This window comes from Oryctolagus cuniculus, chromosome 18, assembly GCF_964237555.1.
Source record: "Oryctolagus cuniculus chromosome 18, mOryCun1.1, whole genome shotgun sequence".
NCBI classification, from domain to species: Eukaryota; Metazoa; Chordata; class Mammalia; order Lagomorpha; family Leporidae; genus Oryctolagus; species Oryctolagus cuniculus.
In genome coordinates, this window is record NC_091449.1 from 11,075,394 (window position 1) to 11,325,529 (window position 250,136).

Below are 250,136 nucleotides of genomic sequence, written 5' to 3' on the forward strand. Positions count from 1 at the left end.
CACCGGGGGGGTCCTGGCCGGGGGTCGCGAAGCTGCGGGAAGGTTCTCTTCGTGAAGACAGGTGGCGATTTAGCATCCCGCGGTGCGTTCCAAGCCTGCAGCAAGCTCGCCACAGCGCCGCGACGTAAGGCAGTGTCAAGGGGACCCCCTCCGGTTGGCTCTCCTGGGGGTCGCACAGCTCTCAGCGACCCCCGTGCTCCGAGCCAGCTCCGACCCGGCTGCTGGAGTTGGCGGGAGCAGGAATACGAGCTCACGCACGCACGCCTGGGAGACGCACTTGAAGCCTGCGGGGGCTCCCGGGTCCCGCATCAGAGAGCCTGGGTTCCGGCCTGGCTCCGCGGCAGGGGCGGCTCTGGAAAGCGGGGGAGGACCGCGGGGCTGGGTCCCTGCCACCCACGTGGGTGCCGGCTTCTTGGGCTTTTGGGGAGTGAACCACTGGATAGGACCCTTATGCCCCCCCCCCCCCGCGCGCGCGCCCCGGAGATTCTTAAAGGAAAAAAAAATTCGCCTAGCATATTAAACGACAAATTATGTGTTTCAAAGGCCTGACAGATACCGCAACCATTGCAAAATCCCCAAATCCCAGGTTAACGTTTTTGCTAGCGGAGCGCTGGTCGCACCTCCGTGTCTCCCCTGCGGGCCCGAGTACACGTTCCAGAAAATCCCCGGGCACAGAGAGAACAGTCATCCCCCTCTGGCATGGCCGAGGGAGCTTCTTAAAATTCATCGTCATTTAGAAAATGGTTCGGCTGCACGACGTGGGTGATGTCATCGGATGCTTTGGATTTTTCGTATCGTTCCGTTCACTTCCCCAGGCCAGCTTCTGGCTCGGTGCCTTTGGCTCTCGACCGTCTGCCCTCCCACAGGAGTGGACGCCGAGGGCCACTGAGGGGGACACGGGTGCCACCACGGACCTGGCCTTGCCCCTAATGAGCGAGCACCTGGGACAGACAGCAGGAGCTTTCTCCGGAGCCACTCCCACACCAGGACAGCTAATTAGGGGGCTCCTGCCTGCAGGTGTCCACAACCCACCTGGAAACATCCCTCTAACCCAACCTGGGGGCCGGCGCTGTAGGACGTTAGGCTAAGCCTCGGCCTGCGATGCCAGCATCCCATATAGGCGTCTCCTGACCACTCCACTTCCCAACCAGCTCCCCGCCAATGCACCTAGGAAAGCAGTAGATGGTGGCCCACATGGTTGGGCCCCTGCACCCCCATGGGAAACCCAGAGGAAGCTCCTGGCTTCACCCTGGTCCAGCCCTGGCTGTGAACCAGCAGATGAAATCCCCTCCCCCCCGCCATGTGTGGGTGTTTGTGTGTGTGGGTGGGTGTCTTTCTCTGTAGCAGACTTTCAAATTAATTTTTAAAATCTTTAAAAATAAATAAATCTTTTTTTTTTTTTTAAAAAAAAAGGTCCTGCAGTGATCACAACCCCAGGTGTGGTTTTTTTTTGTTTTGTTTTGTTTTTTTTTTTTTTTACAGGCAGAGTGGACAGTGAGAGAGAGAGAGACAGAGAGAAAGGTCTTCCTTTTGCCATTGGTTCACTCTCCAATGGCCGCCGCTGCGGCCGGCGCACCGCGCTGATCTGATAACAGGAGCCAGGTGCTTCTCCTGGTCTCCCATGGGGTGCAGGGCCCAAGCACTTGGGCCATCCTCCACTGCACTCCCTGGCCACAGCAGAGAGCTGGCCTGGAAGAGGGGCAACCGGGACAGAATCTGGCGCCCCGACCAGGACTAGAACCCGGGGTGCCGGCGCCGCAAGGCAGAGGATTAGCCTAGTGAGCCGCAGCGCCGGCCGGTGGTGGAGATTTTTTCGAGGCCGGTAGCTGTGGAGCGGGTGGGAGGGGTTGGGATCTGTCCCTCGAAGGTGGAGCTGATAGAATTTCCCAGGGACTGGGAGCCGGGAGCCCAGAGGGGTTCCAAAGTCTCCGCTCTGAGAAACTGGCGAGATGAAGTTTCCATTGATTGAGGTGAAGGTGAGTTGCAGATGCCAACAGGAGGTGGGACCAGGAGCTTGGCTGGCACCCACCGAGGTGCCTAACAGACATCCCTCCAGGTGGCAATGCTGAGAGGATGGGTGCGTGTGGGAGCCCAGATCCAGGGCTGAGGTCAACCGAGGTGCTTAGAAGTCTACCGCAAAGCTTTGTGGGCAGGTGGGCGTTTAGCCTAGGGGTTAGGACGCCCGCATCCCATGTAGGAGTGCCTGGGTTCAAGTCCAGTTAGCTTCCTGCTAACACACACGCTGGGAGGCAGCAGATGGTGGCTCAAGTGCTTAGGTTCCTCCACCCACATGGAGGACCTGGATTGAGTTCCCGGTGCGGACGTTTGGGCGCCACCATCAGGAGGCGGCAGGTGCACGTGTCCGCCGCTGGGCCCCTGTATGGGATGGAGCCCTGGAGGGCAGCGGGAACCTGGTCAAGAGCGGACTTGGCCCCGTGAGGAGCCGAAGCCTGTGGGAGTGGGAGGCATCGGGGCAGCCAGGGGCTTGGCGCTAAATCAGAATGGAACCTTGGAGCTGCAGCCAGACCGGAGTTAAAGAGGTGTGTTCATAGCAGAGCATTGTTTTTTATTTAAGATTTATCCATTTATTCTGGAGGAGTTACTGAAAGAGAGGGAAACAGAGAGAGAGCTTCCATCCGCTGGTCCACTCCCCCAGATGGCCACAACAGCCAGCGCTGGGCCAGGCTGAAGCCAGGAGCCAGGAGCTTTGTCTGCATCTCCTGCTTGGTTGGCAGGGGCCCAAACACCTGGGCCAAATTCCACTGCTTTTCCCAGGCGCATTAGCAGGAAGCTGGATCGGAAGTAGAGCAGCCAGGACTCGAACCAGCACCCCACAGGGACGCCAGTGTTGCAGGTGGCAGCTTTACCCGCTGTGCCACAGCACTGGCCCACAGAGCATGCTTTTATATGAGGTCCCAGAGTGAGCGAGAAGTGACGGCTCAATAGGCTAATCCTCCGCCTAGCAGCGCCGGCACACCGGGTTCTAGTCCCGGTCGGGGCGCCGGATTCTGTCCCGGTTGCCCCTCTTCCAGGCCAGCTCTCTGCTGTGGCCCAGGAGTGCAGTGGAGGATGGCCCAAGTGCTTGGGCCTGCACCCCATGGGAGACCAGGAGAAGCACCCAGCTCCTGGCTTTGGATCAGCGCGGTGCGCCGGCTGCAGTGCGCTGACCGCGGCGGCCATTGGAGGGTGAACCAACAGCAAAGGAAGACCTTTCTCTCTGTCTCTCTCTCTCTCTCTCTCTCTCTCACTGTCCACTCTGCCTGCCAAAAAAAAATTTTTAAAAAGTATAATGTGGCGCAGGCATTTGGCCAAGCAGCTACAATACCTCCATCCCCATGAGAGTCTGGGTTCAACCCCTACCCTGGCTCCTGACTTCGGCGATTGGGTTCCTGCTGCCGACCTGGGAGACCTGCACTGAGTTTCCAGCTCAGCTTCAGCCTGGCCCAGTCCCGGCAGCTGTGGGCATAGCTTTCTCTCTGCCTCTGTGTGTCTGTCTCTTGAATAAATATATATCTTAAGCAATTTATAAAACATGTGGTTCCATTATTATTATGCTTGTAAAATGTCCCCAGCTCAACCCATCATGGAATGATTTATGTATTTGAAAGACACACAGATTTCTTCCACCTACCGGCTCATTCCCCAAACGTCCTCCAACAGCCACATCTGAGATGTGCCAAAACCAGGAGTCCAGACTCAATCCAGGTCTCTCACTGGGTTGGTAGCTGGGACTCAAGTCCTAGAGCTATTACCTACTGCTTCCCAGGGGGCACATTAGCAGGCAGCTGGAATTGGAAGCAGATGGGTGCCCCAGCAATGTTTTTTATTATGATTTATTTATTTATTTGAAACTCAGAATTATACAGAGAGAGAGAGAGAGAGAGAGAGAGAGGTCTTCCATTTTCTGGTTCACTCTCCTATGCTCACAATGGCTGGAGCTGTGCTGATCCGAAGCCAGGAGCCAGGAGTTTCTTCCGGGTCTCCCACGGGTGCAGGGGCCCAAGGACCTGGCCCATCTTCCACTGCTTTCCCAGGCCACAGCAGAGAGCTGGATCGGAAGTGGAGCAGCCAGGACTTGAACCGGCGCCCATATGGGATGCCGGCACAGGCCCTTGGTGGAGCGCCAGGTGCTTTGCCCGCCTGCCCACACCTGGATCCCAGCCCTGCCTCCTACAGTCAACGCTTCAGTGCGCCAGCTTTCCCATCAGCAAAATGGGGGTGATAGCAGCAGGTGGTGCCTCACAGGGCTCTTGGGAAGAACAAATTAGTCCAGCCAGGGGACACTCCCAGCCTGCCGCCGGCCAGGCAGAGAGCCTGGGACACAGGGGCTTGTAGCAGCTTGTGGAGTTCCTCATTATGATCCCCTGTCGATGCGGCAGGGATTAAAATATTAAAGTGTCCATCTTCAAAGCCGCACACACACACACACACACCTGTTAGTCCTCGGTGATCGCCGTGGAGATGGAGACTGGAGCATGGGGCTAACCTGACTGGCATGAGGACACATGAAGCAATGCTTCCTCACCCCGTACGACAGCAACAGTTAGAGATCACAGTGCACCAATGACAGACAGTGAAACAGGTGCCTCCCTCCTGGGAATAACCAGCAGTGACTGAGGAGTGCTCCTAAAGATTTATTTATTTGGCCATCGCCACGGCTCACTAGGCTAATCCTCTGCCTAGCGGCGCCGGCACACCGGGTTCTAGTCCCAGTCGGGGCGCCGGATTCTGTCCCGGTTGCCCCTCTTCCAGGCCAGCTCTCTGCTGTGGCCAGGGAGTGCAGTGGAGGATGGCCCAGGTCCTTGGGCCCTGCACCCCACGGGAGACCAGGAAAAGCACCTGGACCCTGGCTTTGGATCAGCTCGGTGCGCCAGCTGTGGCAGCCATTGGAGGGTGAACCAACGGAAAAGGAAGACCTTTCTCTCTGTCTCTCTCTCTCACTGTCCACTCTGCCTGTCAAAAAAAAAAAAAAAAGATTTATATATTTATTTTAAAGGTAGTTAGAGGCAGAGAGAGAGAGAGAGAGAGAGAGAGCAAGCTCTTTCATCCACTGGTTCCCTCCCCAAATGGCCACAACAGGAGCAGCACCGATCTGAAGCCAGGAGCCAGGAGCTTCTTCCAGGTCTCCCATGCGGGTGCAGGGACCCAAGGACTTGGGTCATCTTCCATTGCTTTCTCAGGCCATAGCAGAGAGCTGGATCAGAAGTGGAGCAGCCGGGACTAGAACTGGCACCCAAATGGAATGCCAGCACTGCAGGCAGTAGCTTTATCTGCTATGCCACAGCGCCAGCCTTGATTTAAGAAATTAAATTCTAAGGCCAGCATGTGATGTAGAGGGTTAAGCTACCACCTGCAACACCAGGACCCCGTGTGAGTGCTGGTTTGTGTCCTGGCTGCTCCACTTCTGATCCAGTTCCCTGCTAATGAGCCTGGGAAAGCAGCTGAGGATGGCCCAAGTGCTTGGACCCCTGCACTCATGTGGAAGTCCTAGAAGAAGTTTCTGGCTTCTGGCTTTGGCCTGGCCCCACCCAAGCCATTTGGAGAGTGAACCAGCAGATGGAAGATCTCTCTTCCTTACTCTGTAACTCTAATTTAAAATAAATAAATATTTCTTAAAAAGTAAATTCAGCTCAAGGATGCCTGCCGATGCAGTTACCCCCGTCTCCCAGAGGCCCATAAATGAGGGGCATAGGCGGACAGCCAGTGGAGTGCAGTCGGTGTGGAGAGGAGTTGGAAGGAAGCAGAACTCAGGCTCAGGAAGTGGAATGTGGAGCGCACGCTCACCCGCGTAGAAGAGGAGAAGCAGAGTGGGTGTCTAGCCTCGTGGTGACGACGCCCAGGTCCCACATCAGAGTGCCTGGGGTGGATTCCCCGCTCCGGCTCCTGGCTCCGGCTTCCTGCTCATTCAGATCCTGGGTGGCCACAGGGAGGGCCGAGGTGGTTGGGCCCCTGCCACCCACATGGGAGACCCGAGCTGAGCTCCCTGCTCCTCGTCCTGGCCCAGCCCTGGTTGTTGCAGGCATTGGGGGAAAGAACCGGTGGATGGGAGCTCTTTCTCTGTGAGTCTGTCTCTGTCCCTCAATACCTATAACAGAATTGTTTTTAAGGTCTTATTTAGCCGGCGCCGTGGCTCACTAGGCTAATCCTCCGCCTTGCGGCGCTGGCACACCGGGTTCTAGTCCCGGTCGGGGCGTCGGATTCTGTCCCGGTTGCTCCTCTTCCAGGCCAGCTCTCTGCTGTGGCCAGGGAGTGCAGTGGAGGATGGCCCAAGTGCTTGGGCCCTGCACCCCATGGAGACCAGGAGAAGCACCTGGCTCCTGCCATCGGATCAGCGTGGTGCACCAGCCGCAGTGCACCGGCCGTGGCGGCCATTGGAGGGTGAACCAATGGCAAAGGAAGACCTTTCTCTCTGTCTCTCTCTCTCTCACTGTCCACTCTGCCTGTCAAAAAAAAAAAAAAAAAAAGATCTTATTTAGGGGCTGCCGCTGTGGCTTAGCGGGCAAAGCCACCACCTGCAGTGCGGCATCCCATATGGGCACTGGTTCAAGTCCCAGCTGCTCCACTTCTGATTCAATTCTCTGCTATGGCCTGGGAAAGCAGTGGAAGATGGACCAAGTCCTTGGACCCCTGCACCCACGTGGGAGACAGGGATGAGGCTCCAGTCTCCCAGCTTTGGTACGGCACAGCCCTGACCATTGTGGCCATCTGGGGAGTGAACCAGTGGGTGGAAGACTTCTCTCTCTCTCCCTCTCTCTCTCTCTCTCTCTCTCTCTCTATCTCTATCTCTATCTCTATCTCTATCTCTCTGTCTCTCCCTTTCTCTATAATCTGCCTTTCAAATAAATGAAATAAATCTTCTATTTATTTATTTATTTATTTATTTCAGAAGTAAACAGAGACCTGGATTGCAGCCAGGACATGAACCAGCGCCCATATGGGATGCTGGCATTGCAAATGGAGGCTTAGCCTACTATGCCACAGTGCTGGCCACAAATAAATTATTTTTTAAAAAGAGGGAAAAGGGCTGGCATTGTGGCATAGTGGGTTAAGGCATTGCCTGCAGTGCCAGCATCCCATATGGTGCCGGTTCGAGTCCTGGCTGCTCCACTTCCAATCCAGTTCTCTGCTATGGCCTGGGAAAGCAGCAGAAGATGGCCCCTGCACACATGTGGGAGACCCGGAGGAAGCTCCTGGCTCCTGGCTCCTGGCTCTTGGCTTTGGATTGGCTCAGCTCCAGCCACTGCAGCCACCTGGGGAGTGAGCCAACGGGTGGCAGATTTTCTCTGTCTCTTCCTCTCTCTCTCTGTAACTCTGCCTTCTAGATAGATAGATGGATGGATGAGGGAGAAGCCGGAGCCAGAGCAGCACTTCATAAATGCCGATGCTAAATAAACCAGCTTGCAGTGATCCGGGAGAAAGGCGGCCTTCTTTAACGGGTTCCAACTTCACAAATGGAGAAACTGAAGCCCGAGAGGCGCAGTCGCCCCGCCAGGGTCAGCAGGCAGAGGGCTGGGACCTGAGCTCAGGCAGCGTCTCCAGAGCCTGTAGAACTCGCTCAGCTTGCGCTGGACATCAGTGTGGCCAGAGACAGCTCTCAGAAGGGCACCAAGAGGGACCAGCACTGTGGCGCAGCAGGTTAACCCCCTGGCCTGCAGCGCCGGCATCCCATATGGGTGCCGGTTTGAGACCCGGCCGCTCCACTTCCAATCCAGCTCTCTGCTATGGCCTGGGAAAGCAGTGGAAGATGGGCCAGGTCCTTGGGCCCCTGCACCAGCGTGGAAGACCTGGAAGAAGCTCCTGGCTCCTGGCTTCAGATCAGCGCAGCTCCAGCGATTGCAGCCATTTGGGGAGTGAGCCAGCAGATGGAAGACCTCTCTCTCTCTCTCTCTCTCTCTCCCTCTCCTCTCTCTGTGCAACTCCGACTTTCAAATAAATAATAATAAAAGGCATCAAGAAAGAGAATGAGGGGGGCCAGCACTGTGACCTAGCAGGTAAAGCTGCCGCCCGCAGTGGAGGCATCCCACATGGACGCCGGTTCGAGTCCCAGCTGCTCTGTTTCCTATCCAGCTCCCTGCTGATGCACCTGGGAAAGCAGCTGAAAATGGCCCAAGTATTTGGACCCCTGTACCCACATGGGAGACCCAGATGAAGCTCCTGGCTTCGGCCATTGCAGCCATTTGGGGACTGAATCAATGGATAGAAGATCTCTCTCTCTCCCTCTCTCTCTTTCTCTGTGTGTGTGTGTGTGTGTGTGTGTGTAAGTCAAATAAATAAATCAATCTTTGCCCCCCAAAAAAATGAGAAAAGAAAGCCTGGAGTTGCTGGCTGGAAAGGGTGGAGCCGGGTGGGAGCCGGGTGGGAGGCCCGTGTGAGGATGGCGTGGGAGCCTGCGGCGACGGCCGTGGGGAGACACGGTCACACTTGAAACCTCAGGGTGCTGCGTAAGGGGCTGATGGATCGGACGCAGCTATGAAGACAACAGAGGTGTCAAGGGCAGCCACAAGGTTTTGGCCCGAGCTAGCGGGAGGCTTTGGAATCCATCCCAGAGGCAGGAGGGAGTCGCAGGAAGACTGGAGCCCGGGGCTGGGGGTGGGGCGGGCCCCTGCTCCACGCCAGAATCGCCAGGGTGGCGGCCAGGACAGGGCTCCTGGCCCTGGCTCAGCCCCCAGCTCACCGGGGGGCTACTGGGCAAGGCCCAGCCCTGCCCTGGACTTCAGCGTTTCCCATCTGACAAAGGGCTGCTAGGAAGAAGGCTCCCTCGCCTCCCCCAGGGACTCTCTCTAAATCACGCCTCTCCCGCTCCCCAGCCCCTACCTGCAGGCTCATGCCCAGAGGTCCTCCTGCCTGGAGCGTGTCCCGGTTCCCACATCACTGCTTCGCTGAAAATTCCCCACTGACCCCAGGACTCCGCCCGGTGACGCCCACGCCAGTCGGCCACAGCTGGTCAGCAGGCAGCATGTCCCAGCAGGCTCCATCAGAGTCTGGGCACAAAGAGGGGTTGGGGTGCCATGCAGTGAGGTGCAGGGGAAGTGTGGCTGCGTGGGACCTTGTATCTGTGTCCTGGGCACTGCATCACAATGTTAGCCGACGTCTTACCGCCAGTCAAAAAGTTTACAGAAGGGCCGGCACTGGGGTGTAGCGGGTAAAGCCACCGCCTACGACACTGGCATCCCATATGGACACTGGTTTGGGAACCTGCTACTCCACTTCAGATCCAGCTTCCTGCTGATGTGCCTGGGAGAGCAATGGATGATGACCCAAGTGCTTGGGCCCCTGCACCCATGTGGGAGACCCAGAAGAAGCTCCTGGCTCCTGGCTTCGGATCGGCTCATCTCTGGCCATTGTGGCCATTTGGGAAGTGAACCAGTGGATGGAAGACCTCTCTCTCTGTCTATAACTCTGCCTCTCAAACAAATAAATAAAATCTTTAAAAAAAAAAATCTACACTCCACAGCCCTGTCTCTCCCAGATCCCATGGACCGGGCATGTGGATGGGTGCTGGTTCTAGTCCCAGCTGTTCCTCTTCCAATCCAGCTCTCTGCTGTGGCCTGGGAAGGCAGTAGAGGATGGATCAAGTCCTTGGGCCCCTGCACCCGCATGGGAGACCAGGAAGTACCTGGCTCCTGGCTTCGGATCGGCGCAGCTCCGGCCGCTGCAGCCATTTGGGAAGTGAATCAGCAGAAGGAAGACCTCTCTCTCTGTCTCTCCCTCTCACTGTCTGTAACTCTACCTCTCAAATAAATAGTAAAATCTTAAAAAAAAAAAATAGCAACACTGAGACCCATGCACACCAAGCAGCGTCACTGCTCCGACCCAGGGACTCCTCCCCGCACTCAGCCCTGCTACGATTCCCGCTGCACAGATGGCGGCACTGAGGCTCACATGGGAGGAGGCCTGTGCCTGAGGTCTGCGGGCTGGGAAGGAGGGGAGTGGGGCTGGAGCCCCCGCCTTCCTCCCGCCTGAGCCCTGCCATGTGACACCTGCCCCTTGGCCTGCAGCCCCGCCCCCCTGCCCTGCTCCCTCCTGCACAGCACAGTCAGGGGCACCTGGCCGTCTTCAGGGCCCCACAACAGCAAACTGCCTCACGGGTCCCCAACACCGCACACAGTGCTACCAATTCACCCCATTTTGTAGGCCAGAAAACTGAGGCCTTGCCTCCCGGAACACAAAAGCTGGAAAGCAGTTCCAAGAACCCACCATTCCAGCCATTCCATCACCCACCCCTCTCTCCCTCTCGTTCTCTCCCCCCCCCCGCCTTCTCTCTCTTCCCCTCTCTTTTGAAGATTTATTTGTTTATTTGAAAGGCAGAGTTACAGAGAGGCAGAGGCAGAGGGAGAGATCTTCCATCCACTGGTTCACTCCTCAAATGGCCACAATGGCCAGAGCTGGGTTGATCCAAAGCCAGGAGCCAGGGGCTTCCTCCAGGTCTCCCATGCAGGTGCAGGGGCCCAAGCACTCGGGCCACCTTCTGCTGCTTTCCCAGGCCATAGCAGAGAGCTGGAGTGGAAATCGAGCAGCCGGGACTCAAACTGGTGCCCATATGGGATGCCGGCACCGCAGACAACGGCTTTACCCACTATGCCACAGCGCTGGCCCCCATTTCTCTCTCTCTCTCTCTTTTTTGATTAATTAATTAATTTATTTATTTACAGGCAGAGTGGACAGTGAGAGAGTGAGAGACAGAGAGAAAGGTCTTCCTTTTGCCATTGGTTCACCCTCCAATGGCCGCAGCCGGCGCACTGCGCTGATCCGATGGCAGGAGCCAGGTGCTTCTCCTGGTCTCCCATGGGGTGCAGGGCCCAAGCACTTGGGCCATCCTCCACTGCACTCCCGGGCCACAGCAGAGAGCTGGCCTGGAAGAGGGGCAACCGGGACAGAATCCGGTGCCCCGACTGGGACTAGAAGCCGGTGTGCAGGCACCGCAGGCGGAGGATTAGCCTAGTGAGCTGCGGCACCAGCCTTCTCTCTCTCTTTTTTAAAAATACTTAGTTATCTGAGAGGCAGAGTTACAGAGAGGGAGAGAGAGAGATCTATCATGCATCTGCTGGTTGATTCCCCAAATGGCCACAACAGCCGGGAACTCCATCTGGGTCTCCCATGTGGGTGCAGGGGCCCAGGAACTTGGACCATCCTCCACTGCTTTCCCAGACACATTAGCAGGGAGCTGGATCAGAAGTGGAGCAGCCGGGACTCGACTTGGAGCCTAGATAGGGTGCCAGCGTCTCAGGCAGTGGCTTAACCTATCACGCCACAACGCCGGCCCCCACCCATCTCTCTCGGAGAGGCAGCAGAGAGAAATGGCCAAGGACATGACTTTGCCTGCCTGGGTTCTAATCCTCTCCTTCATAGCTTCCTAGCCGTGTGATCTCGAGCAAGCCCTGTGGGCCTCAGTTTCCTTTTCTGCCAAGTGGAGGCAATGACACTGACTCCCCCTGAGGCCATGCTTAAGAGTGAAGAGAGTTCATGGGCCGGCGCCGCGGCTCACTAGGCTAATCCTCCGCCTAGCGGCGCCGGCACACCGGGTTCTAGTCCCGGTCGGGGCGCCGGATTCTGTCCCGGTTGCCCCTCTTCCAGGCCAGCTCTCTGCTGTGGCCCGGGAGTGCAGTGGAGGATGGCCCAGGTGCTTGGGCCCTGCACCCCATGGGAGACCAGGAAAAGCACCTGGCTCCTGGCTCCTGCCATCGGATCAGCGCAGTGCGCCGGCTGCGGCGGCCATTGGAGGGTGAACCAACGGCAAAGGAAGACCTTTCTCTCTGTCTCTCTCTCTCACTGTCCACTCTGCCTGTCAAAAAAAAAAAAAAAAAGAGTGAAGAGAGTTCAAAAAGAGTGAGGAGAGTTCAAATACAGGCGAAGCGCTCAGATCCGTGGCCACGCCCCTTGCTGGGGGCATCTTCCTGACAGCTCTGTGCTGGACTCTGGTATTTCTCGGTCAGCCCTGTCCCTGAGAGGGGCAGCCTTGCCTGGGCTCACAGAGCCAGAAAGTGGGAAGTCAGAATGTGGGGGTGGGTGTCCCTGGACTCCTAACCACCAAGTTGCTGTCAGCAGCCTGGTGCAAATTAAGGAGCCTGAGACCCAGAGAGGGTGAGGACACGCACAGGTCACACAGCAGGTGCATGGCAGGGCCTGGATCCAGACCCAGACTGTGTGTGTCCAGGTGCAGGATGACTGCACTCCTAGGAGCACTTCCATACAGCCCCAGGGGGCAGGTGAGGGAGGCCCCTGCCCCAGCTACGTCTGGGTCTCTGGGGTGGGGTCCGTGGCTCTGGCCCCTGCCCAGCCTAGGGCGGCTGTCCCCCTGGAATCTCTGGGGTGGGGACACTGGGTGGCATGGGTGACAGGGGAAGGTGCAGCCCCCTCCACCAGCCTCTGATTGGGCCCCTGCAATCCCCCAGGATTTGGTGCTTGGAAAGCTGACGTTGGGTTGCTATGGCGATGGGTTTGGGGTGGTTGCCATGGTAGCAGAACTAGCCTAGGTTTAAAAATATCCAGGAGGAGGTTTGTGTTTGTGTGTGAGTGTGAGTGCGTGACCGATCGTGCTGTGGTGCGCGGCCAAACGGGAGGGCTCGGGAGGGGTGGGTGGAGCCGGGGCTGCAGGCGCGACTTGGGGGCGGGGCTGAGCAGCACACAGCTTTCCGTGTGTATTGTGTGTGTGTGTGTGTCACTGGGTGGCCCCTGGACACCGTGTGTGTGTGTGTGTGTTACACTCTGTGGGCCGTGTATCTGAATGTGTGTAATCACCTGATCCGTGTGCAAGGCGTGATGGAGTCTGTCCATCAATCTGCATGCCCCGTGCCGCTGACAAGTGTGTCTTACGTGACATAGGCCGTGCGTGTCTTGTGGCTCTGATCATGTACGTGGAATTTCTCAGGGTATGCGGGGCCAGATATGGAGTTGGTGTGGCCCTGAGTCTGTGCACCTGGGGGACACACAGATTCTCGACGTGACTTTCTTGGTTTTAGGCGTGTCTGCTTGTGTGAGAGAGCCTGTGCTGTGTCTGGGTTCACATGACTGAACCTGCCTTACAGGTGAGTGTGTGTGTGTGTGTGTGTGTGTGAGCGCACATGTGCACACCTGCCTAACCCGCACAGCAGAGTGTGCCTGTGTGGAAACGTGCTGACCCATGCACCTGCATACCCATGGCACGACCCGTATGACTGCGTCACGTGTGTGATGCCAAACCGCCCGCCCAGCATCATGGATGTTGTGATATGTACACCTGTGTGATGTGAGTCTGTGTGACTCAAAGGGCCTAAGGGGGTGGATCTCAGCCTGACCCTAGCATCTCCCTGCACCCCTCTCGCCTCTTCCCTGTCTCCATGACAACCAGCTCCTCAGCTCCCCCCCCCCCAAAGATGGAGAGGGAGCATCCAGATGCAGACCACAGCCCCTCCCATCCCCTTGGGCTCTGGGGACAATGGGGGAGGGGACAGATGGGCGGCCACCTTGTCCACCCCAGGCCATCTGCTACCCCCCATCCTTGAGACCTGGGAGGGGCACCGCCATCCAGACTCCCTCTGGGCCCGGCTTGCCTCCAGCTGACCTAGGCAGCAAAGAATCCCCGGAGGCGGGGCATCCAGGAAGAAGCTCAGGGCCCAGAGAACACGGGACAGCAGCAACGATCAGTCCAGGAAGGGCGCCCTGCTCCCGCGACTCTGGGCTCTGCCATCGGCGGGTCCTGCGTTTAAGTCCCAGTTTCCCTCTGTCCAGCTGTGTGCCCTTGGACGAGCCGCAGTCCACACCCGCGGGCCTCCTCCACCTGTCCTGTGCGACTCAGGCTTTCCTGGCGCCGCGGACAAGCTCCCTGGACAGGGGCCCCGATGTGTCCCGGGTCTGGGGCCCTAAGCCCACCTCCGCGCCACGCTCAGGGTCACACGCTCGCCCCACCTCAGATTATCACTTAATTTAAGCCTCTGGACCCCGCAGCGCCCCACGGTCGATTCTCCGGGGGATGAATTCCCAGCCGTCGATGTTGGCAGACACTGCCAGCGGCTTTTCTCGTTTTAACCAAGCGGTTCCAGGCTCAGTTTCCTCATCTGCAAAATGGGTGTAGCAGACATTCCTCACAGAGCTGCTTGCTGAGGGGATTCTACACGACTGGGTGCCAGACCTGGCACCCAGACGGCTGGAGGTGAGCGGTGGCGCTGGCCTGGTAGCGCTCCGGGTCCCTATCACGGACCGGGGCAGTCGGGTCCCTCTGGCTACAGCCGAGAGGGGGCGTGGCCGACCCTTCCAGGGAGGACCAATGGGGGCGCCGAGGGGCGTGGCAGTGGCCGGCCTGGGCGTGGCCTCGCGCGGGTGGGAGGGGCCGGGCCGCGGTGGGAGCCTCCGGGAAGAAGATGCTCGGGCCAGCAGCCACCGCCAGCCCCGTCTCCGTCGCCGCCCGCGCCCGCGGCCCCCCGGGTCCCCACTAGCGGCCGCCCGCGCCTGCCGCCTCCGGCCGCGCTCCTCCGGCCCCCCGCCCCGAGCAGGGTCTGGGGGGCTCGGCCCTCCGTCCCGGGGAGCAAAGAAGGAGGGTCTCGTGCCCACCTCCCGGTGGCGCGGCCAGTCCCCGGCTTCCGAGATACCCGAGAGAGACCCCACCCCTCAGTTCTCCCCGAGCTCTGTCAGAGACCCCCTGCCCCCTCCCACCCTGTTCACATCCGTTCTCCGGGCTCCGTCGGCCGCCCCCCCACCCCCAGAGCCCGCTCCCGCCCTCCTCCCCTCGCCGGGGCTCCCCCTCCCCCACCCTCGCCGCCCCCTCCCCCGCCCACGTCCCCTTCCCGCCCCCGCCCCCGCCCCCCCACCATGAGGATGATGGCCGCCGGCGCGGTGCACGGCCTCTTCACGGCCTCCGCGGCCCCGCAGCCGCCGCCGCCCCCGCCGCCGCCGCCGCCGCAGCCCCAGCCTCCCCAGCAGCCGTCGCCGCCGCCACAGCAGCCGCCGCCGCCGCCGCCGCAGCCGCCGCAGCAGCAGCAGCCGCCGCCCCAGGCCCCCCCCATGGAGCCCGAGGCCCCGGATTCCCGCAAGAGGCCCCTCGAAACGCCCCCCGAGGTGGTCTGCACCAAGCGCAGCAACACGGGAGGTGAGAAGGGGCTGCGACTCGGTGCGGGGGCGCGGGCGGGGGGCCTCGCCTCTCTCCATCCTCCCCCCCACCACCGTGGCAGGTGCAAGACTCTGGGGAGGGGAGGGGCGCGCCTCCCCGAGGCGGGGGGTACCGCGAGGAGAGTCCGGGAAGGGGCTCGACCCCCTCCTTCTCTCGCCGCGGCCCCGGGGCCGGGAGCTTTGTCTGCGACGAGAGGGGCTGGGGGGAGGGGTGGCAAGTGTCCTTGGGGGGGGCGCGGAGGATGGGGGGGCGTGGGTCCCCCTGGGCAGGCGTCTGCGTGTCCTTGAGGGGTGTGTGATGTGACCCTTGCGGGGCAGGGGTGTTCCCCGGCTTGCGTGTGCCGGCGGGGGGGAGGGGAGGGAGTGGAGGAGGCCTGTGGACCCGCAGCTGCCCAGCCTCCTCTTGGGGATGTCCTGACGGAGGGCTGTCCCACAGGGAGGTTTGCAAGAGGCCCTAGGTGGTGTTGTGCTGGGTGCCAGGCGTAGGGGGGCGAAGCCAAGGGCCCGGTGGGCGTGTAAAGCTAGGTGGGAAGATGTGAGGCTGGGACAGGTGTGTGTGTGTGTGTGTGTGTTGGCACGGGCCCTAGGCAGCCTGGCCCAGTGACACCAGGGATGGTGGCTTCGACACAGAGATGTGTGTGTGTGTCAGAGCTGGGGCCCAATGAGAGGGCTGCGCTCCCTGTTAGAGCCCCTCGGGGGGCACCTGCACGCCAGGGGAAAGTGTGTGCTTGTCACCCCCGAGGGGGCTGAGGCCGAGTGTGACACATGAGTGAGAGGGTGTGTGTGACAAGCCAGGGGGTGTGTGGAGGAGGCGGAACGGGCTGGCCCTGGTGCCTGGCGCCCAGGCAGGGTGTGTGTTTCAGGAGAGGGGCTCGGCGCGGGTGACACGGGCGTGTGTGGGGAGGGGATGTGACAGGGAGAGGGTGTGGGTGTGACTCCTGAGATGCTGTGGTTGGGTGTGACACATGAGGTGTGCAACAGTGACGTCAGAGGGGGTGTGTGCAGCGGGGGAAGGTGGGTGTATGCTCACGGAGGGGCTGAGGCTTGTGGGGGAAGCATTGGCTCCAGGGTGTGTAACAAGGAGAGGTCCCTGCGTGGCACCCCAGGGAGGCAGACGTGTGACACCCAGAGGGGTGTGCGTGTGTGTGTGTGTGTGTGTGTGCGGAACGGCCGAGTGTGCGACACCAGAGATGGGATGGTAATTCTGTGTGTAGTGAGGGCGCTGAATGGGTGACACCCCGGGAGGGAGGTGCGTGTGAGAGCCGGGAACGGGGCGGGGGGGGGGATCTCCTGGTGTGTGTGTGACCTGAGGGGCTTGCACACAGTAGGGAAGGGAATTCCGGTGCCTGTCCGCGGTGGGTGATCCGGGGAGGGGTCCTCACAGCCCAGCCCAGCCCTGCAGCTCCCTGCACGGAGGTAGACCCCAGAGCAGACAGGTCGGTCCCTCCCCACGGTCACCTTGGCCAAAATCTCAGCTTCCTCTGGCCTTTTCCTCCGGATGGCAGAGCCATGGCCTCGGCCAGCGCGCGCACCCTTCCCTCTCTGCCGGCCGTGGTGTGGGTGGGGTGGGGGCCTCCCGCCGCCTCCCCTCGGAGGAGCCCAAGCCCAGCCTCCTCCTCCCGTCCCATCCGCGGGGGACAGGAACCAGGGACCCCCTGGATGCCTGAGAGGGTGGCCAGCAGAAATGGGAGGAAAGGGAAGTTGGGGGAGGGGCGGGAGAGGGTTTCCTGCCCTTCTTCCTGCTCCGCCAGCCCCAGCACACACATGAGTGTGTCCCCGCCAACTTCCTTCCCTCGTTCCTGCCCCACTGCTATTCCTAGTCCTGGAGGGGCATGGGGGACCCAGGAGGTCCCGGAGCCCTGCTGGCTTGTCCAACCCTTCCCGTCCTGGGGGCAGGGGTCCCACCCTGTCTTAAAGGGGCTGGGCATCAGGAAACCTCGAGGCTCGACAGCTCCATAGAATGAGACCGCCGCCAGCGACTGTCGCATCCACCTACTCAGCCCCTAGCAAGAGTCAGGCTCTGAGTTTGGGGCGAATGTCTCAAAACAGCCCTGGGTGTGTGCTGGGGAGGAGGGGGGTGAGCTGCTGTGTACACAGGAGGACAGCTGAGGCCCCCGGAGATGAAACCACGTGGCCAAGGTCACACAGCTCCTCCATGGCTGGGCCGCCTGGTCCCTGAGCCTGGGCACCTGCCCACTGTGCTCTCCTGCCTCCCTCAGCCGAGGGGAGACTGGGACACATGGCCTCGGGGACCATTTCCTCCTGCCTCTCCCCGCCCCCCTCCCATGTTCCCAGGGGGAAACTGAGGCCCGGAGGTGCACAGGGATTGCCCCCTGTTGGCAGGAGCACCCAGGGGCGGGGCTACCCAAGCTTCCAGGAGTTTGATCTCAAAGCCAAGGGTCCCTTTCCCTATTAGACCTGGTGGGTGCACAAATGCTGCCCCTGTCCCTCTCCCACGTGGGGCCTCGGCGTCCCCTCCCCGCCCCCCGCCCCATAGTGGCGGTCCTGGAACCACCCTGCCAGCAGTAGTAACAGTTACTGTCGGTATTGTTACTAAATGCCTTACCCAGCATTTCCTGTAGTTTCCCTGACACACTAGGGTGTAGGAATGATGGCGCGTGTTGATGGGGCAACACACGGTGTGCCAGGAACATGGAGCGTGCCATCCTCCATACAGTTCTATCGAGTGACCTGTTTTATTAGAGAGGGGGGCTGACCTGCCCAAGGTCGGGCTGAGCTAATCAGAGGCAGAGACGTGTCCTGAGCCTGGGAGGCTGGCTCCGTGGTGTGGGCAGATGCGGCCGCGAACCCCATTTGCAGGTGGGGAAGCTGAGGCTCACCTGGGTGCAGGACTTTTTCCCAGTGTCCCAGCAAGCAGCAACGAGCTAGACAGACCCTGTGCCTCTGTCCTCGGCACCAGCCTGCCCCGCCTGCCTGCTCCTGGGGACAGATGGGAGAAAGAGTGGGGATGGCGGCTGCCAGGCTGGCACCTGGGCACCTTGGCTGGCGGGCAGATGCTGTGGGGAGGAAGCAGGGCCCTCAGGCAGACGGACTTGGGAGAAGGTGTTGGATGGGAACCCTAGTCAGGGGCTCAGTGGAAAAAATGCCTACCCTCTGCCGGACGTGGTCGCCCCAGGGTGGGCACCCTGACCCCACAGCTGTCACGGCCTCCATTCCCAAGACACTGCAAGGAAAAAACGTCCACAGACATCCACACAGCCCTTACCCCAGCCCAGCCTCCACCGGCCAGCGTCCCTCCCTCCTTAACGTAGGTCCGGAGTGAGGATTCGCAGGGTTCCCGTCTGGCCATGGTGGTCATGTCAGAGCCTGGGCCTCAGTCTCCTTGTCTGGGAAATGGGGGCAGTGAGACCGCCCTGTCTGGGTTGCCGTGAGACGGTGTGCGTACAGCACACAGCGTGAGGCCTGGCGCCAGCGGGCACAGCCATCGTCAGTGTCCCTCCCAGAGGAACGTCCCGTTCTCGGTTCTCGCCCGTTGGTCCAGTGGTGATTCACCCCAGGGGACCTTCCCTCACCCCGGCCCCAGCCCTCCAGAGTGCGCAGGCCGGCTCTCACCCCAACAGGCAACGCCATGGTTGGCAGGAGGATGGACGTCACCCACCCGACGCCTTGCTCCTCCTCTGCCGTCCCACGCCCCAGCCTCGCCAGCGGCAGCCCCCCTGCCCGGTGACAGCACCAGCACCCAGCATCGCCTCCCAGCCCTCCCTCTTCTGTAGAACTCGTGCAGATGGCCCCAGCTCCCCCCAGACTCACCTCCGCAAACACACAGACAGCACACACACCTTCAGCTCTGCCCTCATCCTAAAGGGTCACCTAGGTCCAGCCCGCCAGCCAGGGATGACTCCATTCTTACTACAAAGCTCCTGCACGAGCAGATGTTATTTATTGGGGGCCGGGAGGGGGCTGGCTGAGTTTCAGAAGCTTCCAGAAGCTCGCTGAGGGCAGGGGGCACTAACGCACGGGGGAGGCCAGAGCGTCAGGGACTGGTAGGGGAAGAGCCGCTTGCCAAAGTAGAAGAACTTGAGGTGCTGGCAAGAGGGAGGCAGGTGCATCGGGAGGGCTCAGTGTTCATCTTTAGTTTGTCGGTCACTGCCTGGACCCCGGGGGCAGAGCTAAGGGGGCCAGGAGCAGGTGGACGCGGACCCTGGCTCAGTAGAAGGAAGACCTTCCTCTCAGCCAGAGCCTGGGTGGCTCAGGCAGGGTGGGGGTGCACCACCTGTGGGGGCTCCGGGTTCAGCTGAGGTCACATTGCAAGGAAGCCTGGGAACTAGGGGCCTGGCTTCTTCCTGGGGAGGAGGGACTCGCAGGGTGGGAACAGGAAGGATGTATGGAAGATTCCAGAAGGGGTCAGAGTTGGGAGGTTCTGGAGGTGGGAGGTCCCACTTCCTAGGAGAAGCACAGGAAAGGGGGGTGGTCCGCTGAGCACCCACGGGGACGTAGAAGGTGGTGCTGAGACCACAGGCGTCCTTTTCCTCTGACTGCCGCCTGCCTATGTCACGGACATGAGAGCCTTGAGTTTGAAAATGTCTGCTTTCAATGGAGGCACCCAGGTTTTCAAGGGAGCGTCCGGGAAACGGGGCCCTGTCGGTAGGGCTCCCCGCTGTGCCCTCACGTCTCACACCAGGGCTCATGGGGGATCTGCTGGAGGAACAGGGGCAGAGGGGATGGATGGTGGCCACGTTCAAGAAGGAAGCAGAGGGGCCGGCGCCGCGGCTCACTAGGCTAATCCTCCACCTGCGGCACTAGTACCCCGGGTTCTAGTCCCAGTTGGGGGCGTCAGGTTCTAGACCCGGTTGCTCCTCTTCCAGTCCAGCTCTCTGCTGTGGCCCGGGAAGGCATTGGAGGATGGCCCAGGTGCTTGGGCCCTGCACCTGCATGGGAGACCAGGAGAAGTACATGGCTCCTGGCTTCGGATCAGCGCGGCACGCCAGCCGTAGCAGCCATTTGGGGGGTGAACCAACGGAAGGAAGACCTTTCTCTCCATCTCTCTCTCTCACTGTCTAACTCTGCCTGTCAAAAAAAAAAAAAAAAAAAAGGAGGAGGAGGAGGAGGAGGCAGAGGCAGAGCAGAGGGAGACAGAGGCTGGGGAGGGCGCACTGAGCTCACATGTGTCAACCAGCGGCTCTTCCTCTGGGAGAAGCCAGGCAGCCCCTAGGGGATGGCTGATGAGGGACATGGGGTCTCTCCTGCCTCCCAGCAGAAACCCCCAACCTTAGGGGTTTCCTCCCCAGTTTATGGGGCGCTCTGGCATGCTAGGCTCCGTGACAGCCGTTTGGCCTGCGTTCCTGATGTAGGTGATGATGTGTGTGTGACGTGGCTGCCTGGATCCATCTCAAGTTGTTTACGTCGTGCCCCTAGTCACAGTCGCCCTGTCTGTCTCCCATTGTACAGATAAGCAAACTGAGGCCTGCAGCTCGTATGGAAATTCTTAGACAAAGCCTGGGGAGGTGCAAGAGAGAGGCTGCAGGAAATGGGGAGGGGCTGTGTCCCGTTTTCTTCTGAGACCCCTGACTGCTTTTTGCTCTTGCTAGGTGGTGGAACTGAGCGAGGAGAGAGAGAGGGCGTGCTAAGGACCAGGGTGAATCCCTCCACATCTCCCTGAGCCCCCCAGGGATAAAGAACCCCGTCTCTGAGCCGGGGTTAGGGGTCAGGATGGGGCGGGGAGACCCCTCGGGGAGCTCAGGGAGGAAGGTGAATTCAGGAGAGGTCAGGATGATGGATGGGGGGCCCGCTGGGGGGTTAATGACTTAATAGGCTTAATGGGCTGATTAGGCAAGTTTAAGAGGATTGCTTTGAGCTCAGAGAAGCCCCTTAAGTCTGGACCCCGTCCCCAGACCTGCAAGGCCACATCCAGCCCCTGTCTCAGAGAACCCAGTACCTCCCATCTGAGATGGGCGGGACGCCCCGCCCCCACCCTGCCCCCACTGTCTCTGGCACAGTCTTCTCTCTGACCTGCTCTGAGTGTCGGGGTGACGGCCAGCGCAGGCTTCCTGCTGGGGAGAAAGAGCTGACCCCTCGGAGGCAGCACAGCCCGACCCCTGCCCTCCCTTGTCCAGGTATCCGCCCAGGGCTCAGGGCCCCGGGACACACGGCGAGCTCTGTGGGCCCCTCTGTGGTAAGCGGCTCTGAAGGCTTGCAACGGGGGTTCTGTCCCACCCCTGCCAAGAAGCAGCAGTGTTGGGTGGGGACCCAAAGGGCAGGAGGAACTCCCTGGGGAAAAGAGAACACGTGCAAAGGCCCTGAGCTGGGAGACGCTTTGGGCAACGTGAGCCTGATCCCCGTGAAGCGGAAGGTGGGCGGGGCCCCTCGTGAAGGGTCTGAGAAGCCCGCAGAACGCAACCCTGGGAGCGCGCCGGGGCAGTCGCTTGGTTAGCGCTAGGTAAGGGGACGCACCTCGAGGCTGCACCTGCAAGGTGCTTTAGGCCCGGCCAAGACACTGGGTCTGTAGCAAGGAAAAGGCCAGAGCTCCCCAAAGCACCGCAGCCACCGCCTCTGGGCCGCGGCTGCCCCTGGACCTGGTGGTCTCTCGGGGGAGAGACCGAATCTCAGCCCAGCAAAGGTCTTGGTGCCCTTCGCCTGGTGCCTTGCCTGGGACTCCATCTCTTCTTGGGTGAGAGTAGAGCTCACTCCAGCTGCGGGCCATGGGTGAGATCAGACTCACAAAGCACTCTGCGCTGCCGCCGACCAGGCAGAACCGGCGTGCGGGACGCCACCGGCGGCCAGCCCGCCTGCACCTGCCCGCCCGCCTGGCTTCTGCTGGTCCAGACTGCAAGCTGTCTCCCGTGGGCTATGGCTGGGCACCCAGCTCCACCACCGCTGCTTCTCTGAGGCAGAACACGGCCCTTCAGGGCTCCCATCTCACCTGGAGCAGATGTCAGACTCCCGTCTCCCAGCAGCCTCCTCTGTCTCCCCTCCCAGCCCTGAGCACAGGCCCCTCCCTCTTCCCCCCAGCAGCCCAGGGACGGTCCCACCCCAGGGGATTGTGGACCTGCTCATGGCTCCCCATCTCCACCTGGTTCTGAGCCCCCTGCCATAGCCCAGTGGTCATCGTGGCTCAGGGCTCTGGAGCAAGGATGGGTTTGATGGCAGCTGTGTGTCGCCCCCCACCTCCCCGGCTGCTGGCCAGGCACACGGGCGTGGCGACATCTTCACCTCTGTTCCCTCATCAGCAAAGATGGGTCTGTCAGAGCCCCTCCCCCAGAGGACCAGCGTGGAACCCTTGCACGAGGACCGGTGTTGGTGGCGTCCCTGGCACAGCCCAGTGCGCGCCGGGCGCTGTAGAGCGAGTGATGCCCCGGGAACGCCTTGTTCCCAGGAAGGGCTTCCCTGCCTGCTGCCTGACGCTGGCCCTTACGTTCCCCCGTCCTCTTTCTTGCCTCTTTCTATTCTCTTAGGACTTCCACCATCTGACATAAGCTGCATTGTCTGTCTCTCCCCTCCGCAGAACAGAGCTGTGTGAACCCTGGGCTGAATCACTATGATTCTTTTGGCCTTATTTGCCTCACTTGCCCATGAAATCAGAGAGCTTGGAGTGTTTTCTTCTTGGCTGTGTCTGCAGCCGGGTCAGGCACGTAGCAGGTGCTGGGACGCAGGAACTATTTGCAGAGGGAGGGAGGGAGGGTGCCAGGCTCGTTCTCTGTGCCGTCCTCCTCGCCGCTGTTTGCGTGGGCATGACCGCTCCGTACTGCTGCGGCCCCCGTGGTCTCCTCCGTCTGCCCGGGCTGGGTGTGTTCCAAAGGTGCAGACCCCCCCCCCACGCACAGACACACACACCCTGACTCTTCCGCCTTGTGTGCCCCTACAGAGGAAGGGGAATACTTCCTGAAGGTGCTGATCCCGAGCTACGCTGCGGGCTCCATCATTGGCAAGGGCGGGCAGACCATCGTCCAGCTGCAGAAGGAGACGGGAGCCACCATCAAGCTCTCCAAGTCCAAAGATTTCTATCCCGGTGAGCCCCGACCCAGGTCTCTGCCCTGGCCCTCTCCTCCCTGGGTCTCTCCCACCTGGGCCCTGGATGAAGAGGAAGGGCTGCCCTGTAGGGGGAGTGATAATGGTGGGGGGAGGACTCCCTTCCCCCTTAGGGGGGCTAAGCTGCCCCCAGCTGGAGGGGCCTGGCTGAGCAGATGGGGGTGGGGGCAGGGCAAGACAATGGGCCTGCTGCATATTCATGAGCTCATTTGCATGGTGTACTGGCAGATGTGTCCCTTCCCACACACCTGCCCCCTCGGGTCAGTTGGAGCAGCCCAGGTTGGTGGAGGGAGGCAGGTGCCAGGGGGTCCCCGTGGCATGAGGGCCGAGTGTCCGTGTTAAGGTGCCCCCAGCTCTCTCCCCCTGGATGCCCAGTCCCACTGGTTTTCTGTCTGTCCATCTGTCTGTCATTCTGCATGTGTCTCCTCCTCATTTGGTCTCTCACTGCCCCCGCTGGCCTCCCGTCCCGTCCGCCTGCCCCCCCACCTGCTTTCTCTCTCCCTCTGCTCCTCCTGTTCCTCCCATCGCTCAGAACCTCACCCTTCCCGCCCTCTGCCCACCGCTGGCCGCGCCCCGAGCGGGGTCTTGCTCTGCCGCACTGCCCCTCGCCTCCCTCTGCCTCTGCCCGCCCCCTCACCCTCACAGGTCTCAGCCTCCCTCCAAACCCTGCTCCACCTCCGCCTCCATCTCTCCCCCCCACTCACTCAGTCTCTCACGCTCCCAAGGCCATGCCTGAGTATCCACATCTAAGATATTCCAGCTCTGGGCCAGTGCTGGTTGGTTCTAGGTCCTCCTTAATCCCCTCGGATTTTTTTAGGTCAAACACCAGAGCTGGAGCGCAGGGTCAGGACAGTTCCTCTCTCTCTCTCTTTTTCTCTCTCCCCCCCCCACTCCCGCCCCTCCCTCTCTCTCCTCTCCGCACCCCCCGCCCCCACCTCCCGTCTCACTAAGCAGCTTTGGCAAGGGGTTTAGAGAAAATTCTAGTGACCCAGGCATATGCCCTCCTTTTCTCCTCCACCCTGGCCCAGTTTGCCCCGCACCGCTCTAGCCCACAAGTCACCTCCGCGGAAGACGCGGAGGACACTTGGTCCATCTGAGGACACTTGGTCCCTTGCCCTCGGATCACAGTCTGTGCCGTGACACCTGTCATCCCCTCCCCAGCCCAGAGACCCACCCCACAGGGCAGGCAGCCGAGAAACCAGAAGATGGGGCAGTCATCCGTCCTCCTAGGCCGGGCGCCAATCCGCCAAGCATGAAAGCCAGGGTCTCCCCAGCCCCGCGCCTCCCTCCTCGCCTGGAAGTGGTCCAGGCTGCCAGGCTGTGCCCAGTCCTGCCTCAGGTGCAGCTCACAGCCTCCTCCATCCTGGCCCTGTTCCCTAGTGCTGCCCAGGACCCCCCAGAAGCACAGGAAGTGGAGACGCTGCCGCACGAGGCAAAGCACAGATCCCCCTGCTCTCCTAGCTGACGCCTTGCGTCTACTCCTTCACTGGACACCTGCCCTGTGCCAGCCCTGTGCTGGACAGAGACGGGGACATAGCAGCCACTGAGCCGTCTCACAGCCTAGGAGGGCAGACAGAACCCATGCCAGTGATAACGCAGAGCAGTCAGGATTGGGACGGGCGTCCAGACACAACCCGGCCCAAGGGCAGTCACAAAGAGCTTCCTGGAGGAAGAGCCCAGAAGGCTAGTCCTGAGCTAGGCCAAGGGCAGGAAAGGGCCCCCAAGAAGACAAGCTCGTGCCTTCCAAGGCTGAGGCATAGCTGTTTGATGTGGGTGTTGCAAAGCAAGCAGGGAGATGCAAAAACTGAAGGGTCACCCACAGACACAGACAGATGCTGCCGTGTGCGCCATGAACACAAGCCCAGCCGGCCCCTCCCCCAGAACACAAGAGGGGGTCCCCGTCTTGGTGACGGACCCCCCCCAAGGCCCCAGATTCAGCCCTTTCAGGTCAGACTTGGAGAAGCCATGAAGCAAAAAGAGGCAGGGGCCTGCTCCAGGCCTCACAGACAGGTGCACAGCAGCCCAGGACCCCAGGGAGTATGAAGCACTGGGTTTTGAGCATCTGCCTAATGCTCCAGCCCACCCCACCCCCCCCAGACAAGAGAGAAGCACACACACACACACACACACACACACAAAAGCCAGCGCCACGGCTCAATAGGCTAATCCTCCGCCTGTGGTGCCAGCACACCGGGTTCTAGTCCCGGCTGGGGTGCCAGATTCTGTCCCGGTTGCCCTTCTTCCAGGCCAGCTCTCTGCTGTGGCCAGGGAGTGCAGTGGAGGATGGCCCAAGTCCCTGGGCCCTGCACCCGCATGGGAGACCAGAAGCACCTGGCTCCTGGCTTTGGATCAGCTCGGTGTGCCGGCCACAGCAGCCATTGAGGGGTGAACCAACGGCAAAGGAAGACCTTTCTCTCTATCTCTCTCTCTCATTGTCCATTCTGCCTGTCAAAAAAAAAAAAAAAAGAGAGAGAGAGAGAGAGAAGCACAGACTCACGTGGCTATTGGTTTTCTTAAATTTTTAAAGACTTATTTGATTTATTTGAAAGAGTTATAGAGAGAGGTAGAGACAGAGAGAGAAAGAGGTCTTCCATCCACGGGTTCATTCCCCAGATGGCCGCAATGGCTGGAGCTGGGCCAATCAGGAGCCAGGAGCTTCCCCTGGATCTCTCAGGTAGCTGCAGGGGCCCAAGAACTTGGCCCATCTTCCCCTGCTTTCCCTGACACATTAGCAGGGAGCTGGATCGGAAGTGGAGCAGCCGGGACTCAAAGCAGCGCCCACGTGGATGCTGGCGCTGCGGGCTGGGGCTTTAACCTGCTACGCCACAGCGTCAGGCCCATGTTTTCTTAATTTTTATGGATTCATAACATCTGCTCCAACGTGCAGACTAAGAAGGGATTACTTGATAAATTCATGCATATTCTTCCTTAATACGAAGAAAAAAAAAGGGGTAGTTCTTAGTTGGTCCCCAGCACACATCCAGTCACTTCATGCACCCCAGATTCAGCAGAGGGGGTCATGGTGGCTAAGAACACAGGCGGTGGCATTGGCTACCTGGGTCCAAAACCCTGATGGCTCCATGCTGGCTGAGTGCACTTGGGCAAGTCCGACCTCGACCCTCTCGGTGCCAGAAGTCAGGGGAGGCATCTTCCAACACGTAACTAAGTGAACAACAACAAAAAAAATACATGAAGAGCTTAGAACGTGCCTGTGCTCAGCATTGCCTAAGCGCCAGCTGTTATCCTTGGATACTTTGTCAGGGTTTAGGCAAGCCCCACCCACCCCCGCAGAGCTCCCCTGTGGACACCCATGAAGAACCGCAAGGTGTGTGTGGCAAGAGGGGGAGAGGGGCGTGGAGAGGGGTCCAAGACTGGGGACCAGGCCACTCCAGCCAGGCTGTCTCTGGGGCGTGCCCTCCCCCAACTGTCCCCCAGTTCCCAGCCCAACCCACACCCTTTCCTATTTACAGCCAGATGAAGGCAGCCTGCACGCTGACTCACCCTTGGCCCAGACCAAACCATTGTTCAGGGGGGAGGGGAGGGGACTGAGAGCGAGGATCGCAGACCAAAGGGGGTGGGGGCTGTCACTACCCACCGACAGTGACAGTCGGACATGTGGCGGGGCTGGGAGATCACCGACCGCCAAGGGTCAGGGTGGCTGTACCGAAGCACCCAACGCTGACACTCGCCCCCACCCTGTGTGTCCCAGACAGGCAGGCACGGGGAGCCCGGCCCCTCACAAGACCTTGTACAACCCCAGGAGCTGCCTGGGTCCTGCAGAGTCCCAGCCAGGGAGAGGGACAGACAGGGTCACACTCGCACCTCAGACGTCCCCGGCTGTCACCCAGCACTCAGGTCCTCGCCCTGGCCAGTCGCGGCAGAGTCGTCTTTGTCTTGCTGTAATGCACACATACACACAGTCGGTCATCCGGTCTAGTCTGCCTGTCTGTCTCCCGGCGTGTGTACACACGTCAGCTAAAGGGTCTTGTCTGTTGCACACACACACACACACACACCCCACACCAGCCATCACAGTCTTAGGAACACCCAGAACTGAGTCTGACTGTCCCGTTCACTCACCCTGTGTGCGCACACACACACACACACACACACAATACCACCCTGCAGCCTCCAAGCCCTGTCCCTTCAGCCCACAGCCACGCCGTGGATTCTTTGTTTCCTTCTCCCAAACTCTCAGCCACACTCAGCTCGGCCTCACAAATACTACGCACAGCCTTGATCCTTGCCGTAGCGCCCAAATCTTTCCCACACGCAAGGCTGCGCCCAGACTCGCTGCATCACACAGTCTGCTGCTGTTGCAGTCTCTCCCGCTCTTTCTCCTCTGTACACAAACACAGATCAGGGACTCAGACAGTCCTGCTCAAGCACGCGCACACACACACACACACACACACACCACTCACGCAAACAGCCTCACAGATTCACACTCTGGTCACCGTGTCACCCAGACACCTCCCAACACCACCCAGCCTCTGTCTTCCCCAGCACCCCCACCCCCGACACACACATACAGATGTAGGAAGGATGCCCAGGGTGCAACCGTGGCCAGTGTCTGGAGATGGCCAGGCCAAGGGACCCACGCCACCCATCTCTCCCAACCCCACAGTGCCCACTCCGCGAGTGAGTTGCCTTTGACCCAGCCTGCTGGCTCCTGCCTGCTCCCCTGCCCTCCCCCGCCCCTCAGCCCTCCATCTGGTGGGTCCTCAGGCCTCTCTTCTGCCTCCCCCATCCCCCAGCCCTTCCCCATCCTCTCCAAAAGCCCAGAGGCCTTCGCTGCAGGCTTTCAGGGGTTGCCATAGCAACGGGGCCTCGTCCCTCGTCCCCCTGGGGGTGGGCTGAGGACCCGGCCAGCCAGACCGATAAGGGGGTTCCAGTTACTGTGGCAACCATTGCAGGCCTGAGCTCTCCCTTCTAGAAGGAGGGGGGAGGCGGTGTGTGAGTGAATGGTTGCCAGAGCAACCAGGGAGCCACAAGAACCGAGAAGCGGCAGCTGAGCCCGGTCTCCCGTGCCCAGGGCCGCTGGTGGACAGCGCAAAGCAGGCATCACTCTCCCGTCTCCTGGTGGGGCTTGAGGGGAGGAATAGGAAGTGCAGATGGTAAACTGGGGATTCCACGCATGCTGCCAGTTGCCCACCATGACCTCTGCCTGCTCACGCCTGCCTGCCCGCCCAGGCTCGGCGCGTGGCCTAGGGTCAGTCCGGTCCACTGCACCTCAGCCTCTCCCTGCCGTCTCAGGAACGTCCTGATGAGTGTGCCCCCTCTCTCCCTTGTTCAACAGGAACCACAGAGCGGGTATGCCTAGTACAGGGCACGGCAGAGGCCTTGAATGCCGTGCACAGCTTTATTGCCGAGAAGGTCCGAGAAATCCCACAAGCGATGACCAAGCCTGAGGTGGTCAACATCCTTCAACCCCAAACCACGATGAACCCTGACAGAGCCAAGCAGGTCAGCGGGGGCAGGGCGTGGGCTGTTGAGGTTCAGAGACAACGCCTTTCGCACCCCTGCATGTGGGTGAACGGGACAATCCATTAAAAAATAATTTTTGTAATTTATTTTATTTGAGAGGACAGAGAAAGACCACTCCCATCCGCTGGTTCACTCCCCAGATGCCAGCGACAGGCAGGGAGGCCAGGCTGGACTGAAGGAAGGAACTCAACCCAGGTCTCCCCAGGGAGAGGGAGAGACTCAGCGGCTTGAGCTGTCACCCCTGCCTCCCTGGGAGCACACGAGCAGGAAGCCGGAAACAGGAGCCGGCCCCACGCGTGGCCCACGCTCCTGGGTGGCCCTGTTTGATGCACTAATGGGTGGTAGCTGCATTAGGGAGCCAGCCTTCACAGTACAAGAAAGGACTCCAGGTCACTTGGAGGGGGCCTGGTTCCGAAAAGGGGGGGACGGTCTGGGGGAGTGCGACCCAGACCCCCCACGCCCCCATCCTCAGATGCGCCCGGCCCTCCTCTCCCTACCACCTCATCCCATTGTGTCTCTGAGCAACCTGCCTCCCACTTCCTGCCCCCACCGGAAGTGACCTCAGCGGCTGCGCGGCCACCTCCGAGAGTTTAGAAATGGACTCTGCCCCTCCTCCCCGCGCCCGTGGTGGGCCGTGCTGGTGTTTCCGTCAGCGCGCGAGAGGGCGGGTCCGCTCTCCGCCGCAGCCCCTCTCGGGGACGCCGCGGAAGAGAAAGGGCAGCATCTTTCCGTCGACTGCGTTCACGGGGAAGCGGCGGCGGCGTCGGGGGCGGGGCGGGGCGGGGAGCTGGCCAATCGGCTTCCGGGCCTCTGCGGTTGCCATGACGACGGCGCGCACCGGGCAGGTGGACGGGCGGCGGGTACCCACGGCTGCGCGGCTCGTGGGACTGGGATGTAGGCCTGGTGCCCCCCCCCCAAAAAAAAAAACACGCACACTCGGCGCGAAAGGGGCGAGAGTGCAGCCCCGGACCCGCGAGGCTGTGTTAATGTCTACCTGGAGACAAAGGCGGGAGGGAGGGCCTCGGTCAGGAGAATCCGGAATCCTTGGGTCCTGTCGTTGCCCTGAGGGGTGGGAGACCACGGGCCTCAGTGCCCCACCAAGTTCGTGGGGACCCCTTGGCTCTGGATCTTTCCCCCCCGCCCAAACACGGCGGGCCTGGGGCGCGGAGCGCGGCTGCTGTCCTTGGTGCTGAAGCAGCTCCTTGCCCCACCGGCGGGGCTCCCACACGGTTGACGGGAAGGCGAGCGCATCGCCTCTTCCTGCGCCTCGGCCGTGGCCACAGGGGACTCAGGGCTCATCAAGGGCCTGTGGATGTGATGTTGCAGGGGAAACAGGATCAGCATCATCTGTGCCTGAGCCTTCCACCGCCTCCCCCTAATCCACGGGACCTCTGAGACAGTACCGTGGACGGGATATAGAACCAGGATTTGTCCTCTGCCTTATTACTGCAGGGCTCCAAAGATTGCGAGGTAATGGAGTCGGATGTGGAGTTGAATCCTGCTCTGGACCGTATTCCCTGTGTGGCTTTGTGCCCAGGACTTGATTTCTCCGGGCCTTCTTAGGCTCGTTTGTAAGAGGAGATTCCTTGTGGTGCCTCTGTGTGGATGGTGGTTAATGTCCACTGATGTTTGAAGAGCATTCAGTGTGCATGCCTGCTGCATAGGAAGTTCTCAATGATTTTTAGCTATTGTTACCGGTTTGTTGCTTTTATTTTGGGTTTTTGTTGTTGTTTTCTTTTGAGATTTATTTATTTGTTTGAAAGGCAGAGTTTGCAGAGAGGGAAGGAAGGAGAGATCTTCCATCCACTGGTTTACTCCCTAAATGGCTTCAGTGGCCAGACTGGGCCCAGTTAGGAGCCAGGAGCCAGGAGCTTCTTCCGGGTCTTCCACATAGGTGCAGGGGCCTAAGGACCTGGGCCATTTTCCACTGCTTCCCAGACGCATTAGCAGGGAGCTGGATCAGAAGTGGAAGAGCTGGGACTCAAAGCCACGCCCACGTGGGATGCCAGCATCACAGGCAGCGGCTCTACCTGCTCTGCCACAGCACCGGCCCTTATTGTTGCCGCCGTTGTTTGGAACTCTTGTGTTAGGAGATGGGCGTGTCCTTCTTTGCCTTGGACTTGCTTTGCTGCTTAGGGACCCCTTTCTGTCGGCTTCAGCTCCTCTTTCTTTACAACCAGGCCAAAAAAGAGATTATAAATTGAAATGCCTCTGAGTTTCAGAAAGGCAGCAGGAAGGGCCGGCGCCACGGCTCACTAGGCTAATCCTCCACCTTGTGGTGCCGGCACACCAGGTTCTAGTCCTGGTTGGGGCGCTGGATTCTGTCCCGGTTGCCCCTCTTCCAGGCCAGCTCTCTGCTGTGGCCCGGGAGTGCAGTGGAGGATGGCCCAGGTGCTTGGGCCCTGCACCCCATGGGAGACCAGGAGAAGCACCTGGCTCCTGCCATCGGATCAGCGTGGTGCGCCGGCTACAGCGCGCCAGCCGCGGCGGCCATTGGAGGGTGAACCAACGGCAAAAGGAAGACCTTTCTTTCTGTCTCTCTCTCTCACTGTCCACTCTGCCTGTCAAAAAAATAGTTAAAAAAAAGAAAGGCAGCAGGAAAGATTGAGCCCTCTGGAGAGGATCTGCCATAAGCAGGGCAGCTACTCAGCTCCACCCAGTTCTTGCTGTTTGGAAACTTTGATATAGTGTTGTCACACCTTCCCACTTTTTTCTAAAGATTTATTTATGTGAAAGTTAGTGTTACAGACAGAGAGGGAAAGATCTCCCATCTGCAGGTTCAATTCCCAAATACCTGCAATGGCCAGGGTTGGACCAGGCCAAAGCCAGGAGCTCCTTCCACGTCTCCCATGTGGGTCCAGGGTCCCAGGCACTTGGGCCATCTTCTGCTGCTTTCCCAGGACACAGCAGGGAGCTGGATGGGAAGTGGAGAAGAAGCTGGGACATGAACCAGTACCCATATGTCCCAGGCAGAAGTTGACCCGCTACACCACAACGCCAGCTCCAGTCTTCCCACGTCTTAGAAAGAGTCCATAAATCCTTGAAAACAGCTGATTTTAAAAGGTTGGCTCAGGCTTTGTTTTTAAAATTTATTTATTTATTTGTTTTGAGAGGCAGAGTTATAGAGAGAGGGGGAGACAGAGAGATCTTACATCTGCTGGTTCACTCCCTAAATGACCAGGGCTCGGCCAGGCCAAAGCCAACAGCCTGGAGTTCCATCCAGGTCTCCCACATGGGTGACAGGGGCTGACGTACTTGGGCCACCTTCTGTTGTTTTTCCAGGCATGTTAGCAGGGAGCTGGATTAGAAGGGGAGCCACTGGGACTTGAACCTGCACTCACATGGGACACCAGTGTTGCAGGCCGGGGCTTTAACCCGCTGCAGCCCAACACCAGCCCCAGCTCAGTTCTTCAAACTCTGCAGAGTTCAGAGTAGGTTGTCTGTGGCCTGGGGTTCACCAGTTTGCACCTTTGGGCTACATCAGCTGTTTCTCAGCCCTAGCTTAAAATCCAGATCCCTGGGTCCCATCCCAGAACTGAATCGGAATTTCAGGAAGACCCGGGAGTCTGAGCATGGACAGGTCCTGACTGTACTACTCCCTACCTGTGTGACTTCGCTCAAACTACTTAACCTCTGTGTGCCTCCATTTCCCAGCCTAGAAAGTGGGGTACTAGTAGTGGCTTCCCTCTGGGGTTGTGGTGAAAACTGAATTTCTGTGTGAAACTGTTCAGGACAGGGCCTGGCACATGGTGCATGCCGTGTTAGCCTCTGCGGGTTGTTGTTTTAATGTTTGATAATTTCCAAATCTGGTCATCTCAGGTCTTTCTAGTTCTAAAAGTTCTACAGTTCTGTGGCTCTGTGTTTAATTCTAAGAGTTTGCTGTTGTGACATCATGGGACAGTGGGATTCTGGGGTGTGAGGGGACACAGCTCTGGGTCTATCATGGAAGCACTGTCGTTTGCTTGGGGCTTTCTGTTGCCAGGCAACGGAAAGATTCACTTCCGCTGAATCTTCCTAATCGTCATCCAGGTGAGCTGTGCTTATGCACGGAGCGGTTGAGAACATTTGCCTAACGCCACACAGTTGCCGAATAGCAAACTAGGATTTGGACCTCGCTCCGTTGAGAAAACAGCAGTCCCCAGACCAGAGCCACCATTGAGTGGCTGCTTCCCACAGTGCAGGCCCCTGGTTTCTCCCAGAGTGCTTTGCCACACTGTGTGCATCAGGATTGACATGCCCACTTCACAAGGGTGGGAAAAGAGGCCTTGAGAAGTGAAGGGACTTCCCTGGGCTGTGTGCGAAACGTACTGCACCCCTAAGATTTGTGACAGGCTGAGGTGGCACCCCATACACATAATTCGCCCACTTAGTGTGCAGCTCAGTGGCTTTTACTGTGTTCAGAGTTGTGCATCCCTCACCACATCGGATGGAACAATTTCATCACATCCCCAGGAAATCAATCAGCTTAGCCATCACCACTCAACCACTCCCACGAACTAACCCCCGCCCTGGCCCTGCGTCACCGTTCGTCTGCTATCTATAGATTTGCCTATTCTGGACATCCGCGTAAATGGAATTAGAGTATGTGGATAACCGTCGCTATGATGGAATTCCACAAGATCTCCATCATCCCCCAAAGAAACCCCACACCTGTAGGATAACCCCCAGTCCTTCCTCCCACCTCCTAGCAACCACTGGTTCACTCTTTGTCTCTGTGGATCTCTGCACGTTCATGGACGTGGAATTGTATGTGGCCTTCTGTGGCCCCAGCTGCGTGTTATCCAGGCTCATTCGTGTTGATGCATGTGTGATGTCAGGGCTTTGTTCGTTTCAGGGTGTTGCCAAAAGATGCTCCTTTGTTATGGATATGCCACACTTTTATTTATTCCATGAAACTTTTCTTTAAATAATGGAGACACAAAAAAGAAAGCGATTGCTTATAAAATAAGATGGTTTTTTGCGTTTGTTTTTATTTGAGAGGCAAACAGGGATAGAGAGCACGCACCCATCTGCTAGTTCACTCTTCCAAATGCCCACGATGGCCAGAGGCCAGAGCTGGGAGCCAGGGACTTAATCCAGGTCTCCCTCGCGGGGGGCAGGGACCCAACCTCTCAAGCCATCACCTGATGGCTACCAGGGTGTGCGTTAGCAGGAAGCTGGAACTGGAAGCACATGCCCTAAATAAGATGAACATTCGTATGTAAGAGTAGAAGAAGTGGCTGGCGCTACGGCTCACTAGGCTAATCCTCCGCCTTGTGGTGCCGGCACACCGGGTTCTAGTCCCGGTCGGGGCACCAGATTCTGTCCCGGTTGCCCCTCTTCCAGGCCAGCTCTCTGCTGTGGCCAGGGAGTGCAGTGGAGGATGGCCCAAGTGCTTGGGCCCTGCACCCCATGGGAGACCAGGATAAGTACCTGGCTCCTGGCTTTGGATCAGCGCGGTGCGCCGGCCGCAGCGTGCCAGCTGCGGTGGCCATTGGAGGGTGAACCAACGGCAAAGGAAGACCTTTCTCTCTGTCTCTCTCTCTCACTGTCCACTCTGCCTGTCAAAAAAAAAAAAAAAAGAGTAGAAGAAGCAAATAACCACTTCAGAGCCCCGAGGTCAGCTCCACACAGCTGAACATGGCGAGGTGAGATAGCCACAGTGCACAGTGGCAGAGACTTAACGTTACTGCTGATGTCACGGTTTTCCAAATGATGACAGCTCTTGGTAAGATTCAGAACTTAAAAAAGAAAAGTGCAGTCTTGCCTTGATTTACTGGTAGTTGCATTCCCAGAAATTACAGTAGATTTTAACATCATGCAGAAAAATACTTGGCTCAGTCCCGAGACCTTCTGCAACACCAGTGTCTAGCAGGACATTCGCAAGGGGACCTGAGACAGCGCCTCCCTCTGAGGGCTGACGCTCGGGCGTGGGCTGCGGTCACTCACGGCCCTGCCTGCTGAATGTGCACATCTCCCACCAGTCCTCGCAACAACCTAAACGGAACCCATAAATTTCCCCGGCACACCCAGGGTCTGACCGGGGGATGGAGAGGACAGGCAGAGGTGCAGGATGCCGGTCTACAGGGGGCGTGGCAAGGACTGAGCAAGAGCCGTTTGTCTGTAAATGCTCCCGGAGGTGTGAAAGGAGGATAAGGAGGATGGATTTCGAGATATCCCCACCGGAATCCAGAATGACCACACTCGGGGGCAGGCATTGAGCCTGGCAGTTAAGATGCCGAGTGCCTGGCTCCGACGCCGGGCCCCAGCTCCTGACTTCAGCTCCCTGCTGGTGCAGACTCCAGGAGACAGCAGTGATGGTGTAAGGAATTGGGTTCCTAACCCCCTACCCCGCCATGGGAGGTCTGAATTGAGTTTCTGACTCCTTACTTCAGCCCTGACTATTGTGGGCATTTGGGGAATGAACCTCAAACAGGATTTTTAATTTTTTCCCATCTCTCCCCGTGCATTGCTGTCTCTCAAATAAATATTATATATTAAAAAAAAAAAAAAGTTGACCAGACATGCAGCTGCTGGGACAGACAGGCGGTTGAGGGATGAGAGCATTCTGCAGTGGAGAAGGGGACGCCACAGTTTCTAAGAGCCCCTCTCCTCACCCCAGAGACATCCAACGCCTGCCTTCCCAGACGGAAGGCTTCACCCTGTCTCATTTCTCAGAGAAGACAGCCGAGTGTGTTTTCTGGGGCCGCCACAGCTTGGCTGGTAAACAACAGACATTTATTTTTCTCTCCATTCTGGAGGCCAGAAGTCCAAGGTGTCAGAAGGAGTGCTTTCCCTAGAGGCCTTTCTCCTTGGCGCACACCTGCTGTCTTCTCCCCGTGTCCCGATGCAGTCTTCCCTCTGCATGTGCGTCTCGTCCTAATCTCTATCTCCTAAGGTCACCACGCGTGGTGGACGAGAGCCCAGCCACGTGACCTTCAGTCGTCCACTGAAGCACTGGGGGTTGGGACTGCCACGCTGGAACTGGAATGGGACGCAGTCCAGCCCATAACAAAAACGCTGGGAGACCAGCGTCACACAGTGGGGAGCCCAAAAGATCGCGAATCCAAGAGGCTGGATTTGGGCTCCTTCACTGTCCGGGTGCCCTTGGGGCAAGTCCCTTCTGCACTTCTTGGGCCTCAAGATGAGAGTCACAAAGACTTTGTGGGCATTGTGGGTCAGGACTGAAGGGGCACCAGCACAAGCTGGGAGCTCGATCCTGGTAGACCCCACAGCTGGGTCAGCAGAGGAGGTACTGGGGGTTTCGGGGACTTGGGACCAAGTGGCTAAGGGGCTACTACAGTGACCTGGGGTGCTGGCTGTTCATCTGCCATCCACTGTGAAAACGCTTCACTTATTTTAATTTGTTCCTTCTTAAAATGTGCTTATTTATTTCAAAGGCAGAGTTACAGAGAGAGAGGGAGAGACAGAGAGATCTTCCATCTGCTGGTTCATGCCCCCAAATGGCTGCAATGGCCATGGCTGGAACTCCAATCCGGTCTCCCACATGGGTGGCAGGGACTTAAGTACTTGAGCCCTCCTCTGCTGCCTCCCAGGGTGCGCCTTAGCAGGGAGCTGGATCAGAAGCACAGCCAGGCTGTCCGAAATGGGCATCGCGAGGGGTGTCTCAGCCGCTCTGCCAAATGCCCACCCCACTGTCATATTTTTAACAACCGGTGGGACCCCGCTTGGTGGTGCACACCAGGAGGCGCGCTGGGCCTGGCTTTGGACACCAGACTGGAGGGGCGCAGCCTTGGATTACCGCCACAAAGACCCTCTCTCTTGCTCCCCACGCAGGCCAAGCTGATTGTCCCCAACAGCACCGCAGGCTTGATCATCGGCAAAGGGGGCGCGACCGTGAAAGCCGTGATGGAACAGTCGGGCGCGTGGGTGCAGCTGTCCCAGAAGCCGGAGGGCATCAACCTGCAGGAGCGCGTGGTGACGGTCAGCGGCGAGCCGGAGCAGGTGCACAAGGCGGTGAGCGCCATCGTGCAGAAGGTACAGGAAGACCCCCAAAGCAGCAGCTGCCTCAACATCAGCTACGCCAACGTGGCCGGCCCCGTGGCCAACTCCAACCCCACCGGCTCCCCGTACGCCAGCCCCGCCGACGTGCTGCCGGCCGCAGCCGCCGCGTCGGCTGCCGCCGCCTCTGGCCTGCTGGGCCCCGCCGGCTTGGCGGGCGTGGGAGCCTTTCCCGCCGCCCTGCCTGCCTTCTCAGGCACCGACCTGCTGGCCATCAGCACGGCGCTCAACACGCTGGCCAGCTACGGCTACAACACCAACTCCCTGGGGCTGGGCCTCAACTCGGCCGCGGCCTCTGGCGTCTTGGCCGCGGTGGCTGCTGGTGCCAACCCCGCCGCCGCCGCTGCCGCCAACCTCCTGGCATCCTACGCGGGCGAGGCAGGGGCCGGGCCCGCCGGAGGGGCTGCCCCGCCTCCACCCCCGCCCCCCGGAGCCCTGGGGTCCTTCGCCCTGGCCGCCGCCGCCAACGGCTACCTCGGAGCAGGGGCCGGCGGCGGGGCGGGCGGCGGGGGCGGCCCGCTGGTGGCCGCCGCGGCCGCGGCAGGAGCAGCCGGAGGCTTCCTGACGGCGGAGAAGCTGGCGGCCGAGAGCGCCAAGGAGCTGGTGGAGATTGCGGTGCCTGAGAACCTGGTGGGAGCCATCCTGGGCAAGGGGGGCAAGACGTTGGTGGAATACCAGGAGCTGACAGGCGCCCGCATCCAGATCTCCAAGAAGGGCGAGTTCCTGCCAGGCACGCGGAACCGGCGGGTCACCATCACGGGCAGCCCCGCGGCCACGCAAGCCGCTCAATACCTCATCAGCCAGCGGGTCAGCTACGAGCAGGGGGTGAGGGCCTCAAACCCCCAGAAGGTGGGGTGAGGCCCGCGGCGCGTGCTCCCACCCTCCCTCCTCCTCCTCCTCCCTCTCCCCCTCCCCCCAGCTCCTGACCTCGGCTTCGTGTCTCCTGCTCCTCCGGGGACGGGGTAGGCTGACCGCACTCTTCCTTTCTGGTAGTCATAGGCAGGATTGAGCGCTGGCTGGGGGCGGGGCTCAGGAGCCCCCTCCCCAGCCCTGAACTGACCCCTCCTCCCTCCCTCCCCGTGCTTAGCTGGGCCTGACCCTCCTCTCCCAGGGCCCAGGTCTGTGTGATATCTGTATATATTGCATTTTGTTGATTTTAATAGAAAACAAAGCGTTATTTTCTCTTTCTTTCCCTCCATTTTTTTTCTTTCTTTCTTTCTGTTTTTTTTTCTTTCTTTCTTTCTTTCTATTTTTTTTTTTTGGTAAGGATTCCTCCCCCCCCCCCATCCCCACCTCGTACGTTTTTGTTTCCATTCGGGAGGAGGGGAGGGAGCCTCTGGATGTCCTGGAGTGAGGGGCTCCCCAAAACACAGCGCCCCCCCCACTCTGCTTTCAGACCAGATCGCAGGGCAGCCGTGGGAGCGGAGGGAGAGAGGGGTCGGAGCGGACACGGGGCATTTGGGGCAGGGGCCCCAGACCTCCCAGGTTCTCTTAGCTACTCTGCCGCCACCGGAGCCGCCCCTCCCCCCTCCTCGGTGGGAGTTTTCGCTCCTGGGGGAGGGACAGGGACGGTGCTGCTGGGAGCGAGGCCAGCGCTGGGCCTGGGCCAGTCCTGTGAGGCAGAGGCTTGCCGGAGGGCTGTGGCATCCTCCCGTGAGTTTTCCAAGAGAAACAGGAGTGAGGGCGCCTGTAGTGGTGCCCCGGGGTCCAGTACCTTCTGACGTGCTTCCGGGCAGTCCTCGTGACGTCAGAAGTTCCCCAGAGGTCACTTCCGGTGACAATGAGAGACAGGTGCCTCTGCGATTCTGCCCCAGTGGGCTCTGCCTTGGAGGCTACTTCGTTGACAGCCCGGGGGGCTCATGCTTCCGTGGAGCCCCCAGGCCACGTTCTGTGACGTCACTGGGGATGCACGGGATGGGAGCCAGTGCCGCGCCCCTCTTCTCCACCCACACCCCCTTTGCTGGGTGTTGGCCTGGGGGTGGACTAAGGAAAAGAATAAGGGGCAGGACTGGAATCTAATCTGGAGGACTCTAAGGAAAAAAAAAAACAGTACGGTCCAGGTCACCTCCACCTCCACGCAGCCACACCGAGTCCGCGGACCCGTCCGGGCTGGGGAGGCAGGGCGGGGGGCGGGGGGGGGGTGGAGCCGCGCTGCCTTCCGTGTGCATGCCTGTGTCTGTGTGGCTTTGTGTCGCTGACTCTGGTGAGCCAGACTGCCGTGACTGTGTCAGAGGTCGGCGAGCCAGGGTTAGGGCCCCTGGGCTGCTCGGCTTCCCGCGGCCCGAGGGATGGGGCGGCGTTGATTTGGTGGTGTTGACGGAGCAGGACGTTCTGGTGGGCTCCCCTTGGGCACTGCCAAGTCGGTTTGGAAGTGGCTCACCGAGCACCGTGGCCGTCCATGGTCAGCGCTAAGGGCCCTGTCAGTGGACCGAGAGCACCGCAGGGCCTGACAACCCCCATAGACGAGGATAGCTGAGACCTCCCCCCCAGCCCTCCCCCTCCCCCTCGGAGACCACCCCCACTTTCTCCAGCCCAAAGCAGGGCCCGCGGCGCCCTGGTTCCGTCATCAGCATCTCTGGGGGGAGGGCACCCCGTGCCCACCCCTCTCTCCCACTTGCCCCCACCCCCATCCTAGGTCTTCCAGACCCTTTTTTCTCCTCCATGGCTCCTGGGGGCCCCACCCCTTTGTCCCTCTCTTACAAAAGGAGGGACAAAAAGCCTTGAGAGGATTCTCACCCCTAAAGCCTGGGAGACCCCCTGCGCCTCGCTAGAGAGCCACCCCCCAAATCAAAATGTGAACGCCCCCTAGAAAGCAATAGCCCTCGAGGTGCCCGCGCGCTGGATTTTCGCCCCAGCCCTCCCACCCCGACGGGAGGCTGCAGCTTGGGCTCCGGGGTGACTTTGTCCACACCCTCGTCATCTCTGGGGTGGAGGGGGCCAGGCCCCACTTCACCCTCCCCCCCACCTCCACTCCCATCGCTGCTGCCCCCACCCTGCATCTCCAGATGAACCCAGATGGAGATCCGAGTGCCAAAACAGATGTAACTTTGTACATATCTTCTAGAGCTGGGGGCTCTTGGGCTTGGAGGTGGGGGGGGGCTCGGTGGGCCACTGCCCCCCTCCGCCTTTCCAAAGACCTGCCAGTGTTTCCCAGTATCTCCCCATGCACGTAGAGTATTACAGCGCCCGGCTGGAGCAGCCTCTCCGACCTCCCAGGCCCGCCGGGAGGCGGGGCAGGAGCCAGGGAGAGGCGGAGCGAGGTCTGGGGGAGGGGAGATGGGCTAGAAAGGGTCATTTGCATATCATTTGCATCCCCCCTTGGGGTCTGGGTCCCAATCAGCCGGGGCCAGTCCTCCCCTCCCACAGACACGGCTCTGGAGGCTGGGCCTCCTGAGAAGTGTCCCCTTGGGGTGTCTGTGTGACAGCCCCCTCCCCCTCCTCATTTCTCGGGGAACCCCCCACCCTGCCGGGGCTATAGGAATGGAGGGTGAGCTGGTTCACTCACACCTCATCGGTGAGTGGGGAACCACACCCCCCACCCCCACCCTTCCCCATCCCTCGCTGGTCCCTTTTGCAATCTGACCTCAATCTTTTGTGCTGCAGTTTGTCCAGAGGGGACACAGATATGGGGCCAGGGGTGGGGATTATTACAAACCCCATCACCTCGGATTTTTTTTTCCCCTCTCCCTGTTGGCCAATCAGATCTCAGAGACTCTGAGTGGCTGCCTTGCACCCTGCTGTTGGCACCTGGTAGGTGCTTAATAAGTGTGTGCTGCATTGGTTTCTGTCCCTCACCCTGGCCATCTGCCCCCAAGCCTCCAGTAGCTTCTCCCCACAGCACCTCCCTCTCTTCCTCTCCGGCTGTGGCTCCTGTTGTCACCAGTCCTGTCTGGATCTCTGCCTGTCTCTTCCTCCTTTCAACTCTCTCTCTCTCTCTCTGTCTCTCCTTTCCCCCACTTAAAAAAAAAGAAAAAGTGCCAAACTTCCCTGGAACTGAGCCGCTCTCGGGGGAGAGGACCTTGGGTGGAGGGGAGGGGAGGGACGGGCCGGCCGCCTGGGAGGCCGCCCGAGGAGGTGTGGAGAAAGTCTGTGGATTCTGAGCCGAGTTGGGTCCCCCTTCCTCATCCCTCCCCGCCCTGAGTTTTTCTTAGAATCTTTGTAAGAAAAAAAGAAAAAAAAACAAGAAAAAAAAACCTTCTCTCCGTTTCAGCTAGCCCTACCCCTCCCCTTTTGGGTCCCCCCACCCTCAAATTCCACCAGCCGGGGAGAACCCTGTTTGCCTGCCTCTGGGCAAATCTGTAAAACTGGGGAGGGGGAGACAAGTCCCACCCCTCCCCGGCTGGCCCACGGGGCAGTACCATCTGAACGTGGGAGGAGGACCCCAAAGCACGAGAAGAAGGGGTTCACTGTGCCAAATTCACCCCCTCCGTCCCCTGTCACAGGGCTCTGAGCCAGCCTGCCCAGCCACCACCTTCTGCCCTGTCCCAGCCATTCCACATGGGCAAGGAGGCTTTGCTGCAATAATTCCTAGGGCAGGGATCAGAAGGCAATGGTTTGCCATCTTTAGCCACCCTAACCTTTGCCCTGGACTTGTAGGCGGGAAGTATGGATGTCCCAAAGGGAGCTTGCCAAGAGTCGACTTAGAAACAGTTGGGGACCTGCACTGGAACAATCCAGAACCAGTGTTTGCGTGCTGTTCCTTCTCCCCTGTCGACCCCCGAATCCCTGAACAGCACCTGTGTGTTTCTCTGCCTACTCCGCCACCCCACCCCTCCCTCCCCGCTTTGTTTCCGATCGGGTCTCCAACCGTCTGGAGATGGAGAGGTGTTCCCCAGTGCCCGCTGTGCTAGACTGAGCCTTAGCAAAAGTGCCGCGTCCAGGCTGCTGGCTGCGTGCACGCCTGTCGCCACAGCCAGGCTGGCCTTTGGCTGTGCGACGATGCCACGTGCCCGGCTTAGTCTGGAACCGCCGCGGCCCTTGCGCCAGGCTGAGCTGGAGGCCGCCACGGAGAGAACCGGATCGCCATACCCAAGTACGGGTGCGGTCGGTGCGGCGGGCCAGGGACGTCGGTCTGCTCTTGCTACACCCGGCCCCGCGGTCTCCACCGCACTGGGCGGGCGGCCGTGTCAGTGTGTGGTCTGCCTCGTGGTGGGGGTGGGGGGCAGGGTCGTTGGGATGGAGCCGGGGGCATCTCCGTCGGAGATGGTGCTGCTCAAGGCTGCTGGTTTCTGACCCCCTTCTCAGCTAGTCCTGGACACTCTTGTCTCCCAGAGATAATTGGGGGGACCGCTTAACCCCCCTCCCCCACCCCCTTTCCCTCCCCCCACCTCACCCCTTAAAACCACCAACCTCTCATCTTCTAAGTGACTCCATCACCACCGGCCACCACCGGAACCTGCGGCCTCATTGCTCCAGCCCGCCCCACTCGACCGTCAGACTCGCTCATCGAACTCTTTTTGATTAACCCTTTCTGTGTTCATCCCACGGAAAACTGTGTGTCCGGCGTGGGGGAGGGGGGAGGCTAGGGGCAGTTGCTACCTTTCCTCCATCTCCCACCGCCCATGCCTCCCCACCCGCACCCCATGCCATGCCCCAACCCCATCCTTCACCCCTGGGGTGCCACCTACCCCGGGGTGGGAGGGAATAGAGATCCTCTATAAATAGCTATGCTGTTTGGCTGTCCCTTTAAAAGGTGGGCCCAGGGGCGTGGTCTCCCGCACGTGGAGCGCCCACTCTGGCCCCACCCTTGCCCCGTGCCCCACACGCTCCCCACGCCTTCATTGTAAATAGTCACTTTTGTACTGGGTTTGAGCCAGGGGTCGTGGGGAGTCATTTTTTTTTTCCTTTGTGTTGGCATCTCAGGCCGCTGGAGGCATGGCCCACTTCCCAGTCCCTCAGCCGGCCCCAGGGCGGGAGAGGCGTGGCAGGCCGTTCTCCCCAAATGGGTCCATCCTCCCGGTCCCGAGGGCGGAGGCGGAGGGGTTAAAACCCCTCTTCCCACTGGGTCAGAGACCGGGCAGGAGGGGAGCCGGGGGCGGGCGGCAGCACCGACTGCTCCGCCCTTCGTGGGACCCGAAGCCTCCCCCTTGGCTCACGCGGTCGTTTGGAACCTGCACCCCCCTCCCCGCGCCCCGCTAGGACCTCTGCGACCCCCCCTCCCAGGTTCGCCCCCTGCCTGCCGCCCGCCCTCCTGCATCCCGTCCCTGGGAATGCGGCCATGCCTCCAGTGCCTCCATTCAACCCCTCTAACTGAACCCTCCATCCTCTGCGCCCAGCGACGCCGCCCACCCCCACCCCTGCCCCCACCCCCACCCCCCACCACCTCCGGAAGCTCCTGGCTGGGGCGCACCGCCCTCTCCTCCCTCTCCCCCCACCCCCGCCATCACCATGCCCGGGCCACGCCCACCCCCCACCACCACCCCAGTGTCCGTCGTGTGACCTAGTGCACCATGTATTAGCTTCCATGGCCCCCACCCCGGCCCCACCACACCCCCCCCTCGGCGACTTCACCTTTTTTTGCCGCGATAAACGCCATCTCAGCATCTGTGTCTAATGTTGTCTTTTTTGCTTGACATCACACACTCCTCCTTAACCCATCCCCTGCCCGCTCCCTCCTCCCTGCCCCTCCACCCTCATCCTGAATTCTTTCCCCCCTCCCCCACCCCAGGGTAATGGGCACGTAGGGGAGGAGGGGGGACCCCTGAGGAGGGTCCCGGATGGGGGCGGCAGGGGCGGGGCAGGGAGGGTCCCAAGGTGGCTGAGGAAGCAGGGGCCCGCCCGACGCTACCTTCCAGGGCCTCACAGGCCACCAGCACACCACACGCATACACACGGAGCAGCAAAGGCCCCCACGCACGCATCTGGACGCCGTGCCCACACACACTGCAAGGCACACAGGGTTAACGTGTCTGAGACAGGTAAGATCCAGTCGGCACCCCAGTGCTGCCGCCACCCTGAAACTGCCTCTTCGAGCCTCCACCTCTCCATTTGCAAAATGGGGACCTTTTTAAAAAAAATGTATTTCTACACCACATTGTTGATGCTTGGATTCAATACACCACTTCTTTTATATATATATAAAAAAAAAAAGATTCTTGAGGCACCTGCTACGCGTAAGGCACAGTTCTGGGTGCTGGGGATAAAACAGGACAAAGCAGCCCCAAATTACCTCTGTCAGCTCAGCTCGGAGCACACATCCTGTGGCACCTTGGCAACGGGACACCCAGGGGCAGGCCCGGGACGCACATGGCCCGGTTTGCCCCAAGCAGCATTCTGTGCTGTTCTCCCTGAACAGGTGGGTTTCCAGACCCCTCTTGAGAAATCCTTTGTGTTTCTTTGGTGAGCTGGTGGGGAGGGGACACATCCTGCCCGACCTGCCCTGCCTGTTTGGGTCACACACCCAGAACAGCCACTAGTAGTCATCAGTTCAGAGTGGGCAGCGGGCAGGTGGAGATGGGGAGAGCGAGCTGAGATGGAGACATGAGAGACTGATGGTGGAGGCTGTGTGTGTGGCGGGGCCAGAAGCTCCGATTCTGAGACACCCAGGGCACTTCACATCCCCCCTCTGAATCTCACACTGCACCCCTGGAAAACACCCTTCAAAGCTGTACTTACCTTCTGGAATATTCCAGGAGTCCACGTGCGAATCTCCCCATCAGTCCCTGACGGAGGAAATGTCTGTGCTCGGGGAGGTCACCACAGACCCCCACACACTGAAAAACCACCACTACAGATGTCTAAGGACAGAAACTAATGGGGGGCAGCAGGGAAAGGGGTAAAGGGAGACAGGCCCAGATGCCTCCGAGGTGGGCATCCCCAACAGCCTGTAGACAGTCCATTTCTTCCCCCGTTTCTCCAGTCGATGGGCATTTATTGAGCACCTACTATGTTCTGAGGGCTGGGAACACGGCGATGACCACGACACATCCCCGTGCTCATGTTCACAGCCCTGGAGCCGTACACTCCAGCTCTCAGGACACGGCAGGTGCTCCTAAGTCTACAGGCTCCTCTGGTCCTGGCCTGTGACCCTCGAGTTTCCCACTGTGTCCAGAAACACCTCCCAGTTTCAGGAAGAGTGGAGGAATTTTCCACCAGGAAGCCGAGAGCTTGGAAGGGACTTGGGAGGAAAGGGCGGGGTTCATTTCTGTCCTGCAGTGCGATTTTGGGAAATTCTTGTGACCTCTCTGACCCAGGATGGAAAGGAAAGGACGAAGGTGAGTAACTGGAGGATCCCTTAGCTGCCTCAAAGCCACGCCCCTTCTCCCCTGGGGGGTGGGGCCTGGTGTGGGAGAAAGGCAGGGGTAGGGGAGCTGGATGAGAAGAGATAGAGAAAAAAGACAGACGTGCCCTGGAGGACAGAGATGACCCCAGAGCCCAGGCTGGGGTTGTGGGAGGGGGCAAGGAGGTACCCTCACAGGGGTCCTGCGGGCTCAGAAGTGTCATTAAGAACAGGAGCACAGAGGAGGGGCACATGGGCTGGGAGGGAGCGAGAGACTAGCATGAACAGGAAACAGCACATGGGCTGGGAGGGAGCGAGAGACTAGCATGAACAGGAAACAGCCAAGGCAGCAACAGGAACATGATGGAGGGAAAACTTGCCACTTCTAGAGACGGTGTGTCCTGGGGAATTTGAATTTTAGGTTAAAAAAGTGCTTTGGGGAAAAAAATTATGTTTGCCCCCATGCAACACTCACATGAGAAGAGCAGTGGCTGATGTAAAATCCCAGTGAAACCGGGCCTCCTTTGCTTGAGTTGGCAGCCCTAGGTGGGGGAAGAGCAAAGAGAAATAGGGGGGGGGGGGGGACAACGAATCCAGAACTGGTCAGAAGAGCCGGGGCATCGGGGTCTGCCATCTGGAATCCTAACACTGCCCCAGTCTCCCCTTTCCTATGCCTAGGTCCCCCCTCTATTCTCTCTCCCTCTGTGCCCCTCCCAGGTCTCCTCCTGTCCACACCCCTAGCTTCTCTGTCCCTCTCTCTGCCTCCCACTGTCCCTGAGTCTCTGCGACCCCACCCTCCTCATTTCTCTCCATCCCATCCCCCAGGGAATCTGCCTCAGACATCAACAGGGGTGGCATCATCGGCCGCCCCCTCCCCAAGTCATCAAGAGAGGGGCCGTGAGGGACAACGGGAAGTACAGCAGGGGCAGGGGGCACTGTCCCCTTGTCAGTCAGGGCTGATGACGCTTGCGGACAAGGCACTAGGCAGCGATGTCCACCAGTGTTGACTGGCACGTGACAGACGTCTCCGTAAGCCCTCTCCACCTCCCACCCCTTCACCACCACCCCCCCGGCCATTCTGCCTCCAAGGCCTTTGACTTCCGGAGAAAGGGGGGGGTCTCTACCCCACCTCCGCTCCAACATTCCAGCGAGGTCTCGGTGCCACTCCTCCCGGCCTCTGCCTCATTTTACCTTCTGTATTTCTCTGGCTGGCTTTCTCACCAGGCCTGCCTCCTCCCATTGCTCCTCCCCCATAAATCTGCATCCCCGGTTAACTCTGCGGGGTCTTGTCTTGCGGAGAAGAGGGGTCTCCGCATGCCTCTCCTACTCACTTTCCCGGTCTCTGCCTGTGTCTGCATTGCTTTCCCTCCCGGTCCGCCTCCAGAGAGTCCCCAAACCACCCCAGAAAGGGCCGCCCAGGAACCACTGCTCCCCATGCGCAAGGAGGGAGCCAGCCCGGGCTCCACAGCCACACAGCCCAGCCGCGATCCGCAGTAGTGGAGCGGCTGCCAGGGCTGCCTCTGTCCCCGCTCACCCAGGGTAGCGATTCAAGCTTCCCGCGGAGGCATCTGATTGGTGGAACCTAAGCTTGCGTCAGGAAACGCCTCCCGCGTGTGCGCGAGCCACACGGCATTCTGGGAAATGTAGTTTTTAGTCCCGGGCCTCTGGCGTCCCGAGAGAGGGTTCCCCTACTCTGTCCCTGTCCGTCCCCGTTTCTCACTCTCTGTCTGTTTGTCTGTCTCTGGGTTTTTTGGTGGCTTTCTGCCTCTTTTTCACTGTGCAGTTTGACTTCAGTCTTTCCTTCTACTTCCTCTTTCTGGGCCACCAGTGGTATGGCCAGTGCCAGTCCCCACAGCCCCCTGCCTCACCTCCATCCCCATCCCTCTTGACCCTCAACCCATTCTCAGCAGACCCGAAGACTCGGGATCCTAAGTGACAAGATGGGAGGTTGCGGGGAAGACATGGGTGGCCCTGGTTCTGGAGCTGGAGTGGTCACAGGCGGGCACTATGGCTTGGGTGCCAGGTGGAGCAGGACTGCCTGCCCTCTAGGTAGAAGCGACCACTCAGCCTCTCTCCTGGAAGCTGCGGCCCCCTCGTCTTCCCTCCTCTCCTCACCGTTCTTTCCTTTCTGATCTTAGAACATGGGGATATGCACCAGCCCCCCACTCCGGAGGTACACGGTGGTCCAAACAACATTCACTCAGTGCCTCCATATGTGCCCGGCACTGTCCTAGACATTGAGCCGGGCCCCAGGGAACAAGAGAGCACAGATTCGCCTCTCCTGGGGAGCCCAGACTCCAGTGGGGGCAGTAAACAAGGAACAAAGTAAATAAGTGAATTGCACGGCCACTAGATAACAGCAGAAGCCAGGAAGGAAAACAAGGCTGAGAGAGGAGACAGGGGTGCTGTGAGCATTGCAGCTGTCGGTCCTGCCTGTGCACCCGGGCCTCTGCAGACCCAGCCTTCCAGGGAGAGGAAGCATCAAGTGCAAAGGGCCAGGGCGGATGTGCCTGGACTCTGTGTGGGCTGAGGAGGAGGCAAGGGTGGCTGGAGCAGAGTGAACAAGGGGGCGGTAGAAGTCAGGTCCCAGAGGGAACACAAGGGGCCCACGTAGCACCTTGAGGTTTCCCCGTGGGATGGGAGCCGGGAGAGGGTCCAGGGCAGAGGGACGTGAGCTGACTCCAGCCTTCACACGATCCCTCCGGCCACTGTGTGGTGGACGCTCCACGGGGGACAGGACTTCGGGGCCCGGTGAGAAGGGGACTGAAGATTCCCAGCAGCAGGTGGGCCCCAGGGGGTGGGTGGGGGTGAAGAGGAAGAGGCCAGGAGCTAAGGAGCTTGGAGGTGGCACTGGCAGCCTTTGCTGGCCACCCGCAGGTGAGGAGTCCAAAATGACCCCAAGTCACACGGGCTGCCTAGGGCGGACTGTGCTCCCAGTGAGGATTAGGGAGCAAGGACCGGGCTAAGGGGGCCGCCGTCGTGGCACAGCGGGTTAAGCTGAAGTTTGTGACGCCGGCATCCCATATGGGAATGCACCCTGAGTCCCGGCAGCTCCGCTTCTGATCCAGCTCCCTGCTAATGCTCCTGGGAAGGCAGTGGATGAGGACCTGAGTGCGAGAGTGCCTGTCACTCACCTGGGAGACCCGGATGGAGTCCCTGGCTCCTGGCTTCAGCCTGGCCCAGCCCTGGCTGTTGTGGGCATTTGGCGAGTGAACCAGCAGGTGGGAGAGATCTCTCTCCTTCCCTCCCTCCCTCCCTATCAAATAAGTAAAGCTTTCAAAAAAGAATCAGGCTAAGATTAAAATTAAAACTCAACAGTAATGAGTAATAGTTTGGTAATTAGTATGGGTAATTAGTAATTAGGATTGGTTTGAGATTTAAAATAGAGCTGATTTAGGCAAAGATGACAACCAGGCTTGGTGTTTGTGTTGTGCCCTGGTTAACGGTAAGGTTTAGTATGGGATCAGGGCCAAGATCAGGTAGAGAGTTACAGATCAAATTATGGCTGGAATCAAAGTGAAGGCAGAACCATGGCTAAGGCCAGTGCCAAGTTCAGCCTGGAACTGACTGGACTGTAGCTGGTCAGGGCCAGGCTGAAGGACTGGGCCTGGGGCCCGACTGGAATGACCGTCAGAGACAGAATCAGGCCAACAGCAATCATGGCGGAGAACAAGCCGTCAGTTTAGGGCTGGGGACAGAGCTGCGGTTAAGAACAACATTGGAGTTAGACTATGACAGAGATAGGGTGGGGGAACACTGCTCAGGGCCCAACAAGAGTGAAGAGAAGGACGGGGAAGTGAAGTGAAGGGTGGGGGGCTGGCGTTGTGGTGCACTGGGAGAAGCTGCCGCTCGGGAGGCCGGCATCCCACATCGGAGTGTGCGCTCTGCGCCTGGGAAGGCAGCAGAGGACGGCCCGAGTGCTTGGGCCCCTGTGCCCATGTGGGAGACTCGGACGGAGTTCCTGGCTCCTGGCTTCACCCTGGTCCAGCCCTAGCTGTTGCAGCCATTTGGGGAGTGAATCAGCAAATGGAAGATCTCTCTCTCAAATAAATAAATCTTTTAAAAATAAAAAGACTAGGGTTGGGGTCGAGCCCTCTTTGGGCGGGGCATGGGTTAAGGTCGCAGAGGCAGCAGAGGCTGGAGACGATGTGCTGCTGAAGGTTCCAGAACCTCAGTGTCAGGGTCCCGTCAGGATCAGGCAAGGTCACATCAGCTGCAGAAATAAACCCTGAGCAGGAAGTTCCCGCGGGAGCCACAGCAGGGGACAACTGCAGCCGGCTTTCCCCTGCGCACACCCCTCACCTGGCCCTTCCAGGACGCGCTCTGGGAAGGGCGAGAGGGGCTGGGATGGATGGGGAGTGGTCAGGCTGACTGCCGTCACCCTGGGGCCCAGATCCAGAGAGATGGCAGAGAAAGGGCAGAGACCGCGGGAACGGGGGAGGGGCTCAGGGAGGGACAGAGACCTGGAGAAGGGAGACAGAGAGCGAGAGAGAGGGGTGAGGGGGAGAGAGAGAGAGAGAGAGCGAGCCAGCAGGGGGACAGAGACTAAAAGAGGGGGGCGCAGACCAGACCAGACCAGCCGGAAAAGCACAGAAAACCAGAGAGAGGTGCAGACACCCAGAGGGCCTGGGAGCAGAGACCCAGGGAGAGAAAAAGAAACCGCAAAACAGAAATCCAGGGAGTGATGGAGCCCCTGAGCCCCGCCCCCCCCAGGAGCCCATCTCCCGCCTGCTTCCCCCCGGGGGGAGGGGGGGGCCTGAATGCCTCCCTGGCTGTGAGACCCGAGTCCATCTCTTGTCCATTCTAAAAGCCAAAGTGTCATCCTCTTTCTTTTCCTCCTCTCTTTTTTGCTTTGTAGACACAGAGGGAGCCTGCCCAGTTCTGACCTACCCCTCAACACGCACACACACATACACACACATATATACATGCACATTACACGCATACATATGCTCACATACATACATGTATGAACACATATGTACACCTACATACGTGCACATATATACACAGCTATATACATCTATACACATATATGCATATACATACATGCATGCATATATACACATATACACCGCTATATCATACCATACACATCTATACACACATGCACATACACACACATATGCTCACGCATATATACACATGTGAACACATATGTGCACCTACATACATGCACATATATACACAGCTGTATACACAGCTATACATATATACACACATACACACATATACACACCTATACACATATACACACAATTAGGCACATATATACACATGCACATACATGCACACATATGCTCATATGTACATCCATGTGCGAACATATATGTATACCTACATGCATGCACATATATACACACATACACAACTATATACATGCACACATACACACTTATACACATATATACATGCACACATACACCCACACTTACACATATATACACGCGCACATATGCTCACGCATACATGCATGTAGGCACACATATGTACACGTGCACACACATGCATACACACGTACACATATACACACACATAAACACGCGCGCACACACACCCTAACGCTTTCCTCTCGGACCTGCACCCTAGCCTGGGTAGAATCGAGGACGAAGGTCGCAGGCAGCGGCCTTGGCTGAGGGGGATCCCCACTTAGCCCGACTCGCGGCTCCCTGGGTCACGTGACCTCTGGGCCCGCTTCAGGAAAGAGGGACGGGGCCGGCCAAGGTCCCTGGGTCACATGGTCCTCACAGCTTCCGCCCGCCTGGCTCCAGGCCCGGAGCCTCAATGCCGCTCGGAGGCTGGAGTATCTCGCCAGCCCTCCAAAGTCTAGTGGCTGCTGGAGACCCGGGGCCCTGAGGGGCCGGGCAGGGCGGGGAGCCAGAGCTGGGAGTCAGCGGGGCAGGAGCGGCCCGCGCAGCCTCCGCGGACGGATTGGGCGGGGCCAGACCTGGGACTGACAGGGAGGCGTGGCTTCGCGTCCTTACGCTTGGGGATTGGACGCCTGGGAGGGGCGTGGTCGTGGGTGTGGGCGTGGTCACGGACCGCGTGCCTGGCAGAGTGGGCGGTCGCTAGCGCGCTCTTCAGCTCTGGGATTGGAGATCTGGGCAGAGGGCGTGGCTCGGGGATCTGGCCCGGGGTGCGAGCCGAGGGGTGATCTAGAAGATCCAGAAAGTGTCCAGCTGGCTGCTCCCAGCGCTCAGCGTGGACCAACAGCGAGTGAGACAGCAGCAGGCGGTGCAAGCCATGCGCGCGCCTCTCCAAGCTTATGCTCTGGGCTCATTATGACCCAAACACTCCCGCGGACGGGGGGGGGGGGTAGACACCAGGCAGTGAGTAGCAAACACACCGTGCACACAGGAAGACACAGGCCGGGACTGGACCGTCCTCCCTCACGCCCAGCTGTGGGACCCCGGCCCAGACACTGCCCCCACAACCGAGCTCCTGCCGTCTCGCCTTGGCCCACCAAGTCCTGGCAGAGCTGGGGTAACTGAGCTTAAAACCCCTGGGAAGACCCAAGATGGGGTTCAGGGGGTCCTCGATCCCTTAGACTCAGTCACTTTAGGGGCGCCGAGGTTTTCCACCCTGCCTTTGCCACGGGCCTGGGAAAGCAGTGGAAGGTGGCCCAAATGCTTAGGCCCCTGCACCCGCGTGGGAGACCACGAGGAAGCTCCTGGCTCCTGGCTTCAGATGGGCTCAGCTCCGGCCACTGCGGCCATTTGGAGTGTGAACCAGTGGATGGAAGACCTTTCTGTCTGTCTCTCCCTCTGCAACTTTGCCTGTCAAGTGCATAAATAAAATCTTAAAAAAAAAAAAAAAAGGCAATAGTGGGGGGAGGCATTTGGCACAACAGTTACATTGCCACTTGGAATGCCCGCATTTCATGTCAGCGTGCCTGGTTCAAGTCCCAGCTCCTCTGCTTCTGACCCAGCTCCCCGTGAAGGCACCCTGGGAGGCAGCAGGGGACGGCTCCAGTACTTGAATCGCTCTCCACCACGGAGACACAGATGGACTTCCAGCCTCCTACTTTTGGCTTCGCCCAGCCCTGGCTGTTGCAGGCATCTGAGGAGTGAAACAGGGATGGAAAACTCTCTCTTTCTCTCTCTCTCTCTCTCTCTCTCTCTCCTGCTCAAATAAAATGAAAATTAATTTAAAAACTTTTCAAAGTCAGTTCCTTTGTGTTATATGGGGTTTCATTGTACTGTGTTGCCATCTTTCTGTAGATATGAACATTTTCTGACTCAAAAGCTGAAAGAGGGGCCGGCGCCGTGGCTCACTTGGTTAATCCTCCTCCTGTGGCGCCAGCATCCCATATGGGCACCGGGTTCTAGTCCCAGTTGCTCCTCTTCCGGTCCAGCTCTTTGCTGTGGCCTGGGAAGGCGGTGGAAGATGGCCCAAGTGCTTGGGCCCCTGCACCTGCATGGGAGACCAGGAAGAAGCACCTGGCTCCTGGCTTCATATTGGTGCAGCGCCAGCCGGCCATGGTGGCCATTTGGGGGAGTGAACCAGCAGAGGAGGACCTTTCTCTCTGTCTCTCTCTCACTGCCCACAACTCTACCTGTCAAATAAATTTTTTTAAAAAAGCTGAAAGAGGCTGGCGCCGTGGCTCACTAGGCTAATCCTCCGCCTAGCGGCGCCGGCACACCGGGTTCTAGTCCCGGTCAGGGCGCCGGATTCTGTCCCAGTTGCCTCTCTTCCAGGCCAGCTCTCTGCTGTGGCCAGGGAGTGCAGTGGAGGATGGCCCAGGTGCTTGGGCCCTGCATCCCATGGGAGACCAGGAGAAGCACCTGGCTCCTGCCTTCGGATCAGTGTGGTGCACCGGCCACAGCGGCCATTGGAGGGTGAATCAACAGTAAAGACCTTTCTCTCTGTCTCTCTCTCTCTCTCTCACTGTCCATTCTGCCTGAAAAAAAAAAAAAAGCTGAAAGAGAGAGGACATGTGTCAACGGTGCCTACGCTTTGGAGATGGCCTACAGTCGGGCTCCCGGGATCTACCTACAAAACTGTGCATGATCGGGGGAGGGTGCATCTCCAGGAAGGTGGCCATAGATTTCATCGGCAAATAAATTCTTGGACAAGCTCAGGGCCCAAGGAGACTGGACAGAGACCAGAGACCCCGGGGAGACAGCGTCTCGCTGGACAGGCAGGGGCTTGTGACAAGGCAGTCTGGCTCCCCTGAGGTCCCCACACCCATCTGGGATGTCTGCTATGGTTTGAATGCTTGTGTTGCCTCCAATGTCCATGTAGAAATCTAATGCTCAGGGCGGCCACACTGATAGGCGGGGACTGCTGGAGCCGGCGCTGGGGTGGAGTGGGTAAAGCCGCAGCCTCAGATGCTGGCATCCCATCCCGAGTCCCGGCTGCTCCACTTCCCATCGGCTCCTTGCTAATGGCCTGGGAAAGCAGCAGAAGATGGCCTAAGGGCTTGGGCCCCTGCACCCACGTGGGAGACCCGGATGGAGTTCCTGGCTCTTGGCTTTGGCCTGGCCCAGCCCCAGCCCTTGTGGCCACTTAGGGAGTGACCAGCAGATGGAAGACCTCTCTCTCTCTCTCTCTCTCTCTCTCCTTCTCTCTCTGTATCTCTGCCATTAAAATAAATAAATATTTTTAATATTTATTTTATTTACTTGAAAGGCAGAGTTACAGAGAGAGGTAGAGCCAGAAAGAGAGAGAGAGAAGTCCTCCATCCGCTGGTTCACTCCCCAAATGACCGCAATGGCCAGAGCTGAGCTGATCCGAAGCCAGGAGCCAGGAGCTTCCTCCAGGTCTCCCACGTGGGTGCGGGGGCCCAAACACTTGGGCCGTCTTCTGCTGCTTTCCCAGGCCACAGCAGAGAGCTGGATTGGAAGTAGAGCAGCCAGGACTCAAACTGGCACCCATATGGGATGCCAGCGCTGCAAGTCGGGGCTTTAACCCACTATGCCACAGCACCGGCCCCATAAATAAATATTTTTTTTTAAATCTGAACAAGAGCACCAGACCGTGTCCCTGGCTACCTTGTGCTGAGTTGTGGAAGACGTCACCGCCAAGGGAGTGTAGATGCTGTGGAGATGTCACCCCGCACGTGGCTCTCTAGCCAGTGGAGGGAAAAGCAGGCACTGGTGAGATGGGGAAAGAAGCAGCTGTGAGATTCGAAGGCCACACAGGGACTGGGAGGGGACACGGGGGAGCAGCAGCGCCAGCCACTCCAGTCTCCTGGCCTCCGGGGTCAAGGTTGGGGGCCTGGCCAAGACAGGAAGTGGAAAGAAAGACCCTCCGCACACTTCGCTGGGACCCCAAACGGCTCTCCTCTCTGAGTGAGGGCAAACCAGGCCTCAACCAGGCCCTGCTGTCCCCACACCGAGGGCAACCGAGTTCAAAGGCAGGGAAAGCCCCTGAGCCCAGGGGCAGACCTCCAGCTGAGCCAGTGGCCGGCAAGCCGGGACTGGAACCGTCACCCCGGAGGACCCCTGGCCAAGCCAGCACAGCGTCTGGAGCCGGCGCGACCACATGAGGCCCAGGGAAACCCCGCAGGTGGACGTAATGACCAAGAGAATCTGGTGGCCAGGAATCCGGGCAGCACCAAGTGCCGGGGTCAGGGGCGACCTGGCACTGGCTCTAACGCAGCTCTGCTTCCCGAGCCAGTAAAGAGAAGGGCCAGGCTTGGGGCGGGTGTCGCGGTGCCGCATATAAAGCCTGCAATCCCACGTGGGCGCCGGTTCCAGTCCCGGCTGCTCCACTTCCAATCCAGCTCCTTGCTAATGCGCCTGCGCAAAGCTGTGGATGCCGGTACAAATGTGTGGGGCTCTGCTACCCACCTGGGAGACCTGGAAGAATCTCGTGGCTCCTGGCCCAGCCCCGGCTATTGCAGCCATCTGGGGAATGAACCAGTAGATGGAACGCTCTGTGTCTCTGTAACTCTTTCAAATACATAAACAAATCCTTTCTTTCTTTCTTTTTTTTTTTTTTTTTAATGGGACAGACTTGAAACATTCTGCCGGGGACCAAATGCTTTAAGAGTGACACTGGGGGTTTTCATCCACCATCCATCACGCCTGCATCTCACATGGCAGTGCTAGTTCAAGGCCCAGCTCCTCTAGCTCCCACCTAGCTTCCAGCACCTCAGATGCTAGAAGGCAGAAGAGGGTGGCCCCAGTGCCTGGACCCCTGCCACCCACATGGGAGACCCGGATGGAGGTACAGGCTCCTGGCTTCTGCCTGGCCGGCCAAGTCCCGGTCATTGACGGCATTTAGGCTATGAAAAGGTGGACGGGAGTTTTCTTTGCTTCTCAAATAAAGAGAAAAAAGAAACACGCGTGGTGGCAGCTCAGAGAACTCAGCATGGAACAGCCCAGCTGAACCACACAGCGGAGAGCCTCGGGACAAGAGGGGACGTGTCACCGTGTCACCAGCTGAACTCCCCAGCGTGCTGGAAACAGGACTTCAGAGACAGGAATGGTCACTGCTGTAATTGGCCTGTTCCGCTGTCACTCATTCTTGCCTCTCTCCTGCTGCACCCAGTTCAGAAAGCAGACTCCATCGTCTGTATGCGCAGGAAATTAACACAGGACTGTGTGCCAGGCAACAGTAACTTTTACAAAAAAGATTCATTTATTTATTTGAAAGAGTTACAGAGAGGCAGAGGCAGAGAAAGAAAGAGGTCCTCCATCCACCAGCCCACTCCCCAGATGGCCGCAATGGCCGGAGCTGCGCTGATCCGAAACCAGGAGCCAGGAGCTTCTTCCGGGTCTCCCACATGGGTGCAGGGGCCCAAGGACTTGGGCCATCTTCTACTGCCTTCCCAGGTCACAGCAGAGAGCTGGATCAGAAGTGGAGCAGGGGGGACTCAAACCGGCGCCCATATGGGATGCCGGCACTGCAGGCGATGGCCTCACCCACTACACCACAGCACCGGCCCCTAGAAACTTTTTTTTTTAAAGATTTATTTATTTATTTATTTGAAAGTCAGGTTTACACAGAGAGAGAGAAGGAGAGGCAGAGAGAGAGAGAGGTCTTCCATCTGCTGGTCCACTCCCCATTCAGTCGCAACAGCTGGACATGGGCTGATCCGAAGCCAGGAGCCAGGAGCTTTTTCCAGGTCTGCCACATGGGTGCAGGGACCCAAGGACTTGGGCAAATCTTCCACTGCTTTCCCAGGCCACAGCAGAGAGCTGGATCAAAAGTAGAGCAGCTGGGACTCAAACCAGCACCCATATGGGATGCTGGCACTGCAAGTGGTGGCTTTACCCGCCACGCCACAGGGCCGGCCCCTGGCCCCCTAGTAACTTTTAAGAATATAGGTTAGGGGCCTGCGCTGCGGCTCACTAGGCTAATCCTCCACCTTGCGGCGCCGGCACACCAGGTTCTAGTCCCGGTTGGGGTGCCGGATTCTGTCCCGGTTGCCCCTCTTCCAGGCCAGCTCTCTGCTGTGGCCAGGGAGTGCAGTGGAGGATGGCCCAAGTACTTGGGTCCTGCACCCCATGGGAGACCAGGAGAAGCACCTGGCTCCTGGCTTCGGATCAGCGTGGTGCGCCGGCCGCGGCGGCCATTGGAGGGTGAACCAACGGCAAAGGAAGACCTTTCTCTCTCTCTCTCTCTCTCTCTCTCTCTCTCCACTCTGCCTGTCAAAAAAATAATAAAAAAAAAGAATATAGATATAGGTTAGGGAGGCTGGATCTCCCAAGTGGGTGGCAGGGCCCAAGCACTTGGGTCATCTTCTGCTGCCTTCCCAGGGGCATTAGCAAGGAGCTGGATGGGAAGTGGAGCAGCCACACCTGACACTCTCATGGGACACCAATGTCACAGGCAGTGGCTTCATCCCCTGCCCCACAGCGCCAGCCCCAGCTGGCGTGTTTCCCAGAGGTCAGACGTGCCTGTGGCCCTCTCTCACTAACCAACCTTCCTTGGCTCCCAGCCCTTCTTAGCACGGAGTCCCAGTCTCTAGCTTGCTCACTCATTTTCTGCTCTGTCCAGCAGTCACCGGCTCTGCGCTCTCGGGCGGCTGAGGCCCTGAATCGGGCAGTGCTGGGGACAGCAGCAGCGACTGAGACAACCACCCCTGCCTCTTGGCATCAGAGCTAGACACGGGACCACTCGCGTTTTGTTGCTACACCTCAGACACCCGAGAGAGAGAATGAGAGAGAGAGAGAGAGAGAGAGAGAGAGAGACTACTTAGGAATGGCGGCTTCTTTCAGCTCATGGTAGGAAAGGGTCACCAGCCAAGAGTCAGGCTCCGATGCAGGCGGTGGGCGGGGCAGCAGGTGCAGAGGGAGGAGCCTGTGGGGAGCCAAGGAGCAGAGAGCCGGCAGTGCGTCCTGGCGTCCTCACCTGTACCCGTGTGGTCTCTGCTCAGTGAGCCATCAGGATTCCGTCCTGAAGGCTCCACCCAGCACCCCAGGGCAATCTCAACACTGCTCGGGCCCCACCTTCAGACACTGTCATTGGATTAAGTTCCGTCCTGATTCTGTTAATGCTAAGACTCAGGGGGATCAAGCCTGTAGCGGATGAGGCTGGGGGGGGGGGGCAGAAAGTCATCTGGGCTATAAGGTGTGAGAGGGGGTCAAATTCTACAATCCAGCCAGATCTGCAGGGATCCAGGAGCGCGTGGGTCTCAGGGGTTTGGGCGCACACAAACCAGGTGATCCAGGCACAGTGACAGGTCCAGCTGTATTTTTTTTAAAGACTTGCTTATTTTCCGGAAAGCCACCGTTCCGGGGTGAAGGAGACACTTTCCATCTGAGCTTCACTCCCCAGGTGCCCCCGACAGATGGGCCGAGCCAGGCTGCAGCCAGTGGCAGGAGCCCTAGTACTTTAACCACAACCTGCTGGCTCCCAGGGTGCACGGCAGCAGGAAGCTAGAATTGAGAGGCGGGACTCAAACCCAGGCCCTCTGATATGGGATCTGAGCATCCCAAACTGCACCTTAACTGCTTGACCAAACGCCCGCCCCAGCATTCGGCTAACAGCTGGTAAAAAAAAAAAAAAAAAAAAAAAAAAAACGGTTTTCCCTTTGCTCTGTGCAGAGCTCCTCAGTGTGGAAATGCAATGGGAAGCAACGGCCGGTGCTCACTGGGCACCTGTTCAAAGAACCCTGCCCCATCTGCCAGCTGTTGCCCTCAAGCCAGCCCTCAGCTGCTGTGCCCTCCCTTTGCGCGAGGTGACATCGCCTGCTCAAAGTCACACAGCTGCGAGGGACAGAGCCAGCCCCCCCCCCCGCCGCGGCTGCAGCCCCCACTGTAGAGAAATAAGGCTGCCAGAGACCAAGGAAGCAGCCGTGCGTGGTTACCTCGCCTGGGGAGGGAAGATGCCCTAAGCCCTGCTCCCGTAACTCCGGTCATAAATCTGCCCTGAACATCTGCCCCAGGTATCCCTCTTACACACACACTGACCGCTGGAAGTGTGGTCCTGTGTACGCAGGCTGCAATTTAAACCCTCCAGTGCTGTTGAGGGCTAAGGCATGACGCTGATGACCTAGAAATCGCCTAAGAAACTTGGGTTTGATGCCGGGTCTCAGGAAAAGATTCCCTCCGAGACCCCTGGCGTTAACGCCCTGCTCTGAGCCCCCGCTGTCTCTGGTGCCTGTCTGATGGAAGGGACTTTTCCCACTACCCCTCCAATCACCTTGTTCCTGCTCCCTCTCCTCTCCTGTAGCTTCCGGCTGCCTGGCACGCCTGTCTCTCCTGGCACGCCTCGGGAGAGTCCAGGCGAGGTGGCTGACACTGCCCAGCCAGCGCCTCTTGGAGCCTGTTCCCTGCTCTGCAAGCGGGAGTAGGAGACACTGGCAGCGGTGCCCAGGGGATTTAATGAGGTTACACAGGTGAACAGCACGGGGCAGAGACCCCCAGGACCCCAGGACAGCAGCAGTAAGGGTGACCAGACTGGTTTCTGCCTCCCCTATATCCAACACACACACACCCCGGTGGTGGGTGGGGGGCGTCCTTGCTGCCCACCCCCCGTCCCCCCACCCTCGCCCTCCACCTGCCAGGCACTGTTTCCTGGCGGGCGACTGGCAGGTAGGGAAACTCACAAACACACCGGCACCGAGTCTGGGCGGCCGAGGGGGCGTCCTCTGGGCAGGGGTGGCGGTGGTGGGCGGTGAGCCCCCGCTGATGAATTTCTTGTCAATATCGGCCTCTGCTCTTCCTCCATACAGGAGCTACCAGGCCGCAGAGTCGGGGCTCCTCTCCAGAGTCCCTTAATTGACTCATCAAACAAAGAAGCGGGAGGGGGAGGAAGGGTAGCTGTGGCCCCAATTACAGTCCTAGAAGAAAACAAGTCGGGGGAGGGGGAGGAAGAACGAACTAAAAACAGATGCACCCACTACGCTCTGGGGTGCTCCAAAGGGGTGTCCGTTGTTAAAAAGACGGGCAGGGATACCGTGTACTCATCCCCCAGCACCCAGCAGTGCCAGAGCTGCAGCGGGAACCCCTGGGTGGCCCCGGGCAGGCGCGGGACTCACACTTGCCAAGCGGGAAGTCCCAGCCAGGGCACTAGAGAAAGCTCTTGGCACGGGGACCCCCTTCCCCACTGTGGACGCCCCCTCCAAGAGCCCTGTTCTTCGCCGCTGGGAACAGGGTCTCTTCTGCCTTCCAGATGTCCCTGTGTGGCTCAGACAGGCCCACCCCACCCCTGTCTGTCCCCACACCTGGCAAGTCCTTGTGAGCCCAGCTCGCAGAGGGCAAGGAGGATGTCCCTGCAGCCCTGGCTCTGAGCTCCGGTCCACTCCCTGTCCATGCCTCTCTGCAGGCTGTGAGCCTCTCTTTGGGACTGTTAACGGAACCCGCGTGGCAGGATCCGCGGAGGGGCGGTGTTGCGTCCCTTTAGGACTGCCACCTTGAGCGTCCTTGCCCCCGTGGTAGACACTTCCTGGCACCTCCCGCGGGCCAGGTGGTGCTCTGGGGCAGAGGAGGGTGGGGGCGGTGACGCAGGCAGGCCGCAGCCACCCGAGCAGGTGGAGGAGGCGCGTTGGCACCCAGGGCTCCTGCCGCGGGCTCTGCGGGGCACTGAGCGCTCAGCTCCCTGCCCACGCCCTCTCCCTCTCCGCCTCTTCTGAGGTCAGCCCCCCGGTGTCTCTGGGCTCAGGTGCGGCCGGAATCCCAACTCCGCCAGTCCCCGGCCTCTGAGCTTTGTGTCCTGTTCTGTAAGCTGCACGCGGTGCTCCCCCGCCTCCTTGAGGGGTATAAGGGTCAGAGAGGTCTTGAGCTGACACGGGACGCCGAGCACCACAGCATTCCCCAGGAGACCCGAGTTTAGGGCGCGATGGTGGAGAGGGTTCTCATCTCTGAGGGAAATGGCAGGATGCCCGCACAGCTTCTCAGAGTGCTTGGTTCAAGTCCCAGCTCCTCCACTTCCGATCTCGGCTTCCCGCTAACGCACACCCAGGTGATGGTTCAGGTTCTGGGTCCCTGCCCCCGAAGTGGGAGATCCCTACGGAGCTCCTGGCTCCTGGCTTCAGCCTGGCCCAGCCCTGGCTGTTGCAGGCATTTGGGGGAGTAAACCAGAAGATAGGAGCTGTCTCTCAAATTAAAAATTAAAAATAAGTTAAACTAAAAAAAAAAAAAAGATTTATTTGAGAGCCAGAGCTGCAGAGAGAGAGGGAGAGACCATCTGCTGGTTCACCCCCACAAATAGTCACAACAGCCGGAGCTGGAGTGATCCAAAGCCAGGAGCCAGGAGCCTCCCCCGGTCTCCCATGCGGGTGCAAGGGCCATCTTCCGCAGCTCTCCCAGGCACATTAGCAGAGAGCTGGATCGGAAGGAGAGCAGCTGGGACAGGACTTGGGATGCCAGTGCTGCAGGCAGAGGCTTAGCCTGCTACGTACGCCATAGCACCAGCCCCTAAGTTAAAACTTAAAAAAAAAAAAAAGAGGTAGCAAGAGCACTCGGTTTGGAGTCCCATCCAGGCTGTGTGACTCTGGGCTGAGGTTCCCCCTCTGAACTTCCATTACTCATCTATAAATGGGTCTCGATTGCTCCCAACATGGGGTTGCCATGAGGACTCAATGGCACCCCACGGGCGCCCGTGCAGCATGGCGTCCAGCCGCTGTAGGGGCTCCTGTAAGTAGTGGGCACTTATATTATATACACTGGGCTCTGGAGATCAGGGAGGGGGTAGCTCCTCCAGGATGTGGGGAGGGGCCGGCGGGGGAGGCATTTGCAGGCCTGGGTCGTGGTCAGGGAACAAAGAGGCAAACAGAGCCCCCAGGAGTGGCCGTGTTCTGGGCAGAGGACGCAGAGCCCCTGAGAGGCAGCGCAGGGACCCGCAAGCAGGCAGGCAACTTCCTCCCAGATCTTGGTGGGAGATCAGTCAGTTGGGGGTCATGGGCAGGGAGTGGGCCCTTTAAATCCTAAGCTCCACCTATGCTGAGAAGGGTCTCTGAGGAGAATAAATAGGGGGCGCAGCTCCTCTCTGCTCCACCAAAGCCAGCTGCTCCTCCCTGCCTGCCCCCAGCCCCAGCCCCTCTCCAGCTGCACCCCCACCCCACCCCGCGCACCTCCAGCCCGACCCAGCCCCAGGCTGGGCAGCATGCAGCCGCCACCTTTTGACATGTGGAAGGACTACTTCAACCTGAACCAGGTGCTGTGGGCGCTGATCAGGAGTCGGGGGCCGAGGCTGGAGGCCCAGGGGGTGCAGGAGCCCAGCCCCGGGGCCCCGCTGGGGCCAGGAGATGACGGGCTGGTGGGGCTGGGGCCCGGCGGGGGCCTGGGTTCCCTGTGTAACTTCTGCAAACACAACGGGGAGTCCCGCCACGTGTACTCCTCCCACCAGCTCAAGACGCCCGAGGGTGTCGTCGTGTGTCCCATCCTGAGGCACTACGTGTGTCCCCTGTGCGGGGCCACGGGTGGCCAGGCCCACACGCTCAAGTACTGCCCGCTCAACGGCAGCCAGCAGTCCCTGTACCGCCGCAGTGGCCGGAACTCGGCCGGCCGCAAGGTGAAGCGCTGAGCACTGGGAGGTGCCCCCGCCCCGCCCCGCCCCGCATCGCCCTCGGGACCTGGCTCGCTCCCCACCAAGCCCTTGACCCCTCCACTCCATCCACCCAGCTCTTGGCAACGCCACCCCTGCTGGATCCCAAAGCAGTGGGTGGGGGGCTGCTGGCAAGCCCCCCGCCGTGGAACTTTGTCCTGGTGCAGGGGAGCCCTGCCCAGGGGACTGCACAGCTTCGCGATGCTTCTTGGGCAACTCCTGCTTCCAGGGCCTGCTGGCGACTTCCCAGCCCCAGGCCCCCGTTCCTCGAAGAATTCTGGGATCCGAAGCCCTCTCGGACCTGGCCGTGCCCTCTGGGGACTTGCACACAGCGAGCAAAGCTGGCCCGGATGTGCCAGCCAGTTTCCACTTTCTTCAGCCACCTGCAGACCCACACCTCCGGCATGGACCACCTGGACTGGGGGCGGTGGGGGCCGCGCTGCCCTCCCAGGCTCATCGCTGGAGAGCCTCAGGGTGAGCTGGACGCCCTCGGCCCTCCATGATTCTCGCTCTTTCACGCTGCTCCTGCTCCGAATCCCGAGTCCCCCGTGGGTCCTCTCCCCTGGCGACAGGTGCGTCTCCCCGCCAGTCCCACCCTCCCCTCCATCACCATCCTCCCAGCGTTAGACCCGTGGAGCTCCCACCAGCAAGGGGTCTGAGTGTTCAGATGGGAATGGCGACCGCCTAGGTTTTATTTTGGGGGCACAGACGAAAGCCCGTGAGATGTTCAGTTGTTCAGTTTGCGCTCAGGGTCGGGGACCTGGGTGTCAGGCGCTAGTGAATAAAGAATATTTCAAGTTGTCTTTGACATCTGTCCGTTTCCACCTCCTCACCTGCTGGCTGGCCGACAGAGGTGGAGAGCAGTTTTAGCCCCGGCTCTTGGAAAGTGGGGAGGAGGGGCGGGGACAGCTCGGGGCCGTGGGTTCCTCTCCTGACCCCCGTGACTGGGTCCCAGGTTCCTCCTCCGCCTCTACCTGGACCCCAGATCCTGTGCCCTGTCTGTGGGCTGCCCTCCCACCCCTGTGAGGCCACGGGACTTCCGAGACCAACTTCCTGGGAGTTGTTTAAGCTTGGGTGCCCAGACCCCACTGGAGAGATGTTGAAAAGCGTGGGTTCTGCCCCCAGCACACGTAACACAAAGTGCATAGCCTGTTATTCCAGCAGGCTGCATTTATTTTTAACAACAGTTGTTTGTTTAAACATTGAATTGTCAATTTGTTTTTATTTCTGTGAAAGGGAGGGAGGGTGGGAGGGGGAAAAAGAGAGAGAAAGAGAGAATATCTCAGCTCAGTAGACTAATCCTCCGCCTATAGCACCGGCACACCGGGTTCTAGTCCCGGTCGGGGCGCCGGATTCTGTCCCGGTTGCCCCTCTTCCAGGCCAGCTCTCTGCTGTGGCCCAGGAGTACAGTAGAGGATGGCCGAAGTGCTTGGGCCCTGCACCCCACGGGAGACCAGGAGAAGTACCTGGCTCCTGCCTTCGGATCAGCGCGGTGCGCCGGCCGCAGCGCGCCAGCCGTGGCGGCCATTGGAGGGTGAACCAACGGCAAAAGGAAGACCTTTCTCTCTGTCTCTCTCTGTCCACTCTGCCTGTAAAAGAGAGAGAGAGAGAGAGAATATCTCGGTTGGTTCACTGCCCAAATGCCCACAGGGGCTGGGTCAAGCCGAAGCCAGGAGTCCAGAATTCAATGCGGGTCTCCCAAGTGGTTGGCAGGGACTCAAGTATCTAAGCCACCCCCTGCTGCCTCCGGGATGTGCGTTGACAGGAAGCTGGGGTCCGGAGTGGAGCCCTGGCTCCGTCCGAGCCGCTCTGAGCTGCGGAGGTCACTGCAGCAGACCCCTGCTTTGTGCTGGGCTCCGTGGCGCTGGGGTCCTTGGCCTTGGCGCTGTCACTCTAGTGGGGGAGGGGCGCTAACAGCCAATAAAGATGAATGTGTCGTGTGGATGACAGGCAGCATGCAGGAAACCCAGGCCGAGGGGAAGGAGGGTGGTCAGGCGGAGGGCGCACTTGAGCAGAGGCCAAGGGAAAGGAGGAAGCAGACAAGGCAGAGGGGACAGCAGGTTCAGGGCTCTGAGGTGGGACTGAAAATCAGCCTCATTGACAGAGCCGGCAGGAAGCTGGGCAAGGAAAAGGTGGGTCTCGGTCTGCAAGGCGGGCGAACACTGAGCAGCTGAGGTCAAACCAGGGCAGACGCCAGAGACCCAAGTTCATGGCGAAGTTCATACTCCCAGCTCGGCATCCCGGCCAAGCCCTCTCCCTGGGGCGATAGTAACTGTGCAGGAATCCACTTCCCACCAGTAACCAAAGACAATGAATCGAGAAGCTGCATTGGGACCCACATTGGAACGCAGTGGCTTGAGCCCTTGCCTGCAGTGCCAGCATCCCATATGGGCATTGGTTCCAATCCCGGCTGCTCCACTTCCGATCCAGCCCCTGCTAATGTGCTGGGAAAGCAGCAGAAGATGGCCCAAGAGCTTGGGACGTCACACCTGTGTGGGAGACCCAGACGCAGCTCCAGGGTCCTGGCTTTGGCCTGGCTTAGCCCATAAATAAATAAATCTTTAGGGGCCACCACCAGCAGTGCCTGCATTCCATATATGTGCTGGTTCGAGTCCCGGCTGCTCCACTTCTGATCCAGCTCTCTGCTGTGGCCTGGGAAAGCAGTGGAAGATGGCCCAGGTGCTTGGGCCATCCTCTGCTGCTTTTCCAGACACATTAGCAGGGAGCTGGATCAAAGTGGAGTAGCCGGGACTCAAACCAGCACTCATACAGAATGCCGGCATCACAGACAGCAGCTCAACCCGCTGTGCCACGACGGCAGCCACGCGAACTTGACCTTGCTTGTGCTTTTTCAAGACTCTGAAATCCAGCTACGGGCTCCCATCACCCACACATGCGTTAGAGAGAACCAGAGAGCCCAGGCATGGCTCTGGCTCATCAGCTCCGCCCACCACGGAGAGTGGCAAGTTAGAGGCAACGACAGGAAGGCAGCAGCCGGAAACCCTGCACGAGGGCACAGGGCAAGAGGGGGTCCTGGGCTGCTGCACCCACCTGGAGGAAGGGGCGCCCCTTTCAGAGCCCCACCAGGTGGCTGCATGACGCAGGGGCAGGGGCAGACGTGAATGAAGGGACCAGTTCCTGACAACGTGTGGTCAGCAGGTGCAGAAGCCACAGTACCTGATCCTTGCGGACTTGGTCTTGAGGAGTCGGGTCACTAAGTACTCAGGATAAGTACTCAGTACTCCGCCTGACTCACTACCCTGGAGAAGACTCAGGGCCGAGGTCAGTCAGGGACGTGGAGGACACGAAATGCCCGGGACAGGCAGGAGGCTGCCGGACGGCTGGGGCTGGGCTCAGAGGAGACAGGCAAATCCTGGTGTCCAGTTTGGTTTTTTGTTCTTTAAAAAAATAAAAGTTGTATTTCATTTACTTGAAAGAGTGACAGAGAAAAGGGGGAAGGGGGGGGAGAGAGAGAGAGAATCTTCTAAGTGACCTCAATGGCCAGCGCGGGTCCAGGCTGAAGTTTGGAGCCTGCACCTCCTTCCAGGTCTCCCACATGGGTGCAGGGGCCCAAGCATCTGCTACTCTCTCAGCAGTATTTAGCAGGGAGCCAGATGGGAAGTGGAGCAGCCGGGATTCCAACCAGCGCTCTGATGTGGGACGCTGGTGTTTCAAACGGAAGGTTAACCCTCTGTGCAACAATGCCGGCGCATGTTTCTTGTTTCTCAATGACTTCAGTCTGTTATTCGACAGAAAGTTTCGTGGCAGGATAGCTGATTGAGCCCAGGGTGCTGAAAGAACCAAGAGATGAGCGCTGTGGCATAGCAGGTAAAGCCACTGCCTGCAGTGCCGGCATCCCATATGGGCGCTGGTTCAAATCCCAGCTGCTCCACTTCCGATCCAGCTCTCTGCTATGGCCTGGGAAAGCAGTAGAAGATGACCCAAGTGCTTGGGCCCCTGCACCCTTGTGGGAGACCCGGAAAAGCTCCTGGCTACTGGCTTTGGATTGGCGCAGCTCCGGCCATTTCTACCAACTGGGGAGTGAACCAGTGGATGGAAGACCTCTCTCTCTCTCTCTCTCTCTCTGCCTCTCCTTCTCTGTGTAGCTCTGAGTTTCAAATAAATAAATAAATCTTTTAAAAATAAATAAATCTTTAAAAAAAAAAAAAAGAAAGAACCGAGGGGGCTGACTCCCTCAGCCCTGTCCCCTCCAGCACACTACAGACACCTCCCAGTGTCTCCCACCCTCCCCTGGACTCCAGCGCCCTGTCAGCCCAGCCCCCTGTGGAGCCAGCAGCACCCTGGGTGCCCAGGAGCAAGGAGACATGGATGACGCCCAGGGCCGTGGTCCCAGTCCTGGCGTGGGGTAGGGCACCGGTGCGGGGACTCAGAGCGTCAGCTGCTCCGTGGGTGTCGCCGGCTGGATCTAGTCGATAGAGGCTGCGCTCCCCGCTCCCAGCATGCCTCGGGGGGACCCTATGTGCAGCTAGGATCACTGGCGATGGGATGGGCTCAGATGAGGTCACACAGGAACGGGGTGGGCCCTTCATCAGTGTGCCCGGAGTTCTCACAAGAGGAGAGACACAGCATGGGAAGCAGCCCTGCGCAGATGGAGGTGAGATGGGAGAGAGGTGGCCACGAGCCAACAACTGCCCAAGGCTCCCGGACACTGGGAGAGGCCAGGAAGCCCCCCCCACACGCACCCGGGAAGGACCCCCACCCTCACCCCCACCCCGCCCAGAGCCTTCAGAGCTGGGGAGGCCCAGCCCATACCTTGATTTCCGACTCCCAGCTCCAGAACCATGAAACCGATTTCTCTTGCTGTAAGTCACTGGGCTGGGGGCACATCGTGGTGACAGCTCCAGGAGTCTCACACACTGGGCATCTGGGGGAGGCAGCCAGGGTGGGGCCGGCTCCGGGGCAGTCTGAGCTGAGGGGAGTGTGGATAGGGCATGTGGGCTGGAGCGGGGAAGGAGGCTGGAGATGGCTCCCGGGACGGAGGTGTGTGGAGCTCCAGGTGTGGGAAGCCTGGGGCCAGGGCAGGAGGTCACAGGACGAGGGCCCTGGTGTGGGGGCAGGGCAGGGAGGTTTTCTCTGCCATCTGTCCCAAACTGCCTGTCCTGTTTGTTTTAAGGGATTTTATTTATTTGAAAGGCAGAGTTAGAGAGGGAGAATGAGAGGTCTTCCATCCGCTGGTTCACTCCCCAAATGCCCGCAAGAGCCAGGGCTGGACCAAGCTGAAGCCAGGAGCCTGGAACTCCATCCGGGTCTCCCACGTGGGTGCAGGGACCCAAGCACTGGGTTCATCCTTCTCTGCTTTCCCGGGCGCATTAGCAGGGAGCTGGATCGGAAGTGGAGCAGCCGGGACTTGAACTGGGATGCCGGTGCCGCAGGCAGCAGCTTAGCTTACTCCGCCACAGCATCGGCCCCAAAGCGCAGGTCTTGACGCATTCATTAGTGGACGCCGAAAATACTCAGTGGGTCGCAGCCAGCACCAAACAAACAAAATGGAACAGAACAGGAGAGTGTCCGAGCGTACTGTACGCAGTAAGGCCAGCACTGCTCTGAGTGCGTTTGCTTCGGGTGTGTATCTTCAGAGGTGACAGAGCCACATTCCAGGAGAGCGGAGTTCAAATTCTCCCCCTGACCTTGGACCGGTTACTTAACCTCTGTGGGCCTCAGTTTTCCGCTCTGTAAAACGGGGATTAACTCCAACATCTGCCTCATTGGACTGCCTTCCTGTCACACAGGGGTGACAGGTGTCAAGCATGGAGCCCTTGCTGCCGCATGGCACGACCCTGCTGGTATGACTGTGGCTGTTCCTGTATGGACCTTTCCAGGTGTGTGCGTTCGTGTGCATGTGTGCACATGCGTGTCCGTGTGTGCCTCACGCATGTGCACGTGTGCATGCATGTGTGTGCGTGTGTGGCAGCGTGTTGCGTATGCATTTCTCCTCTTAGGCTGCTGTGAAAAGTGCAATGAAGGAGGGGCTGGTGTTGTGGGTAAAGCCGCCGCCTGCGGCAACAGCATCCCATGTGGGCGCCAGTTCCAGTCCCGGCTGCTCCACTTCCGACCCAGCTCCCTGCTAATGCGCTGGGAAAACAGCAGAAGACGGCCCAAGTGTTTGGGCCCCTGCACCCATGTGGGAGACCCCCAAGGAAGCTCCTGGCTCCTGGCTTCAGCCTGGCCCAGCTCCTGCAGTTGCAGCCGTCCGGGGGAGTGAACCAGCAGGTGGAAGACCTCTCACTCTGCCTGTCTGCCTGTCTCTGTAACTCTGCCTTTCAGACAAATAAATAAATCTTTAAAAAAAAAAGTGCAAGGAGCTGAACTGGGAGAGGAAGTGGCAAGCAGGGGTTTGTAGCAAATGCAGAGAGAAGGTGGGGGCGGGGCTGGGTACTGGGGAGGAAGGGGCGGGGGAGAGGAGGGAGAGCCGGAAGGAAGCCACAGAACAAGAGAGAGGCCTGAGGAATGGGCCTGGTGACGCAGGGCCTGGAGGGTGAGGGAGTGGGCTTTCCTCCAAGGGCACTGGGGAGCCACGGCAGGTCCTCAGCAGGAAGCTGGGGTCAGACAGAACAAACTGATAGACGAGGCATTGAAGTGACGAAGGCACCTGGATACAGAGGGACAGAACATCGCCTCTGCCTGCTGGGGGCGTCCTAGCTGGGGGAGGGTACACAGGAAGGGCGGGACACCTCCCCCCCAGAAGCAGAACCAGCAGGAGGTGTGTGCCTGCAGCCCGAGCTCTGGCGCGGGACCTGGGAGCCGCAGGACACGGCCTGCCAAGGTTGGGCTGGCACAGAGGCTGCCGGCTTCCCCCTCGGGAAGCTTCGGCTCTGCTCTTGAAAACCCCTGAACTGCCCGGCCCAGGCCCATCCAGGTGATGCAGGAAAATCCCCCTTACAGCAGCAGACTAATCACAGGCTCCAGTCCCATCTACAAAACCCTGGCAAAGCGACAGCTGGGGACAATAGCCCAGCTGCGGTGACACACAACACCGAGGAGCAGGCCTCTCAGAGACCGGGCTGAGGGAGCAAAGCCTGCAGGAGGCTGCAGAGCAGAGAGAGCCATCTGGGCATCTGGGGCAAGAGCAGGCCAAGGAGACGGGACGGCAGGTGCAAAGGCCCTGAGGCTGGAGTGTCGGGAACAGTGGGGAGGCTCCAGCAGCCGTAGTGCGGTCAGCCAGGGGAGAGGTCAGCCAGGGGAGAGGGTGGCCATCAGGTTCTCTAAGGCCTTGGGGCCATGGTGGGGGCTTTGACTTTGACTCTGAGAAAGACAGGGACACCTGGAGGGCACATTTGGGTTTTTATGGCATCAGTTTGGAGGTTTCTTTTTATTTTTCTTTTTGACAGGCAGAGTTAGACAGTGAGAGAGACAGAGACAGAGAGAAAGGTCTTCCTTCCATTGGTTCACCTCCCAAATGGCCGCCACGGCCGGCACACTGCGCCAATCCAAAGCCAGGAGCCAGGTGCTTCTTCCTGGTCTCCCATGGGGTGCAGGGCCCAAGCACTTGGGCCATCCTCCACTGCACTCCCTGGCCACAGCAGAGGGCTGGCCTGGAAGAGGGGCAACCGGGACAGAATCCGGCACCCCGACTGGGACTAGAACCCGGTGTGCCGGCGCCGCTAGGCGGAGGATTAGCCTAGTGAGCCGCGGCGCCGGCCAGCAATTTTTTTTTTGACAGGCAGAGTTAGACAGTGAGAGAGAGAGACAGAGAGAAAGGTCTTCCTTTTTCCGTTGGTTCAGCCCCCAAGTGGCCGCTACGGCCAGCGTGTTGTGGCCGGCGCACTGCACCGATCCGAAGCCAGGAGCCAGGTGCTTCTCCTGCTTTCCCATGGGGTGCAGGGACCAAGCACTTGGGCCATCCTCCACTGCACTCCCGGGCCACAGCAGAGAGCTGGCCTGGAAGAGGAGCAACCGGAACAGAACCCGGTGTGCCGCTGCTGCAGGCAGAGGATTAGCCTAGTGAGCCGCGGGGCCAGCCAACAACAAAATTTTTTAAAGACAGAAATGGGGCAGGCGTTTGGCCTATTGGTTTGCATGCCAGTTTACCTGCGCTCCACCCCAGGTACCTGGCTTTGCTGCCAGTCCCAGCTCCTGAATCCAACTCCCCACTATTGCACACCCGGGAGGCAGCGGTGAGAGCTGAGGCAATGAGGCTTCTGGCACCCATGTGGAGATCTAGACTGGGTTTCCGGCTCCTGGTGTAGGCCCAGCCCAGCCCCAGTCACTGTAGGCATTTGGGGAGTGAACTAGTGAATTGCACAGCTCTCTCTCTCTCTCTCTCTCTCTCCCTGCCTCTTAAATAAATAAAGAGAAAAAAAGGAAATGCAAGAGAGAGAAATGAAGTAAAAACCTGAAAGTGATCTCCGAACATTTTGAATACAGGTGAAACCTGAAAGACCTTTAGTTACAACAGAGCTACCTTTGTCCTGCGTGGAATTCTCCAGAACTGGCCAGTCTGGTCAGTACTGGACATCAGTCTGAACCTGTGGTCACAGCTCACAGGAACCCCTGGTTCCCAGGCCCAGCACCACAGCAGGCACCTGCAGCCGTAGCGCGAAGAAGTGGGGGTGAGGGGCGCAGCCCGCGGCGCTCCAGGGCCAGCTGCAGTGGGCCCCACCCTCCTCCTCTTTTTCTAGCTGCTGGAGGGAGGGGGCCGCTCTTAAGCACTGGTGTCCTTGCCACGAATCCAGCCACCGTCTCCGCCGGGTGTTAGGGAGGTGGCGGCTGGCACCCAAGAGCCCCATGCAAAACTCCCAGGTGGCCCCATAGCCCCATTCTGCCCCCTGGCTGCTGCCCAGGGTCCTGGCTCCCTTGTCCGGGTCCATGGGGTCCCTGCAGGAGACAGGGCTGTGCTGAGGACAAGCAGTACCCCTGCGTCCATCTGAGCCTCCCCACACCTGCAGCTGCACCACTCACCTCTGCCCACGGAGCCACCTCCAGCCTCCTCCCCCGCTCCAGACCACGTGTGCTCTCCACGCTCCCCTCAGCCCAGCCCGCCCTGGCTGCCTCCCCCAGGCGCCCAGTGTGTGACACTCCTGGAGCTGTCACCACAAGGTGCCACCAGCCCAGTGGCTTACAGCAAGAGAAATGTGTGGGGGCTGCCGATGCGGCGTAGTGGGTTAAGCCTCTGCCTGCAGCACCTGCGTCCCATATGGATGCCGGTTCGAGTCCCAGCTGCTCCTCTTCCCATCCAGCTCCCTGCTAATGCACCTGGGAAAGCAGCAGAGGACGGCCCAAGTGCTTGGGCCCCTGCACCCACGCGGTGTACTTGGGAGAAGGCACTGGCTCCCAGTTTCATTGCTGTCATTTGGGCAATGAACCACGGGATGAAATCTCTCTCTCTCCTTGTCTCTCTGTAACTCAGCCTTTCAAATATATAAATAAATAAATCCTTAAAACAAAGAAGGGAATAGGAATGTGTTTCATGGTTCTGGAGCTGGCAGTCGGTAATCAAGGTATGGCCTGGACCTCACCTACTCTGAAGGCTGTGTATGTGTTGGGGGGGGGGGTCTTTCCTGGCCTCTTCCGGCCTCTGATGGGCCTGGGGTTTCCTTGGCTTGCGGTCACCTCCCTCCCACCTTGGCCTCGGTCTCCACAAAGCCTTCTTCCCTCTTGTGTGTCTCTCCTCTCAGCACCACTAGGCACGCTGGATAAAGGGCCCACCTACTCCAATGGGACCCCCTCTCAACCCACCCCATCTCCGCTGACCCCATTTCCAAATCAGGTCCCGCTGAGAGGTGCTGGGAGTTGAGACAGCAACCTCTGCGGGCGAATCCCAAATGGGCCTGCAAGATCTGACTGCCCACCCTGCTCCCTCCCTGGCTCCGACCGCAGCCCCAGCGGCCTCCTCCGTGCCCGTGCCCGTGCTCCCTCCCCCCACCTCTCTGCATCCCAGTCCCAACACCACTTTCTCCGCCTGCCCCCCTACTGTAAGACACACAGATACGCACTTCCATCTCCCTCCTTTCCCTTCCGTTCATTTTCCTCATCACACGGGGCCCTCTCTCACCTACACATCATCCGTTGTCTGTTCCTGCCCCTAACAGCGAGCTCGTCCTGGGGACCCTGTGTCGTTCATGCGCACTGCACGGGTGCCGTGTGCGCGCTCACACCCAGCAGTGCAGCGGATGAATGAAGCCCCGGGTACCCAATAAATAACCTTCAGAGCGCCTGCAGGATGCTCCAGCCAGACTCCACCGGCATCCCGCCTCTCAGGCCCCCCACCCCGTGTCCCGGCTTCACGCATTCGCTGAAAGCCCTGCCCGCGCCAGCATCGCCCTCCCCACCGAGCGCCAAGAAATTCCCCGCTCCATGACGTCACGGCGAAGGCGGGGGCGGGGCCCCCAGACGTGATGGGAGGGCTGATGGGTTGCTATGGTAACTGCATCCTCCCGGAGTGGGGGCTATCCCCAGGGCGCCCCGCCTCTAGGAGTGAGAGGTAGCTAGCAGCTTCCGAGCGGCCCCGCACAGGGGCGGCCGAGCGGCTTCCTTACGCCCCCACACTCCGACCGCCACCCACGCGGCTGTCACGGAGACACGGCGCCTCCGTCCCCTTCCTCCACGGAAAGGACAGACACACAGAGGGCAGGGAGAGCTGGAAGCGCGCCCCGCCACTCCGTCCTAGCGCTCGCGTTAGCATCGTTCCTTCCTCCTCCAAGGATGTCACGCCTGCGCGGAGACCGAGTCGCGGGTACCACTGCCGGCCGCGAACCAGGGGCGCGCATGCGCGCGGCAGAGCTCTGCGCGTGCGCTGTGGCGGCCCGGGGGGGGCTTGGCGGGGAGGCCCGGGGAACCGGCGCAGCGCTAAGCTTGCGGCTGCGCAGCTGCAACCTGCCGGGGTAGCCCGCGGAGGGCACTTCTGCGCTTGCGCCGTGTTAGGCAAGGTGGGCCAGGGACTCCGGGCAGGGAGGGCGTGGGGGCCGGCTGGCTGGAGGCGCGCGTGCGCGGTGGTTCCCGGGGCGGCCGGGGGCGGGGCCCTGGGAGGGGAGGGAGAGGGGCGGGGGGAGGGAAGAGGCCGCAGAAGCCCGAGCCCTGACCCACCGGCAGGCGGGGGCTGCGGCGGCGCCGGTGAGTGACCCGCGGCCCGACTCGGTCCCCACCCTCCGCGGTCCTTTCTCTCTCCGGCGTCCCCCCCATGGCCTCCGTGGTCCCCTCCAGATCCCGGACACCCCCCCACACACCCATTCTCCCCAGAGTGCCCCCTGAATTCCTGGCAGTCCTCAGAGCCGCCACGAGCCCCGGAGACCCCGGGCGCCTCTGCGGACTCGCGTCTCACTCACCCATGCTCCCGGACACCCCCCTCCCGGGGCCGCTCTCCGCTGTCGGCGGCGCCCCGGGGCCGCCCGGGCGCATCGCTCCCTCGGCACCCCCGGAGCCCCCAGGACGCCCCCGTCCCCTCCGCGTCCTCATCTCCAGCGCCTCCTGCAGACACCTGGTCTTCCTCCACTTTGCGCCCTCGCCCTCCGTCCCTGCAGACCCTCCCCCAGTGTCCGACTCCGAGCACGGAGCGAGCGCTCGGCCGGTGTCCGCTAGCACTGGGCGCCTCTGAGTGCCCGCGGCCCCCGCCCCCTCCCCACCCCTGCCTCGGGGACGTAGGAACCGATGTCCGGGCGGGGCGGGCGGCGCGGGGACACCGAGCCCCCGCCAGCGCCGTGCGCCCTTTGCCCGCAGCGCCGGCGCCCCCCATGCGCCAGGCGGTCGGACGGCGGCGTCGGGGGGCGCCATGGCCTCGGCGGCGGCGGCGGCGGCGGCGGCGGCGGCGGGTGAAGCGGAGGAGACCACCCGGCTGCGCAAGCCTCGCTTCTCCTTCGAGGAGAACCAGATCCTGATCCGCGAGGTGCGCGCCCACTACCCGCAGCTGTACGGCGCGCAGAGCCGTCGGGTGAGCGTGGCCGAGCGGCGGCGCGTGTGGGACGGCATCGCCGCCAAGATCAACGGCATCACCAGCTGGAAGCGCACCGGCCAGGAGGTGCAGAAACGCTGGAACGACTTCAAGCGCCGCACCAAGGAGAAGCTGGCCCGCGTGCCGCACTCCACGCAGGGCGCGGGGCCCGCCGCGGACGACGCCTTCTCCGCCGAGGAGGAAACCATTTTCGCCATCCTGGGGCCCGGGGTGACGGGGCTAGGGGCCGGGGCGGCGGCCGAGGAGCCCCCTGCGGCCGCCTCCTCGCAGCCGACGGCGCCCAGCGCCTGCGCCCCACGCTACGTGCTGTCGGACGACCGCCGGGAGGAGCGGCGGGCAGGTGAGTCGTGCGCACTGGCCCTGGACCGTGCGTGTGGCCCGCGTCGCGCCCAGCCCTCGACGGGGACCCCCCGGGGCCTCGCTCCAGCCCTAGCGAGGGTGAGGGTGGGGATGGGGGGCTCTGTGGCTCCCGCGGTTCCCATTGTGCTCAGCGAAGTGAAGCGGCTTGGGAGTACAGTCCCCCGGGCTGCGGGACGGGCAGGATCGGGTTAAATGCTGGGTAGGGTCGTGGCTCTGGGAGGCAGCCTGGGCGCTGCTCACGACTTGGTGCCACCTCGGGGGACGTTCCTCAGTGTCTGCACCCCTGAGAATAGCCCCCGCTTCGAAGGGCAGCGGGGAAGACCCCGCGAGTTAACGTAGGTGAACCGCCTGGCCGGGCACGTCCGGAGCTCGCGGGATCGTTACGCGGCTTGTGCGGTGCCGGCTGTTTCACCATTTTGTACGGCAAAGCCTCGGAGCCGGCTGGTTTGGTAACTTTCTCAAGGTCATGTCTGGGGAGAGGAGGTGTGGAGAGCCTGCGCCTGGCTCCCAGCTTAGCCTTGACTGGGGCTGTGTTGGTGGTGCTGTAGGGGACAGTCCAGCGGGGAGGGCGGGCGGACGGGGAGACCGTGATGACTCGCGAGTGGGAGGAGCCCAGGGGAGGTCCCGGAGGGCTTCCTGGAGGAGGGAGGGGCCCTGGGAGCTGAGATGCAGACAGTGAAGATGAAGAGCAACCAGAAAAGCCCCCTGGCAGCAGGAGGGGCTCGGACGGGGGAAAGCGTGGGTGGTCGGGGGAGCAGACTTTTGGGGGAGGGGGTGGGAGGAAGAGGTGAGCAAAGAACAGACCATGCCCAGCTTCAAGGCCAAGGTTCAGAGAGCTATGGGGAGCCGCTGAGGGTTTGGGGAAAGGGAGGGACAAGGCAAGCATCAGGAACGTGTGAACCCCAGAGGCTGGCTCGCCCACCGAGGCCACAGGGCATCAGTAGAGTCGGGATGGGGACGCCCGGTCTGGGCACTTAGCCCCCAGGCTGGACGGCCCAGGCCCGCTGGCATTGACGGAGACCAGGGCTGGACGTGGGCTTCGCCTTGAGCAGGATCGCGAGGGCAAGACCCTCCCTGGGGGCCCTTTCCCTGGAACTGTCCTGGTGACACAGTCCAGAGGAGGCAGCCCCCTCTTGGCCCGGAAGCTGCGTGGTCAGGATTATCCACGGCCTCTTCCAGGCCTGGCACCCAGGGGGGCGCTGGGAATACCTTGGAGCAAAAGAAAAAGAAAATAAGGAGCTGACATTTGAGCTTTCTTTATTCTGAGAGGCAGAGACAGATCTCCCATCTGCTGGTTCACTCCCCAGATGGCCAGAGCTCGGTCGATCCGAAGCCAGGAGCCAGGAGCTTTTTCTGGGTCTTCCACATGGGTGCAGGGGCCCAAGCATCTTCGACTGCTTTCCCAGGCCATTAGCAGGGAGCCGGATGGGAAGAGGAGCAGCCGGGACAGGAACCGGTGCCCACGTGGGTTGCCGGCACTGCAGGAGGAGGCGGCTCAGCCCACCACGCCACAGCGCAGCCCCAGAGCCTCCGGCATTCTTGTTGAGGGACACAGACCAAAACCAGTAACCCCCAAACAGGTTATGTACAGGAGGTGATGACAACTCAGAAATAAACGATAGTGAGTGATAGTGAGTGATGGGGCAGGCAGTGTAGACAGGCAGGGAGGGCTTATCTCCGGAGGTGAAAGGAAGCAGACTTGTATAGAGCCCTCCAGGTGGCTGAAATGGCAGGTACAAAGGCCCTGGGGCAGAAGCAGGCTCAGCCCATCCAAGCCTGAGGGGACTGGCACTATCTCTGTTGGGGCTGGGGGAAGAGCCAAGAACCATTTGTCTCCACCAACCTTTTGGGGAACCGGCTGTGTGCTGTCATGAACCTGCACCTGTGGCGCCTGGGTCACTCCCTGTGGTGCCTTCCAGGCAGCTGTTCTGGGGTTGAGTACGGGGAAACTGAGGCCACAAGGTGGCAGGGGCCCTAATGCAACTCCTGGGGGTCCCATGGACGTGACCACTGGGGCCTCGTTCTGCTCCTTTTTACTCAATACACCAGAAGAAAAAAAAAAAAGTTAAAAAGGCCGGCACCACGGCTCACTTGGCTAGTCCTCTGCCTGCGGTGCCGGCACACCAGGTTCTAGTCCTAGTCGGGGCGCCGGATTCTGTCCTGGTTGCCCCTCTTCCAGGCCAGCTCTCTGCTGTGGCCAGGGAGTGCAGTGGAGGATGGCCCAAGTGCTTGGGGAGACCAGGATAAGTACCTGGCTCCTGGCTTCGGATCAGCACAGCACCGGCCGCAGCAGCCATTTGGGGGGTGAACCAGCGGAGGGAAGACCTTTCTCTCTGTCTCACTAACTCTGCCTGTCAAAAAAAAAAAAAAAAAAATTCCCAGTGGCTGCAATTCCCACGCCCCTTCTAAGGAAGACCCACCCCTCCACGCACACCCCTGGCCCACAGCCCCTGCCCCGGGAGTTGCTAAGAGCGTGGGCTCTGGAGGCAACCTGGGTTCAGGTGTGTGAATTCTGTGCCGCCCTCTCTGGGCCTCAAGTCAGCTCATCTGTGAAACGGGCTGATGGTAACAGCAGCGCCGCCCCCAGGAGACAGCTGGAAGGCCTGGGAGCGGGTTCAGGGCCTGGCTGGGGCCAATGTGTGGGCACTGTCTGCCCTGGGTCTTCTCCCTGCCGGGCCCCGGGCTGGCCGGCCCAGGGAGGCTGCACCCCCAGCACCGATGCTTTGGCGTCTGTTCGTGTTTACTTCCTTGGGAGATGGGGAGAGCGCGTGCGCTCCCACCCACTGGTTCACTCTCCAAATGCCCAGCACGGCAGGAAGGTGGGGAGGGGGCCAGGAGCCCGGAACCCGATCCAGGTGTCCCACGTTCGGGGCAGGAGCTCAACTAGGTGAGCCCTTCTCGCCACCACCCAGGGTCTGCAGGTTTTGGGGGACCATAGAGTGATCCAGTGTGGCCCAGGACCCCAGGACCGGGGGGGAAGGAACCTGTGAGCTTGGGGGGGGGTCCCTGTGTGAGAGAGGGAAAGGAGGAGGTGTGGGCGGCGAGGCCCCTAGGTGGGGAAAGGGGCGGGGCTTTCTTCCCCTGTGGGAGGGCCCCTAGGTGCCAACTCCACAGGCCAGTTCCTCATTCAAGAACACAGTGTTGTGCCCTGGCCACTACAGTAAGCAACACTCAGCGCTGCCTGTAGAACAGACGGCAAACACTGAGAGCGTCCAGAGACAGCAGGCCGGGCCAGGAGGAGGGGCCGAGGGGTGGGGGCTATGTCGGCCAGGTGGACTTGCCCAGGGAGGAGGCAGGGTTTGAACAGGGGACTGAAGGAGGGCAAGGGAGGAGCCAGGCAGGTGTCTGGGGAGAGACCAGGCTGCAGGGGCAGCAAATGCAAAGGCCCTGAGGCAGGAGCGGGCCTGGTGTGTGGGAGGACCTGTCAGGAACTCAGTGTAGCTGGAGAGTAGGCGATGGGGGGTGGGGTAACCAGGGCCCATCAGGCATCTCAGGACACCCCCACTCCAGGAGGAACCCCTGTACCTGTCAGCCATCCCCCCAACACACGTACGCATACCCCTTGCTCTCCCGCCCCGGCGACCCTGCATTTCCGTGGAGTTGGCTGTACGTGGCTCCTTTCCTGCCACTTAACTCCCCCCTGAAGCTGCTGCCCGGGGCGGGAGGCAGGGAGCCCAGCGAGGAGGTGACCCCTGCGGTGCAGCAGGGAGGGCTGACGGTGCAGGAACAGGTGGATGCTGGGAGGAATGGGAAGGCAGAGCCAGGGGCGTCTGCCGTAGCAGGCACCTGCAGCGGGGAGCCCGCCCCGCCCCGCGATGAGGCGTGCACCTGGCCTGGGGGGAGCGGTGGGGGCTGATGAGCCCCTCAGCCCCCAGGTGCACTGGCCGTGAGGGATCCCAGAGTGCAGCTGAGCAGGCTTGAGTTGGGCCCAGAGTGTGGAGAGCTCAGGGGAGGGCAGATGGGCAGCCCAGCACCTGAGACGGCTTCTAGAAACACCCACCACTGCCGCAGCCTCCCAGGCCCCGGACCTCCCCGGAGCACATGTGCGGGAGGTTCTGAGCGTGGAGAATGCGGGTTCTTGCTCTGAGACACCCCTCCCTCCCCCTCCCCCCGCGCCTGCCTGGACCCGGTGTCCACTACAGCTGACCCAGACAGGCCTGTGACAGGGTGTGTGTGACGTGACTCAGGTTTGAAAAGGATGCCCAGGGCGTGGGTGATGGCTGCCGGGGTTCAGCCGCCACTCGGGACACCTGTGCCCCATACCGGAGGGCCTGGGTTCTAGTCCCAGCTCCACTCCCAATTCCAGCTTCCTGCTAATGTGCTTAGCACAGCAGTGACGGCTTCCAGTACCTGGATCCCCGCCACCCAGGGGAGAAATCCCATCTGAGCTGTTGGCTCCTGGGTGGGCCTGGCCCAGCCTGAGCTGCGCAGGCATTTGGGGAGAGAACTAACAATGGAAGGTAGCTCCTCTCCCTCTTCAAAAGAAACCGTGGGGTCAAGGTTGGGGAGAGAGGAAATAAGACGTGGGCGGTGCACCTTACTGTGTTGTCTGTATCTCTCTACAGAAGCTCCAGCCCACAGCAAGGGGGGCTCCAGCAGCCCAGAGCCCTGGGCCCGGCCCAAGGAGCGCGAGTGCCCGCCCTCTGCAGCCCCGCAGCCGGTGCAGCTGCCCCGCCTGGCCTTGTCTCCACCCCCCTCGGCCCCTCCACTGCCACCCCCGCCACCTGCCCAAGTGGCGCCCTCGTCCCCCAGCCCGCCACCCCCTCCTCGGCCTCCGCCCATGCCCTCGGGCCCCGACCCCTCCCTGGACTTCCTGCGGGCCCAGCAGGAGACTGCCAATGCCATCCGAGAGCTGGCGGGCACCCTGCGGCAGGGACTAGCCAAACTGAGCGAGGCCCTCAGCGCCCTGCTGCCCCTCCTGCCAGGAACCCCGGTGGATCCGCCGCCCCCGCCCCTGCCGCCGCCGCCGCCGCCCCCATCCCCACCTCCCGGGCCCGTCCTGCCCCCACCCGCCCCCAAAGTGGAGAGCCCCGCGGAGCCCGTGTCTGTGGTGGCTGCTGTCGTGGACGGGGCCGTGGTGGCGGCCCGGGGGGTGATCATCGCCCCTCGGGGCGACGAGGGGGCGCCCCGGCCGCCCCCAGCGCCCCTGCCTGCGCCCGACTCGCCCCCACAGAAGCGGAGAAAAGGCTTTTCTACGCGGAAGAGGCGGGGCCGATGGAAATCCCCGTGAGGTCCGCCGTGCGCGCCCCTGCCTGCACCCCTGTCCCCCGCTTGGCGCGGCCGAGGGGGTGCGCGCCCCGCCCCCCTGCTAGTTAGTGCCTGATTCTCTGGGGGCGGCCCGCCGCTGGGCTCCCCCCAGCCCCTTTTCTCTGGAACAGTGCTGTCAGCCTGGCTGCCTTCCCCCAACCCTGACTTGGAAGCCATCGATTTTCTGTTAATTTATTCTCGCCCTTCGCGGGGTGGGGAAGGGATCGCTGGGTCCGCACAGAGCCCCCGCCCCCCCCCCAACAGCTCCTGTTTTTGACTTGAAAAGGTTGGCCCCTGGGGGCCGCCCCACCCCGGCCTCCGCAGGGGGTGGAAGTTGCTAGACAAATCAGATTGTGGATGGGGAGGGGCGGGGCTCGGAGTGGGGAGGTGTCGGGGTCCTCTGCCTCCCGCTGCTGCCTCTGACCCGCGGAGCCCCACCCCTCGCTCCCCCCCAGTGGTGACAAGATATCAATAAACTTATTTTTCATACAGTCGCTTGAGGCTCTGGACAGGCAACACCCCCTGGGGGCGGGAGGCCCAAGGTGGTGGGTTTTCCTGTGTTACGTGGAATCCTTGGGTACCCATCCTTTAGATGCCAGCCTTAGCCTAGCCTTTTCCCGAAGTCCCGCAGGCTAAGACTGGGCAGCCTCTTAGATTCTCGCGGTATTCCGTGGCTCCCCCATAATTTCAGGGAGGCAGAAACTTGATTCTTCTAGGCTTGTGCACCTGCTCAGAACACTTGCTGAGCCGGCTAGAAAGTAAGGAGCCGCCAGGCTGGACTCTCGGACGGGGGCCAAGTCCTGCCGCAGCCCTGGTCGTCTGTGCAACCCTGGCCCCCCCGATCTCATCTGCAGGGGTCGTCACCTCTACAACTAGACTGTCCTTGAGATCTCAGCTCAAATACCCCCTCCCGTGGGAAGCTATTGCGGACACGAGCCCCCGTTATCAAAAATCATTTCAGCAGACATTAAGGCTTGCTTCCATTTCCCGGCTGAGTCGCTGTGGCCTCAGCACTGCACGCCCTGCAGAGGGGTCGAACACGGGGCCCACGGAGCAGCCGCCTGTTCCCCGCTCCTCGCCCCCTCCCCAGCCCCTCCAGTGACTTGCTGAGCACGGGCCATTGCAGCTCACCTGAACACTGAATCTGGCCAGAACCCTCGACACGGCGAGCGTCTGCCCGACAGTGGCACAAAGGCCATTTCAGGTGACCTGAGTGGCCTCACTCCGTAGTTCTGTACTTTTTAACTTTGGGAGCCGAAGTGAGCGCGGGGAGCCTGCGATTGTGCACATTTTGGCCCCGAGGTAGCTTAGACCCCAAGGGAGAATAATTTAAAAATAAAATAATGCAGTGGGGGTGCAGCGGTGACACTGGGGTCCAATGATGGTTACAGGAAGCCAGAGCGGCCGTGGTTCGGCGAGACCCAGGAGGGGAACCGAGGCGCTGGCCAGCGGCAAGCCGAATGCTTGGGCCCAGAACGGGGACCCCGGCCCCCGGCGAGGAAGGCGCTGAGAGCGCGCGGAACCCGGGCAGCCCCCCGCCCACGAGAGAGGAGAGGGGCCGGGGTCCCCACTGCCCGGCCGGGCCTACCAGGAAGTAAGCGTTCAAGGTGGGGAAGGGGATCCGGCGCTTGCCCCCCGCCCCAGCCACCCCGTCCTCGCAAACTGAGGAGCGACAAGCGGGAAGAGGGCCCCCACAACCCCGCGCTCCGACAGAACCGAACGAGCCCCCCATTAACTTGGGGGGGGGGAGACGGCGGGCTTCGGAAAGGCCTCCGCAGCCTCCCAGACGGCGGAAGTGCGTCAGCTCGTCCGCGCCGCGGGGCATTTCGGGAGTTGTAGTACGCCGGGGGTGGGTGAGAGGCTGCACCGGCAAGCCCTGGAACGGAGTCGGAGGGCGCTCGGTCACGCCCCTTCCTCTGCAGAGGCGCAAACTCGGGCAGGTGCTGCGCGGAAGCCCCGAGACCTCTCCTTGCTCTGGGAGCGCCCAGGCCCAGAGGCTGGTAGCTAGGATTCCAGGGGTGGAGTGGGGGGCAAAGTGCCAGGTGGACAGCCCCGCCGCCCCGCGCCGCCGGCTTCCCAGCGCCTCCGACCAGGGCCTGTCCACTCCGCCCCGGCCGGGGGACGGCTACCTCCCTCACCCGCCGTCGGCCCGCTTCGCAGGGCCGAGAGGAACGGAGGCTCGGGGCGGGCAAGCCATCCGCCGAACGCAGACACCGCCCGCAGCTCCGGGCCGCACGGCCCCGCGCGCCTCCCAGCCCCGCGGCCGGCTGCAGCCCCCGCGGCGGCCCCTTTAAGCGCGGGCCCCGGCGGGACTACATTTCCCAGAAGGCTTTGCCGGCGCGTTATGTAACTTTCCCTGCGCAGCGGCCTCTGGGGCAGAAGGAGGCGGCGGCGGCGGCGGCGGCGGCCGTTGCAGCGGCGGCGGGAGCGGCGGGAGCCTGGGGCGGCGGCGGCGGCGGCGCCCGCGGCGCATCGCAGGGCCCGAGCTGTGCGCCTCGGCTCGGCGCCGGGACCGCGCCTCTGCCTTCCCTCTGCAAGGGAGGCGGGAGTGAGGAAAAAGGGCTTCGGGCCCAGGGGGGCGGGGAAGGGGGGCCGGGCCTGGATCCGGCGGGGAGGCCGAGCCGGAGGCCGGACTGTGGCTCGCGCCGTCCCCGGGATCGCGGATCGCAGGCCGGCGGCGGGCGGCACGCGGGGCCCCGGCGGCGGCGGCGGCGGCGGCCATGGCGTCGGTGCAGGCGTCTCGCCGCCAGTGGTGCTACCTGTGCGACCTGCCCAAGATGCCGTGGGCCATGGTGTGGGACTTCAGCGAGGCCGTGTGCCGCGGCTGCGTGAACTTCGAGGGCGCGGACCGCATCGAGCTGCTCATAGATGCCGCGCGCCAGCTCAAGCGCAGCCACGTGCTCCCCGAGGGCCGCTCGCCCGGGCCCCCGGCCCTCAAGCACCCCAGCTCCAAGGACTTGGCTGCGGCCGCCACGCAGGGGCCCCCGCTGCCGCCCCCGCAGGCGCAGGCGCAGCCGTCGGGCACGGGCAGCGGCGGCGGCGGCGGCGGGGCCAGCGGCGGCGGCAGCGGCGGCGGATCGGGCCAGGACCGCTATGACAGGGCCACCTCCTCGAGCCGCCTGCCCCTGCCCTCGCCGGCCCTGGAGTACACCCTGGGGTCGCGCCTGGCCAACGGGCTGGGCCGCGAGGAGGCCGTGGTGGAGGGGGCGCGGCGGGCCTTGCTCAGCTCCATGCCCAGCCTGATGCCCCCGGGGCTGCTAGCGGCCGCGGTGTCCGGCCTGGGAGGCCGAGGCCTGACGCTGGCCCCGGGCTTGAGCCCTGCGCGGCCCCTCTTCGGCTCGGATTTCGAGAAGGAGAAGCAGCAGAGGAATGCGGACTGCTTGGCGGAACTGAACGAGGCGATGCGGGGCCGGGCGGAGGAGTGGCACGGGCGCCCCAAAGCCGTGCGGGAGCAGCTCCTGGCGCTGTCCGCCTGCGCCCCCTTCAACGTCCGCTTTAAGAAAGATCACGGGCTGGTGGGGCGAGTGTTCGCCTTCGACGCCACCGCCCGCCCTCCGGGCTACGAGTTCGAGCTGAAGTTGTTCACCGAGTACCCCTGTGGCTCCGGCAACGTGTACGCGGGGGTGCTGGCCGTGGCGCGCCAGATGTTCCACGACGCGCTGCGGGAGCCGGGCAAGGCGCTGGCCTCCTCGGGCTTCAAGTACCTCGAATACGAACGGCGGCACGGCTCCGGGGAATGGCGCCAGCTGGGCGAGCTGCTCACGGACGGCGTCCGCAGCTTCCGCGAGCCGGCCCCGGCCGAGGCGCTGCCCCAGCAGTACCCGGAGCCGACCCCCGCGGCGCTGTGCGGCCCGCCCCCGCGAGCCCCGTCGCGGAACCTGGCGCCCATGCCGCGCCGGCGCAAGGCGTCCCCCGAGCCCGAAGGCGAGGCGGCCGGGAAGATGAGCACCGAGGAGCAGCAGCAGCGGCACTGGGTGGCCCCCGGCGGCCCCTACTCCGCCGAGGCCCCCGGCGTGCCCTCTCCCATCGCCGCCTTGAAGAACGTGGCGGAGGCCCTCGGCCACTCGCCCAAGGACCCTGGCGGCGGCGGGGGCCCGGTGCGGGCAGGAGGCGCCAGCCCCGCAGCCTCGTCCGCCGCTGCGCCCCCTGTCCAGCATCGCCTGGTGGCCCGGAACGGGGAGGCAGAAGTCAGCCCCACAGCCGGGGCCGAAGCTGTCAGTGGGGGCGGCGGCGGCGGCACCGGGGCGACCCCCGGGGCCCCGCTGTGCTGTACCCTGTGCCGGGAGCGGCTGGAAGACACCCACTTCGTCCAGTGCCCCTCGGTGCCCGGACACAAGTTCTGCTTCCCCTGCTCGCGGGAGTTCATCAAGGCGCAAGGCCCGGCGGGCGAGGTGTACTGCCCGAGTGGAGACAAGTGCCCGCTGGTGGGCTCCTCCGTGCCCTGGGCCTTCATGCAGGGCGAGATCGCCACCATCCTTGCTGGAGACATCAAGGTCAAGAAAGAACGGGACCCCTAGGCCGCTGCTGCCTCCAAGAGACTGTCCCCGCCCGCCCACCGCCGCTGCGGATAACTTATTCCCTCCCTCGCCCAGTCCGGGGCCACCCCACCTGTGTACATACCCCCTTCCCTCGCCCAGATGGGTCCCCTGGGGTAGATGCATTGTGGGTGGGGGGAGAAAGCTTGTGGCTCCCGTCCGAGGGGGCGCTCGGGGTGCCCGGGCGCCCCCTGTGTCCCTCGGCCCTCCTTGGCTTGGCTTTTGCTGCTGCTTGTAGTTGGGGAAGAGGTGCCCCCCCCTTTCAGAAGAGGCCTCCCGAAAACTCGCTCTTTATAAACGAAGCAGAAGCGTTTCATTCCCTCCCCACCCCTTGCCCTTCTCCTTCAATAAATCGAAAGATGGTTTTTTTTTTTTTTCCTTTTTTGGTCCCTCCGTTGTGTGAGATGCTGCGCCCCCTGTGGGGCCGGGCCGACCCTGCAAGCGAGAAGAGGGCGCGTCGTCGCCTCCAGGTGGCGCCCTGCGCCCCGGCGGGCCCGCTCGCCGCCTCGCTAGGCGGACACTAGCCATCCGCCCGTTTTCCGGATGACAGCACTGAGGCTGAGCGAGGGGACGGCTGCGGCATGGGGGCCACAGACAAGTTCAGGGCTGGGGAAGGAGATCGTGGGAGGCTGCGCACGCGGAGTGGGCGGTGGGTCCACGCCTGCTGGGCAGCGGGGAGGTTGACCCGAGGCTAGGCTGCTGGAGGGGCTGCCCGGGGGGAGAGGATGAGAGCAGAGCAGGATGCCGGAGCCAGGTGTTGGCGAGAGGCGGGCACTGGGAAGCCGCGGCTGGGCTCCTCACTTTGATGTCAAAGGACAAACCCCTGTCGGCGGCCGCCCGGACACCGCGACGAGCCGGGCAGAAGGCGCCCCCCCACACCCCCCCCCCCGCGGCTGCCTCTGATGTGCGCGGCCTTGCCCCGCACCTGTCCCGCTGACTGATCATTAACCAGGACTTCCTGCTCGCTGGCGTCACGGGGCGGGGCCTCAGCGGCCGCGGCAAAGCAAGGGTTAAGGGGAGGGGGCGGCCCCAGGAGCCCAGCCCCCTCCCGCGCGACCCCGAGGTGGATCCTGGAAGGGCGGGATGCCAGCCGCCCAGGGCAGCGCGTGGATGGACAGATGGGGAGCGGACGCCCCGAGGCAGCCCTGAAAGTCGGGGTTGCCCCCCGGAGCTCCGGAGTCCGCTGCCCGAAGTCTGCAGGGTCCTAACGCGCTGGCGCATGCCCTGCGTTCCGGGGTGCCTCACACACCTGCGGGCCCACGTGTCCTCACTCCCGCCTTAGGGACCCTGGGCTGCTCCCTCGCCCCTGGAGGACCCTCAGTTCCGCCACCCGTGGCACTGGCAGCCTGGGCTCTGGGCAGGGCTGGGAAAACCACCCCTGATTAAATAGACCGGGTGATAAGCCTGGCGCAGGAGAGATGTGGGATGGGGCTTGGGCCCGGGGCGCCCCTCCTGGGCAAGCTGGCTCTCGCTGACCCAGCTCTGCTCAGCGGAGGGAAGCGCCAGGCCTCCCCCCCCCCTTGCAAATTCTCAGGGCTCCAGTGCTGCAGACACCCAGTCCCTAGGCCCCAGGGGGCTGCAGAGCTGTGGAAGACATCTGGTCCTTTAAGAACAGCTGGTCGGTGGGTGGGGGGGCAGGGGAGTCACCCCCAGCCTGGCTGCTGTGTATTTTAGATAGAGGTTGGGTTAACCATTAACAGAGTAGAAAGCTGGAGCCCTGTGGGTGTGGGGGGCTGGATGGGTGCCCCTTCCCCCAGTGCCGGGTGGGGCCGGGCAGGAGGGGTCGGGGGATCTATTCGGGAGTCTTGCGGGGAGATGCAGTGCCCAGAAACCACAAAGCAGGGACAGCCTGGGTCCAGGGAGAGGGAGAGAGACAGACACGCAGATGAGATGCGGCGTGGCCATCCAGAGGAGGGAGGCTGAGGTGCCCAGAGGGCCACCGAGTGGCCGGCAAGGGGGCCTGGAGTCAGGAAGGGGCGCGGGCGTGAGCTGGAGGCCTGAGCCGTCCCCAGACTCGAATGTTCCAGGAGACAGAGAGGAGGACGGGCTGGGCCAGGAGAGGTCTGCTCTGGGCATCTGGTCCCCAGACTCGGAACTGTCCCTGACTCGGCTGCATCCGGTGCCATTTCTGGGTTCCCATGGACCCCTGCACTCCCCCACGCTCCTCCTGGCCCATTGCTGTCTGACAGCTGGATGGACTGTAGCCCCATGAGGGCAGGGCGGGGGCTGTCTGCTCTCCGGTGTGTCCCTGGCATCGGCCAGCACAGGGCTGCTTTAGCGGATGAGCCGTTAGTGGGCTCCTGTCTCTCGGCAGATGATTACCCAGGGTTCACGGCGGCGTGCGGGGCAGTGGGACAGGCCTGTGGGTGGAGCAGGGAGCAGAATGCAGCCCCTGCTGTCCTGGGGTGGCCCTGAGAGAGACACAGCCCTGGAGGGAGGGTCCTGAGAAGACAAAGGAAGCCATGGAGAGGGCGGAGAGAGGGATGGAGGTTGCTGTTATAGACGGGGAGGTGGGGAAGGGACTGAGGGCATGAATCTGGGTGAATCGCACGTGCAAAGGCCCTGAGGTGGGAGCCCAGGCGCAGGCAGGTGGCTGGTGCTGGGGAGAGTGGCAGGAAGTGGGGTCCCAGAAAGAGTGAGGCAGCTCCGCTGGAGGGGCGGGGGGAGGCGGGCTGTGAGAGGAACCCTGGATTCTGGTTCAGTAGGAACAGGTGAGATTCTCAAGCGCTCGGTGAACGGATGGAGCCGGCGAGGCCGGAGTGGCAGGGACTCTGCCAGGGACAGACGCCTGTGTGAGGGGTGCCCCCCAGACAGGCCCGGGCCCGGCACAGCAAATGTCAGAGGACATGTGGCCCAGCAGGGCTGGACAGACTCGGGCCCCAGGGAGAGGCCAGCTGAGGATCCCGGCTGGGCAGATGCAGACAGACAGACGGCAGACTCACCGAGGAGTCCCACTCCTTCCAGACTTCCAGAACCTCCCCCACCCAGAGAGCTTCCCAGGAGCTGGGGGAAAAAAAAAAAAACCAGGGCCCCCCTGCCGGCCTCACCCGTGGCGTGCCCACTCACACCTCAGGCAGAGGAAGCTGGCAGGCCCCACAGGAACCTTTCTGTGCGGGGTGGGGGGGTGGGGGCAGGCGGGCGGGCGGCGGGGACGCAGGGAGAGGAGTGGCGAGCAGGCGGGCAGCGGGCAGCAGCTGCACAAAGGCCCCAGTGTCTGCCCCTCCTGCCCTGGGTACAGATATAAATAATATGTACATATTCCTTTATATATCCCCCGGCGGGCTGCGGGGGGAGGCGCATGGCAGAGTCGGCCCCTGGGGGGATTGGGTGCTCGGAAGCCCATAGAGCTAGTGGCCAAGAGACGGGGAAGAGAGAGAGAGAGGCGTGAGCGCCCCAGAGGCAGCCAGAGTGGCCAGGACCGGGGCAGGGACAAAGGGTCTTTCCAGAAAGGGAGCTGAGGCCGGAACAGCGGTGAAGAATGAGACGCTGGGGGTGGGGGGGGGGCAGGGCAGGGCGTGTCTTCAGCAGAGGTGAAAGAGGCGGCCCTCGGTTCCGGCTCCGTGTTTACCTGGGGCAGGCATCGCAAACAGCCACCCAGCCTGCGCCACGGCTGGCGAGGGTGGCATGGGCTGGGCCCCAGCCCTGGCACCGGCGGGCTGACACGCCCACCTGTGGCCTGGGTGGTGACTAACACTCGGTGACACCTGGGGAGATGTGACACACAGGAGCACAGACGTGGTGACACACAGGGACGGATATAGGCAGCCCCAGAGTAAGGGAGACATAAACAGGGACACACACACACACACACACACACACAGTGATGCACACAGGAAGCCTGGCCACAGGTGGACCTGTTGCTCGCCTTGGTGCAAGGCGACAGAGAACTCTCGGCACCAGACATCGGGACACGATGACATGGAAATGAATACCATGATGTCCAGCAGCAGAAACACACACTGGTCCCGGGCCCGGCTGCTGGCTCCAGGTGCCCCAGTCTCCTCTTGAGGCAGGAAGTGTGGTGACCCACAGGGAGGGCTTGGGACCCTGCTGTGCCCTGCCCCCACCCTCCAGCACCCTCCAGAACAGCGCCCATCCGTGAGCGAGGGCCAGACAGCCTGGGTCACATCTGTGTGTCGGTGGGCAAGTCTTGTCACCTGAGTGCCTCAGTTTCACCAACAACAGAGTGGGCTGGGGGCAGGGCTGGAGCTCTGTGTCACACAAGGCAGACACGTGGCAAGCCCTGGGAGCTTCCATTGGCCACCATCACCATCACCATGTCAAACAGGCAGCCCCGAGGCCGGCTGCTGGGACCCTGCCACTCTCCTGGACCACATGGGCTCAGGCCCGCAGCCCGGAGGACCCCCAAGTCCCCAAGGCTGCCCCTCCAGCCCTGCTCCCTGGAGTCCTCATGTCTGTCCACGCGTCCCACGTCTGACCGTGGTACTTTTCCACGCTGGATGTCAGCCGGCTGTCCCTGGGGTGGGGGTCACACCTGCCCACGCCAGCAGAGAGAGGGAGAGTGCCCGTGGCCACCAGACTCCCTGCCGGCCGGCCCCACCCTCCCCCAGGACCCTACAACAACACCCCGCCCCTCCGGCCACCTGAGGTCCCCACTGGGGCGGCCCGAGGCCTGCGCCTGGGGACAGGAAGCCCCAGGGCTGGCGGCCTTGAATGCCTCTTTCAGCCCGGGCCTCCTCCCCGCCGCCAGGGGCTCCTCCTGCGGAATAATATTTGGGCTGTTGGCCGGGGGGCGGGGGCCAGATCCGGAGGCCGCCGGGGAGAAGCCAGAAACCGCAGGGCTTCCTGCCTCGGGCCGGCCGGCTCCGGGAGAGACCCCCAGGCCCGAGGGAGGGGGGCGGGGGCCGGGGAGACTGAGGGCCTTTCTCTCGCTCCAGTTGTTTTTTCCAGGATCCGAGGAATTCCCCAGCCTGCCCGGGACACAGGCTGGTGGGATGGCTGTCCGGGAGCCAGCGCCGCAGGGGGCGGGGCGGGCAGCGCGACAGAAATAGAGGGCCTGGCCTGCGAGGAGGTGGCAGGTAGGGGCGGAAACTTGGGGAGCCGGGAGAGGGCGAGGCAGGGAGGCCGAACGCGGAGGGGGAGGGAGAGGCGTTGGAGACGGATGCAGGGGCAGAGGGATGGAGGGAGAGACAGACACACAGCCCGGGAGCCGGAGACCACGGATGGACAGACGGCGCTCGGGGCAGAGTGACGGGAAGGGCGGGCGCTGAGGGCCAAGGACCCACACACCCGCAGGTGGACACCCAGAGCTTTGGTCCCTGAATGAATGAATGGCGGCTGAATGAATGAGAGGGCTGATAAGCAAGAAGAGGGTTTCGGGCCAGCCCCAGGCTGAATGACCCGGGCCAGCTAAAGAGGCCTGGGAAGCACACAGCCACGCCCCCCAAAGCGTGTGCGTGACAGCTCCCCCGTGGGGGGGTACCAAGCCCCCAGCCCCTTCCCCCCATACCAGGGCTCACGCACAAAACTTGGCAGTGAGACACACTGCAAACAGCATGCATATGTACTTTATTTCTTTTAAACAATTCTTCTATGTGTAAGGCAGAGAGAAAGAGAGGCAGACAGACAGATCCACTGGTTCACTCCCCTAAATGCCCGCAACAGCTGGAGCTGCGCTGGACTGAAGTCAGGAGCCAGGAACTCCATCCGGGTCTCTCCCCCGGGGCAGGGACACAAGCACCTGCTGCCTCCCAGGGTGTGCACTAACAGGAACTGGAACGGGAAGAGGAGCCAGCTCTTGAACCCAGGCACTAGGATATGGGATGCGGGCACCCTGAGTGGCGGCTCAGCCATCATGCCAACACCCACCCCCTACTTTGTTTTAAACAGACATCTGGTGACTCCCAAGAGGCCCCCAAACACAGATGTCATCACACACACACACACACACACACACACTCTCTCTCCTTGAGGCAGTGGGTAGGCAGACAAAGGGATGTCTCCCAGAGGGAGCCCCATCAGGCAGAGTGCTATCCTGTAACCCACGGGACGTGTGCGCACATGCACGCACACCCCGATCAAATCCATCTCACGAAGCCTCCCATCCAGCCATCAACACCTGTCCCTCCTCCTCCTCCCAGCTCCCAGGGCCTCAGAGCTCAGAGGGGTAAGTGGGGGTGGGGACGCGGCTTTCGTCAGCCTGTCAACCCGGGGCCACCTCCCCCTGCTGCCCTGGCCCTGCGGGGGCTGCTATCTGTGAACAAACTGTCCTTGGGGTCAGGGACAGCAAAGAACCAAAGGTCGAGTGGAGTCCTCTTCCAGCCCCTCCCCCACAGGCAGCCGGCTGGTGGGGGCGGGAAGCAGAGGGCACAGGGAACAGAAATGCAGGTGTCAGGGTCCATGGGCTGGGGCCGGGCGTTGAGGGGAGGAAGAGACGCACAAGTGAGAGGCAGAAACGCTTTAATGGTCAAACACAGCCAGTGCCCCGTGTCCCAGGCAGACACCAGATTCAGGAGGAGTGGCCCACACCCTAACCAGCCCCGACTGGACCCGCGCGAAGCCAAGTGCGGGACAGGCCTCAGAGAAACCCAGGCGTCTTCGCCTCGCCATCCCCGACGCAACCCACACACCAAAGAGGCCGTGACGACACGGCCGTCACAGTGCGTAACGGCACGCTAGGTCACCGCGCCGATGTGGTGGCCGTCCAAGCACCCCCAGAGGACCCGAAGAAAGAGGTTCTGCAGGATGGTGGCCAGCTCGGCACCTGCTGTGCCAGCAAGTCCACAAAAAAAAAGTGACCACAGCCCTCACTGGGCCAAAGGCTAAAGGACGTGTCACAAACATGGCAACAGCTTCGCACCCACGCCCATCACAGCACCCAGAGGGCCAACTGGGGTGGCAAATCCCAGGCGGCGGCCAACACAGCACCCAGCGAATGGACCCGTGACCTCCATCGACACGGCCGGCCGTCTTCACGGACCCCGCCCACCCCACAGGGCCACCCACGTGTCCAGGGCGGTGATCACAGCACCCACTGGGTCAGTGGGATGCCCACAGACGCAGTAACCATCACAGTAAGTAAGAGACCAACCAAGATGTTCACCGGCGGGATAGGCAAAGCGCCGGGCCCAAGAGCTCGCTGGTGTGACCTTGTACCCCATCACCGCCACCACCACGTGCCCACCCCGTGCTAGGAGGCGTTGAGCAGAGAGCGGGAGTAGAGGCCCTGGTAGTAGACCCCGTGTTCCCCGCCCTCGGCCCCGTAGCCCCCGAACCCCACGTCCAGTTTGGGAGGTGCCGGCGTCTGTTCCGACATCAGGTTGTTGATGGAGAAGGGGTGATTAAAATTGTAGGGAGCATCCAGTTTCAGCTCCCCGGGCAGCTCCAGGCCGGTGAAGTACGGCATGGATGAAGGGGGTGAGCCGCAGTCCAGGGCCGCCACGTCTTCCCCACCACCGTGGGCCTCGGGCTCGGCAGGTGGAGGCTGGGGCTGGGGCGGGGAGGCGACGGCTGGCACGGCAGCAGCCGGCGCGGTGGTGGTGGAGGCGGCCGAGCCGGGACCATTCCTGGAACTGGCGGCGGCGTTCCCGGTGTTCCCTTTCTTGGCCTTTTCCTCCAGCTTGAAGCGCTTCTGGCGGCGCAGGTAGCAGCCATTCTCGAACATGTTGCCGGAGCTGGGGTGCAGGGCCCAGTAGGAGCCCTTGCCCGGCTTGTCGGGGGAGCGGGCCACCTTGACAAAGCAGTCGTTGAAGGAGAGCGAGTGGCGGATGGAGTTCTGCCAGCGTTGCTGGTTCTCCCGGTAGTAAGGGAACAGGTCCATGATCCACTGGTAGATCTCGCTCAACGTCAGCATCTTGCCAGGCGCCTGCTGGATGGCCATGGTGATGAGCGAGATGTAGGAATACGGCGGCTTGGCGTGGGCCAGGGGCCGCCGGTACCCTTTCGGCATCTCCTTCCCGTGCACCAGCCCGGAGCCCGGGCTCCCGTATCCAGAGCTGCTACCTCCACCGCTACTAGCAGCCAGGCCAGGAAAGGTGGGCCCCAGGGGTGCCGAGGGGGCTGGGGGCGCCAGGGGTCCTGAGGGCAGCGGGGAGGCAGGGAGCCCCCCGGTGGGGTAGGGAGAGCTCAGAGGGTTCAGGGTCATGTAGGAGTTGAGGGGAGCCATGGTGGGCACTGGGGTCACAGGAGAGTAGACCTGCAGGGGAGAGAGAGAGAGACACGAGGAGGGGTCAGTGGGTCTCCACTCTGCTCATCAGCAAGGGATCCAAGGACCCCACTGTGCGTCCATCCCTCCCTTACCGGCCCCTCGCACCTGTATGCTGTAGCTGCCTGTCTCTCCCTGAGTACTCCCTCCTTCCCCATGCTCTGAGTGTGGTCCCAGACCCCTGACGGAGTCCCCAAACCCTTAGGGTGTCCACGCGTCCCAGGCTGCGATAGCATTCGCCCGTTTCCAGAGGTGGTATGATAGACAGGTGGTGTGATAGATAGAAGATGTGTCTTCCCGCCAGCCACATTTGATCTGCAAGAATGTTCAAGAGGGGCCGGCGCAAAGCCTGGTGGGTAGGGCACCCATGTGTGCCGCGCCAGAGAGCCTGAGATCCACTTCCTGGTTCTGGCTCCTGACTTCCGGTCAAAGCAGACCTGGGAAGCCACAGGTGAGGACCAAGTAACTGGGTCCCGGCCACCCACATCAGGGGCCTGGATCGAGGACCTGGCTCTGGGCTCCTGGTTCTGACCCTGGCTCAGCCCTGGCCGTTGTGGCATTTTGGAAGTGACCCAGCATCCGGGAGCTCCCTTCCTTTCTCTGCCTCTCAAATAAAAAAAATTAAATTAAAAAAGTACATCAGTAGAACCCTTCTTCTCTTTTTGAAATATATTTTAATAAAACATATTTCTACCAACAAATCATGGCTATTTTTAAATAAGCTAATACGTTTTTAAAATTTGAGTTTTGAATACAGTTATATACAACAGGTGTAACTGACATCGAAATAAACTGGAGTTTGCAATCATTCTTAAGAGAGAGAGCTTGTGACTCTCTGAGAGTTATTACGGGGGCCGGCGTTGTGGCACAGGGGGTTAGGCCGCCGGCTGACACCGACACCCATTTTGGGCACCAGTTTGTGTCCTGGCTGCTCCACTTCTGGTCCAGCTCCCTGCCAATGCACACGGAAAAGCGGTGGAAGACCTGGGCCCCTGCACCCACGTGGGAGACCCGGAAGAAGCTCCTGCCTCTTGGCTTCAGCCTGGCCCTGCTTGGGGAAGTGAACCATTTGGAGAGTGAACCAGCAGATGGAAGACTCTCTCTCTCTCTCTCTCTCTCTCTCTCTCTCTCTCTCTCTCTCTTCCTCCCCTTTCTTTGTCTCTCTGTAATTCTGCCTTTCAAATAAATAAACCAATCCTTTAAAAAAAATAGCTATTATAAACCCTTAATGACCTAATCCGTATGTTTGGTTCACTACAAATCTTCAAGGTTCTAAAATGATTGTGTCTCTCGATCTCACATCTCAAGTTAATGTCGATCACTTATCTCTCTACAGATCGTCACATCTAAGCCTCCGCTGGACGCGCCAGCGTTATTTTCGGTGACAACACAAATGGGACAAAATGACGCTGTCCACTGAGCATCAAATGCATCCCGTTCTCAGAAACATTCAAACGGGGAAAAGCGACCATGGGCAAGGAAATACGGTCACTTTGCTGGCTGTCAAAATGACCCTCTAGATAGGAGACTTCTCCCGCCCTTTGGACACCTGTCCGTCAGCCGCCTCCTCCGAGCCGGGCACGGCTCAAGCGTGTCTTTCTTCATCTCCACAACCGCGCCTTGTGATGTCCACCTTACAGCTGAGGGAGCTGAGGCCACACAGCAGGACAGGACAGAACTGGCCCCGTGCGTCCAGGCTCCAGACCTGTGTCCTGAGACCGTGCTGTGAGCGCAGGGGCCGGGGCACACAGAAATGCCTGCGTGGCACCGTGCAGTGCAGTCTTCTAGGGACAAGCAAGGGGCGGGGCTTCCTCTCCCTGCACGGCTCCACCCCCACCTCTCCCCACTCCTCCACCTGCCCCTCCCAGGCCTGGGTCTCAGGCCCTGGGGGCGCAGCTCCCCCAGGCTGGAGCCACCTGGGGGTGGGGTGCAGACCGCACCACTCTAAGGGTCTGCAGGTCCCAAGCTCCTGAGAAAAGAGGGATTTTCCAGGGTCACTGAGGGGTCAGGGACAGGTGGCGACCAGCTGGGAGCCTGCGTCCAGGTGGAGACACGGACCCCTCTCCTGTGTGTGTCTCTCCAGGTTGCTCTCGGCCACTTGGGTCTCCCCGAGTACACAGCCCCCCCTCCCCCACCTCCCCCTCCCCTCCCCCACTCACCTCCCCCTCCATCTACTCCCCCAACTCCTTCCCTATTCTTCCCCACCCCCACCTCTCTGGCCCCCTCCTGGGTGTGCTCCCCGGTTCCCCTTCGGCACATCCTTAGCATCTCCATCTCCCCAGGAGTCACACATTGAACTTGGAGCCACAGCTGCTCCCCTCCCCCACGCCCTGCCCCCTCCCCAGATAAGAGAGGAGGGGAGACAGACAGGGACCCCAGCCCTCTTGCTCTGGCTGCCTGCCCTCCTGGAAGTCCTCCCTGAGGTCTGACCCCGTGCACTCCAGCTGCCCGGATCCACCCCAGGCCTTCCCACGCCCCGGGGATGGGACGAACCCCTGGTGTCCGGGTCTGAACCGGATCTCCCCTTACAGGGCGGGGCTGAGACTGGGGGAAAGCCCTGGGGGGACCTGCACCCCTACCGGACGGCCTGGAATTCCGCCCCTTTTATTTCCTTATTGTCTGTGGAGGAGGGCGTGACCAGGAGCCCAGTTTCCAGCCCAGACTGGAGTGGGACCCCCATCCCCTGGGGAACTTCAGCTTTCCAAGTCTGAGATGAGGGCAGCTGGGCCAGGTAAGAACCTGAGACCAGCGGGCTGGGGGGGGGCACCTCAGGGTGCTACCTGTCCAGGCTCCTGCAGAGCTCGCTGGGGTCACCCAGCAGGAGAGCGCAGTGTGCAGGTTTGGGGACCCTCTCAGTCCCCAGTTGCTGGCTGAGTGCATGTTTTTCTCCCAATATTCTGACTCAAGGAGAGGAGGGGGCTCACCTGGCGGTGCCCCCCGATGCTGACCACCTCCAGACAGTCCCCCAATTTTGGAAACAATTGCCAAACTGTCCCCCAAGCTCAGCTCCATCCAGATGGTGCCCCCCTCTCCCCATCGCCGATGCCTCCCACCGAGAGCCCCCAAGATTTGAACTTGGCTTCCTGAATCCATGTCCCCAGGCTCTGGGCGCTGCAGGGGGGCCCCTCACTACCCGGGAGCCTCCACCGCCCACTCTCACCTCTGCCTTCCTCAGCCTCCGCCTCTCCATCCCCCCCAGTCCTCGGCCACCTGCCCCACCCCACGCCACACGCACCTCACACCTCCCCAGGCCCGGGACTGGCCTCTGGGGGGCACCTGGCCAAGCCTCATGAGCCCAGGGACCCAGGAATCCTACCTGACAGCTCCAGACCCCACCAGATCCCCAAGCGGCTGCGGCTGTCAGATCTGGATTCCTTGGGGCATACGGCCATTCCAACTGCACACCCCCACTCCAGACCCACGGTCCCTCCAACTGCACACCCCCACTCCAGACCCGCGGTCCCTCCCATGTTAGGAGTCCAAGCCTCCGGACCCTGAAAACTCTCAGACTGAGACCCCCACCCACTCCAGTCTCACCATGTGGCGCTAAGAAAGTCGGCTTGCAGCCGGCGCAGTTCTACTTGGGGAAGGACTCTCTGCACTGCAGTGAGGGCCCTCCGGGCACCCCCAGGCTGAGCAGCGGCGGGAGGCGGTGGCTAGCGGGGTGATGCCTTGTCTGAGACCCCCAACCCCCAACCTGGAGGGCCCACTGGGGGATGGGGGGGCACTGAGGGACGGGGGTGGGGTGGGTTGGAGAAAGACCCCTCTTCCAGACGTGCCGATCTGCACATCTGGGCTTCACACCTCTGAGCCCATCTCCCTGAGCCCAATCTTGAGTCACCTGTGATTTCAGAAGCTGTGGCTCCAAGCACCTCCCCCTCCGACCCCTGAGCACCAGCCCCCCCTTCCTGACCCTCGGGTCGCTAGCCGATCCCCGTGCACGCACCGCAGCCTGATTTCTGCCTCTCCGAGGATCCCGCATCCTAGCCCTGAGCGCCCGCCGCCGACTTCCCTAAATGGTCTCCATTTCTGAGTCCCTACCTTCCCTCCTAACTTTGAGCGCCGCTTTCTTGGAAGTCCCTAGCTCTGGCCCCCTACCGTGGAGCTCCGGTTCCTATCTTTGCTTTGTGCGTTTCATTCGCTCAGATCTGGGAGGTGGGGTCCCCACACGCAGCCCTCACGTTGACCCTAGCCTAAACGTTCCCGACTCCCGCGGCTCGTCCGCGTCCCGACCCTCACACCTGGCCCCCGCGCCCCTCGGCCACCCAGCTCCCTACCTAGACGCCCTGGCCCCTTGCGAGCGCACACCTCGCCCCAGCCCCGCGGGAGCCCGCAGCCCGCTGCCGGCCCCCCAGTTCCCGCTCCGCCGGCCCCGAGGACACACCTCGCCCGCCTCTGGATAGTAGCTCCACTCGGCCAGGTCGTGGGCCTCCATCTTCACCGAGCCCAGCATCCCCCGGGCCTGCGCCCCCACCTGCCCCCGCTCCGGCCCCCGGGGGAACCGAGCGCTTCGGGTGTCTCGGCGGGCACGGCCCGACTTCGCCCCGCGCGCGCGCGCCGGTCCGACTGCCCGGGGTCCCGCAGTCCCGGGCGCCGCGGGAGGCGGCCACGCTTTATAGCCGGGGCACCCCCCGCCCTCGCCCGCCCCGGGCTCCCCTCCCGCCTCCCCGAGGGCGGTGCGCTCGGGCTGGGGCGCCCCCTGCGGGACTGCGAGGACACAGACCTCGGGCGTCGGGAGCCGCCGCAGCCCCTGGACGCTGCTGCTGGACGCCGCCCGGGGTGAGGGGGAGGCCCGTGGGAGGGCCATCCTCGCTGGCCTCAAGGCCCCCACGGCGGAGGCCCGGGGTCCTTCCACCCCGGGGGGTTTCGCCTTCTCGACCTGAGAGGGCAAAAAGCCAGGGGCCGGTGTGGCCGCGGCGGACGAAGGGGCCTCCTGAGGGCACCGGTGGGTCACTATGAGGAGCCCCTCGACACCACATTCCCGTTGGACGAACTGGAAGACCGAGACTTCCGACGGCTGGAAATGCTTCAGGACGTGTGCACGTTCAGGACCAGAGATAAGAAGGGCCGGGGACGGCTCAGACCCCAGTTGGACAACGCACCACCTCCGAGGGCCAGGAGCTTCGCCGCCCGGACTGCACTGCCACCAGCCAGCCGGCCGTCCAGGGACTCAGAACGGCCGTGGACTCCATTTCCCAGAAGCCCCTCTGCCCACTTCCGCCGGCGCCTCCACCAGGGCACTCCATTTCCCAGAAGACCTAGCGCCGACGGCCGGAAATGGAGGGCGGCCCCGGCGCACTCCGGGGAGGGCGAAGGGCGGCCCGCGCGGGAGGAGGTAGAGGCGGAGTCGGACCGTGGTCTGGACTCCATTTCCCGGCCGCCCTCCATGTGCGGCGCGTGCGCAGTGTTACGGCGGCGAGCGGAAGATGGCGGCGGCGGCGTCTGCGAAGAGGCGCTGCTGAGGGGGCGCGAGGGGGACGGAGGCCCGAGCCGCGGTGAGCGGGAGGCGGCGTCGGGGGGCCTGGCGTGGGGGGGCGGAGGGGCTGGGAGAGGCGGGGAGGGCCGCCGAGGGGAGAGGGGCGCGGCGGCCCTGGGGACCCCTGTCTGCCCCCACGCTCCCGCTCCGGCCCCTTCCCCGGCTCGGCCCCGGGGCGAGGTTGCAGCGTGGCCCCGGGCGCGTCAGTCCCGCCGACCTCGCCGGCCTGGGCCCTGCGTGCGTGCCCGGTGCCCCCGTCGCGCAGGCGCCGCGGCGCTGCGGCTCCCCTGGGCGCCACGCAGCTCCGCGCTCTGGGGGTTTTGCACGGGCTGCTGTGCGCCCCTGCCCGCGACACCCTTCCACCCGACCTGCCCGGCCGGCTCGCACCCATCCTGCGGCCTCGCCGCCCGCGTCACTTCCTCTGCGAGGCCCTTTCCCGCCCTCCGCCCCGAAATCGGCCAGTGAAGTGCGCCCGTGGGTGCCCGTCCCTCGCCTCCCCGTCACGTGTGCGCTCGGTGGTCGCGAGAGCTCTGTCTGTGTGCTGATTGACGCCTGACTGTGAGTGAGGGTGGGGGCCAAGGTGTGTCTGGGTTCCCACCTGTCACGCCGGAGACGGCCCGTGGATGCTCGTGGAATGAATGAAGAACACGCGTGGAGCTGCTCTGTGCGGTGCGGCGGTCGTGGGCCGCCCTCCGAGCGTGCCTCCACGGGAGGACGCGGCCGCGCACTGAAGCCCCGTGCCGCGCTGTCCCCGCGGGCTGCCCGGTCCACGGCCCAGGGTCGTGCGATGCCGCGGGCTTCCTGGTCCACAGCCCCGGGTCGTGCCATCCCACGGGCTTCCCAGTCCACGGCCCCGGGTCGTGCCATCCTGCGGGCTTCCCGGTCCGCGGTCCCCGGTTGTGCCGTCCCGCGGGCTTCCTGGTCCACGGCCCCGGCTAGTGCCATCCCACGGGCTTCCCGGTCCACGGTCCCGGGTCGTGCGATCCCGCGGGCTTCGCGACCCACAGCCCCGGCTGGTGCCATCCCGCGGGCTTCCCGGTCCGCGGTCCCCGGTTGTGCCGTCCCGCGGGCTTCCTGGTCCACGGTCCCGGGTTGTGCGATCCCGCAGGCTTCCCGGCCCACGGCCCCGGGTTGTGCCATCCCGCGGGCTTCCTGGTCCACGGCCCCGGCTTGTGCCATCCCACGGGCTTCCCGGTCCACGGTCCCCGGTTGTGCCATCCCGCGGGCTTCCTGGTCCACGGTCCCGGGTTGTGCGATCCCGCAGGCTTCCCGGCCCACGGCCCCGGGTTGTGCCATCCCGCGGGCTTCCTGGTCCACGGCCCCGGCTTGTGCCATCCCACGGGCTTCCCGGTCCACGGTCCCCGGTTGTGCCATCCCGCGGGCTTCCTGGTCCACGGTCCCGGGTTGTGTGATCCCGCAGTCTTCCCGGTCCACGGCCCCGGGTTGTGCGATCCCCGGGCTTCCTGGGCCATGGTCCGGGGTTGCGCAGCCACAGGGACGCGCGGCGGGCACCGCGACCTTGGGCGATTTCTGGGCGAACATCTAGAGGGTGCTGACCCAGCGGTTCAGGCTGCTGCTGCCTGAGGTGCACCCTCTGTGAGGTGGACACATCGGCCACCGGCAGCCGAAGGGGAACATGTTTGGGCTTACAAAAAAGACAGACAGCCAAGGGCACAGCCCAGACAGCAGACAAGGGAGGAGTCGGGGTGACGCGTGACGCCTCTCACTGGGTCTTGGCGCATCAGCATCTGAGGAGAGTGGGGAGGTTCTCGGGTTCTGACGAGGGGGCCAGCGTGCGCTCGAACCTGGGCTGGGCACAGGGACGCTTTCATCCGCGCAGTGCTCGGTGGGGTCCGCCGCCACACTGTGTGCCCTTGGGCCGTGACTTCCCCTCTCTGGCCTCAGTGCCCTCACCTGTACACACACACGGAGGCTAAAGTCAGTTGCTGGGGCAGGGGTTTGGCACAGCAGTGGGATGCCACATCCCATCTGAGTGCTGAAGCCAGCACTGCCAAGGCACGCGCTGGGGGACAGCTGATGGTAGCTCACGCGCTCCCTTCCCTGTCACCCACTCGGGAGGGAGACCAGAACTGAGGCCCAGGTGCCCGGTTTCAGCTTGACTCTGGCTGTCGGAGGCATTTGGGAAGTGAACTAGTGGATGCAGAAGTCTGTCTCTGTGTGTCTCTGCCTTTCAAATAAATAACAAATCAGTTAAAATTAAAAAAAGAAAATCCTGAGTATCTAACTCAAAAAGCTGGTGTCATGGGGCTTGTGCATATGTCGGGATTGCCCTCTGTACATGCTAAGTGCTGGGCAGGTGTCACCTGTAATTGTCCAAGCATTGTAGCGCCAAAGGGCAGGGCTCCTGAGGCCGGGCAGTGGGGAGCCCTGGCCGGGAGTGTGGACTCTTTCAGCAGTGTATTGAGCACCCCGGGCGCCAAGCACTTCTCTTTGCTGAGGGTATGGAAGTCAAGGCAGAGAGAAGTCCCCGCCTTCATGGAGCTTACCGATCAGTACGCCTCGGAGAAAGATAAAGCCACACAGGGTGGGAGAGGGAGCTGGCCCTGGGCGATCAGGGAGGCCTGGCTTCAGAGCTGTGCGAGGGAAGACCTGCGGGAAATGAGGAGGGGGCATCCTGTGAGCTCCTCAGGGAGGGGGCTTCCAGGCCAGAAGGAAGAGAAACGCAGGCTTTGAGGAAGGGGTACGCTCAGCACCGTCGCGGGAGGCCCGGGTGCGGCAGGGAGCCCAGAGTTAGAAGAGGCCCTCTGAGGCCCGCGCTGTGGTGTCGCGGGTTAAAGCCCTGGCCTGCAGGCCGGCATCCCATATGGGTGCTGGTTCAAGTCCTGGCTGCTCCACTTCTGATCCAGCTCCCTGCTAACGTGCATGGGAAAGCAGTGGAAGATGGCCCAGGTCCTTGGGCCCCTGCACCTGCGTGGCAGACCTGGGAGAAGCTCTCTCTGTCTCTACCTCTCTCTGTAACTCTGTCTTTCAAATAAATCCTTAAAAAAAAGAAAAGGGAGACGAGGTCCTCTGAGGTCTTGGAGGCCTCTGTGAGAACCGGGGCTGAGCCGGCGCCGTGGCTCAATAGGCTAATCCTCCACCTTGCGGCGCCGGCACACCGGGTTCTAGTCCCGGTTGGGGCGCCGGATTCTGTCCCGGTTGCCCCTCTTCCAGGCCAGCCCTCTGCTGTGGCCAGGGAGTGCAGTGGAGGATGGCCCAGGTGCTTGGGCCCTGCACCCCATGGGAGACCAGGAAAAAGCACCTGGCTCCTGGCTCCTGCCAGGATCAGCGCGGTGCGCCGGCTGCAGCGGCGGCCATTGGAGGGTGAACCAACGGCAAAGGAAGACCTTTCTCTCTCTGTCTCTCTCTCTCACTGTCCACTCTGCCTGTCAAAAAAAAAAAAAAAAAAGAGAACCGGGGCTGTGACCCTGAGCAGGCTGTGAGTGTGACGGCAGCAGGGAGTCCGGGGAGGAGGCCCTTGGATGGGAGTCATTCACTGGACAGACACCTCCAGCTGGTTTGCAGGCTCCTCCGTGGCGTGTGCAACCTGTTGTTTGTGTGGGCCGCCCTGAGGGACCTTGGAGACAGCCCCTCACAGTGGACATCCAGTCCTCTGGCCTCAAGCTGTTCCTAGTCCAGGCTGCAGACAGGGATGGGAGGTGCTTTTGGAAAGCCCAAGGCACCATGGCCAGGGTTCATCCTGGGCACTTTGGGCACCAAGGGTTCACCTCGGCCAAGTCGTCGTGTCCATCTGCCCCGAGCTGCAGAGCAAGCAGCCTGTAGCGAGGCCCCACGCAGGGCGAGCTCCAGTTCCCTGGGCGCCAGCCAGTGCACATCTCAAAGAAGTGGGGCTTTCCCAAGTTTGGTGAGGATGGATCTGAAGACACAGTGGCTGAGAAGCGGCTCAGCCGGACGGCTGTGGGGCGGCTCGTCCCGGTCGTGGTCCCTTAGACTGGCGGTGGGCCCTCCTGTCACCAGGGCATCCCTGTTCTGCACATCATCGTCATCATCATCATCGATAGTTAATCTGCATTGCTGTTAGCAACATGAAAAACGTGCATCTCGTTGGGGCTTTTGGCACAACAGTGAAGACACCACTCGGGACACCTACGCATCCCAGTGACAGTCTAGTCCCAGCTCTGCTGCTTTCATTTCTTTTCTTAAGATTTATTTTAATTTGAAAGAGTTAGAGAGAGAGAGAGATTACATCTGCTAGTTTACTGTCAGTGGCTGCCGTGGGCAGGGCTGGGTCAGGCTGCAGCTGGGAGCCTGAGCACGTGGGCCGCTTCCACTGCCCTCTCGCGCATGTTAGCAGGGAGCTGCCTCAGAAGCGGAGCAGCCGGGCTCAGACTTAAAGTGCGCACAGGGAATGCTGGCGTCGGCTGCTTAACCCGCTGCTTCCAGGTGCCTGCTCATGGTACGCCCCGGAAGACAGCAGGTGCTGCCACCCACGTGGGAGAGCCGGGTGGAGTTCTAGGCTCCTGTCTTCAGCTTGAGCCAGCCCTGGGTATTGCAGGCATTTGAAGAGTAACCAGTGAATGGAAGATTTCTCTCCCTCCCTCCCTGTCGGTCTGCCTTTCAAATACACACATACATAAATATTTTTAAAAAACAATGAGGGCCGGCGCCGCGGCTCACTAGGCTAATCTCCACTTGTGGCGCCAGCACCCCAGGTTCTAGTCCCGGTTGGGGCGCCGGATTCTGTCCCGGTTGCCCCTCTTCCAGGCCAGCCCTCTGCTGTGGCCAGGGAGTGCAGTGGAGGATGGCCCAGGTGCTTGGGCCCTGCACCCCATGGGAGACCAGGAGAAGCACCTGGCTCCTGGCTTCGGATCAACGCGGTGCGTCGGCCGCAGCGGCCATTGGAGGGTGAACCAACGGCAAAGGAAGACCTTTCTCTCTGTCTCTCTCTCTCACTGTCCACTCTGCCTGTCCAAAAAAAAGATGAGAAAGTTTGCTTGGTGTCCAGTCCAGAGTCCAGGTCAGTGGAGGCCAGCCAGGTGCACGTGTCCTGCTACGCCGCTCAGCTGGCGTTTGTGCTGGACTTCATGTGTGTGAAGGAGTCTGCCTCTGACCTGAGGGGCGTCCGGCTGCCCCGTTTAGAAGCTCTGTCACACGCCAGAGCGGAGGCAGACCCTGGGGGAGAGAGGGGCTCTGAAAGGCTGGGCAGGACAGACAGGCTGGGAAGCAAGCTTGAGCCCCGCCTGGGTGCGGGCCAGGCCAGCCTGTCCACTGCCTGCCTGCAGCTTGACCCACCCCCTTCTTCTCCAGGGAGCACCCGACGGCAGCCATGGCGAGTGGCAGCGGGGACAGTGTCACCCGCCGGAGCGTGGCGTCACAGTTCTTCACGCAAGAGGAGGGCCCAGGCATTGATGGCATGACCACCTCCGAGAGGGTGAGTGTGATGAGCAGGGCTTGGCACGGGGGCGCGCGGACCTAGGGTCCCCGGGTGGCAGAGCCGAGGGCCCCGTGGGGCTGGACTGGGCCGGCAAGGCCAGCACTGGCAGCGCTGTCCCTGCAGGTGGTGGATCTCCTGAACCAGGCGGCACTGATCACCAGCGACTCGAAGATCACGGTGCTCAGGCAGGTGAGCGCGTGGGGGCTGCCCTGTGAGCGCTGGGGGCACCGCTGGTGCCCGGCTGGGCGGTGGTGCGCGCCTGCCCTGGGCCAGGCTGTGCGGGCGTGTGTTCATTCATTCTCACCAGAGCTCCGGTGAGCAGGGCGAGTTCATCTACAGAAGGAGGCAGGCCACAGAGCTTAGTCCTCGGCACGAGGGCACCCTGCTGGTCACCCGTCAGCGCCCGAGCGCTGGCTCTCTGCTGGGTCCAGTCTGGAGGGGAAGGCATGCCTGTTGTCAGACGTGATGACCCCTCGTGCGCGGGGTGGGACAGAGAAACTCGGGGGCTGCGGGAGCCCATGGGCAGTGCTGCCCCAGCCTAGGCGTGGGGCTCGGGGGTGGCTTCCTGGAAGAGGGGCATCTGAGCCGAGCACTGGAGGAGGAGCAGCGCAGCCGAGTGAGAGAGGGAGGGGCTCAAGCAGGGGGTATCACAGGCTGTGCGGGGGCCAAGGGGAGCCTGGCAGCCTGGGAGCTGGCGTGGCTCACACTGGGAGGCAGGGGTCAGGCGGTCTCTGGGAGACTGGTAATGCACACGCTTGGCCTGGCCTTGGGAGCCGAGTCTGCCTCTGCAGTGGAGGGGCTGCCGACATCCCCCGGCGGGGCATGGAGCTCATTCCACAGTGGCGCCTGGAGTCGCAGGAGCAGGGTCCCGGGCCGGCCCAGGCTGCCAGGCTGTCTGTGGAAAGAGCTGTTGCAGAGAGCCTGGCAGGTGCCGGGGCCTCACTGTGGCAGGATGTGAACTGTGGGGGCGTGGGCGGGTGGGAACGCAGTGGGGCCTGGGCACTCCCTCCTGTCTGGAGCCCCGTGCGTCACATCCTTGCTAGGACCTACACTTCATACATAGGTTCTCACTGAAGCCCCCAGCAGCCCTGAGCGTTGACGTTTAAGGTTCCCGTTTGACAGAGGGGTAAACTGAGGCGCAGAGGGGGAGACCGCTTGTCCGGGACTGTGCGGGGCGCGACAGGGCCGGGGATGGAGCTGTTTCCCTGCTGCCTGGCCCATGCTTCCCCTCGACTCTGGCTCCCGTTCCCACCTGTGTGCCGCCTCCCACCCCAAACCATCCAGGTCCAGGAGCTGATCATCAACAAAGACCCCACGCTGCTGGACAACTTCCTGGATGTGAGTGACAGCAGCGCGGGCGGGGTCCCGGGCGGGGCTGCGGGGGCTGGCGCGGCCCACCCTGATCCGCCTTTCCAATGCGCAGGAGATCATCGCTTTCCAAGCAGACAAGTCCATCGAAGTGCGCAAGTTTGTCATCGGCTTCATTGAGGAGGCATGGTGCGGGCGGTACAGGGGCCCTGCGAGCAGCCCCGGAGAGCTGGCCCCGCGCCTGGCCGGCCTGCCCTCCACCCCCAGCCGCACCCCCTCCCACACACCCCGGCTCCCCGCAGGCCGTGGTCAGATGGGCCCTGCGGTGTCTGCTCCACGGCAGCGGTGGGCTGACAGAGCTGGCGGTCCTTGCCGCCGGGCTGGTCACAGCTGCCCTCCCGCCTGCCGGCGCGGCTGCGGTGGCCCCTCAAAGCCACGGCAGTGGCACAGCACTCTCACTGCCACTCCCACTCGCCCACGCCGCGTCCCTGCCCTCAGACCCCCGTGCGCCCGCCTCACTGGAGCGGAAACCCACAGCCCTCCACGTGGCCCCCCGCTGCGCGCTGTGCCCCTGTGCTGGGGCGGAGTGCCCTCTGCACGGTGACAGTAACCATGTGGAAGGCCTGCCCGGCCGCGGCCTCAGGACCTGGTTGTCCCCCATGGGCCTCACAACAGCCTCAGTGGGTGCTGAGCCTCCTCTCCTTACAGAGGGAAGCTGAGGCTCAGCGCGGCGAGTGACTTCTTCATTCGTCATCCATTAAACGTTTACTGGTGCTTGGTGACAGGCAGGGACAAGTAGCCTGGTTTCTTCCATATTTGCTGTTTGCCAGGCAGCATCTAAGTGTTTCACCCTCTTTGACCCTGTAACTGAAGACACAACCAAGGATTGGAGAGGGGCTGTGAGTTTTCTTAGGGTCCCACAGCGGCGAGGCAGGGCTGGGTTTCACGCCGTGTCTGGCTCCAAAGCCCAGATGGTCGATCTGCCTGTTCCACTGGGAGAATTTGTGGAAAACAGAGTTTGCAAAAACCCACCGACTTGTGGAGCAGCTGTGTCTGTGCCTGCTCTACCCGGCGTTTGTGTTGGGCTGTGGGGTGAGCAGTGAGCAGTGAGCAGAGCAGGTGCTGGCGGCCTTCCTGGGTTCCGTGGTTTCTGCTAATGCAGTGAGTGCTCGCTCTCGGGGTGCAGTACACTCAGCCCTGGGGCTTGGCCTTCTCGGAGAACAAGCACTTCCTGGTTTCCAGCAGCAGCGCCCGCTGTAGGGAGGGGCCCGCTCTCAGAGCGCTCAGCTTCCGGTCAGCAAGGCTGCTGATGGCCTAGGAGAGAGCGCCGGCAGGCCGTGGGGCTCATGTTCCCCGAGTGAGATGCCGGCGCTCGCTCAGGTTCCCTGGAGCAGCAGGGCCGCCCTTGGAGTGGCTCAGGCCAGAGGTGTCACACTGGGTTCTCAGCCTCCAGGTGTACTGCACCTGAGGCCACTGCGGCCCGGGCTCTGCCCCTGTGTTCCAGTGCCCTGAGACCCGGGCCCCAGGCTCCTGCCACCCCCCTGAGACTGCCTCTCCTCACCTTTCTCCCTCCGTCCGCAGCAAGCGGGACATCGAATTACTGCTGAAGCTGATCGCGAACCTCAACATGCTGCTGAGGGACGAGAACGTGAATGTGGTGAAGAAGGCCATCCTCACCATGACCCAGCTCTACAAGGTGGCCCTGCAGGTGAGCTGCCTCCCACCCGGGCACCTGCCCCTGATGCATCACGTTCCTGATAGGCAAAATGAGCCAGTGGTCTAAGGCGCACGCAGCGAGGAGGTCCAGCGTTGTCCACTGGGTTAGAGTCACCAGGAGCCCATTCGTTCATTCTGCGGACACAGCAGTGGCCAGGGTGACCCAAGCCCAGCCCACTGCGGGAGACAAAGCCTAATAAAGAATGACACTGGTGTTTTGTTTATGATTTTGTTTATTTGAAAGTCAGAATTAGAAGCATCGTCTATCCTCTAGTTTACTCCCCAAATGGCTGCAATGGCCAGGGCTGGGCCAGGTTGAAGCCAGGAGCCAGGAGCTTCTTCTGCGTCTCCCACGTGGGTGCAGGGGCCTGAGCTGGACCATCTTCCACTGCTTTCCCAGGCAAATTATCAGGGAGGAGCTAGATTGGAAGTGGAACAGCTGGGGCTTGAACTGGTGCCCATATGGGATGCTGGCACTGCATATGCTGCCAGTTAACTCACTGCCACGGTGCTGGTCCCGGGAATCACATTGGTTTGATTGTGGTCTGTGACAGGAACAGAACACGGTGTGGCGTGATGTTCATTGGCAAGAATGAAAACATCTCACCCACCTTGGGAGGTCAGCATTGTTAATCCTTTGTCAGCCTCAAGATTGGAGCCTTTATCACTCTGGGTTGTCTGTGAGCCCCGTGGGGTCAGGGCTGGCCGGTCTTGGCTCGCGTTGCGTCCTGTCCCCAGCATTACCCGTGGCTGGAACTCAGTATTGTCCAGAACGAATGTGCATCTCATTGTTTATGGGTCTCTGGGTGGTAGTGCAGGGTTGATTGCTGATGTGAGGTCTCCATCCCTGTGTCCCTATCCCCCCCGCCAGTGGATGGTGAAGTCACGGGTCATCAGTGAGCTCCAGGAGGCCTGCTGGGACATGGTGTCTGCCATGGCCGGGGACATCATCCTGCTCTTGGACTCTGACAACGATGGCATCCGCACCCACGCCATCAAGTTTGTGGAGGGTCTCATTGTCACCCTGTCGCCCCGCATGGCCGACTCGGAGATACCCAGACGTCAGGAACATGACATCAGCCTGGACCGCATCCCTCGTGACCACCCCTACATCCAGCACAGTGAGTCCCCCCCCACGTCCAGCACAGTGAGTGCTGCCCACCAGCTGGCGGCCTCCGGATGCTGCACCAGCTCCTGCCGCCTCTCTCGCTCTCCCCCGTCTGTTTTAGTTTTTATTTTTATTTTATTTTAAAAGTTTATGTATTTGGTAGATATACAGAGAGAGAGAGAGATCTTCCATCCACTGGTTCACTCCCCAAAAGGCCAGAACCACTAGGGCAGGGCCAGGCCAAAGCCAGGATCCAGGAGCTTCTTCAGGGTCTCCCATGTGGGTGCAGGGGCCCAAGGACTCAGGCCATCTGCTGATTTCTCAGGAACATTGGCAGGGAGCTGGATTGGAAGAGGAACAGCTGGGCCTCGAACCAGGGCCCATACGGGGTGAGGCCGTTTGGAGGGTGAATCAATGAATGGAAGACCTTTGCGTCTCCCTCAATCTGTCTGATTCTGCCTCTCAAAATAAATAAGTAAATCTTAAAAAAATAATAATAGGCAAACACAGACACTATGAACACAGGCACTTACCCACGTGTGTACAGAAAAAGTCTGAGGGAAACGCAGTACCCGGCCGTTCCTCTGGGCGCGCACATGGGGGCCGGGGAGGCTTCCTGTTACAGGCTGCATCCGCACTAGTGCTGGAGGTGAGGGCGTGCCTGGCCCAGCCCTGCTCCCCAAGGCGAACGCGAGTAAGAGCGCTGGCTTTGCCTCCCGACCTTGGCTGAGCGCCCACGGGTGTTTATGTGTTCCCAGTGTCTGCGTTCGTTTACTGCTTAGAACAATTGCTTTTTCTTAAAGATTTGCTTACTTGAAAGGCATAATTACAGAGGGGCAGAGGCAGAGAGAGAGGTCTTCCATCCGCTGCTTCACTCTCCAGTTGCCCACAACGGCCAGAGCTGTGCTGATCCGAAGCCAGCAGCCAGGAGCTTCTTCTGGGTCTCCCACGTGGGTGCAGGGGCCCAAGGACTTGGGCCATCTTCCGCTGCTTTCCCAGGCCACAGCAAAGAGCTGGATTGGAAGAGGAGCAGCCAGGACTCGAACCAGTACCCACGATGTGATGCTGGTGCCGCAGGTGGAGGCTTAGCTCACTACGTCACAGCGCCAGCTCCTAGAAGAGTAATTTTAAAATGTTATGAATTTGTTGGCTTTTCTGTGTATACAGCAGGCCTGCACTGTGTAGCTCCAGCTGGCTCAGCGGCGGACGTCCCCGTCTGTGTATACAGCAGGCCTGCACTGTGTAGCTCCAGCTGACACTGAGCGGCGGACGTCCCCGTCTGTGTATACAGCAGGCCTGCACTGTGTAGCTCCAGCTGGCTCAGCGGCAGATGTCCCCGTCTGTGTATACAGCAGGCCTGCGCTGTGTAGCTCCAGCTGGCTCAGCGGCAGATGTCCCCGTCTGTGTATACAGCAGGCCTGCACTGTGTAGCTCCAGCTGACACTGAGCGGCGGACGTCCCCGTCTGTGTATACAGCAGGCCTGCGCTGTATAGCTCCAGCTGACTGAGCGGCAGACGTCCCTGTCTGTATACAGCAGGCCTGCACTGTGTAGCTCCAGCTGGCTCTGAGCGGGGGACGTCCCCGTCTGTGTATACAGCAGGCCTGCGCTGTGTGGCTCCAGCTGGCTCTGAGCGGGGGACGTCCCCGTCTGTGTATACAGCAGGCCTGCGCTGTGTAGCTCCCGCTGGCTCTGAGCGGGGGACGTCCCCGTCTGTGTATACAGCAGGCCTGCGCTGTGTGGCTCCAGCTGACTGAGCGGGGGACGTCCCCGTCTGTGTATACAGCAGGCCTGCACTGTGTAGCTCCCGCTGGCTCTGAGCGGGGGACGTCCCCGTGCAGTGACCTGTTCTCTGCTTTGTCACTGCTGACTTGCGGGTTGTCGTTGTGCCGTCCTCCTTGGGGTGTCAGTATGAGCACACGGCTGGCGTAGTGTGAGCCCCGTAGATAAGGGTGGGGCTCTCCTCACATGCACAGCTCCCTCGCCCCACAGTGCTGAGCGGCGGCATCGTCCCCACTATGACTGCGTCACAGTCCAGCAGTTCTCTGGATGAAGGCTCAGGTGCCCCCCCACTTCAGGTGCAGCATTCAGATGTTTGTGTGTGGAAGATGTCTAGAAAGGTAGCCTCCAAATTAAAAAGTAAATTCTTTTAATTATCTATTTGAAAGAGAGAGAGATCTTCATCAGCTGGAATTCCACCCGCTCTCCCATGTGGGTGGCAGGGGCCCGAGTGCTTGGGCTGCACCCACTGCTTTCCCAGGCCAGAGCAGGGAGCTGGTCAGAAGGGGTTGTGGGTGCCCGGGCGCCGCTGGGCTCACCTCTCACTGCCAGGTCCCAGAAACTGTGCAGTCTGCCTGTCCTGTCAGCAGTCAGGTGGACGCATTAACTGCTGAATTCTTTGTTTTTCTAAATATTTGAAGACATCCAAATGCCAGGTTCTTTCCTTTCTTTGGGCCCCAGAACTACTGTTCTCTTCAGAGTCCTGGAAGAAAGGGCCCCGCTGACTGGGTCCTTCTGTCCCCTGTAGGTGTGCTGTGGGAAGGGCCCCGCTGACTGGGTTCTTCTGTCCCCTGCAGGTGTGCTGTGGGAAGGGCCCCGCTGACTGGGTTCTTCTGTCCCCTGCAGGTGTGCTGTGGGAAGAGGGGAAGGCGGCCTTGGAGCAGCTACTCAAGTTCATGGTGCACCCCGCCATCTCCTCCATCAACCTGACCACAGCGCTGGGCTCCCTCGCCAACATCGCCCGCCAGAGACCCATGTTCATGTCCGAGGTGATCCAAGCCTACGAGACCCTGCACGGTGGGTTGATGGCCTCCCCTCGTCCCCACGGCCTGGCTGCTCGCTCTTGAGCAGATGTGAGCCAGGCGCTGTGCCCCAGAGCGCCCTTCCGTCTGCCCGCACGTGGGCACGAGGGACGGGTTCCCTGGTCCGAGCTGGCGTTGGGCTGAGGGGCGTGCGGATGAAATGCGAGTTTTCTCCACGCTGACTCCATGCTGACTCCCACTGGGGCAGCAAGCACGACCGACTCCCAGCCCTCTGGCTCCAGGCTTCCGAGCATCCACGTAGCAACCGCAGGGGTCAGAGAGCGTCTCTTTCCAAGGGGCGATGCTCATTGTTTCTGATTGGCCAAGCAAGATTATGAGCCTGTCTCTGAACCAATCACTGTGGCCAAGGGAATGTGGGGTTCTCGCTGGCACCCGGTCTGCTACCCACTTGGACCGAGAATGGAGACAGAATGGTTCCCTCAGAGCAGCAGGGGGGCATTGCTGGCTAAAGGGACAGTGGGGGCCAGGCGGGCTGCAGCACAGACGCACCATTGCGCTGTGGGCCAGGGGGCGCGTGCTCCGCAAGGTGCCCGTGGACAGTCATTCTGGTAGCGGGGGAGGAGCCCAGCCACGAGCGGTTGCCGAGGTTCAGTGGGGGACTTGTGGAGGTGAAGGCGGTGCTTGTGGCCCTCCTGAGGAGAAGCCTTGGGCAACCCCGAACCAGAGGCGGGGGGACTGGGCCACGGCTTAGTGAAGGGGAGGGAGGGGTTTTGGCTGGCAGTGGTGGAGACCCCTTGTGTGCTTTAAGCCTCACGTGCGAGGGGACTGGTCACGAGGTCGATGCCTGCAGGACCGCTGCCCGGGGCTGGGGGTGGGAATCCAGACTGACAGGGCCCCGCGAGGCCTGTCCAGAGCCCGAGCTGCTGCTTCCCCCACAGCCAACCTCCCGCCGACGCTGGCCAAGTCTCAGGTGAGCAGCGTGCGCAAGAACCTCAAGCTGCACCTGCTGAGCGTGCTCAAGCACCCGGCCTCCCTGGAGTTCCAGGCCCAGATCACCACCCTGCTGGTGGACCTGGGCACGCCGCAGGCCGAGATCGCCCGCAACATGCCCAGCAGCAAGGACGCCCGCAAGCGGCCGCGCGACGACTCGGATTCTGCGCTGAAGAAGATGAAGCTGGGTGAGCTGCAGGCCCCGCGGGCTGCTGGGAGGCGGCCGGGCGCGAGCACCGTGCGAGGCTTGCTCAGTTAGGCCCTCTGCGAGTGTTTTACAGCGTGGTCCTTGGAGAAGTTCCTGAAAGTGGAAGTAAGAGGCAGACTTGCTCTAGTGAAAAATTCTTTGAATTGTAAACGTTTTCAGGGTTAGGCTTGCGACGCAGCGGGTTGAGCTGCTGCTTCGAACGCCTACATCCCGTGTGGCAGTGCCTGGATTCGGGTCCTGGCTTTGCTCTGATGCCTCAAACACTTGGGTCCCTGCCACCCACATGGGAGATCAGGCCCTGGATTGGCTGGCTGTTGTGGGCCTTTGGAGAGTGAACAGTGGATAGAAGATCTCAGTCTGTCTCTGTCACTCGTACCTTTCAAATAAATAAACATACATAAGTCAGATATTCTTTTTTTTTTAAGATTTATTTATTTATTTGAAAGGGAGAGTTACAGAGAAGCAGAGAGAGACGGGGAGAGAGAGGTCTTCCGTCCGCTGGTTCACTCCCCAGATGGCTGCGACGGCCTGAGCTGTGCCGTTTTGAAGCCAGGAGCCAGGAGCCTCCTCCGGGTCTCCCGTGCGGGTGCAGGGCCCAGGGACTTGGGCCGTCCTCAGCTATCTCCCAGGATGCTTTAGCAAGGAGCTGGATCACCAGTGCCAGACCCAGTGCTCCAGTGTGGGGTGCACGTGTGCTAAGTGGTGCCTTAACTTCTGGATCACCACGCCTCTCTCCCTTAACATTTTTTTTAATTTGTGCATGTACGGTTTCCAAAAAACTCATGACACGTGTTTATTATGAAAAACTAATCATAGGGGTTTTTTTTTGCACTACAGTAAGCTTAACCTTTGCTTCCATCTTTGAACTTTCTAAAATGCTTTTATATATAAAGCACTCCTTTCCTTTTATTTGTAAATAGATTTTCTTAAGAATATTTATTTATTATTTTTTTTAAGATTTATTTATTTACTTGAAAGAGTTACACAGAGAGAGAAGGAGAGGCAGAGAGAAAGGTCTTCCATCCGCTGGTTCATTCCCCAGATGGCTACAACGGCCAGAGCTGTGCCAATCCGAAGCTAGGAGCCAGGGGCTTCTGGGTCTCCCACACCAGTGCAGGGGTCCAAGGACTTGGGCCATCTTCTACTGCTTTCCCAGGCCATAGCTGAGAGCTGGATCAAAAGTGGAGCAGCCGGGACTCGAACCAGCACCCATATGGAATGCCAGCACTGCAGGCGGCGGCTTTACCCACTATGCTGCCTTGCTGGCCCTAGATTATTTATTTATCTGAGAGGCAGAGTTATAGACAGATTGAGGGAGACACAGAGAGAGAAGTCTTCCATTTGCTGGTCACTCCCCTGATGACTGCTCTGGCCAGAGCTGCGCCGATATGAAGCCAGGGCTTCTTCCAGGTTTCCCCTGTGGGTGCAGGGCCCAAGGACTTGGGCCATCCTCCACTGCTTTCCCAGGCCACAGCAGAGAGAGCTGGATTGGAAGTGGAGCAGACAGGACAGGAACCAGCGCCCATTATGGAAGCCAGTGCTGTAGGTGTAGGCTTAGCTTGCTATGCCAGTACGTCGCCCCACGTCCCTTTCTTGATGGCCTCACAGTCTCTGCTACACGGGTGCTTCAGCCTGTCTCTCATGACAGACTTAGTTTGTGTTCGCTTTTGGATGTAAAGATGCTGTGGTGTAACATTATTGCCTGAGTGCCCTCATGGAATGCATTCCTAGCGGTCAGATTCCTGGGCCAAAGGCTTTATGCACGCACTTACCTCTTGCCCACCAGTTTTATTGTTTTTTCAAACTGTTTTAGAATAATTTTTGAATTTACAGACAAGTTACCCAAATGGCCCTGAAATCTCCCGGGTTCGGGAGGGCTGGCTCTCCCGCCGTTCAGTTCACGCATCCTTCTAGCCTCACGAATCAGTGCCTCGGCCTTGCCTTGTGTTGTGTGACGCGGACACTGGGAGGAGGCCCTGCTGTAGCGGGGTTGGGGAGAGGAGGGTCCCCACCCAGCTGGGTTCATTGTCTCCCGTCTCATGATGGGTTCAGGTTCTGCACTGGGGCAGTGACGCCCTGGCCGCCCTGGGGCGCGGGACCTGGAGGCACGTCCTGTCAGGCTGTCCCTGTCCCGGTGACGCTAACGTGGCTCCCTCGGTTAAGGCCGTGTCCACCAGGTTTCTGACGTTTGTGGTGTCTAGTAGGCTGGGAGGGCAGACTTGGAACTCTGTGAAGGGCCTGCTCCTCTCCAGACACTCTCCCAGTGGTGTTAGCGCCCACCCGTGCTTGGCACCTGCACCCTTCCTGTGCCCACAAGCTGGCATTCTGCGGTGACACTGAACTGTCTTCCCCTCCTGCTTTTTTTTTTTTTTTTTTAAGATGTATTTATTTATTTGAAAGTCGGAGTTACACAGAGAGAGGAGAGGCAGAGAGAGAGAGAGGTCTTCCATCCACTGGTTCACTCCCCAACTGGCCACAACGGCTGGAGCTGAGCTGATCCGAAGCCAGGAGCCAGGAGCTTCTTCCAGGTCTCCCACACGGGTGTCCTGGAACCCTCCCCCTTGGCAGGGACCCAAATACTTGAGCCATCCATTGCTGCCTCCCAGGGTGCACATTAGCAGGGAGCTGGATCGGGGCGGAGCTGAGGCTAGACCCCAGGCACTCTGATGCCGCTGCTGGTGTCTCGAGGAGCGGCCCAGCGGCTGTGCTGAGCACTCGCCCCGGGAGATCCTTCTTTCCAAGCCAGACTGTTTGCCTCAGATCTGGCTCTCGGTGACAGGGTGGTTCTCTGCTTTGGAAACATGCACATGTCTACACGTAGGGTTTTTGTTTTGTTTTGTTTTGCACTCAGATATCAAGATGCTGCACTGCTGTGTGTCCCAGGGAGGACCGGGCAGTAGGAGCTTGTCCTGCAGCTCAGGCCGCCCAGCTAGGGCCACCGAGTGTTTACCTGGTCCTTGCGTGGCTCGGCGCTCGTCCCAGGGCCGGAGGAGGCTGTGCGTCTCTCTGTGTGTCTTGGCCACTGCCATTTCTCTGGCTGTTGCTCCTTTTCCTACGGCGGCTCAGCCCTCGCAGTGGCGGTCCCCATGCCCGTGGCTGCCGCGGGAGAGGCATGCGTTGGGGGCTTTCTGAGGCGGCTGCGTAACCGGTCACCGTGTTTCTGCCACTGTGTGTAAATCGTCACCCTGCTGCCATCCCCGTGCCCACGTTAGGAAATCCCGATGTACACGAGGCTTTTCCTCTGGCTCTAGCTGTGTGACCGGAGCCTGCAGCGCACTCAGCCAGCGACGCGGGAGGGCCTGCGCCGTTTCTCTGCGGAGCAGCGGCGAATCCCCTAGACATTTGGTCTTCGATGTGAGCCCCTAGGGGAGACACCCAGAAGTGGTGCTGCTGTGGCGACAGGGGCGTGCACACTCGAAGCAGGGTGTGCTGTCCGACGGCGCTCCCAGAGGTGTTTGTACGCAGCACGCCCCTCCTGCGACAGTGCAGGCTTCTGGGGTTTGCCAGCACATCAGCAGGAAGTGCGACCTGAACAGGTTTGGGGGTTGTACTTCCCAAGCTCCTGGTCAAAGACAGAACCTTTTAAACAGTTTAAACAGTTAAGCGTGTGAATTGATTGGCTGACGTTGTCTTCCGGCTTCTTGAGATCGGCTCGAGGGGTATGGCTCATTCCCATTTCCCAGATGCAGAGAGCAGAGGCCCAGAGACAGGCAGTTGGCCAGGGTTGATGGCGCTTTGATGGCAGAGGCAGAGTTGCTGCCTGGATCTTCATCCACGGTGGGGCTGCCGTCTGCTGGGCCTGCCTGGACACGTGGGCTTCCTGGGAACGGGCTGGGTCGGGGCTGCTGTTCTCTCTAGAACCACATCCTGTTCTCTCTCCCGATCCTAGAGCCCAACCTGGGGGAAGACGACGAGGACAAGGACTTAGAGCCAGGCCCATCGGGGACCTCCAAGGCCTCGGCCCAGCTCTCAGGCCAGTCAGACACAGACATCACAGCCGAGTTCCTGCAGCCTCTGCTGACGCCCGACAATGTGGCCAATCTGGTGAGGCTGGGCGGTGTCAGGAACCCCGTGAATTGATGATTGGGATTGGGCATTGGGGGGCCAGGATGGCCGGCGCCTTCCTCAGATTCTCAGGGATATAGTGACCTGCAGGGCGGGCGCCAGCCTGCAGCCATGCCGGGCCCACATGTTCCCACTGGGCACTGGGGAGGAGGCCTCGTCCCAGGCCCAGCAGCAGCCACCCTCCGCCTCCCCTCCACCTGGGGACTCTGAGAGCAGAGTTGCTGTGTCAGTGGGATTTTGGTCACGGGGAAGTGAGAAGGAGTTTTCTCTCCGCTCAGATCTCTGGTGGCTTCAGGCCTGACAACGAGCCGCCGCCTGCTTCCCCCGCCCCGTATGTCCCTGGGCATTGCAGACTCAACATCTGAACGCACACTGGGAAATCTCCCCACACTCCCCTGCAGGCCTGCGGCCCTCCCACGCCCTCCTTGGCAGGCCAGCTTCCCAGATCCCAAGCCAGCAACCGGTGTTAACCTCTTCACTCTCCCCCTTCCGCCCAGCCCCTGCCCTGCTGTGGGCCCACCTGCACTTGCTGCCCGGCTCCGGCCACCTCCAGTCGCTGGCCGTGCGGAGTTTGCAGAGTTAGCTTCAGGCCACACCTCTGCTCTGACGCCAGCCGTGGTTCTCTGTTCACGCGGAATTTAAACTCAGCTCACCAGGGGAGGCCTCTGATTTGGCTTCTGTGATCCTGTTGTACCTTTCTCAGCTTGTCTCACTCTGGAAAATCGTCCTCTTCACATTTGTTGCCAGGATGTTGGTGGTTTTTTTTTTTTTTTTTTTTAAGATTTATTTATTTATTTGAAAGTCAGAGTTACACAGAGAAAAGAAAAAGAGAGGCAGAGAGAGAGAGATCTTCCATCCGATGATTCACTCCCCAGTTGGCCACAACGGCCAGAGCTGCGCCAATGTGAAGCCAGGAGCCAGGAGCTTCCCTGTGGTCTCCCACGTGGGTGCAGGGGCCCAAGGACTTGGGCCATCCTCCACTGCTTTCCCAGGCGATAGCAGAGAGCTGGACTGGAAGTGGAGCAGCCGGGACTAGAACCGGCGCCCATATGGGATGCCGGTGCTGCAGGCCAGGGGGTTAACCCTCTGCACCGCAGCACCGGCCCCGGTGGTTCTTTCACAGTTGGAGAAGCCCGGCTGTCTCTGGTGCAGGCCCCCTCTGCTTTGCGGTACCTCGCCATGTCCAGCCTTGCCTTGGACATACATGCTGGTTTTTTATCATTCCAAGAACTGGCTCTTTGTTTTGCTGATTCTTTTTTTTCCCTTTATTAAAATATTTATTTATTTATTTTGAAAGGCAGTGTTAGAGAGGGAGAGAGATCTTCTATCCACTGGTTCACTCCCCAGATGACTGCAATGGCCGGGGCTGGGCCAGTCCAAAGCCAGGAGCTTCTTCCAGGTCTCCCATGTGGGTGCAGGGGCCCAGGCACTCGGTGCATCAGCAGGGAGCTGGATCGGAAGTGGAGCAGCTGGGACTTGGACCAGCATTGCAGGCGGTGGCTGTACCCGCTGCGTCACAACACTGGCCCCTTGCTGATTCTTTTATAACCTTCTCTGTTGCTTTTATTGTGTTCTGGTAGTTTCTTTGAATGTTTGTCCCAAAGTTTCAAATTCAGTGCTTGGTTCATTAATTTTCAATCATCTTTTCCAATGTAAGTATTTTCAGGGTGTGTGATTTTCCATCTGAATACCATTTTAGCTGCATTCCACATACTTTGATATGCAGTAATCTCATTATCTTTCTGTTGTAATTATTTTATTATTTAATATATGCATTTAAGGTTTGGAATGTATTGAGCATTTAAAATTACCTTTCATTACCAATTCCTAAAATATGTGGGTGTTCTGGTAGGGTGCTGGGTTTTTTGTTTGCTTGCTTTTCTATTTTTAAATTTATTTTATTTGAGAGAGAGGTGCTCCATCTGATAGTTCATTCCCCCAATACGCCCAATAGCTAGAGCTGGGCCAGCTTGAAGCCAGGAGACAGGAGCTCCATGCAGGTCTCCCATGGGTGGCAGGGACCCGAGTACTTGCATTATCTGCTCCCTCCCAGGCAGGTTAGCAAGAAGCTGGATTACAAGTGGAGCAAGCAGGGGTCAAAGCAAGACTGACGCAGGCTGCAGCATCCCAAGCAGCAGTTCAGCTGAGAGAAAGGGAGAGACAGACACACACAGAGGTCTTCCATCCACTGGTTCACTCCCCAGCTGCCTCTAGTGGCCATGGCAGGTCTCCCACATGTGTGCAGGGCCCAAGGACTTGGGCCGTCTTCCGCTGCTTTCCCCGGCGCATTAGCAGGGAGCTGGATTGAAATTGGAGCAGCCGGGACTCGAACCAGCATCACAGGCGGCTTCACTCCACTGTGCCACAGCACCGGCCCCCACCCCAGCTTGTTTTTAAGTCCATTTCCCACCCATCCAGTCTTCACTGAGCCTCTTTGCGTGCTGTGGACATTCTGTTGCCCTTCAACCTTCTCCCATGCTGCTCCTGCACCTGCAGTCGACTTCCCTAAGCCCGGCGGCTCCTTGCCCTCTCCTCAGTTCCCGCCCTACCTGCTGCTTCCCTGGGAGCGGAAGCCTCGGGAGGCCTCTGGGTGCAGCTCCGGCCACCTCCTCTTTTCTCAGCCACACCGAGAACAACTGTGTTGTTCCCGCTGACTGCCCCCAAAGCGGGGCTGCGCCGCAGTAGCCCTGGCTGTGGCCTGGTCGTGGGCTGGAGGCTGTTGAGCTCACAGTTAAGAGAGGCTCTTCTTCCGGGCACCCACAGGTCCTCATCAGCATGGTGTACCTGCCTGAGGCCATGCCCGCCTCCTTCCAAGCCATCTACACCCCCGTGGAGTCAGCCGGCACCGAAGCCCAGATCAAGCACCTGGCTCGGCTCATGGCCACACAGATGACGGCCGCAGGACTGGGGCCTGGTGAGTGGCACTTGACTTGACACTCCACTCGCTGCGAGAGCACCCCCTGCTGGTGGTGCGCGTGAAAGTCACGTGAAGGCCAGTGCGTGAGTGATGGTTTTCAGGCCCTGTGTTTAGGTCTGAGTTAAACCAGACGGCCTGCTCCACCTGCTCACCGTGGCGTTGGTCAGGTCACCCAGCGTCTCAGCCTCAGTGTCTTCCCCGCGCTGACAGCGCGACTGAGTCAGCGGAGCGCACAGCACCTCAGAGTTTCTAGAGTGAACCCCCCGGCCAAGGGAGGGGCCCCTCCTCGCTGCTTCCCAGACAGCACCCGGGGCACCCCCACAGATAACCACCCCCAGACAGCACTCGGGGCACCCCCACAGATAACCACCCCCAGACAGCACCCGGGGCACCCCCACAGATAACCGCCCCCAGACAGCACCCGGGGCACCCCCACAGATAACCGCCCCCAGACAGCACCCGGGGCACCCCCACAGATAACCGCCCCCAGACAGCACCCGGGGCACCCCCACAGATAACCGCCCCCAGACAGCACCCGGGGCACCCCCACAGAGAACCGCCCCCAGACAGCACCCGGGGCACCCCCACAGATAACCGCCCCCAGACAGCACCCGGGGCACCCCCACAGAGAACCGCCCCCAGACAGCACCCGGGGCACCCCCACAGAGAACCGCCCCCAGACAGCACCCGGGGCAACCCCACAGAGAAACGCCGTGCTCACTTCTGCCCCGAGCTCAGCTCTGCCTGTTCTTGAGCTTCGTAGAAGAGCAGTCTTCAGAAAGTTCATGGAAACAGCTATAAATGGATTTCAGACTTTTTTGTACCAAAATAAGTTTACCGTTTAACTTCATTTTCCATGAACTGTGGAAGTACCTTGTAAGTGGGATCACAGGAAATCAGGCTTCTTTACGCGTTGTTGGTTATTTTTAGTTGACATAATAATGACACGTCTGTAAGGTACAGTGTGATGATCTGCATGTGCTCAGCATGGAGTGATCAAGTCAGGGTGACCTGTGTTTCCAGCTCCTTGAGCATTGGGTGGGGAGTTTCCAAGCCCTCCCCTCCCCTCCCCTCCCCACCTCTCTCCTCTCCTCTCCTCTCCTCTGTCTTTAAAGGTTTATTTATTTATTTGAAAGAATTGCAGAGAGGGAGAGACAGATCTTCCACCCATTGGTTCACTCCTCAAATGGCTACAATGGCAGGGACTAGGCGAGGCCAAAACCAGGAGCTTGGACCTCCATCTGGGTCTCCCACGTGGGTGCAGGGGCCCAAGCACTTGGGCCATCTTCCGCTGCCTTCCCAGGGGCACCAGCAGGAAGCTGGATCGGAAGTGGAACAGCTGGGACTTGAACTGGTGCCCATATGGGATGCTAAGATGCAGGTGGCAGCTTAACACGCGCACCACAGTATGAGTCCCCAAAATCCCTTCTACTCGTGCTTTATAAAATGTGCAGTAACTTACAGACTAGGCTTGGACTAGAGCTGGGCACACAGGAGGGCCTTGGATGGGGTGGGCAGGCCTGGCGCGCGAGCACCGTGTGCCGCCTCCCTCAGGCGTGGAGCAGACCAAGCAGTGCAAGGAGGAGCCCAAGGAGGAGAAGGTGGTGAAGCCAGAGAGCGTCCTGATCAAGCGGCGCCTGTCTGCTCAGGGCCAAGCCATCTCGGTGGTGGGGTCCCTGAGCGCCATGTCCCCCCTGGAGGAGGAGGTGCCCCAGGCCAAGAGGAGGCCGGAGCCCATCATCCCTGTGACGCAGCCTCGGTGAGTCCTTGCAGCTGGGCCCGGCCCATAGTGTGCAAGTGCGTGTGCACGGTGGGCGATGTTCAGACAGGACAAGGCCTCAGCCAGGTCAGCCAGGCTCTCCAGTTCCAGTCGATGCCTTAGCCATCGAGCCTGTGGTTTCCCCTCTTGTGTGTCTGAAATTGGGAGGATAATAGTGTCTTCCTCCCGGGGGCCAGACAGCCAAAGTGGGTAGCTCTTGGGGTTCACAGTGATGGGGACCGGAGAGCACTCTGCGTGCTTGCTGGCCTGTGTGAGTGTGAGTGTAGAGTGTGGTGAGTGTGAGTGTGACTGTGGTGAGTGTGAGTGGTGAGTGTGGTGAGTGTGACTGATGAGTGTGAGTGCTAAGTGTGGTGAGAGTGAGTGTGAGTGGTGAGTGTGGTGAGTGTGACTGGTGAGTGTGAGCGCTGAGTGTGGTGAGTGTGAGCGCTGAGTGTGGTGAGTGGTGAGTGAGTGTGGTGAGTGTGAGTGTGAGCGCTGAGTGTGCCGAGAGCTGTCCCCGCTCGCTCACAGCACCCTCACGGGTGCATCACCACGTCCTGGTCCTCACTTCCTAACGAGCGCTCTGGCTGGCAGGCCTCAGGCTCGTTGGGTTCAGAGAGACAGAGTGGGGCCGAGAGGACAGGCGACTGTAGGCCGGCCATGTCCTCGAAGTGGGCAGTGGCCAGCCTGAAGCCAGCCCTGGGTGCAGAGACCGCTGCGACGCTGTCCCTGTCCCTGCTCTCCCATAGGCTGGCGGGCGCCGGCGGGCGTAAGAAAATCTTCCGTCTAAGCGACGTGCTGAAGCCCCTGACCGACGCCCAGGTTGAGGCCATGAAGCTGAGTGCTGTGAAGCGGATCCTGCGGGCCGAGAAGGCCGTGGCCTGCAGTGGGGCGGCCCAGGTGTGTGCCTGGTCCTCAGCCCCTCCCCAAGGCTTCCCTCTGGTCCGGCCAAGTGCTGTAGCGCCCAGCCCGCCATGCACAGCTGATTCCGCCTCCGTGAAGCCCACAGTGGCTGCAACTCCGCCCTGCCGTGCCGGGAGCCACAGGCACCCTCGTGTGCACCGGCGGGGAGCGCGCACTGGGAGGTCCTCGCGAGTGTTTGGGTTCAGACGTGCCTGCTCCTGAGGCCTGATCCTGCCGCTTGCTGACAGGGGGACCTCAGACAATGTCCGCCTTGCTCTTGGAAGTTAATGTTTGTTTGTTTGTTTTAAGGTTGATTGATTGATTGATTTGAAAGAGTTACAAAGAAAGAAAGATCTGTCCACTGGTTCACTCCCCAGGTGGCCACCATGGCCAGAGCTGGGCTAGTCAGGAGCCAGGAGTTTCTTTTTCTTTCTTTCTTTCTTTTTTTTTTTTTTATTTTGTTTATTTATTTATTTATTTATTTTATTTTTTGACAGGCAGAGTGGACAGTGAGAGAGAGAGACAGAGAGAAAGGTCTTCCTTTGCCGTTGGTTCACCCTCCAATGGCCGCCGCGGCTGGCGCACTGCGCTGATCCGAAGCCAGGTGCCAGGTGCTTCTCCTGGTCTCCCATGGGGTGCAGGGCCCAAGCACTTGGGCCATCCTCCACTGCACTCCCTGGCCACAGCAGAGAGCTGCCCTGGAAGAGGGGCAACCGGGACAGAATCCGGTGCCCCGACCGGGACTAGAACCTGGTGTGCCGGTGCCGCTAGGCGGAGGATTAGCCTAGTGAGCCGCGGCGCCGGCCTTTTTTTTTTTTTTTTTTTTTTTTTTAAGATTTATTTATTTGAAGGTCAGAGTACACAGAGAGAGGAGAGGCAGAGAGAGAGAGGGAGAGGTCTTCCATCCGCTGGTTCACTCCCCAATTGGCTGCAACGTCTGGAGCTGAGCCAATCTGAGGCCAGAAGCCAGGAGCTTCTTCTTGGTCTCCCATGTGGGTACAGGGGCCCAAGGACTTGGGCCATTTTCTACTGAGTTCCCAGGCCATAGCAGAGAGCTGGATTGGAAGTGGGTCAGCCAGGACTCAAACTGGCACCCATATGGGATGCCGGCACTACAGGTGGAGGCTTAGCCTATTACTCCACAGCCCTGGCCCAGGGGATCTTTCAAGATCCTTTTCTAGGTCCTCTTATAGATTCGGTTTTATTCTGTGATGCTGGATGGTGTTTTCCTCCCTTCCCCAGTCTGGCCACACCAGTGTGAGCTCAGCTGGCCTCCCTCACTGAACGCACCTGCTCAGGGGAGGGGCAGCTGGCACTGACGCTCTGCTCCCCCCAGGTGCGCGTGAAGATCCTGGCCAGCCTGGTGACACAGTTTGACTCGGGGCTGAAGGCCGAGGTGCTGGCCTTCATCCTGGAGGATGTGCGGGCCCGCCTGGACCTGGCCTTCGCCTGGCTCTACCAGGAGTACAACGCCTACCTGGCAGCTGGCGCCTCGGGCACCCTGGACAAGTACGAGGACTGCCTCATCCGCCTGCTCTCCGGCCTTCAGGAGAAACCAGACCAGAAGGACGGGTGAGGGGCGGCTCGTCCCCGAGAGCCCTCCAGCTCCCCGCCCGCCCTCGCTTCTGCCTCGTCACCACCCACATCTTCCTGCGCCCACGCGCGTCTGCCTCTCCCTCCCCGCTCTGCGGCGCCCCCGGGCTGGGCTGTGGGTCCCACCATGGGCTGTTCCCCAGCTCGGCCCCATCGCTCACCCTCACCCTGTGTTTCCTGTGTGAGGTGAGGGTGCCCGCACCGGGCGCTTACCTTGGACACTGCACCCCTGGCCCTTGTCCGAATTGCTCCTGTAGCTGCCTGCTGTTCTTTCCTCCTTCTTTTCCTTTTTCTTTCTTTCTTTCTTTTTTTTTTTTTTTTAACTTATTTGAAGGAGAGAGAAGATCTTCCACTGGTTCACTCTCCAAATGGCTGCAGTGGTCAGGGGTGGAGCCAAGAGCTTCATCTGGGTCTCTTGTGGGGGGCAGGGGCCCGATTACTTGGCCATCTTCTGCTGCTTTCCCATCAGCATTGGTTGGGAGCTGGCTCAGAAGTGGAACAGCTGAGACTCGAACCTGCACCCATATGGGATGCTGGTGTCCCAGGAGGTGGCTTTAATCCGCTATGCCACACTGGCCCCCTCTACCTCCCCCTTAAAAAAAAGTAAAAAAGATTTACTCATTAGAAGGGGAGAGTGAGCTTCTAGTTCACTTTCCAAATGGCTGCTGGGGCTGGGGCTGGGCCAGGCTGAAGCCAGGAGCCTGGAACTCCATCTAGGTCTCCCTTGTGGGTGGCAGGGGCCCAAGCACTAGGGCCTTCCTCAGCTGCTTTCTCAGGCACATTAGCAGGGAGCTGGATTGGAAGCGGAGTAGCCAGGACTTAACCAACGCTCTGACACAGGGTGCTGGCATTGCTGGCAGCAGCTTAGCTCGCTGTACCACACCCTCTGCTTATTCTCAGCCTCCAGCTTACCCGCCCGTCCTCTTGTGACAGTCTGTGACACAGGTCCCGTGTGAACACTTCCCTGCCGGGAACTGTCCGTGGTTCTCCATGACCTTGGGGTGACATGCAGCCTCCTCACTATGGCCCAGGAGGCCTGGGTGACCCAGCACCCCAGACGTTACCACAGTGGCCTGCTGTCTGGCCCTCAGACTGGCAAGGTCAGGGCCTGGTGCTTTGTATTCTGCCAGGAATGCTGTCCTGCTCTTGGCTTCTCCTCACCTGCCAGCATTGACTCCAGTGTTCCTCGGGGTGGCCTTTTTTGGCTCTCAGATCTAGAACGATCCCCTCCCATTGCTATACTAAAGTTAAGCATTCCTGTTTTTAAAAAATGTTTATCTTAATCTACTAGAAAAAGAGGTCTTCCTTTCACTGGTTCACTGCCCAAATGCTCACAACAGCCAGGGCTGGGCCAGCCTGAAGCCAGGAGCCTGGCATTCCATCTGGGTGCCCCTCACGGGTGGCAGGGGTCCAAGCACTTGGCCATCACCTGCTGCCCTCCCAGGAGGATTCGCAGGCAGCCGGATTGGAAGCGGAGTAGCCAGGGCTCGCGCTGGCACTCTGGTACAGGGTGCGGTGTTGGCACGCAGTGGCTTAACCCTAGGAGTTCCCGCTTGACAAGAGGGATCCCACAGGGAGAGCACCTGCCCAGATCACCCAGCCGCAGCCTGGTCTGTGCAGCCGCGCAGCGCTGTGACCTGGGGCGGAGCGCACTCCGGGAGGTGGGCAGCGGGCCGGGGCCTCTGCAGCTGGGCCTGTTTCTCCCTCTGCCAGGATCTTCACCAAGGTTGTGCTGGAGGCGCCGCTGATCACCGAGAGTGCCCTGGAGGTGATCCGCAAGTACTGCGAGGACGAGGTGAGGCAGGCGGCCTCCGGAGGGGAGCAGGGCCCGGTGGGCAGCCCTGTGGGCCTGATGCAGGCAGGGGCGGCGAGAGACCCGTCCTGCAGGCCCGGTGCCACAGGCTGAGCTCTGGGCGCCCCCTCCTGCCACAGAGTCGCACCTACCTGGGCATGTCCACCCTCCGAGACCTGATCTTCAAGCGCCCGTCCCGTCAGTTCCAGTACCTGCATGTCCTCCTGGACCTGAGCTCCCACGAGAAGGACAAGGTGAGCCCCGCCGAGCGGCTCGCCCAGCAGCCTGGCCAGGGCGGCAGCCGGCCTCCTCCCGTCCCTGGACTTGGGCTCGGGCCTCGAGCCCTTGCAGCAGGCTCTGGTGGTTTTGTTTCTCATTCTCAGTGAAGCCAGGGACTTGTGCACGAGTCCCGTAAGTGCACACCCCGCCCGCAGGGCCAGGCCCACGCTCCCTGTCCCTGCGGTGGAGGTGTCGGTCCTGTACTGGCACCTGGGTGCTAACCATGGAGCAGGCAGTGAGGACGCCGAGTGCAGCCGTGGTAGTCCCTGGGAGGGCTTTGCCGCGTCTGGTTGTGTGCAGGCAAGGGAGGTGTTCAAGGAAGGCTTCCTGCAGGAGGGGACCTGAGAGCCGAGAACGGAAACACAAGTAGGTGGGTGTGCTCTCAGTGGAACAAACGTAGGACTATGGTCGAAGGGGCCCCTCAGCCTGTCGCCGCTTGTCTTCCGTCGGCTCCTTTGCCAGTAGACAGGCCACGGTGCACATCTGGCCCTGTGCAGCTGTGTGGACAAAGCCGTGCACTGGACCCGCCCCCGCTGTCCCTGCTCCTGGCAGATGGCGTCAGATGGCTCCAGGAAAGGCCAGGGCCTCCTGGGCCGAGTGTCAGAACCGGGTGCTTGGCCACAGCGTCACTTTTGAGGGAGTGAGGGAAGCTCCCTCTCCCCGGAGTGTAGTGAGCGAGGCCGGGGCCGTAGAACACAGGGCTGAGAGGTGGAAAGGAGGTGGGGTAGAGCCAGCCTCAGGCCGAGACTCCCATTCCACACGCGTGCCCGCTCCCCTGCGTCGCCAGCTGCTCTGCAGGGCTCCGCTGTCCCCTCAGGTGCGCTCGCAGGCCCTGCTGTTCATCAAGCGCATGTACGAGAAGGAGCAGCTGCGGGAGTACGTGGAGAAGTTCGCCCTCAACTACCTGCAGCTGCTGGTGCACCCCAACCCACCCTCGGTGCTCTTCGGGGCCGACAAGGACACAGGTGTGCTGCCTGCTCGTCACGTGTGTGTCGAGCCCGGGAGACGACAGCCTAGGGCGCGAGCGGCGCTCCAGGAAGGCCAGGCAGGGCCGCCTCAGGCCAAGTCCCTCGGCAAAGCCCCAGATCCCCCAGAACCACCCGGGGCACGTGGGCCTCCAGTAAAGGGGCAGCTGAGCAGGAAGGTTTGGGGTCTGACGGGGGAGCACGGGAGGCCCAGCCCAGCCTGGAAGTGGGAACCTTCCCAGGGGAGACAGGCTGCCTGGGACCCCAGGGACAGGCAGGTGCAGGGGCCGTTGGTCGGGGTGGCGTCTGGCCTGAATAGAGGGCTGCCTTGGATGGGCAGGAAGAGGCGGGCGGGCGGGCGGGCGCTGGGACGGCCTCGCTGAGGGGCTGGGCTTCAATCCTGAGGGCGCGGGGACACCCAGCAGGACCCCGTACAGCAGGGGCGGAGCGGGGCCGCGCTGAGGAAGGTCCTTCCAGCCGCCTGGGGCTCGGGGGTCACAGCAGGCTGAGCGGGAGTCCTCCGTCCTGCTGTTCTGCCCAGGGCCCTCTGGCCGCCTCTTGTCCCTGCCGATCTGCTCCCCGAGAAGGGACAGACGTGGCCTGAGCAGGGGGGCGGGGCCGTCTCATGCCCGTCCCTCCCTGTCAGAGGTGGCGGCGCCCTGGACCGAGGAGACGGTGAAGCAGTGCCTGCACCTCTACCTGGCCCTCTTGCCTCACAACCACAAGCTGATCCACGAGCTGGCCGCCGTGTACACCGAGGCCATCGCCGACATCAAGCGCACGGTGCTGAGGGTCATCGAGCAGCCGGTGAGGCTTCCGAGCCCCCCAGGCCCCGCCTGCCTGTGGGTGGGGCTGAGTCCAGGCCCGCCTGCCTGTGGGTGGGGCTGATCCCTGACTCCGCCCTTCCTGGGGCACCTCCGCTGCGCCTGTGCTGAGCACCCAGGGTGGCCGCCCCCCAGGGGCCCCATTAGCCATGAAAAGACAACACAGCGGCCCCACAGTTCAGAGCTTGGAGTTGGACAGACTTGGGGTCCTGTTCTGCCTCTCACTTTCTCACAGCAACTTTGGTCCCCTTCAGTGAAAGCAGGGGAGTAACCCAGAGCCCCCGGGTGTTGCAGGGACCCTGCGAACATGGCCCCTCTGAGCACTGCCGCCCATGAGCCTGCCGTGCTGCCAGCGCGCGCGTGCGGCTGTCCCGCCCGCCGCGGGAACCCTGGCTGCCCTGGCGAGGAGCAGCTGGGGCGCACACGCTAGCGTCGGCCCTGCCCGTCTGCTGCGCACGTGGGACCGCGTGCTGACCTCCGCCCCGACAGTCTTTCAACATTGGTTAATACAACAAAAAAGGAAGTGGCCTGGTGCCCACACTCCTGGCGCCCGCGCCCAGGAGAGTCCGCGCCGTTTCCATGGTGGGCCACTGTGGGGAAGCCAGCCCCGCGGATGCTGACCCGTGGGCTGAGGGCCGTGGCTGCTGAGTGGGAAACGAGCGGCCTGGCCAGGCTCCCTGGGCTTCGTGCTCATGGCGGGGCTGACTCCACACAGCCCGGGTGGGGTGGTGGCCGTCAGACAGGGGTGGGCGAGAGCCAGGCGAGCCATCACCGACGATGCCCAGGTGGGCCTCCGAAGGCCAGGGCAGATCTGAGACAGCAGAGGGCAGAACGCAGGGCAGAGGCTGAGGGGTTGAGCCAAGGCCAGGTCCACCCGAGACGGTTCCATTGACCACAGACCACAGTCCCGCGGCCTCTGCCAGATCCCCGGCCCCCCAAGCCCTGTAGTCCTCACCCCAAGTCCCAGTAGCCCCCCGCCCCCCTCTGCACGCTGACCCGGCCTCCCTCCCGTCCTCTGGCTGCAGATTCGAGGGATGGGCATGAACTCCCCAGAGCTGCTGCTGCTGGTGGAACACTGCCCCAAGGGGGCCGAGACGCTGGTCACCCGATGTCTGCACAGCCTCACAGACAAAGGTGCCCGGGCCCCACCCGCCTCCCCGACCCCGGGAATCAGAGCAGCTGGGTCCTCGGGGGGCGGGGTCTCCCCATCAGGAGCAGCGTGGGGCCCCATGAACCCTGCTGCACACCCCCCCATTTCTCCTCTCCTGGCGCCCGCCCTCACCCACCCCCACCGGCACCGCTGCTCCCTGCAGTCCCGCCCTCCCCGGAGCTGGTGAAGCGGGTCCGCGACCTGTACCACAAGCGGCTGCCGGACGTGCGCTTCCTCATCCCCGTGCTGAACGGGCTGGAGAAGGTATGGGGCGGGCTGGGGCGGGGAGGGCACAGGCGCAGGCGCCGGTGCGGGGGTGTGCCAGTGCTGACACCGCTGCCCCGGACCTGGGGGAGCGCACACGCTGGGGCCAGCCCCGCTCCGCCTCATCCTCCAGCCTCAGGCAGGACACTTCCCCTCCCGAGCCGCCTCTCCCCTGTCAGATGTGGGTCACGTGACTCCCCACGTGTTCCCCGCCTATGGGAAGCTCCCCTCCCTGCACTCAGGGCCTCGCCCCTAGTGAGCTGTGGGCCACGGCTGCACCTCCATAGTGTGTGAGGTGCTTAGCCGGGCCCCGGGGACAGGTGCCAGTTACTAGCCAGGTGGGGAGAAGGGCCCTGAGGGCACAGGGGGAGTGATGAGAAGGGCGCTGTGTGGGGACGGGTGAGCCCCCCAGGTGATGGCTTGGGGGGGGGGGTCTGACCCCCTGCGCCTCCTCCCTGTAGAAGGAGGTGATCCAGGCCCTGCCTAAGCTCATCAAGCTCAACCCCATCGTGGTGAAGGAGGTCTTCAACCGCCTGCTGGGCACCCAGCACGGTAGGCCGCGCCCCTCCCCCGGCCGGGGGCTGCTGGAGGGGCCTCTGCTCCCTGGGCCTGACGCTGGAGTCCCTGTCCCAGAGCCCCCAGGGGGCCTCCTCTGCTCCCTGGGCCTGACGCTGGAGTCCCTGTCCCAGAGCCCCCCAGGGGGCTGCTGGAGGGGCCTCCTCTGCTCCCTGGGCCTGACGCTGGAGTCCCTGTCCCAGAGCCCCCCAGGGGGCCTCCTCTGCTCCCTGGGCCCTGACACTGGAGTCCCTGTCCCAGAGCCCCCCAGGAGGCTTCTAGAGGGGCTTCCTCTGCTCCCTGGGCCTGACACTGGAGTCCGTGACCCAGAGCCCCCCAGGAGGCTTCTAGAGGGGCCTCCTCTGCTCCCTGGGCCTGACGCTGGAGTCCCTGTCCCAGAGCCCCCCAGGGGGCTGCTGGAGGGGCCTCCTCTGCTCCCTGGGCCTGACGCTGGAGTCCCTGTCCCAGAGCCCCCCAGGGGGCTTCCTCTGCTCCCTGGGCCCTGACACTGGAGTCCGTGTCCCAGAGCCCCCCAGGGGGCTTCCTCTGCTCCCTGGGCCCTGACACTGGAGTCCATGTCCCAGAGCCCCCCAGGGGGCTGCTAGAGGGGCTTCCTCTGCTCCCTGGCCCTGACACTGGAGTCCATGTCCCAGAGCCCCTGGCAGCCTGAGGTGGCAGTGCCAAGCCTTGGCTTCTCCCCAGCCTCAGGCCTGTCTGATGCGGTGAAAAAGAAACCAAAGTACAACGTTCCACTCAAAAGTTGCCAAGTAGTAAAATGGGTCCTGGGCCCCTCTACCCTGCGGCCTGGGCTAGGGCAGAGTCGGAGGGGCTGGCCCACGCAGGATACCCCAGAGAATCCCGGTCTCCCCTCCCTTCCCCTGGACCCCTGCTGCAGCGATGGCTCTGGCCTGGCTCTCATGCTGCCGGTTCCTGTGAGCAGCTGCCTCGTGTTGGGGCCCAGTCGGGTTTTAGGGCTGCGGTCCGATCCCCGCTCTAGCACCCCTGCCTGGTCTCTGGCTTCTGGCTCCAGCCCTCTCAAAGCAGAGAGCTCCCGTCTTTAGTCACTTCCCTTCCCTGGGGAACTCGGGCTCCATCCCGCCACCCCCACCCCTGCTCCACCCGCCGCAGGTGAGGGCAACTCGGCCCTGTCCCCCCTGAACCCCGGAGAGCTCCTCATCGCGCTGCACAACATCGACTCGGTGAAATGTGACATGAAGTCCATCATCAAAGGTGAGGCCCAGCCCTCCCCGCCCTCCCCGCCCTGTCCCAGGGAGCCCACTGGGCTAGTACAGCATGCTCCCAGCAAGTGAGGGCTGCCCTGAGCGCTGGGGACCTCCCCCGCCCTCCCCGCCCTGGCCCAGGGAGCCCACTGGGCTAGTACAGCATGCTCCCAGCAAGTGAGGGCCGCCCTGAGCGCTGGGGACCTCCCCCGCCCTGCCCGCCCTGGCCCAGGGAGCCCACTGGGCTAGCACAGCATGCTCCCAGCAAGTGAGGGCCGCCCTGAGCGCTGGGGACCTCCCCCGCCCTGCCCCGCCCTGGCCCAGGGAGCCCACTGGGCTAGCACAGCATGCTCCCAGCAAGTGAGGGCCGCCCTGAGCAGAGCCCACCCAAGGCAGTTCCACACACGGCGCGCTGCCGGCCCACGAGGCCTCAGGCCTGAGCTGCCGGAGCCGAGGCAGCAGGGGTCGGGGCAAGTGTGGCCGCCCCCAGTGGTCACCACCCACTGCTCTCCCTCAGTGCCTCCCACCCCTGCTGACCCCAGCATACCTCACCTAGTTAGTGTGTTGACTTCCGTTTTGTAGACAAGGAAGTGGAGGTTCCAGAGAGGCTAAGTAACTTGCCCAGGGACACACAGAGCAACTACGTAGTGTGGTGGAAAACACAGCGACCCCAGCCACATGGACCTGAGAAGGGGCAGCCCCCGGGGCCCCTGGCCTCAGGGCCAGCTTCCCAGAGCGCCTCTCCCCGAGTGCCCGTCTCCCTCCCTGCTCCACAGCTGTCCTTCGAGTCCCCCTCAGGTGGGGCGGGGGGCCTCCTGTCCAGCTCCTGAGTGTCTCAGGCACCTCTGTGGGCGGAGCTGGCGAGAACGTAAAGCCCGCGTTAAGACAGGCCCCAAGGCTACTGTTGGACAGACACGTCCCACAGGGCGTAGTCCAGGAGCGTGGCCTTGGAGGCCCTGACCCTGACGAGCTGAGGTAGGGTGGCCCCCCGCCCCGCCCGGGTTCACAAGCACCGTGGCTTCAGCCGTGTGGGCCTGGTGGTCCCAGCAGTGTTACAGGAGGAACCCAGAGCAGCGGTCACAGGCGTCCAGTGGCCGGGCCCTGGAAAGTCAGCAGGACCCACTTTTTTTTTTTTTTTAAGATTTATTTATTTATTTGAAGAGTTACAGAGAGGGAGAGAGAGATCTTCCATCCGCTGGTTCACTCCCCAGATGGCCACAATGGCTGGGGCTGGGCCAGGCCAAAACCAGGAGCCAGGAGCTTCTTAACGGGTTTGTCACATGGGTGTCAGGGCCCAAGCACTTGGACCATCTTCCACTGCTTTCCCAGGCGCATTAGCAGGGAGCTGGATAGGAATTGGAGCACCTGGGACTCGAACCGGTGCCCATATGGGATGCCGGCGTCAGAGGCGGTGGCTTTACCTGGCACGCCACAGCACCAGCCCTAAGACCCACTCTTGACTCCCCCCGTGTTTCCGCCCCTCCGTCCCCGGCCTGCACAGCCTCCATTCCTAGGGGGCCCCCAGCTGCCCACAGCCATCCCAGAGCAGCCTCCTGCTGGGCACCGCCGGCTTTCCTGGTCGCCAAAGCCCACGTGGAGACGGCCAGGCCTCTGCACTGTCGGAGCCCCCGCCCCCTGTGCTGTGAACGGGAGCGGCCTCTTCCTCTGGCCAGCCGCGCCCACCTGGAGAGCTGGCCTAGCTTGGCAAACTCGCCGAGCACTTGTCCTGGGGGACACAGCGGGGAGCCCCAGCCCTGTCTCCTGGTTTCACAGTCCAGAAAGGGAGGCAGTGGGATAGCCCAGAGGGGCCCTGACTCAGCCAGGGTGTGGAGCATTAGGGAGGGCTTCCTGAACCAGGGGCCGCCCGGCTGAGACCAGGGACGGGTAGGTAGGGGTGAGGTAGCAGCTGGACCTCAAGTGTGAGGGAGTAATGGCTACTGGGAAATGGGCCGGGAGCCACCCCTGTGGGGGCCTCACAGGCCACCATGGGAGTTTGGCCTTGACTGCTTGAGTGCCTCTGGGAGGGGCAGAGTCGGGTTTGAACTTGGAGAAGACCCCTCAGGCTGGGTAGACTGGGTAGGGGGCTGGGGCGGAGCTGGGGGCAGAGTGGGTGCGGGGGGTGGGGACCGGCAGGCGGGACCTGACTTCCGGGGGTTTCTGGCAGGTGCCCACTACAGCTCTGCCCCCACTTGTAACGCCTCCATCCTCGCCCTCCAAGTGCCCGTGCCTTATGTGCCCCCATTCCCCATTAGCCTGTGGAGGGGGCCTCGTGGCTCAATAAAGACTTGTGGCTGACACACTCCTCACGTGGTGGTGGTGTTTGGGAGGAAGCACCTCAGCGGCAGCCCCACCCATGCTTGCAGGAGCCCCGCCCAGAGCTGCCCCCTCCACACTCACCCTCCCTGCCTCCCACCTCTGCTGTCCCCCACACGGCCCTAGGCCTGGTGCCAGCCCAGCGCAGGCCCCAGGACCTGGCCAGGGTTTGGGCTGGGCAGTGGTGCCTCCCAGCCCCTTAGGGCCCTGTGGAGCTCGGCCGCTGCCGCCTGCCTGGCAGGGGTGAGGCCCCTGCACCCTGGCGCCGCGTCTTCCTGGCTCAGCCTTCCCCAAGGTCACCCTCGCTAAGGGGCCCAAGATGTCCCACGGCCGCCCCGCGTGAGCCCGGGGCAGGCCCGCAGCGCAGGCTCCGCAAGGGTGGGGGCCTTCCTGCCTCCCTGGGAGGTGGAGGTCATGGCCGGCCCTGGCCCTTCCCCTCACCGGGGCCAGCAGCTGGGCTGGGGCACTGGCTGCAAGGGAGGCGGGGCTTCCGGTCCGGGGCAGCTGGACAGGGAGGACAGGCCCACTCTCCGCCTCCAGCCACCAACCTGTGCTTCGCGGAGCGGAACGTGTACACGTCGGAGGTGCTGGCCGTGGTGATGCAGCAGCTGATGGAACAGAGCCCCCTGCCCATGCTGCTCATGCGGACCGTCATCCAGTCCCTGACCATGTACCCCCGCCTGGGGGGCTTCGTCATGAACATCCTGTCCCGCCTCATCATGAAGCAGGTAACCCGCCCGCCCCCGGCCCCGGCTGAGGGAAGGGCGGGCCTCGGGGATGCCAGCTGGGGCTGAAAGGTGGCCCGAGGACTTTGGGCCTTGAGAACGGCCCCAGACTGGGTTCAGCCACAGCTTGCCACGTGAGGTTTCTGCGGCTTCAGGGGTAGCTGAGTTCAAGTCTCTCCTGCCTCCGTCCCCCCGGGATCCTGGACAAGCACCTGCGCCGCTGGCCTCTTCTGCATAGCAGATCGAGTGTCGCCCTCTTGAGGCTGCTCCGAGAGTAGAAAGCTGGTGCTTCCCTGGTCCTTAGGCCAGGCCCAGGGAGCACTCTGGGAAGCTGGGCTCTGGGTTTTGCCTTTTTTTTTTTTTTTTTTTTTTAAAGAGAGAGTGAACCCCTGTTCACAGATCCACTCCCCCAGATGCCCACAACAGCTAAGGCTGCTCCAGGCCAATGCCAGGAAGTTAACCCGGGTCTCCCAAGTGGGTTCCTAAGTCCTTGAGCCCTCACCTGCCGCCTCCCGGCAGGAAGCAGGCTCAGCAGTGGGGCCGGGACTTGAACCCTGGCACCCCGATGCAGGATGGGCGTCCCCAGTGGTCTCCAGGGCGCCTGACTTCCTCCCACGCCTTTCCCAAGCTGCCCTCCTGCCCCGGCTGGGAGTCCAGGCCCTCTGGAGGGAGGTGAGGGCTGTGCAGACCCGGGCCCCTGACGGCATCCTCCCCGCCCTGCCAGGTCTGGAAGTACCCCAAGGTGTGGGAGGGCTTCATCAAGTGCTGCCAGCGCACCAAGCCCCAGAGCTTCCAGGTCATCCTGCAGCTGCCGCCCCAGCAGCTGGGGGCCGTCTTTGACAAGTGCCCGGAGCTCCGCGAGCCCCTGCTGGCCCACGTCCGCTCCTTCACCCCCCACCAGGTACCCCAGGGGTTCAGCCTTGGGAACTTCACGGTGGGGTGCTCAGGGGGTTCCTGCCCTGCCGCAGGAAGCCAGAGCTCTCCATAGCGCCCCCTTCCTGCGGCCTTCCTAGCAAGCACACATCCCCAACTCTATCATGGCCATCCTGGAGGCCAGCGGCAAGCAGGAGCCAGAGGCTAAGGAGGCACCTGCGGGGCCCATGGAAGAGGTGAGAGCCCTGCAGCCCAGCCAGGGAGGCCCTGGCGCTCCCCCTAGAGCCCTAGAGCCCTAGAGCCCTAGAGCCCAGGGCTTCTCGGAGCCTCCTGTGCGCACGGTGCCCTGCCCCTCCCCCGTGACCAGCGACAAGCCCCTGGCCCCGTGCCCCTGCCTCGCTCTGCCTCAGCTGGTCCCCGTCTCCCCATGCCCGCTGTCTTCTGAGCTCGCCCATCTCTAAGCTCGTGCGCCCCTTCCCAAACCCAGGACGACCTGGAGCCCCTGGCCCTGGCCCTGGCCCCGGCTCCGGCTCCGGCCCCAGCCCCGGCCCCGGCCCCGGCCGCAGCCCCGCGGCCCCCTCAGGACCTCATCGGCCTGCGGCTGGCTCAGGAGAAGGCCTTGAAGCGGCAGCTGGAGGAGGAGCAGAAGCTGAAGCCTGCACCCCCCGCCCCATCCTCCACCTCCTCGTCCTCCTCCTCCTCCTCGTCCTCCTCCACATCCTCCTCCTCCTCCTCCAACTCTGCGCGGCCGGGCCCTCCCCCGGCGGAAGAAGCCATAGATTTCCGGGACGAGGGGCCCGAGTGCGAGACCCCCGGCATCTTCATCAGCGTGGATGTGGACTCAGGGCTGAGTGAGGCCGCGCTGCTGGACTCCAGCCTCGAGGGGCCCCTGCCCAAGGTAGGGACGTCGCCCGGGGCGCCGCGGAGCTCAGCGGGCCAGGCCGGGCCGGCGCCCTCATCTGCGCTTGTCTGCTCCCAGGAGGCGGCGGCCAGCGGGAAGGAGGAGCGGAGCCCCCAGGCCCTCGCCCCTGCAGCCGACGAGGCCGTGAAGACCCCCAGCCCTGCCGCCGAGGAAGTAGGGGAGCCCGAGGCCAAGGGGCACAGCTGACGGGGCGCAGGGGTGGGGGGGGTGCTTGGCCAGATGTTTTGCCTTAAATAAAATAAAGGAGATGGCAGGCCTAGGGCGTGGGTGTGGTGTCTGTGTGCGGGGCCGCTAGGGGTCTGCGTGGTACCCGTAGGGGGCTCGGGCGCAGGACTGCGCATGCGCGCCCCGCCTGGTAACGGCCCGTCCCTCGGGCCTTGGCTACGGTGTCGCTGCGGCTGCTGGTCGGGTGCCTGCCCGCAAGCCTCCCTCCGGCCCGGACGCTCGCCCCTCTTGCCATGGGGGACCAGCCCCCTGACCCTGAGTACCCGTCCCGCCAGCCCTGGAGCCGGCAGGGTTCCCAGAGCTCGGAGCCACGGCGCAGCCGGGAGCTCTCGCAGCCCCAGGCCCTGTCGGAGGAGGCGCGGCAGATGCTGCTGTCCGAGGCGCAGGCCAGCCAGGACACCCGCTCCAGCCTGCCCCGGCACAGCCTCCGCTGGTCCCAGGGCGCCGGGCTGCCCCCAGACGGGAACCTGCCCATGATGGCCCCAGACGCCCGGGCGACCAGCCTGGAGTACTCCACAGGGCTGGGCTTCCCCCCGGAGTTCCAGGGCTACGCGAGCGAGGGCAGGGTCTCGGCCGGCGAGCACACCACCCAGCTGCTGCTGCAGCAGCTGCAGCAGGGCTCCGGCGGCTTCTTCCAGCAGTTCGAGTCCCCCTACCAGGACCCCCGGGCCAACCTGGGCCAGTTCGGCTTCTACCCGAGGGAAGAGCAGTTCGGCGAGGACACCCCGCACGGGCCCTACCTCAGGGACGACCCTGCCCTGCCCTTCCTGCCCTCGGACCTGGGCTTCGTGCCCTTCCACGTGGAGATGCCCGAGCCTCACGCCCGGGAGCTGGCTGTGCAGAACGCCAAGGCCTACCTGCTGCAGACCAGCGTCGGCTGCGAACTCAGCCTGTGAGAGGGGCCGGGACCGGGGGGGGGGGGGGGGGGTCCCGGCCAAGGCCAAACCTCCCACATGCAGGAGCCCTGATCCAGCCAGGGCCAGGGCCGCCCAGGGGCAGTCCTAGGGGGCAGGACAGGCGTAGGACAGGAGTGAGGCGAGGAGGAGGAGGGAGGTGGTGGGCGGTCAGGGAGGTGAACAGCCCCTCCCCACAGCCCGCCCCTGCCTCAGATTCTAGAATCCAGCAGGACTCAAGGGCTCCCGGTCCTGTCCTGCGGGAGATCTCCCAGCTCTCGGGAGCTGCAGGGTCAGAGGTTCCCCCCAGCCCTGAAGTCAGGTGGCCCTGGTCGCACAGGCTGGCTGCCGTCCTCACTTATGGCCCCAGCCAGGCCCCTGACCCTTCCCGACCTGGACCCAGCCCCCCCGGGCACATCCACACCCCACCGCCTTCCCACAGTCCCTGGGTTGATAGGCCGAGAGTTCTCGCCCCTTTCCAATCCTCAGATTACTACGCTGGCTCCGTGCAGCATTAAATACAAACAGGGGAGGACTCGAACCTTTAGCCTTCATGGGTGACCCTTGGCCACCCCGTATAAGACTATAAAAAAATCTCTGGGGGGGGGGTGGAAATACGAGCTGGCGCTGAATGTCCTAGAATTCTGATTTCCCTGGTCCCGGTCTCCCTTCACCCCCCTACTTAACCATGGCGCGGCATTCTGTGCCGCCTGCTGAGATGGGCAGGGAATGTCCCCTTCTGCTCGCGTCCCTGGGTCTTGGTGCCCGGGCGTCTCGGGCCCATGCACGGAAGGAACCACCCACGCTGACCCCCTCCCTTCGTGCAGATCCCAGCTGAGCCCTCCCCTGGCCACCTGTCAGCCCCAGCACGCGCCCCCAGCTCTGTCCCCATAGAAGTCGCCATCAACTTGCATAGTTAACCACCTGTCCGCACCCAGCCCCACCAGGGCGAGCACACTTCCCGTTCCCGGCTGGCCCCCCACCCCCGCGCCAGGGCTCCAGAGCTGACTCAATGATGCCCCCACCTCCCACCGCTCCTCCCCGCCCCGCCCCCGGACGCAGGTATGAACACCTGGTGAACCTACTGACCAAGATCCTGAACCAGCGGCCCGAGGACCCCTTGTCCATCCTGGAGTTTCTGAACCGCACCACGCAGAGCGAGTGGTTCCACCCCAAGGTGGACACGCTGCAGGACGACCCCGAGATGCAGCCCACCTTCGAGATGGCCGAGAAGCAGAAGTCGCTGTTCTCGCGCGGCGGTGGCGGCGGGGAGGGCGAGCAGGAGATGGAGGAGGAGGTGGTGAGTGGGCGTGGCGGCGGGGAGGGGCGGAGCCTGCGGCGGGGGCGTGGCCGGGTGGGCGTGGCGCTCTCCTGCTGGTGCGGCGCAGAGGCGGCAGTGCCTGGGAGCCAGCTCCCTGCCGCCGCCCCCGGAAAGCTCCGACAGTGCTTGGGCCCCTGCCAGCCGCGTGGGAGGCCCCGACGGGGTCCCTGGCTCCTGGCTGGCGGGGTTTGAGGAGTGAACCAGCGGGTGGAAGACCTCTCTCTCCTTCTCTTTAAGAAAGAAAACAGAGAGAGAGAGAGAGATGGTTCATCCCCTGGTTTACTCCCCAGCTGGCCAAAAAATGGCTGCAGCTGGGCCAGGCCAAAGCCAGGAGCCTGGAACACCATCCGGGGCTTCAGCACGGATGCAGGCGTCCAAGCACTTGGGCCGTCTTCCGCTGCTTTCCCAGGCCATAGCAGGGAGCTGGATCAGAAGTGGAGCAGCCGGGACTAAAACCGGCGCCCATATGGGATGCCGGTGTCACAGGTGGCAGCCCAGGGCCACCCCCACCCCCACCCCCCCGCCCCGTGGCTTTCTGAGCCAAGGAGATGGGGGAGGGGGAGGGGAGGCAGCCTCTTCCCCTAGTCGGCTGGGTATGTGGAGTATGTGTTAGGGGTGCGTTTGGCTGCAACAGAAAGCGACCGAAAGTGACATTTGCGTCCTCTAAGACAAGGCCAGAGGGGGTCAGGCAGCGCGGCCACGCTACTGGGGGCCACGCAGTGTCCCCACGGTCAGCCGCAATACCTCGTGGTGTACGACTTTTCGTCCTGTGCGTTACTGTCTCAGGGTCCCAAGGTAGCTGCTGTGGCTCCAGACTGCACATCCCCAACTCCAAGCAAAGGAGTTGCTTGTGCTCCCCAGGGTGGCTTTGTGTTCCGCATCCAGGAACCCTCTCCCCCTTACTCCTTCCCTGCCTGGGGGGGCCCCTGGGCTGCAGCGTCCCAGCAGCAGGGTCCAGGGCAGGGAGCCGCGCTCAGCCCGCTGCCCTCTGCCCCCGCAGACGGAGACGGTGGTGCCCAACATCATGGAGGCGGCCTTCTACTTCCAGCAGGGGGGCGTGGGCCTGAGCGCCGACGAGAGCTTCCGCATCTTCCTGGCCATGAAGCAGCTGGCCGAGCAGCAGCCCGTGCACACGTGCCGCTTCTGGGGCAAGGTGCTGGGGCTGAGCCGCAGCTACGTGGTGGCCGAGGTGGAGTTCCGGGAGGGCGAGGAGGAGGGCGAGGAGGAGGAGGGCGAGGAGCTGCTGGAGGGCGGCGACGTGCTGGAGCCGCACGGCGAGGAGGAGGCGGAGGAGGACGAGGAGAAGGCGGCTGACGCGCTGCCGCAGCCCACCTGGCGGCCACCGCCCGCCACGCCGCGCGAGGAGAGCCGCACGGGCGCCAACAAGTACCTGTACTTCGTGTGCAGCGAGCCGGGCCGCCCGTGGGCGCGCCTGCCGCACGTGACGCCCGCGCAGATCGTGCAGGCGCGCAAGATCAGGAAGTTCTTCACGGGCCACCTGGACGCGCCCGTGCTCAGCTACCCGCCCTTCCCGGGCAACGAGGCCAACTACCTGCGCGCGCAGATCGCGCGCATCTCGGCCGCCACGCACATCAGCCCGCTCGGCTTCTACCAGTTCGGCGAGGAGGAGGGCGACGAGGAGGAGGAGGGCGGCGCGGGGCGGGACTCCTTCGAGGAGAACCCGGACTTCGAGGGCATCCCCGTGCTGGAGCTGGTGGACTCCATGGCCAACTGGGTGCACCACGCGCAGCACATCCTGCCGCAGGTGGGCGCCGGCGAGACCCGGGCGTGTGTGCGCGCGCACGCCCCCGCAGGGAGCGCACAAGGGCTTCAGAGCCTTCCAGAATCCTTGCGCGGGTTTGCTTATTTGGAAGAGTTTCAGAAGGGGGGGGGGGGAGGAGGGAGGGAAGGAGGGGTCTTCATTCCCCAAATGCCTGTAACAGCCAGCGCTGGGCCAGGAGCTTCTTCCTGGTCTCCCACATGGGTACAGGGCCCCCAGCGCTTGGGCCCTCTTCCACTGCTTTCCCAGGCCATAGCGGGGAGCTGGATCAGAAGAGGAGCAGCCGGGACTCGAACCGGCGCTCTGATGCCAGGTGCTGGTGTCACAGGCAGTGGCTTCACCCTCTGGGCCACAGCGCCACCACTGCTCCCCCCCACCCCGCCCCGCCCCCATGTTGGGGGCTAAGGAAGCTCCTTCAGACATTAGGGCTGGGGAAGCACAAGCCTGCTCGGGGGTGCTGTGCCCCCGTGTTCAGTGGCTCAGCCCACAGGGAGCCCCCAAAACAGTCCGCGTGCCGCAGGGGCTGGGGCCCAGCCGTGCCCGCCTGCAGCAGGCGCCCATCACGTCCGCGCTCCGGGCCACAGCGAATGCACAGTCTCCCCTCCCCCAACCCCGGGGACAGGGTCACTGCCTGGTCCTTCACCCCCTTGCAATGCCCTGGCCAGGCTCTGTCCCCCCGTCCCGCTCTGGGGGGAGCCACCTGAATGCCCACCCCCCACCCCCAGGGCCGCTGCACGTGGGTGAACCCTCTGCAGAAGACGGAGGAAGAGGAGGAGCTGGGTGAGGAGGAAGAGAAGGCCGACGAGGGGGTGGAGGAGGTGGAGCAGGAGGTGGGACCCCCGCTGCTGACGCCGCTCTCGGAAGATGCAGGTAAGGACCCCCCCCCGCCCCGCCATGCTGACCCCCACCTGCCAGGGCCGGGGAGAAAGGAGGGGCGGCAGGCTGCCCGGAGGCGGCCCCCATCACCAGCCCCAGTGGCTCTCTCCAGCCCTTGCAGTGGGCGTCCCCCTCTCCTGGCTGTGGTCGCTGAGGCCCACCCAGGTCAAGCGGGGACCGGGCACCCCCAGCCTTGCCCGCGGGGACCCCGCTGACCTCGCCGCCCCCTCTGCTGCAGAGATCATGCACATGTCCCCCTGGACCACCCGCCTGTCCTGCAGCCTCTGCCCACAGTACTCCGTGGCCATCGTGCGCTCCAACCTCTGGCCGGGCGCCTACACCTACGCCATTGGCAAGTAGGTCCCCCTCCGGGCAGTGGCGCCCCCGCTCAGCTCCCGCACTGAGAAGCCCAGACCAGAGAAGGAAGGAGCAGACTGGGGGTGGTGCCGGCCCGGGGGTGCCGGCACCTGCAGGCACCTGCAGGCTGTTAACCCGGGTCTCGCCCTGTCCCCCTGACCCCCGCCACCCAGGCTGGATCTCCCTTCTAAGGAACCTCACTCCTTTCCGGGGGTCCCCGGACGGTTCTATACCGGGAGGGATCTTCTGGGGCTCAGAAGTCTTCCCGCCTCACGACCTCGCATCAGTTGCACCCCAAGGCCTGACAAGCGGGTACCCAGATCCCGGCGCCCCAGGCTCCTCCCAGCCCTGCCCTCGGGAGCCCGCGGCCGGCGCGCTACCAGCTCCGCCCGCCAGGTGGCAGCACAACCTCTCACTTTTGTTGTCCATTCCATGTCCTCTTACGTGCAGGGTTCCTTGCGGGTGGGATTTCGCGTCACCCCAGGCCCCTGGGTGAAAAGACAGCCCCGGGGCTGGCGCTGTGGAGCAGCGGGTTAAAGCCCAGGCCTGCAGCGCCGGCATCCCATAGAGGCGCCACTTCCAACCCAGCTCTCTGCTGTGGCCTGGGAAAGCAGCAGAAGGTGGCCCAGGTCCTGGGGCCCCTGCACCTGCTTGGGAGACCTGGAAGAAGCTCCTGGCTCCTGGCTTCGGGTCATCTCAGCTCTGGCTGTTGCAGTCATTTGGGGAGTGAACCAGCAGATGGAAGACCCCTTTTCTCTATATATAACTCTGTCTTTGAAATAAATAAAATAAATCTTAAAAAAATAAAAAAAGACATCCCCGGGCACAGGCAGAGGAAGCACATTGACCACATAACAGGCCCACCTCCAGCCCAATGCCCCATTACAAACCAAGATAAGTTCCACACTAGAGAGTGGTGGCACGGGCGAGGGGCTGGTGACCGCTCACAGGCACGGCGTCCTGAGGGGCTCTGGGCGGGACCGCTGGAAACAGCAGCCTTGGCTGTGTGATGTCGAGGCAAAGACCGCTAACAGGCAGCAGCAGGCAGGGTAGCATCTGGACCGGGCTTCCCATGCTGAGTGCGCAGGGCTTCCCACGCCGAGTGCGCAGGGCTTCCCACGCCGAGTGCGCAGGGCTCCCTGGGGAGCTGGTGAAGGTGCGGAACCTGCTGGCCCACTCCCCGAATGCCCTTGGCAGCTGGGACCAGGCCAGGCAGGAGCCAGGAGCCAAGAAAGCATCCCACGTGGGTGACAGGGACCCACCCAGGCGGGCCCTCCCTTGCTGCCTTTCCCGGCGCATTAGCCGGGAGCTGGGTGGATGACGGACGGGATGCCGGCACTGCGGGCTGCGCCACAGCGCCCCCCCCCCCCAGTCAGTCCTTCAGTGGCACCTGCTCCGTTTCCAGTGCCAGGCGGCCACACGTGCTGTTGGGCAGCGTCAGCCTGGACCTGGCCCGGCGCAGAGCCAGTGCTCAGTAAATCCTTGATGGAGAGACCCCTCCCCCACCCGACGGCTGGCTCCTGTCACCCAGTGGCCCTCCAGCTCTGCCTGCCCAGGCTGGTGGGGGGCCCCTCTGAGCTCCGTCCCCGCCCCCTGCAGGAAGTTCGAGAACATCTACATCGGCTGGGGCCACAAGTACAGCCCGGACAACTTCAACCCGGCCCTGCCGGCCCCCGCCCAGCAGGAGTACCCCAGCGGCCCCGACATCGCCGAGATGAGCGACCCCACGGTGGAGGAGGAGCAGGCCCTCAAGGCGGCCCAGGAGCAAGCCCTGGCCGCCACGGAGGAGGAGGAGGAGGACGAGGAGGAAGACGAAGACGAGGAGACGGACGACTGAGGCCCGGGAGCCGGCAGGGTCCCCCTGTGCTGTGTGCGTTGCGGGCTACGGCCGGCGTCCTCACTGTTGGGTCGCCTCCTGTCCCTGGAGGGCAGGGGTAGTAGCGCGGAGGAAGGAAGCCGCTCCCAATAAAAGGTCCCCCGTAGCTTTACGGCTGAGTCGCTGATTGATTTGTTCCCAGCCGAGGCCCCTGGGCTCCGCGGGGCGGTACCTGCCTGCCTGGGCCGGGTCTCCCCCGGCTGTTTCCCTTTCTTGGTTCGTCTGAACATCGAAACATTTTAGAAGGCCCTTTGGTCAGTCCAGCAGTGCTGGGGACACAGAGGTGACCGGGCAGCCCCAGTCCTGCCTCCCTGGAGCTGAGGCAATGGAGGAGAGACAGACCCCCCCCCCGCCCCACACAGAGCCCCGAAGCTGGCGATGAACAGATCAAGACGGGGGGAGGGGCACACGGAACCCTGTGCCGTGCTGGGGACGGGTCTCAGAGCTCTGTTTTACGAAAGGCAGAGTTAGAGAGAGGGAGAGAGGCCGGCGCCGCAGCTCAATAGGCTAATCCTCCGCCTAGCGGCGCCGGCACACCGGGTTCTAGTCCCCGTCGGGGCGCCGGATTCTGTCCCGGTTGCCCCTCTTCCAGGCCAGCCCTCTGCTGTGGCCAGGGAGTGCAGTGGAGGATGGCCCAGGTGCTTGGGCCCTGCACCCCATGGGAGACCAGGAAAAGCACCTGGCTCCTGGCTCCTGCCATCGGATCAGCGCAGTGCGCCGGCCGCAGCGCGCCGGCCGCGGCGGCCATTGGAGGGTGAACCAACGGCAAAAGGAAGACCTTTCTCTCTGTCTCTCTCTCTCTCACTGTCCACTCTGCCTATCAAAAAAAAAAAAAATTAAAATTAAAAGAGAGAGGGAGAGAGAGGTCTTCCATCCGCTGGTTCACTCCCCAAATGATCACAACAGCCAGGGCTGGGCCAGCCAGGAGCCAGGAGCCAGGAGCCAGGAGCCAGGAGCCAGGAGCCAGGAGCCGCATCCAGGTCTCCCACGCGGGTGCAGGGCCCTCTGCTGCCCCCGACACTGGCAGGGAGCTGGTTGGAGGTGATGCTGGCAGTGCCTCCAACTCTGGCCCCACCGTCCAGGGTTTCACTTTGTCTTGACAGCACTAGGGAGCCCTGGGGGTCGGGGGTGAGCAGGGGAGGGCCCTGACCGCACTTCTGTTCTGCAGGGCTCCCTCTAGGGCCAGGCGTTGGGCACCGTGGCTGAGACCCCCGCTGCTTGGGGGCCCACGCCCCACATCACAGTGCCTGGGTTTGAGTCCTAACCTCTGCTCCCAATCCCAGTTTCCTGGAATGTGCGCCCTGGGAGGCAGCAGGTGATGGCTCCTATCTGAGACCCGGGTGGCTCCGGGCTTTGGCCTGGCCCAGCCCTGGCTGTTGCAGGCATTTGGAGAGTGAGCCAGTAAGTGGGATATATATATATATATATATATATATATATATATATATATATATGAAAGAAGCAAGGCCCTCCAGATACCACATGGCGGCAGAGGGAGTGAGACAGGAGGCTGGAGATCAGACAAGGCTGGTGCGGGAGGCTCAGGGCTGTGAAGAGGAGAGGAAGGCCTGGGTGTGGAGGTGACGAGACACCAGCTCCCGGGCCCCATGACTGAGCGCGTGGCAGCACAGCGCCATGGTGAGGCCTAAGGACTGGCAGGAAGGGGGCAAGGTCGTAGGACTCGTTGAGTGGGAGATGCCCCCTGGGAAGTCCCTGTGAGGAATCCAGAAGCCACCGAGTCCGTGGGACTAGCAGGCTCTGCGTTGGGGGCAGGGTCGGCTTCCCCAGGAGAGGGGCGTGGCTCTCACTGCGGGCAGGTGGGTCACCGGGGACATTGGCGGTATTGTGGGACCGAAGACATTCTGGGGTCATAGCTGGGTTTAGGAAGATGAGGTGACTGAAGGCGGTGGAGTTACGGAGGTACGTAACGGAGGGGGTACACTATACGGAGGATGTTTGGGGTTACTGTTAATCAGTAGCGGGTCAGATGAAATTCTTGGAGTTTCTGGGGCCAGCAGGGATGGGGGGAGGGAACCCATGGTGCGGGGGTGGGTAGGGGAGTAATGGTTGAAGATGCTATCAGGGTCTTCAGGAAGACAGTGGAAAACACGAGGTCCGGACGGTGCGGAGACTCTAAAGGAGACGCACTGGGGTCAGCTGTGACGTCATAGAGAGGCCGGGTCAGGGAGGATGCCTTCCTTTGCTGGTCCCTGCGTTGCTAGGCAAACGGTTCCTAGGGCGCTGTTGCTAGGGACCGGAGCGCTCAACTGACCACGCCCCCTTCCACTGCGGGCCACGCCCCACAGCCAACCAGGAGCCGCTCACAGGCGCGGAGGCCACGCCCACCGCCCCGCCCCGCCCACAGCCCCCGGACCGTTACCCGAGCGACGGTCGCGGTTCGTCCCGCCCTCGGATCCGGGTGCCAATCGAAGAGGCGTCGCCGGGGCGACGACCCCACCTCTTCCGGCGCGGTCCCGCGGCTTCCGGCAGGGGGCCCGGCGGCGGGCGACTGTCCGGCAGCTGCGGGGCCCGGGGGGCGCCCAAGATGGCGGCGGGCGGCGCGGAGGGCGGCTCGGGCCCCGGCGCCGCCATGGGGGACTGCGCGGAGATTAAGTCGCAGTTCCGCACCCGCGAGGGCTTCTACAAGCTGCTCCCCGGGGACGGCGCCGCTCGCAGGTCCGGTCCGGCTTCCGCCCAGACCCCGACGCCGCCCCAGCCGCCGCAACTCCCGCCCGGCCCTGCCGCCGCCTCCGGCCCCGGCGCCGCGGGCCCCGCGTCGTCCCCGCCGCCCCCCGGCCCTGGGCCCGGGCCCGCGCTGCCCGCCGTGCGCCTCAGCCTCGTTCGCCTCGGGGAGCCCGACGGCGCCGGGGCCGGGGAGCCGCCGGCCACGCCCGCGGGGCTGGGCGCGGGGGGCGACCGCGTCTGCTTCAACCTGGGCCGCGAGCTGTATTTCTACCCGGGCTGCTGCCGCCGCGGGAGTCAGCGGGTGAGGCCTGGGTGCTGAGGAGTGAGGGAGGGCCCGCCGTGGGCAGCCCAGGTGTGGCGGCCATCCCGGGCAGACGGGCCGCTGGCAGGTCATGCGGCTTTGGGAGGCGTGACAGGAGGTCCTCGCGATGCTGCGTGGGCGTTGAGGGTCGAGCGGGGGCATCAGAGATGAGGTGGGGTCCCCGGGCCCTAGGGGGCCGGCGCTCTGCCGGTGCTTGGGAATCCCGAGGTGCCGCAGGCTCAGGGGCGTCTGCAGGTGTGGTGGGGGGTGGTCCTTGAGACTCGGGGAGCCCAGGGCTGTAACAGGCCTTTTGAGGGTGACCCGGTCAGCAGCTGGGGGATCCGAGGCCATGAGAGGCCCTGGTGGGGAGAGCCCCAGGTGTCGGCATCGCTACAGGACCGGGGTGGGGGAGTTGAGGGGCCTCTGCAGTTTATGGGGGTCCCCAGGAATGAGGGGATCTGGAGAGCCCAGAGCTATGAGGGTAGCAGAAATGTGGGGGTACCATGAGGCCGGCTGGGTCCCTGAACGGGGGGGTAGGGTCGTGAGGTTTGGGGGCTCCAGATGGGAGGGAACCCTGGGACGCCGGGCTTTAGCGTTCCAGGGGATTGTGGGGCCCCGAGGTTTTGGGGTCTCAGAATGTTGTGCCAAGTCCCAAGGGAGCTGCTGAAGCTCCAGGTTGGGGCAGGGCTGGGAAGAATCGAGCTCAGGGCCCAGGGGACCCCGAACCCTGCAGGCAGGGTGGCCCCGGCTTCGGCACGGCTGGGTCGGGGCTGTCGGGCAGGGTTCCCGGGGCGGGGGCTGTAGGGCAGTGTGTCCCTGGATTCGGCACGGCGGGGCAGGGGCTGTCGGGCAGGGTGTCCCGGGGTGGGGGCTGTCGGGCAGGGTGACCCCGGATTCGGCATGGCGGGGCAGGGGTTGGTGGGCAGGGTGACCCCAGATTCGGCACAGTGGGGCAGGGGCTGTCGGGCAGGGTGTCCTGGGGCGGGGGCTGTAGGGCAGTGTGACCCCGGATTCAGCATGGTGGAGCAGGGGTTGGCGGGCAGGGTGTCCCGGGGTGGGGGCTGTCAGGCAGGGTGACCCCTGATTTGGCACGGCGGGGCAGGGGCTGTCGGGCAGGGTGTCCCAGGGCGGGGGATGTCGGCCAGGGTGACCCCGGATTCGGCACGGCGGGGCAGGGGCTGTCGGGCAGGGTGACCCGGATTCGGCACGGCGGGGCAGGGGTTGGTGGGCAGGGCGTCCCGGGGTGGGGGCTGTCGGGCAGGGTGACCCCGGATTTGGCACGGCGGGGCCAGGGTAGTCCAGCCTCTGGAGGCGCCGTGGGGAGGGGTGGAGACCCTCATAGTCATTTTCCCCTCTACTGTGTGTGATCCAGGCTGCCTTCCTGTCTGTGGCCGCCCCCTCCCCGCGCCGGCTGCCCACTTCCCTCAGGGATTTAACCCTGCTTCCTCTCGGTGGTTCCCCCAACCTCAACACCCTCTTCCTTCCTCCCCTGCAAACCATCAACTCCTCCCTCCTCCTCCCTCCTCCCCCCAGTCCATCGACCTCAAGAAGCCCATCGACAAGCGGATCTACAAGGGCACGCAGCCCACCTGCCACGACTTCAACCAGTTCACCGCCGCCACGGAGACCATCTCCCTGCTGGTGGGCTTCTCAGCCGGCCAGGTGCAGTACCTGGACCTCATTAAGAAGGACACCAGCAAGCTCTTCAATGAGGAGGTGAGTGCCGCGCCCGGGCCGCGGCGGCCATGAGCGGAGGGGGAGGGGCAGGGAGACAGGTGACGGTCGGAACAGCGCGGTCCCGTGCCCAGCACCACACGGCTGAGTTGTCATGGAGAGGTGGGTGCGGATCGGGGCGCCCACTTCACAGGCGGGAAGACTGAGGCTGGTGGTTAGCTGGGAGTCGCTCGCTGCCCCTGCTCCACCAGTAGCTCACCCGTGACCTTGGGAAGGCGCCCGGTCCCTGAGCCTTGGTTCTCCTCCTCCGCAGAAAGGGATCCGCGTCCACGCCTCCTAGGGCCACTGGAAATGAGCGCAGGCAGCTGTGTCCGGGTGGCTGGGCGCAGGCGCCACAGAAGCCCTTGTCTGCGGCGGGGACGCCGTGTCCCACGGCCTGTGTCTGCCTGGCAGGAGGGAGCCGGTGGGACGCTGAATGGGCGAGAAATCGATTAGCTCCTTGCAGTGAGTGCTGCCCGTGCCAGGTTCCGGCCGCCGGAGGCGGGGGCGGGCCCTGAGCGGAGCTGGCCATGTGCCAGCAGGTGGCCACACTGCAGGGAGGGCCTTCCCGGGGCGATGCGAGGTCAACGCCCAGAGGAGGGCGCATGCCTGGCACGGATGCCCTGCGGCGGGACAGCTCCCCGGCCGCGGCAGGCTCAGGGGGGTCGCCGTGTGCCCTGTGCCCAGAGACGCTCCTGTTCCCCCTTTCCCGGCTCGGCGCCCGGGGCTGCGGAGGGGCTTCCTTCTGAAATGTCCCACGCAGCGCGCTGCCGGCCGGGCCGGGCCGGGCTGGAGGGATGCAGGGTTGGTGGCGCCCCGGGCCGGGCCCTCTGCGTGTGCCCAGGGCTGGCGGTGAGTTGTGGGGCAAAGAGCAAGGGATTTGGAAGGGATTCGGCTAAGCCGCTGCCGGGATGGGGCTGCCATTCCCTCGGCCAGGAGCTGCTCTGGGGGCGCGGCCCTGTGTGCCCGCACCCCCCGGAAGTGACGGCCTGTGACCGGCTTTTGTGCGTCGAGCCTGTTGAGGTCGGGGTGGGGAGAAGGGTCACACAGAGCGGCCCAGCGGGGCTGTCCCTGCAAAGGCGGGCCCTGAGGGTTCCAGAGCTCCCTGGGGCCACCTGTCTTACTCAGTTTGCAAGATTTCTGCGGCTGGGCGAGCCAGCCCCCGTCCCCAGGCCTTCTTGGGGGTCCCAGGTTGGGTAGGAGGTCCACGAGGGGGCCGGCCTTCTCCCAACCCCCACCCCATCTCCCCCGGCAGCGGCTGATCGACAAGACCAAGGTGACCTATCTGAAGTGGCTGCCCGAGTCGGAGAGCCTGTTCCTGGCCTCGCACGCCAGCGGCCACCTGTACCTGTACCACGTCAGCCACCCGTGTGCCTCGGCGCCGCCGCAGTACAGCCTGCTGAAGCAGGGCGAGGGCTTCGCCGTCTACGCCGCCAAGAGCAAGGCCCCCCGCAACCCGCTGGCCAAGTGGGCGGTGGGCGAGGGGCCCCTCAACGAGTTTGCCTTCTCGCCCGACGGCCGGCACCTGGCCTGCGTCAGCCAGGACGGCTGCCTGCGCGTGTTCCACTTCGACTCCATGCTCCTGCGCGGGCTCATGAAGAGCTACTTTGGCGGGCTGCTGTGTGTGTGCTGGAGCCCGGACGGCCGCTACGTGGTGACAGGCGGCGAAGACGACCTGGTTACCGTGTGGTCCTTCGCCGAGGGCCGCGTGGTGGCCCGAGGCCACGGCCACAAGTCCTGGGTCAACGCTGTAGCCTTTGACCCCTACACCACGCGGGCGGAGGAGGCGGCGACAGCCGGCGGTGATGGGGAGAGGGGCGGCGAGGAGGAGGAGGAGGCCGAGCCCGGGGGCCCAGGCTCTGCCAGAGGCGTCCCGCTCTCCCCGCTGCCCAGGGCCGGCTCCATCACCTACCGCTTCGGCTCGGCCGGCCAGGACACACAGTTCTGCCTCTGGGACCTCACCGAAGACGTGCTGCACCCACACCCGCCCCTGGCCCGCACCCGCACCCTCCCTGGCACCCCTGGCACCACGCCGCCCGCCGCCGGCAGCTCGCGGGGCGGTGAGCCTGGCCCGGGGCCCCTGCCCCGCTCGCTGTCCCGCTCCAACAGCCTCCCGCACCCGGCCGGTGGTGGCAAGGCCGGGGGCCCGGGCGCGGCGGCCGCAGAGCCCGGCACGCCGTTCAGCATCGGCCGCTTCGCCACGCTCACGCTGCAGGAGCGGCGGGACCGGGGGGCCGAGAGGGAGCACAAGCGCTACCACAGCCTGGGCAACATCAGCCGCGGCGGCGGCGGCGGCGGGGACAAGCCCAGTGGGCCCGCGCCGCGCAGCCGCCTGGACCCGGCCAAGGTGCTGGGCACCGCGCTGTGCCCGCGCATCCACGAGGTGCCGCTGCTGGAGCCCCTGGTGTGCAAGAAGATCGCGCAGGAGCGCCTCACGGTGCTGCTCTTCCTGGAGGACTGCATCATCACCGCCTGCCAGGAGGGCCTCGTCTGCACCTGGGCCCGGCCGGGCAGGGCGGTGAGTGTCCCCGGGCCGGCCGGCGGCCGAATCCGCCTGTGGGATGCGGGCTTTGTTGTGTTTGAGAGCTTCTTTATCTGAGAGGTAGAGTTGCAGGGAGAGAGGTCTTCCATCCGCTGGTCCACTCCCCGCGTGGCTGCAGTGGCCAGGCTGCGCCGATCTGAAGCCAGGAGCTCCCGGTCTCCCCGCGGGGGCGGGGCCCGAGCACTTGGCCGTCCGCAGCTCTCCCAGGGCACGGCAGGGAGCTGGAGGGGAAGGGGAGCCGCCGGGACCCGGAACTGGCTCCCGCGTAGGATGCCAGTGCTGCAGGTGGAACCTTCGTCCACTAAACCACAGCACCGGCCCCCAAAATTTGTTTTTTGAAAGGCGAAGCTCTTTGGGGTCTTCGGGCCAGGACACCAGGGCGGGATTGGTCCTGAGGCCTGGCACTGTCTGGGTCTTAGCCTGCCGACGGGAGGCCCAGGCTGGCAGTAGAGGCCGGGGTGCCAGTGCTGCATGTTTGTGCCTGTGTGACCCCAGACTCAGCCTTTGAGTGGGCGGTGGGGTGGATACACCCGCTTCCTGGGTGGCTGTGGGGGGCGGGGCACCCAGTGTCACGCCAGCGGAAGCCCAGGCCTGGCACCCTGTCGGTTCAGAGCAGTCCCAGCTGTCCCGCTGCTGGGCGCTGGGGCTCGGGTGCCCAGGACCCTGGGTCAGGGGCTGAGGCCTGGCTCCTTGGGATCCTGGCTCCCTAGGGTGGGGAGCGCAGTCTCAGAGGCAAGGGTGTGGGGCTTTGGGGTGCCTGTTGGGTTCTGATAGACCCCTCTATCTCCCTAGTTCACAGACGAGGAGGCCGAGGCCCAGGCAGGGGAAGGAAGTTGGCCCAGGTCACCCAGCAAGTCAGTGGTAGAGGTAGGACTGTCCCAGGTTCTTCTCCCCGCCCCCTGTCGGGAGGGGACCCCAGTGTCCCCCTCTCCTCTGCGCCTGCCGCTCCCCCACCGTCTGTGTCGGAGCTCACAGAAGTGCCAGCCGCCGGGCCGGGAGCTGGCTGAGATGTAGGTCCCCGAGCCTAGAGCTCTGGCCTCTGTCTGGCGTGGGGGTGGCTTGGACAAGGCCCAGGTGGGCGGCAGCCTGGGGGACACTGGCTCCCTCTGGGCACTGGCACACTCTAATCCCCTCCCCGTCTCTCCCTCTCCTCTTCCCCAGGGCGTCTCCTCCCAACCAGGCAACTCCCCAAGTGGCACAGTGGTGTGAAGCCGTGGAGGCTGGGGTCCCCGCGCTGTGCCCCAGCCTCCTGGCCACAGTCCTTCCCGCTGACCCCACGGATGGCCGCATTAACAAGACTAACTGGGACCCAGGACTGCTGCAGGCCCCCTGCTGGCCCAGACACTGGGGGGATGGCGCAGTCCCTGTGGCCTCTGCCTTGTCCCCACCACTGCCAAGTACAATGACCCTTCGAACATCAGTGTTAACCTGCGTCCCTGTCCCCAGCATGTGACTGGTCACTCCTGGGGAGGAAGCCACGCCCCCTGCTTCTGTCTGCTTTTGGAGAGTGTTAAGTTATGGGAGCCCCTCAGGGCCCTCCCTGTTCCCCAGGCCCTTTTATTTATACTAAAGTTCCCTGTTTCACAGCGGCTCGGGCCCTTCTGCGGATGTGTAGGTGCAGAGTGTGTGTGTGTGTGTGTGTGTGTGTGTGTATACGCGCACCTGCCTCCTGCTGCCCCCCCCCTTAAAGATTTATTGGAAGAGTTAAAGAGAGAAATTGTCCACGTGCTGACTGCCCGGATGCCACAAGGGTCAGGCCAAAGCCGGTAGCCACAGGGCTCTGTGTGGGTGTCCCTTGCCCCCTCTTGATAGCAGAAGGCCCGGGCAGGATGGGCAGCCTCCATGGGTCATCAGTGAGCAGGGCCTGGGGGCAGCAGAGCGTCGCAGCCAGTGCCCGGGAGACCAGGGTTTCTGCGGAACGGCCTCCCCCTGCCCCTGACCCCGGAAGGCCGTCCCCGGGCTGCGCTCTGGCGCTTGGGAGCGGTGCTCCCTGCTCCACCCTCCATCCCCGAATGTTTCTGTTTCTAATCCCAGCCGGGGCAGGAATGTGGCTGCCCGGCCTGCCGCCAGGGAGCTATTTTGGGGGCTCATTTGCCTGGGGAGGGCTTGGCTCCCCGCCCGCCTCCCCCCGGCCTTGGCCAGCAGATCACCCCTGGCCCTGGCTCCAGAGGGCGTCCCTTCCCGGTCCTCTCCCTACCACCCCTTCCCCACCTGCCAAAAAAGCCCGTGTAAAACAGGGGGCCTGTAGGCTAAATTTAACTGTCCCAGCGTCGGAATCCATGGCTGAGTCACAGAGGAGCTGCCCCTGCCCCAGCCTCCGCTCTGGGGCTTGTGAGGAGCAAGGCGGGGTAGTTGTGGGTCACTGGGCCATGATTGGCCCTCTCCAGGCGGGGGGCGGGCTCTTCTTGGCATCTGGCACCTGTAGCTTTCATCCAGGGCACACCTTTTTATGGGGGTGGTGACTGTGAGAGCTGAATCTCCGTCCATCTCTCCAGTCCAGTTCTGAAGGGTTCTGAGAGGCCCTGGCCGGAGGGGGGCTGGCTTGTGAGGGGTTAAGGCTGGGAGGCGGGAGGGGGGCTGGCTCAGGGGGTGGGGAGAAGAGGAGGAGGCCTCAGCAAGAGAGAGAAGTGGCCAGAGAGGCCCAGGGGACAGCTGGGGACAGGCAGACATGCGGCCAGGGCTGCGGGGCCTGCACAGGGGGTGCCAGGCCCTGTGACAGGAGGACCCGCGCCCCGGCCCGGGGAGGGGCCATGGTGCTGCCTGCCCGCCATGTCGGCCGAGGTGCGGCTGAGGCGGCTCCAGCAGCTCGTGCTGGACCCTGGCTTCCTGGGGCTGGAGCCCTTGCTCGACCTTCTCCTGGGCGTCCACCAGGAGCTGGGCGCCTCCGACCTGGCCCAGGACAAGTACGTGGCCGACTTCTTGCAGTGGGGTGAGTGCTGCCTGCCTGGGCTCCCCGAGGCTGTGGAGTGGGGGCGCCGGACAGAGGCAGGGACTTAGCTTCCGGGGGGCAGGATGGATGTGGGCAGGTGCTCCTGTACCGGGGCCCAGAGCTGGGCCCTGGGCCCTGGGACCCCTATCCACGCGCCACCCTGGCGGGCAGAGTAAGGTCAGTGAGGCGGGCGCCGCTGTGACTAATGGTCACGGCTGGGGAGCCATGACGGCGGGCTGGGCACAGCTTCCTGTTGTCTTACTGCACCGCGTCCCCAAGTCTGGGCCTGGACACGTGGCGGGAGCCCCGTCTCCTAGGACCCTTCCCCAAAAGTGGACCCTGTGGCCCTCTCCCCAGCACACAGGGGCAGGCTGGGAGGGCCACACGGGCCAGCTGCCAGGGGTGCGGCTGGCGGGCAGGTGTCCGGCGCCAGGCTCTCCAGCCGCCCTGACAGGTGCCCAGCCCTGGGAGGGCGCAGTGACTCACCCAGCCCTGGGGGAGAACCAGCTCTGCAGGCAGGCGCCACCCAGCATCTCCCCCCCCCCCCCGCAGTTGAACAGCCTGGGGGTCTGGGGGATGTGCCTGCTTTCTCTTGGCTTCCGCGTGCCCTGCCCCTACCAGCCTGCTGTGGGTCAGGGCCTCCCCAGGCCCTGGGCGCAGGTCTGAGGTTAGGGTGCTCCCGGTGCAGCCCTTGGCTTGTCTGCCGCCGCCGCCGCACTCCTGACCCACACCTGGCCCACGCTGGCTTCTGCCGGCCTCCCCCCAGGGCTTCCTCTGGGCTGGGCCCCTGTGTCAGTGTCTCAGTTGCTGTGTGCTGTCTGTGCCCCTGGCCAGTCTCCTCTTTGACAACAGCCCGTCCTCTCCCTCCTGTCTCACAGGTGGGAAGGGGGGGGGGGCAGGCCCTTCAGCCTCCTTCTCCCTGCCTCCCACCCCCCACCCCCCCATCTGCCTCTGGCCTCTGGAGCTGGGTGGGCAGGGTAAACTGAGACCTGGGTGGGGGAGGGGCCGCTCTCCTGGAAGCAGCACTCCTTTTGTGGCCTGCGCTGCCTCCTGCGGCCCCTCCCCTGCCAGGCCTCCCGGGCGGGGGAGGGGGCCCGGTTCCCGCTGCCTTTTAAGGGCTCAACGCCTTGGCGCGCTCTCCCTCCCCCGCGGCTGGCCCTGGCCGGCCCTTTCCTCATGGCCCCACTCTCCCTGAGCCCCCCAGGAGCCCCGGGGGCCGCTCTGCCCTCCATACCCCACTGTGTGTCCCCCTCTCCTGTCCCTGCCCATCGCTCTCCATCCCGCCTCTGAAGTCCTGTTGGACACCCTGTGGGAGGCCAGGCTTCCCTGGGCCTCGGCAGCTGCGCGCTGGAGCCCAGCCGGGTGTCCCGCCGGCAGTGACTCCCCCTCCCCCCAGCCCCTAATCCAGTTCCCAAGGTGTGTGTGGTCCAAGGCCCCTGCATCTGAGTCTGGGTCCTGGGTGCAGCTGCAGCTGTGGGTCGTAACCCGACTCGTAGGGAGTGAGGTCTCCGGTCTTCTGCCACCGGCGGGGGTGGGTGGGGTTGGTAGCCCTCGCCCCTCCCGCGTCCCGGCCCCGGTCTCAGACTGGCTTCCCTGGCTCCTCTGGAGCAGTTTTGGCCACGGCTGCCGTGGGGAGGCCTGTGGGGACGGAAACCCTAAGCTGCAGCTGAGAGGGACAGGGCGGGACCTCCGCTCCTCTCTCGTGACCCCCGTTCTCCCCCTCCGCAGCGGAGCCCATTGCGGCCAGGCTTAAGGAAGTCCGGCTGCAGAGGGACGACTTCGAGATTCTGAAGGTGATCGGGCGCGGGGCGTTCAGCGAGGTGAGCCCCGGGCCCGGCTGCGGCTCCGCCCCTGGGAGCCGCGTGTGGGCGGGGCCTTGCCGTTTGGGGCGGGGCTGTAGAAATTGATGAATGACTGAGTGCTAGACCATGAGGCGGGCCGGGTTGGGGGCGGGGCCGCGCCGGGTGGAGTCGGGGGCGGGGCCGCGCCGGGTGGAGTCGGGGGCAGGGCCGCGCCTGGCTCCTCCTCCCCCGCCCCAGTCACTTGGGGCCTTCAGGTCGCCGTGGTGAAGATGAAGCAGACGGGCCAGGTGTACGCCATGAAGATCATGAACAAGTGGGACATGCTGAAGAGGGGCGAGGTGAGAGCCGGGGCTGGGCGCGGGACGCGCGGTGCCCCCCACGCCCTCGCTGCAGCTCGTGGTGCCCGCAGGTGTCGTGTTTCCGGGAGGAGAGGGATGTGTTGGTGAACGGGGACCGGCGCTGGATCACTCAGCTGCACTTCGCCTTCCAAGACGAGAACTACCTGGTGAGCGCCCGGTCGGGGCCCAGGGAGGGGCGGCCCCCACCCCCGCGCCGTCCCCACTGACAGTGCTGGCCGGGGAGGCTGGGTGCGGCAGGTGAGGGGCCATCCGTCCGCACCCGAGGCGGGAGCTGGTCCCCCGCCCCCGCTCGCCTGCGCTGATTCTGAGGGTCTCTTTCTGGAGAGGGGAGGCTCTGCGCTGGAAGGAGATCGCCCCCCAGGATGTGGCGCCCCCGGCTGGGCGGGGAGTGCCCGAGAGCTGTGCTCTGGGTGATGGGAGGTCTCTGGGTTCTGTCCCCTGAGCCCCAGGGGCATCCTGGGAGAGGTAGTTCTGGGGCAGGGTCTCTGATCTGGCCTGCAAGATGGCTGCGGCTGCGGGCTGCGGGCTGCGGGGTCTTTGCCCCAGGATGGGCACCTGGGAAAGCAGCCGTGGATGCCTGGGGGGGCTACCGACCCCGTGACACGCCCCCTCCCAGTACCTGGTCATGGAGTACTACGTGGGCGGGGACCTGCTGACGCTGCTGAGCAAGTTCGGGGAGCGGATCCCGGCTGAGATGGCGCGCTTCTACCTAGCCGAGATTGTCATGGCCATAGACTCCGTGCACCGGCTGGGCTACGTGCACAGGTGGGCGTGGCGGGGTGGGGCGGGGCCCGGCGGAGGGCGGGGCCCGGAGATGGACAGCCAGAAGCTTGCAGACGCCCCTAGCGTAACCCGAGGGGGTGAGGCCCTAGCGGCCGTGCCCACAGGAGCGGAGCTGGCGGGACAGCCGGCCGGCGGCTCACCTCTGCCTCCCCTGTCCTCTTGGCGCAGGGACATCAAACCGGACAACATCCTGCTGGACCGCTGCGGCCACATCCGCCTGGCCGACTTCGGTTCCTGCCTCAAACTGCGGGCGGATGGAACGGTGAGCGGGCGCCTTCGGGAGGAGCGGGTGGAGCTGCGGGCGGGGCGGGGCCAGATAGAGACCGGGCCTGCAGGTGTGAAAGAGAGACACCCCGGGGGGAGGGGAGGGGCTGAGCAGCCCGGCCCGGGCCTGGTTAGGAGGGGTGGAAGGGGTGGGCGGGGCAGGGCCGGAGCCCTGCGGGAGCCAGAGCGCGGGTCTCCTCGGCTCAGGTGCGGTCGCTGGTGGCTGTGGGCACTCCAGACTACCTGTCCCCCGAGATCCTGCAGGCCGTGGGCGGTGGGCCCGGAGCGGGCAGCTACGGCCCCGAGTGTGACTGGTGGGCGCTGGGCGTGTTCGCCTACGAGATGTTCTACGGGCAGACGCCCTTCTACGCCGACTCCACAGCGGAGACCTACGGCAAGATCGTGCACTACAAGGTGGGCGCGGCCCCGGGAACCCGGGCGCTCCGGGCGCCCGCTCCAGGCTGACGGCCCTCTCCTCCCTGGCCAGGAGCACCTGTCTCTGCCCTTGGCGGACGCGGGAGTCCCTGAGGAGGCTCGGGACCTCATCCAGCGGCTGCTGTGCCCCCCGGAGGCCCGCCTGGGCCGGGGCGGGGCAGCTGATTTCCAGAGGCACCCTTTCTTCTTTGGCCTGGACTGGGACGGTCTCCGGGACAGCGTGCCCCCATTTACCCCGGATTTTGAGGGTGCCACTGACACATGCAACTTCGATGTGGTGGAGGATGGGCTCACTGCCATGGTGAGCGGGGGCGGGGTAGGTACCGCGCCGGCTCCGCCTCCCTGCCTTCTAGGGGCCTGCTCTGTGCCCACGCAGTGCCGGGGACCTGGTGGTGGCCTAGACGTACGATCCAGGAGGGACACAGATTGCCCCCCCCAGACAGTGAGGCCCCCGCTCCTTCAGGGGTGAGATGGGGCAGTACAAGGGGCTGGGCTCAGAATCTAGTCTGGAAGGTTCTGGAAGGCTTCCTGGAGCAGGGGGCTATTTGAAAGGCAGAGTTACACAGAGAGACAGAGGCAGAGAAAAAGAGACCGTCCACCTGCTGGTCCACTCCCCAGGCGGCTGCAATGGCTGGGGCTGGCACTGCCCAGAGCCAGGAGCCAGGGGGAGGAGCTCCATCCGTGTGATGCCGCCCCCTTCTGCCTTCCCAGGCCATAGCAGGGAGCTGGATCGGAAGTGGAGCAGCCGGGACTCAAACTGGCGCCCCTATGGGATGCTGATGTTGTAGATGGCAGCTTGACCCACTGTGCCACGGCGCCGGCCCCTCCCTGGGTCATTTCTGTCAACTGTTGACCGTTGGCCTGGAGTGCTTGGCCAGGGCAGCTCTGCAGAGCCCTGATCAGTCAGCTGGGGGCCCTGGAGAGCACCGTCGGGGGCGAGGGCCGGAGGGGCACCATGGGCGGGGGTGGGGCCTGGCAGGGCTGGTGACACACACGCTCTCTCTCGCAGGAGACGCTGTCGGACATGCGGGAAGGCGTGCCGCTGGGCGCCCACCTGCCCTTCGTGGGCTACTCCTACTCCTGCCTGGCGCTCAGGTAGGCGCTGCTGGGTGGGATGAGGACTCCCGGCTCCCTGCTGACCCGCACCCCGGCAGGCGGCAGTGACTGAAGGGGCTGGGTTCCTGCCGCCCACGGCGGGGACCCAGGCGGAGCGTGCAGCTCCTGGCTTCGGCCTGGCCAGACCCAGCTGTTCCGGGCATCGGGGGAGTGAACCAGCAGACAGAGACCGCCCTCTCCCTCTGCGTCTCTGAGGGGATTCCTGACCCATTAAAAACCATTCCGACGCAGTGGGGCCGCAGAGGCGCCCCGGCCCCTGGAGCCGCCAGGACTGGCAGCCTTCGGTGTCTTTGGTTTTGTTTCTCACAACCAATTTCAAGAGAACACAGACTCCCTGGTCACTCACCCACTCGCGAAGTCTTTAGTCCCAGTAGCGCCCTGCGTATGGCAAGTGAGTGAGGGACCGTGGGTGAGCAGAGGGAGCTGGCTCGTGAGCGTCCTGTCCAGCGTCCAGCTGTGAAGACGCCCGGCCGCCCCTCCTCACCGTGCCAGTGCCCGGAGGGCCGCCCGTGGGCCAGGACAAGGGCCACAGTGGGTCCTGTGCGTGGCCTTGAGACCCCGGAGGGGCTGGGTGGGGGGAGGATGCTTTTCTGGCTGTTTCCCCGGGGGGCGGCCAATTCCTACATAGTCTGGGGAACCCCAGGCCCAGGTTCAAGACCGCACTGTTGGAGGTGACCAGGGTGGGGCAGGGTCTCCCTCCATGACCTGAGTCCCTGAGGAGAGGAGTCTGCAGGTGCCACCTGTCGGGAAAGGGGGGTCCCTGGGTGGGGGGGTGCCCTCTGAGGGGCGGGGCCTTTCCAGCCAGAGCAGGGGCTGCCAGGCATCCTCTCTCAGGAGGGCCCTCCTCCGGCCGCCTGCCCCAGGCCAAGGGCTGGGGACCCCTCCGACCAGCACCCCAGGGTGTGACTGGCTCTGTCCCTGTCCCTTCTCGCTGTCCCTCTCCCAGGGACAGTGAGGTCCCAGGCCCCACCCCCATGGAACTGGAGGCCGAACGGCTGCCTGAGCCACACACGTGCGTGCCCAGCCTGGAGCCCCCGCTGCCCCTCCCGGAGGAAAGGGTGAGTTGATGGAAGAGGAGGCTGGTCCCCGGGGACGAACAGGAGCCAGCGTGGCCAGGGAGTGCTGGTCCCCGGGGCAGCAGACAGCCCTCCGCCCGGTCCCCACGTGCAGGCTGAAGCGGCGGTGCCGGCGGCCCACCCCGCGGCGGAGGCCGAGGCCGAGGTGACGCTCGGGGAGATCCAGGAGGCCCTGGAGGAGGAGGTGCTCACGCGGCAGAGCCTGAGCCGCGAGCTGGAGGCCATCCGCACGGCCAACCAGGCCTTCGCCAGGTCGGGGGCGTGGGCAGGCGGGCGGCGGGCGCAGCTTGGGCAGCCCCCCTTGCCCGCCGCCGGGGCGCTCAGCGCTGTGTCTGCCCACAGCCAGCTCCGCGAGGCCGAGGCCCGGAACCGGGACCTGGAGGCGCACGTCCGGCAGCTGCAGGAGCGGCTGCGGCTGCTGCAGGCCACTGGAGCTGCAGGCGAGTCCCTCGGCCGCGCCTTCCCCGGGTGCCCGAGGCGGCGGCGGGGGGCCGGGCTGGGGCACGCCGCGCCACCGCCCTCCGCCACCCTCCACGCCATCCGCCTCTCTCTTCTCCTTCCAGCTGTCACGGGGGTCCCCAGCCCCCGGGCCTCGGACGCACCTTCCCATGTAAGACACCTTTCTTTCCCTGCCTCGGGCTGCTGGCCCCTCTCCGGAACCCCGCCCCGTCTCCCCGTCCAGATTTAGGGCTCACCCTACCTCTCTGGGGCTCCGGAGGGCAGCCGCCCCGCCCCGCAACGGCCCCTCCACTACATGGCCTCCGAGACCCCCCTCGACCCCCTGGCTGCCTCTCGCTGGGCTGGGCTCCGATCGGGTCACCTGTCCCTTCTTTCTCCAGCTAGATGGCCCCCCGGCCGTGTCTCTGGGCCAGTGCCCGCTGGTGGGGCCAAGCCCCATGCACCGCCGCCACCTGCTGCTCCCTGCCAGGGTACGTCCGGCTGCCCACGCCCGCCGCCGCGGGCCCACGCCTTGCTCCGCCCACCCTGTGCCAGCACCGCTTGGCTGCGCCTCTGCCCGGCTCGGCCGACCGCGGGGGGAGGAAGCTCGGGCAGCCAATCAGCACAGGCCGCTAGGGAGCAGCCAATGACGACTTCGGACGGCGTTCCAGGCTGGCTCGCAGTTGGGGGCGGGGCGGGGCTAGTCTCGAGCCAGTCAGAGGCTGGGTCTCAGAGCTGACCCCGCCCTCTCGCCCGCAGGTCCCTAGGCCTGGCCTATCGGAGGCGCGTTCCCTGCTCCTGTTCGCCGCTGCTCTGGCTCATGCCCCCGCCCTGGGCTGCGCTGGGTTGGTGGCCCGCGCCCGCCATCACCCCGCGGCCTGGCGCCGCCCAGGAGCCCTCTTCGTCCCCCGAACCCTAAACTCCGGACTGTGCGCCCCTCGGGCCCCGTCGGAGGGTTGGGTGACCTGGCGCGGCCCAGAAGCCGCTCCCGACTCTCCGAGGGCGCTCGGGGCCCCAGCTCCGGTCCTGTGATCCGGGCCCGCCCCCTGGCGGCCGGGGAGGGAGGAGCAGGTCCGCGGCCGGCGTGCGGGGCTCCGGGGGTTCGGGGGAGAGTGCCGCTGCCGGGGGATGCGGACCCCTCGTTCACCCCGGGCTGCGCCCCGCGGTCCCGAGAGGGCAGCAGGCCGAGGCGCGGCCGCCCGGGGCTCCCTTCTGCGCACCCCCACCCGTCCCGAGCACGAGACCCTGCCCTCCGGGGGGCGTGCCGTTCCCGTGGCGACCTCCGCCCGCTCCCGCGGGGCTCCTGCGCCCTTTGCACGTGCGCTGCTCTCGGAGCCACGCCGGCTCCGCCCGCCTCGGCGGTGTGGATATTTATTAACTTTGCCCTCCCGACCGCTGACGGGCCCCAGGACCCCGGCACTCCAGTCCACGTTTGGATGCACTGAGACCCCCGACATTCCTGGTATTTATTGTTTGTCCACACCTGGGACCCCACCCCCAGCCCCTCGCCAATAAAAAGCCCTCTACTCGGCCCGAGCCCGGGACTCTGCGGCGTAGGCTCTGTGCGCGGCCGGGGCGGGAGGGCGGCCAGGGGGGCGGGCCGGCCCGAGGCCCCGCCCCGGCCAGCTGCGGCCCCGCTGGGCGGCCGAGCGCGGCCATTCCCCCGCCGCTGCGCCTGCGCAGCCACGCGCATCCGCTCCGGGAACAGGCCGGGGAAAGTTGCCGCAAACTTTGTGGCCCGGTCCCCCCCGCCCCTCCTCCCGGCCAGGCCCGCCCCCTGCGGAGCCGGGAATTCCGAGGGGCGGAGCGCAGGCGGCGATGGAGAGTGGGGGGGCTGCAGAGGACCCCGGAGACGGAGGCGTGCAGAGGCCCAGCCTCGGGGCGGAGGCGGCTTCGCGCCCTTGGCGCTCCCGGCCGGCCCGTTACCTTCCCCGGTGCCCCGATGGGGAGCTGAGGCCCCGAGCCCGAGGCACACGCGGGGGGAGGCAGAACGCGCGGCAGAGGCGGAGGGAAAACAAAGGGAGAAACACGGACAGACGAGGGGGCCGGGCACACAGACTCAGGGACGGGGCCCGAACGCACGGCGGGGCCCGGCGTTCCGGGCGGGGGTGAGGGGCGCGAGGCCCTCGGCGCGGGGAGCTCGGGGAGCGCGCGGGGCGCTGGAGACGGGGGACAGGCGGGGGAGGGGGCCGGGGGAAGCCCAAGGGAGGAGGAGGAGGAGGAGGGAGGAACTTCCCAAAGTTGCAAAACATGGCTACCTTGCCCGCGGAGCCGAGCGCGGGGCCGGCGGCCGGGGGGGAGGCGGCGGCGGCGGCGGCCGCAGGAGAGGAGGAGGAGGAGGCGCGCCAGCTCCTGCAGACTTTGCAGGCGGCCGAGGGTGAGGCGGCGGCGGCGGCCGGGGCCGGGGCGGGCGACGCGGCGGCGGGAGCGGAGGGCCCGGGATCCCCGGGCGTCCTCGGGTCGCCCCCCGAGGCCGCCGCCGAGCCGCCCGCGGGCCTCCGCTTCTCGCCCGAGCAGGTGGCGTGCGTGTGCGAGGCGCTGCTCCAGGCGGGCCACGCCGGCCGCTTGAGCCGCTTCCTGGGCGCGCTGCCCCCGGCCGAGCGCCTACGTGGCAGCGACCCGGTGCTGCGCGCGCGGGCCCTGGTGGCCTTCCAGCGGGGCGAGTACGCCGAGCTCTACCGGCTGCTCGAGAGCCGTCCCTTCCCCGCCGTCCACCACGCCTTCCTGCAGGACCTCTACCTGCGCGCGCGCTACCACGAGGCCGAGCGGGCCCGCGGCCGCGCGCTGGGCGCAGTGGACAAGTACCGGCTGCGCAAGAAGTTCCCGCTGCCCAAGACCATCTGGGACGGCGAGGAGACCGTGTACTGCTTCAAGGAGCGCTCCCGGGCCGCGCTCAAGGCCTGCTACCGCGGCAACCGCTACCCCACGCCGGACGAGAAGCGCCGCCTGGCCACGCTCACCGGCCTCTCGCTCACGCAGGTCAGCAACTGGTTCAAGAACCGGCGGCAGCGCGACCGGACTGGGGGCGGCGGCGGCGCGCCCTGCAAGAGGTGAGGGGCCCGGGCGGCGCAGGCCTTTCTTTCCGCGAGGACTCCCGTGTCCGCGTCGGGAGTCGGCGCGCCGAACCCCGGACTCCTGCTCTCGCCCGGGCGTCCGTCCGCGGGCCGTGCCTAGGGCCGCCGCGCGCCCTGGGCGCTCTCCCGGGCACCGCTGCCTGCGAGGCTGCGTCCGCAGCCCCCCTCCGCGTTCCGGACTACGCTGGTGGAGGCCGTCGGAGACGGGGAGCCGTCGGGGGGGCTGCCCCCCACGCCCCGCGGGGGTCCCCTCTGACCGTTACCTGCCCCCGCCCCGGGGCCCAAACAGCGTGGTCCGTCGCCTGCTTTTGTTGTGAAACGTGAACCTAACCCGGCTCCGGTTTCCCTGTAACCCAAGCCCTTCCCCTCCCACCCCGGGCGGCCGGCCTCTCGCTCCCGGCTCTGACGCCCGGGGGAGGGCCCGGGAGCTGGGCTGGCGTGGCCTCCTCTCTCCCAGGCCACCCGCCCGCTTTCCGCCTCCCGAGGACACCCAGGGTCTCCGCCTTTCAACACAACTCTGGCTTTGTGCGGTGGGGTCCGTGCGGGGCTGGGCGGCACCCCGGGGCGGCCTCCTGTCCCCCCTGAGTGGCCGGGGAGGCAGGGCCAGCCCGAGCTTCCCCCGGTGGGGGGGGCGGGGGAAATGCAGACCCCAATGACCACCCTCTCTCCCGCCAGCGAATCCGACGGGAACCCCACTACTGAGGACGAGTCCAGCCGGAGTCCCGAGGACCTGGAGAGGGGCGTGGCTTCTGCACCCGCGGAGGCCCCCGCCCAGGGCTCCATCTTCCTGGCCGGGGCCGCCCCTCCCGCCCCGTGCCCCGCCGCCTCCTCCATCCTGGTGAACGGGAGCCTTCTGGCCGCCGGCAGCTCCCCGGCCGTGCTGCTGAATGGCAGCCCCGTCATCATCAACAGCCTGGCCCTGGGCGAGGCCTCCAGCCTGGGCCCCCTGCTGCTCACGGGGGGCAGCGCCGCCGCGGCCCCTCCTCCTCCTCCTCCTCCACCGCCGCCGCCGCCACCGCAGCCCAGCCCCCAGGGGGCCGGCGAGGCCAAGACGGCTCTGATCCTGGACCCGCAGACCGGGGAGGTCCGGCTGGAGGAGGCTCAGCCCGAGGCCTCAGAGACCAAGGGGGCCCAAGCGGCTGCCTCAGGGCCAGCGGGAGAGGACATCGCGGGGCCCCTGCCCCAAGTGGTGCCGGGACCCCCGGCTGCGGCCGCTTTCCCCCTGCCCCCGGGGCCAGTGCCCGCTGTGGCCGCCCCGCAGGTGGTGCCGCTGTCCCCGCCCCCGGGGTACCCGACCTCCCCGCTTCTGAACCTGCCCCAAGTGGTGCCCAGCTCCCAGGTGGTGACCCTGCCCCAGGCCGTGGGGCCCCTGCAGCTGCTGGCCGCCGGGCCAGGCAGCCCCGTGAAGGTGGCTGCCGCAGCGGGCCCTGGCAGCGTGCACCTGCTCAACTCGGGGGTGGGCGTCACGGCCCTGCAGCTGCCTTCGGCCTCTGCTCCAGGTACCCGCCCACACACCACCTCCCTGGGGGCCCCGGTGGGAGCTGGGGGAAGCGGGGGTGCCGTCAGCGGCTTCTGGGGGTGCACCTGCCCTCAGTATGCCCCCCGCCCTGCCTGCCTTCTCCACGCCAGCACCTCGGTCACCTACGTCCGCCCTCTCCCCACAGGAAACTTCCTCCTGGCCAACCCGGTGTCCGGCAGCCCCATCGTGACGGGCGTGGCCGTGCAGCAGGGCAAGATCATCCTCACGGCCACCTTCCCCACCAGCATGCTGGTCTCCCAGGTGCTGCCGCCCGCCCCGGGCCTGGCCCTGCCCGTGAAGCCCGAGGCCGCCGTCCCCGTGCCCGACGGCGCCCTCCCGGAGACCCACGCCCTGGGCGCCCTCCCGGCCCAGCCGCCGCCCCCCACCCCTGCCGCCCCGCCCTTCGCCCCGGACTCCGCCAGCCTGGCGCCCAGCTTCCCAGCGCCCCCGCCCGAGGGGCTGCTGCTGTCGCCCGCAGCCGTGCCCATCTGGCCCACGGGACTGGAACTGAGCACCGGCGCCGAGGGGCTACTGGATGCGGAGAAGGGGCTGGGGACGCAGGCCCCCCAGACCGTGCTGCGGCTGCCGGACCCCGACCCCGACGGCCTGCTCCTGGGGGCCCCGGCGGGGAGCGAGGTGGACGAGGGACTGGAGGCCGAGGCCAAGGTCCTGACCCAGCTGCAGTCGGTGCCCGTGGAGGAGCCCTTGGAACTGTGACCCACACGGGCCCTGGCTGCTCCTGACCAGTGCCCCGGGCGCAGGGCCTCAGGAACACAGCTGCCGCCCCCAGCCCAGCTGACCTCCGCCAGCCCCGGAGGTGCCTGGGGACCTGCCCCCTGCTCTGCCCCACACGGCGGGGGCTCTTAGGGTCCCCCTCGGGGTGCCACCCCTGCACCTGGTACTAGCTGCGCGCTGGACTTCCGAGCCCGCCAGCCTCCCCTGCCCCCAACACTATCAGTAGCTCCCCTGACACCCAGCGCCCTCCGAGCGCCTGGAACCCCAGGCCCCGAGACGGACAGACCCGGCCCTTCCTGCAGGGGGAGGGGGCGCCCTCCAGGGCCCTCTCCATCACCTGCAGCCCCAGACCAAAGATCCCCTCGTCCTGGCCCTGGCCCGGGGCAGCCCTGGCCCCCGTCTAGTTTGTATCGTATCCTAAATCTTTTATTTTTCTAGGACGTGTTATGCTTGCCTTTCAGTTAAAATAAAGTTAACAGCAGAAGCCGCCGGGTGTGGCCCAGAGGGAAGCCCTGACGGCCCCGTGTGTGGGGTGGGGGCGAGGGCCCGGGGCTTGCTGGGAGGTTGGCCCCAGCCCCGGCCCCAGCCCAGGGCGCGGGACACACGGGACAGCCTGCCCTGCCCGCCCTTGCTGGTGACAAGGGCTGCACTTGTTTATTTTGTTGGAAACAATAAATAAATAGTCTATAAATAGAGTGGGGGTGGGGTGGGATCAGGTGAGAATAAACCCTGGGTGGGGGGGGCTGTAACCATTTGATCCTGGGGTGGGGGGAGGCAGAGCCCATGAATGTCACTCCCTGCATTTCATCGGGGTCTCCCAGGCCCCTCGGGTGAGGCACAGGGTGGAGGGCAAAGGCAAGGGGCAGGGGTCAGGGTCACCCGCAGTGGGGCGCCGGGGCCAGGGCTCGGGCGGCCCGGGCCTTCTCAGCCAGCAGCTGGTAGAAGGGCTTGGGGGTCTCCCAGTCCTCGTCCTCGCTGCTGGAGCTGGCCCGTTTCACGATGCGGTTGTGCTGGCGGCTGAACCGGCGCGCCTTGGTGCTGCGGGACATGGGTGGGGCGCGGGGTCCTCACTCACCTCCCCGGGGTCTCCTCTGCCCCCACCCAGGCCTGGCGGGCAGGGGCTGCTCACCAGTACGGCCTCCGCTCCTGCAGGGTCATCTCCCGCCACAGCTGGGCCAGCTCCTTGGTGGCGGCTGTGGACGCGGTCCCAGGGCAGGCTCTGGCACAGGCGGAGGGCAGGGTCAGGAGAGCTGTCCCCCCTCCCGCTGTGGCTTCGGGCACCTGGTCGACCATAGCCGCTGGAGGCCACAGCCAGGGGAGCCGGGGTGGCCGACGGAGCCCGAAGCCCCCCAACAGCACCCGGCACAGCTCCAAAGCCTGTCAGGAAGACCCCGGGAGCCGAGAGGGCACGGGGAGGCCCTATCCACGCCCACCCGCGCCGGGCGAGCCCCGTGACTGTCTCCCCTTGTCTGAAGTCAGAGTCGGCCTTGGTTGCTCGTACGAGGGGGCCAGGTTCAGCCGGGGGTGAGGGGAGAAGCGTGGCGGTGGGGGTCCAGCAGGGGCGGAGACAGGGGAGGCCCGCCCCCGGCCCACCCACCGGATGTACTGCTTGCGGTTCATCCTGCAGAACATGATAAAGCCGTTCACGCACTTCTTCTTTGCCTGGGCCGGCCCGGGGCCTTTCTTGGTCTCCTTGGGCCTGGCGGGGCTGTGGCCCTTCCTGGCCTTGCTCCGGGCGGCGGGCCCACTGCAGGGCCGCCGGGTCGGCGTCCACGTGCGGTCTCCGTCCTCGTCGCTGGAGGACGGCGAGCCCTCGGCGCTGGCCCCCGCGTCCTGCGCGGGGAGAGGGGGCCGCGGTGAGCCGGGACGGCCGACACCCCCAGCCCTGGCACCGGCTGCGCCCTCACCTCGTGCTGGCCGCCCTCGGAGTCTGTGTCGGAGAACTCGGAGCTAGAGCCGGAGCTGGAGCTGGAGGGCGTCTTGCTGTCCTCTCTCAGCGACAGGTAGCAGTGCTCCAGGGACACAGAGGGCTGGCACGGGCCGGGGGGCTCCTTGGGGGGCCCCCAGGGCTTGTCCTGGGCGGGGATGAGGGAGAGAGACAGCGCCCCGCTCACTGACTCCTGGAGCGAACTCACTCCTTGCCACAGCCCCGGGGACACCCCAGCCCCTGTCGCCGTGGGGGCAGAGCGGGGCTCCCTCAGGCTGGAGTTTTAAAGTGAGTTTGCTTTCATGTACTTGAGGTCTTGCATCCACTGGTTCACTCCCCAGATGCCCCCCACCACAGCCAGGGCTGGGCCGGGCCTAAGCCAGGAGCCATCTCTGCCTGGGTCTCCCACGCGGGTGCAGGCGCCTGAGGATGTGGGCCGTCTTCCGCTGCCTTCCCAGGTGCCTTGGCAGGGAGCTGGATCGGAAGTGGAGTGGCCACTCCGGGATACGGCGTGGCCTAACCTGCTAATGTGTCACGGGGGCTGCCCACGGCGCACCGGGCAGAAGCCTAAGGCTGTGTCCCTTGGGCAGGTCTGAACCACTCTGTGCACGGAGCTCCACAAAACAGCGTCCGCAGGGCGCCTACCAGGGGCTCTGCGAGGGGCGGCCAGCTCCCTGCTAATGCAGCCGGAAAGGCCACAGGTGGGAAAAGGCCCCTGCACCCACAGGAAGCTCCTGGCCCTGGCCTGGCCCAGCCCTGGCTGGCTCAGGGACCCGGCGGGAGGCAGGCCCAGGTTTGGCCTCTGTTCCAGCTGGGAATTCCTGGAGCCCCTTCTTAAGGGGGCCCACAGACCCTGCCTCGAGGCACGGCCGTAACAGCGCGTGGAGGTCTCTACGGAGCCTGGCAGCTGTGACGCTGATCCTACATGCCCACACCAGTGACGGGGGAGGGGCGGGGTCGTGGGCCACACCGAGGGATGCGTGCATCAAGCAGCCAGCGTGCATGCGGAGGGACGGACAGACCTCATGGCAGACGGGCGGTGGGCTCTGCCTACCTCCTGCGGTGCCCGAGCCGCGGGGGCCGGGGGCTCAGGCTCGGGCTCCAGCAGCACATCTTCGAAGAGAGCTGAGGAGGGACAGCCACGTGGTCGCCCCTCCTCCCCTCGCTGGCTGTGCCCTTGGGGCCCCCCCATACCCAGATCCAGCTCTGCCCGCCACACGGCCTGGCCTGGCGGGCGGACCCACCTCCGGGAAGCCAGCGGGCCTGAGCCCGGCAAGGGCCAAGCCCCAGGCGGCCCCGGAGCTCACCTTGGCTCAGGAACTCAGCTCCGTCGTCCAGGATCTGCTCGGGCAACAGTGCGCCCGGGGAGCTGAGCAGAGACGGGCTGAGGCCCAGGAAGGCGCCCGGGGGGCCGGGCGCGCTCCAGAGATCCACCTGCAGGGGCCCCAAGGCCAGCGGGCTCCCTGGAAGGGGAGCAGCGGGCTCAGGGGTGCGGCCCGGGTGCCCTAGAGGGCGTGGTGCCACGCACAGGGGTAGGCGGCTGCGAATTTCCCGTGCGGGGATGCTACCAGGTATCTGTCAGGGCTGGCAAAATAATAATAATAATAATGATGATGATGATGATGTCATGTGCCAGGTCCAGCCGTGGGACCAGCCGTGGCTGCCTGCAGTTCTGTGTTAAGAAAGATCCAGAGTGCCTAGGCTCCAGGGAAGGGCGTTGCCTAGCAACCGGGGGGCAGCGTGACAGCTGGCAGTGTCTGCTCTGTCCAGTTACCCCCCACCCGGAGGAGGCGGAGCTACAGTCACCTTGGGGGCTGCCCTCTGGGGTGCAGACAGGAAGCCAAGGGTCAGCGTCCAGGGCCGCCTTGTCCACCTCGTCGCCGGAATCATAGAGCACCAGGTTCTGCCTGCAGGAAGGCGGGGGCCCAGAGGCAGCGCGGGGCCCGTGGGGGTCCGTGGGGGTCCGTGGGCCGCCTGTGAAGCCGGGGTCGGAGCCACAGAGCAGGGCGGGGCAGGGAGGGGGCAGGGCCGGCCGGTGTCTGGGGCACACGGGCGCTGTGGGGTGTGACATCCACGGGGTGGGGGAGGCGGGAGAGCTGGGGGGCGTGGAGGACGTCCACCCACGAGGGGCACCGCTGGGGTCTGTGTTAGAAAAGCCACTGGCTGCGCAGGAGGCCGGGAGACCCCCAGAGGCTGCAGCCAGGCTGTGCTGGGGGGCAGGGGCCTCCCTGCCCCCACCCCTCCGTGCCCTCGGGGCTCCCTTACCTGGGCCAGAGCTGGGCATCGCTGAGAAAATGGAGCCCCTCCAGAATGTCCTGGGCCTCCAGGCTGGGGCCGCCCTGGGCAAGGCCCGCAGAATCCCCGGCTGTGGGGAGACACAGCGCACACAGCGGGCTCGCGACAGCTCCGGGACTCGCAGCCGCAAGGGTCGCAGGGTGCCGCGCTGCCGGCCCCTCCCCCTGCCCAGTCCCAGCCCAAACCTCTGCAGGAGGGTGGGGGGCTGGTTCCCTTGGGAGGCTGTGGGTGTTTTATTTTTTTTTAAAGACTTATTTGAGAGGCAGAGGTACAGTTAGAGAAGGAGAGAGAGAGATCTTCCATCTACTGGTTCACTCCCCAAATTTCAACAGCTGGGGCTGGGTCAGGCCAAAGCCAGGACTTCCATCTGCGTCTCCCACGTGGGAGCAGGGACCCAAACACTCGGGCCATCCACTACTTCCCAGGCACACTAGCAGGGAGCTGGATTGGAAGTGCAGCAGCCGGGACTCGACCCGGTGCCCATATGGGATGCGGGTGCTGCAGACAGAGGCTTAACCCACGCCGCGGTGCCGGCCCAGGACTGGGAATTCGGCTGCTGAAGTGTCTCCAGTGCCCGGCACTCGGCCTGGCACAGAGGGGGCGCTCGGGGGAGGGGCTGGACTCCCACACAGAGGAAGGACGTGGCCCACAGCCGCGGGGCCGCTCCAAGCCCAGGCTCGAGCCCCGGTTAGTCTCCCAGCAAGCTCTTTGGGCTACGTCACCGCACTTTTCCAACGGGAGCCGTGACCGGGCGTCCTGGGAGGGGCAGCCCTGCCCGAGCCCCACTCTGCCACCTGACGCCCCCACCCAAGGGTGACCCTGGTCTGGCCCTGCCCTCACGCCCACAGCGGAGTCTGAAATGCAGACAGACGGGAAGGAGGTCGGAAGCTCCGTGCCACCGTGGAAATGAGACTAAAGTCACGGGGAGGAAAGAGACCAACTTGGGAGGCCACAGCAGGCCACGTCCTGGGCCACGTCCGGCACCGTGGGCGGGGCCTGTCGTCCTCCTCCCTCGCCTCGAGGTGAGGCCGAGGCAGCCTTGGGGAGGCCGCAGGGCTCGGGGCATCTCCGAAGCGTGGGGGTCTCCCCGGTGGCTCCTCCTTGCTGCTCTGGGGGTGGGGTCACCACCCTCTCGGGCTTATCCAGGGCCAGACAGCGACGAGACTTTCGGCCTGAGGTCTGGTTCTCTGTGGACAGACAGACAGGTGTTGGAGGGCCCCGGGGGGCCGCTCACGGTCCCCAGAATGTGGCGCGGCTTGGGGCCTCTCTGCTCTGGCTGACAGCGGGTCTGAGAGTGTGGCTTGGCCTGGCCACTCCCCTCTCCAATGCCCAGGTCCTCAGTACGGGTCACGAGGCCCAGCCCGTCCACCCGTTAGCATCACCTCGTGAGCTTTGTAAAACACAGGCACCTGGGCTCCACCCTGGGCCAGCGACGCCGTGCCCTCTGCATGCTCTGAGACGCAGGCACTGGCGCAGCTGTCGACACCCACGGGTGCCTCCCGCACAACCAGGCCTGAGAATCAGAGTGGCCGTGCCCGTTTTATCGTTATTATCTTTTTTTTTTTTTTTTGACAGGCAGAGTGGACAGTGAGAGAGAGAGAAGCAGAGAGAAAGGTCTTCCTTTGCCGTTGGTTCACCCTCCAATGGCCGCTGCGGCCGGTGCACCACGCTGATCCGAAGCCAGGAGCCAGGTGCTTCTCCTGGTCTCCCATGGGGTGCAGGGCCCAAGCACCTGGGCCATCCTTCACTGCACTCCCGGGCCACAGCAGAGGGCTGGCCTGGAAGAGGGGCAACCGGGACAGAATCCGGCACCCCAACCGGGACTAGAACCCGGTGTGCCGGCGCCGCAAGGCGGAGGATTAGCTTAGTGAGCCGCGGCGCCGGCCGTTATTATCGTTTAAACACGTTCGTTTGAGAGACAGAGGGAGCTCCTGTATGCTGCTTCACTTCCAAACGCCTGTGCCGGATGGGTCTGGATCAGGCAGAAGGAAGCCAGGAGCCCCGTGCCCAGTCCAGGCCTCCCTCGGGGGAGGGAGGCAGGAATCCGACTCCTGGAGCCATTCCGGCCGCCTCTCAGGGTGCGCGTGAGCAGGAAGCCACACTCAGCAGCAGAGCTGGGACTTGAACCCAGGTCCTGAGTGGGGATGCGGGTGTCCCAAGCAGCATCTTGGCCGCTGCACCAAGTGCACCCCCACCCCTGCATTAAAGACACAGACCCTGGGCCCACAACGCGGAAGGGGTGCATGGGGGGAGGGGGCGTATGGTGGGGAGGGGGCGTATATTGAGTCAGTAGCAAGGCTGGGGCTGGGCCTAGGAGCCCTGCCTCCCACACTCGGATCGTTCTACCACCCCACGTGCCCTGACACCCTGCCCCAGGGACGGTGACCGAGCACAGGACAAGGAGCCACAGCAGGGGCAGCTCCCACTGCTGGACCGCGGAGGCGGGGCCTGCCCGGGCTCCTCTGTCATCTTCAAGACGGGCAGGTGCTGGGACTGGGCCTCAGAGCCGGGGCCCTGGGGAGCCGGGACTTGGGCCCCGGCACAGCTGGCAGCGTCGGCCCCCCGGGGTGGTAGTGTCCTTGGAGGCGGAGCTCGGCCCCCTGGCGACCCCCTGCCGCCTGCTCTGCCTGCGCCCACAACTGGTACCTGGCGCTCGGGCCGGCTTCTTCTTCTGCGGTTTCTGGCAGACGCCCCAGACACAGGGCTTCCGAGAGCACGGGGAGCTGGAGGGGGTGGCGTGTCTCCTCCGGGCCGGGCCTGGAGCTGGGTTCTGAGCCAGCCCTGCGTGGGATGGAGAAGCGGACAGGTCAGGCCCCCGCCCCCTTCCCAACCCTGGGACAGGCTGGTCCCCCGCTGGCTTAAAGGATGTGGGAGCTGAGGGCCCTGCACAGCAGGCGGGGCGGGGGTGGTGGCAATGGGACGTGTCTTGGTGGCACAGCCTCTAGGGACAGGGGCACAGGGCCAGAGTGGGCCCCACCATCTTCTGCGGGATTCCAGCTCCTCGCGTCACGCCGGTTCCCTGCACTGGACGTCTGAGAGGTCATCCCAGCAAACACTGCCTTCCGCCCCAGCTGGAAGCCAGAGCCCCTCGGGATGCAGTCCCCGGTGCCCCCCGCCCCGGACCCCGGATCTCTGCAGCCCCGCCTCCCGCCCTCTGCCCGGTGACAAGCTAGCCCCTGGCACAGCCCCGCGCTGGGTGACCGGAGGCTGGGGCACTGTGCTACGCTTCTCTGTGCGCCTTAACTCGCTCAAACCCTCAGGACAGACACAGGGGACACGGGTATTCGTCCCGTTTTGCAGACGACAGGACTGACACGGAGAAGTTCAGGCCACAGAGACGCGTCTGAGTCAGGACGCGGCCCAGCGGCCCTGAGCCGCCGTGCGATGCCACAGGTCCCTGTGGCCACACCCAGACATTCCACACGCGTCTCCTCGGGCCTGCACGTGCTTGCTGGTGCTCCTCCCCTGCCTGGCAGGGTCCTTGCTCCTGCGTCTGCCCCGGGGGCCCCGGCCCCGCTGCTCTGAGTTCCCACGGCGTCTCGCACGTCCCTCTGGCTGCGTCCCTACCACCAGGCTGTGCGACCCAGGAGACCGGAGTTCCTTAAGGCATGGAGGGCTCCAGCCACTTGGCACCCGGCGGGCGCCCGCAGCACCGGCTCAGCCGCCTCCGCCCAGCGCACCTTCCCCGTCGCCGGTGTGGACGTCCAGCAGGGCCCTGGTGGCCTCGATGTTTCTGTGCAGGTGCTGGATGTACTGTAGGACGTGATGCAAAATCTCCTTCTGTCCCCAAAAGAAAGACAGGGCTCAGCCTGCGCCGCGGCTCACTAGGCTAATCCTCCGCCTGCGGCGCCGGCACACCGGGTTCTAGTCCCGGTCGGGGCGCCGGATTCTGTCCCGGTTGCCCCTCTTCCAGGCCAGCTCTCTGCTGTGGCCCGGGAGTGCGGTGGAGGATGGCCCAGGTGCTTGGGCCCTGCACCCCATGGGAGACCAGGAGAAGCACCTGGCTCCTGGCTCCTGCCATCGGATCAGCGCGGTATTTATGTATTTGACAGGTAGAGTTGCAGACAGTGCGAGAGAGACAGAGAGAAAGGTCTTCTATCCAATGGTTCACCCCCCAAATGGCCACTACGGCTGGCGCACCACGCTGATCCGAAGCCAGGAGCCAGGTGCTTCCTCCTGGTCTCCCATGGGGTGCAGGGCCCAAGCACTTGGGTCATCCTCCACTGCACTCCCGGGCCACAGCAGAGAGCTGGCCTGGAAGAGGGGCAACCGGGACTAGAACCCGGTGCCCATATGGGATGCCGGCACCATAGGCGGAGGATTAACCAAGTGCACCACAGTGCCGGCCCCTCCTTATTTTTATTTATTTGAAAGGCAGAGAGCTACAGAGAGAAGGAGAGAGAGAGAGAGAGAGAGAGAGAGAGAGAGGTCTTCCATCTACTGGTTCACTCCCCCGATGGCCGCAAAGGCCTGGGGTTGGGACAAACCAAAGCCAGGAGCTTCATCCGGGTCTCCCGTGTGGCTGGCAGGGTCCCAACCACTTGGGCCATCCCCTGCTGCTTTCCCAGCACATTAGCAGGGAGCTGGATGGGAAGTGGAGCAGCCGGGATTCGAACCAGCGCCTCTATGGGATGCCGGTGTTGCGGGTGGAGGCTTTGCCCGTAACCCATAACGCAGGCCCCTTTCTTTGCTTTTTCAAAAAGACATTTATTTGTTTGAAAGGGACGCTCGCATCACAAATTGGAGCTCCTGGTCCAAGCTCCAGTCCCTCTGCTTCGAGCTGGCTTCCTGCTGGTGAGCAGGTGGTGGCTCACGTCCTGAGGTCTCTGGCACCCACGTGGGAGACCCCGGTGGCACACCAGGCTCCTGGACTCGGCCCCGCCCAGCCCTGGCTGTTGCGGGCATCTGGGGGTGAACCAGTGAGGAGCTCCCTGTCTGCCTTTCAAATAAACTGAAAATACATGAATTAAATATAAAAAGCAGGAAGTTCCCGCCAGGGCCCCCTTATCTGTTCCCACTTGGTGGAGACAGAGACGACACACACAGGCCCCAAAACAAGGGGCTGTAAGAGAGAGCGCAGCGACGCTCACCTGGGCCCCTCGCCGCTCAGCTGCGTCACCGTGGCCTCACAGCTGAGAAGCCCGCGGCTTGCAGAGACCGCGTGGCCTGGGGAGGCTGCCCAGGACTCTGCCGCTGCAGGGTCCCGGGGCTCCAGCCCGCAGCTGCTCCCCCCTCGCCCTATGCTACTTCCCTCGGCCCCCAGAGTTCCCACTTGGAGCAGAACAGGCCCCCTCTCTTTCTGTCTAAAGATTTATATTTATTTGAAAGGGAGCGCTACAAAGAGGGAGAGACAGAGACACAGCCAGGGCTGGGCCAGGAGCCTCCCCTGCGATCTCCCACGTGGGTGCAGGGGCCGTCTCCCGCTGCTTTCCCAGGCCACACCAGCAGGGAGCGGGATCGGAAGTGGAGCAGCCGGGACACTGGCACTGCAGGCGGCTGCTCTGCAGGGTACAGCGCCGGCCCTGGCAGCCCCCCCCACCCTTCAATGCTGCCACGAGACGTCTGTCTGGACTTCCCGGGAGAGTCGCCGCCTGCTGCTGCCCCGGGCCCAGCCTCCTGCAGGCGCCATACCTTGGTCAGCTTCTTTGCGCCATTTTGCACGGGCACAGGTAGCAGCAGGGCCAGCTCTTGGAGTTTGCTGGTGTGGTTTTTTGTCTTGTTCCTGTGTGGTGACAAGAGCTGGTCGGGGCTGGGGCGTCTGCAGTTGAGTTTGGTGTGTGACCCCCAAACCCAGCACAGAGTCCAGGGCACCGTCTGGGCTCACCTTTAACCTTTAACCTCTTGACCACGCAGGCACCAGATCTTGCCCCCCCACCCCGATATCCTCACGGGGCTCCCTGCGCTCCCCCGCCCCCCACGCCCTCCACCCATCCTCTCTCCAGAGTCAGGGCCACCTTGCTGAAACACCAAGCTGACCAAGCTGACCAGGTCAGGCCCTCGCTTCTTATCTCTGAGTAACATCCTATCGTCAACGGGGCGTGGCTATGGTACCCTCCGTGGCCCCGCCCCTCTGACCCCTGTGGTCTCATCTCCTCCCCCTCAGCTCTCTCCCACCAACTGACCACCCTCACTGCACAGCGTGGCCGGGCCCCTCTGCATGGCCCCCCGCCCGCCCCAGCTCTGTGCCAACAGGTGTCTCTGATTCCTGAACCCCGGCTGTTGGCTGGGGGGGGGGCACCTCTGTGTTTCCCAGCACCCGGAACAGGGGCTGGCACATTGCAGGGAACCGGGAAAGCAGTTGATACCCGACCAGCGGCAGGACTTCCAGGCCTAATTCCTGCCTCCTTTATTTTTTTTAATCCTTTTTTTTTTTGGACAGGCAGTGGACAGTGAGAGAGAGACAGAGAGAAAGGTCTTCCTTTGCCGTTGGTTCACCCCGCAATGGCCGTTGCGGCCGGCGCACCACGCTGATCTGAAGCCAGGAGCCAGGTGCTTCTCCTGGTCTCCCATGGGGTGCAGGGCCCAAGCACTTGGGCCATCCTCCACTGCACTCCCTGGCCACAGCAGAGAGCTGGCCTGGAAGAGGGGCAACCGGGACAGAATCCGGCGCCCCGACCGGGACTAGAACCCGGTGTGCCGGCGCCGCAAGGCGGAGGACTAGCCTAGTGAGCTGCGGCGCCAGCAACCTGAAGGTCTTTTTCAGGGCCTCCCACACCAGTGGCAGGAGCGCATGCGCCTGGGCCGTCTTCCGCTGCCTTCCCAGGGCGTTAGCAGGGAGCTGGATTGGACGCAGCCGGGACTGCAGCCAGCGCCCCCATATGGGTGCCGGCCTTGCAAGAGGCAGCGTAGGGCCCCGCACCAGACGCCAGCCGGGCAGGGAGTTCTCTTTCTCGCCGTGTTCTAGCCTGACTTAGCCAGGAGTGCAGAAGCCGTGTCTACAACTCCTGATACTTTTAAAGGCTCCTAACATCGCTCAAACTTCTCTGAAGTTAGAAGGAAAACAGGACTACAGCCCAATCTGTGTTATATTTGTCTTTATGTCAACGCTCTCACAAACTACAACTTTTTTATTTTTCCCGTGGAGGAAGTGGACCAAGAGGGCAACACTGCCCCAGGTCTATAAAACTCCTAATGCAGGGGCCGGCGCTGTGGCGCAGCGGGTTAACGCCCTGGCCTGCAGCGCTGGCATCCCATATGGGCACTGGTTCGAGACCCGGCTGCTCCACTTCCGATCCAGCTCTCTGCTGTGGCCTGGGAAAGCAGCAGAAGATGGCCCGAGTGCTTGGGCCCCTGCACCCATGTGGGAGACCCGGAAGAAGCTCCTGGCTCCTGGCTTCAGCCTGGCCTTTGTGGCCTGTTAGGAACTGAACCATCTCTCTCTCTCTCTCTCTCTCTTTGTAACTCTGTCAAATAAATAAATACATCTTTAGGGGAAAAAAAAGTATAAAAGCTCACGCTGTGAAAACCTGTGAGGGCCTTGGTGTCAACATCATTGTTGTTGTTGTGCTGGGTGGAGCTGTAAGGCGAAGGGGAGGAGCTGTTACCTGTCGCTGGGAGCCAGGGCGCTGGCGCCGGGCCGCTCTGAGAACTGCTGATGACTGATGGACGCCATCATCTACCAAAAAGGGAGAGGCAAGGCCGTGAGTGACCTCTGGGGTTCCGGGAGTGGGCACCCCGGCCGGCGCCCCTCCTCTCCCCACGATGTGTGGAGCACCCAGATACCCCAACATCGACTCTCCCGTCCCCACAAATATGGGCCCAGAGGACTAAGTCCTAAAACTCCAAACGGATGTCTGCAAATCCCACATTGTCAACGGGGGCTCCCAAGTCCTGATCCGAACCAAAGAACAAAAAGCAGCAAGTGCTCAAAGTTTGCCTCCAGAGTGTAGACGGCACTGGGGAGAGGCCAGAGCCGGCGAGGGACCCGGCCGGGCCTGGACACCGTGGTGTGCCACCTCGCTGCTGTGCTACTCGGCACTCAGACTGTGCCCTGCTACTCCCGCGGTGAGGACCTGGCGCCCAAAAAGGAGTCCTGCGGTGCCTGCATCCCACAGGGCTGCCGGTTCAAGTCCCGGCTGCTCCACTTCCCATCCAGCTCCCTGCTGTGGCCTGGGAAAGCAGTAGAAGATGGCCCAAGGCCTCAGGCCCCTGCACCCGCGTGGGAGACCAGGAAGAAGCTCCTGGCTCCTGGCTTCGGATTGGCGCAGCTCCGGCCGTTGCGGCCTACTGGGGAGTGAACCAGCGGATGGAAGACCTCTCTCTCTCTCTCTCTCTCTGCCTCTCTATGGCTCTCTCTTCAAATAAATAAATAAATTTTTTTAAAAATAGTCCACAGACCTTAACACTGAGAACCCAGATCCTAAAGTGCCAAGTTCAGGCCCCTCCACAGCAAACCCAAGTCCTGAACACGGATTCAGATCCTAAAATAAAGACGTCTAGAACTCCAGGCCGTCACCGCAGGCCCTCAAACGAGACCCCAGACCCGAACATCGAAGCCCCCGCCCTCAACCCCGGGGACGCCAGACTCTGCTGCGGATTCCCAGAGACCCAAACTGCGACCCTGTGCCCTGCGCTGGAATCCGCCGAGGCCCCCCTCCCCCCAGGTCAGACCCCAGCCAGGCCCCTGGGCAGTGCGCCCGCGTTAGGATCTCCGCATCCCAGCTGCAAAGCCCCGGCTCACAGACTCAAGACTTCCAAAACGGGTCTCCTCCCCAGCCAAACTCCCAGACCCCAACCTCTAACTGGAGACCCGGGGCGCACCCTCAGCGCCCCCACTGCCCACAGCGCTTCCGCGGGTCGAATCTCAGCCCGGATCCCCAAGGCTAGACCCTGCCTCACCCACGGCCCTGCACCCAGGGGTCCACCCCACACCTCGAGCCCTCGAAGCCCCCAGAGGGAAGCGCCGGCCGCAAAGCGCCACTCGCGTGTTGGGGACCCCTGGCCTCCCCAGAGGCCAGATAGTGCAAGGGGGAGCCCTCCGCCCGGTCCCCCTGAGCCTCCGGCACCCGCCTCGGGGCGTCGTGCAAAATGGCGTGAGGGTGTCCCCCTTCTGGCTTCCCGCCGGCTCCACACTTTGGAGCCCAATCAGAATCCCGCGCGCCGCGCAGGTCCCGGGCGAGGCGGGCGGCGCGCGCACGGCCTCGGGCCCCCGCGCCCCCGCGCCCCCGACCCGGGGAGGCCTGAGGGGCGCTCCTGAGGGCGGCCACGCCCCCGCCGCTTCCCGCCAAGCGGGGCTCCGGCCCGCGGGGCGTGCAGGGCGCGTGCACGCGCGCCCCGGGGGCGCCCCGCGCGGCCTCGCCGGCCAATCAGCGCCCGCTCTGCCGCCCGCCTTTTTTAGCCGCCGGCTCCCTGGCCTCTCCTTGCGCAGCCCCGCGGGGCTCTCCACCTTCCAGGTCCTTGGCTACCAAGGAGGACGAGGGCTCCCAAACACCGCCTCCGAGCGGGAGAGAGACAGAGAGAGACAGACAGACAGACAGAGCCGGCGTCCCTCGCCGCCGGCGCTCCTTAACCGGTGCATAGCCAACCAGGGCGACCGCGTGCTCAGCACCGGGACTCAGGGAGGAGGGCCCTTAGGAGGGAACTGGCGTTCCCACTAGCAGTTAAATTCCTGGAGACGGAAACAAAGATTTATTTCATTTGTTTGAAAGACAGAGGTCTTCCATCTGCTGGTTCACTCCCCAAATGTCCACAATGGCCGCAGCTGAGCCCGTCCAAAGCCAGGTGCTTCCTCCTGGTCTCCCACGCAGGTGCAGGGGCCCAAGCGCTGGGGCCATCTTCTGCTGCTTTCCCAGGCCACAGCAGGGAGCTGGATGGGAAGTGGAGCAGCCGGGACTCGAACCGGCGGCCATGTGGGATACGGGCGCTGCAGGCCCGGGCTTTAACCCGAGGCGCCACAGCGTCCACCCCAGAACACTCATTCTTGTTGGCCCATGAGAAGGAGGGCCGGATTGGAAAACGCCCTCGCGGAGGCGATCAGCCGCCTGGTACAGAGGAGAGGCCCTGGAGCCCCACGCATTGCAGTGCAAATAATTTTCTTGCATATTTGCCAGGGTCTGGCCTTGCCCTCTCCCTGCCTTAGCTTTCATGAACGTGGAGCGGTTACTCCGATCGTCTGCAGGGGTGTGGCGTGCAGCTAGCACGTAGCAAACGCATTGACACGGTTCTAGGGGCGCAGGGGCCCCTGCCTCGGCGGGGCTTCCGGAAGCGTCTTCAGACTGGAAAACGCGTATCGTGAGAAAACCATGCATGGATTTTAAGCGTTCTTGCACAGGAATAAGCCCGTCTTCCCATTCAGCTTCCCGCGTGCTTTTTCTGTGCTGTGGGCCTGGCGCACGGGCGTTCCTGCTTCCTAAAGGTTTATTTTTCTCATTTGTGCAGTGGGAGGTGCACCCGCTAGGTGGGCATCGATGGGAGAGTGTTTAGGGAGAGCACAAGGCACTGCTAATTAACGTGTCAGTCAGCAAGAGTGAGTCGATCAACTTTCTCCTCCGCGACTCTTCCCCGCACCAACGCCCTTTGCGATTTTCTCAATTCCTTTTCCGGGGCCCGGGCCAAAATGGAGAAGGCTGGACTCCATCTCCCGGCACGCCTCGCGGAGAGCTTACTGCGCCTGCGCTGCCACATGTCCTCCCTCCGCCCCTTTGCCCCCCGGGGAGTCAGTCCTCCCTCGCCCTCAGCCCGCCTACTTCGTTTCGTACCCAACCTCCAAGCTCGACCGCGTTGCCTTCTGGGAGTTGTAGTCCGCGGCCGCCCGGACTCCAATTCCCAAGGGGCCTAGGGGCGAGAACCCGGAAGGGGAGGTTGGAGAGGAACGAGTGGGGGAAACCCGCGTAGCCGAGGCAGCTGCAGCGCGGGGAGACGGTGAGAGCCCAGGCGGGGGCAGGGGGCGCGTGAGAGTCAGGGCGGGGGTTCAGGACCAGGTGGCGAGAGGGAAGAGGCAGGAGCCACAGACGGGGCCGGCCGAGTGGAGGTCGCTGGAGAGAGGGGTTCGGGAGGAAGGGGAGCCGGAGGGAGTGAAGAATGGGGGCTTGGAGGTGGGGAGGGAGGCGAGCTTGGGAACTGACTCTGAGGGGCTCAGAGCTAGGGAAGGGGGCCCCGAGTTGCAGACGGGCCTGGCCGTCCAGGCAGAGGCCCCGAAGGGGGCAGTTTCGAGGGGCGGGGGTTGTCCAGGGGTCAGGGATGGATGAGGGGGCCTGAAGGCGCCAAGGGAGAGGCCAGCCGGAGGTGCGATGGCTTGGAGTCCCTGGATCCGTTTGGGGGCAGGAGGGCAAGCGGAGGAGGTGCGAGAGAGAAATAGGTGGTGCGCCCGGGCGTGGGTCCGACTCCGGGGCCGGGGCGGGGTACCAAACGCGAGAACGGGCGCCGGATATAGAGGTAATTGGCCGGGTCCAGCCCGAGGCTCCCAGCCCCAGAACTACGGGACAGTGTGGCCAGGCGGGGCCGCGGAGATAATCCTTGGCACCCTCGGGTCCCCGGTGGGACTTGGAGGAGCCTGGTGGGCAGTGCAGCATCGAAAGCCCCCGTTCTGCCACTGCTCTGTGACCGGTCTTCGGGTCTGAGCCTTAGTGCGTTTATCTGTATTATGGGAACAGCCAGCGGGCCGGGGAGATGGGGCTAAGGGGAGGGTCGTTGCAATGGTTACTGTTCGCGGGAGCCCAGCCGTTGCTGGTCTCCGAGCTGCCCCGGGAAGTTGTCCTCCCCAGGAATGTGGCTGGGTCACAGGTGCCAAAGGAGCCCCTCCTCTTCAGCCCAGCCCCAGGGGCGTCTGCCCCAAACCTGGCTCTGATGGGGACACAGCCCAGGTCAGATGCAGCCAGGGCTTCCACGTGGTTGGCGATGAACCCTTCCGGGCTTAGCAGATGCTCAGCTCGGTTCTTCGCTGTTTGTGGGTACTGAGTGCATTGTGACAGCACCCCTGGGGTGTTGGTGCTGTGATCGGCTCTTATGTGAGCGAAAGGAAGCCAGGCACAGAGAGGTTAAGCAGTTTTCCTAAGGTCACCCAGCAGTACGCGGCAGGCTCCGGATTCCGGCCCGCGCAGCCTGGCTCAGAGTCTGATGCCCCGTGCTTGAAGACCAAAGCAGACTTGAGTGAGAATTTCAGCTCTTCCAGTCGCTTGCCGTGTGACCTTGGACAAGTCTTTGGGGGATTGGGAGGCTCCAGAAAGTCTGTGGGTCCACGGAGGTGATGCGTGAGGAGGGCTTGGGGTTGCTGGGTGGTGAAGGTAGCTTGGAGACTGGGCACAGCAGCGTGTGTTCCGGAACAGAGAAGGCGGCAGGCAGCTGTCTTGTCTTTGTCTGCCGGGTTCTCTCCCTTCCCTATCCCCGGGCTCCTGAGTTGGAGACGGCGCTCAGAACTGTCCCTCGGCCCGTTCCTGTCTCCTGCCAAGGATGAGCAGTTCCCAGGCCGATGTCCAGCCTGGCCCAGCTCCAGGTGTTTCGATGGACAGGCGATTTTTCTAACAACTGGGTGTATCTGTCTGCTGACTGTTTTATCTCACCTTTTTGGGCACTGGGTCCTCACTGGGCAGTGTGGCAACTTTGTAAATCGCCTTGAAACAGTTTGGTTCATTTGCTGTGAGCCTCCTGCAGCATGCAATGGCCCTGGTGGTAAAGGCTTTGATTAAAAGCGCTGGCGCCAGGCAGGCCCGGGTTCAGATCCCCAGCTCTGTCGCTCCCTGTTCTTGACCGAGCTGCTATGCCGTTCCGGGCCTCGGTTTTCTCATCTGTGAAATGGGGCCACAGCTCGCCCCAGGAGGTCCCTGTAAGGAGTCGATGAGAAAAGGTGTGCAAAGAGTGAGGTCCTCCTGTGGTATTTAGTCTTTGGAGAAAAGCGTGCCGGGGCCGGTGTTGTGAGGACGCAGGTTAAGGCCCTGCTGCGGCCCCGGCACTGCCTCACTTCTGAGGCAGCCTCCTGCTGAAAGAGGGAGGAGACTTAGATCTGTGACTGCGGCTGCACGCCCCAGAGGCCCGCCGCCCTCAGAGCCCAGAACTCCGCCTGGGTCTCCCACGTGGAAGGTGGGGACCAAGTTCCTAGGCCTTCGTCTGCTGTTCCCGGGACATGCTGTGCAGGCGGGCAGTCCGACAGGGACGCCAGCGCCTCTGAAGCTAACAGCGCCCCCTGTGCGCTCTGCCCACTGCACACGGGGCTCGCTGTCGACAGCACTGGGGCGGGGTTGCACAGTTTGGGTTCTGTTGTCCCCAGTTCATTTCAGCCCCTTCTGCCAGCTTTGCCAGCCGGGTGTCGCGTGCCTGGGTGCTGAGGGTCCCGTCTCCAGCCCTCCCATGTCGCATCGGGGTGCCCCTCGGTGATCCGACTTTCTTTTTTCTTTTTGTTGTTCCTCTTGCCGTCATCTGTGTGTCTTAGAAACCGTGTCTGCTTTCCACGCTATTTTGCCTTTTTTTGAAACCGCAAATTTGTTTGCAGCCGGCGCTGGTTTGAAGCTTACTCATACAAAGCGGTCCTTTTACCGTTCCTGATGGTGTGTTTCTAGCGGCTGTGAGAACGCCGGCCTGTCCCTAAAAGCACAGATTTTTCCACAAGGTTTGGCTCATGGCGTCAGCCATCCCTGACCCCTCCAGCCACAGCCAGGACCCCGCCATCAGCGCCACACACACGGGCGACCCCCCTGTAGCAGCAGGTCCCCCCAGCACTGGCCCCCGCGGACTCGCCGTGCGCCGGCCCTGAGCAGGGGTTTCTGTCTCCTGGTCTGTGCGTGCTCAAACTCCCACCCCCACCCTGCCTGGAGCCAGGCCTGGTTAGCAGAGTAATTGCTCTCTGTCCCCAAAGTGAGGGCGACCCGCCCGCCCGGGACCCAGTGCTAACCCAGGACGGGCCCTCTGCTTAGCGAGCGGCTGTTGGGGGTGAGGTGAAGCCCAGAAGGCGGCGTGCAGGGGGGGCAGCCTGCGGCTGGCGCTTCCAGGCCCCCAGCCTCCCGTTGTGTGCGATCTCAGTGCCCCGAAGGTGAACCCACACTCGGGCCATCCTGGCACGGGCGCTCGCCCGCCTCCATCCTCAGCCGATCCGTGGGTGGATGCTGCCGTCCGTGGAGGAAACTGAGGCATGGAGGGTTTGCCTGGGGTCACCCACACACACTGCCGGATGTGGGAAAGCTGAGACCAGCAGGTTGTGTGTGTATCACACATGCGCACGCACACACATGCACACACACGCGCGCACATATGTGCACACATGCGCACACACACACATGTGCGCACACGCTCCCGCCTGAGTTCCTTCAGGACTGGGATGATTTTCCTCCCTTCAGGGGGCTTTAGTCAGAAAGGAAAACTTCCCCGAGGGAGGAGCCAGCCGGCCCTGAGGCCAAGCAGGATGGGCGAGGAGGGGCTGCGAGGCGGGGGTCCTGCATGAGCGCCGGAAGTGGCCCCGCCCACTCGGGGGAGGGCCTGGTCCCGTGGGCGCGGCCCCTGCCCTCTCTCTGCGGCCCTGTTGCTCCGGTTTCTTGGGTTGTTTTCGCCCTCAGCTTCCTCAGCTGGATGCTTTGCTTGCTGATTTGTGGCCTTTTTCTTTTCCTTTTTGAAGGATTTTTATTATTCGAAAGCCAGAGTGGCACAGAGATAGAGCGAGACAGAGGGGGAGAGAGATCTTAGACCCAACGGTTCACTCCACAGATGGCCAGGGAGCAGGGGCCGGACCAGGCGGGAGCCAGGAGCGCAGAGCTCCGCCCGGGGTGGTGGGAACCCTAGTACCTGAGCCACCAGCTGCTGCCTCCCAGGGCGCATTGGCAGGAAGCTGGAGTCGGAAACAGAGCCAGGACTCCACTGATTGTTACTATTTACTTGAGAGGCAGAGTTATAGACGGAGAGTGGGAGAGGGCTCTCCCATCCGCTCGCAGGTTCACTCCCCAAATGGCTGCAAGGGCCAGAGCTGGGCCCATCTGGAGCCAGGAGCTTCTTCGGGGTCTCCTATGTGGGTGCAGGGGCCCAAGGACTTGGGCCATCTTCCACTGCTTTCCCAGGCCATAGCAGAGAGCTGGATCGGAAGTGGAGCAGCCGGGAGTTGAACCGGCGCTCATATGGGATGCCGGCACTCAGGCGGAGGATTAACCTACTGCGCCACAGCGCCGGCCCCTGGACCCAGGCTTCTTAAATGTCTGTCCATCCCCTCTTCTGTGTATACTTACTTGTGCTCGTGGGCTCCCCAGACCCGCTGCCCGGCTGCCCTCCTAGGACCGCCCCTCCTGCGTCCACAGCCTCCTTTTTGCCTCTCTTCTGGGCTGGGTCTCATTTCCTCCAACCGATGTCTTTTCCCCCTCAGTTTATTTCATTTTGGTGAAAACAAATCCTCCAGCGCTGCCTCAGGAACAGTTCCTGGGCCGTAGTTTCCTGAGAACTGGGGCCTCTCATGGGAAGGTTCGGGCAGGGGAGTGGTCCCGTGTGTGCTGGGAAGACCCCGCTGGCTCTCCTGGGAAAGCTGGCGGAGGCCCCAGGAGCCACGTGCAGAGGCTACAGCAGCCGCGCCTTTGAAGAGAGGCCCCAGCCTCCCAGAAACCCCCAGGCCGGAGAGGAGAGAGGCCCTCAGCCACGCCATCATCGCGCCTCCGTAACAGGTGACAGTTGCGGCAGCAGGCGGAAGCCTCAGGCAGGGGCCCCAGGGAGCGCGGGCAATGCCAGGACAGCTTCCTGGAGGAGGTGGCGTTGTGTAGAGTGGTGTCTGCCATCAGCCGGCTTCCTGCAGAGGGGCTGGACAGCACACGTGCAGCAGCCGGACGGCGTGCGGCATTCGTGTGCCGGGCCTCGCTTCTCAAGCTGGGACGTGCGCACGGTTCCTGCGGAGCTTGTCGCCCGCACGCGGGGATCCGGCCGGCCCGGGGCAGGGCCCGAGCTCCCCGGCGGTGCGATGCCATGTGGCCGCTGCTCGGGGAACCGCACTGGGAGTGGCTGAGCGCCCGGCACCGCTCCCGCAGCTCGGGACACAGCAGTGAAAAGCACGGACAGAACGCAGGCTCTGGGCAGCTTGTGTTGTCGTAGGAGGAGCTGGAAAAGGGACTTTAGCAAGTGTAGCTTGTGCGGTTGTCCCTGAGAACGCTGGGGACACCGGTCCCAGGACCCCCGCAGATCCGCCCCAGCCCCTTACACAAACAGTGTAGTATTTGCATAAACCCCGTGCATACCCCGTACCCCTGTGCACTTCCCGTGGTGTCTAGATGGCGTATAATACTCAGCACAGTGTAAACGCTAGGTAAACAGGTGTCAGCATTGTGTAGGGAGTAACAGGGAACATGTCAACAGGCTCAGGATATGCGCATTTGTGTTTTTTGTTTGTTTTGTTTTTTGACAGGCAGAGTGGACAGTGAGAGAGACAGAGAGAAAGGTCTTCCTTTGCCGTTGCTTCACCTTCCACTGGCCGCCGCGGCTGGCGCACCGCGCTGATCCGAAGGCAGGAGCCAGGTGCTTCTCCTGGTCTCCCATGGGGTGCAGGGCCCAAGCACCTGGGCCATCCTCCACTGCACTCCCGGGCCACAGCAGAGAGCTGGCCTGGAAGAGGGGCAACCGGGACAGAATCCGGCGCCCCGACTGGGACTAGAACCTGGTGTGCCGGCGCCGCAGGTGGAGGATTAGCCTAGTGAGCCGCGGCGCCGGCCACGCATTTGTTTGAATGTTTTCAGTCCTTGGATCTGGAACCTGCATGCGTGGATTCCGCTGTGTCTTAAATAGTCAGCCGCGCCGACAGCACAATGACAGCTCAGAAAAGGGGGCTGGGTGTGGATCCGGGTCTGCTGGGCGGAGGGCGCCGGCTGTAAGTCAGAGCCGCCCTCAGCAGTGTGCTCTGAGGGCTGGACCCCGGGCACTGGGCGAGAGCATCGGGGCGGGGGAGCAGCGAGTGCCAGGGCTCAGGGAGAGGCCAGGAGCACCCGAGGCAGCCTTCCGCACCCCTGCTTGTTCCAGGGAAGCCGTGGGCCCTGGATTCGGCCAGACTCACCGCCGAGCGCGGTTACTCAGCCGCCCTAAGCCCCGGCCTGCCCCTCTGGCCTGACATTAAACGTAGCCGGCGTGAGAATCCAATGAGCTGTGATTTGTGAGGTGCTGAGCGCAAGGCACGCACCTGCTGAGTGCTCAAGGATTAGCTGCTGCTGTCGGGCCCTTTCCCGTGACTGTCCCTGGTGACTCAGTGTCACCTGTGTGTCCCCAGCGCCGAGCCCAGGGCCAGCACCCGAGAGGAGCTCGGGGAATGTCGGAGACGAGTGTTCGCCGCTGCCCGCTGCGTGCTGGGCACAGAAAGGTCTTTAGTTGCTGGGAGAATTCGATCAGGGGTCAGGCTCGGGTCCTCGTCTCATTTTCTCAAGCGATCGCCTCTGAAATTTCGCGCTACAGCGGCGGGTCTGCCAGCCAGCCTGTGGTCCTCACAGGTTTATGGCCGAGGTGTGCGGGGGTGGTGGGGGTTTGCTTCCTGTATTTTGGAGCCGTGGTGTTAGGATGGCGAACGTTGACAACTCTGTGGGTGCTGCATTGGTTTGTTTTGCCCCGTCTCTGTCCCTCGCCCTACTGTTGGCTTTGCATTTGTCAGTCCTCAGCGTCTCCCTCTTCCAGGGTCATGGCTTTCGTGAACGGCTCCTCCCGGAGTAGGCGGCTCCTCCCGGAGTAGGCGGACCTAGTGTAGGGTCTCCCGCATCACGCCCCACCCCTGTACCCAATCCAGGGGAGGGGGAAGCCTGCCCCTCCCCAGACAGCGCTGACTCGGAGTGGGCAGGGCAGGGACGGGGGAGCCCAGGAGTCTCGCTCTGGGCAGGTGGGCCGTCTCCAGAAAGGGAGCCAGGGGAAGCCTCTTCTATAATTACAGTTGAGCACAGACCAAGGCATGGCGCCAGGTGGAGATCTGGTGGGCTGGGGGTGCCCCGCACAGGGTGAGCTTGACAGGCAGCACGGGCCAGCGTGGGCGAGGGCGATGGCTGAGCCAGCCTGGAGAGGGCGATGGCTGAGCCGAGGTCCCGGGGGTGGTCGCTGCAGAGGATCGCACGGGGCCCGGGATTCCACCCTCGCTGGTGTCGGACCAGAAGCCCACCTGGGCCTCTCAGGGGCGCGGAGTGCGGGCCGGGTTGGGCGCCCAGGCTTTCTCCCGGCAGGCGCTGAGCAGGGCCAGTGTTTGTAGGCTGGTGAGACCCTGCTGTTTTATGTGCGGGATGACGGGAAGCAGGCAAGGCTAGGACAGGAGGCTGTGGGCAGGGGGCTGGGGGCTGGGGGCTGGGGGCAGGGGGCGCGCAGGAGAGGCCTGCCGGGTGTCCGGAGCGCCTAGCGCTTAGCGCCTAGTGCTGCGAGCAGCACGTGCAGTCGTAAACGAGCGGGTGCGCAGAACTTTAAACTCCTCGTTGGGTTGATCCCCCTTCTCTTGCTGTGGCGTGAGTCAGGTTCGGCGCCCGTTCCAACAGGTCCGCCTTGGACGCAGGCCCGGAGGCTTGGACTCACTGCCGCGGGGGCCGGCGCAGCGCTCTGGTCTGCCCCGTCCACAGCGAGGTGATCCCGGCGTCCAGTTTCGCCCACTGGAGACCTCAGCCGCCCGGTTCCCAGCCAAAGCGGCGCGCTCTCCGTCTGCCCGGGAGTCCTCCGTCCCGAGGCCGCTTGGCCCTTTAAATCTCAACTGTCAATCAAGGTTTCTGGCTGGAGGGAACGTCTCGTAATAGGCTTCCCTGTGAGGGCCGCGGCCTCTGCCCTGGCCCGTGCCTCCGCCTAGCAGGGCGTTGGGAGTTGCTCCACACTCCCTCACACCCGGCTGTTCGAATCCCACCGCTCCCTCCCGTCACCTCTCGCCTACTCCTCCCTATTTCGAAGTTGGGCCCCTTCGCCAAGGCCTTCCTTATATGGGCACGGCCCCGAACGGCGGCCGCTCATTGGCTGGGGCCGTCACGCGCGCGTCTGTCAACAAAGGGGCGGAGCAAAGTAGTCGCGCGCCACCCGCGCGGAGCGCCAAAGGCGATGAGGCGAGGAGGCGGGCCCGAGGCCGCGGCGCGCATGCGTGTGTGCCGCCTCCCGCCCCTCCCGCCGTCTGGGGGGGCGCCGCGGGTGAGGGCGCTTTGGGGGCGTGTCTAGGCTTCGGGGTCACCTGAGGGGTGTGGGAGCTTCCCGCGTGGAGGGCGGGCCCACTCTCCGCGTTTCAGGGATAGTTTGGGTGTGAGGAAGTCGCGTGGCTGCGGGATACTTTGGGTGCTTCCCGAACGTGGGAATTTTAGGATTGGGGTGTTTGGTCGGTGTAGGATCTGGGCAGCCCCGGGAGGGGAAACCGATCCAGGGGCCAGGGGGCCTGGGCGCTGACCTCGCCTGGACTTTTCCGGCTGTGTGACCCCAGCGAGGCTTCAGCCGCCCTGTGCCTGGGCGGGAAAGGGGACCCAGCGCCGCCCGTCCGGGGGCTAGGGGTGCCTCCTGGAGCTGGGGCGGGGGCTAGGGGTGCTTCCCGGGAGCTGGGGCAGGGGCTAGGGATGCCTCCTGGAGCTGGGGCGGGGGCTAGGGATGCCGCCCGGGAGCTGGGGCGGGGGCTAGGGGTGCCTCCTGGAGCTGGGGCGGGGGCTAGGGGTGCCTCCTGGAGCTGGGGCGGGGGCTAGGGGTGCCTCCTGGAGCTGGGGCGGGGGCCAGGGGTGCCTCCTGGAGCTGGGGCGGGGGCTAGGGACGCTGAGAGCTCGCAGGCAGCACATGCTGCTGGCTGGGAGGAGCATTGCTGGGTTTGGGCTCTCTGTTAGTACGTCTGCACCCAGGGTGCTTTGTGGGTGTGGGGGGCACCTGGGGGGCTGCTTGAGGCATCTGTGAGCGGTGTGTGTGTGCCGGAGCCTGGGAGCCGCGGGAGGATATTTTTAGGTTTGGGGATTTCAAGCAGGATTTGGAAGGGTTTGGGTATCGGGGAGGGCACGGAGACACTGGAGAGGAGGCTAGGAACTGATGGGGGGGTTAGTGGGCTGTGGGGCAGCAGCCGTGGGGATGGCCTTCCTGTGTTAACACGTGGGTGTGTCTGTTGCGGTGGTTGGTACACGTGGCCATCTATAGGTTTGGGTGGCTGCGCGGTGATTTTTTTTTTTTAGCAGTGGATTGGGGTTTCTGCAGGGGCTGTGTTTGAGGCACAGGGGCGGTTATGGGAGGGCCCAGGTTGTGGGGGGAGGCATGTCTAGGGCTGTGCCTGGCGTCTGCAGGGGTCAGCACGCTGCTCCCAAAAGGGCCGGATGATGCGTGGTCCAGGCTCTGCAGGCCACAGGAAGCAGCCGCCAGTGTGTTAATAAAACTTTATTTGCAGAGGCAGCTGGGGAGCTGGATTTGGCCTCTTTGGTCCAGAGGCATGAGGGAGGCTTGAGGCTTGGGGTTTTCTTTCACTTTGGGGGTGTTCGCAGGGAGAGGGGCCTAGCAGAGCCCCCGGCGGAGGCAGGCGCCTCTTACTGGGAATTAGTACCCCATCAGGTCATGCAGAGAAACTAGTCACCATCAAAACAGGCCCACCGCGTTTGAGAGCCTGGTTTCACCATGGTCCCAGCCATGTAACCATCCTGTGATGGGGCCTCAGTTTACCTGTGTGCCACTTGGGGAAGGGGCTGGACTAGAACCGGCTTCTAACCCCAGGGCTGTGGCCGCCCTGCAAGGCCATGTGTGCAAGCTGCTTCGAGATCCCCAAGGAGCCCGAGTCCCGTCGCTGGAGGGCCTGTCCAGCCCCGCCTTGGCCCAGGCCTCCCTCCATGGGCCCAGGCGCCGTCGCTGCTGGCAGGGCTGGGAATTCAGGATCCGGGACCGGGTACCGGGTGGGAAAGGGAGGAGCCGTCAGGGAGCTGCGGCTTTGGCAGAGCTGCGGTGGCGGGGGGGGGGGGGGGGGGCTGGGGAGGGAGCGAGCCCCTGCGGGGGTCCCCGACCCTCTGCGCCCCTCTCTTTGCTCACCTGAGCGGCCCCCTCAGGACAGGTAGGGGTTGGGTGCTCCCCCGAGGGAAAGCCAACTCGCCCCTCCTCCTCTCCCATCTGCAGGTGGCGCGCAGCCCCCCAGCGCCACGGAGGCGCTGAGATGCGGTGAAGCCCTGGCCGTCTGCCGTCCGCCCCGCGATGGACCGCGGCAGCCTCCTGCCCTTCCAGCTCTGGTGCCCCCGGCCCTTCGGCACCTTCTCCCAGAACCAGCCCCGCCCGCCTGCCGCAGCCCTCAAGCCCTCCACCTGCACTGAGCCCGGCCCCGGGGCGGAGCCTGACAATGGCCCCGCCCACTCGGAGAACACGCCGCCTGCCTTGGCCGCTGAGACCCCCGCCTCCCAGCCCGGCCCCCTCCTCTCCGCGGCGGCTGCTGGGGACGAAGGCCGCGTGCTGCTGGACACGTGGTACGTCATCAAGCCCGGGAACACGAAAGAGAAGGTGGCCTTCTTCGTGGCCCACCAGTGCGGTGGGGGCGGCCGGGCCAGCTCCATGAAGGTCAAGGGCCACTGGGGCAGCGACAGCTCCAAGGCCAAGCGGAGGAGGCGCTGTCTCGAGCCCACCAGGGCTCCTCCAGACCCCGGGGGCCGGGAGGGGCCCCCCGCCGCCGAGGGAGGCCCCACGTCAGCCGCTGAGGACGCGGACCTGCTCTCGGTGGCCGAGATGGTGGCCCTGGTGGAGCAGCGGGCCGCCCTGGCCCTGCAGACCTACCCGCGCCCCGCCACCCCGGCGCCCATGGTCTTCGTGTCGGCCGAGCAGGGTGGGCCGGCCAAGGGGCTGGGGTCCGAACGCCGGTCCGGTGGTGGTGGTGGGGATTGCAGCCGGGTGGCCGAGGCCGTGGCCCACTTCGAGGCGCAGCGGGACAGCCCCCCAGCCAAGGGCCTCCGCAAGGAGGAGCGGCCGGGGCCCGGCCCCGGGGAGGTGCGCATCGCCTTCCGCATCTCCAACGGCCGGGAGCCCCGCGGGCCGGACGGCGGCTTGCCCAGTGCGGGCGGCGGCCGGCCTGGCAGTGCCTACCCGGGCAGCCCGGGCCCCGGCGCCCGGGCCAAGGACAAGATCACCTGCGACCTGTACCAGCTCATCAGCCCCTCGCGGGACGCGCTCCCCAGCAACGTGGAGTTCCTGCTGGCGCGCGCGGAGGAAGCCGGCGAGGCCGACGCCCCAGCGGCCGCCCGGCCCGAGGACGCTCCCCCGGCGCCCCCTCCGCCCCCGGCCCGGGACTGCGGCGCGTCCGGCTTCCACGTGGACGTGGTGGTGACGGGCGTGGTGGACGAGTGCACCTTCTTCGGCAAGGACGGCACCAAGAACGTGAAGGAGGAGACCGTGTGCCTGACGGTCAGCCCCGAGGAGCCGCCCCCGCCGGGCCAGCTCTTCTTCCTGCAGGCCCGGGGGGCGGACGGGCCCCCTGAGCCGCCCCCAGCCGACGCGCCGGCCACGGCGCCGGCGCCGGACGACGCGGAGGGGCCGGCGGACACCTCGCTGTGCCGCCTGTACCGGCACGTGTCCCACGACTTCCTGGAGATCCGCTTCAAGATCCAGCGGCTGCTGGAGCCTCGCCAGTACATGCTGCTGCTGCCCGAGCACGTGCTGGTCAAGATCTTCAGCTTCCTGCCCACGCGGGCCCTGGCCGCGCTCAAGTGCACCTGCCACCACTTCAAGGGCATCATCGAGGCGTTCGGCGTGCGCGCCACGGACTCGCGCTGGAGCCGCGACCCGCTCTACCGGGACGACCCGTGCAAGCAGTGCCGCAAGAGGTACGAGAAGGGCGACGTGTCGCTCTGCCGCTGGCACCCCAAGCCCTACCACCACGACCTGCCTTACGGACGCTCCTACTGGATGTGCTGCCGCCGCGCCGACCGCGAGACGCCCGGCTGCCGCCTGGGCCTGCACGACAACAACTGGGTGCTGCCGTGCGGCGGGCCGGCCGGGGGCCGCGCGGGCCGCGAGGAGGGCAGGTGAGGCCGGGCCGCGGCCGGAGCCGCCCGCGCGGACCTCGGGGCGGGGCCCAGAGCCCGACCCTGCTGGTGTTCTGCGCCTCAGCCCCTGGCCCGCGGGCCCTCCGCGAGGGTTTGCTTTTTTTGGTTTTTGTTTGTTTGTTTATCAGCATCTCAGTCTCTTCTCCCGTCAGCCCCGACTCCCTCCCTGCCAAACTCCCCACCCCAGGGAGCCGCCGCAGGGAGCAGATGGCAGCTACTTTTGGTACCACTCAAGGGCCCCCCCTCCGGACCCCTCTCCCGGGAGGCCGCGGGTCTGCAGCAGGGCCCACCTCCTGGCTGGGCGCTGAGGGCCCTCGGTCGCAGCCGCCGGGAGGCCTACAAGGAAGTAAAAGACCCCTGGCTACCAGTCTCTCCCCTTCCTTACAGGGGAAGAGAAAAAAATTCTCAGTGTGGACAGCCCCCTCCTCCCATTATTTAAGCTTTCGCCGGCGCCCCCAAAGCTGTGAAGCCCCTTCGCCTGGCTCTGCCCAGAGCAGGGCCAGAGGGCCGGGCGGGGGAGGGTGTGCGATTCTCCTTCCGCCCGGTACCTGTGCAGGCGTGGGCGGTCTCTTCAGCCCCAGCCTCGTGTGTTTTTTTTTTTTTTTTTTTTTTTTAAAGAATCCTTTGGTTAACTGGGACCTTGATTTTCAGGCGGTTTGGTTTGGGGGTATCTTTGTTCTGGGTTGGTTTTGTGTTTTCACCATTGTGGTTCTGGAAGCTTCTAGCGTGTGGCATCTGACCAGTTTTCAATCGGTCCTTTCTATAAAATCAGTATTTATAAGGCTGGGCCCAGACTGGTTTGTGTGTTGTGAAGGGCAGGGGGTGGGGAGAGGCGGGGTCAGAGGCCCGTGCACGCGGGATGGGGAGGGGTCCTTAGCCGAAGGCCGCGCTTGGCCCTCGCACCTGCGTCAGCTGGGGTACGAAAACCTCAAAATAGCACCTGAACAAGAGATAGATGTTTGTGTGTTTTTAAAGGAGTCAGTGGGCAGTGCAGTGGCCCTCCGGTCACCCGGAACCCAGGCTCCTCCTGCGCCAGCCCTTGTCCTGGCGGTCTCGGGGGACTGCGGGCAGCCTGCTGTCACCGTGCTGCAGGAAGGGAGACCCCTTCCCTCCGCTTCTGCGTGCGCCTCGTGGGCCGGAGCAGCCTGGGGAAGGCGAAGGAGACCCGGAGACGGAAACGCAGCCCTACGAGTGAAAGTTTAAAAATACTCGGTGAAAAGGGGGAGGAAACACTTTTTAAAGATTTATTTATTTGAAAGGCAGAGTTAGAGAAGCTGCCAGGAGCCAGGAGCTTCATCCGGGTGTCCCACGCGGGTGCAGGGCCCCCAGCACGTGGTCTGTCCTCCACTGCCTTCCCAGGCGCGTTAGCAGGGAGCTGGACGGAAGTGGAGCTGTGACGGTGGCGTCACAGGCAACAACTCAGTCTGTGCCACAGCACGGGCCCCGCCACATTTTAAAATTTAAATAAAAAAGAAAAGAGAAAACGGACATTGAGAGGCTGCAGGCAGTTCCTGGCGTCCTTACAGAGGGGTCAGAGCCCTCACCGCTGAGCTGAGTGAGACAGACCTGGGTCTGAGCGCTGGCCCCGGGTCAGGGAGCTTCGGTCCCCTGTGCTGGCTAAGCCAGGTTGTTCAGACCCTCTTGCTGAAAACAGCACGTAGAATAATTTCCTTAACAGCATCAAGTAAAATCCAGCTGGCGCCCACCAAGCTGAAGACGAAGGGGAAGGTTTGGCCGCTGGGGACAAAAGGGTTTCCTGTTGACGTTCACAGCCTTACTGGTGAGGCACAGCGGGCAGCAGTCAAGGCCACGGGCTGCCCGAGGCAGGATCCCAGGGAGCCGCGGGTTCAGGACCCCGAGGGGACCGTGGACCAAGGAGAGAGAAAGCTGACCTGGGACACTGTGGTCAGAGACTCGCCCTTGCCGCAGGTGTAGACAGACCCACGCCCTGTGTCACAGGCGACCGCGCTGAGCGGCCTGGCGGGAGGAACTCAGTGTCCCCGCGAACAACTTCTCACAAGCAGCAGCGGGACGCACCGAGAGCAGAAACACCCAGAGTCCTCGGCCACCGGCGACGAGCCCTGTTTATTCCCGGCTCTCTTTACAAAGAGCTAAAGGCTGAAAACCGGCCTGCGAAGAAGCCGTAGACGTGACTTCTAGGAGTGAGAAATACCACAGAGGAAGTCACAGACTCGGGGCTCGGGAGGGGCCGCAGATGGGGTGCGGCTGAAGGGGGAGTTTTCTGGACGAAAGCTGAGGGAGGAGGGAGAACCGAGCAGAAAACAAGAGAAGAGGGGCAGAGGGGGCCCGAGAGGCGAGGGAGGAGAGGGCGGCGGCCCGACTCGTGGCGCGGCCAGTGCAGAGCCCACACAGCCACGGTGGCCGCACGCCACACTGACATGAGGCACCCGCGAGTCAGAGGCAGACAGAAGCTCCCCCTGCCCTGTGACCTTGGGTCACTGATTTTTCAGGAGCTCAGTTTCTCAATCTGAGAAATGGGGATAAACGCGAGTATCCCTGTGCCAAGCGCTTGGGACCAGCAGTGTTTTCAGACGCGGGTCCCTTTGCGTGTACACAGTACTGGCAGGACAGGACTCCAGTCTAAACAGGAAATGCCTACGTTCCATACACACCTTGCACAAACGGCCTGGGGGCACTTTTGCACACTATTTCCATGTGCTTGCATCTCAGCCGCGAGCCGCCACGTGAGGCCCGGTGGGAACGTGACATCAGTCGTGTGCTGTAGCATTTCAGGTTCTGGGGCCTGGGAGGCCTGGCGCTTGCAGAAGACCCTGCCAGTCCCTGCCAGCTTCCGTCAGGCGCGGCTGACGACCCAGATTCAAGCCGAAATTGTGCATAAAGCCACTCACAAGCCGCGTAAAGGCCTTGGCTGCTTTTGATCAATACCCTGTTCCTGTAGCCCAGGTGGTTGGGGAAGGAAGGTAGGGCTGGGGGAGGGGGAGGGGAGCACGGCCCACGGGGACGGTCCCCGGCCCGTGCGACAGCCTCAGCACGCGCGCCTCAATCACCACATCCCCAGAGAGCGAGCCGAAATCGCGCCCGCCTCAGGAGGGGGGCACTGAGCTGACGGGGGGCCATGCTGGCTGCCTGAGGGAGCCGCGTCCGGGACCTGGTGTCCGGCCGCGGCCTGAGACTGAGCCCTCGAGTTCTGGAGTGGAGGCGGACGTCACCTTCGCTGTCTAATGACCCTCCACGTTGGGTGCTAGGCAGGTGTCCCCCGCTGCCGCAGGGTCCCGGCCTGTGAGGGGCACCCCAGCGGAGTGGGTGCGAATGCAGCCGCACCCCCCACCCTGGAAAAGGTGGTTTGGCAGAGCCGCTCTGCCGTGACCCCATGTCCTTCCCGCCCTCGGCGCTCTTAACAGTGCAAACCCAGTGTTTCCAACGATCTTCTGAAAGGGTTCCACGGCCAAGTGCTTTGGGAACTGCTGCACCGAGGCCCTTGGCCGCGCACCGCCGATGCACTCCAGTTCTGCAGAATCTACGTGCAGGCGCCGCTCCTCTGCCCGCCCACGGGGTCTGCAGCAGGACGGGCCGGCCTCCATCTCCCCTGCGCCCGTGCACGGCACGTGCCCCGGAGGCCCCCCTCCCCGGGAGCTGGGTCTGCACGGCCGACACAAGACGCAAGCCGCAGAGCGCCCGCTTGTTCCCGCAGTGTCGCTGGTCCCGGCCCTCAGCGTCTGGTCCCTGCGCACCTGCACACCCAGTGTTCACCTCCGGGAAGGGCCAAGCTCTTCCTCCTTGGGCTCCCACGCCCACGGCGGCCTCTTTCCTGTCCTTGGAGGGTGGCCGCGGAGAGAGGGTCTGCAGGGACAGTGCAAGCAGGAGCCACAGAGGGCGAGGGCGAGCAGCAGGCGTGGGCTCCCGGGCTGCAGGTGCCATCGGCACGCTCCCTGCTGCTGCTCCGCACGGTCAGGCCCGCAGCCTAGAGCCCCAAGTACTCCGCCAGGAACACGGCGAGGATGCGACTCAGGTTGTGCACCGTGGGTGGGTGGAGGTTGGCCTCCGAGTCGGCGGGTGTGTGCCAGACGGAGGGGAAGGGCGTGGCGATGAGGTGGAGCACCGGGACCCCTGAGGGGAGAGAGAGGTCAAGGCCATCACCGGTCTGGGGCCTGGACCCGGGTATCCTTGCCACCCCCCACCCCGCCCAGGTTCTGTCTCAACACTTGAAGATATGGTGGTTCTTCTTCTTCTTCTTTTTTTTTTTTTTTTTTTTTTTTTAAGATTTATTTATTTATTTGAAAGGCAGAGTTAGAGGCAGAGGCAGAGGCAGAGAGAGAGGTCTGCCATCTGCTGGTTCACTCCCCAAATGGCTGCAACAGTGGGAGCTGGGCCGATCTGGAAGCCAGGAGCCAGAAGCTACTTCCAGGTGTCCCACTTGGGTGCAGGGGCCCAAGGGCTCGGGCCATCTTCACTGCCCTCCCGGGCCACAGCAGAGCGCTGGATCGGAAGTGGAGCAGCCGGGACTAGAACTGGTGCCCATATGGGATGCCTGCGCTTCGGTTGCAGCTTCACCTGCTGTGCCACAGTGTGGGCCCCGAAGATAGGGCTCTTGAGTGCATGTTTATTTTTTTAAATCAATATACCTATTGTTTCCATGACACAAATTAGAGCCACTGTAAGCTGAATGGACTGTGGAGAGACCAAGAGAAAGAGGCCCCTCACTTCCTCCCTGGGCAGGTGCACACCACGCCCCTTCTAGTAAGAAACAGCACCCAGACGAGCCCAGCACCGCCCGGAGCCCAGCCCCCGTCCGAGGCGGCACGGCACAGTCCCTACAGTGAGCCCTCTGCAGGGCGGGCTGGGGCAGAGTTAGGACGCTGCTTGGGACTCCTGCATCCTTCTCAGAGCGCAGGGGTTCAAGTCCCAGGTCCCAGGGCCGGGGTTGTGGCACAGCTGCCTCACTTCCCATCCAGCTCTCTGCTGTGGCCTGGGGGAGCAGTGGAAGACGGCCCGAGTGCTTGGGCCCCCACACCCATGTGGGAGACCAGGAAGAAGCTCCCGGCTTCAGATCGGCGCAGCTCCGGCCATTGCGGCCATCTGGGGAGTGAACCAGCAGACAGAAGACCTCTCTGTCTCTCTCTGGCTCTGCCTCTCTCTAACTCTGCCTTTCAAATAAATTAATTAATTAAAAAAAAAAAAAAAGGAAAGCATATAAGCATATTTGCTGGATGAGTAACTGACACAGCACACATTTTGAAGGTGGATTTTAGCACTCACGCTGTGCCAAGCCCGGGGTGAGCAGGCAGTATGCACACCTGCCCGTCACAGCCCTATGTCTACACATTTGTATGCAAGGAAAAGGTCATGGAAAATATGCATTACATTTTTCCTACCAACTTTCGGAAGTTTCCTTGTAGAGAGACATTTTCCAGACAACAAAACCAAACCAAACCCAGGACTGAGAGAGGCCAGGGACTTTGCCCGAGGGCTCAAGCCTGAGCTGTGGATCCTGGAATCCAGCCCCGACTGGTTTGAAAACACAGAATCTTAGCCCCGCACCAGGGGCTTCTGACCCTGACCTCTCCATCGGAACCCCAGTCATGCAGAGCAGAGTGTGGGTTCAGCAGGCCGGAAATGCAGGTGCCCCTGCTGGTCTGCCAGGGCCTCAAGAGACGGGGGGGGGGGGGGGGGGGGGAGAAGTTCTGCCATCATCCGGGACACTGCTAGCCGACAAGGACCTGGGTGCTGGCCGCATGGGGCACCGGGCCCGTCAGATCTCTACGGACACGAGGGTACTGCAGGCAGTTCTTGGAAAATGCCTGTTATGGGAAAACTTAGTATTTGAGCATTTTTTTCTACCAAAATAAACTTGTCTTTTAAAATTTTTTTTTTTTATTTGAAAGGGAGAGAGACAGACAGACAGATCTCCCATCTGCTGGTTCACCCCTCAAATACCCGCAATGGCCAAGACTGGGTCAGGCGGGGCCAGGAGCCAGGAGCCCCATCCAGGTCTACACAGCAATCAGTACTTAGGCTACCCCCGCTGCCTCCCCAGTGCACATCAGCAGGAAGCTGGAATCAGGAGTGATCCAGCGTGGGATGCAGGGGTCCTGAGTGGCACCAAACACGGGCCCCAGCACAGCTTTCAATTCCGTTTTCCCATGAACTGTTCGAGGTACCCTCCCGGGAGCACACTCACACCCCTGAGACATCCCCATTCCACAGATGAGAAAGTCGAGGCACAAAGGGGCTAAGAAAGCTCCCACGCCCAGCACCTCGGCCTCTGGGCCCGCCCCTCGCGGCAGCACGCACCTCTGCGGAGGAAGGGGATATGGTCGTCCTCCACGGAGCCGGGGGGCTCCCCGGGCTGGAAGTACATCACTTCCTCGGGGTGGGACTGCAGCAGGTTCAGCCGGTGTAGACGCTTCTCTGGAGGCGGGGAGGGCCAGAGGGCAAGGGTCAGGCCTCAGCAGTCCAGGGCCCACAGCTCACAGCCAGACACAGGCAGCGGGCCCGGAGCTAAGGCAATGGCTGTGCAACCACAGAACCACGGTGGACCCCGTGTTCCTGTCTCACTCCATCCCCCTGGGTCTGGGGGTGGGGGTGGACAGGACCGTTCCCCTCACGCTCATCTGACAAAGAGGAACCTGAGGCTCAGAGAGGGGAGGCCACTGGCCCGAGCTCACACAGCTGAGAAGGGAGAGCCAGGGCTCCAAACCAGGGCTGTCTCCCCGCCCTCGCCCCCGCCCCCCACCCCGGTCCCAGTTTCATAACCGCTGCTGCAGAATTCATTTGCATTTCTGCCCCGGTTCCTCAGGGAGGTGGGAGGTGGGAGGACCGGCCTGTCCCCCGCGCTGTCCCGGGTCCCTCCGCTCTCACCGATGCTCCTCAGCCGATGGAACCAGCGGATGGTGCGGGGGAAGTGGCTGTAGAAGGTGGGGTTGGGGGCTCCCAGCAGGTCAAGAAGCACGAAGAGCTCCTAGTGGGCAGAAGAAGCCAGCACTGGAGGGAGCCGGGCGGGGTCCCGCCCGCTCCACCTCCCCTTCTCCCTCCCTGGCCGGGAGCCGGCGGGACCCCGGTCTTACAATAGCCTGGATCCTGGTGGGGCCGGGACTGTGTGGCATGGACTCCATGAGCCTGGCCAGGTGCCGGGAGCCGTAGAGGGAGTCTTTGGGGCCCCACTCCTTCAGCGCCTCCTCGCCGTCCAGGAAGAGCAGCTGCAGGGTCACCGGGGCTGCCTGCAGGAGTGGACGGCCAGGCCCAGGTCAGCGGCAGCCCTCAGCCTCGGCCCGCCCACGCGGCCTGGCTCCTGGCCTGGCGGAGTAGGGACAGGGTAGACATCCTCACTCAGGGAGCGAGGTGGCCAAGAGCCAGACTCGCAGCCTGCATTCCCGTCTGCGCTCGGCTGTCTCGTGGCCACGCGGTCACCAGCGTGGTGTCCGTTCTAGTGTCCTTGTCCACAAGTGGGGATCAGGGCGGGCTCTTTCCATCCAGCAGGGAGCCGGGCAGGTCTTGGAACCACGCCCAGCGCGAAAGAACCAACTGAGTCTCTGCCCTCAAGGCTGAGTCTGGCAGAAGAGACAGAGCAGTGAGCTGCGCTGGGACAGACGCGTCCAAAGCCCACAGGGTCCTGGACAGCGCAGCAAGGGGCTCGGGGCGGGCCTGGCCTGGGGAGCTTCGAGGCTGCTGGGAAGGTGCGTTTGCACCCAGAGTGGGTGGGTGGGAGGGGCCTGTTTGCAGCCCCAGGGACAACACAGAGCCAGGCTGGCACCACAGAAGTGGCCAAAAAGGTTTGAGAGGAGATGGGGCGGGGGTGGGGGATGGGGGCTGGTTAGCAGTGGTCAAAGAGTTTGGGCTTTGTCTTAGGGGCCCTGGGGAGCCATGGAAGGGGTTTGAGGAGCAGGGGAGAAGGCTCCGACCTGTGCTTTCGTTCCCCAAGATTTCACGGACACCCTGCTTTATGTCGGGCCGACAGACCAGCAGGAAGCCACGGGACAGTGACGGCCGCTGAGCGGGGTGCTGGGGACCCCTCCCTGCAGAGGTGCTACTGGGGCGGGCACCCCATTGAAGGTGGGGGCCAGGAAGGAAGACACCCAAGAAAAAAACCCATCTTACGCAGAGCAAACAGCAGGTGCAAACACCCTGTGGTGGGCGAGAACCCTGTGGCTTAGAACACACAGGAGGTGGGTGTGGCTGAGCTGAGTGATGGGGGGAGGTGCAGAGGGCTGATGGTGCAGAGGCTACCGGTCTGGGGCACAGGGGAGTTGCAGAGGCCCCCAGGACCCAGTCACGTCACGGGTCTTCCATGCAAGTCTTCTCCACCTCCTAGGAACGCGACAGTCCCGGTCTCAGGTGACAGAGGAGGAGCTACGTCTGAGCCGTTAGGTGGCGCTGCAGGCAGTGCAGGCTACAGCGACTGCTGGGCCCGGGCGGGCAACACCCCTGGCCGCCGCAGGCGCCACTCTCCCAAGCAAGCTGGCTCTGGCACACCTCATGGGCTTATGCTTGGAGTGAGGTGGGAGCCGCGGAGGGTTTGGAGCCGAGAGGAGGCAGGAAGATGCCCGCGGCTCTGCGTGTTCCGTGGACGTGGGCAGACAAGCAGGATGGCAAAGGCCCAGGCAAGGGAGGGTGGTGGCTTGGCCCACGGCCCCTCGCCCACCCCTGCTCCTCACCTGCTCCTTGGCCCTGCTCAGCTCCAGATCCAGGGCCTGGGCCAGCTCCAGCAGCAAGGCACAGGGCACAGCCGAATCCGTGGCCCCCACGAAGGGGGCGGACCCCGGGGGGAAGAACTTTGAGTCGTAATGGCAGGCAAGGGTGAGGTGACGGGCAGCGCCTGGGTCCAGCGTGGCCACCACGTTGCCGAAGTCCAGGGGCCCCAGGGGCGTCGAGGCTGTGAAGGGATCCAGCTCCACATGCCAGCCGGCTGCCAGGGTCCGCAGCGTGGCCTCCAGGAACTGTGGCGACAGAGCGGTGGGAGGGCGGAGCGGGACTGGGGAGGAGGTGCGGGGAAGGCGCGTGGGACCTGAGCCCCGCGCGGCAGCCGGGGTGACTCGACCGCCCCGCGTGGGTCTCACTCATACCCTCCTGCTGAGCACCCACTGGGTGCCAGATGTTGGGGTGACCCCATCGCGACGCCCACGAGATGAACCCCAGCTTACTCCTAAATCTCTCACCGTGTGTGTCAACCCTTGTGGGATGCAGACTGCCTAGGAATGGCAGACGAGCAAACTCAGGGCGGGAGAAGTTAGGACGCTAGTCCAGGGGCCGCCGCTGTGGCAGAGCAGGGTAAGCCTCTGCCTCTGGTGCCAGCATCACATACGGGCACCGGTTCAAGCCCCAGCTGCTCCACTTCCGATCCAACTCCCTGCTAATGGCTTGGGAAAGCGGTGGAAGATGGCCCAAGTGCTTGGGCCCCTGCACCTGCGTGGGAGACCCTGGAAGAAGCTCCTGGCTCCTGGCTTCAGATCGGTCCAGCTCTGGCCGTTGCAGCCATATGGGGAATGAACCAGCAGATGGAAGACCTCTCTCTCTCTGTAACTCTGTCTCTCGAATAAACAAATCTTCAAATAAAATAGAATGAACCTGTCTCACGTGGGTCAGGAGGCAGCAGTATGCAAATGAGCCCTGATGCTTTCTAGGAGAAGTACAGCCAGTCCCAGCCGCCAGCTCTGGAGCTAACGTAAGCTTGGGTTCCAGCCCCGGTCTCCCACTGACCAGCTGCAAGCTCCCTGGGCCCCAGCCTCCTGACCAGCTGCAAGCTCCCTGGGCCCCGGCCTCCCCACCTGCACATTGAAGATCTTACTGACCCCTCACGGGGCTGTTTGCTGCTTGGGAAACACCTGTGTGAGACTCGAGTCAGTGCCTGGCTCCTGCCCCTCCGCCGCTCCGGGACCCTTGGACAGGACCCCCGCTTCCCATGCCCCGCTGGGCTAGGTGTGTGTGGGGGTGGGGGCGGGTCAGCGCTGGGAGAGGAGACGGGGCCTCGTACCTTTCTGACTTGGAGACTGCCCGGAGTGCCCGGGGCTCGCACAACAAGCAGCGGTCGCAGGAAAGTGCCCCAGAGGCGCTGCAGGTCCAGCTGCCCCACCACCCTCCGCAGCCGGGCCTCCGGGAGACTTCCGGTCAGCGGCGTCTAAAGAAGAGAAGAATGAGCGCACTGCTCCCTCCCCCCAAAAGCCCGGGTGCCTCCGCGGCATGGGAGACTTCCAGGATCAAAGTCTCTCCAAGCCCACCCGGTTTAGCCTACCCCTCGATCGTGACATGGAAACCGAAGCCCAGCGAGGGGAAGGGAGGCTTCCAAGAGTTGCCTTTCGGGCGTGGAACCCAAAACCCTCATCCTGACGACTCCGGAGCCTTTCTTTCCAGGGGGCGCGTTGGGAGGGGGCTTGCGCTCCGGGGAGGCAGCCGGTGGCACCTGCGGCCAGGGCCCCAGGTAGCGCCACGTCAAACCGAAACTCGGAAAGAGGAAGCGGGGAGAGAGGGCCCTCCAGTGCCCGCGCCGCGCCCAGCCTCACCCGCGGCAGCTCCTCGGTCCTGCGGTGCCAGCTGCCCCACAGCGTGTAGAGGGCCGAGCCCACGGCCAGCGCCAGCAGCAGCACGGGCAGCAGCTGCGCCCGCGGGAGCAGGCGGCGCTTGAGCGGCGAGCTCGGCTCCATCAGGCCGCGCTCCCCGAGCCGGGGCCGGGGCCGCCCGCGGCCCCCGGGACGCATGGCAGCTTTGCCCTGAAACCGGCCAGGGACCGCGGATGGAGTTCAGGCCCAGCCAAGTCCCACCCCATGGAATCACAAAGCCAATGAGCGACAAGAGCGCCGGGCACCACCCCGGCCCGGCGAGCCGGGTGCAGCTCCCGAGGACAAGCCTCCCCGGAGGCCCGGGGTGTCGCGATTGGCTCCCAGAGGGGTTGCACAACCCCCAGAGGGGACGCGAAGGCGTGCGGCCCGCCCCGGCGGAGCGGGTAAAGCCAATGGGCAGCGCCCGGCCGCGGAAAGGGATTGGTTCCGCGGGACGGGAAGATCCAGCGAGGCGTCAGGCCCCGAAGCCGGGACCGGATTGGCTTCGTGGAGGCCGCGCCCCCGGAGACGGGGCTGGCGGGCATTTAGAAACCTCTGGCCGTTTCCCTCCTGCAGCCTGTCCCGCCTCTACCACGAAGCGGCGCGACTCGGACTCTCTGTCTTGGTCTCTCCATCCCGATGAACACCTGCCCGCTGTGGTCCTTAAAGGCCTCGAACTGCCGCTCGCGGCTTCGGCCCCCTCGCTGCGCAGCCGGCGGGGGTCGCTATGGCAACAAGCCACGCCCCAGCCCGCCGGGTGGGTTTGCGCAGGCGCCCACGGAAGTGGCCCGCCGGAAGCGGAAGTCCCGCCCCTCTCGCGCTCCATCCGCAGAGGCAGAAGCAACGCGGAGGAGGTTGGAGTGAGAGTGACCCGAACGCGGGGCCGGCACCATGTGAGGCCGGGCTGGGCTTAAGCGGCGGGCGTGAGGTTGTGGGTGCGAATGCGGCCGATTAGCGGCGGAAGGGGGCGGCAGCGCCGGGGGCGGAGCAGAGCTCTCGGGCGAATTTTCTGTAATGAGCGTGGGACCGGCCCCCGGGGCCTCTGGCGGACCCTGAGTCCGCGAGGGCCGCCAGCTCTGTGAGAGAACGGGCAGCGGCTCCTCCGCGTCATCAGCTCGCTGGAGTGAAGGTTAAGAAGCGGCTTCTCGAGTTACAGAAGCCGGGGAGCGGGCGCGGGCTTTTAGGCATAGCGATTGGGGGCGAGGGGCTTGGAACGTGAGCTGGGGCCGGGGGCCGTGGCTGCTCGGCCTGATTCGCAACGACGCCGCGGCTGGGGCTGCAGGCTCAGCCGGGGGCCCTGGGAGGGTTCCGAAGAGGCTGCCGTGAGTTAGGCTTGCGCACGGCCCCCAGGCTGCCCCTGGGTGCAGGTAGCCCTGGCACGGAGGTCGGATTCTGCAGCCGGCCGGGGGGAGGGGTACGGCCGGCAGACGCATTGATTCGGCCCTGCCGAGCGGGACTACGGCAGGCTGGTTTTTAAGCCGGCGCCCGAGTGCTGTTCTGAACACCGAGGCTGGCCAGCCCCGAGTGGCCGGGCAGGCCTTTCTCCTGTGACTGTTGCCCGGGCTCCACGGGGTCGCAGCACAGTCAGGTCCCGTTACGCTGTAACCTGGAGATGACTTAGCGAGCGGGAGGTGTGCGCAGGGTGTGTGTGTGTGCGTCCCCGCCATCCCACCTAAGGGATCCGAGCCGCTGAGGCTTCCGGGACCCGGGCAACGCGGATCCTGGGACCAGCCCCCTGTGGATGCCGAGGGACAAGCGTCCGATTGTGGGGCAGTGGGCGTCAGACGCCAGGGGGAGGAAGGTGGGGGCGCCGTAGAGCAAGTCCTGACAGTGGCTGCTGTCCGAGTTGCCGTGGGAGACGAAAGAGGAGTGGACGTCCGCTTCTGCCCGGCCAATGAGAAGGGCGGACTTACCCCCCAGGGAGTGGTGTGCCCTGGGTGCAGCAGGCTGGGGAGGGGGCCTAGCGGGAGCTGAGCCGGGGCGGGCGGGGTTGGGGATGGCTGGTGGCTTCCAGGTGCTGATGCCTAGAGACCAGGCCGGCAGGGCTGGGGGGCGGCCCCGGCTCCTCCCCTCACCCGCGGGTCCCTCCTCCCCCGTCAGGAGCCTCCTCAACAAGCCCAAGAGCGAGATGACCCCCGAGGAGCTGCAGAAGCGGGAGGAGGAGGAGTTCAACACGGGCCCGCTCTCCGTGCTCACGCAGTCGGTCAAGAACAACACGCAGGTGCTCATCAACTGCCGCAACAACAAGAAGCTGCTGGGCCGCGTGAAGGCCTTCGACAGGTGCGCGGCCGGGGGCGGGGCCTGGCCCGGGAGGGAGGGGCCTGCGGGCGGGGCTCCTCCGAGGCCGCGCCTCCCGCCCTGCCCTGCGGTGGGCGCCAGCCGGCCCCTGCTGTGCTGTCCCTCTGAGCGGCCAGGCGACCCTCAGCGCGTGCCGTTATCTTGTCCGCACAGTGGCAGGCAGTCGTCGCGGTGGATACAGAGATGCGGTGACTTAACACGCATGAAGTGCCTGGCCACAGGACACCTTTTGGTTCATTCATTGAAAGAGAAGCGGAGAGACGGAGAGAGCTCCCACCTGCTGGGCACTCCCCGGATGTCCACAGTGGGGCCAGAGCCGGGGGTAGCACGCAGGCAGGCTTTTAATATTTTATTTATTTTGAGAGGTAGAGTTATGGATAGAGACACAGAGAGGTCTTCCATCCGCTGGTTCACTGAGCTGAGCTGACCAGGAGCCAGGAGCTTCTCCTGGTCTACCACGTGGATGCAGGGGCCCAAGCACTTGGGCCATCTTTTGCTTTCCCAGGCCACAGCAGAGAGCTGGATCGAAGAGGAGCAGCCGGGCCTCGAACCGGCACCCTTGTGGGATGCTGGCGCTGCAGGCCAGGGCGTCAGCCCACCAACCACAGCGCCGCCCCCGTGTGTTCTGTGGTGTCTCACTCACGCACTCACCGTGCCCCTGGCCGTCCTTTGTGGTGCCCACAGCCTTGCAGAGGTGCCCCTGGCAGGGCTCGGTCCTGCAGGAGAACCTTCCAGGCGCTCTCCTGCCGCCCGGTTCTGCTGGTCCTGGCCTGAGAACACTGCGGCCAGCGGGCTGTTGCCTGCCCCCTCAGCCCCTCCCACCCGCGACTGAATGCGCAGTGTGTGCAGGTGGGGCGGGTTCATTCAAACAGGCACCTGATGACGGGCGATCTCCTTCCTGCGCCCTCCCTCCAGGGACCGCCCCCCTGGTGGTCACAGATCCGCAGGAGTGTGGTGTGACTGAAACATCACATGTGTTGGAAGATGGGGGCTTCTTAGCCTTTTTTTTTTTTTTTTTTTTTTTTTTGACAGGCAGAGTGGACAGTGAGAGAGAGAGACAGAGAGAAAGGTCTTCCTTTTGCCGTTGGTTCACCCTCCAATGGCCGCCGCGGTCGGCGCGCTGCTGATCCGATGCCAGGAGCCAGGTGCTTTTCCTGATCTCCCATGGGGTGCAGGGCCCAAGCACCTGGGCCATCCTCCACTGCACTCCCTGGCCACAGCAGAGAGCTGGCCTGGAAGAGGGGCAACCGGGACAGAATCCGGCGCCCCGACCGGGACTAGAACCCGGTGTGCCGGCGCCGCTAGGCGGAGGATTAGCCTAGTGAGCCACGGCGCCAGCCTTTTTTTTTTTTTGAAAGGCACAATTACAGAGAGGGAGTGAGAGTGAGATCTTCCATCGCTGGTGCAGTCCCCAAGCGGCCGCATGGGCTGAGGCTGGGCCAGGCCAGAGCCGGGAACTGCAGCCACTTCCGGGTCTCCCATGTGGGTGCAGAGACCCAAGGATTCGGCCATCTTCTGCTTTTCTGGGTGCATCAGCAGGAGTTGGAGCCGAAGTGGAGCACCTGGGACTCGAACAGGCAACCATATAGGATGCCGGTGCTGCAGGCTATGGCTTTAACCCGCTGATCCACAGTGCCAGCCCCTTCTTATCCTTTTTTTTTTTTTTCTTTTAATCCCAGGACTGGCATCTGTGTACTGCGGGTTAAACTGCTGCCTACAACACCTGCGTCCCATATGGGCGCTGGTTCAAGTCCCAGCCACTCCATTTCTGACGCAGCTCCCTGCTGACGTGCCGGGGAGAGCAGCAGAAGCTGGCGGAGCACATGGGCCCCTGCCACTCAGCTGGGGGGCCCAGAGAAAGCTCCCAGCTTTGCCCAGGCCCAGCCTGGCCGTTACAGCCATTCGGAGAGTAAGCCAGTGTGTGGAAGGAACAATCTTTCTCTCCATCTCTCTCTCTCTAACTCTGCCTTTCAAATAAATAACTGCATCCTTCAAAAAAAAAAAAAAAAAAAAAAAAAATCCCTGGACCGCTGCTGTGTTGTAGTGGGCTAAGCCTCCACCTGCGACGCCTGCATCCATACAGGCACCGGTTCAAGTCCCGGCTGCCCCTCTTCCAGGCCCGCTCTCTGCTGTGGCCCGGGAGTGCAGTGGAGGATGGCCCAAGTGCTTGGGCCCTGCACCGCGTGGGAGACCCGGAGGAAGGGCACTTCCGGGCCCACTCTGGACGCCTGCCTGCTGTGTTGGGTTCAGTCCTAGTTCTGCTCCCGGCCCAGTGGTCCCTGTGAGGCGGCAGGTGGTGGCCCAAGTGCTTAGGTCCCTGCCACCGCGTGGCACTCGGGTGTTGCTGGCATCTGGGGAGTGACCAGCAGGCGGAAGCTCCCCCGCAGTTCCTCGGCAGCACCGCTGTCTCCGTCTCGGGGAGGAGGACACAGGCGCAGGGGGGGCGGGGGCAGCGGGGGCTGCAGGGCGGCTGTCCCTTCCCCACGCCCAGCACGGCTCGGCGGGGCGGGCCAGAGGCTCCCCTTGACCCTGCCCCCCCCCCGCCCCCCGCAGGCACTGCAACATGGTGCTGGAGAACGTGAAGGAGATGTGGACCGAGGTCCCCAAGAGCGGCAAGGGCAAGAAGAAGTCCAAGCCGGTCAACAAGGACCGCTACATCTCCAAGATGTTCCTGCGCGGGGACTCGGTCATCGTGGTGCTGCGCAACCCGCTCATCGCCGGCAAGTAGGGCGCCGCCCTGCGCCCGCCCCGCCCTGCGCCGGCCCCGCCCCGCTCATCGCCGGCAAGTAGGGCGCCGCCCCGCCCTGCGCTGGCCCCGCCCCGCCCTGCGTCAATAAAGCCCCAGCGTGTTTTCTAGCGGGTCTGTCTGCTCCAGCGCCTCGCGGGCGGGGCGCACCTGGGAGAGGGCGGCCACCGGGCTGGGGCCAGGACCTGCGGGGGGAGGCCGGTCTGCGCCCCGCCTGGCTCACTTCCCCGTCCACAGCAGCCAGTCACGTGGGAGTGGCCGTTCAGTTCAGGCTGGCGCGAGTTCTGTGCGCCTTTCCCTGGCTCTCCTGGTCTCCCTGTCGCCCTCTTCCGCCCCCTGCCTCTCAGGGCTTTGTCCTTGCCCGGGTTTCTTCTGGACTTTGTTTGCATTCGTGCCGACAAGGCAGGGGCCTCCTGTGTGCCCCGCCCCGTGCAACAGTGCCCGGGACAGCCCTGGACCCGCCTCAGCTGGGTGTCGGCGCTGTCAGCCTGTGTGTTACGTGTTGCACAGGAGGGAACTGAGGCCCAGAGAGGCAGCGTCACCCCCCAGGGGCACCCAGGCAGGACGTGGTGGTGCCAGGATCCACACCCACGCCTGTGGCTTCGCCGCTGAGCCCTGCGCCCTTCAGGTGACAACTTAAAACCCTGAGGGGCTTCTCTGTGCGGGCAGAGGTGGCAGAGCGGGCCCTCAGCGAATGGGCTTTAAGGAAAAGCTGTCTTGTGGGACACACGCCGCGTGCTCTCCCTGCCTCTGGATGGAGCCACACCCGGGCTGGGGGCAGGCAGAGGGGCCAGCGGCCATGGGCTGAGGGTTCCGTGAGGGTCTCCGTCTAGGTGGGACAGCGCCCCGGGGCTCTGGGTGGGGCTGGGGAGCTGCTTTCCACCAGTGATAGGTGGGCGTGGGTAGGTAGGACCTCTTTCACCAGCCACACCGTTACCCACTGGCAAATGAGCCCACGGGCACGCAGGGAGCTGCTGCACCCAGGCCCTCGGGAGTGGTGTTGCCCTCGGGGTGGGGGTGGGGGTGGCTGCAGAGCCCTGGGATTGGCTTCTTCGCCAGCGGCAGGCCTGGTGCCAGCCCGGAGTCACAGGCCCAGCTCCGGGTCCTGCTGTCAGCCTGCTGCTGCTGATCGGACGCGCCAGGAGGTGGGACGCGGTTCCCCGAGGCGGCCGCTCCCTCTGCCTGGCAGGTAAGACGCCAGTTTGGACCCCGTGTCCCGAAGTGGAGTGGCCGGCTTGAGTCCCGACCCTGCCCCTGTTCCAGGACTCACGCGGCCGCCACAGCAGGGGCCTAGGCCCGCCACAGCAGGGGCGCTCCGATAGCTCCAGGATGGGGGGTGGGATGCCGCGCCACAGCCCAGCTCCCTCCCCATCCCCACCCGAGCCCTTCAGTGCTGGAAGCCAAAGCCTACGTGTGGGCAGTCTGGGGGGGGGTTCCTCGGGCCCCGTTCTGCAGCTGTGAGCCAGGCTGCTCCTGCCCCTCACTGCTCTCCAGAGGATGGGACGGGGCACACACCGTGGGGCAGCCCACGCTGCCTCTGCAGGCCCCGCCCAGCCAGGGGCCCTCTGTAGCCAGCTCCAAGGAGACTCTCCCACCCCGGAAAGAAGACAGAAAACAAGGGGTGCTCCAGTTTTATTCCCAGGGGCACCCACCGCGGTGGGGGGGGCCAGGCCACAGGCTGAGAAGGCTCAGCTGTGGGCACAGCTGTGTGGGGAAGACGGGGGTGAGGGCCTCGTGGCTGTGCAGCGGTCAGCTTGCCGGCTCTCAGTGCCCACGGCAGCCCGTCTCTGGAGCTGGGTTGTGTGTCCTCCCTGCGGCTAGCTGTGCCCTGGCCGCTCTGTGCGCGGGTGTCTGCCGTGAGGCCGCCCCAAGGTGTCTGTGCTGACCGCCCCACACCCGGCCCCCCGACGCCGGCAGTGTCACAGGACACTGGGTCCTCGCCCTGAGCCGGGTCTCCTCTCCGCCACCCTTCTGGTCTCTCGTTCACTGCACTTCTAGGACCTGCCGGCCCCTCCACGCTGCCTTTGAAACGGCTCCTGCCTGGTGAGCTTCCGCACCCCTACGGCAGCCGGGCAGCTCGCTCAGCTCTGGCATCCACCCCTGCCCCCACCGGGCGTACCGGGGCCCCTGCCAACAGCCTTCAGTGCGCCCGGAGTAAGATCCTGACTGTGTGCCCCTGTCTGCTGCTGGCTCTGGCTCATTCCTCTCCAGTTCCTCCCTGCCCCGGGGCCTTAGCACATGCTGTCCCTTCTGCCAGACCTCCCTTCAGAAGCCATTTCCATAGCCTGTGTGATCTGCGTGAGGCCGGCGACCTGGTTTCCTGTCCCCTAATTCCCCGGTGTCCCCCACACTGGGCCTGGCACACAGCAAGCACTCAACAAATATGTGCTGATTGGACAGACGCGGGACCCTGCTACCTAGCAGTAACTTTCCAGTACCCGGCTGGCCTCATCCCCAGGGCCTGGCAAGGTCCCAGAGGGCAAGGCGCGGCCGGTGGGGACGCGGCCGGGGCCCGGGCCCGAGGGCAGGGCCCGAGAGGCGCGCTCCGGGCGCTGGCGCGGCTCCTCGCCCAGGCAGCGCTGCGAGCGGCAGTGGCGCCAGCCGCGCCAGCCGCGGCGGAGCTCCGACTGCACCTGCAACGGCAGGCGCTCAGAGGCGGCGCCGTTCCCCGCGCGGCCGCCAGGGGGCGCGGCCCGGGGCTCGGCCTACCTCCTTGTTGATGAAGCAGTAGAGGACGCTGACCAGGAAGCCCTGGCGGAGGGAGGGGCGTGGGTTAGGTCACGGCTGGGGCTGTCAATCAGCGTGGCCTACTGCCATTCACTGGTACTAAAGTAACCGCAGGTAGGCGTCAATACGTTTATACTGTTCTGTTCTAACTTAAGTATCGAATGTGTTTCCTGTAGGGCTTGAGGTTACATGTGCTCACGTACTACCTCCCAGGATTCTTTAAAACCGACCCCCGGCAGCCCCACTTAGGGCAGCGGCGCAGCCAAGGCCCCCACCTCACCAGCCGCTCTCACACCTCGGGTGGCACCTGCTGTGTCCCTTCCTGGAACATGGCCTACCTGCCTGGCTTCTCCCCCAGTGTCCCCCTAAGGTGGCCACCCCGTCCGTGGGGACCCCTCGGCTCTCCGCGCCCTCTGCTTCCCTCGCACGGGGACCTCCTGGTTCACTGACTCCCCCGATAAAGAACCGGGGGGGAGCCGAGGGGCACTGGGGCCGCGCATGCGCTCAGCCTTCCGCTGACCGCCCTGTCCAGGCTGGAATGAGAGGCCTGGTGTCGGCCTAGCAGTTAGGCTGCCGGCTGAGGTCCCCGGGTTCCGCACGTGTCAGCACCCAGCCTCCTGCTAATGCTGGGTTCCTGCCACCCACGGGGGAGACCCGGATTGGGTGTTGCCCTCAGCTGCAGCCCAGGGAGCCCGGCCCGCCCCGCCCGCGCACCTGGAAGGAGCTTAGGAAGATCTCGAAGCCCAGCTTGGCCAGGCGCAGGGCGCCGCGGGCCTGTTCCTCCGTCACGGGCGCGAACACCACCTCGTGGACGCCCAGCAGGGGCACCAGCGTCAGCGTGGAGCGAGCCAGCCTGCGGGGAGAGGGGCGCTGGTCCGAGGCCGGGGCTCTGGGCGCGCCCCCGCGGCCGCCAGCCCTCACCTCAGGCGGTAGTCGGGGCAGCGCATCTGCCGGGTCCTCAGCTTGGACACGAGGACGCCAAGGATGCGGATGAAGATCAGGAAGTTTATCTGCAGGAGAGCGAGGAGCCTCTGACCGCGCGACCCCAGCCCGGGTGGGGGCGGGCGCGAGGGCGGTCGGGAGGGGGCTGTACCAAGATGGTTATGAGGATGGGGGTGCGGATGATCCACCAAATGGCCTTGACATCGTTCCGCTCCCAGCACCTGGGGGAGGTGGGGTCCGGCTGAGACGTGGGCAACCCCCCGAGACTCACCCAGGCGCACTCGCCAGACCCCGCCCACTCTCCTCGAAGCCCCGCCTGCTACTGTCAGAACCCCACCCCATCCGCCAAGGTACCGCCCACCGCCCAGGCCCCGCCCCAGCCCCTGGGACTCACTGCGTGTTCTCGTACAGGTACCTGACGATCACCCAGGCAAAGACGAAAAGCGCGGGGGCCCCTGTGCAGACCCCGGCCCCGCCCCCCACCCCGCCGCAGCTGTCAGCGCGCGCACAGGCCCCGCCAGGCCCAAGACCCGCGAGTTCCTCTGCCAGGGTCGGGGCGGGGTGGGGGGCGGCCTAGAGAGGGGAGGAGGCCCCCAGAGGTAGACAAGGCGAGGCGGGCGGGGAGCCGAGGCGCGCTGGGCTGGGCGGGGCCGGGGTCGCGGCTCACCCCAGCCAAGGAGCAGGTAACAGCGGAAGTGGCCCTCCTCCGAGCCGCCAGGGAACACCAAGAGGCTGTGCAGGTGCAGGCCCTCCACCAGCAGCCACGTGTAGCTGGCACCCACGCAGTACTGGGTCAGGATCTGGGCCGTGCGGCAGGCGGCGAGGGCCTGGGGGGCGGCCAGGCGGTGGGTCCCCGGCACTCCGGGGAGATTCCACCTGCTCTCTCTGTCCCCAGTCCTGGCTCCTGCCAACTGCACCCCATGTCTTTTTAACAGCTGGTACGGCCCCAATGGGACCCGATCGAGGTTTTTGCCACCTCTGCTCCCAGGGTCTAGTCTCCCAGCCTGTCTTCCAGTAACAAAATGGTGCCCACCAAATGCCCACCCCCAACCCGGCTAGTTCCCCCCAGTCTGTGCCTGGCCTCAGCACCCGCGGGTGGACGCTCTCACCGAGGAAGGTGAAATTCCCACGGGGGGTTGGTGCTGGGAGAGGTTCGGGATCGGGAGGCAGCGTTGGGGGGGGGGTCCCTCCAAAAGTGTCTGGAGAGAGGCTGAGTGGGCGGGCGTAGGAGGCCAGGCCAGTGAGGCACACCTCGTTCCACAGGGCGGGGGCCTGGTCCCCGGGGTGGGGGCCCGGTGGAGGTAGCAGCCGGTCCCGGCTCAGGATGGCCGCAGCCCGCAGCGTGAAAGACGCGAACAGGTTGATGTGGATGTAATTCCGGGTGCAGTGCAGCCGCCTGGGGAGTGGGGGGGCAGTCAGGGGACCCCCCCAGAGAGCTGCTCTCAGTAGCCCAGAGCCCCTCTAACCCAGGGGGCCCTTCCCATAGGACCACCAGTGGGTGGGTGGGGCCGAGCCCCCCGTCTGGGGGCACACCCAGGCTTGGGGTCCCACCTGAAGACACCCAGGATGAGCAGTGCTAGGAGCAGCGTGGCCAGGGACAGGGAGTAGCCGATGGTGTACACGGCCTGCAGCCGCTCCAGGAAGCGCCTTTGGTCCTGGCGGGCGTGGGGGACACAGGAAGAAGCCTCAGTTCTCCCCGCAGGCCCAGGGAAGGGCAGGGAGGACGTCTGCTCTCTGTCCCCGCCCCCGGCACCCCGGGTTTCTTCTTGGGAAATTGCTCACTCTTGTTTGGCCGAGGCTCGGCCCACCAGCTCAGCCCCAGGCTGGACATGTGGCCCAGCAGTTCGAGCATTCGACCTGACCTTTGACCCAGGCCCCGGCCACCCTGCACAGAGTGCCCAGGAAGGGCAGGTCTCAAACCAGGACGAAGAGAACCGGTTCCTGGACGGGGACAGCCATGTCCAAGGACAGAATCTCCTGTCCCCGCGGGTCTCTGTGGCTGGTCAATGCAAGCGTCTGATCGTGGGGGCCCGTTTGCACCCCACAGGGACCAGGAGACCAGCACAGAGAAAACCAGGCACGCTACGAGCGCCTAGATCTTGCTGTGCCTGAAGCTGCTACCCAGTCACAGAAAGCCGATCCATTTCTCCTCTCCTTTGGGCGGGGGGGGCGGGGGGTGTCTCAGGCTTCTGTCACATGAAATGCAGCGTCTCGAGCAGTGCGGGGGGGGGGGGTCAGGCCTGGCCTGGGGATGCTGCTTCTTCACCTGTCCCTGGGCCTCCTGAGCTCTCCGTACCTGAAAGGCCTCGTTCTTCTCTGGGTTCTCACACTGGGTGTGGTCTCGCCAAGGTCCCCATTGGCCGTCACTGCCACACTGCCGGAGGACAAAGCCCGCAGCCACTGCAGGGAAACAGGGAGGGGATCAGAGGGCCACCGAAGGAGATGGAGACAGAAACACAAACTGGGGGCCGGCGCTGTGGTGTAGCGGGTAAAGCTGCTGCCTGCAGTGCCAGCATCCCATGTGGGCGCCGGTTCAAGACCTGGCTGTTCCACTTCCAATCCAGCTCTCTGCTACGGCCTGGGAAAGCAGTGGAAGATGGCCCAAGTCCTTGGGCCCCTGCACCCACGTGGGAGACCTGGAAGAAGCTCCTGGCTCCTGGCTTCGGACCAGCACAGCTCCAGCTGTTGTGGCCATTTGGGGAGTGAACCAGCGGATGGATGACCTCTCTCTCTCTGTCTCTACCTCTCTCTGTAACTCTGTCTTTCAAATAAATAAAATCAATCTTTAAAGAAAAGAAACAAAGCTACTTAGGCCGGGAAGACCAAGAGGCCCAGAGACAGAGAGATTCCAGAAAAGGAGAGAAAATCAGAGCTCCTTAGTCCTCAGAGCCAGGGTTGGAGAGACGAGGAGACACCAGCCTGGCAGGGCAGGAGGGGCGTACGTGGGCTGAGGGGACAAAGGTCAGGGGTGTAAGTGTCCGGGGAGAGTGGGGTGCCCAGTGCCTCACCTTGGCGGTGCCAAGGCAGGTACCAGGGGCAGGACGCTCGGGCCGTGGCGTTGGGTGCAGCGTAGTCCCAGCAGACATACATATCGAAGGACCCGTTACAGGCGAGACCTGGGGGATGGGCGGGGGGCCAAGTGTCGCGTGGGCCCCAAGCTTCCCTGCCTTCCACACGCCAAGCCCTGCTCGGCGCCCCACCCCACCGGGTCCTGTCCAGGCTCTGCCAAAGCTCCTCCCTCCAGCCCTCAAGGCCCCGCCCACCCCGCTAGCCCAGCTTCGGGCTCCTCCCACCCAGGAAATGCCCGCCTTAGATTCTTCCCCATCAGCGTGGGCTCCACCCAAAACTCCGCCCACTGTGGGGCCGGTCTTGCCCAAGACCCCTCCCACCTCAAATTTCCCATCCAGGCCCCTCCCACCATCCCGGCCCGCCCCAATCCTCGCCGAGCTCAGGCCTGGCCCCTCCCACCGACGCTAAGCCCCACCCAGGCCGCGGAGAGCCCGCCCACATCAACCCTGGACTTCTCCGGGATTTGGGCCCGGCACGGCCGCCCGAGGCGCGCTCCAAGTTTACCGAGGCGCACCTGAGGGGGGCTCCGCGCTCTCCAGGGTCTCCTGGCACTCCCTGCGGTACCGTTCCCAGCGCCGGTACAGCTCCCCGGCCGTCTGCCCCTCAGATCCTGTCTACGAGAAGACAGAGGGAGGACCCCCCTCCACCCAGACCGATCCCCGCGGCCCTGGAGACTTGGAGGGGCTGTCCCGTTTGGGTGGCCTAGAAACTCCTGCCAAGTCTTAGGGGAACCTAGAAGCCCCTGAGGACGTCGTCATGGGGGGCTGGAAACCTGGAGGAAAATTGGGGGGGGCGGCTGGACCTCCATGGGAGGGGGAGATGAGGACTGGAAGCAGCCAGCAACACTGGAATCTGGCGGGCGGGGCGGTCTGCAATCTCTCCTTGGGTGGGGGCCTCCCTCCAAGCCTGGCGCTCTGCTTCCCCCCCTCCCCCCCCAGCTCCTCACCTCCGCGCTCCGGAGCGGCAGCCCCGCCAGCGAGAGCAGCAGCAGCCGCCAGGGCGCCCAGCTGGGCATCGCGACGGCGGCCCGGGGTCCGGCAACACAGGGACGGTCTCCCCTGGAGGGACCCAAGGCCGATTCAGCACTCCAACCCCGGCGCCGCCCGGGCCTGGGGGATTCACGCACGTGGATCGCGGGCAGCGCCCCCTCCCGGCCCCCACGCGCGGTGCTGCGGCAGCTGGGGGCGGGGCCGGGGTCTGATAAGGGATTCCCGGGCCGCCCCCACCTGTTGCTGGGGCAGCGGCGGTGGAGGGGGGGGATTGTTTGCTGAGGGGGCGGTTGCCCTAGAGCTGCGGCTGGGGCAGAAGCGGTAGTGTCACCTCGAGTCTAGACATAGACTCTGGAGAACCTGGGGGCCGCCTTGCGGTGGGGATCCAGGCCGAGTCTGGGAGGGGAGCTTTAGATGCCCACCTGGCTTCCCACTGTCCTATCCCCAATGCTTCCAGGTAAAGCCCAGAGCCAGTGGGACGGCTGGCAGCCAGCACTCTGGCCTCAGGTAGGGGTGAGACCCCCCACACACTTAGTTCTGCAAGGACCTGGACGCTCTGAAATCCTCCCACCTACCCCCTAACACCCACCCAGCCCAGCCCACCCCAGCACCACGGAGGGAAGGGGGGTGCGGGGGCATCTTAGAGAGACAGACTGGGGCTGGGAATGAAAGACATGCAAGACAGAGAACCAGGACAGCCAGAGACAAGGAGACAGCGGAGAGAGACAGGGGCAACGGTTAGAAAGGCACAGGAAACGGACCCGAGAGACACAGTGAAGGGCGGGCGGGAAGAAGCCCAGGTACGAAGCCACCTGGAACTCAGCGGAGCCGGAGAGACAGAGGCGAGGGAGGACAGACTGGGCACGGAAAGACAAAGACAAAAGACAGGAACAGCGCGCGAGCTGGAGACAGGGAGACCCAGAGGGGCAGGCGTGGGGGGACCTCACCTGTCCCCCGTCCTGCTCCTGCTGCGTCCGTCGTCCACAGCTACCTCCACTGCCTTCCCTGGGCTCTGGAGGAGGTGATGGGCGCTGGAGCCTGGGGTGGTGGGAGGGGGCGGGGCCAGGGCGGGACAGAGAGCGGGAGGGGGAGCGAGCAGGGGACAGCGGCACCCCAGTATCACAGTCACCTAAGGCTAGGTGGGGGAGCAGGCACAGGGGTATCGCGGGGAAGCCCCCTCCCCAGCTGTACACACTCCCCTGTTCCACCCACAGCCCCCGCCCCGGTCCCCGAGTGCCCCCTCCCACCAAGCCACTCACACGGAGCCAGCCACCCAGCCACGGGCAGTGTCACACATGATCATGGAACGTCACGCACTGTGGCTCCCACAGTCACACCCAGAGAGCCCATCTGTCACCCACAAAGTGACAGTCACTCGGTGACACACACACACACACAGCCGCAGTTTCCCACAGTCCCAGTAGCATTGTCAGTCACGTACACATTCACACGCTCACTAGCACTGTCTGTCTCCCCTGCTGTCCCAGGAGGACCCCGGCACAGGGACCCCAGCATGTCCAGGGCAGGGCTGCAAGGAGCGATGGTGAACAAAACAAGCACACGCAAAGTCACGTGCCAGGCGTGCAGGCACGGCTCACACGCTCCTCACCACGAGAGGCCACGCGGTCACACCCCACGCCCCCAACCATCACTGAGGCACAAGCTCCCGGTGTCACCCGGTCACACACAGCCACACCCGTGACACGGTCACACTCCCACACTCGGTAGCCACCTGCGCTCATACACACGCCCCACATGTTGCACGTCACCCCAGCTCCGAATCCGCAGCTCGCACGTCTCCCGGCCACAGAACTCCCCCCCTCCAGCCCCTTCCGTCGCCCTCAATGTGGGGAAACTTCTGGACCCGGGGTGGGGGTGGGGCGGCAGGGGGCGCAGAGCCCCCGCAGCTCTGGGCGCCCTCACCCTGTACATCAACCGCCCTGTCCTGTGCCACAAACACTCGCTCCCACGGGGCCTGCATGATCTGCCCATTCCTCAGAGGAGAAACTGAGGCCCCAGGAGGGGTGGTGTGAGGTCTGCACCAGAGACTGGAAGGAGCCCCTTCTGGGGCGGGGCAGGGGTGTCCTTACTCCCTGCTCTCTGCCCGGCCTCCCTGCTCTCTGCCCCACATTCCTGCGCCCTCTGGGTCCTGGGAAAGACTCGGATCCTGGCGTGGGGAGAGAAGGGTCTGAGACTGTCCAGGCTGGGGCTTGGCGGGAGTCTCCCGTGGCCCCGAGGGGGTCCCAGGCTGTCTCTATGGGCGGGTGGGGTTGGGGGAGGAGGAGCGAGACACAGGGAAACAGAGACGGAGCACAGACAGAGATGGAGGAGCCATGGCGGGGGAATGGGGGCTGGGGGAGACAGAACAGAGACACTGGCATGAGGAGGTCCCCGAGCTGGCGAGGGCGAGCGGGAAAGACCAGCGCCCCCAGGAGGAGCCCCACCCCCGAGAGTGAGAAGGACAGGAGGGCACAGGCGGGGGTCCCTGACTGGCCTCTGCCCAGCCCAGCCCTCCTGGGGTCCTCTGAAGTCTCCCAGGGTCTGTGGGGTGGGGCAGCGGGCCCTGTCCTCCTGCCAGGCTCAGGGCTTCAGGAAACAGCTGGGAGCCCTCCTGGCCACAGCCACATGCCCATTGGCAGACCCCAGGGGAGCAGGGGGGGCAATACCCTGCTGCCACCGCGCCCCCGCCTCCCTCCCAGCAGCTCCCCACTGGAGCCCGTTGTCCTCTGGGTCCTGTCTCTAAATTTAGCAGCGTTCCCCCCCCCCCCCGCCCCTGCTTCTCTCTTCCTCTTCTGGGTCTCTTGTCCCTGCTCTCTCCCCCTCCCTGCCTCTCCCTGCGGCCTGCCTCTCTCCTACCTGCCCTACCTGGTAGCTCCTGCACTCCCTGCCTGTCTGTCCGGCTCGCTCTCCCCGGCTGTCTCCTCCTTTCATTCTTCTCTCTGCTCACTACAGTGCTCTCTCTCTCTCTCTCTTCTCCCAGGCCTGTCGCCCTCTGCGTCTTTAACTTCTTCCTGATTTCCCGGTAGCTTCTCTCTGGCTGTCTGTCGGGCTGATTCCACTGCCCTTGGCCTTGGGTCTCCCGCGCCTGGCCACGACCAGGCAGTGCCCCCCACCCCCCGCCCAGGGTTGGAGTTGGGGGGCAGAAGCTGCAAGGCCTGTGTCTCCCCCCCCAAACCCCCCACCATCGCCAGAGGCTGCCTGGTTCAACGGAGCCTGCAGGGAGCAGCCGGGGGCCTGAGCGGCCGGCAGATGGTGCGCAAGAAATGAGGCAGAGAGAGATGGGAACAGGGGGCACCCCATGGGGACTGAGGCCAGAAATGGGAGGTGGAGATGGCCCCCCGAGGTTCAGGCCTGCAGAGAGATGAGCGGAGAGAGCGTGACCCCGCGAGAGACACGGGCACAAAGAGACACGGAGAGACAGCAACTGAGACACACAGGCAGCTGGAAAGACACACACAAACATGGGGTCCAGGGAGGGGGGAGAGATGGAGACCCCGGGAGCGAGGACCTAGGAGGGGGCACTCAGAGGCGGTGACGGGGGACATGGGATCCAGAGAGAGAGAGAGCAGACACGAGATGGGGGTGCTGGCGCCAGCACCAGCTAAGTCCTGGCTGTTCCACTTCCGATCCAGCTCCCCGCGGAGGCACCTGGGAAAGCAGCGGAAGATGGTGCTGCCACTCACGGGGGAGACCAAGATGAAGCTCCTGGCTCCTGGCTTCAGCCTGGCCCAGGCCAGACCATCGCGGCCATCTGGGGAGTGAACCAGCAGGTGGGAGATCTCTCTCCCTCTCTCTCTATATATCTACCTTTTCAAATAAATGCTTTAAAAAAAATAAAGCGAAGAGATGAGAGAGAGAGAGAGGCAGAGACGGAGAGAGTGACCTGGGGATGAGCGGAGGGTAAACTGGGACAGAAGGGGCGGATGCTGTGGCTCCCTTGGCCTCTTCTGGCGGGGAGGGGGAGTCACCATAGCGACCTCCCCAGATCCCCAGGGCAAATATTGTCCTGGCTGGAAACAGCAGGGCTGTGTTGACAGAAATTGCTCTGGCTGGAGTGGGGGCCCCAGGGGCCAGGAGCGGAGGTGGGAGAGCTGGGGGAGCGGCAGACAGCTCTGGCTCCAGCCACCTCCAAATCCGCAAGCAAACACCTCCACCCAGGCAGCAAAGGAAGGGGCGGCAGCTGTTGGGGACTAGGCTGCCCCCTGGTGGTGAGGGAGGAGTCCTGCAGCTCCTTGCAGTACTGGCGAGCAGGCCTCCAGGGCATTTTCTGCTTTTATTTCTTTATTTTCATTTTACGTGAAAAGCAGCAGGGCCAGGATGATAGACAGATGATTGACAGGTAGGTAGGTAAGTAGATAGATAATCTTCCGTTTGCTGGTTCACTCCCCAAATGCCCCCAACAGCCAGGCTAAACAGGAACTCCATTGTGGTCTCCCATGTGGGCGGAAGAGACCCAAGTACGTGGGCCATCCATCACCTGCTGCCTCCCAGGGTACCAGGAAGCCGGACTGGAAGTGGAGTGGGACTCAAATCCAGGTCCTGCAGTCGAGGGATGTGGGCATTCCATGTAGCATCCTAACTCCTGCGCCTTCCTAAGACGCTGAGTCTGCTCCGACCCACTGCCACCCCCAGCAGAGCAGAAGCCTGGTGGGCCGGCGCCGCGGCTCACTAGGCTAATCCTCTGCCTAGCGGCGCCGGCACACCGGGTTCTAGTCCCGGTCAGGGCGCCGGATTCTGTCCCGGTTGCCCCTCTTCCAGGCCAGCTCTCTGCTGTGGCCAGGGAGTGCAGTGGAGGATGGCCCAAGTGCTTGGGCCCTGCACCCCATGGGAGACCAGGAAAAGCACCTGGCTCCTGGCTCCTGCCATCGGATCAGCGTGGTGCGCCAGCCATGGCGGCCATTGGAGGGTGAACCAACGGCAAAGGAAGACCTTTCTCTCTGTCTCTCTCTCTCACTGTCCACTCTGCCTGTCAAAAAAATAATAAAAAAAATAAAATAAAAATAAAGCAGAAGCCTGGTGTGGTCCTTCTCCCTGCCCAGAACCTGCCGGGAGCCCCCAGCGGTCTCAGGAGAAGGCTCAGGCTCCTGTCCAGGGAGTCCAAGGTGTTCCCGCAGCCTTGGCTCCACGCTGTCCTGACTCTCAGGCTCCTCCCAGACCCCCAGCCTTTGCTCCCGCAGTTTCCCCTAAACTTTTGTCAGATCTTCCAAGGCCACCTTCAAGTTAGCACACTCATTCATTGTTAAGGAGCCAGGCTCTGGGCGCGGCAGTGCTGGGGACTCCAGAGCCTGGGGCAGCCCTTGCCTGGCCTCATGGAGTTCTCATTGCAAGAAGAGAGCCCGACAGGGAGACAGGCGGACAGGCAGAAGGGTGCCTCTCCTTGGAGAACCCAGGTTCAAGTCCCGGCTCCACCTCCGGCTGCAGCTCCCTGCGGGACCGTGGCCGAGCTCCAGCTACTGGGGGGGGGGGGCATCTGGGGTGCGAACCAGCAGATGGGAGATATCTTGTCCATCTGTCTCTGCCTCTCTGCCCTTGACATTAAAGAGATAAAATAAAACCAGCCCGAACTTCCACGAGGGGCACGCTGCGTGAGGAAGGAAGGCGAGGACTGACTGACAGGAGGCGGCTGCGAGCCCCGCCCCCTCCCACCCCGGGCGCGGCCAGGCGCTTGACAACTCCCTGCGAAAAACGGAAAAACGCTCCTGACAAAGTGATCCTCGTTAGCTGCACCCCACTGGGGCGGGCGCTGTGCTGAAGCTTGGGGAGCGTGAGGTCATCCGCCCCTGCTCTCCCCGCCGACACCGGAAGTGGGGCTGGGATGGCGCCTGCTTCGCAGAACAGAAGCAGCCGAGCCACTGGGCCAAGGTCATTTATTTTTTCCCACGTGGATCCAGTTCCCGCACTGCAGCTGGGAGGCCGCGCAGGGCTGCCTCACCTTGACGTGTGTTCTCCATCCCGCCCCCACTCCCATAATCCACCAGCTGAAGCCCCTCTGCTTGCCTTTTCTCACCCTCACCCCAGCTCTACCCCCTCCCCCAGTGTGTGGCGCTCCCACAGTCCTCTGGGGCAGCCTGCTCCAGAGCCCCCCACCAGGGATCTGTTTCCCCTCCTCTAGAATCCGAGCTCAGGGGGCTGGAATCTGGGAGACAGGAAACTTCCATTCTGGTTTCTGTCCCTCACACAATTAGCTGTGACCACAGAGTGACAAGGGCCCGTGTCTATTTTGGTCATCACTTAAAATTTTGTTTAATTTATTGATTTCTATTTATTTAAAAGGGAGAGTTATAGTGGAAAGGAGAGAGAGAGAGAGAGAGAGAGGGAGAGAGAGAGAGGGAATTTTCCATCCACTGGTTCACTCCCCGAATGGCTGCAACAGCCCAGGCCAGGCCAGGCCCAAGCCAGGAGCCAGGAGCTCCATCCGGGTGTCCCACGTGGGTGGCGGGGCCCAGTACTCAGGCCGTCCTCCACTGCTTTCCCAGGCGCATTAGCAAGGAGCTGGATCAGAAGTGGAGCAGCCGGGACACAAACTGGTGCCCACTTGGGATGCCGGCGCCACAGGCAGCGGCTTAACCTCCCACGCCACAGTGCTGGCCCCACCCATGAACTTTTCAAAGATCCTTCATATGCATGGTTTTGAAATTTTGTACCAAAATCGTTATATTTTGATTCCATTTCCCCATGCACTTTTGAAGTGCTCTCACACAGTGACAAACTGCAGAAGTTTCAGACACCTCTGGGGGACACTGAACCCCACTTTCTTGCCCTCACAGCCACCCATTCCCTCCTCTCTCTACAGCTCCCAGGCATCCTCCAAACTCAGCTACCACAGGCCCTTTGCACCTGCTGCTTCCTCTACTTGGAAAGCTCCTCCTAGCAGCTCTAGGCAAACTTCTGCCCTCACATCAGAGCTCCAAAGTCACTTCCTTCCCCGTCCCGCCATCTCCCACTCTGCCCCACCCTTCCATCCTCGCCTTTGTCTGAGGTCCCCTTACCTGCTTGGTGCCTTTGTTCCTCTGTGAAATGGTGTTGAAAAGTGGGCTTGGCCAGCGGCAAGCACTCGATACACTTTAGCTATAATCATTTAAATCTGAGACAAAGACATAGAGAACTCCCATCCATGGGTTCACTCCCCCAAATGCCCAAGAAGCCTGCGGCCGAAGCTGAGAGCCAGGGACTTAGTCCAATCAGGAGCCAGGTATGGAGCCCAGGTACACTGGTGTGGGAGGAGAGCGTCTTTTCTTTTCTTTTATAGACGATTTTATTTATTTATTTGAGAGGTAGCATTACAGAGAGAGGGAGAGACAGAGAGAGGTCTTCCTTCTGCTGGTCCACTCCCCAGATGGCTGCAAAGGTCAGAGCTGGGCCAATCCGAAGCCAGGATCTAGGAGCTTCTTCCAGGTCTCCCATGCAGGTGCAGGGGCCCAAGGACCTGGGCCATCTTCTACTGCTTTCCCAAGCCACAGCAGAGAGCTGGATCAGAAGAGGAGCAGCCGGGATTCGAACCCGCACTGCAGGCAGAGGATTAGCCTACTGCATCCCCAGCATCCCCCTAGCGCCGGCCGGAGGAGGGCGGCTTTAACGGGAGGCCGAATGCCTGCCCTGAATCGGCTGTCGTGGTCCCTGGCCCCGTGGATCCTCCATGCAGGATCCGTGACAGCAGACCTGGCCGTGCCTGGAACTCCGCACCCAAACAGAGTTTGGCACACAGTAGGCACTCAGCAAGCATTTTGTTGTTATTTTCCTTTTGATCTTATTTGCTTGCGGGGGGCAGGGGGGCTTCCCTCCGTTGGTGCAAGCCCCAAATGTCTGTCAGAGCCGGGGCTGGGCCAGGTGGAAGGCAGGAGCCTGGAGCTCCGCCTCTGTGTCCCCAGTGGGTGGCAGGGGCCCAAGTACTTAGCCCATCAGAGATGGCCGGCGGCGGGGTAGCTGGGACTGGAACCCGGAACTCCGCCGATCTGGGGTCTGGGGTCGGGGTTGGGGGGGACGTCCCAAGCAGCATCCTGGCTGCATTTTTGAACGAATGAAAACCGGAGGCCACGTGATGAGGTCCCACTTTGCAGACGTGGAAACTGAGGTGCGGGGTGAGAGAAAGTGGATTCTAACCCAGGGCGGTCTCTGCTGTCTACCTGTGTCCGGAGCGAAACCTGCCTGCTCTCGGCCTAGCTTCCTGTGCCTGGGAAACACAGCGTGAGTCATCCCTAGGCGCTGACCCCACGTGGAGCCCAGGGGAGGCGGCCCCGCGTCTTCCAGTCCACGGGCGGGTTTGCCACCCTCCCTGCGCCCGCTACCTTCCGAGCCAGCACCGGCTGACACGGCCAGCTGGTCCCAGCCCCACAACTGGGCCTCCGCAAAGCCTGGACTGGATACTGCGGGCGTGGGAAACGGGGCTCTCGGGGCGGAGCTAAGGGCCTGGGGCTGCCCTGGACGCTGATGGACCGGGCGGGGGCAGAGCGCTGCAGTCTAGGGGTCGAGCTAATCCCGTAAGCAGGTCCGGGCCAGGGCTCTGCGCGGGCAACTTTATAGGAGGCGGGGCTAACGACTCCGGGGGTGGAGCTAGAGCCCCGGGGTGGGGTCTGGATCCAGTAAACAAGGGCTCGGAGGACCCGGCCAGGGGGCGAGTGCAGGGCGGAGCTAGCGGCTACCTGGGCCAGCTTGAAGCTTTAACGCGGGCCCTGGTTTTGCGAAGGGGCTTTTGGGAAATCTAATAAAAGCTTAGGGAGAAGGTTTTGGGGGAGGGGGTGCCTTTCCTCCGCTCCATCCTCCTCCTGGAGCTGGGGGTTCGCGTCAGCGCTGAAAGGCAGGGGCGGACCTGCCCCTTCCAATCTCTCTGCGCTCCTATTGGCGGAGGAGCCTGCGCAACAGCCTCGGATTGGCTCGGAGCAGGCGAGGCAGGGGGGCTGGAGGAGATCCACTCCGGCTGGGGGCGGGGCCAGACGGTACCCAGGGGGCATCCCGACGCAGCCAATCCTGGCCCTAGGATCGTGTTGGGGGGACTGGCAGAGGGTGTTCCGACCCTTCCCCCCTCCCCCCCTATTTCTGGGCATCCTAGGGGGATGACCCCGGTGCCAGGCCCGGCGCCGGCCGCCTGATGCGGGGCGGGCCGAGCTGGGGATGCTGGAACGAAGGGCGTTGCTATGGCAACGGGAGGCAGGGCCTGGGGGGGGGACCGGGCCCGGGCAGGGGCCGGGGGGGCCGGCGGTGGCTGTGGCGGGGCGATGGCGGAGCGCGGCCCGGCCTTCTGCGGTCTCTACGACACGTCCTCGCTGCTGCAGTACTGCAACGGTGAGACCCCTCCCCAGCTCTGGTCCTGGCCCCGCCCAGGGTCGGACCCATCTCCTCCTCCTCCCAAGTCCCCATCCCCCTCCCTTGCTGAAGACCCCCCGCCTTTCTCCAGTGTAACAGGACCCTAACCCCAGAGGAAGAGCCCCATCCCCAAAGTCCCAGCCCCCTACCCTCTTAAATCTCCCCTACTCCCGAGGGGGCTGGAAGAGGGCAGAACCCAAGGAGACTAGGGTTGGAGGGGGGAAGGCCTGGGGCTCTGCCTCCCCACTTCCCTAGCAGACGGAGGGTTCCTAGCGGGTGGGTGGGACTTGGTGTTGAGGGCAGAATGTGGGACCAGGTAGGGCAGCCAAAGGGCTTTGCCCCCACTACACCACCCCCAAATCCTCAGGCACCTCCCCTCCCATGCCCGGGGACCCCTCCCATCTTCCCAGGTCAAGGGGTACGGCACCAGAGGGCCTACAGTGGGTGTCAGGCCCAGGAGCAGGAAGCAGAGGGCTTGAAGGTTAGGGGTGGGATGAGCAGGCCAGGGCCTTTCTGGGCGGGGCACTCCTGGGTCTCCGGCACACTCAGGGGGTCCTTAGAAGGCAGCGCCGTCCCGTCCAGTTTGGAGGCGCAGCCCCCCGAGGACACACCCCAGTGCCAGGGACCACTCAGTTGGCAGAGGGCGCCGATGCCCACTCAGCCTCCCTCTGCTCCTCCAAGAGGCTGTGTGTCCCCACACACGACGCTGCCTGTCCCCAGGCCTTGGTCCCCTTCCTTCTCTCCTCCTAACATGGTCTAACGCCGCGACGGCTCGAGTTGCCGGGAGCCCCAGGCACCGTGGAACAGAGCGACTGCTTTGGGTTTATTGAGCACTTTCCCTCGCGGGGAGGAGCTCAGAGTTTTACTCAGCAGCGTCTGCTGGCAATGACACCTCGGGTAGCGAGAGCAGATGGGTTTTTTGCTTTCGTGATATGATCAATGGGAGGTAGGAGAGCCTGGGTGCAATGGGGCCATTGGGGCCCCTGTCCCCCGCCCCCCACTGGCTGTGTGACCTTTGGCATCTGCACGTGGCCTCCGACATCTTTCCTCACTTTCCTCATGTGCAAGATGGAATGCCCACAGGGCTTGACTTCCCAGGCTGGCCGCTCTCTCCTTTCCATCCCCCCACCCCACCCCGTTCCTTTGCCTACTCTGGCACCGGACTTGGAAGGCACTGGGTGGAGGGAGGGGCAGGGCAGGCGAGGCCTGGCAGGCGATTGGGCAGCGGGGGGAGGGGGGAGGGAAGGATGGGAGACCGCACTGCGGAGCCCAGCGGACAGGCGGGGTGGCCTAAGGAGACGGGATGGCAGGTGTGACCTCCACGCCCTGTCCCTGTTCATGGTACCACCTTTGCTTCCACCAGGCTGGGAGACAGGGCCTGCTCGGTAGTAGCCAGCAGTGAACCTGGGTATGAGTGGTCTTGGAGGGATGGGGAGGGGCTACCTGGGTCCTCCTCCCTCTTCCATTGGGGGAAAATTTTTGAGAGGGATGTGGGGGGAGGCGATGGGGGATTTATTTTGGCTGCACCTGCAGAGGAGGGGAGAGGAAAATCCCGGAGGCGAAATAAAGACCGGGGACAGAGTAGAGGAACTGTGGCTGGGGAGGAGAGTTTGTGTGTCATCCCCGCCCGCGCACCCTTTGGGTGTCCTGGGTCCGCTAAGCGTTGCCTGCAACTCCGAGGTCGGCCACCAGGGGCCGCAGGAGCTCTGCCCTTGCCGCGGGCTCTCGGGTCGAACCCCTCGGAGAGAAGAGGGGGAGGCGGAGGATCTATGACCTGACTTGGAGGCTTGGAAACTTTTAGAAACTGTGATAGAAAAATCGGCCCTCGTGAGAGGATGTCGGGGACCAAGCCTGGAACTCTGGCGTCGCTAGGCGTCGGTTGGCTGGTGTCCGCTGATGGTTGAGCATCTTAGCCACGGAGGCAGAGTGACAATCTCCCAGAAGCGTACTAAGAAAGGAGAGGGACTTCCCCAGGGCCACACGGCCAGGGCGCTGCCGGCCGAGCGGGGAGGTGGGGGCGCGCCGCGGAGCGCCGGGGCTTTCCTTCCCCTTCCGGCTCCGAGCATCCCAGCCGCGGGGCCGCGGGCGAGGAAGGGGGCGTGGCTGGCCGCGCGTGGACGCTGGCCGGCGGCTCCCGGGCGGCCCTCGAAGCCGCGGCTCCCGCGCCTTCCAGATGACAACCTGTCGGGCACGAGCGGCATGGAAGTGGACGACCGCGTGTCGGCGCTGGAGCAGCGGCTGCAGCTGCAGGAGGACGAGCTGGCCGTCCTGAAGGCGGCGCTGGCCGACGCGCTGCGGCGCCTGCGGGCGTGCGAGGAGCAGGGCGCCGCGCTGCGCGCGCGGAGCACCCCCAGGGGCCGGGCGCCGCCGCGCCTGGGCACCACGGCCGCAGGTACCCCGGGCGGCGGCGAGAGGGGCCAGGGGCGGCGCGCCCACCTCCCGCCGCCTGACCCCCGCCGACCCCCGCAGTGTGCCAGCTCCTGAAAGGCCTCCCCACCAGGGCGCCTCTCGACGGCTCGGGGCCCCCGCGGCGCGTGGGCGGCTATGCCACGTCCCCCTCCTCCCCCAAGAAGGAGGCGACTCCCGGGCGCAGGTGAGGCCTCCCCCGAGACCCCGCGGGAGCCAGGGGCTGTGCGGACGCAGAGCGAGGGCTCGGCGAGGGGCTGCAGCCGCGCCGCGGCCCGCAGCTCTGCGCGCTCTGTCCGCAGTGGCCGCCGCTACCCGTCGCCCGAGCGTCTGGCCTCGGTGCGCCGCGAGGACGCCCGCAGCCGCACCACGTCCTCCAGCAGCAACTGTAGCGCCAAGAGGGAAAGGTGGGTGCTGGGGGGGGGGTCGTGTCCCGAGGGACCCCTGGTTGGCAAGGAAGTGGGGCGGCCCCCAAGCGCCCAGGCCCTCGCTTGGAGCCCGGGGGTGGGCGAGTTCAGCCCGGGGCAGGCGGGGGGCAGTGCAAGGGCTTTGGGGGCTGTGGTCGCGGGGGGAGTCCGGAGCCCACACCGGGGGGCGTGGCCACGGCCTCCGGAGCCGCGTGGGTGCGTGTGCAGGGCCTGCGGGTGAGCCCAGGGGAAGTCGGGGCGGGGCCAAGCTTGTGGGCGTGGCTAAGAAGGTGGCGAAGAGGCCCCACTGAGTGTTGAGGGGTGGAGGCTGGGCAGAGCCACAGCCCGGGATAGGGGGTGGTCACTGGGGCTGACTCCAGGTGACGACAGAAACTCTTAAGTGGATTCAGGGGGGCGCGGCCAGAGAAATGGGATGGGTGTGAAGGGGCGTGGCCAAGCCTCAGATACAGAACAAACCTGGAAGGGGTTCAATTGGACAGAACACCCAGTGTGGCCCGGGACGTAGGGAGGACGCACGCGCGGCGCCGGGGTCAGAAGAAGTGGGCGTGGCCAGCATGTTGGGGGCGTGGCCAGTCCCCGGAGGCGGGGCTGCAGGGCGATCTGGGCGGGGCCAAAGGCTGGGGTGGAGTCCTGTTGCAGTGGGCGTGGTCGGGGCTCACAGGCGTCCTCGCGGCTGGACCAAGTTCAAGAACCACACGTTTCAGTTGCACAGTGCCTTACGCGTCGGGCCCTGCTCCAGGCCCCGGACGCAGACTAAGCCACGGCGTCCCCGCAACACCCCGGGAGGCGTCTCATGCCCATTTAGGCAGAGGTGGGGCAACACGGTCACACTGCTAGGAAGTAGCAGGACCGGGCTTTGAACCCAGGCAAGGCGCGCTCCCGAGCCCGCGACCTCGACCACTCTCCCCGACCCAACCCCCAAAATGGAGCCTGCCCGCAGGGCCCCACACCCGGGCCGTGGGGCCCGCTGGCTCCCGCAGGCTGCAGGGGTCAGCCGCCGAGGGCGGGGCAGGGCGCGGCGGCGCGGGCGCCTCCCAGGGCCGGAAGCGGCGGAGCCCGTCCCGGCTCCACCCCCGGCCCCCGAAGCTCCGCCAGCCGCCGCCATGAGTAGCTTTGGACCTGGGTGAGACCCTTTCGCAGACCCCCACCTCGTCGCGCGCCCGGGGCCTGCACCCTAGGCCTCCCCCATCCCCGGGGACTCGGGTCGGAGAGCCTCACCCCTGCGCGCTGGCGGAGGGAATCCGGGACACGCCCCTTCCTTAACCCTGGGCCGCTTCGCCCGCTGAAGTTGGGGGCGCGCGGGGCCTGGGGGTGAGGGGGGGGGGCGCCGTGCTGTCGAGGGGGGCGGGGTCCTTGGCAACTCCCCGCCCCCAGGATCGCGTCCCCGCCGCCCAGTGCTATGTGATCTCTGGCGACCACTGCCTCTCTGGGCCTGTGTCTTAGGCTCTGCACGATCAACCGAGCAAAGCACACGGCCTGCAGAGAGGCAGCGCTCCGCTGCTTATTCGGCCCCCCAGCCCCCATCGCCGGACAGCTCCGCGGGGCGGGGCGGGGCGGGCGGGCGCCTCCTCCCCTGCCCGACCGGCTGGCTAAGGCGCCTCTGTTGTGTTCTGTTGTGCCCTTTCTTGGCAGCAAAACCAAAGAAGTTATCTTCAGCCTGGGTGAGTGGGGAGCCGGGGAGGGGCTTCCCTGGAGGCTTGCACGCCGCGGGGGTGGTGGTGGCAGGGGGAGGGGCTGCTGAATCTTTGCCTCTCTGGCCTCAGTTTCCCCACCTGTTACCAAAACAAGCGACGCCTAGAAGGGGAGACGCGAATAGGGCTGGGGGCTGCCGTCAGCCGCTGACCTTTGCGGTGGGTGGGGGGCTGTCCTGGCAGAGGAAGGCTCCGTGAAAATGTTCCTGAGGGGCCGCCCGGTGCCCATGCTGATCCCTGACGAGCTGGCGCCCACCTACAGCCTGGACACACGCTCCGAGCCGCCCTCCCGCAGGCTCAAGCTGGACTGGGTGTATCCTTGGCTCTAGCCCCGCCCCCGCCCCGCCCCCTCAGGCGGGCACAGACCGAGGATCTGTGGGATCTCAGACAGAGGCAGGGGCTGGCCAGGCCCCGCCCCCGCGGTCAGGGGAGGGGAGTAACTGGAGGAGCCGACATCTAGGTTGCCCTGAACAGTGAGGAGCCGGCCGAGAAACGAGCCAAGAGAGAACGTTCCAGAAGGCGGGCACAGCAGGTGCAAGGCTCTGCGGCCACAGTGAGCTTGAGGTTGGAAATGGATGCGGGCCTGGCTGTGTTTACATTTTTACTTAGTTATTTGAAATGCAGAGAGAGCGCGCTAGAGAGAGAGAGGGAGAGGGGGATCTTCTATCTGCTGATTCCCTCCCAAGCTGCCCACAGCAGCTGGGGCTGGACCGGGCCAAAGCCAGGAGCCTGGAGCTCACTCCAGATCCCCTTTGTGGGTGTGGGTGGCAGGGAGCCAAGTCCTTGGGCCATCGTCTTCTGCCCCCCAGGGTGTCGGTTAGCAGGAAGCAGAGCCAGGACTCGAACCCGGGATGTGTGATGAGGGCGTCGCGGGCGGCTTCTTCCAGCACTGCGCCTGCGCCTGACGCCGGCCTTGGCTTTGAAGCCTGGCAGAAGCGGGTGCTGCCTGTGGCTGCCCGTGGGAGCTGGATGAGTCCCTGTCTGCCTGTGCCTCCATGGTGTCCTCTGAGAAATGGGTTCCCTGATAGTAACGAACCTACCCGAGCTCTTCCTGTGTGGCCCCTCCTCTTCTGCAGAGTTGACTGCATTTTGGTTTGTTTGTTCGAGAGGCAAACCCCCCCACACTGTTTCCTCCCCCAGATGCCTGGGAAGGCCAGGGCTGGGCGGGGCTGAAGCTGGGAGCCGGAACACGACCCTGGTCTCCTCCCAGCTGGCCCCGCCATCATCTCTAGGGTCTGCACCGGCAGGGAGCCGGAGCCCGGGGTCAGGAGTGCAACCGCGTACCCCCGTGCGGGAGGCGGCGTCTGGCCCGAGTCGGAACCACCACCCCAGCTGCCTGGCACTGGCCTCCGCGGGCTCCCTGAGGTTGCGGCGGGGAATTCTTCACCCTGCTTCCCACTGGGGAAGCTGAGGCCACGGAAGGGCCCAGCCCTCTCCTAGGGACGTGGCCAACTCGGACCACGCGCCCCACACGCCCCAGGAGCCCAGCCCCTGCCTGCTTCTCACTGGGCGTTGGTTTCCTTGTTGGAATCCGGGAGGCTGGTGAATGACTTGGCCGGCTGGGAATACCCACAGGAACCTGTCCCAGGCGGGACTTGGTGCGCGTCCAGGTGGCCGACACTGGGCCCCTCCACGGCACCTGCGGGCAGGGCAGTTCCCGTGGGGTTGGGACACCCACTCTGACCTTCATCGCACCTTTTCTGAATGTGTGAGCAGAAGGCTGGGGAGGGGCATAGCCCTCCCTCCTGGGGTGCACAGCAAGTGGGACGCCCAGAGTGTATGCGCCAAGCCGGGCAGGGGGAAGGTGGAGCAGGGCAGGTGGAGCTGGAGGTCAGGGAGGGCTTCCTGGAGGAGGTGTTGTGGCAATGAAAAATAAGGCAGCCCGGTCTCTGCCACCTAGGCAGTCTCCTTGGCATGGAGGGGGGGGAGTACAGGCCATTACACATCACCCAGGTCGTGACTAAGAGAAGCCCAGTGGAGGAGGCAGAGGGCTGCTTCCAGGGTGAGGTGACGGCTGACGGGCGTATGGGGGGTGCATCCCAGGCGAAGGCAAGGTTCATGGCGGTCTTGCAAGTTCCAGGAGCTGGGCGTCGGCCTGTGGGGGGGTGGGACCATCGGCGCTCCCCGCGGGAGTGAGAGTGGAGGCAGGAAAACCTGCCCGCTGGAGACCCCGACAGACAGGCGCCTTAACCAGGGCTTCCGCAGCTATGGCTACCGCGGCCGAGACTGCCGGGCCAACCTCTACCTGCTGCCCACGGGGGAGATCGTGTACTTCGTGGCCTCCGTGGCCGTGCTGTACAGCGTGGAGGAGCAGAGGCAGCGGCACTACCTGGGCCACAACGATGACATCAAGTGGTGAGCGTGAGCCTGGGGCGGGGGCGGGGCTGAGGGGCGGGGCGAGGGGCGGGGCGGGCTGTCTCCCATCTGCTGCTCCGCCCCTGTGCTGGGGGCAGGGTGAGGGGCGGTGCGGGGCTGTCTTCCTCCATCTGCTGCCCCCTCCCCCAGGGCTGGGGGTAGAGCGGGGACGGGGCGGGGACTGTCTTCTATCTGCTGGAGCTGTGCGGGGGCAGGGTGAGGGGCGGGGCGAGGGGCTGTCTTCCATCTGCTGCTCCGCCCCTGTGCTGGGGGCGGGGTGAGGGGCGGGGCGGGGGGCTGTCTTCCCTCCATCTGCTGCCCCCTCTCCCGGGGCTGAGGGTGGGGCAGGGACGGGGCGGGGACTGTCTTCTATCTGCTGGAGCTGTGTGGGGGCAGAGTGAGGGGCGGGGCGGGGCGGGCTGTCTTCCATCTGCTGCTCCGCCCCAGTGCTGGGGGCGGGGCTGTGTGGGGCGGGGCGAGGGGCGGGACAGGCGCTGTCTTCCATCTGCTGCTCCGCCCCAGTGCTGGGGGCGGGGCTGTGTGGGGCGGGACGGGGGCTGTCTTCCTTCCATCCGCTGGGCCCCAGGCTGAATTCCATGCACCTATGCATTGGGCAGGGCTGTTTAAACCCTGACCAGGTCTTCAGACGGACAGCGCCGCGCCGGCTGGGGCAGGTTGGAGCCCTGGTGGCCCCTTAAATCTCTCTGCTCTCCTGGCCGCGGTCTGCAGTATCGATCAAATGACTCCACGCAGCGATCAGCGGCACGGAGGCGCGGCCTCTGTGACGGCCCGGCCCCCCACCGAGCCCTGTCCCTCTGTCCTCTCCGCAGCCTGGCTGTCCACCCGGACATGGTCACCATTGCCACGGGCCAGGTGGCGGGCACCACCCAGGAGGGGAAGGTAATGGAGGGCAGGGCCTGGCCGCGGCGTGGGGGGGGGCGCAGCCGGGCCCCCAGCTAGGAAACAGACCGGTGTCTTTCCCGCAGCCACTGCCGCCCCACGTGCGCGTCTGGGATTCCGTGTCCCTGTCCACCTTACACGTGCTGGGCCTGGGGGTGTTTGACAGAGCCGTGTCCTGTGTGGGCTTCTCCAAATCCGTAAGTTTTTCCCCCACGGCGACCCCCCAACCCCATCCAACCCCAGCGCCCCACTCCACCCACACACCCGCAAAAGCAGGGCCCACGGGGTGGGTTTTTGACACCAAGTAGAGATGCGACTTGAAACACTGTATCAGAGTGCCTGGCTTCAGTCCGGCCGGCCCTAGCTATTGTGGGCACTGGGGGCGTGGACCCGTGGCTGGGAGATCTCTCTCTCCAAATAACAAACAGCAAAATACAACACAGCAAAAGCAGGGGCAAGTGTGTGCACACCTCCCAGCCTGTCCGTGTGGGATGAGGCCACGCCCCTGCAGTGGTGGCCACGCCCCCAGCAGGGTTACAGCCCCTCCTGTGGGTGTGGCCCCCAGGCCTGCTCTGATAGGCCAGGTGACGGAGACCTCGCATCCTGATTGGCCCCAGATTCTCCCCTGTTGTAGATGAGCTCCGGTCGCCTTTCAGTCACCCCCGCAGGCTCCGGCGGGGTCCTTACCCACGGAGGGTTTTCAGCCCCGCGTCTCTCGGGTGCAGCCGGTCCCTGTGGGGTCCTGCGTGGGCGTGGGCAGGTCTGGGCGGAGATAAGCCCAGAGCGGAGAGTAAGCCTCCAGGAATCGGTGGTGCGGTTTGCTGACGCCACAGCACCCCCCTGTGTGAGGGGCGGGTTCTTGGTTAGCGTCCTAGTCTACTTTCTACCGTATTTTACAGAAGTGTTGGTCTGCAATGGGTAGAGGAGTGAAAAACAGCCTCTCTCCAGGGAGGTTGGAGGGGCACTGCTGAGAGAGACGCGGGGGCACGAAGGCTGTATTGGTGTGCAGGCGCGGGGAGGGAAAAGACCGAATCAGAATTACCCCGTGTCTAAAGCGTACAAAACGCTCACTGTACCACCTAATAATGGCAGGATCTCATTATTTCTTTATGTATTTGAAAAGCAGAGTGACCGAGAGAGAGGGAGAGACAGACAGACTGATCTTCCACCCACTGATTCGCTCCCCAGTGTGGCCGCAATGGCTGGGAGGGGCCAGGCTGAGGCCAGGAGCCAGGAACTCCATCCAGGTCTCCCACGGGGTGGCAGGGGTCCAAGCACTTGGGCTGTCCTCTGCTGCCTTCCCAAGTGCATTAGCAGGGAGCTGGATCAGAAGCGGAGCAGCTGGGACTCGAACCGGTGCTCATATGGGACGCCGGCGTCATAGCTGGTGGCTTAACCCGCTGCGCCACAATGCCGGCCCTGCCTGTGGCTGAATTTCCTGCACACAGGCTGTGCCCTGCTGGACAAGATGACAGGGTCACTCAGCAGAGCCGGCCAGCGGGATGGCTTAGGGGCGGGGACTGGGTCCTGACCACGCCCCTGCCTCTCGCCCCCTCCCCTGCAGAACGGGGGCAGCCTGCTGTGCGCGGTGGACGACTCCAACGATCACGTGCTGTCCGTGTGGGACTGGGCCAAGGAGGCCAAGGTGGTGGACAGCAAGGTGGGCTGACCCTTCTCCTCCCCTCCCCATGGACGCCCCCCCCAGTGGTTGGGAGCCTGCCTTCCCACAGACCCCTGTTTAAGTCCTGGCCTTGCTGCTGGCTCTGGCCTCGGGTTACCTCCTCTCAAATGGGTGTAGGGAGAGTATCTTGCTGGGAGCCCGGCTGGGTGCCGTTCCAGGCTGACCTTGGCTTGGCCTTCTGGGGAGAGGCACCTGCCCGGCAATGCGGAGGCCAGGCCCTGGGTCAGACCCTGGTGACTCGGCTTCTCCGACTCTGAGCTCGGCTGTGCGGCCTGGGGCGGGTGGCTCGCCCTCTCTGAGCTCATTCTTCCACCTGTACCGGGGAAGGTTAAGTGGGTTAAGGGGCATCAGGTGCCCAGCCTGGCACCTAGTGGGGGGTCGTGACTGAGACGCCGCCACCCGCCCGTGCTCTGGGTTTGGGTTTGCCATGGTGCAGGCAGGTAGGGCGTGCAGTGCACCTGTGAGGCGGGGCTGTGGGGGCTCCGGTGGCTTTGAGGTCCTCATTCAGAATCTCCCCCCTCCCCAACCCCCAAAGTGCTCCAACGAGGCCGTGCTGGTGGCCACCTTCCACCCCACCGACCCCTCCGTGCTCATCACCTGCGGGAAGTCCCACATCTACTTCTGGAACCTGGAGGGGGGCGGCCTGAGCAAGAGGCAGGGCCTCTTTGAGGTGAGTGCCGGGCCGCGGGCACAGCTGGCCCTGGAGAGGCGGGCAGGGCTCCGAGCAGGCTGGGGGGCCCTGGGCGGGGGGCGAGGCGCTGCCTGCGGGCCTCCGTCTCCCTCTGCCCACCACGGGCACGGTCCTCCTTGACCTGATGGTGAGGACGGGTGAGGGGCACAGCGGCTCCTAGCAGGCAGCGAGCGCTCAGTCGACAGGTGCCGCAGTGTCTGGGGCTCGGGCTGGGGCCTGGGAGAGAGAACAGGGAACCCTCTGACAGGGTCCCCCTGCCTTTGGGGAGACTTGGGGCTGCCACCCCAAGATGGGAGGCCGTGGGGACCCAGGCACAGACAGAGATGCTGAGAAGGAGGGGTGGGGGGAGCAGGAGGAGATGGGATGGGGCGGGGAGAGGGGAGACAAGACCCAGGAGCTGGGAGGGGCTGACGCCAAGGCCAAGGCCAAGGCTGGGAGGAGCCGGGAGGAGGCAGCAGGGCGAGCACAAGGCTAGAGAGCCGAGGGAGCTGAGCACGGCAGGTGGAGGCAGGTGGGTGGCAGAAGGGGTTGTCCCCCGGGGGTCTCCCCGCCCTGCCAGAAACGTGCGGGGGTCCCCAGCCCACCGTGCTGGGCGGTGAGGGACCTCCGGGGGCCACCCTGCTCTGGGGCCCTTCTGACACCGCCCCTCCCTCCCCCGCCTCAGAAACATGAGAAACCCAAGTACGTGCTCTGTGTGACCTTTCTGGAGGGCGGTGACGTGGTCACTGGAGACTCCGGGGGGAACCTGTACGTCTGGGGCAAAGGTCAGTGGCACCCCGTCTGCCGGGCCCCCAGCCCAGTCTGCCGGGAACGCCCTCGGCCTTCCCTGAGCAACCCCTGGCGAGGCTCTGCCCCCACCCCCACCTCCTGGGGTGTCTGTAGACCCCCCCGCAGCCTTGGCCTCTGCAGATCCCGCACTGGGGAGCCGGGCTGCGTTCTGGAGGGGTGGGCAGCTCCGCTGCGCGTGGACCGGCGGGCGCGTGGGTGGGCGAGTACGTGAATGAAGGGGCCTCCTCGTGCCTGGATGGGAGAGGGCATTTGCAGCCTCCTCACTGGGTGGCGGATCAGGTGAGTGAGCGATTTAAATGAAGGGGCGGTGTCAGGAGCAGTGGACGCTGATGAAGGAGGAGACCTTCTAGGACAGGTCTGTGACGTGGCGGATGGACGCTGGTCAGCCAGCGGAGTAGGTGTTACAAAGAATGGGCTGTTTCCGGAAGTGCGGGATGAATGAATGAGTGAATGAGTGAACTGACCGTTCTGCCCAGCGGAGGGCTTTGTTAACACATGAATGGTCCGACCCCGACACCCACAAGGGGTGAGTAGGAGCTGTCCCTTCTGTGTGGGAAAGAGGCACGAGGCTGGTCCCCAGTGGGAAATGCGAACACCTGAATGAGTTGTTGTTTTTTTTAAAGATGTATGGATTTGAAAGTCAGTTACACACAGAGAGAATAGGAGAGGCAGAGAGAGAGAGAGAGAGAGAGAGAGAGAGGTCTTCCATCCACTGGTTCACTTCCCAAACGGCTGCAATGGGCCGGAGCTGTGCTGATTCGAAGCCAGGAGCCAGGAGCTTCTTCTGGGTCTCCCACGTGGGTGCAGGGGCCCAAGCACTTGGGCCATCTTCTGCTGCTTTCCCAGGCCTCAGCAGAGAGCTGGATTGGAAGTGGAGCAGCCGGGACTTGAACTGGCGCCCATATGGGATGCCAGTGCTGCAGACAGAGGCCTAGCCCACTGCGCCACAGTGCTCGCCCCATGAATGAGTCGTAAGTGCTGCTTTGGTTTTTACATCCATCAGACGCCTTAATCAAGACTGCATGGGGCTGGCACCGCGGCTCACTAGGCTAATCCTCCGCCTGTGGCGCCGGCACACCGGTCGGGGCGCCGGATTCTGTCCCGGTTGCCCCTCTTCCAGGCCAGCTCTCTGCTGTGGCCCAGGAGTGCAGTGGAGGATGGCCCAAGTGCTTGGGCCCTGCACCCGCATGGGAGACCAGGAGAAGCACCTGGCTCCTGCCTTCGGATCAGCACGGTGCACCGGCCGCAGCGGCTTTGGAAGGTGACCCAACGGCAAAGGAAGACCTTTCTCTCTGTCTCTCTCTCTCTCACTGTCCACTCTGCCTGTCAAAAAAAAATAAATAAATAAAAAATAAAAAAGACTGCATGGCGTAAGAAGGGACTTCAGAACTTCATGGAACATTGAAATTAAAAGATAAATATTTAAAAATGCAAATCCACACATAGGTTTTTTGTCCAAAATACATTTTCCATGAGCTTTTTGAAGTCCTTTTTGAAGTCTGTTATTCCCATGGCACAGATGGAAAGCAGGAAGTTCAGGGAGTGCAGGTGTCCCCGAGCCCTGGTCCTCGTCCCAGCGCCTGCCCCTCCCCACGGGGGTGTGCGGGAAACCGGCCGCCCGGGGGTCGCTCGGGGACCTCCTGTCCCCTCTAGGCCTCTGTTCCCTGCCCGTCAGCCAGGGGTCGGTTCTGATGTCCCCCGGGAGCTGGGCTGCGTGGCGGGCAGTGGAGCCCATCTCGGAGCTGGGAAGTCCTGGGTTCGGGTCCCAGAGCTGTAACCCACTCTGTGCGGCCCTGGGAGCTTCCTGGGCCACTGGGACTCAGTGGCCCTGCCTGGGAAATGGGTATGACACCAGCTCTGAACAGGGTGCTGCCTGTCTTGTCCCCAGGCCCACCCTGCAGGGCTTGTGGAGTTGGAGGGGTGGGACAAAGCGATGTGGAGGCGGAGCCTGGCTCTCTTGGAGAAGGGGCATGGAGTCCACTTCCTGCCCATTGTTTGTGCCCAAAGTGAGTGTGCATCTGCCCTGCCCCCCACCCCAGTCCCCTGGGACAGGGTCCCATCTGGCCCTGCCTGGACACCCTGCCCTTGCTTGTTCCCGCCGAATCTCCTTTGGTTCCCCGCAGCGTCCACACCCCGTCCCGTTCTCTGGCCTTCGCAGCAGAAAGCTGTCCCTCTACCCTCTCCTGTCCCTGCCAGCTCCTGCTCCAGACGTCCCCTCCTCCAGGAAGCCCTCCCAGACCCACCAGGCTGGGAGTCCTCTGTGGGATCTCACAGCTTCCGGGAGTGTCCCATCCCGGTTCCAGCCGCCTTGGCTGTCTTCTGGGAGGGGGGTGGGTCGGGGTCTCTGATGTTGGACTATGAGCCGTGTAAGAGCGTGGTCACCACTGGGTCCCATGTCAGTCAGCCTGAGGCTGGGCCAGAGTCGGTGCTGGCCAAGTAACTTGATTGGATGCGGTAATGGGTGAATGGCAGGTGGGTGGACAGATGGGCGAGTGGGCAGGTGGCTGGGGAAGTGAGTGGATGTTTGGACAGAAGATGGGCTCATTGTTGAATGAGAAAGGTGGAGGAGTGATGGGGGATGGAGGAGTGGGGGAATGGATGAGGCATGGACAGACGGACAGCAAGCAGATGGAGAGTGGCCGGAGCCGGCTGGCTGGGTGGGTCGATGTTGGTGGATGGTGGGTGTTTGAGTTCATGGGGAGTAAGTGGGTGGGTGCAGGGCAGGTGGCAGTGAACAGATGGACACAGACCGGCTGGAATGTTCCAGGTCTTTCCCGGGTCAGTAGCCGGACGGCCGCCCACGCTGACCCACCCCTGGCCACCCCGCAGGTGGGAACCGCATCACGCAGGCGGTGCTGGGCGCCCACGACGGCGGCGTGTTTGGGCTCTGCGCCCTGCGGGACGGGACGCTGGTGTCCGGAGGGGGCCGCGACCGGCGGGTGGTGCTCTGGGCTTCCGACTACAGCAAACTGCAGGAGGTGGAGGTGAGGAGGGGCGTGGGCTTCCCGGGGCGGGGGAGGGGCTCGCTGCCTTGTCCCGCCCCTGCGCTCGGCTCAAGCTCATCCGCCCCTCCAGGTGCCCGAAGACTTCGGCCCCGTGCGCACGGTGGCGGAGGGCCGCGGAGACGCACTGTACGTGGGGACGACCCGCAACTCCATTCTGCAGGGCTCCATGCACACCGGCTTCTCGCTGCTGGTGCAGGTGAGCAGCCTTGTGGGGCGCCCTGCCCTGCCCCCCCGATCCCCACCACGTCTCCGCGGTTCTCCCCGGCCCATCCCGGCTCCTTCCACCGCGTACCTCTCTCTTACCTGCCTCTCCTCCTGACCTCTCCCTGACCTGGGATCCCCCAGAACACCCTGGGATCCTGCAACCATCGGGTTAACACGGGGCGGGGGGGGGGGGGCAGGTCCCGCCCCAGCTGTGCTGCCTCTGGCCCTGGCCCTTCTGATGGGGGGCGTGGTCAGCCCAGCGGGTGGGTTCAGTCCGGATGTGTCCAGTCCTGCGCCCCAGCAGGTGACACAAGGACCACACCTCCAAGGATCTGGGAAGATCTCCAATTAAAACACCCGCCTGCTGGGAGGCAGCGTGGTGTGGTGGTCGGGGATTCTGCCGGCCTGGTTCCGAGTGGCGCCAGCTGTGGGATGCTGGGAAAGTGACTCCTCCGGCCGGCTGTGGCTGTGGCTGTGGCTGTGGCTGTGGCCGGGGTGGGGAGTTAACCGAGCTCCTGGCGCGGGGTTTTGTGAGCATTCCCTGTGTGGGTGCGTCCCCGCCCACGGCGAGTGCTCCGGAGGTCCCCTGCCCTGTACATAGGTCTTGGGGCTTCCCCCCGACAGGAAGATAATCCAGGGCCAGAGGGAGCGTCCCGGCCTCTGGAGGCCAGATAATCATGTTAGCATTATTATGTAGCACGGTTGCTGGAAGTGTTTATTACTTTCTGTAATAATATTACGTTCTCACATGATTTCTTTAGGATTTATGTTATTGATTTCAAAGGCAGAGGGGGAGAGAGAGAGAGAGAGAGAGAGAGAGAGAGAGAGAGAGAGATCCCCAAATAGCCACAATAGCTGGAGCTGGACCGGGAGCCTGGGACTCCATCCGGGGCTCCCACACAGGTGCAGGGGCCCGAGCGCTTGGGCCATCCTTTGCTGCTTTCCCAGGCGCATTAGCAGGGCGCGGAGCAGCTGGGATGCTGGCGTCACGGGCAGTGGCTTGACCCACCGTGCCACAGCGCCTACCCCCACGTCTTGATTGTTGGTTCCTGTTTTACGGGGTGACTGCCAGCGCTGGTCCCTTCCGGAGGCTGCGCGCTCTGCACCCAAGCTGGGGGCTGGAGCGGTGACTGACCCCGTGGTCCCGCCGGTCCCGCCGAGGCTCCAAGGAGAAGCCCCCCAGATCCTTGGGGCTGACCAGTCAAGCTCCAAGGTCTCCGCTGTGCAGCCTGGACGGGGGATGTGGGGACGGAAGGGATTCGCCTCAGCCCGGCAGCAGCGTCCCCTGCAGACGCACCCAGGAATCAGGGTTGGGTGTGGAAGGGGCCCCCAGCCCGCTGTCTCCCCCTTTCCTCAGGGCCACGTGGAAGAGCTGTGGGGCCTGGCCACCCACCCGAGCCGGGCGCAGTTTGTGACGTGCGGGCAGGACAGGCTGGTGCACCTGTGGAGTTCGGAGTCCCACCAGCCCCTGTGGAGCAGGACCATCGAGGTGCGGGGGGGTGGGGGTGGGGGTGGGCCTGGCGCACCCTCGGCCGTGGCTCCGGCCTCGGACGGGAACCACGCCAAGTGGAAGGGGGCTGAGTACGGGGAAGTCAGTGCTTACAGACCCTCGGGAGGGCGCAGGAGCGGACCACGGCCCCCCGCACGCCCCCCACAGCCCCGCCCTCCAGGGTCAGGGGGTGGGGAGGCGGGAGCCGGCAAGTTCAAGGCCAGGAATCAGGAAGCTGTGGCTGCTGCAGCTGTCGACTCTAGGGCTTAGCTGTCCCCAGCGACTACCGCCGGCCTCCTCAAACTTAATTAACAGGGGAACGAATGGGAACAGAATCTAGTTCCCCAGTCGCGGCAGGTGCATCGCAAAAGGGCTCGGCTGCCAGCTGCGGCGGCGGCCATCGCGTCGGAAGTGCAGGTGCGAGCGGCCTCTCCCGTCGTCACGGGCAGGTCGGTCGGACGTCCTGGCCGGGCTCGCGGTGCTGCCGTCCCTGGCCCTGCACCAGGTCAGCAGCCACCGCACCTGGGGTCGCACACGGCCAGCGGCTGTGCCCGTCTAGTCCAGGGGGCCAGTAGGACTGACACAGGCGAACCTCTTCCTCCTGCCCTCCAGGGCACACTTAAGCTGCAAGGGATTCTGGGAAGTGTCTTTTTTTTTTTTTTAAGCTCCCGTTCCAGTACAGGAAGGGAAAGGACATAGGAAGGAAGTGGGGAGGCCACACTGCCTCCACCACCCTTTGAGGCTTTTGTTCTGGAATCTTCCGGGGTCACCTCTCACCTTCTGTGACCCTCTGTGAACTGGGCATAGTGCATCCTGGGAGTTATTAGGGGCATGGATGATAATCCCCATCCTGGCTGCCTGAATTGAGCACCTGCTGTATACCCTGTGCTCAGGTTGCCAGGGGTTGTGAGAAGCAAGATCCCTGGGCCCCATCCACAGAGCGTTTGAGTTTGGGACCAGAAGTTCAGAGTTTGGCTTTTTTAAGATTAAGATGTATTTAGTTCAAAGGCAGAGTTACAGAGAGAGCGAGCGAGAGAGACGTTCCTCCTGCTGGTTCACTCTCCAAGTGGCTCCAGTGGTCAGGAGCCCCAAGCCCTTGGGCTAACCCCCGCTGCTTTCCCGGCACATTAGCAGGGAGCGGGATCAGAAGTGGAGCAGCCGGGACTTGCACCAGCACTTAACCCACTATGCCACAGTGGCCCAGATTCACTATTTGTTTGAAAGGCAGAGTTACAGAGAGAGAGAGAGAGAGAGAGGTCTTCCATCCTCTGGTTCAGTCCGCAGATGGTCACAATGGCTGGAGCTGGGCTGATCCAAAGCCAGGAGCCTCTTTCGGGTCTCCCACGCGGGTGCAGGGGTCCAAGCACTTGGGCCACCTTCCACTGCTTTCCCAGGCCACAGCAGAGAGCTGGGTTGGAGGAGGAGCAGCCGGGACTAGAACCGGCGCCCATATAGGATGCTGGCGCTGCAGACCAGGGCTTTAACCTGCTGCGCCACAATGACAGCCCCACGTCAGTGGTTTGTAACCACTCCCACAGGTTGATCTCACGCTGGGCGTCTGGGGCTCGGCCTGGAGAAGCCGAGTGAGTGCCTGTATCTCGCGTGATGTTGTTGACCTGCAGCCCTTCAAGGTCGCTGGATGCCCACTTGGAGACAGACTCAGGAGGAAGTCCCTTGCCCCGTGTCACAGGGTGGTCACACTGCCTTCGTCAGCTTCCCGTGCTGTAACCAAGCACCCAAGGCTAGGCACTTAAAAAAAAAAAAAAAAAGCTTTATTTGCCCTCCACCCAGCACGCCCTCAGGTGGCTGAAAAGTTCAAATAGCATGGCGCCCCCTTCTGGCGGCACCGCAACATGGCAGAGGAGTGGAAGTGGAACCTGCTCTGAGCAGACCCGGCCCGTGTCCAAGAAAGGAGAGAGTGATTTTTTTTTCTTAATTAATTTATTTGAGAAGCAGAGAGAGACAGAGACAAAGGTCTTCCATCTGCTGGTTCACCCCCCAGATGGCCAGCACGGCCGGAGCTGGGCAGGGACCCCGCCCACCTTATAGAACCCCAACCACTGGGCAGCTAACCTAGATCACAAGCGACCTTCGTCCCTTCCGAGGCGGGGGCCCGGAGACCCCGTCACTTCTGCCGCGCCCCCTCTCGAAGATGCCCCACGTCTCAGTACCGCCCCCTGGGGGCCCAGCTTCTAGCACAGGGACCTGGGGGGGGCAGATTACTCACTCCCACACCGCAATACACGGCCACCCGTTACCGGGCGCTTGCTGTGTGCCGTCCTCCCATCTGGCCATTCCGCGGACCTGGCACCCCCGTACAGGGGTCCCGGGGAACGTGCAGCCGTGAGCTCCGTGCCCCTCTCGTTGCTGAGCCGGGGGCGGCTCCGTGGTGCTGCACTTCCCAAGTGCCTCCCACAAAGACGCGGGGGACCTGGCACTCACAGCCGCGACCCGCTGGTTGGTTTTATGGAAAGCAAACTGGCATCGGAGGTCAGAAGCCTTAGCAAGAAGATAGGCTGTGTCCCAGCGGCCCCCGCCCCACCTCGGGTTAGGAAAGGACCTGAGGAAGTCGTCTGGGCTGACGAAAGCTGTGAGGATTTAGGAGTGAAAGGGCCAGGTGGGATGCTCCCCGTGCAGGCTGACACGTTAGGGCCCGAGGGTGTCTGGGACAGTCAAAGCAGGTAAGAGCCTTGTGCCCGGCTAAGAGCTGGTTCTGAGGCAGGGGAGTGGCCAGAGAGATGCGGCGCCCGGCGTTCAGCCCTGCCTCTTGCCTCCCTTCTTAGGACCCTGCCCGCTCGGCTGGCTTCCACCCCAGCGGCTCTGTCCTGGCCGTGGGCACGGTGACCGGCAGGTAGGAGGGCGTCTCTGCTCCTTTGCCCCGCCCCCGCCACCCCCCAAGGAAAAGCTCCTAGACTCCTTTAGCAGCCCCAGTCTCTCCAACACTCTGCCGCATCCTCTGGGGTCCCCCGATTCTGCCCTCAGCCGCCCCCCAGCTTGCTTCACCCCACCTCCGCCCCGCCCCCCATCCGCTCACCCTTCCTCCCCTCCCCCATGGCTGTTCCCCAAAGATGGCTGCTGCTGGACACGGACACTCACGACCTGGTGGCTATCCACACAGATGGCAGCGAGCAGATCTCCGTGGTCAGCTTCTCCCCAGGTGAGCCGCCGGCCGGGGGCGCCAGCGAGGCAGGGGGGGGAGCACAGCAAGACCTGGGAGGGGCGTGGCGAGGGCGGAGCCTGGGAGCGGAGGGGGCGGAGTCTGGGTGCCTCCTCATGGCCCCCTCCCCCTCCCCCAGACGGGGCGTACCTGGCCGTGGGCTCCCACGACAACTTGGTGTACGTGTACACGGTGGACCAGGGCGGCCGCAAGGTCAGCCGCCTGGGCAAGTGCTCGGTGAGTGGGCAGCGGCCCCCCAGCCCGCGCCGCCACCCCGCCCAGGGGCCGCAGAATTAACCAATTTTCTACCTCCACCGAGCATAGCTTGGACACTCCGGCAGCTCCGCCCAGATCACAGCGAGGAGCCATAGCCCCGCCCACGCACCGCCTCCTGTGTTCTAAGCCCGCCCCTCCGTGTAGCCACGCCCCGTCCCGAGCTCGCCCCCCACGTTGTGTAGCTCCGCCCCTTGCATTCAAAGCCCGCCCCTCTGTGTCTGGCTCTGCCCACCTGTTCCAGATTCCCCTCGTGTTCTAGGCCATCTCGTCAGCCCCGCCCATCAGTCTGGCCCCGCCCTTGGTAGTCCGGCCCCGCCCCCACCCGGCCGTGGCCTGCGTGTCCTCCCCCACCCCTTCGTGTTCGCACCCCGCCTGTGTGCCCTCCACCCCTCCCGATCTCACCGTGCCCCCTCTCCTGCTCCAGTTCTGCACTTTGCCTCCCCGCAGGGCCATTCCAGTTTCATCACCCACCTGGACTGGGCCCAGGACAGCAGCTGCTTTGTCACCAACTCGGGAGACTACGAGATCCTATACTGTGAGTGCCAGGCCCAGCGCCCGCCCACCCTCGGCCTCATTTGCATGCGCGATTGCAGGCTCCTCCTCCAGCCCCCCCACCCAGCGCCCGCCCACCCTCAGCCTCATTTGCATGCGTGATTGCAGGCTCCTCCCTCCTCCCGCCCGGTGCTCAGGGCTGTTCTGTTCCTCCCTGGTGTACCCCACTTTCATCGGGATCCCCCCTTTCTGGCCGGTGGGTGGGATCCAGGTTTCTAGGCAGCTGCCCCTTGCTCAGGCTCTGGGCCTCTTGAGACCCGGGATCTGGCCTCCTCCGGGTGGGCAGGTGGGCTGGGCCCTGGGCGCTGGCCCCCTGGCGCCCCGTGTGAACACCGCCCCCGCTCTCTGCCCCAGGGGACCCCACCACCTGTAAGCAGATCACTAGCGCGGAGGCCGTGCGGAACGTGCAGTGGGCCTCGGCCACTTGCGTCTTGGGGTTTGCGGTGTTTGGTAAGTTCCGGAATGAGGGCAGTCCCGCTGGGGCCCGGAGCTCGGGGCGGCGTGTCTGGCTCGTGGTCTGCACAGTCCCTCGCCGGTCACCTGCAGGGCGGGGGCTCACTCCTTTACTGAGTAGGGGCGGTGTTTGTGTGAGAGCACTGGGTGAGGCGAGATGACCACTGGTGTCCCTTCGGACTGTAACTGGCGTGGTGGCACCTGGCTGGGGGGCGTGCGTGCTGCTGGTACCCCGGCCACCTGTCCGTCAGCCACTGCTCCCTGAACACCTCTGTGCCACCCGGTTTGGGCAGCGCTGGGCCACAGCAGTGACCGTGGCAGCCCCAGCCTTGCCTTGCCCTCCCGGGCTCACAGACTTGTGCCGGGACAGTGATGGCTCAGAGCGGGCAGAGCTGGAACGGGAGAGCCTGGGGGCCCTGGGAGAGTCAGGGAGGACTTCCCGGAGGAAGACACATCTGAGCGGGGACTCAGAGGTGGCCCAGAACTTGGCATCTGGAGAAGCATAAGGAGACAGGGTTCGGTCTTTATTTTTATTTTTTTTAATTTTTATTTATTTAAAGTTAGAGACAGAGAGAAAGGTCTTCCTTCCATTGGTTCACCCCCTAAATGGCCACTATTGCTGGCACACTGTGCCAATCCGAAGCCAGGAGCCAGGTGCTTCTCCTGGTCTCCCATGGGGTGCAGGGCCCAAGCACCTGGGCCATCCTCCACTGCACTCCTGGGCCACAGCAGAGAGCTGGACTGGAAGAGGAGCAACCGGGACTAGAACCCGGCGCCCATATGGGATGCCGGCGCCACAGGTGGAGGATTAACCCAGTGAGCCACGGCGCCGGCCCCATCAGTCTTGGCCCGTGGTGAGGCGTGAGGCTGAGGGTCAGAGGCCAGGAGAGCCTGGGGGTCAGAGGCTTCCTCCTGAGGCCACCAAGGTGCCACGGAAGGGTTCTGAGCGCTGGGTGGACAGGGTCAGGCTCAATGTGTAGGAGGCTGGCCAGGGGCCTGCTCCTCGGGGGGGCCCCACCCCAGCTGACACCTCGCCACTCCCCGTCTTGTCCACAGGGATCTGGTCCGAGGGGGCGGATGGGACGGATATCAACGCCGTGGCACGCTCCCATGACAGCAAGCTGCTGGCCTCGGCTGACGACTTTGGCAAAGTCCACCTGTTTAGCTACCCCTGCTGTCAGCCTCGGGTGAGTGCCCGTGGGCAGTGGGCAGAGGGAAGCAAGCAGGGCTGGGGGCCAGGGTGGGCCCACCCAACCCCCAACTCCACCCCTCTCTGTGCCTCGGTTTCCCCATTTGTCTAAGGAGGGCAGGAGGCTTCACCCTGGGGACTTTTTGTTCTTTTTATTATTATATTTATTTATACACACACACACACACACACACACACACAGTGCCCATCCTCTGGTTCACTCCCCAAATGTTCATGACGTCTGGGGTGGGGCCAGGGCCGAAGCCAGGATCCAGGAACTGCATCCGGGTCTCCCACGTGGGTGACGGGCAAAGACCCAATCACTTTGCCTCCCAGTGTGCATGAGCAGGGAGCAGCAGCAGGAGCTGGAGCCAGGAATCGAACCCAGAGTCTTCAGGGGAGCTTCGGTACCGAAACAGTTAAACGCCTGCTTCCCCACGGGACTCCTTAAAAAAAAAAAAAAACTTTATTTTATTTATTTTAAAGGCAGAGAGACGGAGGCCTCCTGTCTGCTGGTTTATTCCCCAGTTGCCCACAAAAGCTGGGGCTGAACCAGGCCAAACTCAGGAACCCCAGACTTGATCCTGGTCCCCCCATGTGCACATTAGCAGGGAGCTGGATCGGAAGTGGAACAGCTGGGACTCAAACTGATGCCCATATGGGACGCTGGCACTGCAGACAGCAGCTTAAACCACTGCGCCACAGCGCCGGCCCCACTATGGGTTTTTGTTTGTTTGTTTTTTATTTATTTGAAAGGCAGAGTTACACAGAGAGAGGAGAGGCAGAGAGAGAGAGAGAGAGAGGTCTTCCATCTGATGGTTCACTCTCCAAGTGGCTGCAACAGCCAGAGCTGGGCTGATCTGGAGTCAGGAGCCAGGAGCTTCTTCCAGGTTTCCCATGTGGGTGCAGGGGCCCAAGCACTTGGGTCATCCTCCACTGCTTTCCCAGGCCATAGCAGAGAGCTGGATCGGAAGTGCAGCAGCCGGGACTCGAACCGGCACCCATATGGGATGCCGGCAGTGCAGGCAGCGGCTTTACCCGCTACGCCACAGCGCCGGCCCCTGTAGATTCCTTTATGAAGCAGAGGACGAGAAGATCGTGGGGTGTCATGTCCCCCCTGACTGTTTTTTTCCTTCTTTCCCTTTAACAGGCCCTCAGCCACAAATACGGTGGACACAGCAGCCACGTGACGAACGTGGCCTTCTTGTGGGACGACAGTGTGGCCCTGACCACGGGGGGCAAGGACACCAGCGTGCTGCAGTGGCGGGTGGTGTGAGGTCAAGGTCAGGGCAGGGGCGGGACTGGAGTTCTATTTTCGGGAGATGTCTATCGCTGAGTAGAGTAATATATACCAGAGTACGTCTATGAGCAGAGGGGCCTGGGGCGGAGGGTGACCGGGCACAGGTCTCTGTTTATTGGGGTGGGAGAGGGGTCACGTTGCTTTCAGTGAGCCATTGCTTTTCCGTTTGGGGTGTTTTTTAAGTTTATTCTTTTGTATCATCCAGAAATAAAGACTTGTGCACTGAGGCCGGCGTGTCCACGTTCGTTTGTGACCTGCCTAGGTGGCCGGGTGGGCGTGTTGGTCTAACAGCGCTCGCCGCCGGGGGCCATTAGTGCTCGGCTCCTCATCAGATGCAGGGACAGAAACCATCGTGGTCGGCCGCACAGCCGAGCAGGGGTGGGTGGGCAGGGGGCGCCTCTCAGGTTTTTTTTTTTTTTTTGACAGGCAGAGTGGATAGTGAGAGAGAGAGACAGAGAGAAAGGTCTTCCTTTTGCCGTTGGTTCACCCTCCAGTGGCTGCCGCGGCCAGCGCATTGCGCTGATCCGATAGCAGGAGCCAGGAGCCAGGTGCTTCTCCTGGTCTCCCATGGGGTGCAGGGCTCAAGCACTTGGGCCATCCTCCACTGCACTCCCTGGCCACAGCAGAGAGCTGACCTGGAAGAGGGGCAACTGGGACAGAATCCGGCTCCCCAACCGGGACTAGAACCCGGTGTGCTGGCGCTGCAAGGCGGAGGATTAGCCTGGTGAGCCGCGGCACTGGCTGCCTCTCAGTTTTGCAGGCATGGAGTCAGCATTTCTCTCTGAGAGTGGCATGCCGTACTCAGCAGAAACATGGCCTCCCACAGCTTCAAAGCTCACAGCCAGCCACCTTTGGTCCCAGATTCAAAACTCCCAAGGAAGGGCTGTGGTTGGCTCATCTGCACTTCAGTCAGCTGGGCAGCTGGCTGGTCTATGGTGATTGGCTCCGTCGGGTTGATGCAATAGCTCTGGACCAATGATTGGGGCCAGGGAGGTGGAATTATGTGAAAACATAGACATTTTAAAGATTTTTTTTTTATTTGAAAGGTAGAGTTACAGAGAGGCAGAGAGAGAGAGGGGTCTTCCATCTGCTGGTTCACTCCCCAGATGGCCTCAACGGCCAGAGCTGAGCCAGTTGCCCACAACAGCTGGGGCTGGGCCAGGCCAAAGCTGGGAGCTCAAGACGGAATCCAGGTCCCCTCCAATCCACAGCCAGGAGCCAGGAGCTTCTTCCAGGTCCCCCACGCGGGTTCAGGGGCCCAAGGACTTGGGCCATCTTCTACCACTTTCCCAGGCCACGGCAGAGAGCTGGATCAGAAGTGGAGCAGCTGGGACTCGAACCAGCGCCCATATGGGATGGCAGCGCTGCAGGTGACAGCTTTACCCGCCACGCCACAGCGCCGGCCCCACTGAGCAGTTTGTCCTTTAGTATTTACCAGTGTTGAACACACATGCAGCCCAGGCGACTCCCTAGACACGAACAACACCTCCACGCAGCCAGCCTCGTGCCCCCTCCCGCAACGGCGCCCAGCGTGCCCACCACCCTGGCTCCTCGCTCCTCGGCACATTTTCACCCAGTTTTCTCTTTCAAATCCGAGGTTGGTAAACTTTCCATGCAAGGCCCAGTAATAGGGATGTCCGCCGTGCGAGCCGCCAGCCAGCTCTGAGGTCGCGAGGGGACGCAGCCGCACACGGGTCGGGCGCAGCTCTGACGGTTTCGGGCATAGGGAAGCAGGCGCTGGGCTCCCGGAAGTGTGGCGTCTTCTGTGGCTGGGCAGTGTATCCGGCGTTCCCGGGTTGGGGCCGTGTTGGAGCCAGGGCAGGTGACGGGGACCTGGTTGCCATTGGCTGAGTCCTGACCATTTGGGGCTGGGGGCCGCTGAGGCTGGGGCTCGGCTTCCCAGGCCAGTTGCTGAGGTTGTAAGTTTTCTTTTTTTCAACGATGTCTTTTATTTAATTGAAAAGCAGAGAGAGAGCGAGACAGACAGACAGATCTTCCACCTGCTGGCTCACTCCCCAAGTGACCACAATAGCCAGAGCGGAGCTAGGCCGAAGCCGGGAGCCTGGAGCTCCATCTGGGTCTCCCACAGAAGTGGCCGGAACCCAAGTACTTGAGCCCTCGCCGCTGCCTCCCCAGGGTCTGCGTTAGCCGGGCGCTGCAGCAGAATCGGAGCCAGGACTTGGGCTGGGCTCTCGTAGGTGAGATGCAGGTGTATCCCAAACAGTGTCGTGCCCACCGAGCCACCTACGCACACACACATACACACACACACACACACCCAAGTCCTCCTCTTGCCCGTGTGAGGTCAGCCAACCCGGGAAGAGCAAGCAATGAGATCGTCACAGCTGGACCAATGTCCAATGTATTTGTAAAATTTTTTTGAGGCCGGCGCCGTGGCTCACTAGGCTAATCCTCCGCCTTGCGGCGCCGGCACACCGGGTTCTAGTCCTGGTCGGGGCACCGGATTCTGTCCCGGTTGCCCTTCTTCCAGGCCAGCTCTCTGCTGTGGCCAGGGAATGCAGTGGAGGATGGCCCAAGTGCTTGGGCCCTGCACCCACATGGGAGATCAGGAGGAAGCGCCTGGCTCCTGCCTTCGGATTGGCGCAGCGTGCCGGCTGTAGCAGCCATTTGGGGAGTGAACCAACGGAAGAAAGACCTTTCTCTCTTTCTCTCTCTCTACCTCTGCCTGTCAAAAAAAAAAAAAAAAAAAAAAAAAAAAAAAAGCAATGAGCAGTTCTCCCTTAGCTATGGGGAAAAAAGCAGATTGATTGATTTATTTGAAAGAGTTTCAGAGAGAGGAGAGGAGAGGCAGAGACAGAGAGGTCTTCCATCCACTGGTTCACTCCCCAAATGGCTGCAATGCCTGGGGCTGGACCAGACTAAAGCCAGGAGCCTGGACAGGTCTCCCACACGGGTGCAGGGGCCCAAGGACTTGAGCCGTCTTCTACTGCTTTCCCAGGCCACAGTAGGGAGCTGGATCAGAAGTGGAGCAGCCGGGACTCGAACTGGCACCCACATGGGATGCCGGCACTGCAGGTGGCAGCTTAACCCACTTCGCCAGGATGCCGGCCCCAACAGGGTTCTTGTATGGTACTTCCCATCAAACGTGTGTCTTGGTTGCATGACAAAATGATTTGGATTCCAGGTGGGAAATACAAAATCAAGCAGTTTTACAAAAAAATAGAAAAACCGTCCAGAGCGGCGGCGTCTTAGCGTGGAAATGCTCAGGTGCTCGGAGGTTAGGGTGCAGCCTGGCGCCCACCCTGCGGCTGCACCAGGGCGGTGTCACCCGCGCAGGACGCGTGACCTGAAAACCTTCAGCTGTCAGTCTCTCATTTCCCTGTCACTGTGGACTTAAGATAGCGCCGCTGTTTGAACAGAATTTGGCTGCCAAACTCAGCGTGGTCGGTTCACGTCGTAAATCAGCGTAAATCAAGTCGTAAATCAGCGGCCGCCTCCGCCTCCTCTGGGTCTCCTTCATCGCTTCCTCCAAACACCTTCTCCCACGGCCGGCCTCGCCAGACGCCGGACGGCTGTCCCTGTCCCGGGCGCTGCCGGGGGGCTGCCCAGCTCGGACGGTGGGAAAGCCCGAGTCCAAATCGACCTTTTTGCTTTATCAGACAGCGTCTCTCAGGTGTCCGCTGTGGGTCATGAAAACTGGCCAGTTCCAGATGGTCCCTAAGGTATGTGCAAGGAACGTCCCAGCCAGGGTTCTCTGGAGAAGCAAACCCTACAGGTGGGGTGTGTGCGTGTGTGCGTGTGTGCAGGGGTGGCATGAATATGTATCCTATATAATACACATTATATGTTGTATGCAAAGGGGGGTGAAAATGTCCATGGGAAAGTGAAATTATAAGACATTTCAAGTGAAGCCGCCACCTGTGGGCGCTGGTTCGAGTCCCGGCTGCTCCACTTCCAATCCTGCTCCCTGCTAGTGGCCTGGGAAAGCAGTGGAGGATGTGCCCAGTGCTTGGGCCCCTGCACCCACGTGGGAGACCCCGATGAAGCTCCTGGCTTCGGTCTGGCCCAGCCCTGGTTGCTGCAGCCATTTGGGGAGTGAACCAGCAGATGGAAGACCTCTCCCTCTCTCTGCCTCTCCTCCCCGCCCCTCCGTAATTTTGAGTTTCAAAATAAACAAATCATTAAAAAAGAGAGAGACAAGCATATTTTGGTACAAAAATTTTCTAAATCCACGATAGTTTTTCCATCATGTGCGTTTTTTCTGAACTCCTGATAGGCGTGAGTTTTAAGTTCCAAAATATCTGAGCACCGTGGCTCAGCCAACAGAGAAGAAAGCCCTCAAGGCGTTTCCTGGGGAGAGTCGATATGGGACTTGGAGTCACCTGGCGCCACCAAGCACCTGAGTTTATCTGATAGGTGCAGCCAGGTCTTTTCTATTCTTTCTGCGTTAGAAGAAAATTTTCAACATTTATTTTTATTTATTTGAAAGAGTTAGAGAGAGAAGAGAGAGAGACAGAGAGAGAGAGAGAGAGAGAGAGAGAGAGAGAGAGGTCTTTCAGCCACTGGTTCACTCCCCAGATGGCCACAACGGCCGGAGCTGTGCCGATCCGAAGCCAGGAGCCAGGAGCTTCTTCCAGGTCTCCCATGTGGGTGCAGGGGCCCAAGCACTTTGGCCATCTTGTACTGCTTTCCCAGGCCATAGCAGAGAGCTGGATCGGAAGTGGAGCAGCCGGGACTCGAACCAGTGCCCGTATGGGATGCTGGCTCCACAGGCGGCAGCTTTACCCACAGTGCTGGCCCCTATTCTTTCTTTTAAAATGAGGGCCTGGGGTGGGTGTTTGGCCTAG

The 250,136-nt window shown here is 63.2% G+C and overlaps 16 protein-coding genes and 1 long non-coding RNA gene across 45 annotated transcripts; 12 read left to right on the forward strand and 5 right to left on the reverse strand.

Moving 5' to 3' along the window:
* The first annotated feature begins 14,314 nt into the window (after nucleotides 1-14,314).
* Nucleotides 14,315-37,743, forward strand: NOVA2 (NOVA alternative splicing regulator 2). Its single transcript, XM_070062781.1, has 4 exons — nucleotides 14,315-15,061; nucleotides 22,904-23,047; nucleotides 28,367-28,533; nucleotides 36,331-37,743. The coding sequence occupies exons 1-4, from the start codon at nucleotides 14,785-14,787 to the stop codon at nucleotides 37,411-37,413; spliced, it is 1,671 nt and encodes a 556-aa protein (XP_069918882.1). The 5' UTR covers nucleotides 14,315-14,784; the 3' UTR covers nucleotides 37,414-37,743.
* Nucleotides 35,897-47,991, reverse strand: LOC108176127 (uncharacterized). 7 transcript variants are annotated; one of them, XR_011384107.1, is made up of 4 exons: nucleotides 46,105-47,991; nucleotides 45,249-45,315; nucleotides 44,170-44,267; nucleotides 35,897-38,972 (listed from the first exon to the last, which is right to left on the reverse strand). It is a non-coding gene; the product is annotated as an uncharacterized lncRNA (long non-coding RNA). The 7 variants fall into 7 exon arrangements; XR_011384109.1 differs by lacking the exons at nucleotides 44,170-44,267; nucleotides 45,249-45,315; nucleotides 46,105-47,991 and adding an exon at nucleotides 41,905-42,680 and having other exon boundaries at nucleotides 35,897-37,278; nucleotides 37,483-37,541; nucleotides 38,270-38,972; XR_011384104.1 differs by lacking the exons at nucleotides 44,170-44,267; nucleotides 45,249-45,315; nucleotides 46,105-47,991 and adding an exon at nucleotides 41,905-42,680 and having other exon boundaries at nucleotides 35,897-38,585; nucleotides 38,726-38,972.
* A 13,231-nt stretch (nucleotides 47,992-61,222) lies between these two features.
* Nucleotides 61,223-62,553, forward strand: NANOS2 (nanos C2HC-type zinc finger 2). Its single transcript, XM_070063157.1, has one exon. The coding sequence runs from the start codon at nucleotides 61,274-61,276 to the stop codon at nucleotides 61,691-61,693; it is 420 nt and encodes a 139-aa protein (XP_069919258.1). The 5' UTR covers nucleotides 61,223-61,273; the 3' UTR covers nucleotides 61,694-62,553.
* A 9,910-nt stretch (nucleotides 62,554-72,463) lies between these two features.
* On the forward strand, nucleotides 72,464-79,720 carry MYPOP (Myb related transcription factor, partner of profilin). Of its 2 annotated transcripts, none has more exons than XM_070062881.1 (3): nucleotides 72,464-72,600; nucleotides 73,388-73,959; nucleotides 78,545-79,720. In XM_070062881.1, exons 2-3 carry the CDS (start codon nucleotides 73,440-73,442, stop codon nucleotides 79,207-79,209), a joined length of 1,185 nt encoding a protein of 394 aa, XP_069918982.1. In that variant the 5' UTR covers nucleotides 72,464-72,600; nucleotides 73,388-73,439; the 3' UTR covers nucleotides 79,210-79,720. The 2 variants fall into 2 exon arrangements, with proteins under 2 accessions (XP_069918982.1, XP_069918983.1); XM_070062882.1 differs by lacking the exon at nucleotides 72,464-72,600 and adding an exon at nucleotides 72,662-72,784.
* A 1,352-nt stretch (nucleotides 79,721-81,072) lies between these two features.
* IRF2BP1 (interferon regulatory factor 2 binding protein 1) lies at nucleotides 81,073-84,126 on the forward strand. Its single transcript, XM_070062880.1, has one exon. The coding sequence runs from the start codon at nucleotides 81,947-81,949 to the stop codon at nucleotides 83,741-83,743; it is 1,797 nt and encodes a 598-aa protein (XP_069918981.1). The 5' UTR covers nucleotides 81,073-81,946; the 3' UTR covers nucleotides 83,744-84,126.
* A 6,632-nt stretch (nucleotides 84,127-90,758) lies between these two features.
* On the reverse strand, nucleotides 90,759-96,522 carry FOXA3 (forkhead box A3). Its single transcript, XM_070062081.1, has 2 exons — nucleotides 96,310-96,522; nucleotides 90,759-91,916 (listed from the first exon to the last, which is right to left on the reverse strand). Exons 1-2 carry the CDS (start codon nucleotides 96,376-96,378, stop codon nucleotides 90,912-90,914), a joined length of 1,074 nt encoding a protein of 357 aa, XP_069918182.1. The 5' UTR covers nucleotides 96,379-96,522; the 3' UTR covers nucleotides 90,759-90,911.
* A 677-nt stretch (nucleotides 96,523-97,199) lies between these two features.
* SYMPK (symplekin scaffold protein) lies at nucleotides 97,200-134,265 on the forward strand. 4 transcript variants are annotated; one of them, XM_070062074.1, is made up of 27 exons: nucleotides 97,200-97,420; nucleotides 102,670-102,793; nucleotides 102,920-102,985; nucleotides 104,081-104,134; nucleotides 104,220-104,293; nucleotides 105,686-105,812; nucleotides 106,692-106,941; nucleotides 109,553-109,723; nucleotides 110,628-110,867; nucleotides 114,777-114,931; nucleotides 117,716-117,866; nucleotides 119,424-119,628; nucleotides 120,378-120,528; nucleotides 121,868-122,103; nucleotides 123,838-123,919; nucleotides 124,057-124,170; nucleotides 125,013-125,160; nucleotides 125,807-125,967; nucleotides 127,010-127,118; nucleotides 127,298-127,398; nucleotides 127,860-127,950; nucleotides 129,082-129,183; nucleotides 132,027-132,214; nucleotides 132,936-133,112; nucleotides 133,225-133,320; nucleotides 133,572-133,982; nucleotides 134,064-134,265. In XM_070062074.1, the coding sequence occupies exons 1-27, from the start codon at nucleotides 97,203-97,205 to the stop codon at nucleotides 134,190-134,192; spliced, it is 4,131 nt and encodes a 1,376-aa protein (XP_069918175.1). In that variant the 5' UTR covers nucleotides 97,200-97,202; the 3' UTR covers nucleotides 134,193-134,265. The 4 variants fall into 4 exon arrangements, with proteins under 4 accessions (XP_069918175.1, XP_069918176.1, XP_069918177.1 ...); XM_070062075.1 differs by having other exon boundaries at nucleotides 97,332-97,420; nucleotides 104,220-104,255; XM_070062076.1 differs by lacking the exon at nucleotides 97,200-97,420 and having other exon boundaries at nucleotides 102,906-102,985; nucleotides 104,220-104,255.
* Nucleotides 134,266-134,341: 76 nt separating this feature from the next.
* On the forward strand, nucleotides 134,342-141,446 carry RSPH6A (radial spoke head 6 homolog A). Of its 3 annotated transcripts, none has more exons than XM_070062079.1 (6): nucleotides 134,342-135,123; nucleotides 136,187-136,424; nucleotides 137,446-138,210; nucleotides 138,951-139,095; nucleotides 139,340-139,457; nucleotides 141,062-141,446. In XM_070062079.1, the coding sequence occupies exons 1-6, from the start codon at nucleotides 134,465-134,467 to the stop codon at nucleotides 141,174-141,176; spliced, it is 2,040 nt and encodes a 679-aa protein (XP_069918180.1). In that variant the 5' UTR covers nucleotides 134,342-134,464; the 3' UTR covers nucleotides 141,177-141,446. The 3 variants fall into 3 exon arrangements, with proteins under 3 accessions (XP_069918180.1, XP_069918181.1, XP_069918179.1); XM_070062078.1 differs by having other exon boundaries at nucleotides 134,343-135,123; nucleotides 141,058-141,446; XM_070062080.1 differs by lacking the exon at nucleotides 139,340-139,457 and having other exon boundaries at nucleotides 141,058-141,446.
* Nucleotides 141,447-143,778: 2,332 nt separating this feature from the next.
* Nucleotides 143,779-150,164, forward strand: DMWD (DM1 locus, WD repeat containing). 2 transcript variants are annotated; one of them, XM_051840106.2, is made up of 5 exons: nucleotides 143,783-144,320; nucleotides 145,854-146,036; nucleotides 147,289-148,551; nucleotides 149,368-149,442; nucleotides 149,737-150,164. In XM_051840106.2, the coding sequence occupies exons 1-5, from the start codon at nucleotides 143,880-143,882 to the stop codon at nucleotides 149,782-149,784; spliced, it is 2,010 nt and encodes a 669-aa protein (XP_051696066.2). In that variant the 5' UTR covers nucleotides 143,783-143,879; the 3' UTR covers nucleotides 149,785-150,164. The 2 variants fall into 2 exon arrangements, with proteins under 2 accessions (XP_051696067.2, XP_051696066.2); XM_051840107.2 differs by lacking the exon at nucleotides 149,368-149,442 and having other exon boundaries at nucleotides 143,779-144,320.
* A 144-nt stretch (nucleotides 150,165-150,308) lies between these two features.
* DMPK (DM1 protein kinase) lies at nucleotides 150,309-159,313 on the forward strand. Of its 7 annotated transcripts, none has more exons than XM_051840108.2 (15): nucleotides 150,309-151,504; nucleotides 153,233-153,324; nucleotides 153,561-153,644; nucleotides 153,716-153,811; nucleotides 154,282-154,430; nucleotides 154,617-154,710; nucleotides 154,920-155,126; nucleotides 155,200-155,463; nucleotides 156,157-156,242; nucleotides 157,210-157,321; nucleotides 157,434-157,591; nucleotides 157,682-157,779; nucleotides 157,903-157,949; nucleotides 158,179-158,268; nucleotides 158,537-159,313. In XM_051840108.2, the coding sequence occupies exons 1-15, from the start codon at nucleotides 151,345-151,347 to the stop codon at nucleotides 158,807-158,809; spliced, it is 2,010 nt and encodes a 669-aa protein (XP_051696068.1). In that variant the 5' UTR covers nucleotides 150,309-151,344; the 3' UTR covers nucleotides 158,810-159,313. The 7 variants fall into 7 exon arrangements, with proteins under 7 accessions (XP_051696068.1, XP_051696071.1, XP_051696069.1 ...); XM_051840111.2 differs by having other exon boundaries at nucleotides 158,183-158,268; XM_051840109.2 differs by having other exon boundaries at nucleotides 155,200-155,448.
* A 599-nt stretch (nucleotides 159,314-159,912) lies between these two features.
* On the forward strand, nucleotides 159,913-163,589 carry SIX5 (SIX homeobox 5). The gene is made up of 3 exons (XM_051840105.2): nucleotides 159,913-160,827; nucleotides 161,527-162,350; nucleotides 162,516-163,589. The coding sequence occupies exons 1-3, from the start codon at nucleotides 160,028-160,030 to the stop codon at nucleotides 163,085-163,087; spliced, it is 2,196 nt and encodes a 731-aa protein (XP_051696065.2). The 5' UTR covers nucleotides 159,913-160,027; the 3' UTR covers nucleotides 163,088-163,589.
* Nucleotides 163,590-163,720: 131 nt separating this feature from the next.
* MEIOSIN (meiosis initiator) lies at nucleotides 163,721-175,638 on the reverse strand. The gene is made up of 13 exons (XM_070062083.1): nucleotides 174,872-175,638; nucleotides 172,959-173,049; nucleotides 171,008-171,107; nucleotides 169,974-170,108; nucleotides 168,269-168,514; nucleotides 167,298-167,397; nucleotides 166,839-166,939; nucleotides 166,340-166,495; nucleotides 166,087-166,157; nucleotides 165,013-165,180; nucleotides 164,703-164,938; nucleotides 164,235-164,324; nucleotides 163,721-164,143 (listed from the first exon to the last, which is right to left on the reverse strand). The coding sequence occupies exons 1-13, from the start codon at nucleotides 174,940-174,942 to the stop codon at nucleotides 163,981-163,983; spliced, it is 1,728 nt and encodes a 575-aa protein (XP_069918184.1). The 5' UTR covers nucleotides 174,943-175,638; the 3' UTR covers nucleotides 163,721-163,980.
* A 2,446-nt stretch (nucleotides 175,639-178,084) lies between these two features.
* On the forward strand, nucleotides 178,085-190,964 carry FBXO46 (F-box protein 46). Of its 3 annotated transcripts, none has more exons than XM_051840093.2 (2): nucleotides 178,085-178,187; nucleotides 188,271-190,964. In XM_051840093.2, exon 2 carries the CDS (start codon nucleotides 188,346-188,348, stop codon nucleotides 190,161-190,163), a length of 1,818 nt encoding a protein of 605 aa, XP_051696053.1. In that variant the 5' UTR covers nucleotides 178,085-178,187; nucleotides 188,271-188,345; the 3' UTR covers nucleotides 190,164-190,964. The 3 variants fall into 3 exon arrangements, with proteins under 3 accessions (XP_051696053.1, XP_017195222.2, XP_051696056.1); XM_017339733.3 differs by lacking the exon at nucleotides 178,085-178,187 and adding an exon at nucleotides 185,530-186,341; XM_051840096.2 differs by lacking the exon at nucleotides 178,085-178,187 and adding an exon at nucleotides 186,897-188,046.
* A 446-nt stretch (nucleotides 190,965-191,410) lies between these two features.
* On the reverse strand, nucleotides 191,411-201,290 carry QPCTL (glutaminyl-peptide cyclotransferase like). 2 transcript variants are annotated; one of them, XM_008252226.4, is made up of 7 exons: nucleotides 200,656-201,290; nucleotides 200,130-200,273; nucleotides 198,814-199,095; nucleotides 197,227-197,379; nucleotides 197,021-197,120; nucleotides 196,454-196,570; nucleotides 191,411-194,269 (listed from the first exon to the last, which is right to left on the reverse strand). In XM_008252226.4, exons 1-7 carry the CDS (start codon nucleotides 200,848-200,850, stop codon nucleotides 194,124-194,126), a joined length of 1,137 nt encoding a protein of 378 aa, XP_008250448.1. In that variant the 5' UTR covers nucleotides 200,851-201,290; the 3' UTR covers nucleotides 191,411-194,123. The 2 variants fall into 2 exon arrangements, with proteins under 2 accessions (XP_008250448.1, XP_069918108.1); XM_070062007.1 differs by lacking the exon at nucleotides 191,411-194,269 and adding an exon at nucleotides 195,352-195,960.
* Nucleotides 201,291-201,434: 144 nt separating this feature from the next.
* Nucleotides 201,435-205,845, forward strand: SNRPD2 (small nuclear ribonucleoprotein D2 polypeptide). Of its 2 annotated transcripts, none has more exons than XM_002723613.5 (3): nucleotides 201,435-201,584; nucleotides 202,792-202,971; nucleotides 205,543-205,845. In XM_002723613.5, coding segments are annotated over exons 1-3 (357 nt in total). In that variant the 5' UTR covers nucleotides 201,435-201,582; the 3' UTR covers nucleotides 205,718-205,845. The 2 variants fall into 2 exon arrangements, with proteins under 2 accessions (XP_002723659.1, XP_069918109.1); XM_070062008.1 differs by having other exon boundaries at nucleotides 201,514-201,820.
* A 1,290-nt stretch (nucleotides 205,846-207,135) lies between these two features.
* Nucleotides 207,136-214,501, reverse strand: GIPR (gastric inhibitory polypeptide receptor). The gene is given in 15 exon segments (XM_070062009.1): nucleotides 207,136-208,376; nucleotides 208,379-208,409; nucleotides 208,412-208,486; nucleotides 209,177-209,315; nucleotides 209,384-209,472; nucleotides 209,556-209,625; nucleotides 209,799-209,859; nucleotides 210,072-210,231; nucleotides 210,656-210,800; nucleotides 210,956-211,059; nucleotides 211,701-211,804; nucleotides 212,413-212,520; nucleotides 212,988-213,087; nucleotides 213,420-213,531; nucleotides 214,410-214,501. Coding segments are annotated over 14 exon segments (1,479 nt in total). The 5' UTR covers nucleotides 213,489-213,531; nucleotides 214,410-214,501; the 3' UTR covers nucleotides 207,136-208,152.
* Nucleotides 214,502-222,472: 7,971 nt separating this feature from the next.
* On the forward strand, nucleotides 222,473-245,555 carry EML2 (EMAP like 2). 6 transcript variants are annotated; one of them, XM_051840099.2, is made up of 22 exons: nucleotides 222,478-222,741; nucleotides 224,936-225,154; nucleotides 225,232-225,355; nucleotides 225,471-225,575; nucleotides 227,229-227,257; nucleotides 227,471-227,600; nucleotides 229,493-229,642; nucleotides 230,473-230,542; nucleotides 230,629-230,739; nucleotides 232,107-232,202; nucleotides 232,759-232,893; nucleotides 233,579-233,678; nucleotides 236,533-236,687; nucleotides 236,779-236,904; nucleotides 238,270-238,401; nucleotides 241,185-241,252; nucleotides 241,470-241,558; nucleotides 241,698-241,795; nucleotides 242,282-242,369; nucleotides 242,741-242,836; nucleotides 243,896-244,026; nucleotides 245,179-245,555. In XM_051840099.2, exons 1-22 carry the CDS (start codon nucleotides 222,594-222,596, stop codon nucleotides 245,302-245,304), a joined length of 2,526 nt encoding a protein of 841 aa, XP_051696059.2. In that variant the 5' UTR covers nucleotides 222,478-222,593; the 3' UTR covers nucleotides 245,305-245,555. The 6 variants fall into 6 exon arrangements, 5 of the variants coding, with proteins under 5 accessions (XP_051696059.2, XP_069918111.1, XP_051696061.2 ...); XM_070062010.1 differs by lacking the exon at nucleotides 222,478-222,741 and adding an exon at nucleotides 224,154-224,170; XR_011383885.1 differs by lacking the exon at nucleotides 241,698-241,795 and having other exon boundaries at nucleotides 222,473-222,741.
* Nucleotides 245,556-250,136: the final 4,581 nt, after the last annotated feature.

Excerpts from the sequence above, each read along its gene's own strand:
- IRF2BP1 (XM_070062880.1), top strand. The coding sequence starts at position 81,947 with ATGGCGTCGGTGCAGGCGTCTCGCCGCCAGTGGTGCTACCTGTGCGAC.
- NANOS2 (XM_070063157.1), top strand. The coding sequence starts at position 61,274 with ATGCAGCCGCCACCTTTTGACATGTGGAAGGACTACTTCAACCTGAAC.
- NOVA2 (XM_070062781.1), top strand. The coding sequence starts at position 14,785 with ATGAGGATGATGGCCGCCGGCGCGGTGCACGGCCTCTTCACGGCCTCC. Across the intron at positions 15,062-22,903 it reads CAAGCGCAGCAACACGGGAG|AGGAAGGGGAATACTTCCTG; the intron begins GTGAGAAGGGGC and ends GTGCCCCTACAG. Across the intron at positions 23,048-28,366 it reads GTCCAAAGATTTCTATCCCG|GAACCACAGAGCGGGTATGC; the intron begins GTGAGCCCCGAC and ends CTTGTTCAACAG.
- SNRPD2 (XM_002723613.5), top strand. Across the intron at positions 202,972-205,542 it reads CGCGTGAAGGCCTTCGACAG|GCACTGCAACATGGTGCTGG; the intron begins GTGCGCGGCCGG and ends CGCCCCCCGCAG.
- SYMPK (XM_070062074.1), top strand. The coding sequence starts at position 97,203 with ATGGAGGGCGGCCCCGGCGCACTCCGGGGAGGGCGAAGGGCGGCCCGC. Across the intron at positions 97,421-102,669 it reads GGACGGAGGCCCGAGCCGCG|GGAGCACCCGACGGCAGCCA; the intron begins GTGAGCGGGAGG and ends CTTCTTCTCCAG. Across the intron at positions 105,813-106,691 it reads TCTACAAGGTGGCCCTGCAG|TGGATGGTGAAGTCACGGGT; the intron begins GTGAGCTGCCTC and ends CCCCCCCGCCAG.
- EML2 (XM_051840099.2), top strand. The coding sequence starts at position 222,594 with ATGGCAACGGGAGGCAGGGCCTGGGGGGGGGACCGGGCCCGGGCAGGG. Across the intron at positions 230,543-230,628 it reads GCACCACCCAGGAGGGGAAG|CCACTGCCGCCCCACGTGCG; the intron begins GTAATGGAGGGC and ends TCTTTCCCGCAG. Across the intron at positions 236,688-236,778 it reads GCAAACTGCAGGAGGTGGAG|GTGCCCGAAGACTTCGGCCC; the intron begins GTGAGGAGGGGC and ends CCGCCCCTCCAG.
- FOXA3 (XM_070062081.1), bottom strand. The coding sequence starts at position 96,378 with ATGCTGGGCTCGGTGAAGATGGAGGCCCACGACCTGGCCGAGTGGAGC. Across the intron at positions 91,917-96,309 it reads ACTATCCAGAGGCGGGCGAG|GTCTACTCTCCTGTGACCCC; the intron begins GTGTGTCCTCGG and ends TCTCCCCTGCAG.
- DMWD (XM_051840106.2), top strand. The coding sequence starts at position 143,880 with ATGGCGGCGGGCGGCGCGGAGGGCGGCTCGGGCCCCGGCGCCGCCATG. Across the intron at positions 144,321-145,853 it reads GCCGCCGCGGGAGTCAGCGG|TCCATCGACCTCAAGAAGCC; the intron begins GTGAGGCCTGGG and ends TCCTCCCCCCAG. Across the intron at positions 146,037-147,288 it reads GCAAGCTCTTCAATGAGGAG|CGGCTGATCGACAAGACCAA; the intron begins GTGAGTGCCGCG and ends CTCCCCCGGCAG.
- SIX5 (XM_051840105.2), top strand. The coding sequence starts at position 160,028 with ATGGCTACCTTGCCCGCGGAGCCGAGCGCGGGGCCGGCGGCCGGGGGG. Across the intron at positions 160,828-161,526 it reads GGCGGCGCGCCCTGCAAGAG|CGAATCCGACGGGAACCCCA; the intron begins GTGAGGGGCCCG and ends CTCTCCCGCCAG. Across the intron at positions 162,351-162,515 it reads GCCTTCGGCCTCTGCTCCAG|GAAACTTCCTCCTGGCCAAC; the intron begins GTACCCGCCCAC and ends CTCTCCCCACAG.
- RSPH6A (XM_070062078.1), top strand. The coding sequence starts at position 134,465 with ATGGGGGACCAGCCCCCTGACCCTGAGTACCCGTCCCGCCAGCCCTGG. Across the intron at positions 135,124-136,186 it reads GTCGGCTGCGAACTCAGCCT|GTATGAACACCTGGTGAACC; the intron begins GTGAGAGGGGCC and ends CCCCGGACGCAG. Across the intron at positions 139,458-141,057 it reads TACACCTACGCCATTGGCAA|GAAGTTCGAGAACATCTACA; the intron begins GTAGGTCCCCCT and ends CGCCCCCTGCAG.
- FBXO46 (XM_051840093.2), top strand. The coding sequence starts at position 188,346 with ATGGACCGCGGCAGCCTCCTGCCCTTCCAGCTCTGGTGCCCCCGGCCC.
- QPCTL (XM_008252226.4), bottom strand. The coding sequence starts at position 200,850 with ATGCGTCCCGGGGGCCGCGGGCGGCCCCGGCCCCGGCTCGGGGAGCGC. Across the intron at positions 199,096-200,129 it reads GCAGTCTCCAAGTCAGAAAG|TTCCTGGAGGCCACGCTGCG; the intron begins GTACGAGGCCCC and ends CTGTCGCCACAG. Across the intron at positions 194,270-196,453 it reads TATCCCCTTCCTCCGCAGAG|GGGTCCCGGTGCTCCACCTC; the intron begins GTGCGTGCTGCC and ends CTCTCCCCTCAG.
- MYPOP (XM_070062881.1), top strand. The coding sequence starts at position 73,440 with ATGGCCTCGGCGGCGGCGGCGGCGGCGGCGGCGGCGGCGGGTGAAGCG. Across the intron at positions 73,960-78,544 it reads CCGGGAGGAGCGGCGGGCAG|AAGCTCCAGCCCACAGCAAG; the intron begins GTGAGTCGTGCG and ends ATCTCTCTACAG.
- MEIOSIN (XM_070062083.1), bottom strand. The coding sequence starts at position 174,942 with ATGATGGCGTCCATCAGTCATCAGCAGTTCTCAGAGCGGCCCGGCGCC. Across the intron at positions 171,108-172,958 it reads GCGCAAAGAAGCTGACCAAG|AAGGAGATTTTGCATCACGT; the intron begins GTATGGCGCCTG and ends TTTTGGGGACAG. Across the intron at positions 164,939-165,012 it reads CCGAGGGCGGCCAGCACGAG|GACGCGGGGGCCAGCGCCGA; the intron begins GTGAGGGCGCAG and ends CTCCCCGCGCAG.
- DMPK (XM_051840108.2), top strand. The coding sequence starts at position 151,345 with ATGTCGGCCGAGGTGCGGCTGAGGCGGCTCCAGCAGCTCGTGCTGGAC. Across the intron at positions 154,431-154,616 it reads CGGCTGGGCTACGTGCACAG|GGACATCAAACCGGACAACA; the intron begins GTGGGCGTGGCG and ends CTCTTGGCGCAG. Across the intron at positions 157,592-157,681 it reads GCCAACCAGGCCTTCGCCAG|CCAGCTCCGCGAGGCCGAGG; the intron begins GTCGGGGGCGTG and ends GTCTGCCCACAG.